This window comes from Canis lupus, chromosome 20, assembly GCF_011100685.1.
Source record: "Canis lupus familiaris isolate Mischka breed German Shepherd chromosome 20, alternate assembly UU_Cfam_GSD_1.0, whole genome shotgun sequence".
Taxonomy (NCBI): domain Eukaryota; kingdom Metazoa; phylum Chordata; class Mammalia; order Carnivora; family Canidae; genus Canis; species Canis lupus.
In genome coordinates, this window is record NC_049241.1 from 45514473 (window position 1) to 45793125 (window position 278653).

A 278653-nucleotide genomic window follows, 5' to 3' on the forward strand; every position below is an offset into this window, starting at 1 on the left:
GGGATGCCCAGCCCCATCCTGCAAACTCTTATTCATACTCCAGAGCCCCATTCATAATGCCCTCTCCTTAGGAAGAGTCTGACATCTCCCTCTGGGTTCCTCTAGTCCTCATCCCTTCCACCAGCTCAGATGACCATAGAGCTTGGGGTGTTCACGGCTGGCTTTTTCTCCCCTTGGTGCCATCTTGCACAGGCTCAGTGGGGGTAGGGGCGAGCTGGGGAACATTAGGGATATTCCGTCTTCCCCACCCATCCATCTTCCCTTCCTCTCTGGCGATGTGAAGGAAATTTCCTGGAGCAGGAAAAGGCTTATTTATTTTATTAGAAAATAAAGTTTATTCAAAGAACATTAAAAGTCCAAGGACCTGCATGGGAATTGGCTTGCACAGGAGTGGGTCTCCGGCTCAGCCAGGCTGGGTGTGGGGCTCCTCTGCACAGAGTCAGGGCCCCCCCACCCAGGGAGGCCGGGGTGGGATCCCAGGATCCGGCAGGAAGGCAGGGATGAGTCAGCGAGCACCAGGACGCAGTGCAGAGCTGGGGCCAGCCGTGCTGGTCGGCCTCTGCAGGCTCAGCAGCTTACCAGGTACATCCCTGTGGGCAGGGTGCCATGAGCGGAAGGAAGGGGGGGGCGTCCCTTGCCCCTACCCTGGGATCTCCCAATCCTCTTCGAAACACCCCTGTGCTCACTATCCCCACTGCCCCATGGGCCCCAGCAACCCCTAGTGGTGGCCGGAGGATGGGGGGGGCAGTGTGGCTTCTGGCTGCCTGCCTTGGGTCCTTGCCAGGATGCCCCACAAGGGCCCTTCGATCCCTCCCACTGAGGCCCTGACTAGCCCTCCCCACCAGCACCTACCATCCTGGGTCTCCAGAGCCCAGCCCCCACCAACCTTCCCAAACACCCCAGATGCCTCCCCCACATCCCCACACCCTGGCAGAAGTAGGGGGTGGGCCTCAGGGCCCGGAAGGGTCTGGACTCCAGAGTAAGCAGCAGCAGGGGCGGGAGTACCTGTAGCAAACCTCCTCTTTACAAGTGACATGCGGTAGCCACTGCCCACCAACTCCAGGTCCACGCCGGACAGAGTGGTCCCCTCGCTGGTGAACTGGGCGGCCACAGGGCTGGGTGTGCTGGGCCCCGAGCACGGCTCCCAGCTGGCAGATAGGTGGCCAGAGCCTGGGGAGGCCTGAGGTCAGCCGTGCCCCAGCCTCAGCCCCAGTCCTGCAGTGACCTGGGCTCTCCCAAGCCCTTTGCTCTGTGTCTGTTGCCTCTATCTGCCTCTTCTGACCTCCTCGTGTGCCCCTGCACCCTTCTCCTTTGGCCCCCTCAGGGCTATGTGTAAATTGCAAAGGAGTCCTGCCTCAGGGCCTTTGTACCTGCTGGGTCTGCCCCACTTCTTTTCCCACAGCTTTGTCAAAGCCCTTTTAAGCTCTTCTCCATGTCTACTTTCTCAGCCAGCATACCCTCAACCTGAACCCACCCCTCCCCTCCCCCACCCCATGATCTCATGCACAATCATAACTCACCCCCTGCTTCAGACACATCTGGCAGCTTCCAAAGGAGCCGCTTCTCCTCCAGATTCCTGGCATCAAGAAAAGCTTAGTCACGTCTCTCCTAGAGAGGACCTTGGGAGTCAAGGGTCCCAGCTCAGTCATCTCTCAGCTACATTAACCCAGCCAGGCAGGTCTTCTCCCTCACCTCAGTTTCCCCATCTGTAAGATGGGTGTGGGATATAGAGTAGCTGGCCCCCCAGGACCCCATGGCCTTACAGCTTTTTTTTAGATAATGCACTTAGTCCTTTAAGTCTGGCTTCTCGGGACACCTGGGTGGCTCATTTGGTTGAGCGGCTGCCTTTGGCTCAGGTTAGGGTCCTGAGGTCCTGGGATCAAGCCCTGCATGAAGCTCTGCTCAGCAGGGGGCTGGCTTCTCCCTCTCCCTCTCCCTCTCCCTCTTGCTCCCCCTGCTCCAGCTCTCTCTTTCTGTCAAATAAACAAATAAAATTAAAAAAAAAAGAAAGAAAGAAAAGGGACGCCTGTGTGACTCAGCCATTGAGCGCCTGCCTTTGGCTCAGGGTATGATCCTGGGGTCTGGGATCGAGTCCCACATCGGGCTCCCTATGGGGAGCCTGCTTCTCCCTCTGCCTGTGTCTCTGCCTCTCTCTCTCTGTGTGTCTCTCATGAAAGATAAGTAAAATCTTAAAAAAAAAATCTGGCTTCTTCAGGGCGCCTGGGTGGCTCAGTTGATTAAGCATCTGCCTTTGGTTTGGGTCATGATCTCTGGGTCCTAGGATTAAGCCCTGTGAGCTCAGCAGGGAGTCTGCTCCTCCCTCTGCCTCCCCCCCACCCCCATTCTCTCTCTCTTTCAAATGAATAGGTAAAGTCTTAAAAAAAAAAAAAAAGTCAGGCTTCCTTAGGGCAGAGAGTGGGCAGCTGAGTTCAAATCCTGGTGTGACCCCAGATTAAGTGACTAGCCTCCCTCTGCCTCAGTTCCCCTCCATAAAGGGGGATGATGGCAGTCCACACCTCAAGGTGGTCCACACCCAGAAACCCTGAGCCAGTCCTTGTATGTAGAGCACATAGAACATGCCTGACACGCAGGAAGCTGCCGGTGTCCAATATTATTATTTTTAATAATGTCACCCCTAGCTCTAAGCAAGGTGAGCTCACACTGCATGGTCGGACCTACGGTGGACCCTATAGGTCCTTTAGATGCTCTCCTAGCATCATGGAGAGGTCTGGGAGGCTTCTAGGGTCACTGTTGGGCCTCCTTTGGCCTCCCCCACGCCCTCACCAAGTGGCGGCCGGCTGTAGGCGGATGTTGGTCACAGGCTCGCCGACAGGCAGCAGGATCTGGACATTGGTGAGTGGTGTGGGCACGGCTGTGGCACCGGGCCGGTAGCTGTACTCCACTGAGACCTGAGTGAGGGTCGCCCCGCACTGCCAGTGGGCGCTCAGCTGTAGAGGCACGGACTGGGGACCCGGGCGAGAGAACTAGGAGGAGCGAGGACAGGAGAGAGGACACAGCTTAGGCCGTCCTGTCCTGCCACGCGGTGCGCGACGCAACCACCCTGACCCTGCCTGGCACGCAGCGTGTCAGAGCTGACTCGGGGCGGCATATACCACCCCTCGGACCTCTTCCTTTCTCCTCAGGCAGATTTTAGAGCCCAGTCTGTCTGATACCACGTTTCCAGCAGAGGGCAGGAGAATGCCTCGTTCTGAGACTTGTGGCCCAGTGGGCGCCTGGGCAGGGGGTCCAGGGATGGGGCCTCTTCTGATTTACACTCTGGCGCCCCCACCACCACCCCCCTGCACGAATGGGGCCCGGGCCTCCCCCCAGGCCCTCCCCAGCCACCAGCCACGGGCTCCCTCCCAGCCCACCCGGCTCCCCGCCCCATCCCATCCACGCGGCCCACCTGGTACCGCAGCAGCACGACGTTGTAGTAGGAGGCAGCGGGGTTCTGCTCTGCCTGGCGCTGCAGGGCCTCCGTCAGAGCCCCCATGTTGAGCCAGAAGTCTTTGGTCTCAGGGTCGCTCTGGGAGGGGTCGCTACAGAGACCAGGAACCATGACCCCAACCTCCGGGGGACACCTTCCCCAGGCCCTCAGCAGCTGACCTACCCCTAGGGCTTCCTGCAGGTGCACATTCCCAGGTCCACCTTGGGCCCAGTCAAGCATGTCTCCCGGGGCGGAGGGGGGGGTAGGTGGGAGGGGTAGGTGGGTGGGTGGGTGGGAAGCGAAGAAGGAAAGAAGAGTGAGGTCCGGGAAGGAGACTGATCGGCCCAGGGCCATGCGGCAGATCCCAGGAGGCAGGGCCGGGCGTCCCAGGCAGGGAGCTCCTGGCCCCCACCAGCCTCTGGGCCCCCCTGCCTCTGACCCCCGCTCCTCCTGGAGTACCTGAAGAGCAGGTCAGCGTTGGGCTGGTAGTGCTCGATGGCGGACGTGTGCACGAGGCGGAAGCTGAGGACAGGTGGGGGTGGGGTCGCGCTGAACACACGCACGATGCCAGCCGGGAAGGTCATGGTCAGTTCCCCAGATACTCGAGCCAGGCAGCTGGGGGGTGGCCGGGGGGCGGTGAGGAGACTGGGTGTGGGCTCAGGGCTCAGGGCTCCACTGGCACTTCATCCTCCCCTCTCTCCCGGCTCCACTGGAGCCCCTCAGAAGATGCCAGGCCCCAACCATGCCCAGCATCCTTACTCCCACCATTCCCTCCTCGTGTCCTTGCCTGGACAGCGATCCAGGCAGCAGGAAGAAACCACACTAGGCTGAAGGAGGCAGGGGCATCCCCTTCCCTAGCTCTCTTTTCCCCTAGGCCACCAGGAAGCTTGAAGCAAAACATTCAGCCATATAACTGTCCCCACCTTGGGTTTCAGGTCTAATACCTTCCCCTTTGTGATTTGATCTTAAGGTTTTTCCTCTGGCACTGCCCCCAGATTATTCCTGGCCCCTCAACTCACCCTTAACCCAGCCCTCCAAGGACATGGCCTCTGGCCTCATGGTCTTCATTCAGTGTGATGCCCAGAGCAGCCTCAGAGGAGGTGCTCTGAACTATGGTTACGAGGTCTAGCGCTCGTCAGACACCCTCCATGGCTCCCACTGCCCCCAGGACAGGGGCCTGGTTGCTTGGCTCAGAGTTTGAGGCCCTTCCATGGTAAATCAGGTCACGAAATACACCTGAGGGCTGCCTCTCCTGGAACCCAGACCCACAGGCCCCAGAGAGTCCTGTTTATCCCCTGTCATCATTTGCACTGTCCCCTCATCACTGCGTACCTGGGGCTGTGACCTCGAAAGTAGGCATGGACATATTCTGTGAAGGCAGTGGCTACAGGCAAGGCATCCTGGGAGCCCAGGACCACGGGGCTGGGTCCCCGGGAGACTCCTGGTGGGAATGGGGACAGACAGAGTGGGCCCAGGTCCCAGGCTCCAGAACCCACCTTCTGCCAGCAGGGCCTCCAAGGCATCACTTAGCCACCCACCCAGGGCCAGAGAGGGTGGGAGTGAGGCCCAGAGAGGGGCCCACCGTACCGTGTCCCGTCTGTGATGAGAAGCTGGGCCGGTCCGAGAGGGTGCTGGTGGTGGAGGAGCCCAGTGGGGAGGGGCTCAGAGACCGGGACTGGGGAAGGAGACAGGCCAGGCTGTGACTGCCCAGGAGCAGCACCCCGATGCTGCCCACCCCCTACCAAAGGCGCCCCCCACCCCACTCCTGCCGAGCTCCCTCACCCTACCAGGTCCCCGTTGCTGCGTGTGAGGGGGCAGGACACCTTCCTGGTGCGGGCTCTCCGGGGTGGGGCCGCCAGGCCTTCTCTGGCTGCAAGGTCAGCAGGTACAGGCATCAGGTCTGGGGAGTGAGTGTGATACAGCTCTACAGCTGAGATGCTCCAGGCCTCAGGCCTCCCCAGAAAAGGCACTCGGGCCAACACTGGGAGTCGGGCTTATTTTGGGGAGACCTCCTGGGTCTGCCGACAAAGTGCCAGACAGGACGGCAGAGGCCATCTGCAACCCTGAGCCTCCCAGACACCGGTCTGATGGCCCAATAACTGAGTGAGGGCTGGGAGGCCAGGACAACACGGGGTGGGGGGATCAGCAGAGGGTTTTTATCCACCATCAGTGATTCTGTGACCATCATCCTCTCTGCGAGTGTGCAGGAGTCTCCATATCTGACCTGGGTCTGGCCCACTAAGGTCACTAATCACTGCCTAACACTCAGGGCCTTGCTCTATTCCATCTACGGACGCTTACTCGCCACCCCCTCCCCTCCACCTACACCCCAGGTGTGCTCCTCTCTACCCCAGGGCTCCTCAATGGCACTGCTGTGACACCTGCTAGATGTCCCCAGTATCCATCTCCCTAGCGGTGACAATCTACTATCAGTGGTGACACTGCCAAGTGTCCCGTGGGGGCAGAACTGGCCTGGTTGAGAACCCCAGTTCTAGAGTGAAGCTCAGACAACTCCACTTGACTAGTCTCCAAGGGTGGTCTACACTCACTCCCCTGGGGCCTCCCTTGAACCAGCTCCAAACCGGCTCTTTCTCTAATCAAGGATGGTGCCAAACACCCCTGTCGCCACTGCTGGGGACCTCATGTGGTCCCAGCCCACAGCCCTCTCTGACCCAGCCCCCCCCACCTCTTCCTCCCAACCTGCAGCCCTGCCCCAGCTCACCCTGGGCCCTTCTGGGTGGCCTCCCCTCCTGCTTCACACAGCTGCCTGCGGGTTGCTCCAGTCTGGCCTCCCCTGAACTCAGGGTCCACTATGCACCTGACGTCTAAAGGCCCAGTCTCAACATGCCCCCTTCCAGCCACTTCTGCCCCACGTTTCCTGGCCCTTCTGCCCCTCCTTGGAAGAGTGGCCAGCTGCCTCCAAGCCCTCCACCCTGACTCCTGTGCTCTCTCACCCCTCCCTGTACCTGCGTGCCTGCTTCTCCTCACTGTTACCCCATCACCACTTCCCTGGACTCACTCACCTCCCTCGTCTCCAGTCCCCATCATCACCCCCAGGTGGACAGAGGGACCCCAGTCTGAGTCAGGTGTCATCCTTGTTCAGCTCACAGCCCTCCCCTCTGTGGTGCAGGCCTCACTAGGTGTAAAACTCACATCACTCCCAGAGACCACCAGGTGCTGCTTGGACCCATCTCCCTTCTCTCTCCCCTTTTCGCTGTCATCACTCTGTTCCAGCCTCACCAGCCTCACCCCCCAGCTGTTCCTCAGAGGGCCTAGTAGGCTACGACCCCAGGGCCTTTGCACAGGATGTGCCCTCTACTGGGAAGGCCATGCCTCCCATGTCCAAATGGCTCTTTCTTCACCTCTATCATGTTTTAGCTCAGAGGTCACCTCCTCAGGGAGGTTGCAACCTTCTGGGCCCTCATCAGGCACCTGCCACTTCCACCTCATTAAATATCCAGCTCACTGTTGTCTCTGCAAGGGGGAGGGTTCTGGGCTGTGTCCCCAGCACCCCATCCAGGCCCTGGCCACAGCAGGCGCTCGGTCTTCCCCACCCAGGGCTCTGATAACTCTGACTCCTGGACTCACCTCCTCCAGCCACAGCCTCCAGCCCCCAGGGACCCGGGGATGGGGCGAGGGGCTGTGGCGAGTCCGACGCTGGCAGGGGCCGTGTCCCCCTCGACTCGGAGGCCGGTGCCCTATAGCTAGGTGGGCTCTGCGGGGTGCCCGGGCGGGGGACCCAGGAATCCGGGGAGGGGCCGGGCGCCACGTGGGATGGCGAGTCCAGGCCGGAGTCCTCCACATTCTCGGGCGACGAGGAGGAGAAAGGTGAGGGGCTGGAGGTGAAGCCGAGGCTGCTGGAGCCTGGAGGGGGGGCGGGGGTGCCAGCTCCAGACCCCGCCCACACGGAGGCCCGGCCTTCCGCCTGCGGGCCACGCCCACTCGAAGCCGCGCCCACCCCGGCCACACCCGGCCACGCCCCTCTCGCTGCTGCTCCGCCCATCCAGCCGCAGTCCCGACACCACCGAGGCCTCAGCCTCTCGCCGGCCCCGCCCACTCAGGCTGTGGCCCCGCCTACCAGCCCATGGACCGGCCTACCTTCTCAGTGACCCACACAGGACCCTCACGGGCTCCCTCCAGCCTGGCCCACCCTCCCACCTACCCTTGCAACAGCCCCGCCCAGCCGCCTGCCAACCGAGGCTGTGCCCCAGAAGCCCCTACCCCCATCACCTGTAAAGTCTTCGTGGTCAAAGGCCGACTCCAGGGGCGGCCCAAAGAGGTTCTTGGAAAACTGCTCATCTGACTGCAGCTTCTCTGCACAGCTGTGGACGAAGTGGACAGGAAGGATAGTTTCTATCGCTTCTATGCTTCCCCCCCACCCCCAGGGCCTTTGCACAGGCTGCTCTTGGTCCTGACCTCCGACCCCCCACTTTTCCTGAGGCCACATCCTGCTCTCTTCAAGGCTCAGCTCCAAGTCCCCCTTCCCCACCCCCACTCCAGAGGACCCTCTGCCTCCTCAACTGAAGCTGCCCCCTGGTATCTTCCACCCACCACATTGCCTGCTTGAGTTTCTTTATAGCACCTGGAAGTACTGAACATTCTCTAACTTATTTGCTGTTCTTAAAATCCGTGCCACTAGAATGTGAATCTGAGAAGGAAGACCTGTCTTGGTCCTACGTCTCTGAACCCGGAATAGCACGAGTACACAAGAGGTGCTCAGTAAATGTTCATCAAATGAATAAGGAGTTCCTCAAAAACAGCATGCCCTCAACTCCCTGCCAGGCTGAGAGAAGGGGAGGAGGAGAGGAATTGGGGGTGGCCCCCACCTCCCCACTCATGTGGGCCATCTGTCCCACCCCTGTAGGACCCACCTGCTGGTTCTCGGGGCAGATCGAGGCCTCTGTGGTTTCCCAGTGGTGTCCCCTGTGAGAGATGCACCTCCCTGAGCCTTCCTCTCGCCCTGTCTGCTGTGCCCCCACCCCTACCCCCCGCCACAGAACAAGAGACTAAGGCGTGGGGCTGTCCAGCCAGCTGCCCAAGGTGACTAGCAAGTCAGGCAAACAGGGATTTGAGCCTGAGCCAACCCGCCTCCAGGTTTTGGCTTCTTTCCCAGCCCTGCTCCTTCCTTCAGCTCTCATTTCATTCTCGTAATGACCCCATTTTATAGAAGAGACTGAGGGTCAGAGTGGGTAAGCAGCCTGCCCCAAGTCACACAGCAGAGCTGGGATTCAAACCACACTCACACGCCATGCCCAGCCTCCCCGCCACGTGCTCCTCCCCAAACCGAAGACCCTTTAACAGGCTGCTCACGTGAAGAATGACGTTTTATGGTGCCCTGTGGACAAAGTGGGTGGCATCAGGTCAGGTGCATCCCGCCAGCGCCATCAGCCCCACCCAGAACACCCCTCCTATGCCTCACCCCTGGGCCAGGAGGAAGGATGAGGCTGCCGGCTGTGGCCCTGAGTTGGGCAGCAGCTGCCTCAGGGCTGCAGGCCGGTGCCCCGGCAGGGGCAGGCTTGATGTGCACATAGAACTTTCGAGGCTCCTCATCATCGAAGTCGGAGTCACTGGAGGAAAAGCGGGAGGGCTCCGCCGCGCATGCGCCACAGTCAAGGGGCCAAGCAGATCCCAGGGTGGGGGTCTCAAAACCGCCCTCAAAACAGCCCTCAAAACCGCCCCTTCCTGCTCAGATCTTTCAATGCCCTACACGATCCCATCTCTCACCACCTGCTGCCTGGCCTGGCCACCGTGTTTTTGCTCCAAGCCTTTGCACCACGGTGCCCAGCCCTAACTCGCAAACTCATTCAGACGCTAAACCCCAACACCGGTGCCCCCTCCTCCAGGAAGCCCTCTGGGCTCTCCCTCTCTCCCTCTTGCTCAGCCCTGACCCCATGGGGCAGGTGTCTTTATTCTGCTTTGTCCACACCACAGGTTCCGGGCAGTTGGAACACAGAGAGGGTTGCTATTAGTGGAGGGAATCACTGCGGGCAGAGCTTTGTCCTTGCTGTGCCAATAGTTGCCCCCAGGGGGCGCAAGGAGGATATTATTCTGAGTCACATCAGGCCGGACAGTGAAACCTTCTTCATCCACTTCTGGACATGTCTAGGAGGACAAGCAGTGAGTCAGACTCCCCGCTACCGCACCTCCCCACTCGCCCTGCCACACCCCCTCCCACCTCTGGGCCCTGACTCAGACCTAAAAACAGCCCCAACGGCAGTAAGAGTATTCCCTGGCGCAAGCAGATTCTTGAGTGAACAGAGCATGCCTGTGCTAAGGTGGTGAGACTGGCAAATTGAAGCTAAGTGAGGACATCGGTCCCTCCCATGTGGCCCACAGGAGTCTGCAACTGAGATGAGATTGAGCCCCACCAGCTCCATGCCTGGCTTCCAGGCTTGGGGTCAAGGTGGGATTGAACCCCTCCCACTTGCGCCCCCCCCCCACACCCCCGGTCCCTCCCATAGTACTCACCCCTGAATTGGGCTCCAGGGAATCTCTGGGGATGGAGAAAGAGATGCTCATGTCAGCCCTCCCACTTCATCTGCATGCCCCCAACACCCAACACTGGACATGGCACCCGGGGGGCAGCCCCTGGGCTGTGATATTGTCTTGAGCTAGTCCTCCAGGTGATGGGGCCGAGAGGTTTGCTTGGAGCTGGGGGTAGTGAGTCTGGAGTTAGCTGAGCACAGGGTGTTTTCAAACAGCTTGGCAGGGGAGGGACCCTAGAGCTCATTTGAAGGGCTGGCTTGAGAAGGCAGGGAAGGTAGGAGCTAGCCTCAGCAGGGAAATACTAGGGCTAGCCTTGGCAAAGGAAGAATTTTGGACTAGGTTGGACAGTGGCAATAGTGGCCCGGGATGGAGGTTCTCCTGGGCCAGCCTGGAACAGGAATTCTCCGGGGCTACCCTCAGCAGGGAACTTCTGGGAGAGGATAGCTTGGGAAGAGGGAAGAGAACCCGGGCTAGTCTGGGCCCGGGCGGGGCAGGGGGTGCTTCCTCACACAGCTGCAGGTGGCTCCCGCTCCCGCCGGCTCAATCCTGGGAGGCGAAAGGCCTTGGCTCCCCGCAAACGTTTCATTGCTGAGAACAGATGAGGGGGATGCAGCTGAGCCCTGGAGGTGCCCCCTTTCATTCAGACCCGCCTTGCTCATCCCCACCGTCCAGCCTGGGCATCCAGGCCCAGACGTACTTGCCTTCCTGCAGGGCAGCCGCACTGTATGTCTCAAAATCCAAAGGCCCTGAGATAGGAGAGAGTGAGAAACTCAGCCTGGCTGGGAGACCGGGCCTGGGAAGGGGAGCAGTACATCCTCGGACTCGCAATGGCCCCTGGATCTGAGCTCAAGGCTACTCAGGGTCCAGCGCACAAGCCGAGATGCTGGAAGAGCCCCAGAGATGCTTGTGAGTGGGATGCGCCCTGGGTTCTGTCCTGCCTTGGGATGGACCGGAGAGGGTGATGCCTGAGTTCCTTTTTCTACTTCCAGCATTTCTCACAGGCACTTGAGTGGGTCAAGGGATGGACTACGAGTCTGTGCAGTGGACCGAACCTCAAGTGCCAATATGAGGAGCTGGGACTCTCTCCCAAAGGTGATGGGAGCCATGGAGGGTACATGAGCAGGAGCATAACAGATCTGCAGCCAGTGAAGAGCAAGAGTGGGGTCCCACACCAGGAGATACAGCCTGAGCCAGGGCTGCATTATAGAGACAGGAGGGATTAAGGACAGTTGTTAGTGACTGACTTGAGGACGTAAACTGTATACCAGCATTCATTGAATGCCTATTGTATGCTCAGCACACACTTTGCCCTTTATTGGCATCAAATTACTGAATATTCATAACTTCATTAGGTGGGAGTGATTATCAACCCCACTTTACTGATGAAGAAGCTGAGGCTCAGGGATGTCAACACAGACATCCAAGGTCATACAGCAAGCAATGAAGAAAAGACCAGACCCAGATCTGACCCCAAAACTTTCGCTCTCAACTCTTTCTAGATCCCTTATCTGGACATTTTTTTCAAACTGGTCCTTTGCTCACCAATCTCCAATGGCTCCCCTGGGCCCTCAGGGTAAAGTATGAACAGCTGGGCCTGGCATTCAAGGCCTGGTATCTGGTTGTAAGATTTATCCGTAAGATGAAGCATCAAAGGGGGCCTGACTGGCTCAGTTGGACAAGCATGTGACTCTTGATCTCGGGATCATGAGTCCAAGCCCCACATTGGGTGTAGAGATGACTTAAATATACTTATAGAAAAAAAGATGGACATCAAATCCTTTTCCTGTGTGGGCTGCAGAGATAGATTTGTCATTAGCCCATTTATCTGATGAGGACACCAGGGTGCACGGAGGATCAGTCCCCTGTTCCTTCCCTGCAGAGGTGGCCCCAGAACCCGACCCCCAGGGATGTCCCAACTCACCAGGCTTCTCCCGGCCCGTGCCCTTGCTCTCTGCAAACTTCCTCAGGAGCATCTCCACACTGACATTCTCTATGTTCTGCTTAAACTCCTCATGCACCTGGGCCGGGTGAATGAAGTGTGTGACTGGGTGCGGCCAGGGCCCCTTGCCTGGCACCCTTGACTTTGCTTCCTACCGCTGGCTCCACTCACCTGCCCAATCTGCACATGGGTGTCCTCCACCGAGTGGGCATAGGAGCCGAGCAGTGCCTTCATGTGCCGCAGGTGGGTCTCCTCCATGGCTTGGAAGCGCTGAGCCAGGAAGGGAGCAGAAAATGGGGAGGTGGAGGCCACAGGGAGTGGCCAGGTGACCCAGCCTGACTGATCAGAACGTTCCAACCCCCTGGCCTCAGTGACTGGTTTGGGGAAGACCCAAATGTCTTCCCTGGGACTTTTGCTAAAACTATGGGAAAGGAGACACTTTTACACGTCAAGACAATGGTAAACATATGGGTACTGCTGGCAGCCACTTTGCTGTGCACGTGTGCACACACACACACACACACACACACCCCTCTATATACGCCTAGGAGGGCATCTCTACATGGGAGGGAAGCCCCCGGGGAGGAAAACAGTCTCGAAAAGCAGAAAGGCAGAACTTTCTGCCAACACCATTTGAGTTCCTGGATCCAGCCATGCCTGAAGCTCTCCTCACAATCACAAACTTTTAGTCCCCTGGGTCTATAAATCTTCCTTGTCAGTTTGAATGAAGGTTTCTATCATTTACAACTACCAAAGTCAGGAAAAAAAATCTGATTCCTAATCCTGGGATTCCAATCTGCTTTTTTATACATTTTGGGTAGACAGAGTCCCAGAGAGGAACAGTGTCTCATAAAAACATTACATAGCTGGTAAAGAATAGAGACTGGAGCAGAACCCAGCTCTTTCGCCACCATGAACTGTCAGTAGGCTCTTGGCTTCTAACCCTGTCTATCCTGTTCAAAACCTTATTAGTAATGATAGAAATAGGGGAGCCTGGGTGGCTCAGTCGGTTCAGCATCCGACTCTTGATTTTGGCTCAGCTCATAATCTCAGTCATGAGATCTAGCCTTGCATCGGGCTCCTCACTGAGCATGAGATTCTCTCCCTCTCAAGCAAATAAATAAGTCTTTAAATAATAATAGAAACAACAACAGTAATACCTTCTAGAGTGGTTTCTATGCACCTCGTACTAGTCTGAAAACTTCACATGTAGGGACTCATTTAATCTCCACAAAAACTCTCTGAGGCAAGTACAATCACGGTTCCTATTTTACAGGTGGGGAAACTGAGGCACAAAAAGGCTTTGGCTTTTGAAATGATAATGGCAACCACAATCACAATAGCTAAGTGGCTCTAGACTTCTATGGTTTGAAACCTGTGATTCTAAGCCTCCTGGTAGTCGACGGTTTCAGAGGTTCTGGATTTCCAACGCCCGTAGATGCCGGGCCGGGGGCTGTGTGGGTCTCCAAGGTCCCGATGCCAGGTTCTTACCAGAGCTGAGTCCAGCATCTTCTGCTCAAAGTCAGTGCGGGCTGAGTTGTACTTCTCCACCGAGCGCCTCAGGCTCTCTGCCGCCTTCTTTGTTTTCGTCTCTGCCTACAAGACATAGGGAAGGGATGGGGATGGGAGGGGACACGCAGGCCATTTCTTCCCCCAGGGGCCCACCACCCAGCAGGTAGACTCCTTGGGGCACCCAGGGTGTGATGATCACAGAAGGTTCAATGACCAACGCTCTGTGATATGTCTTCATGCTCCCATCAGGCAGCCCTGGGGCCCCTTGGCACATTCCTCGGACCTGCGAGGGCCCACGGTGGCTGGGGACCTGTGCCTGGGGACCCACCTTGTCCATCTCCTTCTGGCTGGTGCTCTCCCTCCGCAGCCGCTCCTGGTCCATGCAACGGTTCAGGTAGTTCTCTCGGGACTTGGGCAGGAGCTGGCTGACACCTGCGAGGACCTGCACAGCGTCCAGGGTGCCCACTGCTTCCTCTTTGCACTGTGGGGATGGAGAAGGGGAGTGTGGGTAGCACCTGAAGCCCCCACTGGGGTGCAGGACCTGAGCAGACCGCAGGTATGTTTGGGAAGTGAAATTCCCAGCTTCCCAAATATTCTGTGGGGTTCCTGGTCCCACAGAGTACCTTGTATGAGTATTCTATTAATATCCAAAATCTTAGACATTCAAAAAAAAAAAAAAAAAAAAAAGGCTCCATGCCTAGCATGGAGCCCAACGCAGGGCTCAAAGTCACCACCCTGAGATCAAGACCAGAGCTGAGATCAAGAGTCAGATGTTCAACTAACTGAGCCACGAAGGCACCTGATCTGTCCCCCAGTTTAAAAAACATGATAAAACAGAAAATCTACCATCTCAGCCTTTTTTTTTAAGTAGGCTCCATGCCCAGCATCTTTAAGTGTACAGTAGTAACTACTACTCATTCCCTTTTTATACCTAAAGGGACATATATATCTTTATACCTAAAGGAATAGTGGCTTGGAGCCAATTAAACTTTATTTTTTATTTTTATTTTTTTAAAGATTTTATTTATTTATCCATGAGAGACACACACAGAGAGAGAGAGAGAGAGAGGCAGAGACACAGGCAGAGGGAGAAGCAGGTTCCATGCAGGGAGCCCAATATGGGACTCGATCCCGGGACTCCAGGATCACGTCCTGGACTGAAGGTGGTATTAAACCCCTGAGCCACCGAGCTGCCCTAAACTTTATTTACTGGCACTGAAATCCAAGAGTCATATAATTTTCACCTGTTGTGAAATATTCTTTTGTTTCCGCCCCACCATTTAGAAATGTAAAAACCATTCTTGGCTCTCAGGTTATCCAGGGCCAGGCTAGGTTTGCTCTGTGGCCCATGGTCTGCAGACCTCTGGTCCAGAATTCTGAGCCTGAAATTTGACAATGCTCAGGTTTTGTGGGATTCTGGGTTTGATGCCGTGGAATTAACAGAATTCTCAGAGGTGCGCACAGGGGGCTGGCGGTTCAAAGGCCCCAGTAGTTCTGGGATCTTTGCAGCCCCCCGCCGCCCCCCTCCCCCAGCTGGGCAGTGCCCACCAGCACGCACCTTCTTCTGTATCTTGAGCTGCTCCTCGCCATAGCGGAGCACGTCCTTGATGAGGTCCTGCAGCTTCCGCGTCAGCTCCAGGTGGCAGAGCGCCAGCTTGTCTGAGGAGACGCGGAAGACCTCCCAGAGTGGGGCGAAGGTCCTGGAAACAGGTCACACCCAGGGTCCAGCAGGCCCAACCCCCCTGGGGGCTCCTCAGACAGCACAGCAGGTGCCTACTGTGCTCCAGGCCCTGTGAGGCAACTGCACCATGACTACAAGACAGGCCTGTGACAGATGGGGAACTGAGGCATAGGAGGCTCCACAGCTCACCCCAGGCCCCTCAGGAAATGAGCATCAGAGCTGTTATTTAAATCCAGGCCTTGAGGCCCCCCAGGGCCTCACTCCGGACTCCAGGCCCTAGCTAAAACACAAGGGCAGCCACAACTCAATTTGCTCAAAACCAAGTTCACAGGGCTTTCCCACATCAGCAGAAGCCCTCTTTGGCTCCCCTCATATCTCTTCTCCCTGCTGCCTCCCATCCATACCCTCCCCCTGAAAATTTTTGCCCCAGGGCATCTCCAGGAAATTTTACTAGTGCCACTGGGGACCACATCACCTGTGGCCCCCCCCCTCCCCCCATCCCACCTCCAGTCTCATCTCCTCCTCACTCGGCCCTGCAGCCATGCCAGCTTCTTTGCACCTTGAACATTCAGAATCCATTGTTGCCTCAGGGCCTTTGCACTGGCTGAGCTGCCTGCCGGGGTCTCTGACCCAGATACCCCTGTAGTTGGCTCGGTCTCATCATTGCCCACGCCAGAGGAAGCACCTGACTTTTCTCGAGCTTTTCACCCCAGGAAAGGACTTTTGTTCATGTTTGCAGTTAACATCTGTCCTGCCCCACACCCCACAGGTATGTGGCACGAACATGGCATGAAGGTGACTGAGGACTTATCGCTGCTGGGTGTCCAGTACCTAGAGTGGTGCCCGCACACAGCAGGTACTTGGTAAACATGTGTTCGATAAATGAATGAGGTAGTATGTGAATGAGTGAATTACATTCCTTTGTCCAATTAGCCCCTTAAGTGGGGGAGGGTTGACTCCCTAGTCTACATATCATTTGTGTGAAGAGACGTCCACCCAAGAGTAGGCTCTGGATACCCCAGAACCCCGCAGCCTCGGTGACCCCTGCCCCAGCACCAGCCCCAGCCCACTCACCCCACGGGGGTCCCATTGCTGGCCAGCTTGGAAAGTTTCGCCATAGCCTTTGAGTAGGTCTCCTCGATGGTGGCCCTGAGTAGAACAGAGAAAAGATGTGAAAGGTTCTGGGCACCCTTGGGAGACGCTCCATTCCCCTGGGCCTCTGCCCCATGGAGGCATTTTGTAATAGCAGCACCCACAGGGCGCCGCAGACAATCGTGGATGGATCCAGGAACTGAAGGCCCTCAAAGTAAAGCGTGGCCCCCGTCCTGTACAGCTTGGACGGGTCTGGCTATCCAGCCACAGAGAGAAAAACCTGGTTATCACCTTTTGAACTCTGCTCGGATTTTTTTTTTTTTTTTAATTTATGATAGTCACAGAGAGAGAGAGAGAGGCAGAGACACAGGCAGAGGGAGAAGCAGGCTCCATGCACTGGGAGCCCGACGTGGGACTTAATCCCGGGTGTCCAGGATCACGCCCTGGGCCAAAGGCAGGCGCCAAACCGCTGCGCCACCCAGGGATCCCCCCTCTGCTCGGATTTAACGGGCGTCCACCTAGTGAGCGGCCGGGGAGCAGAAGGCTGCCTTGCAATTTGAATTTATTCTGTTTTCTGGGATACGGACGTGGGAGCATTTACACGCCGAAATGTAGATTTATTCCATCATACATGTGTTTTATCATACTCAGGGCATGAGGTTGAGTTTTCAAAATTCCCCCTGTAAGTAGGTCATATCATCGTCTCTTTGGGAGGAGGCGTCAGAAGCCTTGGAATGGTTGACGGGCGGACGTGGGGCTGCGGTGCGGAGAACCGCTGGTTAGGAGGGTCCCCCAGGTGGGGCAGGTGAGGCGTGGCCGAGGCGGGATGGGCGGGGCCAGGGCGGGGCCACGAGTAGCGGAGGCGGCGGGGGGAGGGGCTGTGGGGCGTGGCCCGGGGTGGGCGGGGCGTGGGGACCTCACCTCTCCCGGATGAAGTCAGCCAGCTCCTTGGTGGAGATGGGCCCCTGCTTCACGCTGTGGTACAGGACCTCGAAGCCATGGTTCTTCTCACCCTGCAGGGGACGGACGGGGGTGGAGACTGAGTAAAGGGGTGGAGGAGACGTCATGGTCGCCTAGCAACGGGGGCGTGGCCAGAGCAGCCAACCACAGAAGCCAACCCCTTGGTGGCAGGGATTGCTTCCGGCCTGAGCCTGTTGCCTAATGACCCCTTGGTCACAAGGATTGGCTCATGGGCCTTAAGTTGGCCCAACCAGAGAGAAGCTGGAGGTTTTGTCCCATGGCTGACGGAGAGATGCTCTCTTAAGCGGGTTGCCTCTGTCTCTTTGTGTCTCCATCTTTTTAGGTGTCTCTCTGCCTCTGTTTCTGTCTCAGTCAATCTTCCCCTGTTTTTCTGTCTGTGCCTCTCTTTTTTTTTTTTTTAATTTTATTTATTTATGATAGGCACACAGTGAGAGAGAGAGAGGCAGAGACACAGGCAGAGGGAGAAGCAGGCTCCATGCACCGGGAGCCCGACGTGGGATTCGATCCCGGGTCTCCAGGATCGCGCCCTGGGCCAAAGGCAGGCGCTAAACCGCTGCGCCACCCAGGGATCCCTGTGCCTCTCTTTAAATGTGGAGTTATGTGGGCCTAGGAGATACTGGGATCCAGGTGGAAACCATGAAATTTGTAAAGAAGTCTGAGTAAAAACTATGTTGAGTCGAGTTACTGGATCAAGCCAAGCTTGAAAGCCATATTTCCTCACAGCGTTTCACTTTTGTGAGCCAATATAACCCCTGTTGGTTAAGTCACTGTTTTCTGTTTCCCTTCCACACCAAGACTCCCTTTCTGAGATGCCCAGAGCATAGTCTGGGTCTGACGCTTCTCTCAGGACCCAGCAATGTCCAGTACAGGGTGGAGCAAAAAAAGGGCATTTGCCTTTGTTGAATAAATGAACAGATGAGTTATTCTGCTGTCATCTGGGGCTGGTGGGAACAGTGCCTCTACCTGGGTGCCTTGCACAGCACCTCTTTCCTCCCAGTTCTGGGGTCACCATGGTGGGGGACGCAAGTGCTGTGCTGTGTGATCTGGGCAAGTCACTGTCCCTCTCTGAACTTTTAGTGGCTCCTTGTTAAGATGGGACAGGGGAGTCATCCACCTCTCCTATGAGGGCGAAGCAAATGCCAAGGTGATCCACACCAGGGTCCCCCAAATCCCCAAAGGCAACCCCAGTTTTTGCGAATTCATGGCATTAGTTAACATTTTGTGCTAAGTTTGCTCATTTCTTCTCCAAATACATTGACTTAAAGAGGGAACTTTTACCATTATTCCAGTTAGAAGCCCTGGCCCCCAGACCATAATGAAAGGAATAGGAAAAAATAAGGCAGCAACTGTTTTTCTGCCAGCCAGATCCTGTGACATGTGAAGGGCATCATGTCTGAACAGTGAGTTGTTCATCAAAAAAGGGAGATGAGCTGGGGTCTGAGGACCTGGAGACAATTTAGTGCCGAACAGGCCCTTGTAAGCAAGACCAAAAGAAGAAGCCTGTGGAGAAATCCGGTGATATTTAACTCCCAACACACATCCCTGGAGTGATCCCTTTGGCAGCAGGTCCTCCGTTAACAGTGGTTTCCTCTACCTTCTTCCAACCTGCGGAGTTTACCTTCCCGCTTACCTGAAACCAGAAGGCTGAAGCCAGAAGTCACAACCTGATAATCCCTCTTGCTGCATAAATGGAGAAACTGAGGCCAAACCTGGGGCAGACACAGCACAGCCTCAAGCTCAAATCTCCCCAACAGGCACTCCTCATTCTAGCATCATTGACAGCTCCCTATTTCCTACCAGCGGCTAAGGTACAAAGCCCTTAGCTCGGAATTGTCTTTCCAATCTCATCTCCCAGCATCCTCTTGGCCTCACCGGCAAAATGGCAAGCAGTGCAAAGACATGCTGTGCCTTCCTACCACTGCACCTTTGCCTGGGCTGTTCTGCAACCCAGCTCATCGGGCTGCATCTCTTTCCACCCATCCAAATCCTTCCACATCTCAAGGATCATTTGCAGGCCCACCTCCCTCAGGAATTTTCTCAGACCCTCACTTCCCAGAATGTTCAATATTGCTCCCTCCTACTTCCCAGGAATATGTCTCAGGGCCTCCTTTTATGCACTGGGTCACTCTGAGCTGGTGACTTTACCTCTCGGCCTCAGTCTCCTCATCTGACAAATGGGGACAATGACAGCAGCCACCTCCCAGGGTCTTGGTGAGATGAGGCTGGGACAGTGCTGAACACAGGGCTTCCTGCACCGTGGTGAGGGCTCAGCAAACAGGCCCAGTGGCCCCCGCCTGCCCCACCCAGGGGATCCTCGGGTAAGGCTGCACCAGGCACTGCCGCCCAGGCCAGCATCTGGGGCTGACTTGGAGCCAACCCCTGGCCTGTTTCCCAGACCTGGCAAGGCCCCCAGTGGTATCTGCCTCTCTCAGGCTGTGCTGGCAGCGAGGGTCCCCGGAGGGCTGTCTTGGGCCTGTATCTCTTATCAGAACCTCTGGACTCCAGTCTCGTCCCTATGTCAACCTCAGAGGGATCTTTCTAACACAGCTTGATCATATCTCTCCCCTGCTCACGCTTCCCCCATGACTCCCCAGTGCCCTCTATGCATCCAGGCTGCCTTGGCCCAGTGGGACTGAGGCATCCGTATCTGGCTTGATCTCCCCTAACTGGAGCCTCCTTCAGGCCAGCCAGGGCACCAGCGCCACCCAGCAAAAAGCCACCAATACAAGCAATTGATTAAAAGAAACAGTGATAGACATCCCTGAGACCTGAGGAGGCAGGAGTTTCATCCCCTTTCCCAGATGGGATGGGAAAACTGAGGCCAAGTGACAGAAAGTCACTTGCCCAAGGGCTCCTAGCAGAGCCCAAATCAAATCCTCATCCAGTCTCTACCAGGCTATCTTGGGTGGGGAGTGCATTGGGGGTGGCTTCTATTTTCCCTCTGCTGATCTGAATTTTCTGCAGTAAGCTTGCATGCCTCCTGCAATTAAAAAGCATTTGAAATAAATGTAGGTGCCTCATACCATTAAACAGAATTTAAAATAAATGTAGGTGCCGCTGTCAGGGTTCCAAAATGTGGGCAACAATTGATCATCAAACAGGCAATCCCCTTACAAAGAGGCCCCAAAGGGGGCTCGGAGAGGAGTGGGCCCCTTGCTGGGGTCACACGCGGGTGAGAAAGTGGAGGTCAGGTCCCATCTCCCTTCTGCTCTCTCCCCCCACCCCTCTCCGCAGGTGGCAAGGGGGGTGAGGCCCCTTTAAGAAAGCAAGTGGCAGTAAGAGGAGCCCCAGCTGGGGAGGGAGCAGGCCTGTTGCCAGGGGCAACCAGTTGCCTAGCAACAAGCTTCCTTTCCAGGAGCTCAGGGCCCTACTGGGGAAGGGGCTTTCAGCCCTGGTCCTCCCTAGACTCTTCTGTTCACACATCCTCTGTGGCTCCTCATTAGGCCGGCCCTGTAAGTGTGTCCCTGTGCCCTCAACTAGTCACCTGTGTCCCACTTCTGGGCTTCTGCTCAGGCTGTTCCCCCTGCCTGGAACATCTTTCTGACCTCTTGGAAAATCTCACCCCTCAAAGCCCACAGCAAACATGGCTCAGTGTCCTGGCCCCTCCTCTGGTTGCCCCCCAGGCTGGGCCCAGCCCTGACCCTGCGGGGCTGAAGGTTTCTGGCTGGCTCTCTGTCTCCCAGAGTGCAAGCTCCTCGGGGTCAGAGCCAGGACGAAGCCTTCAGAGGAGCCTTAGCACCTTCCACAGTCGGTTGGGTGTGGAGTGGTGGTGGTGGGGAGGGAGGGAGGGAATGAAGGGAGGAATGAAAACAAGTGTGTCTCGCTCAGCTCCCTGGAGTCATAGTATGAGGTCCCCAGCCCAGAAGGCAGAAGAGTGAGGGGGCCACTCCCTAGTGGCCCAAGTCAAGAAACCCCCCAAATCTCCAGAATGGGAAAGACGTGGAAATTCCCTGGCTGAAATGACCCTGGATCCTGGAATTTTGGCCTGGCCCTGGGTTCGAGCCCTGATGCTACATTTGCTCACCAGGCAGCTTGAAAAGAGAATCCTACTCTGGGCCTCAGTTTCTCCATTGTTCAAGCTATGACTTGCCCAAGTCATAGCTCCAGGGTCACAAGGCCCGTGAGGTCAGAGGATATAGACACAAACCCAGCCTGACTCCTTCCACTTTACCTTCTATACCTTGCTGACCCTCCACTTGTCCAAGGCTCTGCCTATAAGCTGTCAAGTCCCCCCATCTCCATAAAAGCCCTTCCAGGGGCCCCCATCAAAATAAAAGTGGGTCTTACCCAAAAATGCTCTCCAAAATACGACATCCTGATGCCCTCTGTGGAGACCCCTGCAGGCTCCTGTTTAGTGCCTGTCCAAAGAGAAAAGCAAATTTGAGCTGCAAAGCCATGGCCAGCTTGGACCTGAAGAGGGGAAATTCCAATTGTCCTCCCCGTGGAGGAGGAAGAGAGATGATAGAGGAGGAACCAAAAGCCCCAGGCTGGGAGCATGCCGGGGCCCCTGAGATGATTCATCCTTAGGCCTGGCCCCTAAGCAACCTCCATTCTAGGGGGACAAATATGGATCTAGATGCCCCAGGTCCTGTGGGATCAGAGCTGGGCTGGATAGAGGGATAGGGGCCCAGTCTAGAGGGAGCCTACTCTAGAGGAAGGGGCATGGGAGTTGGGGTTTTTTAATACAAATAGGAGTTCACTGGGAGGGGGGCAGCAGAGTACTGGATGAGCCCCAGCCTAAGCAGAAAATCTCAGGGCCATTTCACAGATGGGAAAACTGAGGCCTCCCTATAGAAGAGAAGCCACTTGCCAAGGTCACAGAGCCAGGAAATGACAGTAGGTTCACACCCTGGGCCAACTGATCAAGACCTGAGCACTCAGCACCACGCTGGGCAGCTCCTATGGGAAAGAGTCTGCTGAGAAATGGACACTGGGACTATGATCAGGCACAAGGGGGTCGGGGTCCCTCCAGTGTCCCCAAGGATCCCTTGGGGTCTCCTAAATCCCTCTACAATGGTCCCCATCTTATGCACACTCCTGGGCTAGACAATGCACCCCTCACCATGATGACCCAGCTGATAGTGGAGCCCCTATGGGTCCTAACCCTGACTCCCAGAAGCCAGTGTCTGAGTCACTATGCAGCTCTGTGCCTCAGTTTTCCCATCTGCAAAACAAGAGGGGATGCCTCGAAGGGGTCTTGCTGGGGAAATCCAGGCCTCCCTGAAGAGGGGGCTGGGCCAAGCCGCCTGGCGAGGGAGGGACACTTGGTGTCCTTGGCACGTTCTGGACTTTGGGCTTGTCACAGGAGCCCGCAGGCCTCATCCATAATTCATGACCCCTCGGGGAGCTCGGCAGCAGCTGGGAGCCCAGGAGGCACAGTGGCAGCAGGGACAGGGCTGGTGACCACAAATGGGCAAGCTCCTCGGGCTTCACAAGGAAAGGACCAAGCAAGGACCTCAGAGGAGGCTGCCTTCACCGAGACTCAGTTTATCTAATCTTGAAAGTGAGTTTAACTGGAACCATTACCCAGGTTCCTTGACTTCTATGAGTTACCCAGCAGCCACCATGTGCCCACATGGCAAAGACAATGCCAGGGTCCATGAGATAATCCAGTCCTGAGACTGGTCCCTGAGAAGTCCCCAGCTGAGGGGTAGAGAGCTGGGCGCAGACACACCGGTCCTGCAGGCTCAGGGCTGGGCCAAATGGAAGAAGGGGCTGTGGGAACCTGGACCGAAGGAGGGGGCCATGGGAGTTGGGGTGCTGAAGCATGAATAAGAGTTCACCAGACAAAAAATTATTCAATTTCACAAATATTCCCAATGACCCCCCCTGTGCTGGGTGATGCAGGGGCCCCTGAGAAAACCGTCACTGGCACTGTCCCTGAGGAAACCCAGTTTGGTAGGGGGGCATGCTGGGCTGACATCCGAAAAGGATTAAAGCTCTAAAATTCCCATCTCCTGTCTTCATTTCTGTCCAGGATTTAGGCCTCGAGCATCTCCAAATCCCTCAGAGCTTCGCTGACTGATACGGGAACCACTAACCTGGTGTGGTGACTTCATTAGAATGTATGTAAAATTAAATACCATTAACCTCCCCCAGCTCCTCAGTTGGGCCAGCCTTGCTTTCAGGGCTCAGCAGCCACACGGGCCTGGTGGCCGCCCTATCGGACAGCACAGGTAGAGAAAGTTGTGCTAGAAGATGCTTCTTAGAGGATCCAAGGAGCCACCGGGCCCAAGTTCCCCAGGAACCGAGGATCTCACTACTGTTTTCGCAACTCCCGTTAGATGGCCCCTCCCCCCACAATGCACCGAGGGCCAGTCCGTACCCAACTCCCCCAACAGGTACGGCTCCCTCAACCTTCACAGCCACACCGTGGGACCCAATCGCACCTTTACAGATGCAGAAACTGAGGCACAGAATAGTAACTCAAGTCCCGGGGGGTGCTGTGATTTTGTCCCTGGCCTGTCTGCCAAAAGAACGCCTGTTTGGAACCACCTAGTGTGGCTCTGGGTCTCTGTGTCCCCTCTGCTCCCCCACAACCAGTCCCACGGCTCAGAACCCCAATGGGGGGCAGGGGGGCAGAGCGAAGGGTGGCCCTCCCGCAGGCTCCTGCCCGGCCCAGGAAGTGACACCTGCTGTGTCTCTCGGAAACCCCAGGCCAGGCAGAGGGGCCCCTCCTTCTATTCCTGAGGGGGGCGAGGGAAGGCAATGGGGTGGGGGGGGGCTCCTCCTGACAGGGCTCAAACTCACCGGACAGGGCAGCGAGCAGGGCTGGGGCCCCTGACAGACAGGGTGGGCACCAGGAGATGGCCACGCGGCCCCTGCCACTTCCGTCAGCACCAAGCGGAGGCCTGTGTGCGTGGGGGGGACAGGAAGCTCACCCTGCCCCGCCTACCGCCCAACCGCCACCTCACCTCCCCCACCAGGCCCGCACCCCTGGGACTTCTCAGGCACTGGGCCAGCCACAGATGGGTAAACTGAGGCACCTGAGCCTAGGGGCCCCCAGCCTGGGGCTGTTATTACCCAACAAATAATAATCATGATGACAGTGGTGAAATTATAGCAGGCCACACACTGCGTCCATCCTGGGCTAAGCTTTTCCACGGCTCACCATCCCCATCCCCGGGTGGGTGACCGATTCACAGAGGGGGACCCAAGGCTCAGAGAGGGGAGTGTAACATGCTCGTGTCTGCACAGCTGACACTCAAAACCCAGGGCTGCGTGACAATGTTCATGGGCCCCTTCCTCTAAATAATTAAAAAAAAAAAAAAAAAGACTTCAAACTATATGTTACAAATTGCCTTGGCACAGAGATGAATATATTAATAGTATGTGTTAAAATGAATTCGTTAAGAATAAGTAAATAAATAAATAAATAAATAAATAAATAAATAAATAAATAAAATGTATTCTTTGACCCCCAAGCCCATGTTTTTTCCCTTCTGATTCTGAAAGAAGTTAAAACATCTTATCTTTCATGGGCCTCTGAAAGTGCCGTGTCCAAGACATGGAGGCCTCTCTACCTGATGGAGAAAATAGCTTTGCTCCAACCCAGGACTCTGGGCCTCCACAGCACCAGGGCAAAGCCCAAAGCTGGACAGGGACTTGCCCAAGGTCACACAGCAGGCAGTCAGCTGGACCAGGATGCCCCCCATCCTCTGGAAGCGGAGAGGAGTCCTGGGGGGCGGGGGCAGGTGTCTGACAGCCCCAGGTGCTGCCTGGAGATTCTGCTTTCCCAGCACCAATTCCCCAAAACCCACAGCTCTGCGCAGGGTCGAGCATGTGAGCAGGCCCAGGAACAGATAAAACAAGACAGGACTGGAGTCAGCAAAGGCAGAGCTCACTGGCTCTAAGCCACCTGTCCAGAGCCCTGACCTCCTGCTGTGACCTTGGGCCTACCCTGACCTCTGTGCCTCCAGGGTCCTATGAAACAGGCTCTGACATTTTGCTCCTCCTGGACACTAGTGTGTGCATAGTGGGGGGCCAGTCTGAGATTTTTCTCTCCCTTTCCAGTGACTAGCCAGCCTTGTGGCCGCGCTGTTTCAATGACCTGTCCTGTCAGGAGCCTCCTCCCTTCGCCACCGGCCACCAGTGACCTTTACACAATCTGGCTCGACTCTTACAATGGCGCTTCGAGGCAGTGTCTCATCTTGACCATCACCCCAATGGGGAAACTGAGGCACATGCCCCATGTCGCACAGTGACCAGGCTGTCAAGCTCAGTAATTTTTCCATCCTCCGCCACTAGTCTCCTCCCTTTATCATCTCTTTGGCAAACACCTATTGAGCGCCAACTGTGTACCTAACTGGCGGGCTCTAGAGACGCAGCTGGCAACACCCTGGCAGGCTCCCCTCTCTCCTCCCTTCTCCCTGTCAGCTGTGACCTCATTTATGATCGCTAATATTGTAATTAGTATTATAATGACCGTGTCTGTATTTACAGGGCTCCCGTCTTCCCACGTCTCCTCTGATCTTCCAAGGGGGATCCAGCCCATTTCACAGGAGAATATACCGAGGCCCAGGGGGGCAAAGCCACACACGGGAGGAATCAGTTTGAACCTGGTGGTGTTGGACTCCCAGCTCTGAGCTCACCCCTGTGCCCACCGCAGAGTCAGGGGACAGGCTGGCCTGGTGCCTTCCACCTCCTCCTACCCGCCACCCCACCCATGGAACCGGCTCACCCCTGGCGTGGGTGACAATATATGGGTCAGGGTGTGCCCCAGGCAGTCCCACCGGTAAGACGAGGGCGGTGGAGCCCCTATTCCAATGATTGCAGCCGGGTAACATGTTTTACTCTCTGGCAGAACAGCCCTTGCAGCAAGGCCAGAGTGACCACGAATCCATTTTGCAGCACCATAAACTGAGGTTCAGAGGCTAGCAAGGCATGTCAGGGGGTCTCCAAACCCATTGCCCTCTCACCCCCAAACCACATCTTAAGTGAAGTAGGGAGTTATAGTTTGGTATATGGTGGGGTGTGTGGGTTCAGAATCTGTAGAGAATACAGCCTCTCAAGCCCTCATCCCTATTTTCAAAGGAGAAAACCAAGGCTCACAGAGGTGCTGTCACCTGCCCAAGGTCACCAGTGAGGCAGGTCCATCAAAGCTGCCTCCTGGTCCCCACTGCGGCTGGGGCAGGCAACTCCCAGATTTGAGGCAGATGGAGGGGCCGCCCACCCCACAACCCTCCTCCGCACCCCACTCGCAGTCAGCCTCCGGCGAGATCCTAATTTACCTCGATTTATTTTAATCCCAGAGAACAGATGCTGCTGCCCACCCCCCACTGAGGCAGGGACCACCCCCAAGTCCTTGCTTCAGGCCCTCCCAGGCCTGGCCTGGCCCGTCCCAGAGAGGCAAGGCACCCCACACTGACCCCCTCCCCAGAATTCCAACTTTGGGGGTCCCTGCAGAGGATGACAGTGAAACGCCCCCCACCTCATCCTTGCGGTAGGGGACTGGGATAGAACAGTCTAGAGGAGAGGCCCGGGGACCCCCAGCTCCTCCTCCAGGCCCATCACGGTTCACAGTGGAGAAAAAGGGAAGGGGCTTCTTCCATCTTGGTCCTCAGGGGTCTGCAGACCAGAGGTGGAAAGAGGGAAATTGAGCGTGGTCTCCACTTCGGCTGTCTGGGTCCCAGGCTGGAGGGAGAGCGGCGCCCCCATCTTTGCAGCCCTGGAACCTACACCCAGATCCAGGCTTAGAATAAAGGGATTTGGGGAGGGGTCTCACGTCATAGCCACCATCCTGCACGCTCCGGTTCTAGGCCAGGAGACGGGGGACTTGGAGAGGGGTCCCTGTCTCCCTCCGCAGGCCCTGGATGATGGTCTCTGGGAGGCCAGGGGCCCACCGCGCAGCCCCCAACCCCCAGCTCGCCATCCCTCCTGCCCCGCCGCGCCTTTGCCCCCAGTGGCCTCCGGGGCTACCGGGCGCGGTGCGCATGAGGGGCTGCGCGGGCCAGGGGACTCGGGGGGTCCCGAGGACAGCACTCACCTCCCGAGCTCCGGCCGAGCCCCGCGCCCGCCGCCACCTGCGGCTCGGTCTCTGACACCCGAGCCCGCCCCGCCCCTACCTCCGCGGCTGCGGCGCGGCTGCCGCCTGGCTCCGCCCCCGGGGCGTGGCGTCGAGAGTCCCCACCCACCAGACGGCCCCCGGAGGCGGGGGCGGGGCTGGAGCCCGCGCGGCCCGCCATTGGGCCATTTAGGCGGCCGGCTCCGTCAGTCCGGAGAGCTGATTGGCTGATCCAGAGATGAGGCTGCTTTTTTTTTTTTCTCATTACCCCCCACTTCCACCACCCGCAGTGTATTTGCATAAGTTAAAGCAACAGGCTCCTCTCCCGCCACCGGAGACCCAGGGGGAGGGCGAAGGGGTGAGCAGTTTATCGGGGTCCCACCGTGTGCCGGGCACTGAGCGGGGCTCATGTGAGGTCCCCACAGGCTTGCGGGCGGGACGTCATTGATTCCCATTTTACAGATGGAGAAAAACACCGTGGAGGCAGGAACTTGCCAGGAGGCCACACGGCAAGCCCACATCCTTGGGGGCAGTCTCAGGGAGCTGGCCCCAGGACTGGGAAGAGCTATCCCCAAGAATGCTGTCTTGCCACAAATCAGAAAGGCTTTCGTCCCCCACACCTGGGCCCTCATAAAATGAGATGTCAAATGCCCCTTGCCGTTCAACCCTTCATTGAAACACTGGGGTGACCTCCCGCCTCAGGCTTGCTCCCCCATCAGCAACCCCAGCTCAGTAAGGGCAGCTCAGGAGCGTGGGCCAGAGGCCCTGGAGTCTCACAGTCTTCTCTTCCTGACCTCCACGCTGTTCCTACTGGCCCCGTGTCTCTGAAACACCCCACTTCGTCCATTTTTCTTGTTTTTTTAATTTTAAAAAATATTTTATTTATTTATTTATTTATTTATTTATTTATTTATTTATTTATTATTTATTTATTTATTTATTCATGAGAGATACACAGAGAGAGAGACACAGGCAGAGGGAGAAGCAGGCTCCATGCAGGGCCCCCGATGTAGGACTCAATTCCAGGTCTTCAGGATCAGGCCCTGGGCTGAAGGCGGTGCTAAACCGCTGAGCCACTGGGGCTGCCCCTCGTCCATTTTTCTGTATGCCCCGGTGGCAAGAGACCAGGCCTGTAGGCTGCCTCTGCTTCCTACTTGGGTCTCTTGTTGCCTCCACCCCTGCCCCTAACAGTCCCTGCTCCCCTGGCAACTATAGATGTGTTTTTTTGTTTGTTTGTTTATTTGTTTATAATAAATGAGTTATTTTATTATTTTTATTTTATTTTATTTAAAGATTTTATTTGTTCACTCATGAGAGACACACAGAGAGATAGGCAGAAACACAGGCAGAGGGAGAAGCACACTCCATGCCAGGACCCCGATGTGAGACTCTGTCTCAGGACCCCAGGATGGGATCATGACCTGAGCCGAAGGCCGACACTCAACTGCTGAGCCACTCAGGCGTCCCTAAACGATTTATTTTAGAGCTGTTTTCAATCTACGGGTTGTTGTTTTTTTTTTTTTAAGATTTTATTCATTCATTCATGACAGACACACAGAGAGAGAGGCAGAGACACAAGCAGAGAGAGAAGCAGGCTCCATGCAGGGAGCCTGACGTGGGACCGGATCCCGGGACTCCAGGATCACACCCTGGGCTGAAGGCAGGGGCCAAACCGTTGAGCCACCCAGGGATCCCCTCAATTTACGGAATTATTATGAAGATAGTACAGAGTTCTTATGTACCCCACACCCAATTTCCCCCCCTTTTTTAAGATTTTATTTATTTATTCATGAGAGACAGAGAGAGAGAGAGAGAGAGAGAGAGAGGCAGAGACATAGTCAGAGAGAGAAGCAGGCTCCACGCAGGGAGCCCAGTGTGGGACTCGATCCCAGGACCCCAGGGATCATGCCCTGAGCCGAAGACAGATGCTCAACCGTTGAGCCACCCAGGCGTCCCCAATTTTCCCTATTATTAGCACCTTTCATTAATATGGTACATTTGTCAGAATTAGTGAACCGATAATGGGACATTATTATTAACTAAAGTCCATATATTATTCAGATTTTCTCCACTTTCCCTAGTATCCTTTCTCTGTCCCAGGACTCCACATTACATATAGTCATCCAGTCCCCTTAAACACCTCTGGGGTGAGACAGTTTCTCAGACTTTCTTGGGTTGTTGTTGTTGTTGTTGTTGTTGTTTTTAAAGATTTCATGTGTTTATTCATGAAAGACACAAAGAAAGGGCAGAGACTTAGGCAGAGGGAGAAGCAGATTCCTCATAGGGATTCGATCTCCAGGCCTGGGATCACTACCTGAGCCAAAGGCAGACAGATGCTCAACTGCTAAGCCACCCAGGCTTCCCGGACTTTTTGGTTTTTGATGACCTCACCAGTTTTGAGAAGAACTAGTCAGGTGCCTTGTGGGAAATCCCCCATTTGTGGTTTGTTGGTGTCTTTTCAGGGCCCTGGGGTGACAGCTTTGAGGAGGACTACAGAGGTGAAGTGCTCTGCTTGTCACACCAAGTCCACAGGACATGCCATGGGTATGACTCTTCACTATGATGTTGACCTGGATCACCTGCCTGAAGTGGCCTCTGTCAAGTGTCTCCACTGTGGAGCGACTCTCTTCCTCCTGTTGATGCTGTGCCCTATGGAAGGAAGTCACCATGGGCCACCCACACACAATGGATGGGGAGTCACACTTCTCCCCACAAATTATTCTGAATTCCTCTCTTCTCCCTGTTTATCTCTTTGATCATTCACATCAGTATGGACTTATGAATATTTATTTTGTATGTTGAGTTAAAATCTAATATTACTTTATTGAGTTTTTTGCTCAAATGGTTTCAGCTTTGGTCATCAGAAGCTCAGGAGTCTTTGACATGCCCCCATCCCCCGCCGTGGTTTTCCCATCTTAACACGGCCTTACTTTGTCCCTACAAAATGCATCACGCTCATCTCATATATTTCCTGCCCCTCATCCTAGAATCAGCCTCTCCTAGGAGCAGCTCAGTGCGTTTTGCTGGAGAATATAGTAGTCTCCCCTTTTGCACAGTGTCAGTGGTCTGTGATCAACCGCAGTCCAGAAGCAGATGATAGTCCTGACATATGGTCAGAAGGTCAACAACAGCCTCATGCTACAGCACAAAGCCTGCGTCATTCACCTAGCTTCATGTCCTCACGTGGGCATTTTATCATCTCGCATCATCACAAGAAGGGCGAGTATAGGACAAGATGAGAATTTGAGAGAGAGAGATCACATTCACATAACTTCTATTACAATATATTGTCATAATGTGCCTAATTTATAAATTAAACTTTAGCACAGGTATATACGCACAGGAGAAATCATAGTATAGATCTAGGGTTCGGTACTACCCGTGGTTTCAGGCACCCACTGGGGATCCTGGCACGTATAACCCCCAGACAAGAGGGACACTGCTGTGCTAACACAAACAGAGATCTAGGCATTAGCTGTGCTGCTTGCTACTGGGGTGGGGGTGGGGGTCATTGCTTCTAGGCCCTCACAGCTGACAGAGCAAGGACACAAAATGTGTATATGATCTGTATATATACACAGACCTGTATCTCCATATATAACTGTGTATCTATATTAAGTTACACATGAATTCATGCAGATGTCTCCACGCCTAATCCATTAGCAAATGGATTCTTCTAGACTCCTTCCTTTGTCTGTCTCTAGCCTCTTACTGCAACAGTGAGAAATCTGGCTCCCACCCTCCACCCTCTGTTTGCTTAATTGCTCCAGTGTAGATATGTGGTGGTGGCTTCAGGATGTTGACCGGTGCCCACGGGTGAGGGTTTCAGACAGATGGAGGGATCACTTCCTTTCCAGCTCCAAACCATCCCCTAGGGCTTGGCATTCTCAGGAAAGACGCCGCACCCTCCCCGTAACCCTCTAGAGCTGTGTAGCAGAAGCCTGTGCACAGCCCTGTCCTGTCTCTGACCAAATCAGTCTCACTTCAGGGCCTTTGCCCCTGCTGTGCCCTGGGCTGGATTGTTCTCCCCCAGCTCTACATCTGACCAGGAGCTTAGTTCTTAGTTCCTACACAGAAGCCCTGATCAGTCTTCCTTCCAGCCCAATGATGACCCCCCAGGGTTAGGGCATTGTATTGGGCTCAGCCTCTCCCCCAACAGGCTGGAAGCTTCTTCCTGGGGGCCCTGGCACCACTCATAAGAGCCAACTGCATTTACACTCCCCATACAGGCCTCCCCCAAGCCCCAGCCAGGGTAAACGGGGTGGGGGCAGTGATTCATATTTTACAGGATAGAGGACTGAGGCTCCAGGACAAGAAGCTACTCTCTGGAGTCACACCCCAAAGACCTATCAGAGATAAGACTTGACTCAGGTGCACTGGTGCTGAAGCGCTCACCTGCCCTGACCTTGGATCCTAAAAGGATGCTGTGGGGATGAGGGGACGGGATGCAGAGCTGTCTGTTGGGGAAGGAAACCTGGGGTCCAGTCACTGCCAATACAGCCTGAGGCCACCTGGAGGTTCAGGGCAATTTTCTTATATCTGAGGTAGAGGAAGGAGGGGGCTGGGGGCCCACAGGGAAGTTAAGTAACATCTCCAAGGTCACCAGCAGCACAACCATTTCCTGAGCACCTACTGTGTGCTGGGTGGGGAAAGGCACATATGGTGTGTAGATGGGTGCCCGCCTTCTCCTGTCCTGGCAGCACCCCAGACTATGGACGAGAAGGAAATAGAGGAGGGTGACTTGCTGGCAGACACGGTGACATTTTAAAGGGAGTGGATCAAGAAGAGCCAGAGGAGGGCCTGGAGTAGGGTAGGACAGAACCAGAGGGAGAACAGGGAGGGCTTCCTGGAGGAGGGGCCCCTAGGAAGTGAGGCTTGGGAGATGAGAGCTATTGCACTGCTTTTCCTGGGAGAGGCAACCCCTCCCTCCTCCACCATTACCTCGTAAAAGCCCGCATCTTCCCAGGAAAGTGTCCGAGTCCCCAAGCCTACCGCTGTGCCCCCAGCCCCTGGAAGGGGAAGTCCCAGCTGCTCCATGGGGCATCCTGGCAGCTGTAGGGCCAGCCCCACCCCTGAGGTTCCCCTTGAGGAACTTCAGTATTACCAGTCTTCTCTCGGTTTCTTTAAAGACCAAGCCTGGGGCCCTGTGGGTCCCTCTGCCAGCTGTGTTCTCCCTCTTCCCCTAAGGTGGCTTCATCCTCAACCTCATGGGGCCTCCTCTCATCCCCAAGCAGCAGGTGGGTCCTCCTCTGGCACTGTGCTGCCCCCCACACCCGACACCATGGGTTGTTGTATCCTATGTGTCTGACACCCGCACTTGCTGGTTTGCCCCATGAGGGTGGCATCCAGTATTTGGGTGATGGATGAATGGCTGGGGGTGGCATCCAAGGTGAGGATACCGGGGGTGCAGAAGCCTGGAGGTGTGGTCTAGATGTTGAAAGAACATAGAAAAATCAGGGGACAGTCGTGGCTCAGGCTCGGGGTGCGTATCTGAGAGGGGCTGCCCAGGAGCCCGCTGTGCAGAGTGGGTGCCCGGGCCAAGGTCGCACATCCGGCTCCTGGCGCATGCTCCAGGGCCCCCAGGTGCTTGGCTGCCGCGGAGATATTTTTAGTGCACACTCGAGAGCAGAGGCTGGGCCAGACAGCTGTCAGGAGGGATTGGGGAGAGGGAGGAAGTAGACACAGAGAGACAGAAAAAAAAAAGAGAGAGAGGGAGAGAGAGAGAGGAGGAAGAGAGAGAAGACAGGAGGGAGACCCCAGGCCCCAAACCCTTCCACCTGTAGACACCCCAGAGCAGGAGCTGGCAAGCCACCGCTGAGTCCAAATTGAGCCCACAGCCCCTTTGTGCAGTTTTATTGGAATAGTCATTTCATTTTGTGTTCAGCTACAACGGGAGAGTTGAGTTGTCTGAACGGAGACTGCAGGGCCCGGAACACTGAAACAATTTACTGTCTGGCTCTACAGAAAACGTTTGCCAACTTCCCACCAAGACAAAACTATCTTCGCTGGGGGAACATCAGTGATCAGTTGATTTTTCACCACTATTTCTGATCCTCCTGCATCCAGGTACAAGGGAGGAGTGAACCTCTCAGCTCCTGAATCAGGTGGAGTCATGTGACCTGCTTTGGTCAAGGACATGAGAGAAGTGGGATGTCACTTCCTGGTAGTTAAGCCCTTAGGAACCTGTGCCTGATTCATCATGTCCTCTCCTTGCCTGGCCATCTGATGCTGTAGGTGGTAGGAGTCCTCTAATGCTGAGCTGACCGAGGGTGTTGAGAAACACAGCATCAGAAATCTGAAGGGCAGGGAAAGAACTGCCAAGTATTAAGGGCAAAAGCCCAGACTTCCTCACCTTCACCCAGTTTATTAAAATAAAAATTTGGGGGTGCCTGGGTGGCTCAATTGGTTGGGTATCTGCCTTCAGCTCAGGTCATGATCCCGGAGTCCCAGGATGGAGCTCTGCGTCGGGCTCCCTGCTCAGCCGAGAGCCTGCCTCTCTGTCTCCTTCTGCTACTCCCCCTGCTTGTTCCCTCTCTGTCAAATAAATAAATAAAATCTTTTTTAAAAAATAAAAATACAGGGATCCCTGGGTGGCGCAGCGGCTTGGCGCCTGCCTTTGGCCCGGGGCTGATCCTGGAGACCCGGGATCGAGTCCCACATCGGGCTCCCGGTGCATGGAGCCTGCTTCTCCCTCTGCCTGTGTCTCTGCCTCTCTGTCTCTCTCTGTGTGACTATCATGAATAAATAAATAAAATCTTAAAAAAAAAAAAAAAAAAAAAAAAAAAAAATAAAAAATAAAAATACAAAGTGGAGTTTTTTTCTAGGAATGTAAGGATAGATAAGTGTTAGAAAACCTAATAGGGTTAAAAGAAAGATAAACTTATCCTCTCCAGTGGTTCTTAACTTTATTTTGAGGCTCCATTATTAGATGCATACAAGTTTAGAACTGTGTGTAATTCTTGGTGAATTAAAAGCTCTAATTTGATAATCCTTATTTCTAAAAATATACAAAAATCTAACTTTATTAATATAAGCATATCAGCTTTGTTTCTTTAGCATTTCCCAGGTTTATTTTTTTCTCATCTTTTAAAATTTTCAGCATCTAAACATAAGTGTTTAGTTATTTCTTGTAGATAGCTTAAAATTTTGAATTAAAAAAAGATAACAGTCTGACCATCTTTTGTCCTTTAACTTGATCAGTTACATTTATTGTAATTGCTGGCAAATTGTATGTATTTTCATGATCTTATTTTGGGTTACCTGAACCTCCTTTGCTATGGAAGAATTATTTTGGATTAATTCTTTTTAATTCCAATTTTTTGCCCCCTACTAGTTTGGAAATTATAGACTGGCTCTATTTTCCTTGTATTTACTGTAACTATTAATATTTTCTACCCCACTCAACCAAGTAATGTGTCCTACTCCCCTCAAACAATACAGGCATACCTCAGAGATACTGTGGGTTCAGTTCCAGACCATAACCACAATAAAGCAAATATTCAAATAAAGCCAGTCAAATGAAATTTGAGGTCTTCCAGCCAGTGCCTATAAAAGTTATATTTGCACCACACGTAGTCTACTAATTGTGCAATAACATTGTGTCCAAAAAACGCACATACCTTTATTTTTTTAAAGATATTATTTATTTATTCATGAGAAATAGAGAGAGAGAGAGAGAGGCAGAGACACAGGCAGAGAGAGAAGCAGGCTCCACGCAGGAAGCACCATGTGGGACCCGATCCCGGGACTCCAGGATCACGCCCTGGGCCAAAGGCAGATGCTCAACCACTGAGCCAAGCCAAGTGTCCCGAAAAAAGCACATAGCTTAATTAAAAGATACTTTATGGCTGAAAAATGCTAAACATCATTTGGGCTTTCAGAGTTGTAACCACTGATCACAGACCACCATGACAAATATAGTAAGAGTTTGAAACATTGCTGAGAATTACCAAAATGTGACAGAGATGCAAAGTGAGCAGATGCTGTTGGGAAAAAAGTGCTGATTGACTTGTTGAACGCAGAGTTGCCTTCAATTTGTAAAAACCCAGTAAAATGAGGCATGCTTACACAAGGATTTTAAAACCTTACTCCACTCAACTGTTTTTTGCCATTGTTGCCTAATTTATTTACTTTATGTTTTTTTAAAAAATATTTATTTATTTATTGTTTTGAAAGAGAGAAAGCACACGAGCAGAGGGGAGGAGCAGAGGGAGAGGGAGAAGCAGAGGGAGAAGCAGATGCCCGCTGAGCAGGGAGCCCAATGCAGGATTCCGTCCCAGGACGTTGGGATCATGACCTGAGCCAAAGGCCAACAGTCAGCTGGCTGAGCCACCCAGGTACCCCCATTGTTGTCTAATTTAATTGAGACTTTAATCCTCCACGTTGGACATTACAAATTCTTGCTACTGAAAGTGAGGTTTCTTCAGTTGCATTTCCCACCTTTTTGCTTACTCTCTCCTCCTGCATGTCAGCCCTCCTGCCTGATCCTTTTCTTTCTGCCTAAAACAGTTCCCTTAGAATTTTGTTTAGCAAGAGGCTCGCTTCTCTATCCTTCTCAAGAGATATTTTTGCGGGGTGAGCATCTCTGGGCTGCTGCTTTCTCTCAGAGCCCTGAAAGTGGTGTCCCCAGGTCCGGACAGTGGGACTGAGAAGTTGCCTCTCCATCGTCATTCTTACTTTTCTTGGTGACTTTGGTTTTCAGGCCCAAGTCAGCTATTTTATATATATACATATGTACACATATACATATACATTCATATACACACACACACACGTATATACACCTTGCTTGGGATGTGGTTAGCTTTCTGAGTCCTGGTGAATTGGTGTCTTATCAGTTCTGGAAAATTCTCTGCCTTCACCCTCTTCAGAGTTTGCCTCTGCTCTCTCCATCTCTTAACTTTCCCTCTCTTCCCATGTTTGGGAAATTCACTGCACCCATCTTCTAGCTCACCAGTTTTCTCTTCAGCTAGCTCAAATCCAGTTAGTCGCATCCAGCGTTCAAAACCTTCATCATTTGATAATTTCTCTTAGTTCTATTTGGCTCTTCTACAAATGTCTTGCTCTTTGTTCACACCTCAGGGTTAAACACAGATTCTGGGTCTGATGATGCTGACAATGGAAGTCTCTGCTGCCTTAGTGTCCCCTGGCTCCCACCCACAGGGACAGGTTGTGAGTTTCGATGCAGGTTCCTAGTTTCTGGGATGTGATGGGGGTTGAAGGCCCATCCAGCAGACCTCCAGGGTCATCATCACCTTGGACAACTTTAAACCGTTTCGTCCACTGGAGGCCTCTGGCCACCCAGGTAACGCTGGAGCTGCAGACTCAAGCAAGCTCACCATTCACACTAGATTCTTTCCCCTCTTCCTCCCAACAGCCAGGCCAGAGACAACCAAGTTTCCTTTCCATTCCTGGGAAATCTTTTTTTTTTTTTTGAAAATCTTATTTTGATTTTGACTTCACTTTTTGTTGTTGTTAAGATATTCATTCATTCATTCATTCATTCATTCATTCAGGAGAGAGACACAGAGAGAGGCAGAGACACAGACAGAGGGAGAAGCAGGCTCCCCGTGGGGAACCTGATGCAGGACTCGATCCCAGGACCCCGGGATCATGACCTGAGCCAAAGGCAGATGCTTAACCACTGAACCATCCAGGTGTCCCTTGACTTCACTCTTTGAGGTCTTGACTTAACAGACCCACCATTTTGAAGTCCATGAAAACAGAAGACCAAACCCACCTCGTGTAACACAAAAGCTGCTTCCTTCCTGGGGCTCTTGCTTCTTATCCTCTGGTGGCTCACTGACACAGTAATCAGGATTTAACTCATTTTTACCCAGCAATTTTCATTGTTTTTCTTGGATGATCAGCATGAGAATCTAGTCTACGATATGGTCAAAAGCAGAAGTTTATAATATTTCTTAAAGATTTTACTTTTTTAAGTAATCTCCACATCCAACATGGGGCTCAGATTCACAACCCCGAGATCAAGGGATCACCTGCTGTACTGATAGAGCCAGCCAGGCGCCTCTGTAGCATTTCTTTTAGCGTGTGTTTGGGCCCCTTCTGTGTAGTTTCTAGAACTCTAAGAGGAATGAGCATGTGAAAACAGCTGGGAATTTATGAAGGGAAAAAATAAAATGAAGGAGAAAGAACCTGCTGAGGACCTATTAAGACACACAGGGCTACACCAATGAAATAGCCTGGAGAGGACCAGAAAAGCTGGTGATGGATTAGAGCAGATGCAGAAACAGACGCCGACACACTAGGGTCTTATTCAGGGAGGAGGGAGTGTTTCAAACCTGTACCCAGCCTGGGGACAATCAGATGGCCCTTTGGGCTGGAGCAACCCCTCCATCTCTCTTTATTCCTATATAAGTACTAGTAGGATAAAAATAAAAGTTAAAATTATAAATAGAGAAAAATATCATGGGAGAATTTGTGCCAGCTGCAAGATAGGCCTCTCATAGTGCAAAAGACATTTAAAAACCATGGTTTGAAAACCATAAAAATAAAATGTTTACAGAAAAAAATGATCATGAAATTGAGGTCAATCTGGAAAAAAAAAAAAAAGCTTACCACAAAAGCTTAATGGTTAAGATGGTAGGGATCCCTGGGTGGCGCAGCGGTTTGGCGCCTGCCTTTGGCCCAGGGCGTGATCCTGGAGACCCGGGATCGAATCCCACATCGGGCTCCCGGTGCATGGAGCCTGCTTCTCCCTCTGCCTGTGTCTCTGCCTCTCTCTCTCTCTCTCTCTGTGACTATCATAAATAAAAATTAAAATAAATAAAAAAATGGTTAAGATGGTAAATGTTTTTTTAAGCACAATTAAAAAAAATTTTAAGTGTATTTAAAAAACAGAATTATGATGTATAAATGAGGAAAAGACATACATATAAAACAGTGGAAGCAGCTTATTATGGATAAATTCATTTTAGAAAACCTCCTGGTAATACACCAGATGAACTGAGGATGGGAGGCAGTACCCGTCACTGGACAGTTTGGCCAAAGTGCAAACTCGGCAATGTGGCCTCCTGTTTACAGAGACCCACCCTGAGGCCCGGGGCTCAGAAGCCCACCCTTACCTGGCAACAGGAAAAAGCGGGCAGAGGGCTATAGCCTGCCTGTCCTGGAGTAGCAGCAGCCATGCCGGCTTTACTGGACACGAAACACCTGGCCGGGTGTGGCACGAGCACTCTCGCTTCCCTGTAAGTGTGGTAAGAGGCAGGTGCAGGGGCAAACAAGTGGGTGCAGGGTGGCAGACCCAGGCCCCATGTGCTGAGCAGCACCCCCAGACCGCTGCTCCCTTTCCCGCTGTGTGCTGTGTGCTGAGCTTAGCCGTGGCATCACCCACGGCACCCTGGGAAGTTCCGTCCCTGGGGGGTCTGGTGTGGGCACTCCTGAGGTCCGTCTGCGCTTCCCGCCTGGGAAGCCTGGCCCCATCCAGCCCCAACATGCCACATGATGACAGCCAGACACCTGGCCCTTACAGGAAGCAGTGAGGTCCCCCACACCAATCCTTTGTAGCCATCTCCCCACCTGCTACCGCCCTGACAACTCTGGACTGAACTGTGTGTCCTGTGGGGTGCGAGCCCAGTCCATTTTTTTTTTTCCTTCTTGTAACACAAGTGTCTGACTTAAGCTTTGAGTGCCCAGGCATCTGCTTCAAAGATGGCTACCTGGAATAAACCTGTTTGTCAGCCACACTACTAGATAAAAAGAGCCAGGTTGCCTCCCCACACTGAGGCTCCTTTATTTGAGGGGTCTTGAGTTTTTTATTTTTTGTTTTCTTAGGATTTGGCAGAGAGTGAGAACACACAAGCAAGGGGCAGAGGGAGAGGGAGAAGCAGACTCGGAGCCTGACACAGGGCTCGATCCCAGAGCTCTGGGATCATGACGTGAGCTGAAGGCAGACACTTAACTGACTTAGCCACCCAGGCGCTCCTTGGTTTTGATAACTGGCCCTTGGGGCCACTTCTTTTTTCCCCCCTTCTGGCATTTTACATTCCCACTCCTATGTTTAAGGTTTATCAATAAACAATGAGCCCTGGGAGACCCAGGCTCCCATTGTGAACCCCAGTAAAAGCAGAGGCCCAGCCAGTGAACAGGTGGCTCTCTCTCTGTTCTCCACCTCCTCACTGTGTGGCCCTGGGGTGCTGTACAATCTTCCAGGTCTTGTAAGGAATGAGCCTTTACTTTTTTGTTTCCTGATGGTTGTTGCTGAAGGGTGTCCTACAGTCAGCACCACAGAGGCCAGTCCAAGCACACACTGGATATTGACAGGTTGGGACGTAACCAGTACAACCTCCCACCTCTGCCAATTCCTATGTTTAAGCCCTACTTCCTATCGTGAGGGGGGTCTGTGGATGTGGGAACTTTGGGAGATCATCAGGTAGTGGAGGTGGGGGGCTCGCACTAGGATTGGTGCTCTAAGAAGAGGTATGAGAGAATGTGTCCCCACATCCCGTCCCTCTCCACGTGAGGACCTGGCCAGAAGACAGCCAGCTGCAAGCCAGGAGGTATCCTCAGCAGACCCCGACTGTGCTGGCACCCTGACTTCCAGCCTCCAGGGCTGTGAGAAGTGAGTGTCAGTGTTGAAGCTGCTGGGGCTTTGGTTCAAGCAGCCTGACCGTGCTGAGCCAGTGCCGGATGTGACTGCAGGGAGGAGTCGGCTGTAGGAGGCCATAGGCAGCCACAGGTGGGGATTTCAGGCCACCACATCCAGGGAAGAGAGTGGTGTGCCCGCCACTCTGGGGCCACTGTCACAAATGGCCACAAACATTTCACTCTTGAGCACTTCTGGAAGAACAACTCCGAAATCAGGGTGTCAGCAGGGTCAGTTCCTTCAGAAAATTCTAGAGGAGGATCACTCCTCACCACTCCAAGCTTCTGGAGGCTCCAGTGATCCTCAGCCTGTGGCCCCTGGGCCCAAAATCCACCTGGCCTTCCTCTCTCTGGCTGTGTCTCTCCTCTTTGTCTCTTATAAAGACACCTGTCATTGGATTCAGGGCCCATCCAGATAATCCTAAGGCCCTTCACTTAACTGCACCTCTCTACATGGTCACACCCCCAGATACCAGGAGACAGGACTCAGGCATATGCTTTCTGGGTCAGCACGCACGGCATCTTCTCTAATGTTATGGCCAGGTATCATCATACATGCAGAGAAGGGGGCCTTCAGGCATTGATGCAGTCTACCCTTTGGGCTTCAGATTCTTCTTTAAGGGCTCTCTGTAGTGTGTGACTCTCCTGCCATGAGCATCAATTATCTCTAGGAACAGAAAGTAACCTGTTTTCTAGCTTTGGAGCATGGGGCCCCTGGGGTTCAAATCTCACCTTGGTCACTGATGCATGTGTGTGTGAGGTGGGGGTCCAGCAGCTGCCCAGGGGAACAAGCTTCCCCACTGGTAAAATCAGCCTCTCACGGTCACCACCAGGTCAGGCTGGAGGCCACAGTCAGCAGCATTTCCAGAGAGGCCACCCTCCCCTGGGCCGGGGTTTTCCCATCTGCGAGGTGGAGGTCAGAGTGTGCCTGACCTGGGCATCCCCTGGCTCCTGGGGATCCCCCAACCTGGGGGCCTGGGCAGTGGTGATGACTGTCCCAGATGCTGCCAAGTCTCTTGTCAGCAGAAGGAACCAAGGCCACAGCTGAGTGGAGTACCTGGTTTATTTCTGATGCAGGGGAATCTCGGGACAGTGGCAGATTCTGGGCTGAGGGGGTGGGTGTCGGGAACGGAGCTAGAACTCCACCTTGCAGGCGGGGAAGGCCTCGTCCTGCATGGACACGGTGCTATTGCTGCCCAGCACGGTGATGCCCAGCGCCTGGTGCCGAGCATGAGTCTCCTCGTACCACTCGTGCATTGCCACTGAATCGAAGGTGGGGATCAGGGTCACCTGCGGGTGAGACAGATGGACTGACAGTGAGGGGGTGCACCCTCCCCTCCTGGCCCAGCCCCTGCTCCACTCCTGGCACCCAAGGCCCTTCTCTGAACCCATTTGCTCTGCTTCCTTTCTCTGTCGCCAGGACGATTGTAGCTGGTGGCCAGTCCATCCCCAAAGTCCCTTCTCTTCCCCACGGCACCCCAGGGACCCTCTCACAACACAGGAGACTAGGCTCCCTCTGGCTCCTCCCTTGCCCATAGCAGGCTTTTTCTACTGCCACCCCGTGCCTCAAACTCTCCCTCCCAGCTCTCTACAAGCTGCAGGAGGAGCAGGGGCCATGTGGGTTCCCCGTAAGGCTGGGAGTGGGCTCACTCACACCCTGCATGGGTGGCCAGGTGCTCGGAAGCTCCTGCTTCTTCCCAAACTTGCCTTATCCTCCAAAGATCTGCTTCAAGGCTTCCTCTGGAGACAAAGCCAGCCCACAGTCAATTTTCAACTTTGTCAACTGCACAGACATCACCTATTCCTTCTGGCTAATTCTCACAACTGGGATGATTGAGGGCCCGGAGGGTCAGGGGAGGGGATCACACCAGCCCTGCCCTGCACCCAGGCTGCTGCAGACAAAGTGGAAGCAACAGGAAGAGTCCTGGTGGGACTTTGACTCTCACCCTCATTTCTGTGGCCTTGGGGACACAGCTTTGTCTCCCTGGGCCCCACTCCCTCTGTGGGTGGGTGAAGGTCACACAGACCTCCTAAGACTAAGTTCGACAGGAAGATCAGGAGGCCTCGTGCTAAGACTGTCTGAGACCCTGGGGTGGTCACGTACCTGGAGGTCACGGTCCCACTGCTGCTTGCCCGCAAGTAGTGCATCCAGGACGGCCCGCATACCCTCTTCCTTGCGCTGGTCCTGGCCACTGATGACATAGCAGAGTGCACGCACCCGCCGGAAGAATTCCTCGTCCACTAGCCGGGCACTGCTCCCGCTGGGCAGATAGGCCAGGTCAAGGTAGACGGGGGACCCTGGAGGGGCTGCTGACCCACCTGGCCGGCTGCCAGCTGACCCTGTGGGCAAGAAGGACGGGGTCAGTCCTGAGCTCCTGGGACCAGGAAGAGGCTGAGAACCAGAGCCCAGGGAGAGGCTCCCAGCTCTCCCTACACCTCCCCCAAGTAGCTCCCCCTCCCCAGGAGAAGGCCTGATCTATCTTATAGTTGATTAGCTCTCCTTGGCATGGGAAGTTACTCAATGAACTCTGCAAATACCCATGGTCATACCCTCAGTGCCTGGACCCTCCCTGGCTAGTCTCTGGTCACAGACATACCCAGGGCCAGAGGTAAGGGAAGGTATGAAGGGACAATCAGGGAGGGCTTCCTGGAAGAGGAGGTTTTCAAGCTTAAGCTCCCAAAGCAGCCAGTACCTAGAACAATGTGCTGCTTCTGCAGCGCCCATCTGTTCAACTATTCAAGGAACATTTATCAAGCCCTCCTGGGCATCAGACATTGGGGACATGGCACTAACCGAGAGAGACAAAAATACCCGTCCTCAAGGGCAATGGGGAGATAGAGTGGGTGTGGGAGGGGCAGAATTGCAAGAGGGAGACCCAGGATGTGGCACGGCTCTCGCAAAGCCTCATCTATGGCTCTGAATCCAGAGCCTGTGCAAAGAGGATGAGGCCACCAGTCCCAGGTGTGTCTCAGAATCAACTGATTGAGGACATACCTGGATCTTGGGCATAGGAACCCGGCCAGATGCTTGGCATCTTAGAATCATAACATTGCCAAGCTCAGGGTATGCATCCAGAGGCTGTCAGGGCACTTGCAGAATGCATGAATCCCTCAGCTTGGGGCCAGTGACCTCCCTCACCCATAGCTAGGTGCAGCGGTGGTGAGGACCTTAAGACTCAGGAAGAGAAAGCCACCATAGCTATGGAAGGCACAGGGGAGACAGGAGGCAGAGAGGTAGAACAACGAAGAGAAGACTAGGGGAACATGGGTAGAAGCCTCAGCGCAGGAGGGCAGGGGTAGAGCAAGGACAGCCAAATGACAGCACTGCCTGCTTTTGGAAATGTAGTTTTACCAGGTTGCCCATTTGGTTATATACTAAGCTGCGGTTATGCCAAAGGGCAGAGCTGAGTCGTTGGGGCAGAGACCATCTGGCCCGTAAAGCTTCCGGCCTTCTGAAGACACAGTTTGCTGACATTAGCATGGAGGGTCATTCTATCGGATCCAGTAGGAGGAGGAGACCCCAAGTGGCCAAGTGCCCCGGCAGACAGGGCCTTGGAGGACTCAGCCTCCAGCTGCTAGCCTTGCCCACAGGCTGGGGTTGCCATCTGCTGCTGTGCTGGGGACCCCCGACCTGCTTAAGCTCACAGGGGCCCACTAGGTGCCTGTCTTGGAATGAGCCCAAGAAGGATAAGAGGTGGCAGCTCAGATGGACACTGACGCTAGGAACTGACAGGGCGAGAGAAGCCAGAGACATGGTCAGCTTCTGTAGGGCAGGGCCACCCACGCACCTGGAATAGGTGAGAAGCACTCAGGGACACAAGCTCATGTTACTATCACTGCCAACCTTCATCGCTGCCCACCCCCCACCCCCCGCCCTCCAGCAGGGGTCACCAAGCACTAGAATGGGGCAGGTACTAGCCAAGATGAGCTGGGCGTGCAAAGCACATGCCAGGCACCCAAGACTTAGTGTGGCAACAAGAAGAGGAACTAGATAGTAATTTTTCATATGGAGGACATGGACACGTTGGAATATTCTGATACAGTAGCACGCAGGGCAGACTGAACTCAGCAGGATTCAGGGATGCTGATGCGGCAGGAAGCAAGGAATCTGTCTCCTGACCCAGACAATAGTCATACGGGCAGCCCCTCCTCCTCTTATGTGAGACTGAGAGGACTGGGAACATTTTTCCTCCCTCCCACCTCCCTTCATTTTTTGTTTTCCCCCTTCGGGAGCCAAACACGTAAGGACTATGCCATTCAAAACCCACTGCATTAAATCACTGTATTGTACATCTGAAACTAATTTAACACCAAAACTAATACAATACTGGAATTAAAACATTTAAAAAGAGATTTAGGGTGGTCACCATGCACGTGGAGAAAGGTGCAGACTCAGAGAAGACTTGAGAAGACCCTTGGTTTCCACCTCAGACTGACCCTCAGCACAGAGGCAGCACACATCAATTAACCAGAGAAGCCACACAAACCTTCCTCTGGGAGAGGGGGAGATTTGGATCTCCAGAGTTAATACATTATTAAATTTGAATGTCCAGTTTTCAACAACAGCAAAAATCACAAGGCATACAAAGAAACAGGAAAGGCAAAACCTAGTCAAAGGAAAAAAAGGGGAAAAAACCCCAGAAACCACTCCTGAGAAAGGCCAAATGGCTGGCTCATTGGATAAAAACTTTAAAACGATTTTTTTTTTAAAGATTTTATTTTATTATTTATTTATGAGAGACATAGAGAGAGAAAGAGAGAGAGAGGCAGGGACACAGGCAGAGGGAGAAGCAGGCTCCATGCAGGGAGCCCGATGTGGGACTCGATCCCGGGACTCCAGGATCACGCCCTGGGCCTAAGGCAGGCACTAAACAGCTGAGCCACCCAGGGATCCCCTAAAACGATGGTCTTAAAGATGCTCACAGAAAGAAAGGAAGACTGCAAGAGAATGCTGCATGAACAAAACAGAAACATTAAGGATATAGAAAATGTAAAAAGTAAATCCAAAAGAAATTCTGCAACTGAGAAGTACAACTGAAATGAAATATTCACGAGAGGAATTTGATTCATGATTTAAACAGCGATTTTTAATGACAGGACAATGGCACTGATCAAGTCTGAGGAACACAGAGAGTAAGACCGAAGAAAGTGAACAGTGGTTAAGGGACTCGTTGGACACCATCAAAAGGGCCAATACACAGGTCGGAGTCCCAGGAGAGAAAAGGGCAGAATGATTATTTGAAGAAATAATGGCCCTAACTTGCTGTAATTGATGCAAGGCGTGCGTATGAATGTCCAAAAAGCTCAACAGGTTCCAAGTGGGATGACCTCAGAGAGACCCACTGTGACTTGACTGCTGAAAGACAATCTCTGAGAGAAAACAGAGACAAAGGGGAAGTTTATACCTATAAACGTTTATATTAAAAAACATCTCGGGACACCTGGGTGGCTCAGCGATTGAGCGTCTGCCTTCAGCTCAGGGCGTGATCCTGGAGTCCCAGGATCGAGTCCCACGTCAGGCTTCCTGCATGGAGCCTGCTTCTCCCTCTGCCTGTGTCTCTGCCTCTCTCTGTGTCTCTCATGAATAAATAAATAAAATCTTAAAAAAAAAATCTCAACATGACAACCTTGCAACCCAAGAATTAGAAAAAGAACAAAGAGAAATCCAAAGGTAGCAGAAAAAAATCAAATAGTAAAGATAAAAGCAGAAATTTTTAAAATTGAGACTAGAAAAACATAAAAGATAATCAACAAAACCGCAAGTTGGTTCTTCAAAGAGATTAACAAAATTGACAGCCCTTTACTAGACTAAGAAGAAAGAAGACTCAACTTCCGAAGATCAGAAGAGTGGGGACACTCCTACTGACTCTACAGACGTAAAGGCAGTAAGTAAGAGAGTAGCATGAATAGCTGCACAACCAACAAACTGGATGACCTGGAAGAAATATGCAAATTCCTAGAAACACAAAACCTACTAAGGCCGAATCACAAAGAAACAGAAAAGCTCAACAGATCTATTATTAGTAAGGAGATTGAATCAGTAATTAAAACTCTTCTAGGCTTGGGCACCTGGGTCACTCAGCAGCTGAGCATCCGCCTTTAGCTCAAGTTGTGATCCTGGAGTCCAGACTTCTCCCTTTGCCTACGTCTCTGCCTCTCAGTGTCTTTCATGAATAAATTAATAAAATCTTTTTTATTTTTTTTTATTTTTTTATTTTATTTTTTTTTTAATAAAATCTTTTTTAAACAAATTAATTCATTGGGACGCCTGGGTGGCTTAGCAGTTGAGCGTCTGCCTTCTGCTTAGGGCGTGATCCCAGTCCCGGGATGGGAGTCGCACATCCGGCTCCAGACCCACATCAGGCTCCCTGCGAGGAGTCTGCTTCTCCCTCTGCCTATGTCTCTGCCTCTCTCTCTGTGTCTCTCATGAATAAATAAAATCTTAAAAAAAAAAAAAAAAATTAGTTAATCAAGGAATAAAATGTAAGAGCCAAAACCATAAAGCTCTTAGAACAAAGCAAAAGCTTCATAACACCCATCACATGGCTACTATCAAAATTCAGAAAATAGTGTTGGCAAGGATGTGGAGAAACTAAAATCTTTCTGCGTTGTTCGTGGGAATGTAAAATGGTGCAGCCGCTGTGGAAAACAGTATGGTGGTTCCTCGAAAAATCAAAAATAGAATTTCCATGTGATCCAGCACTCCTACTTCTGGGAATATACCCAAAAGACTTGAAAGCATGGTCTCCAAGAGGTATTTGTCCAACCATGTTCAAAGCAGTATGATTCAACCAACAGCAACCAAAAGGTAGAAACAACTCAAGTGTCCATTAACGGGTGAATGGATAAACAAAATATGGTCAGCCACACAATGGAATGTTACTCAACCTTAAAAAGGAAGGAAATTTTTTTTTTAAGACTTTATTTAAGGAAGAGAGAAACAGAGCACACGTGTGCACAAGCAGAGGAGAGAGGCAGAGGGAGAGGGAGAAGCAGCAGGGGGAGTCTGGCATGGGGCTTGATCCCAGGACCATGACCCAAGCAGAAGGCAGACACTGAACTGAGCTACCCAGGCGCCCCAGATATTTAAAAAAAAAAAAAAAAAAAATATATATATATATGTATATTTTAAAGATATTATTCATTTATTCATGAAAGATACAGAGTGAGAGGCAGAAACACAGGCAGAGGGAGAAGCAGGCTCCCTATGGGGAACCCAATGTGGGACTTGATCCCCAAACCTGGGATCACGACCTGAGCCAAAGACAGATGCTCAACCTCTGAGCCACCCAAGCATCACTAAAAAATATTTTATTTATTTGAGAGAGAGAAGCATGAGCAGAGGGAGGGGCAGAGGGAGAGAGAGAATCTCAAGCTGACTCCTCACTGAGCACTGAGCCTGATGTGAGGCTTGATCTCACAACCCTGAGATCATGACCTGAGATCATAACCTGAGCTGAAATCAAGAGTCAGACGCTTAACCAACTAAGCCACCAGGCACCCAAGGAAGGAATGTCCTTAAAAAAAAAAAAAAAAAAGGCGGAGGAGGGGCGGGTTATGACGCAGGCTACAGGATGGATAAACCACAGAAACATTCTACTAGAGTGAAATAAGACCGAGTATGAAATAAGATAATAGAGTACGATTCTACTCACAGGAGATGCCTAGAGTACCTAAGTCATAGAAACAGCCAAGTAGAATGGTGGGTGCTGGGGAGGAGGAGAGAAGGAATGGGGAGTTAGTATTTAAGGGGGACAGAATTTCAGTTTTGCAAGACAGAAAGAGTCCTAGAGAGCAAGGGCACGGATGGCTGCACAACAATGTGAATGTACTTAATGCAACTGGCGCCATGTTGCATACATTTCATCACAACTAAGGAAAACCAGGAGAAAAGTTAGCCTGGCATACCTGAGACTGCTAGCCTTAGAAAGGTCTGCTTCCAGAGTGGCCCTTGGCTGCAGTCTCGGGAATTTAAATCTCAGAGAGGTCCCCACTGAGTGACAAGGGTGGCCTGTGTGCTCACCTGTCCTGCAGCACTGCGGCTCCTGCTGAACCCCTGCTCCCCCTTTTCTGAGGAGTCTGGAATTTGGGTGCGTGTCAGGCAGAGGGTGCCAATGTAATCAGCACCCCCCAGAAACCCTGGGCACTGTGTCTTTTACAAACCTCCCTGGTAGGCACCACTTCACATGGGTCATCTTGGCTCCCTGCTTCGGCATTGAAGCACATGGTGTGACTATGCTGGGAGATAGCTCTAGAAGCCTGTGCCTGGCTTCCCCCTCCCGCCCCCCCCCCCCAGGGGGCCCCACCTCCGCCTGTGCCCCTTGCCCTCAATGATTCTATTCTGTATCCTTTTGCTCTAATAATACAATTCAGCCATCAGGAGAACTGTCAACCAAGTCCTCCCAGCCAATCATCGAACCTGGTGGTGGTGGGATTGGGAACCTCCACACAAAATGGTTAAATATACTATTAAAATTAATTTCACCTATTTCTTCTTACTAGGGCTCAAGTTCATGACGACAGATATGCCCACTTTATGTTTCCACTGACAGCAATGCTTGAGTGCCTAGGAATTACAAGTGCCTAAACAGTGAGGCAGAATTTCCATTTTATGTGAGAAACAGAGGCCCAGAGAGGATGGCAGGTGTGGCTGAGACCACACAGCAAGTATGGAACAAAGACTTGAGCCAGTAACACTGTAGGATGCCAGCTCTTGGGTACTCACCAGGTGGGCCCCGAGTGGTCGTCTTGGGGACTGAGGACTTTCTGGACAGAGGTGTCCGACCTCCCTTGTCACTGGGCTCACTCCGGGTGCTGAGCGGCCGACTGGCCCTGTCTCCACCAGCCAGTCCCTTGGTTTTGGCAGTGCTCGCTGCAGTGGCTTTGGGAGCAGCAGTGCTGGGGTTGGGGCGAGCCAGGGACTTCCGGGTGCGGCTGAGGCCCTCTGTCAGCCGTGCCTGCTCAGGGGGCAGCATCTCAGGGTCCACCATGCATATGCTGGGTGGGGTGGGCAGCGGTGGGGGGAACTTGAGAGGCTCGGGCAGCGGGTCACGGCGAGGGACCCCAAAGCCCTCCATGTCCTCATCTGAGTCCGCGGTGCCAGAGGCGGCAGGCAGGGGGTCTGAGTCAGACAGGGTGGGCAGGGACTCACTGACAGATGTGGGTGGCGTCTCCTCGGCCCCTGGAGCGCCTGCCCGCTCCTGGGACCGAGCACTGCTATCTGAGCTGCCGGGGGATGCGGGTGCTGGCACCATGGGCACAGCCTTTCGGTGCTCAAACTCGCAAGGTGACACCAGGCACAGGTCCACATCATGTGGGGAGGCTGATCGCCGTACCCGGGGGCCACGGAGTGGGAGGCTCAGCCCAGCCTCGCTCGCAGTGGCAGGTGGTGGCGGAAGCACCTGCTCGAAGGACACGGACAGGGACTCGTCTACCTCTGTGGAGTGTGGGGAGCCTACCTCAGCTGGCAGCGAGGGTGTGGTCACTGTGGGTGAGGCATCTGGCCCAGCCTCCCCGCCGCGCAGCGGGCTCAGTGACAGTCGCCCACTGCCTTCAGTTGGGCCCTGCTGGGCTCCAGTAGGTGAGGGTGTGTGAGGCCGGGGTGTGCCAGCATCCAAAAGCAGCTCCAGGGTCTTCTCCTCCCCGGCTGGGCTCAGCCCCAGCTCCAGGCTGCTCTCCTGGCTGGGTGTGGCCACCAGCTGGGGAGCTGGGGAACTATAGACCTCTGCTGGGGGGCTGGCCTCCCCACACCGGAAGCTGGGGGGGCTGTGGGGCCCATTCTCCATTGGTGGGGCACCTGGGCGGGGGACATTGGGTGCTTTGCGGGGTCTGGGGGCCGCCTGGGCACCCGCCTTCTTCACATTAACAGAAGCGGAGACTGCCCGGCGTACCTCCCGGGGCTGGGTCCGAGGGGCGCTTAGCTTGGGGTCCTTCTTCACCTCCCGGGGGACCTTGGCTTCTTTCTCAGCCCTGCGGGGGCCCTCAACTCGAGGCGGGTCCTTCCGGGCCACTCCAGGGCGCTCCTGGGAAGACCTGGTGAGTGCTGTTATCCGGCCTTCTCTTCTTAAGCTGTCCCGGGAGCCCACGCTTTCCTTGCTCTCAGCTCTTCGAGGCCCCGCCAAGTCCTGGGGAGTCACCACGGGCTCCCGCAAGAATCCCAAGTGCTGCAGGCGGACCAGGCCATCCAGGAGGCGGGCAGGTGGTGTGCAGCCAGGGAACAGCACGCGCACCACCTTCTCAGTGGGGCCTGCGGGGTGCCACACTAGCAGGGCGCACACGGAGGCCAGTGTGTGCTCAGCTCCAGCAGCAGGTGGGTGCAGTACATACATGTCGAGCCGGCCCACGCCCATCTTCTGAAAGAGCACAGTGGGCTCAGCTGGGAGCGGCCCGCGGTTCAGAGTCAGGGGTGTAATGCCCAGCCGGGCCAGGAGGCTCAGGGCCAGCTCTGCCTCGTCCTCACCGCTCACCAGACGGGAGGTGGCCACGCGGGCATTGAGGAACACGACCCCCAGGTTGGGGGAGATAAGCCTGCGCAGCCGGTCATCCCCGGAGCCCCCACCAGCCGCTGCCTCCTCACGCTCTGCCAGCTTGCGCCGCAGCAGACTGTTGAGGCCTGGGAGGCTGTCGGCGCCTGCATGGGTCACCAGCACAGCATCCACCCGGTCCAGGTGCCGCACCAGCTTCCAAAAGCTCGACTTGGGGTTGGAGCCACCATTGACCAGCACTGTGAAGCCATTGACAGCGAAGAAGGCTGCATCGCCGAGGCCGCCAGGGAAGATGTAGCAGCAGGGCCGGGCGAGCCTGAGGAAGCCCACAGATGCCGGCGGCTCAAGCAGCTCAAAGGGAGATGGTGGCTCCAGGGACTCTGCCACATACTCCAGGAACTCGCGTAGGCCCTCAGACGCCGGCAGCTGCATGGGGGGGTTCCATTGCAGCTGGAGTGCACTCTGGAGGCCAGGCACTTCAGGTGCCAGCTGGGCCCAGTCACCAAAGGTCGGGCAGGTGATAGTCAGCTTGGGCAGGTCTGCAGGTGGGGGCGAGGATGCCAGGAGATCCCGGATCTGCAGGAGGTAATGATTATTAGCCCCTGGAACCAGGCAATACCCAGCCCCTTAGGAAAACTAGGCCAGGACACCCCCATCCTGCTGCCTCCTGGGGCGGAGAATCCCTTGCCCAACCCTTGTCACCCTTAGGACAAAACCCAGCCCTCCCCCAGGTCCACAGAGACACATGGGCCTGCCTCACCATCTACTTCCCTCCCCACCCTTTCTCTTACTCTCCCTACCTCAGGGCCTTGCACTTCCTGTTCTCCTCCTACAGCACAGCTCCCTCCAGGGAGACCTTCCATGTCCCCTACCTCTGTATGCTGTTCCTATCTCACCATCATTTTGTCATTCTCTATAATGGGAAAAGATGGTTTACCAATTATTTTTCCTCATCTGCTCCACCCAGACTAAAGACTCTAGAAAGGACCCTACCCAACTGAGCCTAGAGCCTGGGGTGCCACTGAAGGTCTCTGGGAGGTCTACTGATCTACAGGCGTAGCTTCAAACCATACACTGTGGTGGGTGAGGAAACTGAGCCCCCCAAACAGAAGGGACATGTATCACTGCTACCATTCCACAGAAGAAGAGATGTGATGCAGGGGAGATATATCCCTAGGGCCACACAGCCCAATGGGTAGGAGTCAGGATTCAGAGCCAGGGGAAGCAAGATGAGAAGGTGGCTTACCTCTTTGTCCCCTAGGACCTGGAGGAAGTGGCGGGGCGAGAAGCCCCCCGTCTGGAGCAGCAGCTCCCCTGTCTCTTCCAAGCAGGGCCCAGCCAGCACCAGCAGCTTGTGAGGGGCAGGGTCAAGCAGAAGATTCCGGAGCTGAGGACGGAGACTGTTAAAGCCCCTACTCTATGTGATGACAAAGCCTGTACACACACCCATGCTGGAATGGACCCCAGCCCCAAATTTACATATAACCACCCCAGCCCAGCACTCAACTAGAAGCCAGAAGCATACCCTCTGGGCCTCCTGCTGAGCCCTGCTCCCCTCACCCCCCAACCCTGCGGCTCATCCTACAAAGCCATGCTCCAGTGCCTCCTCTTCTTAGAAGCCCACCATACCCTTTCTGGACTCCCTCTAGCCCACTTCTCTCTCTGGCCCAGCCTCAATGCCACGGGGAAGAGAGTATCTGTGTCTAGCTCTATCTCCTTCAGAACTCCTCAAGGACCATTTCTGATCAAAGGGATCAACCCGAACCAGGTTCTCTAGAGGGGTGTCCTGGGGCTCTAGCTTGTCCATCTTTCCCACGGATAACTGGAAGAAAGGCATAGTGTCCACAAGCTACAAGTATTAAGAAGTCAATCCACATAATTCCTGGGGCCCAGCCACGAGGGAGGCACAAGATGCAAAAGTCAAATCCTGACTTCCAGCCTCCAGACATTCCCCACTCTGTTCCTTCCTCCCAAACTCTAATCTTTCCTGACTTCACCTGCTCCCACCATCACCCCTGAGGAGGGAATAAGCTGCAGCTGGGTCCACCTGGGGAGGCTTCCTGGAGGGGGGTGATGCAATGGGGTGTCAAGAGGATTTCCAACAGCACAAAGTCAGGGAGGCAGGAAGTCAGGACTTGGGATGGCTCTGGTCCTGGCAGCCTACTCCCTACAGGAGACAACTATTCCATACCTCATCACATAGGGACTTGTCTGATGGATTTAGGAGGACCAGGGTCTCCAGGGTGTCTCCACGGTGGTGTAAACTCCGCTGGCCTGCGAGGAAATTGGGCACAGTAAGTCTGGGGCTGGGCCATGTGTACCGGGCCAGGCTGTCCCGGTGTTGAACCCTGACTCCCTGTGTGACTCCAGGCAGCCATAAACCCCTCCAGAACTCTGCTTCTCAGGGTCATCTGAGGGTCAACAGCACACGGTAGAGCTATAGGTCAGGATGAGGCAAGAACAGGAAATCTGCCTTGGCAGGCCTCAAACTGGAAACAGCAATGACAACATAGACTCTACTGCTTGCAGGCCCCAATTCACAGCAGTCAGCCCTATGGGGGATGCCACTGTCACCCCCATTTTATAGGCAAGAAGCCTGAGCCCAGGGAGGGCCAATGAGGGATACCAGGAAGAGGGGAGAACATGGGCAAAGGCTCTGAAGCAGGCCTGGGCTCCAAGTGTCTGAGGATCACAAAGTGGCAGGTGAGGTTAGAATAGGGGAGCATGGGGGCAAGGGGGCCATGAAGAGGGGAGTAGGGATGATTCTGGAATCTGAACCTGGTCTGCCCCCAGAGCCCAATGTTTCAAAAATGGAGCACCAGGACTGAGGCTGGAGAGGTAAGGACCTTTTGGCACTGGTCTACTTTTTATCAATTTATCACATGCTTATTATCATGTACGGATATTGCCCCATTCCGGTGGGGAAACCAAGGCATAGAGAGAGGAAATGGCTGCCATGGTCACACAGAGCAGATAGGATTTCCAGCCCCCCCATCTCATGAGGGGTCAGGAAGCCACCAGGAATGGTTAGGACAATGAGGCGCGAAGGACACTTCCTTCCTCTCCTGCAGCAGCCTGGAGCTGACTCAACGGGCTGGCTGAGGCAAGAGGGACTGCAGGACACACCTGGAACCCGCCCAGCTGCTGCTCTGTGCAGTAGGTCACCCTGCACGGTGCAGAGGTGGTCCAGGCATCCCGACCCCTTTCTCGATCTTGCTCCTTTCCCAGCTCCCCATCTACTGAGCACCTACTGTGCACCCAGTCCTGTACAGGGGTCACAGACACAAGCCAGACCCAGTCCCTGCCACACGGGGCCCACACTCCACCCTCCAGGGCCCCTCAAGCAGCCCCTCACTTTCCAAATATCTTCTCACCTCACCTAGGCCCCTCCCTCCACTTGACACACCAACCCCAGATGCCTTTCATCCAAAGAACCCACTTTTGGAGATCCCCCGGCCCCTCCCACTCAGCTGCCTCATCTGCAAAATGGGGACAAAAACAGGAGTTCCTGTCTTGTGTATAACTGATGTCCAAGGGAGTTAGCACTGGGTCAGGGCCCACCCCTGCTCTGCACTCTGTAGAGCTGAGCTGTATTATTGCTGTTCTTTACAAGTGTACCTTACCCCTCCTCCCCCCAATGCCTGTCACAGAGCTCACACTTGGAGAACATATGCCTGGTGAAGCATATGGAAGGGGAGCAGCTGAGGCATGCGGGGTCCCCAGTCTCACCTTTCACGATGCTGGAGAAGGTGGCAGAGTGCCGGGACACAAAAACCTTGAGCTGCTCGTCAAGGCTGCAAATGCTAGGGTCAATGTCCCAGGACCGGATGCCTGTTATGGGGGGAAAGGGAGAGCAGGAGAAGTGAGAGAGGGAATCAGCTGGGCTCCCCAGCTCCCCGGAAATCTCAGTACCTAGCATCTGGCAGGTGGGAGCAATCCCAGCCCCTCCCCTCAACCTGCCTCCACTATGCAACAGCCTGGAGTTTCACAACTACCCAAAGTGCCCCTGCACCCGCATCAAGGAACCCAAAGCGTAACTCAGCATTTCAGAGAAGAGTCACATCAGTACCAAAGCTCCCACCTCCTATTAAACAGTCATCTCCTCCCCTCCATCATCTCCCCGACCCCCACCACTGGTCTCACAGCTCCTCCATCCTGCCAGACAGGCTCCTACCTCTTGGCTTTTGCACCAGCTGCTCCTGCTCTCAGGAGGCCCTTCCATCTGACTACCCTTCAGGTCCTCAGCCCCTTGCATCCTTCTGAGCACTGCTGACAGCTTGTGAGCTTAAAACCTGTTCCACCTCCTCACCCATTTTGGGTCTATCTCCCTACCAGACTGTTGGCCCTGTGAGAGCAGAGCTGAACCTGCCTGTGGTCTCCACACTATCCCTGCGCATGGGCCAGTGGGGAGGGAAGGAGGAGGACTCGGGCGCAGACTGACGACATTCCCGAGCACCAGAACAGAAGTGCGCGCTGCCTTCCCATTTTACAGGCGCCAGACCGCAGGCCCTGCCCATCTGATTCGGGGGGGATGAATGGCCTCCAAACACGGTGTGGGGTGCACCACGCCCGAGCCCGCCGGTTCCACCGTGCCAAGTGGCTGCAGGTGAACCTTGCAGGTGCACCCATGACTCACCTCCCCAGATGCCAAATCCCCCGGGCAGGCCGCGCCCGCCCACACCCCAATTAGCAAGCTCCCTGTGGAGCAACGGAATATGGGCCCCGCGGCTGCGGGCCCGGCCTCTCCACCCCTGCTCCCTCCACGACGTCTAGGCTGCTAAGACCAGGGGATTCGAGAAGACCCCCCCTCCCCTCGGCCGGCTCGCTGGGCGGGAAGCGGAGCTATGGTCCGCGCTGCCCAATCACGCGGGTCCTAGAGCCGGGCGCGAGTCCCATCCCTGGGCTGCACCCGAGTCGGGGCGGGGCAGCCCAACAGGCCCGGGCGCCGCCCCCTCCGTGGGCACCCAAGGCCTCAGCCCGCGCCCTGCGCCTAACACGGTGAGGAGGCTCGAGCCTCCCGGCCTCTGGATCCCGCCGCCCCCCTCCTCCCCGCCCCCAGCTCGGCCGCCCCACCCCCCAGCCCTCGGGCCCAGACGCACGGCCGCGCCCGCCTCCCGCGCCCCGCGCCCCCAGGCCGGCCCGACCTCGCTCGAGCTCCTCCAGCACGTAGGCAAGCAGCCCCGAGCACCCGCACTCGCCGCCCACCACGAGCAGCAGCGAGCTCGGCGCCAGGGCAGCCCCGGGACCCGCCGCCGCCGCCGCCGCCATCTTCGCGCCGCACTGACGCTCCGAGCGCCCACCCGCTGGCCCCGCCCCTTAAAGGGGCCGAACCGGAAGAACTGGAGACCCCGCCCGGAAGCCCCCTCGCCCCTCGCCTGCCCCCGGCCGCCCCCCTTCAGGTCTTGGCTGCTGGGGACGCGGGTACCTAAGTGGATCTCCACTTTGGCCACCCCGCCCCAACTGACCATTCCTTCGTCCATGCGTCCTTCATTCATTCAACAAGCTTTAACTGCCTGCCTGCCACGTGCCCTCCGGGGGCTCATGATCGCAGGGGCCCACTGGGAACCAGGCCCACATGCTCCTAGCTCCCTGGGTCAGGGCTTAACAGAGAAAAGAAAGGTATCTTATAGCTAGGGTTTTAAGGGATGTGTAGGAGTTTGACAGGTGTGAGTGGTGGGGCCAGAGCATCTGAAGCAGAAGTTAGAGCATGTGCAAAGTCTTAGAGGTAGGAAAGTACTTTTGTGTTTGGGGCACATTCCAGAGCACTCTGGGCCCTGGAGCAGGGTGACACGTTTGCACCTATGTGCCAGGCATTTTACTGCATTAGCTCATTGAATAAATTTATGAGGTAGGTGATGTTATTATGCTCATTTCAGAGGAAAAGAAACCGAGGCTTGGAGAAATTAAGTCACCAGCCCCTTAAGTGGTAGAGCAGAGTTGAAGCCAAGTGAGTCTGGTTCTAGAAGCAGCCTGTGGCAGGCACTGACTGCCTGTCTCACATGGGTACCCCTCCCTCCCCAGACAATCTCATTCAGCCCTTGAAGCTATGGTGGCCACTACTTAAAAATATTTTGTTGCATCAAACTTTTCGATGGTTGTCTGTGCCCAGGGAGGGCTGAGCTGTCTCTCTTGGAAGTGAGGTCTCCATCCCTGGAGGTATACAAGACAAATCAAGACAGAAATGGAAAGGCCTGGGAAACAGGATTGGCCTCCTGTCCGCCTTTCGTTATCTGGGGTTGTTTAGCCCAACTTCCTCTCTGGTCAGTGTGTAACAGTCACTGGCCACGTGCTGTCTAACGTTCCAGTACTCCACTTCCTCTCCCTTTTTGGCCCTGGCATTCTTCCTCTATCCCAGTCCCTCCTTCTTAGCTCCCTCCCCCGTGTCCTGGCTGCCTGTGATTTCTTACATTATTGCTTTGAGCAATAATAGGACTGGGAGTGTCTATATCAGGCTCTATTTCCCCTACCAGGCTGGGAGTTGGAGGCCAGGCCAGTTAGAGGCCTCTCTGAGCCCTGGCCTTTTGTAAGACAAGGCTGAGCATCCTGGAAATGCATGATAAAGGCTTGTGGAATGGAGATGAAAAGCCCATTAGTCTACCACTCATTTATTACTTATTCCTTCATGTATATTTACTGGTTAAGACTTGAACCCAGGACCTTCTGACTGAAGTCTATGGTCTTCCTCCTGCCTACGGCTGTGAGTTATGACTGTTGCTATCAATTCTAGTTTGTCTTAAAGGGCCCTGATGTGTGAGGATGTGTCTCCACCAGGGTGTCTGACTTGGGAGGAAAGGTCCTCCCTAAGGACTGTGGGGGCTGATGTTCTGAATGTTCTGGAGTCCTAAGGTTTTTCTGTCATCCAGGTTGATGATGCTTGTATGGGAAATGTGGGGAGCATTTCCCCAGGGATGAAGCATCTGGGTTATCACTTCTGAAATCCCAGGCAGCAGACTCAGGTTACTTCCTTCCTGCCTTTGTCTCCACCCAGCTCTATGCCTGTTTCAAGGTCATCTGTCCCTAGAGGGATCAGATGATACCATTTGTGGGGAAAAATGGAACTCAGCCTTCAGGACTGCTGGGCACTTTTGTTTTCTTACCCTGGCAATTCTTTTCTCTTTTTAACATTTTTCTTGAGGCTTAACATAAGGCATGGTCAAGTTCACAAGTGTCAAAAGTGGTGGTTGACGAGGGCGATGGCACTCTGGTCAGGATCTAGGACATTCCCAGCTCCTGGCAGTTCCCTGGACTCTACAATTGACACTCCCCTCTCTCAAGGCAACCACTGCCCCGACCTCTGTCATCATAGGTGAGTTTTACCTGGTTCTAAACTTCACATAAATGGGATCACAGAGGATGGCCACTCTTGATTCTGGTTTCTCTTATGGTAAGGGGCACGCATTGGTCCTTTTCATGGCTGCGTAGCATTCTTAGGGAATGCTTTTTTTTTTTTTTTTTTTTACGTTGTGGTAAAATACATACAACATATAACTTCTTTTAACCATCTCAAAGTATATAATTCAAAGAGTACAATGTCATGCAACCTTCACTAATACTAGCTCCAAACAACTTGCATCCTCTTAAAAGGAAACCCTATTTCCATTCCATTCCCTCAGCCCCTGGCAACCACTATTCTACTTTCTGCCCCTACAGATTTATCTGTTCTGGACATTTCATACACTGTGTGGCCATTTCTATCTGGCTTCCTTCCCTCAGCATATTGTTTCAAGGTACATCCATGTTGTATCCACGTCTGACTACTTTATTCCTTTGTATGGTTTTACTACATCTTGTTTATCCATTCATACATTGGTGGATGCTGGAGTTGTTTCTGCCTTTTTGCTATTGTGACAAGTGCTGCTGTGAACATTCATGGATACGTTTTTGTTGAATACCAGCTCTCCATTCCCTTGTGTATAAGCCTGGGAGTGGAACTGCTGGGTCACATGGTAATTCTATGTTTAGTTTTTTTGAAGAACTGCCAGAGCATTTTCCACGGCGGCTGCACCATTTCACATTCCCGTCAGCAATATATGAGAGTTCCAATGCCTCTGTGTCCTTGAAAACACCTGGATTTTATCATCACCATCATTACTATTATTGTTATTAAAACCTCTGGGTACCACTTTTTCACTGTTTGTCCATTTCCCCTGTCGGTGGACATTTGGGTTGTTTCCAATTTGGGGCTATCATGGATAAAACTGTTTTGAACCTTTTTTGTACATGTCTTTTAGTGACTATACCTCATTCTCTCCCAGTAAATGCCTAGGGGCAGGATGGCTGGGAGATGGGGTAAGAGATGGCCAGACTGTTTTCTCAAGGGGTTGGTGAGGAAGTCTGTGCTACATCCATCCTCACCAATATTTCAATTTCAGCCTCTTTAGTATTTGCCTTTCTTTCCTCCTTCTATCCCTCTCACCAGTGCTGTACATCTGTGGCATCCATTAAGCATGTGTGTTGAGAACCCTAGTTCTGGGTGCTGGGAAGGGGATCATAACTGTTGGTCCTAGGTGCACATCACTTCCAGTCTGGGCCTGAAGGGAGCCTGAAGTCCCTGGGACTGTATGCTTTATGTGTTCATTTCACCCTTGCAACAATTTGTGTTTATTCTCTGAGTAAACATATTTAATAAATGGACAAGTGAGATTTGGAGAGGTCAAGGAACAGATTCAGTGTTTAGCACCCTGGCCGGGATGTGAAACCCAGGACCTCTGATGCCAGGCCCTGCAATATTCATTCATCATTCATTTGTTCATTCATTCCTCTGCAAGCAATTTTTTAACAACTTCCTGTGCCCCTGAGAGGTCTCAGTCCTGGTTCCCAAGGAGATCTCAGTATGCCGGAGAAAGAGCTATCCATAGATGTTCCCCCAGCCCTGGGGCGACAGGGTTGGGCTGAAGGGTGGGTCCCAGAGCTGGAAGGGTTAGGAGTAGAGAAGTAAGGGCTTTGTCTGGGGAAACAGGGAAGGTATCCTTGAAAAAGAGACATTGGAGCGAGGCTTTTGAGGAGTGCACATAAGGCAGATGATATATTCATTAGTTCAACAAACACTTCCAGCCTGAATCCTCTGCGCCAACCTCACCCCAGCCTGGTCGCAAGGAGTCCCCAGGCTGGAGGAGTCAGAACCAGACACAGACTCCCCAAAAGGTCATGGATGAGCTGCAAGGAGAGGTGGAGTATAGAGATGCCCTGGAGGGGAGGGACATGGGTGATTTTCAGGGGCCAGCAGGTGTCTCCTGGATAGAAGCTGTGGCTCCAATTTGCTCTCCCAGAGCAGAAGCAGCAGGTACTGAATGTTTTTACTTTGGAATATATTGCTTGGGTTAAATGAGGCCAAGATGACATGGTTCTGCCCAGAGAGATGCTTGGGCCTGTTCCAAACCACTTCCTTGCAGTGGAGCTTGTTTCCCCAGGTGAAATATGTGGGAGGAAAAACAACTTTCCCCACCCCACCTCCATGGGCCTGGTGGAGTGGTGGTGATGGAGGACTGATTTGTTGCTTGTGGATAGAGGTCCATGCATGTGAGATATTTGAGACCTGTGAGTAGAACAAGGAGGTCCCAACCAAACCTGGAGACATCTAGGAGGACTTCCCAGGGGAAGCAACACTTGAGTCAGAACCTGATGGAGGAGGAATTGGGACAAGTATGGGACAGTGCAAGGAGCACCTGAGGAGGAAGAGCATTTCCTGTGGAGGAAAACAGCATGTGCAAAGGCCCTGAGGCCAGAACAGACTGGGTGTGCAGGAAGACTAAGAAGACCACAGAGTGGCTGGATGGGGTAACTAGGAAATGCAAGAGGGTGTGGCCCGGGAGGCTTGTGGGGGTTGGGCCACACAGGGCCTCCGGGTCACAAGAAGGTGTGTGGATTTTAGTCTGAGGGCTCTGGGGACCCATGGACAGTGTGGGGGCAAAGGGGACATAGAATGTGAACTGTAAAAACAATCATGAGCTGGTTCCAAGCATTTTATGAGATCAATGTGCATCACTACCCATTCCGTTGTACAGGTGGGTAAGTGACGTGCCCAGCATCACACAGCACGTGGCAGACCTAGGATTTGAATGCCCTCAGTTTTGGAGGCTGGCTGGGCTCTTGAACACTTAGCTGGGAGCAGCCGGGTCCAGACGGTGGCCCGCTTGCCATCAGTTCATCGTGCCAAATCGCCAGGGTGCGGCGGCGGGAGGGAGGCAACTGTGAGTGGGGGAGGCTGCATTTTGTTCGTTCCTAGCCCAGTCCTCCGCGAGGACCCTCAGCCCCACCCGCAACTCCCCCCAATCCACGCAAAGGCGCCGCCTGAAATGGCGATTTCCTGCGCTCGGCTCCCACCTGCCCCGGGCGCGCCCTAACTCCGCCCCCAGGGCGGATTGGACGAGGCCGCGCGGCGGGCGCCCAATGGTGGCTCAGGATGCAAGTTCCCGCCCCTTCCTCTCCCTCAGGCCACGCCCCCAGCCCCGCCTCCGGGCCGGCCCTGGGTCGTGAGCTGGTGGAGGGAGGTGGCTGGTTGGACCTGGTTAGGTCCCTGGGGGCTGCAGAGGACCTTGGAGTGGTGCTCCGAGCCAATATTGAGCACGTCATCTCCAGAAATGACGTGTGTCCCTTCCCTCCTCCCACACACGTGTGTGGAGCGCACACTGCGTGCCAGACCCTGTCCCAGGCCAGCAGCGGCCCTGCCTTGAGGAGCTCCCAGCTCAGTGTTCTCAAGAGGCCCGAGGGCTCCCTAATTGTTAATACTAGATTCGTTCATTCATGATTCCGCTTGACATGTTTCAGGAGCACCTAAGCACGTACTATACACCAGGCAAAGGGGAGACAGTATTTTCTGGGATCTCGTCCTGGCTTTTAAGGAGCTTGCTGACCTGATTGGGAGACAGACAAGAAAACTGGTATGATGTGGAGAACACAGGGAGTTCTCCACCCAGCCTTGGGGGTCAAGGAAGATTTTCAGGAAGAGGGGGCATTTCAGCTGAGAGCAGGAAAGAAGGCAGCTCATCCAGGAGAAGAGAGAGGAAGGGGGTTCCTGGCGGTGGGAACAGCAGCGTGCAAAGGCCAGCAGGAGAGTTGTGTCGGAGGAATTAAAGACATCCAGGAGGACAAGTCTGGAGGAGGATGCTAGAGAAGATAGGGAGGCCAAGGCAGAGGGGGCGAGGCTGGGCGGGAGAAGGGGGGGCACAGAGCGACTGGAGCCTGGTGGGTGGGGGGAGAGAGAGAGAGAGAGAGGCAGAGACACAGGCAGAGGGAGATGCAGGCTCCATGCAGGGAGCCTGACGTGGGACTCAATCCCAGGTCTCCAGGATCAGGCCCTAGGCTGAAGGTGGTGCTAAACTGCTGAGCCACCGGGGCTGCCCTTTTTTTTGGTTTCTTAAGATTTTATTTATTTATTCATGAGAGACCCAGAGATAGAGGCAGAGACATAGGTAGAGGGAGAAGCAGGCTCCCTTTGGGGAGCTTATGCCGGACTCGATGCCAGGACTCCAGGATCACCACGTGAGCCAAAAGCAGAGGCTCAACGACGGAGCCACCCAGTCGTCCCTGAATTTCATCTTTGAAGCCCCGATCTGATCCAGAGCAGGAGGTGACCTGCCTGGGTGGCTTGCAGTCTTGGGAGCTGGTTAGAGGGGACAGAGATGGGTCCACCAGGCTTCCCACCCCAGGCAGCACCATGTCCTTACATCCACACCCGAACCAAGTCAGACAGTCACCGTCGTACTCGCATCTCCCATCCCACTAATGACTGGACAGGAAACACAAGGCTGAGGACAACACGGAGGTCAAAGGTTCGCCCCCCAAGCCTGGTGGGTTTCAAATCCCAACTATGTCCCTCCCCAGCTTGTGACTGCTCCGTGCCTCAGTTTCCCCATCGTTTGAACCCCTATCATAACCGCCTTCACCTAGGAGGGTCTCTGTGGAGATTAAATGATTTAAAACGTGCAGGATCCAGCCCAGCATGTGCTAAACTCTCACCTGGTTAGCTATCCTGTAATTTATTGTTTTCCTTTGGAAATCGATTGGCCACAAGTAGCTCTCTTCAGTAGACAGCTGGCAGTGACCCAGCTGGGGTCTTCCCAGCAAGACCACATCCCACCCCAGACCTGTTTTCTGATGCATCAACTTTAATCCCAATAAAGCTGACGCCCTGTTCCTGAAAATTAAACATTGATTCATTTGAACTTTGCAGTTTACCTTTTGCATTCCGAATCAGTGTGTATGAGTCTCAACATTTTCAGAGGACCCTAGAGTCCTTGGGAATGCTGGGTGAGAGGGGTTGACACAGCCCTGCCTGACAGTGCCTTCATTAGTATTCCTAGAAGCATGAGAGCCCAAAGCCCTGAGTTCAAGTCCAGCTGTGCCTTATATTGCCTGTGTATCTTGGGCAAATACCTTGGTGTCTCTGATCTGCGGTTTTCCCATTTGTCAAAAGTGACAGCATCAAGGCCCCTAGTCGAATATTCTTAGCCCCTCATACCCCCCACTCCTCCACATCTGGGTACAAGTCCAGGTCATCTGTGGTGGGAAAGCAAGATCCGAAGGGGTGGCATAAATGAGGGTGCAGCCCTGGCCTGGGGCATGGCAAGGGATTTATTTGGGAGCAGTGGTGGCTGTGGGGGTTTGGAGGCTGGAGAGGGCAGAGGCTCCAAGTTCCTACTGATCCCTCCCCTGAGCTGGACCCAGGGCCAACAGTGGACGAGCCTCACATACTCTTGACATTCTCACATTGGGCATAGAACCACCTTGGCTCCCAGAGTCCTTTGTTTGTGCTTCAGTTTTCCTCATCTGTAAAATGGAAATGATTGTACATACCTGTGGGATGGCGTGTAAGGTACACAGGAAGAGCTCAATAATTGTTGAAGGGAGTCCTTGTTTTGTTTTAAACTATCATTCTAGGAGGATTTGGGAGTATAGGGATTAAGGATCCCAGTGACCTGCCTAGATTTGAATCCCAACTCTGCCTCTCACCTGCTGTGTGACCTCGGGCACATGGCTTACAGTTTTGCTCTGTTTCCCTCTCTGTAAAATCAGTTAAGGGGATTAAAGGAGTGAACACTGGTAGAGTTCTGCGCAGTCCCTGGCTCCCTTTGAGAGGGTCCCTGACTCTTGAGAGGGTCCTTGCCTGCAAGTGGCCGGCTTGCAGCCTTGCGATCGCCCTTCGGCCCAGTGCTGCCACCTGCTGGTACTCTGGAGGTGTGAGCTGAGCCCCGCTCCCACTCCCTCTGGACCTATCGTATCTCTTGATCCAATCATCCTTTTATATTGTCCGCCCTCCTCAAGCCAGTCCAATTCCTTGCTTCTTTGAATGAGTCCCTTGCTAGAGCCCTGCAGGTCACGGCTGGGACCTTGCAAAGGGCCAGCACCGCCCTCGTCCCATTAGTTCTCTAGAAAATAATTACTGTTTTTAATCCCTGTTTTATGTGATAAACTGAGGTTGCCCTCATTGATTTCTCTTTGTGACCACTGGCCTGAGGGTCCCAAGTAGATCCAGCAAGAGGTCCTCAGAGCCTCAGAGCATTTGCATTCACAGTGCCCTTTGCTGGGAATGCCCTTCCTCCAATTCCTATTGTCCCTAGCAGGATGTCCTCGCTCTACAGCTTCCACTCTTCCAGCAATAGTTTCCCAGCATCCCAAGCAGAGCCTCCTTCCCTCTAATCCCTCTCCCTTCCTTTGTCCATGCCCTGCCCTTAGATATTGGGTTCTGTTGCCCCACATCCCCTTCCAGACTTCAGATGGTCCCCCAGACCCTGGGCATTACATGCACATGGGTATGGATCCAGGTTGTGTTCATTGAATGAATGATTACACAAACAACTGTATTAAAGAAATGGCTTATTCTGAGAGTTGGTACAGCTTCATTTCACACCCTTCCAACCTCTCAGGAACTCGGTCTTCCTGTCTATAAAATGAATATACTATTGCACCCACTTTATGTTTCAAAGGATTGGGGGAAATAGCACTTATCAGGCATTCAGCACATTGCCAAGTACACAGTAGGTTTTCTGGAACCATATGAGTACTGCCTTTCTTTCCACTCAGGACACCTTTGAACGCAGCATCACCTACTTCTATCTACTTCATCTCCCTCAGTACTCCTCCACCCCCACTCACTCCACCCCAGTACCCTAGGCCATTGACCACAGAAATGTGGGGAGAAGAAGATAAGAGTATATGGTAATCACAAGGGCTCTGAATTCCATGTTCCCTGCTCTTACCATTGCCTGTTGCCCTGATATCAGGGACTATAGTTGGGGATGGACAAACATGTGGAAGTGGACCCCTCGGTTTGAAGTCTTGGTTTTGGTCCTGGAGGCCAGGTGGCCCTTCATGCTCTGTCTACATTCTGGCCCCAAGTGGCCACACTCCATCTCAGGTTGATTCTATCCCATTTGTATCACCAGCCCAACCTATCCTCTGCGTATCAGACTCAAATATCCAACTGTACTGGGTATTCTCATTGGGCGTCTTGAAGGCATTTCCAGCTCAGCAAGTCCAAAGTACAGACCTGTTTTTCACCCCAAGATCTGCCACTTCTCCATCAATATGATGGATGGCTTCACCATCTCCCAGCCTCCCAGACCCCAAATCTGGTCTCATTCTTGTCACTTCTCTTCCCTTATGCCTGCTTGTCCAGTTCATTGGCTGGTCCTTTAGGCTCAGACTCCAGAATGAACCTGAACCATTCCTCATTCTCATAGACCCTGTCATCTGCCATCTGGATGCTGCCCTGGCCTCCTGTCACCCACACTCCTGTCCCAACCATCCCTGCTCCCTTGGCAGTCTCAGACGGATTTTTTTAAATTCAATTAGCCAACATATAGTACATAATTAGTTTCAGATGTAGAGTTCAGTAATTCATCAGTTGCATATAATAGCCAGTGCTCATCACATCACATGCCCCTCTTAATGCCCATCACTGTCACCCCAATCCCCCCCAATCCCCCAACTCCCCAGGGATTCTTTTTTTTTAAAGATTTTATTTATTTTTTCATAAGAGACATCAAGAGAGAAAGAGAGGCAGAGACATAGGCAGAGGGAGAAGCAGGCTCCATGCAGGAAGCCCTATGCAGGACTCGATCCTGGGACTCCAGGATCATGCCCTGGGCCGAAGGCAGGCACAAAACCGCTGAGCCACCCAGGGATTCCCTGGAATCTTAAATCATAAATCAGGGCAGCCCTGGTGGTGCAGCGGTTTAGCGCTGCCTGCAGCCAGGGGTGTGATCCTGGAGACCCTGGATCGAGTCCCGCGTCAGGCTCTCTGTGTGGAGCCTGCTTCTCCCTCTGCCTGTGTCTCTGCCTCTCTCTCTCTCTGCATCTCTATGAATAAATAAAGTAGAATCTTTAAAAAAATCATAAATCAGATTGTGTTCCTTCTCTGCTCAAAGCTCTCTCATGGCTCCCATTGCCCTTTGAATAAAACCCACACTCTTCCCTGTGGCCAGGAGACCCCACATGATCTGTACCTCTGTATCCCTGCCCATCACCTCCTCCTTCCTTTCTCCCTCCCTCCCTCTGACATACTAGCTCATTCACATTTATGAAATACCTACTGTGTGCTTAACCATTCTTGGTACAGGGTGGTCGCCGCCCCCCCTCCCCCACCAGTGCAGGTGGGGCATTAGTAAGGAGTCTGGGGGTGGGGGAGACATGGGTAAGAATGAGGCCTCAGTGACAATAAGATGCCTATAGAGCCTCAGGTCCTGCTGGACTTATGTTCTTCCCCAAAAAGTAAAGGCCCAATCTCTCCTTCTCATTCACAGTCTCTCTCTCTTTATTTCTCTCTCTGTCTCTGCATCTTAGACCTTTACCCATATCCCAAGCCTCTCACTCATCTTCCTTTTCTCTCACTCTATTCCAGCCACACCAGCTTCTTTGATATTCTTCTAGTACACCAGGCATAGTCCTACCTTAGAGCCTTTGCACCTGCTCTGCTGTCTTGAATGACCCTCCCCCAACTCTCCCCAGGCCTGGTCCTTCTCCTCTGGGCCTCAGCTCATGTGCTATCTCCTCCCCAAGGCAATTATCCCATCCTCCACCATTCCTTTCTATCAGGGGACCCTCCTCATATTCTTCATAATTTTCCTTGATTTCTTCTGTGTATGTTTACTTGTTCGTTTCCAACTTTTGTACTAGAACCCATGTCACCCAGTGGAACCTGCTGATAAGAGTAATTCTCAGCATCCAGATGGTGCCAGCAAATGCTTGCTGAACAAATTGATTGACATCTGATTCATATCTTTCCCCCCTGTGGAGCTTTGTACAGTGCCAGAAACATCAGACATACCCAGTAAAGATTGGGAATTTATTCGATGACCAAGCATGGTTGCCCTGGGTTTGGGGCTCTAGAAGCAGCTCTGCTCATTCCCCATTAAAAAGTTGAGCTCGGGGATCCCTGGGTGGCTCAGCCGTTTGGCGCCTACCTTTGGCCCAGGGTGCGATCCTGGAGTCCTAGGATCGAGTCCCGCGTTGGGCTACCGGCATGGAGCCTGCTTCTCCCTCCTCCTGTGTCTCTGCCTCTCTCTCTCTCTATGTCTATCAAAAATAAATGAATAAATAAATAAATCTTTAAAAAAATAAAAATAAAAAATAAAAAGTTGAGCTCAATAGGTGCTGTGGGTGGGGCTATGCTAAAGCTCTTGGGATAGGAAATGGACAAGTTTGGGCTGTTGGGGATTGCCAGGAGCTCACTGGCTGGGAGGTGTGTGTGTGTGTGTGTGTGTTTGTGTGCACATGTGCACGTATGAGTTTCTTCCTTTTCTTCCTTGTGTGTGTGCATGGACTTGTATTTCTCACCAGTCTGTGTACTATCTGCCATTATATGTGTCTTTCAATGACTTTTCTCTGTGGATTCCATAAGATGGTAAAGAGAGTGAAACATCAGAAGCCAAGAGAAGAGAGATGGAAAGACAGAGAGTAGTATGAATTTGCAGAAGATCTGAGTGTAGATGCATAGTAAGAGGAGTCAGGGAAGGAAGGGGCTGCAGAGAAGAGAGTGCAAGAGAAAGATGGAGGCAGCATGGCATAATTAAATAGAGGGCTGAGATAGCTCAAATAAATAGCTTTGGAAGTAACAGAGCTGTTGGTGGAGCAAAATGGGCCAGTGGGGTTTAAAAATTAATTGGATCCGAATGATCAATTTATCAGAGGCTTTGGCAGATAGAGGGGGATAACTTATGAGCAAAAGAGAGAACAGGAGAGATTAATGCATATCAAACATTGAGAGAATATAATTCACATTAACAGATTAAAGAGGAAAAGTTATACGGGCAACCCAATTGATTCAGGAAATGTAATTGCTAAAATTTGCCACCCATGTTTGATAAAAGCAAAAAATCTTAGCAAAATGGAAATAGAAGTGGACCTCTTTAACTCGATTTTCTATTAAAACCCCCCAGCAGATATCACATTTAGCAGTGAATATTGAAATGTTCTCTTTAAGCTGGGCAGACAAGGCAAGGATGTCAGTTACCATGGTATCTGAGATTGTACTGAAGGCACTGGCCTGCATCCTAAGGCAGGAAAAAGAAACGAAAGTTCCAAGAACTGGTATGGAGGAAATAAAATTGTCTTTTATTTTCTTAACTGCAAAGGAAAAGATTAAGTTGAAGAATTTTATTTATTTATTTATTTATTTATGATTATTTATTTGACAGAGAAAGAGCATGAGCAGGGGGAGGGGCAGAGGGAGAAGCAGACTCCCTACAGAGCAGGGAGCCCAATATGGGGCTCAATGCCAGGACCCTGAGATCATGAGCTGAGCTAAAGGCAGATGCTTAACCGACTGTGCCACCCAGGTGCTCCTAAATTGAAGAATTTTAAATTAAATCCATAGACACAGAAAGCAGATTGGTGGTTGCCAGGGCCTGGGAACAGGATATGGGTAGAGACTGCCAATGGGGATATGGTTTCCTTTTGGGGTGATGGAAATGTTTTATTACTAGGTAGAAGTAGTGGTTGCACAACATTATAACTGTAAAAAATTGTACACTTCAAAATGGTTAAAATGGTAAATTTTGTTATGTGTATTTTACAGCAATAAAAAAATTTAAAATTAAGTGCTTCCTAGATACTCCTGCTCCAGGAAATGAAGCATAATTCCTCACCATGAGGGTGGGCTGGGCTTAGTGATTTGGTTATAAAGAGCAAAATAGGAAAAGATAAAAAGAATAACTTGACAGTGGATAAACTTGGCAGACAGCATGGGAGATGGCATTTGCCCAGCTTGGCAGATGATCAAAGTTAACATCCCCTGTGATGTCATGTAGGCATCAGGGACCTTTGGTGACAATGAAGGAACCTGATCTCTGTGATCTTCCCCCTAAAGTCCATAACCCCAGTCTAATAATGAGAAAACATTAGATAAGCCCAAATCAAGGGACTGTCTGCAAAATTCCTGACGAGTACTCTTTAAATACATTGAGGTCATAAATGATAAGGAAAGACTAAGAACTCACAGATAGGCGGAGACCAAGGAGATAGGATAATTAAATATAATGTAGGACCCTGGATTGGATGTTGGACTAGGAAGAGAACATTAGTGGAATGCTGTGAAACACAAAGTTTACAATTTAGTTAATAATAAGTGCAAATGTAAATGTTTTACTTTATTTTTAAAGATTTTATTTATTTATTTATTTATTTATTTATTTATTTATTTGAGAGAGAGAGCACAAGCTGAAGGAGAGGCAGAGAAAAAAGCAGGCTCCCTGCAGCCCCCACAGTGTGGGACTCCATCCCAGGACCCTGGGATCATGACCTGAACCGATGGCAGATGCTTAACCACTGAGCCACCCAGACACCCCTAAATTTTTCCTTTTGACATGTATCTCCTGTAACCACATGTTAGATGGCAACGTTAGGGCAAGCTAGGTGAAGAGTATACAAAAACACTCTATATATTTTTTAATTAAATATTTTATTTATTTATTCATGAGAGACACAGAGAGAGAGAGAGAGAGAGAGGCAAAGACACAGGCCTAGTGAGAAACAGGCTCCATACAGGAAGCCCGACGCGGGACCCGATCCCGGGTACCCAGGATCACACCCTGGGCAGAAGGTGGCGGTAAACCACTGAGCCACCCGGGCTGCCCCAAAAACACCCTATACATTTTTACAACTCAATACCTCTACAACTTTTCTGTATATCTAAAATTTTTCCAAAATATAAAATTTATTTTTGGGATCCCTGGGTGGCGCAGAGGTTTAGCGCCTGCCTTTGGCCCAGGGCGCGATCCTGGAGACCTGGGATCGAGTCCCACGTCGGGCTCCCGGTGCATGGAGCCTGCTTCTCCCTCTGCCTATGTCTCTGCCTCTCTCTCTCTCTCTCTGTGACTATCGTAAATAAATAAAAATTTTTAAAAAATATAAAGTTTATTTTAAAAAATTAAGAGCTTTTGTTTAGAAAATGATACCAGAAATAGAATGAAAACAGGACACAAAATTGGAATTTTTTTAAAGTACACATTAAACCAACAAAGGATTCATATCATTTTTTTAAGGATTCATATCTAATAAGGTTAATGAACTACACATCAGTAGGAAATTATTATTATTATTTTTTAAAATATTTATTTATGAGAGACACAGAGAGAGAGACACAGAGGCAGAGACACAGGCAGAGGGAGAAGCAGGCTCCATGCAGGGAGCCCGACCTGGGACTTGATCCCGGGTCTCCAGGATCACACCCTGGGCTGAAGGTGGCGCTAAACCGCTGAGCCACTGGGGCTGCCCCAGTAGGAAATTATAACCACATTTCATTTATTTTTTAAAGATTTATTTATTTATTTATTTGAGAGAGAGTGAGAGAGCATACAAAGCAGGGAGGGGCAGAGGGAGAGGGAGAGAGAATATTAAGCAGACTACCCTGCTGAGCTGGGAGCCCAGTGATGCCGGGCTCTATCTCACAACCTTGAGATCATGGCCTGAGCTGAAATCAAGAGTCAGACGTCCAACCTACTGAGTCACCCAGGTGCCCCAATAGTCACATTTTAAAAAATGGATAAAAAGGGGCGTCTGGGTGACTTAGTTGGTTAAGACTCCGACTCTTGACTTTGGCTCAGGTCATGATCTCAGGATTGTGAGATTGAGCCCTGTGTCAGGCTCCATGCTCAGCATAGAATCTGCTCGAGATTCTCTCTCTCTCTCTCCCTTTCCATCTACCCCTTCCCCACTCTGCTCACATGTACTCTCTCTTTCTCTAAAATAAATAAACAAACAAATAAATAAATAAAAAAATCTTTTTAAAAATGGATAAAAAACTTGAACAAGCATTTCACCCTAAGTAGAAATCAATAATTACGTGAAAAGGTCCCTCTCAAAAGCAATAAGAAAGCAAATCAAAACCAAAATGAAGCACCAGTTCTCCCCCTCCATTTTGGCATGATCCAAAAACTGAGAGTATTCCAAGTGTTGATAAGGGTGTGGAGCAACTGAATGCTTATATGGTACGGGTGTGATAAAAATAGTTGGAGGCATGTCAAAAAACAATTTGATGTTATCTCGTGAAGCTGAGCGTGTGGGTGTCCTATGATCTAACTGTCTAATCCATGTGCACCAGCCTACATTTCTGAGAATGATTATAAAAGTTTTTTTCTAAATAAACTCAAAGTGGAAGCAATCTTAAGGTTCCCCAACTAGAAGATAGATAAATAATCAAAAGTATAGTAAATCCAGAGGATACTGTAAAGCAGTGAAAAATTCATGTATTACAGCCCCATGCAGAAATGTGGATGAATATCAGCAAAATCATGTTGAACAAACAGAAAAGGTTAGTAAGATATGTAATAATTTTATTCTAGTTACATAAAGTCCAAAAACACACAAAACTAAACCACGTGTTGTTTGTTGATAAATATGTGGTAAAACTGTACAGAAAAATAGAACAAAAAACAAAATTTGGGATAGTTCTTTCTGAGAGGAGGGACAATGAGATAGAGGAGAGGCCATGGGGTCTTTGTGGTGATAATGTTCTTTATTCAAGCGTGTCATTGCTACCCCTTATTCCTTACCTAGAGATAATTGATACGTAATAGAAATTGAAAAAGCAGTGAGAGTTAACAATAAGTGACAATATACATTACTATTCCAAGTTCTTTCAGGTATTAGCTTACATAACATCTGTAATTCTGTGAGGCAAGTCCTTTTATTGTCCCCATTCTGTGGATAGGGAAAATGAGGCATAGAGTGGTCACATGACCACTTGCCCAAGATCATGTTAGGGATTAGAGACAGAGTTGGGTTTTAAGTATAGGCCTCATTTGCAACTGACAAGTCGTATTCATTCTGTATTCATGAAGCTCCTTCACGTGTGCTGGGGGCAAAGGACTCTGTGGGGTTCAGCTTCTAGTGCCATTCTACATAATGAAGATGACACAGTGAACAGGTTTGTAGGACACTGGCACACATGGATCTGCCCAGGTAGATAAGTGGGGACAGGGCTAGAGAGCAGAGATGTGTGGGGGTCAGGGCTGAGCCAGGGGAAGAGTTGGGGGGCTGGGGGAGTCCAGAAGACAGGGTCAGTGTGGGGGAGTCAGGGAAGGCTTCCAGGAAGAGGGGGTGTTCAAACTGGGTATTGATGGATGAATAGGAGTTTGTTAGTTACACAAGGGAGTGAAGGATGGAATCCAGTATGAGTGTGTGCAAAGATCCACAGGCTGAGTGGCTTAAAGAGTGAAAGATTCTCAGAAGGAGGCCTAGACAGGGAGTGGCAGAGACAGAGACTGGATAGAGAGAGGCTCAGAGGGAGACACATGACCAAAAGAGACGAGGAGACAAAAAGAGTAACAGAGAGACGCAGGGAGAGAAAGAGAGAGAGAAACAGGCAACAAGACAGACACAGAGTTAGAGGCAGAGGAAAAGAGGGAAAGCCAAGAGACAGCAAAAGACTCCAGAGAGAGCCAGAGAACCCACAGAGAGACTCCAGGAGAGATGGCAACACGCAGAGCCAGTAGGGAGGCTGAGGCTGAGTGGGGCCGTTCTCTGTCCTTTCGGTCCCGGAGCCCTGGGGGCGGGGAGACCCCACCCGGCGCCGGCCCTTTAAAGCTCCCCCAAGCCTGCAGCGCCCCCGCCCCATCAGGCGTCCCCGGCTCCGCCCGCCGGCCCCACAGCGGCACCACGTCAGGAGCTGTCCGCACCCCCGGTGCTGAACCAAGATGGCCGGCGGCGGAGGCCGGGCCCCGGCGTGAGCTGAGCGCGGGCTGCAGCCCCGGCCATGCCCCAGCCCAGGGACTGCTAAGCTCTGCCTGACGGAGCCGGCCCGCCGGCGACCCCGGAGACATGTCTCTACTTTGCGTAGGAGGTAGGAGGCGAGGCCGTGGGGCTGGGAACCCGAACTGGGCTCGGGGTCCGTGTGGATGCGGCTGGGCTCCAGAGAGGATGACCCGAGTCCACGCGGCTGGACTTTTGAGAGGGGCGCTAACCCTTGTAGACGCGTCAGGGCGCCGGAGGGGGTGATCCGTGCAGATGTAGCTGCATTTTCAGGGGGTCCTGGTGGGGGTCGCTGGGGGTCCTACGGACGTGGCTGAACGCGGAGGCCCATGTGGACGCCAGCAGGCACCTGAGCCTCTATCCGGATCCCTAGTCTAGACTGGGGAGTCTGTGTAGACCAGGTGTGGAAGAGCTGGGTTGGGTAGTTCGAATGGGTCCTGTAGGGTACTTGGAAGGAGTCCTGTGCAGTGAGCTGGGCTGTGGGTTCTCAGCGACGTGGACTGGGCTCCGAATTCGAATTCGAAGAGGAGTGCAGAGGGAGGGGTCTCCAAGCCCTGGGCACGTAAGATTTGGGTAAGGAGACTTGACCATCAGGACCTCGGGGAGCTCTAGGAATCTTCCAGCCTTGGGTGTGAGGAGTCCTGCGGAGGGGCTGGGGAAGACCCCTCCGTCCTGAGAGGGTTGTGATTGGGGTCTGGGGGCGCTTTTCCCATTAACTCTTCGGACTCCCGAGTGGGGGCTGGGGAAATCGCCTGAGGGCCTCCCCACTCCCCGCCCCCTCCAGCACTCTGGGAACGCGTAACGGGGGGGCCTTCTTCGTCGGGAGCCGACCCCTCCAGGGTGCAGTGCCCGTCTGCGCCCCTCCCGGCATGCTCACCTCACCCACTTTGCGCCGAAGGGAGGGAGGGAGAGGTGGGGTGGAGCTATTTTGGGGCCTGAACGCCATCTGCACCGAGGCCCACGCCCAGGCCCACACTCTGCGTTGGGGTTGGGGGGGAGGAGAACGACACAGGAGGGGGGCATGATCCCTGCCCCTCACTTCTGAGGCTGGAGTGGGAGTGAAGTCAGCCCACCGGTCAGGCGTTCCGGGCATTCCTGCTGAGAACTCAGGCTCTGGGAGACCTTAGGCGGCGACGGTGGTGGCAAACAGGGGCTCAAAGCTTATAGAGGTCTCAACCTTGGGTTTCGAGGACTGGGGTCCATCCCCCCTCATTCACACCTACTCGCCCCAAGAAGGCTGAGGTCGGGAAAGAAGTGTGATGGTCAGGCCTGAGATGTCAGGCTTCGGGAGATCTTAGGCAGCGGGGACTGTGTTGAGACAGAGAGAAAGAGAGAGAGAGGGAGAGCTGAACCCCGGTTTCCGCCTGGACCCCAGGGAACAGGCCCAGAGCTGGGAACCGCCCCCGCCGCCCCTCCTCCTTCCTCCCCTCCCCCTCTGTCGCTCCATTCACAAACCCGGCCCCGCCCGCCGGCTCCCTGCCGCGGCGACTTCCAGAGTGCTGTCGCGCGGGGCTGGGCAGGCGTGGACGCGGGTGTTCTTAAAGGGACAGGGACCTGCTTTCCCTGAGCTCATTCCTGACCGTGGCTGATGGCGACAGAAGGGCCTATAGATTGAAAGCAAACTACCCCCTGACCTATGGAGTTAAGGGAATGGGGAGGTGGAGAGGACCCCCTGGAACCGCCACGGGCTAGGCCTAAGAGAAGGCCGAGGTGAACGTCCAAACCGTGTATTGGCCTCTCTTCCCCTCCTCTAAGTCGTCTAGCAGTGAGGGCGGGGCGGGGCGAGGGGCTGGCCCGGGAGGAGGGGGCCCACGTGAGTGTTCCTGGCTGATTCTCTCCTCTGCTCCTCCCACCCCACCCCATCCTGCCTCACACCCTCCAAGTTGGGTTCCTCTGGAAGGTTTGCCTAGTTGTGTGTGTGTGAGGGAGGGTGAATCTCACCCTTCACTCTGACGCAAACTGGAGGCTGGACTGCGGGGGTGGTGCGAAGGGAGGGGGGAAATAAGAAGAGTGAGGCTTCCAGAAATGGAGGCCTGGGGGAAGAATTGTGTTGGATGATTCTGTGGAACTTACAGGAAGGGAATCACCAGCAGAGTGGAGGGGTGTTGCTGGGAGGGGCAAGGCCATGGGTGGGGTGGGAAGTAAAGCCCTGAGATATATGAGGGATGGAATAACGCTGGGAGAAGCAGAAGGGGAGATCAGAGAAATGGAGAGAGGGTGAAATACAGGGAGGGATGGTGCCCAGAGTGGAGAGGCCAGGGGGCTGAAGGGGTGAATGGGAAGGGAGAGGGGGTAGGGGAGCAGTGGAGCTGGGCTGAGAGGGCTTTCCATGGATCTGAGCTTATTCTTGGGGATGGGGAAATACCTACATCCCCAACCAGAGGCCCATTTACGTTTGCCCATATCTGTATACACATGCACTGAAACGTTCATACACACACTCATTCCATGTGGACAGAAATGCCCAGGATCCACTATGGCTCCAGGAAGACCACATGCCTGTGAATGCAAGCTCATGGACACATGTGCACATTCATATGTGAACACACACATGTATACAGAACACAGCCATTCTTCCACACAGAAGAAATATATGCATGTGTGTCCACCTGCATGTTTGAGGACATGGATGTATCCAAACATGTTTGATCTACTCATGCCCTGACATACAAGCATGTACTTATGGAAACCCATTAGGGCCCCCAATCCCAAAAAATACACATGTGTACACACAAGCACATGCCAAGGCCACGTGTATATGTGCATGATGACACTTGCCTGGACATTCAAAGCAGCCCCTTTGAGCAGGTGAATGATGATGTATACACACAAGTAAATAAATACACTTTCCATACAAGTGTATAACACGAACACATATACACACACCATGACATATGTTTCTAATTAACATATCACCTGCAAGCCCTCACATACCTAAACTCATGCATACTAGCATGTCCCACATACTGTCCCACATACTGCACCCCCAACACATGTACAGATCATCACCTGCATTCAGAGGGTATAGGTAAGCTTATGACCTTATACACACACACATACACGTACACATACACCTGCCTGCCCTGGTAACGCTAGCAAATACACACAAATGCAAACTCTTGCATACATACCTGACAGCAACACATAGGAGACCACCTTTTACAGGTCTTGCCTCTGTCCCCTCTCATTTCTTTGTCTACTTGGAGTCCCATTGCCTCCTCCGCCCACCATCCACTTGCTAGGGCTTGGCAGAGTCCTGAGGCTGCAAATACCAAGTGTCACCTGGTTCCTCCACGAATTCATTCATATATTTACTCAGCAAGAATTAGTTGAGCACCTACTCCATACTAGGCACTGTTTCTGGAGACCCAGGGCTATTCCTGGCCTCATGCTGGAAGGGTCAGAGTGGGAGGGACAGGGACAATCTGAGGGAACCAGGGAAGGTGGTGTCCAGGGTTCTGTTCCTTTGGGAAACCTCCTTTTACCCACCCCCACCCTCACCCAACACTTGCCTGTGTTTCAGAAGATGAGGGGGAGCTAAGCAGAAGGGACATGGTGCTCTAGGTGGAGGGAATAGCACACACGAAATCATAGTGGTGGGAATGCTGGTCTAGAGCTTCCTATATGCCTTACAGCATTTTGCCGGGCCACTCAACGTTTTTAAAGGCTCCATAAATATTTGATGAATGAATATTGCATATAATTAGCAGATGCATGTGAGGGTGAGTTTGCCTCAAAACTAATAATATCAACAACAAGCCCCATTTATCCAACAGTCTACAAGTATGGTGTTGACGACTTTAATCTCCATTGCCTTATTTAATCCTCACAGGCACCCATTTTATAGATGAGGAAAACTGAGGCTCAGGGAGGTTCAACAACTTGCTTAGTGCCACAGAGCCAGAGAGGTAGCTGTCTGACTCCACGGCTTACTGGGAGTTGGGGGTGAAGGTTGAGCTTCTTCTTGGAAGAGGGAAGCCAATTAAGTCCGTTTCATGGGTTAAGAATCTGTCCTGGAATCACCTTCCTTCACCCACTCAATAAAGAGACGTGTCATTTCTCCCCATTCACTGTGGCTTTTCCTCTCTCCTCTCCCAGGAAGGCTTCACAAATCCCTCTGCCCCTGGCTGCCCTGTTTCTGATACCATGTAGCCAGGGGAGTGGGTATCTGGGTCTTTGCTCTCACTATACTCATAGGATAGTCTCCAGGGTTGGCTCTGATTCATCTTCAGGGCTGCAATCTTAGCCCCTTCCCTAACCTGTACCTCGCTTTCCTCCCACATATAATGGGCTTTCTCTGTGAGGTGCCAACCAGTATATCCCTGATCCAGAAGGCCTGGGTTTGAATCCCTAAAACCACCACTTCCTGGCAAGTCCTGTACCCTCTTCTTGCTCAGTGTGCCCATCTGTAGATTGGACACACTAATAACACCCATTGCTTAGGTTTGCTAGAACTCTCCAGTGAGATGAGGCACACAGAGCCCTTGGCCCAATGCCTGGCCTGTGGAAAGGTTCCGTAAGTGTGAGCCAATGACAGGAAAAATCAATGATGGTATTTTTATTAATGGGGGCTAAAAGCTTTCTGGAAGGAGGTCCGTGGGTGTAGGACATTTCCTGAGAGCTCACTGCGTTCTCAGGCCTGAGGAGAGCTCAGTAGTATACAGGAGATAAAAAGGCGTGCCAAGTTCATTGGAGGTAAGCGGGCGGGGCCGGGGGTTCAGCACCGTGGACAGAGCAGGGACAGCGTGTGCCGCACCGTGGACAGCGCCCGCCCCGCCCGTGCAGAGGGGTCAGATCTCAGGACAGGGCCGTTGGAGGAGGAAATCACGTCATTATTTCACTGAACGCTATTTAATGAGCACCTACTATAGGTCAGGCTTAGTTCTAAGTGGCGGCATCTGGTAAACAACACAGAAAGAAATCCCTGTCAAGGGTCTTGGTGCATTTGTGTTTTACACTGAAGTCTTCTGTCGGGCTCTGGCTTATTTCTGTCAATGGAGGGTAAGCGTCCTTGCTCTCACATGAAAGCCAGTGGGGCCAGTGTCTTTATCACGAAGCTCATGTAGGCCATCGACATCACATATAAAACGGCTCAACATCTTAAAATCAATTTCTAAATTCTTAAAGATTTTATTTATTTTTTAAAGATTTATTTTTTTTTAAGATTTTATTTATTTATTCATGAGAAGCAGAGAGAGAAAGGCAGAGACACAGACAGAGGGAGAAGCAGGCTCCATGCAGGCAGCCCGACATGGGACTCTGGGACTTGATCCCTGGTCTCCAGGATCACGCCCTGGGCTGAAGGCGGTGCTAAACCCCTGAGCCACCCGGGCTGCCCAATTTCTAAATTCTTGATGTTTCCCTTCCCTCCTCCCCAGTCTTGTGTCTTCCGACACCCCATAAGCACATGACGAAGGGGGGCTTTCAGATGCTTCCCTCGGTTGGAATCTACTCTTCACCCGCCCCCATCCCAGACCTGGCAGGTCATCGAGGAGGTGCCCAAAGACCGGAATTCACCTCAATTAGAATCTAGTGTCATCCAGACCCGGGGCACAACCAAATAATACAAATAGTAATGATCCTGGTAATGGTAATGGTAATTGTAAATATAGTGGTCATGAGAGTATAATAATGCCGGTTCTAATAATGATAAAAAATAGAAAGGGGAGCAAGAAGAGGAGAGAATAAGAGGGGAGGAGGTAGGGATGAAGGCTCTGCTTTGCTCCATTTCCCAGATGCAGAAACTGAGGCCCAGAGCCTAGCAGAGCCTGTGGGAGTCCCCGAGCCTGATCCCCTGCTCCCACCTTTCACCAATTCTGCCCTGGCCAGCAACTGCCTGTGTAACCACGTTAATCAGTCCTAATCAGTCCGCGCGGATGCTAATGGGCCCCCCAGGGCCGTGCAGGCAGTGGGCACCTCCCCCACCCGCCACTCCCAGCTGTCGCGTCGCCCACGCCCTCTGTGCCCACTTTATAAATAGCCCTGTGCGTGTGACCAGGAGCTCGCGGGGGGGAGGGGTGGTGCTTCCGCCCCGGTGACCCCGATACTGCAGCTCCGTGCCAGCAGCGCCACGAGAGAGAGCAGGGGGAAAGTGGTAGGGCAGAGATGTGACGACTATGGTGGTGAAGGCGACAGTGACTCGTTTGCTGACAAGGAAGACAGAAGGAGAGGGACTTGGTTCCTTCTCGGAGCCCCACCAGCCCTTCCCTGAGCCCCCTCCTCCCTTTAAACCCCCTCCTCCTCTGAGCCCCTCCCCGATGACACCCGCTCCTCTGCCTTCCTCCACCAAGACCTTCCTCCAGCTCCGGAGCTTCCTTCCCTAGTCCTCTGCCCTCCACCCCTTGCTCCATACCCCACACCCCCTCTGCATCCTCCTCCCCATGCTGCCGAGCCCCTTCCTCAATTCCCCATTTCTCTCTGAGGTCCCCTCTCTCACCCTGAGTCTCCCCCTCCTCCCTCTGAGCTCCCAGTGATGAACATACACTGATGTCCTCATCCTGGACTCACTGAAGCAGCCTGGGAGCTAGAGCCTGGCCTCAGCTGTCAGAGCTAGAGCCCCCGGCAATCACTCCACTGCTGGTGGGCCCCCGTGGAGCTCATTACCTCTGGCCCACTGAGGCTTAAGGAGGAGGAAAGTGGGTAATCTGAGGGAGTGAGAACAAGACAGAGACTGAGACAGATGGGGGAGAAGGGGAGGAAGAGAAACAGAACCAGGAGGAGGGAGACAAAGAGACACTCCATCCCCCACCAGGAGGAGTTGGAGGACAGACCTTGAATGACTGACCTCCCCTCTGAGCTCTATCCCTGGTCTGTAAAAAGGGACACAGAGTAGGAGCTGCAGGCCAGGGCCCAGGCCAGGCTAGGCTAGACACCAACCAGCCCCTCATCTCTCCCTCCAACCCTTGTCTCCCAACTCTGCCTCTCCTTTTTGCTGGCCCTCCCTAGTGGACATCTCCGTGTCTCTTTCTTTCTTTCTGTTTCTCTATCTCTGGTTCTCATGACTTGTCTACCCCCTCATCCTCCTCCCTCTTTTTATTTCTTTCCGCATGTTGATCCCTCCATGTGTTTGTGTCTTCCTCCCTGCCCAACCCCTGCCTCTGCACCACCATCACTTCCACTTTCACAGTCACCAGGTGTTACAAGTGGGAGCTCCCCGAGAAGGGAGGTCTGTAGTTCCTGCTGGGTACAGTCCTAAAGATCCCTGAGCTTCACGCAGCCCCAGGGGTGAGAGGCTGGGTGCTTGAGCTCCCTATGGGCTGAGTGGGGCTGAGGGTGTGAGGGGAGGCCAGTGGGATAGGAGCTGAGCATGCCTTCAAGAGAGGGGCCTTTGCACTTGCAGCTATGTACCTTGAATGAGAAGGTGAGCAAGACAGCACATGGTGACTGATTTTCAGATGCGAGAGAAAGGGAGACAGAGACACAGAGATAAAATACAGTGGGAGATAGAGAGGTAGAGGGAAAGCTAGATCTAGAAAAACAGAGAGAGATGGAGTGAGAGAGAGATGGAGGCCCAGAGAGGGGGATTCACTTGCCTAGGTTCACACAGCACTATAAGCAGAACCTGGCTTCACCTGATTCCATGCTGAACTGGCGCTCATCTCTCCCAATGTCCAGCCAAGGGCTCCCTCTGCACGCTAACCTCCCAAACCCAAATCTGGATGTGAGAGTATGATGTACAACCCATTTGCATGTCTTCTTGGGAGGGGTGTTGGCATTGACATAGAAAGGTGATCGTTCTCTTTCCTCTGCAACTCTGGGGAGCTCACTTGGTGCTTCTGGAGGCCAATCCCCCCCACCCCACCAGACACACACACCATCTGTCCGCAACAGGAACAAACAGTATTTACTGAAAAGTATTTAGAACTACTCTACGTCCCCCACCCTTGATGGGAATTCTCTCTTCACCGGTTTCACTCGGGTGCTTTTGCAAGACAGAATTCAAGCAACGAGGACAGACAAATGAACTCAAGATGGGAAGCCATGGCATTTGCCCAGAAAAGTGCTGAACTTGACTCTCAAAAGAAAAGAAAGAATAGAAACACAATTTTGCTTCCAGGAATTTATCCTTCAACTTACTTGCACATACTCTTCAAGACACACCAAAAAACAGAACGTTTCCACAAAGCGTGTAGAATACTGTCATTTGTGTAGGAAATTACGCACACATGCATATGCGCTTGCTGAATCAGAAACTGTCTATCTCTAGCACTACGAGGAGCTGGTAGTGCTGATTGCACAGGGTGGGATTGTGAGGGTTGGGGTAGAAAGAGCCTTATTCTCATCGTATGCCGATCTCGTTTGCCTTGGCTTTTGTGAAATGGGCGTGTATCGCCTCCCCAAACAAAAACGTTCATTGAAAAGGAGAAAGGGAGATGAATTGTGGAAAGCAGGAGAAAGAGCTCGGTTTGGGAGCAGATACAGAGTGAGGGGTGGAAAAAGATGCTGGGGGCAGCTGCAGGGTGCAAGAAATTTTGAAAGTTTAATATCCTGTGAGAAAAGCCAGTAAAGAGTGGAATTGCTTTAAATCACTTGGGACTGTGGGATTATGTGAACAAGACTGGACCACGTGGAACCCTGACATATATTTGGATTTTGCCTTTCATAAGCAAGTTGGGCTGGGCAGGCTCTAACAACCTTCCAGCCAGGGGTGGGATGTCTCTGTGTGTGCTATGGAGCCACCTCTCTGGGCTGCTCTGTTCCACCTAGCCCAGTCCCCTATGAATATTAGACCTCAAACTCCTGGAGCATTTGGTAGGACAAACTGAGCTGGATAATTGGGGGAGAAGTCTCACTGGCCTGACAGGGGGAGGGGGTCACTGGAGATTGTCTTTCTCCTCTCTCTCCCCACCTCTTTCCCTCCCCAGCTGTTCTCTCTCTCTGCTGCAATCTTGGAGGACTTCCTGTGGGAGGCCTCTCCTGTCCCCTACCCAGCTCCTTCTTTTGAATCTTGTTCAATTGTGGGTAAAGGCACAGCTGGAGGTGGGGGAGCTTTGGAGGGGTTTGATGGGGAGGAAGGAGGGGGAGAAATTACTCTTAGGGTCCAAATTTCCTTCAACCCCTAGGTCTGCCTGTGCTCATCTATCTGATGGCTTCTTTTTCTCCCTCTCATCCCTGCCTGTCTCTTCTCCTTCCTGTTTCTCCTCCTCTTCTTGTCTCTTTGTCTCTGTCTCTGATCTGATCTCATCTCTCTATCTTGCTTTTGTTTTTGTTTTCTGTTTGGTCTCTTGATCTGTCCCTTTACTCTCTATCTTTGCTTTTCCTCTTTGTCTCTTTGTTTCTATGTCTCTCTCCTCCTGTCTCTCTTGTTATATTTCTATTTTGGTGTGTCTCTGTCTCTCTCTTCTCCCTACTCTCTCCCCATCTCCCTTCCCTATCTCTATCTCTCTCCACAGTAAAAAAAGCCAAGTTTGATGGTGCCCAAGGTAAGTGCCTCTATTCCTGCTCTGTCCTGTGTTGTCTGTCTGTCTGGGTCTTGGAGAGATAGGGGAGGAGGTCTGAGCCAGTGACAGGGGACTTGGGCTACATGTCTTCTGAGCATCACAGAGTGTCAGACTTGGCCTATGATCCCAAAGTCTCCCCAGCCATCTCCTGGAGAATCCAGCGGAGTGGTGCTCACCCTGAGTCAATGGCTCTTCCCAGGATCCTAAGGGACAGGGTGGGGGCTCTTAGATCAGGCTACAGGTGGGAAAAGTGAGGCTCAGAGAAGTGAGGGGAGTTTCTCACAGTCAATTTTCTTCCACTACCTGGGGCCTGTCTTCCCAGCTAAAAACCAAGGTCATTGTACATAGTCATTTCTTAAATTTTTTTTAAAATTTTTATTTATTTATGATAGTCACAGAGAGAGAGAGAGAGAGAGGCAGAGACATAGGCAGAGGGAGAAGCAGGCTCCATGCACCAGGAGCCCGATGTGGGATTCGATCCGGGTCTCCAGGATCGCACCCTTGGGCCAAAGGCAGGCGCCAAACCGCTGCGCCACCCAGGGATCCCTACATAGTCGTTTCTAAGCAGCAAGATTAGGCATCCCAAGAGTCCACATCTTCCTGAACCGAGGCCCTTCCCTTGTGCTCTGAGGGACTGGACGGGAGGGACTTGGGGAGCTGGCCTGGGGTATAGGCATAGAAACAGCTCAGTATATTGGATCTGGTTACTGGACTGTGGTCTCAAGCACTCAGAGATCCTGAGGGATCATAGCAGGGTCATCTAGAGCTTAGGAAGGGGCATGGGGGGTCCCTGAGCCACTGTACTGACTCCTGTTCTCACCACCACAGAGAAATTCAACACATACGTGACCCTGAAGGTGCAAAATGTCAAGAGCACGACCATCGCAGTGCGGGGCAGCCAGCCCAGCTGGGAGCAGGATTTCATGTTGTAAGTCTGCAGTGACCAGGCTAGCATGGCCTGGCACCTCGATGGTCCCACAGAGCAGAGCTGGACACCTGCATGTCGTCTGGGACTCCACTTCCTCCTCCCTCAGTCCCATGTCCAGCCATCAGCTTTGCCTCCAAAGCACTTCCTAAAGCCAGTTGCTTCCCTTTATCTCCCTGGCCACCAGCCAGGTCCCTGCTGCCCGCCAGCCTCCGCCCCTGGCCTCCTGCTGCTGCCTGCCTCCTGCCTCCTAGCAATCTGTTCTCCTCCAGGCAGTCAGGGGGATATTTTTAAAACTGCAAATCACATCCTGTCACTCTCTAAACTGGCTCATGGCTCATGGCTTGTGAACCTCAGAACAAAACCCACACTCCTCTCCAAGACACCCTCTTTCTAGGCCTGGCCCCTGTGACCTGCCAGTACCTCCCTCCATCTCTCCTGGCTCACTTGCTCCAGCCACCTCCACCTCTGGACCATTCCTCCTACATGTCCAGCTTGTGTCTGTCCCAGGGCCTTTGCACTTGCTCTTCTCACCTCACCCCCTCCCAGCAGGCTCCTTTTCATCCTTCAGGTCTCAGCTGTGTCCCCTCCTCAGGGAAGCCCTCCCTGACCACCATACCCAAAGTGCAATTAGAGAGTAATTTCAGCCCTAGTCACCAATTATTATTTTAGTCATCTGTGTAATTTCTTGACACATTTCTGGCCTGTAGCCCTGGACTGTGAGCTCTAGGAGCCTAGGGTCCAGTTGGTCTCTGTCTCCACTGTGAGTCCCGCTCCACATGCCAAGGACAAGGCCTGGCACACAGTAGGTGGTTCAATAAATATTTGCCTGATAACTAAATGAATTCATGACCTGGACCCTCCCCCCAACCTGGAGCCACTCACGGCCTTGTATTACATCCCATCTTCTCTGATGATGACCAGCAACCTGTGCCATGTCTTCTTCTAAGGCTTTAATTAAATCAAACTTTCCCACAGCTCTGGGATGGAGGATGCTATTCAAATCCTCATTTTACAGAAGAGGAAACAGAGGGCCAGAGAGGCAAAGCCAACTGCTCAGTGTCACACAGCCTATACTTGGCAGAGCTGAGATTTGGACCAGGCATCCCACAAATCCATCCCTGAGCAGAGTTTACCTGGGCACTAGTAGTGGTAGAGGCCATGAGACAACTCAGTTGGAATCTTAGAGCAAATTGGGGAAAGAGGGGAGGAGTTGGCCCTACAATTTTAGGGAAGATGTGAAGGGAGAGAGGCAATGTGGTCCCCAACTCCCTGAAAGCCAGTTACTGAATGATCAGGTCATAGATATATGCAAGGAGAACATTCCTTAAGGTAAATCTTTGGTAAATTGGTGAATTCAGTGAACTGGATGTTCACCAAGGATTTCTCCCAAATCTGCATATTTCCAGGGTGTGGAAAGTGCTTAGAGGTGGTATCATTCATGTTCTCAGGAATGTCCCATGTGATTGGATAGAGGTGAGCCTGGGAAGGTTGGAGGCATCCTGAATGCCCTTATCCTGGGGTGACAGGGAGCCACAGGGGGTGTTTGAGCCTCTTCCTCACTTAGCCAGTATGCTCAGGGTCTGAGGGCTCAAGGAAGGGCCAAGGGGAGTTGGGGGTGCAGGAGATGTGTGATATCTTCCCCCACTCCTTCCTCCCAGCTTGTAGTCCTATTCTGCTGTGATACCCTGAGCATGTAACTTAACCCTTTGGCCTCAGTTTCCCTCTATAAAACAAGAACCACTGTGTTACCTTCCTGATAGGACTCACCCAGGCCTGGGTTTGAATTCCAGTTGGCCATGTGTCCTAAGGCAGGTGAACTGACTTTTCTGAGACTTCACCCCTTCACTCCTACCTCTTCATGCTCCTCCCCGTCTCTCCACAGTGAGATTAACCGCCTGGATTTGGGGCTGACGGTGGAGGTGTGGAACAAGGGTCTCATCTGGGACACAATGGTGGGCACCGTGTGGATTCCCCTGCGGACCATCCGCCAGTCCAATGAAGTGAGTGGTGGACCAAGGGTTGGGGAGGAGTGACTTGGAGGAGCCCAGAGGCCAGTGGCCTACACAACACGAATGTGTATCTCTATCCTCCAACAACATTTGTGATGGTGGCTCTGAAGTAACCAGGGCCTGAACTCCTTCCATCTTGTTGCTCTGCCTTTCTCCCTGGGCAGCTCAGGATGGCTGCTGGAGGATCCCCATGACATCTGCATTGCTGTCAAGGGAAGAAAAGGTGGTGGGGGCGGGGCGGGGGGGCAGGCACCCTCTTGGTTAAGGACCTAACCTGGAAGCTGCTCACAGCACTTCACTCACATCCTATTGGCTAGAACTTAGTCATGTGGACACTTAGCGGCAAGGGAGTCTGGGAAATGTAGTCTTAAGCTACACAGCCCTGGGTCCAGCTAAAAATGTATTTCTATGGAAGGGAGGAGAAGGGGTATTGTGGGTAATTAACGCTTTGTGCAGGGGGAAGGCTACAACAGACTGAAGGTAGTAGACAATGACCTTGGCCTCCTCTCTGGCCTCCTGGCCTTTTGTTTCACCCCTTCCACTCAGACCCTTCATGCTGAGCTCAGCAGGATCTTACCACTCTAGGACCTTTCCTTGCTGTCCCTGTTCATCTCCTTTGGGAGGCCCTCTTGATGGCACTCGCCTGCATTGCCAGCCTCATCTCCACTCCCCACCCAACATTCACCCTTTGTAGGCCCCAAAAAGATGACCTCTGAACCTTCACATGTGCTGTTCCCTGGGCTTCAAGTATCCCTTCCCATCATCCCCTGAGCCCAGCTCCCATGCTTTCTCCTCCAAGAAATCTTCCCTCATTTCCCTCTGAATACCCCAACCCCCTTCCTCTCTCTGGCTCTGTCCTGACCTCTCCAGGCTGGAGGTATCTATATCATGCTCTGTCTCCTGTGACTGCAGGACTGGTTTGTTCACTTGGAGTGGGGGGTTCTCCCCTGGATGGAGATCAAGGATTTTATTTGAAGCCAGGGTCTCATATGTCCATGAGAGATGAGGAATGGCTGTGTAAGCTTGGGACTACCCCTTTATGGCCCCACAGGGCCTTCTCTCTGGGTCCTTGCCTCTGAGTTCCTTGGATTCACCATGTTGTCCTGGACTGGAACCTTCTCTCTGAGTCTCAGTTTCTTTGTCTGTAAAGTGTGAGCATGACCCTGCCTCTTGGGGTGTGGGTGAGATGAGGGGAAAGGCATCTTCTGTGAGAGTAGGGGCCCTGTCAGCATACAGCAGATCCCTGCTCCCCCCGCATCACTTTGGACCCTGTCACCCCACCCCAACCCCCAGGAAGGCCCTGGAGAATGGCTAACATTGGACTCTCAAGTCATCATGGCAGACAGTGAGATCTGCGGCACCAAGGACCCCACCTTCCACCGCATCCTCCTTGACACCCGCTTCGAGCTGCCTTTAGGTGAGTGTGGGGCGCACAGGACCCTCACTAGACCCAGGAGCATGGCCAGGCCTGAATGGGTTCAGATTGACCTGCATTCTGAGGACAAAGTTTCTTGTCCCCAGAGGAGAGAGTTTCCCAGCTGCAGTGAGTCAGCGGGTCATGAGCCTGCCATGTGCAGAGTACGCCCCTGCCACCCCTCTCCGTCACCAATGCTTCTTAACCCTTGGGGCTTAGGTCTGAGCTGCCCTAGGCTGATCTTTGGTGAGGTCTTAGGCTGTGGGGTCAGCTGGGGGTAGGACAAGAGGCAAACAGGGACAAAGAGACATGTAGAAATAAACAGCAGCAGAGACATAGTGAGGCCTGTGGAAGCAGCTCAGTTCTCTCCACAGCATCTTTCCAAGAACCCATGGCTTCCCCGCCCTTGTAATGCTAGGATCTGGCTCCTCTCTCATCCTCTCTCATCTCTCATCCTCCATGCATTCCCAAGGCAGCTCTGGTGGGACGGTGGGGGAGGGGGGGCAAGGGGGGGAGTGGGACACCATGCTGCCCTCCCTTCCTCTTCCTCCACCCCCTTGAGACCAGCCCAGAGGCCCACAGGATGCACTGGATGAAGGCTGAGGGGCAGGGAGGGGTTCCGGACTCACAGCCAGGGCTCTGCTTCCAGACATTCCTGAGGAGGAGGCGCGCTACTGGGCCAAGAAGCTAGAGCAGCTGAATGCCATGAGGGACCAGGATGAGGTGAGCACTGGAGGGGGGAACGCTTTTCTTCTTGTGCTTATCTCTCTGTCTCCCCATGTCCTCTACTCTCTGTATCTGCTTCGCTCTCCACTTGTTGCCCTCTGTCTGTGTCTCTAATTGGACTAAATCAGGGTCCCATCTCAAAGCAATGATGGCGTCAGAGAACATACAGTCCACCACGGACAAACTATTTCAATCGGCTCAAGTCCTGCCCTTCCCAGGTACCCTCATGGAGACACAGGGGCCCCACACCCCTCAACTCCTTGAATTTCACTTTCAGATTTTTTAAAGATTTTATTTATTCATGAGAGACACACACAGACAAGCAGACACATAGGCAGAGGAAGAAGCAGGCTCCCTGCAGGGAGTCTGATGCAGGATTCAATACCCGGACCCGGGATCATGCCCTGAGCCAAAGGCAGAAGCTCAACCCCTGAGAGACCCAGGCGTCCCCCACTTTCAGACTTTTTAAACTTCTCCTCCACCAGCCCTGGCCTCTGTACCTGTTCTTCCACGACATTTCCCTTCTTCTCCTTGGCTCTGGATCATCACAGGGCAAAGACCCAGTGGGGCCCAGAAGACAAAGGCCAGGAAGAAAGAAAGGCAAGACCAGAGCTCTCTTTAGTGGGAGTTGGAGTGTCAAAAGGCAACACTCACATGATAACAGAGCAATTTTTGTGTAACCTCATTTCTGACCTTCTTCTTTATGCTGCTCCCTGCCTCAGTTTACCCCGCTGCCCTCTCTTTCTCCTACTTCTATTTGTTTCTTTCCTTCGTCCGTGTTTCTCACTGTGGTGTGTGTGTGTGTGTGTCTTTCTCTGTGGACATCTGTATCCCTTCTCCTGCAGACAGAGCGGATTTGGGAGGCAGGGGGTAGTCAGGATGGAACAGAGCAGAGGACCATCTTGGTCCCCTGCACTCTGGCCCCTCCTGAGAGGAACCCTCCCTCCTTCCCTCCCTCTCAGTATTCATTCCAAGATGAACAAGACAAGCCTCTCCCTGTCCCCAGCAACCAGTGTTGTAAGTACCTCTTGATTCCTCCCTGGGCATCAACCGAAACCTCCTCCCTCCCCCACCCACGAGGGTTCTGTGTAACAGGCCACTCCCCTCCAGAGGAACAGGTCCTAGGAGTGCACAGCGTCTGCTCACAGTGCAGTGGAAAGAAAAGATCTGGGGCTTGAATGTGAGTCCTGCCTTACTCTGTGGTCACAGCCTTGCCAGTGTCCCGCTCTGATCCGTAGGGTCCCCACTCTGAGAGCTGTTGAAAGGAGTCCTTCTAGATGTTTGAAAAACACTTTGCAGACTCTTTAATTCCATTCATCAGATCCTGGATGAGGACCTGTAACTCATTCAACAAGCTTTCACGGGGGTCCGCACGGACTCCCCCAAGCAGCCCACAGTCAGATGGTGCAGACAGTCCTGCTAACACAGGTACAATAGGCACACCATCCTGGTGTGCAGTGGATGAAGGCTGTTTCATTTGCCTGTTTTCTTAGATAGAGAAACTGAGGCCCAAGAGGAGAAGCGACTTGCCCAAGGTCACACACCCAGTAGGAGGCAGAGCTAGGATTTGAACTCAGGTCTGAAGGACTCCAACTGTGCTTCTCTTTCCACTGCTCTGCATCTATTGATAATGATGATGATGATCATGTTCCTCTGACTGTCCCTCCATCGAGGCTAAGGCTAAAGTTTTCAGGAGTGTTTATCTTCCTTGGCCTTGTGGTTACTCCGACGCACCCAGACCAGTTCTACATGGGCCAAGGAGATGTCTGTCCGCTGAGAAGTGCCCTCCGAGTCCTCCGGAGTGGGAAGGAAGTGTCAAACCAAACAGCCTCAGGACAGAGCCCCCACCCCCAGACATTTTGACTCCACCCCACCTTTCAACCTCTTTCTCCTCTTCCATTTGCTTCCCCATCCCCCTTTCATCCCCCTTCACAGTCTCCCCTGTATCCATTGTCAACCCCCCTACATGCCCAGGATGGTAATGATGGAGCCTGGTGGGTGGAGGAGCTGGGGGACTGCAGTTGAGGGGCCCCGTTTCTACCTTAATATGGGGGTACTATTGAGAAAGTCCTCTGACTTCTCTACCGGGGAAGGAGTCCTCACTGCCCTGAGTAATTACTAATCCCCTCCCTGGTGAGTGGAGTCACTGAAGGATTGGGGTGGAGACAGTAAGAAAGTGGAGGCAGGAGCAGATGACAAAGAACAAACACCTGGAGAGGTGGACTGAAGTGAGCGGTGGACTCAATTTGAGAATGGAGACCTCCTCCCAGCATTTACCTCTGAGTTCTTTCAAGAATGTTTCATCACCTCCATTTCTATTTTTTTTAAAGATTTTTATTTATTCATGAGGCACACACACAGAGAGGCAGAGACATAGGCAGAGGGAGAAGCAGGCTCTTCACAAGGAGCCCGATGCGGGACTCGATCCCGGATCCCCGGATCAGGACCTGAGCCAAAGGCAAATGCTCAACCGCGGAGCCACCAAGGCGTCCCTCGTCACCTCCATTTCTTGGAGGGGGCAACCAAGCAGCAGAGGAGATACGATTCCGGTCCAAGGCATTTTTCCCCCCAAGATGCCAGGTTCTGAGGATGAACAGATGGGGGAAGATGTGGTCCTCTCCCTGGTCCTGATGCTTGAAGGCTGTGTGACTTTAGGCTGCTCACTCTACCTCTCTGGGCCCTGTTTCTTCACCTGCAAAAGGAGCAGAATGATTACAACCCACCCATCACGGGTGTTTCCAAGTTTAGATCGCCAGTTCAGCGTTTCTTTCCTTGTATTCCAGAAGGGGCAGGGAAAGAGTAGGGCCTGCTGACTCCAGAGTTCAGAGTTGGAAAACCCTGGACCCAAGTGCCCCCTTTATTATTTTCTGGCTGAGCTTGCAGCCTCTGTGCAAAATGAGGCTATTCTGACTCCCTTCCAAGGTGATGATTGAAGGTGTCACGAATGTCAGGGGTTGAGGTGATATTCTGAGAAGATACTCAGGGCAGGAGGGGATCGGGGTCCTGGGGTGTGAGGAGGAGATGGGGAAAATGAGGAAGATGGGGGAGTACCCCTCCCCCTACCCCCCCTCCGCCTCCTGCTCCCTTTTATTATCTCTGCCCCTTCTCTTTGTAGGCAACTGGAATTATTTTGGCTGGGGTGAGCAGCAGAGTAAGTACTCAGTTTGATGTTCTGGGAGGCCGTGGGGAAGTGGGTGCCTTGGCAACCCTGAGGCCCCCATCCCGCCACCGGGGAAGCAGGGAATCTATGGTGTGCACACCAGGGCCTGACGACTGGCAAGGCCCCTCCCGTGCCCGCCTGTCCCCTGACCATTAACGTCTGTCCTGGGGGTCCTGCTTTGTTTTGTGGGGAGTGGGCACTATTACTGGGGTGGGAGGGATTCAGCTGGGAGGAGTGGGCATTTAGACCAGAGACCTGCCTGTCTCCAGCTGGGCGCTGTGACCCCTTCCCCCACTCCCACCCGCGTTCCCCATGTATAATGTCATCTCCTCTCCTGTGACTCCTTCCTCTTTTTGTCTCCCTGTCTTCCTCTTCCACCTGGAAATAAGCCCCAGTGTCACTCAGAGGATGGTAGATAGGGAGTGAGAGGGTATCAGAAGGAGCAGCAGGCACATAGCATTCCAGAGACCTCAGCTCCCAAACCACCCCCACCCCATCTTCCTCCAATTTAACCCCAGAGGAAGGAGTCAAGACACCTCCTACCCCACAACTGGAGGCTCATTTACCTCCCTGAGGAATCGCTCCCTTTTCTCCATGTCCTGCTCTTCCCAGAGAAATCCAGTCTTCTAGCCTGAGCATGAATCTTCCTCCTTCCCTCTACCCCACCAGCTGGGAGCTCCTCCACCCGGTGCCCCCCCCCCATATCCTGATGGACAACCTCCACTATGCCCTCCCTCCAGGACCAGGGAAACTGTTCACAAATACTTTGATCCAAAACAATTTGTCAAAAACCAATTTAGCCAAAATAGGCATTTGGCAAACAAGAGGGCTTGGTAACAAACAATTTGCCACCAACAAATAGTACAGTTAAAAACGAAGACAATTTTGGCTGAAACCAGTTTGGCGAAAGCTGATAAATTGGATCAGAAAGAACAAAGACAATTGGGTCAAAACAAGAGTGGTTGAAAATACCTATTGGGAAGCAGGCAATTTGGCAAAAAGCTATTTGGTAAAAAAGCAGAGTCTGGGTAGAAGCAGAAAGAATCCAATAGGAAGCAATTTGCTCCCAAAACAAGACAGCTTGTCAGAAAAAAATTAATAATACACCCACAGCCTCATGCAATTTGGTTGGAAATGTCTTGGCCCGGTCAACAACAGTTTGGTAGGAAGAATGCCCATTTGCCTAAAGACTATACACCCAGGTAATTGGATAGAAAACCAGTTGGTCAAGGGAGCAATTTGGTGACACTGACAAATTGTCCAGACTTCCAGGGGGTACTGTCTGGGTTTCAGATCCCCCACTTCAGGCTCTTATGGCCTCACAGTTCCACCCCAATGCCTGCGGATCTGAACCATGGAGATTCACATCTGCTTCTGCCTAAAATGCCAGCATTGATGATGGCACAGAGCGCATCAATCAGATGCTGGCCACGTATGACAGGGACAGGATAAAAAGCTTGTAGGTCACAGTGGTCCAAGTCAGATGAGAAACCAGGAAGCCAGAATCACCTTGGTAAGGCCAGCTTTGCTAGCTGAAAATGAATGTAAGGTTTCTCAGAATGCTAAATAAATAAATAAATAAATAAATAAATAAATAAATAAATAAATTTGATGTGGTAAACATTAAAAAAAAAAAGGACCTGCTTGTCAAATATATAGAAACAGACACGACTAGCTGGAAAAAACTTAGAAGGTTAAAATAATAAGGCAATAAAAGCACACAAACATCTGGGAAATGAGCCAAAAAAACTTAACAGGCGTAAAAAGGGGCAAGCAACCTTCTTGGTATTTAATATCACCAGTAAATTGATGCCATTGCTGAGAGTACCATAGACCACCTAGTCAGAGGTTTAATTTAATTTTTTTTGCAGCCCATTTATTTTCAAGTATTGCTTTCTATTTTTTTTAAAGAGAGAGCATGCACACGCACACGTGCCCAGGGTGGTGGTGGGGGGTTGGTGCAAGGAGGAGCAGAGGGAAAGAATTTCAAGCAGACTCCCCACTGAGCCAGACACAGGGTTTGACCTCACAACCCTAAGATCATGACCTGATCCAAAATCAAGAGTGGGGTATTTCATGACTGAGCCACCCATGTGCCCCTCAAATGTCACTTTCTAAATAAATGGAGTCTCTCCCGTCCCACTACAATCTAACATCCTTCCACACTGTTCTTTTCTTATCAAGGAAAATAAACCAAACTAAAATGTCCCTTAATTCTCATAAAACACTTGAAGTTCAGCAATTCCACCCTTTTCCATTTTAGTGATAGATTCTGAGTGTGTGGCGGTCTTGCTAACTAAGAATGCAATCCTTTTTGAGGACTATAGTATCTGTCAGAGCCCCTTCTTTCTTCCCACACGTGAGTTCAGACCTAAGATCCACACCCTTGGATATCAGGAAATCTCTGAGAGTTAAAGGAAATTTATACTCCACCTTGTCCTCCTGACTTCCCTCTAAACTTTTCCCTGAGTGTGTGACTCCTGTTATGGGAAGCTCACCGTCTGATGGAAAAACTCCTCTTGTTTTCAGAGAGCTTGGACTTTAGCAAAGTCCGTGCTCACATTTGAGCTGAAGGACACCCTCCAATTTGTCCTTATCCTTCTCACATTGTAGGACCTACTTTGGACCCAAAACTCTGAGTCCAGTCTGACTGGCAAAGCAGAGTTTTCCCCTCCCTTATCCTAAAGCTTCTACTTCTATTAACAGGACCCAAGGTCTTTTATTCATTCTGGCCAAGATTCCCCTGCTTGGGTTAGCAGCCACTGAAGATTTCCCTAGTCTGAGGAGTCTGAGAGATTGGGATTGGCTTTCATTGTGTGTTCTCTCTCCCTCCCCTCCTCACTCTCTCCCCTCCCCTCCTCTCTCTTCTAGATGATGACCCTGACAGTGCAGTGGACGATCGTGACAGTGACTATCGCAGTGAGACAAGCAACAGCATCCCGCCACCCTATTACACTACATCCCAGCCCAATGCCTCAGTCCACCAGTACTCTGTCCGCCCGCCACCCCTGGGTTCCCGGGAATCCTACAGTGACTCCATGCACAGTTATGAGGAGTTCTCCGAGCCACGGGCCCTCAGGTAAACACCGCGGAGAAGGGGATCGATGCGTGTGCATGTGCGTGTATCTGGCTCTGGGCCCCAGAGTGGAGAGAGGGGTAGAGGACCCAGGGAAGCTGGAGGTGGAGGTAAGTGGGTTTAGGAAAGCAGCATTCATACTTTCTGGTGGGTAATAGAGCCCTTTCTTTCTTTCTTTTTTAAAGATGTTATTTATTTATTTATGAGAGACACAGAGAGAGAGGCAGAGACACAGGCAGAGGGAAAAACAGGCTCTCTGAGGGGAGCCTGATACGGGACTCGATCCCCGGACCACAGGATCACGACCTGAGCCAAAGGCAGACGCTCAACCATTGAGCCACCCCGGTGCCCTAATAGAGCCCTTTCTTTACTCTTGATCTTGTAAGAAAATCTCATACGCTTGGTAAAAGATGATCCGTTTTGGCTGAAGAAAGAGGGCTAAGTCAGAAGGCCCCTGAGAGCTGCCCCTGAAAATGGGGGTGCCTTGGCGCTCCCTTTAAGGGCACTGTGTGCTCTCTGACTGGGCAGGGGAGGGGTGGGTGGAGGAAGAGACGAACATTCGTGGAGGGTGGTGAAGCATAGTGATGTTGGAAGGACGCCCAGCAAGCAGCCAGCTGGTGGTCCTGGCATGGTCCTGCCCAGCCCTCCCTAATGGCCTGACTCTGGGTTTCTGAATGGGAGCCATGGGCACGGTGACTTGGAGCTGCCCCTGTTCAGTCTAGACATCATCACTAGTCCCTTGAAAGTAGGCTGTCCCTAGATCTGTTCAGTAGGTGAGTCCCCTGGTGCTCATGGACCATGGCACCTCTCAGTGCAGGTGCTGGTCCTCAAGCCTGAGAGGCTGACTCTTGTGCGGGCCCTCCTCGCTGACCTGATCACCCCAGCCCTGGTTTCCAAACAGAATGATGACGAACATGATATTAAGCAGTTTGAATATTTGTAAATATTCCACTTAGGGTGGTGTCTGAAAGTGCTACACAGTGACCGTTAGGTACACAGCACAAATAATGGCGTTTGGAGCTAACCATGTGCCCAGTGCTGGACCAACGCACCTTCCCTTTGTCATCTCACTTAATTCTCTGAGTGGGAATACTATTAGTCCTATTTGGCAGATGGAGAATCAAGGCACAGAGAGGTTAAGTCCTTTGTTTGAGGTCACAACAGCTGATAAGTCATAAGGACCAGTGTTTATTTTTTTTAATATTTTATTTATTTATTCATGAGACGCACAGAGAGAGGCAGAGACATAGGCAGAAGGAGAAGCCTCTTCTGTGGGGAGCCCGATGTGGGACTGGATTCCAGACCCCAGGATCACACCCTGAGCTGAAAGCAGATGTTCAACCACTGAGCCACCCAGGTGTCCCAGGACTAGTGTTTAGGGTGAACCAACTGGGTACCAAGTAGTGGCCTGGTGTGGTTTTTGGCTGTGGATCTTTTTCCAAAATATTTGTTCCCCAAAGAATACATTTCCTTCACTAAAGCATCACTCGCATTCATTCGCATACTCGAGCTGGCTTTGACATAAGCGATTATGGGAACAAAGTTTCAACATGTTGGAAATAGCTAAGAGTAAGATATCAAATATTAATAAACTATTAACTTTTTAGAAGAAGGAAAAGTCTTGTTTTGGAGAAAAAGCGCTGGAGAATGACCCTAGCAGCAGACCCAGAGAAAGTGCCAGGAAGTGATTGGTTGGAGGAGTCTGTCTACTGTGGGCATTCCTAGGAGGGAATGGGGGGGCAAGGTTGGGGAAAGAGGAGTCCCCTCCTCTCATGCTGTGGTCAAGCCACACAGGGATGAGGGGAGACATTTCAGAAGGAGAAGATGCAGAGGCAGAAATAGCCTGCGTTCCCCTGAGAGTGACTCAAGCTGCACTTCCCGGGCATCCTGGCTGTGCTGCCTGGTGCTGGGTGTTCTGAGAGGCTGGGGACACAGGGCCAGACACAAATATCCCAACCCACAGGTCAGGCTTGGCTGGAAGGAGGGACAGGAATGGACACTATAACAGTGGGCAAGGGTAGGGAGGGCTTCCTGGAGGAAGGCGCCTGGGAGATGGTCCTTGAAGGATAAATGAGAAGTCCGATGAAGGGAATTTCAGGCAGAGGAAACCGCTCAGTCACAGACTGGAGAGATTCGAGGTGCCAGATCATGCAGAAGGCCCTTGGGTGGCTAACTCAGGGGCATGGGAGCCAGGGGAAGCATCCGAGTGGGGTGAGAGCTGTGTTGGGACTCAGTATGTCAGAGCCAGACTGCGAGGATGAACCCAAAGCCACACCTGAGGCAATTTCTGTGGTGCCTAGGGTTGCAGGTGGACCTCAGGGGTATTCATCAGCAGAGAGAGCTTGGAGTCCTTTCCAGCAAGGAAATACCTGCTGATCCCCCACCTGTCTCCTGCCATCTACAAGGATGGGCACTAAAAAGCAATCAACTAAACTCATAAATTACTAAACAATGGCTAGAGGGAGAAACCCCCTTTTGATTCCACAGCATCCCTGGAACTGGGAAAGAGGTCCCAGTCACTGAGAGTGGAGTAAGTATTTAAGACAAGGAATGATGCCTGTTGAGTGACTGAATGAATGATTAGATTAGAGGGATGCATGGTGGCCCATGTGTCACGCTGCCCACACTCAGGCAGAGATAGATGTTTCTTCTAGTCATGTCCAGCACGATCCAGGGGGCATATTAGGATCTGACTTGGCCAGAGGGTGGGGGAAACTCTCTCAAAGAAGTGACATTTTGATGGGCACCAAAGGATTTTGCCAGATAAAACAGGTGAGGAGAGGGGTTCCTGGCAGAGAGCACAGCCAGGGCAAAGGCCCAGAGGGGGGCACGAGTGTAGGGTTTTGGAGGAACAGTGAGAAAGCCGATGTGGCTGGAGCAGAGGGGAGGGCAGGCAGCACGGAGAGAGATGAGGTTGGGAGGCTGGAGGGTTTGGGCCACACTGGGTGTGGGGCACGGCACAGATTTTATTCCCAGGGCTCTAAGGAGCTACAGTGGGGTTTGGGGCAGGGAGGTATGCGATTGTGCTTGTGATTCCAAGAAGCTCCTCTGTGGTTCCATGGGAAGCAGGTCCTGTTGGGGGCAGGAGTGGACGTTGGGGCTGCATCTGGTGGAAGTGGCAGAGCCTGGACTAGGGTGGGGCCCAAGGCGCCAGGCAGTAGCTGCATTTTGCAAATGTTTTTGAGGTGGAGCCGAGGAGCTAGACTGCAGGGTGGGCTGTGAGTGGAGGTGGAGGCAAGGAGTGGAGGCAGGGAGGCATGGGTCCCTGGTGAATGGAGGAGGCTTGGTGGTAGGAGGACCGGGTTGAGGTTTGGGGACATCAGGAGCCAGGCGAGGCATGTTGAATTTTCAGGAGCACGAAGCCTCCAAAGACTGGAGGTGAGGGTGCTGAGTGGGGTCCCCAGCATGTGAGAGGAGCATTTGCAGCCTCCACAGTGCGTGGACAGGATGAGGCACCGTGGGTCATCAGTGATCACTGATGTCACCCTTCCAGTTTACTGCCTGTACCTCCAGACGGGAAATGCCAGGAGTTTTTGTTTCTTTTGTTCATGGCTGTGTGTCCGTGTCCCCCCAGCCCCACCCCCCGGTGCCTAAGGCACAACCTGGTGCACAGCAGGTGCTTAACCGATGCTGAGTGGATGTCTGGGTGACGGAACCTGTGTGCCTGGGGCTGGGTCAGGCGGTGGCTCCGTGCCTCCGCTGCTGAGCCCTGGCTCGTCCCCACAGCCCCACTGGCAGTAGCCGCTATGCCTCCTCGGGAGAACTGAGCCAGGGCAGCTCGCAGCTGAGCGAGGACTTCGACCCCGACGAGCAGAGTCTGCAGGGCTCCGAGCTGGAGGACGAGCGGGACCGGGACTCGTACCACTCCTGCCACAGCTCAGTCAGCTACCACAAGGACTCGCCGCGCTGGGACCAGGACGAGGAGGAGCTGGACGAAGAACTGGACGAAGAGCTGGACGAGGATCTGGAGGACTTCCTGGAGGAGGAGGAGGAGCTGCCCGAGGATGAGGAGGAGCTGGAGGAGGAGGAAGAGGTGCCTGATGACATAGGTAGCTACACCCAGCGTGAAGAGGTGGCCGTGGCTGAGCCCAAGGACTTCAAGCGTGTCAGCCTCCCGCAGGCGGCATCTGAGGAGGAGGAGAAGGCTCCGGCTGTACCTGCTGAGGCCCACGACGTGGCCAAGGCGGCCCCTGAACCAGCGGCACCGGAGGAGGTGCCCACAGCTGAGCGGGCACCTGAGCCGGAACCCCCCAAGTCCGAGGAGAGGTAGTGAGAGGGGACCGAGGGGCTGTCGCGGGGTCAGCGGTGCTGCGATGGGGTCAGCATGGACCTGGGGAGTGGAGGGGAGTTTGCCACGGGGTCATGGGTTGGGGAGCGGAAGGGGTACTGAGGCCCATCACAGGGGAAGGGCCAGAGAGGCCACGGAGGGCCTGATGTCACTCGGAGGGCGGAAGGTCAAGGGAGGGCCGTTCCCAGAGCCTCACGACGCCCCTTGCCCCAGTTTCAGGCGACGAGAGGATGAGGAAGGCCAGGAGGGTCAGGACTCCATGTCCAGGGCCAAGGCCAACTGGCTTCGAGCCTTCAACAAAGTGCGGCTGCAGCTGCAGGAGGTGAGTGAAAGCAGCCGCCCCCGGGGTCAGGCCCATGCCCGCCCACACCCGTGCGGGGTCGGGGTGGGGGGGTGGGGGGGTGAGGTGGGGGGTAGGGGATCAGTGCTCCCACTTCTCCAACACGCCCATCATCCACCCGCTCTGGTCCTTTCCCAGGCCCCGCCCACACGACCCATGACACGCCCACGGAGGGCTTGGCCACGCCCACTCCCATGCCCCACTCTGGGCTTTCCATGGCTCCGCCCACGCCCACCTGGCCCCACCCACACCGTCCTAGTCGTCCCCCCATTCCTGGCCCAGCCTCTGTCCGATCGGACCCCTCCCTGGCCCTAGCTACACCTTGGCTTCGTCTGTTCTCACCCAAGCCTGCCTGTCCTCTTCCCCAACTAGTTGCCCCCACCAAGGCCCAGCCCAGCCTCCCCCATGCCATGCTGGAATTCTGAGTGGGAAAGAAGAGGTGAGCTGGAACCTGGAGCCAGGTCATAGTTACAGCCATTCAGAGGTCAAGTTCATGGATAGGGGTAGCAGTTAGGGATAGGAATAGAGGTCAGAGTTAGGGCAGCAGTCCTAGATCAGAGGTCAGGGTTAAAATTGGTGTTAGGGGGAGGAATCCATGCCTGGGTCACATTGGGTGCCAGTGTCAGGGTTGGGGAAAGGTCTGCGGTCTGGTCAGAGAAGAAATTAAGTGAAAGATTAGCGTTAGGGTCAGGGTGACTGCTCAGATGGGCAGGAAGATTGAGGCCATTCATATATCTCTTCAGTTGCTCAAGCCACCCTGGGTTGGCGCCAGAACAGTGCCCTTATGCAAGGGGACCTTCCAAACTAGGGTGGGGGTGGCAATAGGAGGTTCTAAATAAACTCCCAAAGTCCTAGACCATCAAACATCAAAGCCACAGAAATTTCAAGTCAAATTTCTTACTTTTTTAAAGATTTTATTTATTAATTTGAGGGAGAGACAGAGATGGTGACAGAGATAGCGACAGAGTTAGCGACAGAGATAGTGACAGCATGAGCAGGGAAGAGAGGGAGAAGCAGGCTCTCTGCTAAGCAGGGATCCATCCCAGGATCCATCTCAGGATCCAGGGATCATGATCTGAGCCAAAGGCAGACGCTTAACCCACTGAGCCATCCAGATGCCCCAAATTTCTTATGTTTTTTCTTAATTTATGTTTTAAAACTGAATTTTAGGGGTACCTGGGTGGCTCAGTCAATTAAGTATCTGTCTTCGGCTCAGGTTATGACCCCAGGGTACTGGGATCGAGTCCTGCATCAGGCTCCCTGCTCAGTGGGGAGCCTGCTTCTCTTTCTCCCTCTGCCATTCCTCCTGCCTGTGCTCTCTGGCTCTCTCTATCTCTCTGTCAAATAAATAAAAATATCTTTTTTAAAAAACCCAGAATTATATTTTTTAACTAAATAATAGGTTCACATGATTCTAAATGCAAAGGGGAGAAAAGAAAACACAGCATAAAGTCTGTTGAATAACTTTAAGTCAGCAAATTAAGTGAAAAAAACAGCAGCTACCCTTGTAATGAAATCAGTAATATGACAATAAATAAATAAATAAACATGGGCAGCCCTCTGGGTTTCACAGAAGGGGTGTAAAGCTATTCCAAGACAGGAAAACTTCCTGGAGGAGGTGATACCCAAAATACTTCAATGATACTTCAGAAGAGAGAGCTGGACCCCTCCCACTCTTCCATCACCCTGCCACCCTTTAGTTATATAGGAGGTGGGGGAGTCAGCCCTGGGTCTACACTGAGATCCGAATGATAAATGGAAGCTGGTCAGGTGCAGTAGGTGGGAGGGCATATAAAGAGCTAGCACAGGGACACCTGGGTGGTGCAGCGGTTGAGCATCTGCCTTTGGCTCAGGGCATGATCCTGGGGTCCTGGGATCAAGTCCTGCATCGGCTCCCCGCAGGGAGCCTACTTCTTCCTCTGCCTATGTCTCTGCCTCTCTCTTGAATAAATAAATAAATCTTAAAAAAAAAAAAAAAAGCTAGCACAGTTCAGGCAAAGGCCCTGGGGTCTGAGATCAGATGAGCAGGTGAGGCTGGAAGAATGACACTATTATGAGTGTTTGAGTCAGCCCCGGAGAATCCCAGGAATAGAGAGCAGGAGCTCTTGTTGGAGTTGATACCAACACCTCCCCGTTCTGATAGACAAGGAGACCGAATTCTACTGAGATTGGTGATAAAGAGGTGCTCTTCTCTCCCTATTTTACAGATGGACAAACTGAGGCCCAGAGAAAGCTTAAGAACACACAATGAGGACTAGGACCCAGCCCAAAGGGGAGACAAAAGTGGGTGGGGAGCCTAGTCTGGCCTGAGGAGAGGCTGTCACACTGATCATATCTGTCTGTCCCACAGGCCCGAGGAGAAGGAGAAATGTCTAAATCGCTGTGGTTCAAAGGCGGGTGAGTAATGGAATTGTGGGGGTAGAAGAAACTTTTGAACCTAGAGCTTGAGACTGCTTTACCTCATAGCCTCTGCCCCATGAGGGCAGCAAGGGGTTCCATTTAGACAGGGGACAGACTGAGTGACAGGTCAGGTGAAATAATGTGCCTCTATCCTAAGACATTCACTATAGACAGAAGCCAAAGACAGTGACACATTGAATCCTCATAACACACCCACGGGAGGCCGGCTACTCCTATTTTACGGGTGGGGAAACTGAGTCCAAAGAGGTACATGCCTCACCCCAGCCGCTTGTATTACTCAAGACCATTCTCCCCTAGAAATAAATATAAGATAAAGGAGGAGCCTATTTCCGGCGGCAATACCTCTGTAATCCTGGAGTGCATTTTTTGCTTTGATTCCGGTTTTTAAATATCCCAGATCATCGCTGTGGTTGCTGGGTCTTTAATGAGAACCATTTGGGCTTCCATGGAGCATTTTGTCATATCTGACTTCTTAAGTTTCTAATTTTCGGGGCTTTCTTTTCCTTCAGCATCTGAGTGGTGAGGTTAGAAGATGTGAAAGATATTTTTAAATTCCACTAATGTTTTAAAATTAGCAGCAGGAGGGTGACCGCCTTCCCTTGTACGTCCTCTGCACACAGAGGCGCGGAGACACAAGCTGTGTGTGACTCCCAGATGAGCAGGTGTGCTGGGTGGGGAGCCCCGGAAGCAGGGACCGACACGGGGATACACACATGATTTATGGAAGAAGCGCCCTCAGGAGAAATGTGTGAGGGAGGCAGGGGGAGGCAGGGGGAGCAGCCAAGCACAGATGTCGTTCAGGAGTCACTGTGCCTCTGCCTGATTCTGCAGGGAGCTCTGGCACGTAAGTAGCACCCCAGGGCTTGTCCAGAGTCATTGGCTGCCAGGCACTTCTCTCACCGGCCCATGGGAAGCTTCTGGAGAGGAGCCACCCCTGAAACTTCTTTGGGATGAGAGCACCTCTCAGTAAAGTGAATTTGTACAGGCCACAGTGGCCTCCGCCGCAGGGCTCATTCAGATCCACCAGCTACGCCAACACTGCCAAGAGGCAACAGCGCACATTTCCAGCTCCCTTGTTCCCATGAGCTTTGAAGTCACTCCTTCCAGAATAGATTTTAAAATTTCATTTATTTATCTGAGAGAGAGAAGGAGAGAGCGAGCATGAGGGGTCGGGGAGAGAGACAAGCAGACTCTCCGCTGAGCAGGGAGCCCGACGTCTGGGGATCATGACCTGAGCCGAAGGCAGATGCTTAATCGACTGAGCCACCCAGGCGTCCCGTTCCAGAATAGATTTTATTTATTATTTATTTATATATATTTTAAAGATTTTGTTTATTTACTCATGAGAGACACACAGAGAGAGGCGGAGACACAGGCAGAGGGGGAAGCAGGCTCCATCCAGGGAGCCTGATGTGGGACTTGATCCTGGGGACTTCAGGATCATGCCCTGGGCCGAAGGCAGATGCTCAACCACTGAGCTACCCAGGCGTCCCTATTTATATATATTTTTAAAGCTTTATTTATTCATGAGAGACAAAGAGAGAGAGAGAGAGAGGCAGAGAGAGAAGCAGGCTCCCCGCAGGGAGCTGGATGCGGGACTTGATCCCGGATCCTGTTATCATGCCCTGAGCCAAAGTCAGATGCTCAACCGCTGAGCCACCCAGGTGTCCCCCAGGAGATTGTAAATCTACATACCTATTTCCAATTTTGAGCAGAGGAAAAGACTTCATGAATATTTTAGTATATTATTTAGATTTGCTTTAATTCAAATTTTCATTCAACTTGGGCAACTGGGGCACCTGGGTAGCTCAGTGGTTGAGCGTGTCTGCCTTTGGCTCAGGTCGTGATCCGGGGTCCTGGGATCGAGTCACGCATTGGGCTTCTGGCAGGGAGCTACTTCTCCCTCTGTCTATGTTTCTGCTTCTCTCTCTGTGTCTCTGTGAACAAATTTTTTAACAAATTAAAAAAACAAAACGTGGGCAACTGCGTCATCTCCCGTTTCCCAGATGAGGAAGCTGGTGTCCAGTGTCTTCATCTCCTAGGGCCACTAGGACAAACTATCACAAATGAATAGCTTAAAACAACAGAAATAGGGACTCCTGGGTGGCTCAGCGGTTGAGTGTCTGCCTTTGGCTCAGGGTGTGATTCCGGAGTCCCAGATCGAGTCCCACATCGGGCTCCATGCGTGGAGCCTGCATCTTCCTCTGCCTGTGTCTCTGCCTCTCTCAATCTGTGTCTCTCATGAATAAATAAATAAAATAGAAAAACAGAAATAGATTCTCTTATAGTTCTGGAGATCAGAATTCCAAAGTCGAGTTGTTGGCTGGCCCACACTCCCTCTGACACCTGTAGGGGAGAACCCGTCTTTGCCTTGCTAGCTGCTGGTAACTGCTGGCAATCCTCAGGGTTCCTTGGTTTGTAAATGTGTCACTCTAATCTCTGTCTCTTGTCACATTGCCATCTCCCTTTTTATAAAGACACCAGTTGTACTGGATAAGGGGCCCACCTACTCTAGGATGACCTCATCTTAACTAATTATATCTGCGATGACCCCACTTCCAAATAAGTCCACATTGTGAGGTTAGTGGGGGGGGACTTAAATGGATCTTTTCCGGAAATACGATTAATCCTGGGGGAGATCAAGTGATGTCCGGGCCTCAAGTGATGTCTATTGGAGGAAGAGGGAAGCCTGGGTTCTTGACATCCTGTGTGTGTTGCAGCCCTGGAGGTGGCCTCATCATCATTGACAGCATGCCAGACATCCGCAAGAGGAAGCCCATTCCACTCGTGAGCGACCTGGTGAGCCCCTGGCCCTCTCCTCCCCCAGCAGAGGAGGACTGCCATAGCAGTGCTCAACCTATACAACTGCCCATGGCAGGCCTGGGACTGGGAGCTGGCAAAGTGTTCTCTGGAACTAATGTAATCTGATTTCTACCCTATCTGCTGCACGGACACCTTAGGCCATGGTGAGTGATGGTAACCTGGGCCTCCAATCTCCATCTCTTCCCCAGACCACCCACCCTGCCACTAGGATCTTTCAACTGGCCCCAACCCATGGGTTTTGGGGAGAAGGACCCTCCATATCCTAAAGTTTATGGGTGGGGGAGAGAGCAGGTGATCCCTGACCTTGGTTCATGGGGTGGCTGGTAGTTTTGTTCTGTGGCTGGCAATCATGCCAAGTGCAGCTCTTGAGTCTGGTGGGGGATGGGTGAGTCAGGGGTGTGAGGCTGCACACTTCTAACCCAGAACCTGTAAAACTTTCCAATTCTTTCCTGGTTCTGCTCCTGCTGCTCTGACCTGTTTTTCCTATTCGCGGCTGTGGCCCCAAACTGTGGCTGTGGATTCTGCTTGTGGTGACAACCCCTTGGGTGTGAATCGACCCCTGTGACTCCCTGGATGATCTCCCTGCCCCAGTCCCTGGTCCAGTCCAGAAAAGCAGGCATCACCTCAGCCTTGGCCTCCAGCACTTTGAACAACGAAGAGCTGGTGCGTGAGGGGCCTCCCATTCCACTGGTTGAGGGCTGGGCTGGGCTGGGGGCTCCTGGAGGAGGAGGAGGAGGAGGAGGAGGAGGAGGAGGAGGAGGAGGAGGAGGAGGAGAGTGTGGTAGAGACGCGCATTCCTCGCTCTCCAGAGTCTGGTTTCCAGAATTGGGTTGTACAACATCTTGCCAACTCGATCTGTGCAGGGAGCCGTGGTCCCACAGCCTGGGGGCAGGGGGAGGGACTGAGACTTGACTATACTCAGCAAGGGGATGAGCGCGAGGCAGGACAGAGCCCCACGCCGCCCCCCTCCCTCCCCTCAGAAAAACCACGTTTACAAGAAGACCCTGCAAGCCTTAATCTATCCCATCTCCTGCACGACGCCGCACAACTTCGAGGTGTGGACGGCCACCACGCCCACCTACTGCTACGAGTGCGAGGGGCTGCTGTGGGGCATCGCGCGGCAGGGCATGCGCTGCACCGAGTGCGGGGTCAAGTGCCACGAGAAGTGCCAGGACCTGCTCAACGCAGATTGCCTGCAGCGTGAGCGCTGGGCTGGAGGGGCGGGGCCCCGCGGAGGTGGGGGCGGGGCTTCCTGGCTGCAGGATTGTGGGGAAGAGGGGGTAAGGGATGTGACAGGGTCCGAGAGGGGCGGGGCGGGACCCAGGAGCTAGCTAACCTGCAAGGGATGGCCTTACTGAGAGTCAGCGGTTCCCCTGGAGAAAATTGGGTTAGGGTTAGGGTTGGCTCCCGAGGAAGGGGGTTCAGAGTGGGGGGAGGAGTCGCCGAAGGGGCGAGGTCTAGGCAGGGGGGACTGAAGGGTGGAGGGGTAGAGGATTCAGAGAGCAAGTAGAAAGCTCTAGCAGCTCCAGCTTTGGGGTGAGGGTGAGTCACCTGAGCCCCCATGGATTAAAGCACCCTTCGCTTTAATCCATGCCGCCGAGGAAGCTCTGGAATGGGAGTTGGGGTTCTGGCTCCTGAGAGGGAGCGCGCTCTGGACGGTGAGTGCTGTGTGCGTCCGCAGGGGCTGCAGAAAAGAGCTCCAAGCACGGGGCGGAGGACCGCACGCAGAACATCATCATGGTGCTCAAGGACCGCATGAAGATCCGGGAGCGCAACAAACCTGAGATCTTCGAGCTCATCCAGGAGATCTTCGCCGTGACCAAGACCGCGCATACACAGCAGATGAAGGCGGTCAAGCAGAGCGTGCTGGACGGCACATCCAAGTGGTCGGCCAAGATCAGCATCACTGGTGAGGCCGCGGGGGCTGGGGTGGCCACAGGCTCCCTTCTTCTCAGTCCCCTGTGCGTCCTCCTATGGCTCCTTTGCTGAGTGTACTCGAATGTGTCCATGTCTTTTCCCATGTCCATAAGTGAGTGTGCTCACAGCGTGGGTGGGCATGAATGCCTCCAAATGTGAGTGCATGACACTCTGTCTGGATGAGTCTTGGTTGGTGCCTTCCCAGAATCAGACCCCAAAAAGAGGAATTGAGGGCACATTGTTTATTTGGGGGTGATGCCATGGGAGTTGAGAAGTGAGCCTGGGAGGGAAGGAGACCCATACAGGGTGCCAATGATCAGGCAATGCTGTGGAGGATTGGGGCTCAGTTCCCCCCGGGGACCACTGGGGGACAGTGTGGAGCTCACACAGTGGAGTGGTCCTGCCCAGGGGTGGGAGTCTTAGGCTGTTTATCCATGCCCAACCTCATTCAAATTTCCCTGAAAGCAGACCTCGAGATGAGGATTTCAGGGCAGATGGATATCCAGGAGGTGGCCCCAGGAAGCCGCAGTGCTAGTGGAGACATGAGTCTGGGAGCAGGAAGGGAAGGAGCCCTGCAGGGGACACCAGTAAACAGGTGACTCCTGAGCAACTGTAAGCTCAGTCCTGCTGGAGATTTCAGGACAATGTATAGAATGTCCTACCTCGGAGTGACCCTGGGGCACCTTCGCATTCTGCATCAGCTGAGGGCTCCTTGAGTGTTAACTCTCTACCATGCCCTTCACGTCTTGTGGGTGTCCCCATGGACTCCTTTGATCAGAACAAAGCCCTCAAGCCATGTCACAGGTGTCCCCAGTAAGCAGCCTGAAGCCCATGGCAGTGACTGTTCTCAGCATGTGTCACTCCTTGAGCTCATATTTGTATTTGTCGTTTGTGTCTTACAGTGGTCTGTGCCCAGGGTTTGCAGGCAAAGGACAAGACAGGATCCAGCGACCCCTATGTCACTGTCCAGGTTGGGAAGACCAAGAAACGGACAAAAACTATCTATGGGAACCTGAACCCTGTGTGGGAGGAGAACTTCCACTTGTAAGTGCCTGGTTAAACCCCTGGCCCCCTCGGCGGAGCTCTCTGCTGGGGCAGCTGCAGGGGGCTCCAAGAGCAGTGTATGCCGGCCACCTGACTCCAGCCTCTGCCTCCCCCCACCCTGCAGTGAATGTCACAACTCCTCAGACCGAATCAAGGTGCGGGTCTGGGATGAGGATGATGACATCAAATCCCGTGTGAAGCAGCGGTTTAAGAGGGAATCTGATGACTTCCTGGGACAGACGATCATCGAGGTGCGGACACTCAGCGGCGAGATGGACGTGTGGTACAACCTGGGTGAGCATGGGTGGTGTTCTGCAAGGGACAGGGAGGGTGTTCCAGAGAGCCAAAAAGGGAAACCAGGGTCAGGAGGAATTAGTCTAGGAGCCCAGTCTGAAGAGGGAGGCAGCGTCTATGAATCCCAATCTGATGTGGGAGACAAGGACTGTGAGGCCCAGTCTGATGGAAGAGGCAGGGTCTGTGAACCCAATCTGATGGGGCAGAAAGCAAGACCTGAGGATCCTAGTCTGAGGAGAGAGGCTCCAGCCCAGGAACCCTGTCTAAGATGAGTGGACTCTGCAGATCTTGATCTAATGGGAGAGGCAGGGCCTGAGAGCCCAGTCTGGGGGGGGAGAAGCAGGGTCTAGGGCTCCTGGTTAAAGAGGAAGATGAGGACTCAGGAATTTGACCTGAGCAAGGAAGAAAGATCTGGAGTCCTAGTTGAAGGAAGAGACAGGGCCTAGCGAATTCTAGGCTAATGGGAGAGGCACAAGCCTAGAAAGCCAATCTGAGAAGTTACCCAGGTCTTAATCTCAGGGAGTCCAGGAGGGCTACAGTCATGCATACATTAAAATATCCCAGGCCCAGATTGGAAAGTTCTGATGCAGCCACTCCTTTCTGTTCTGCAGACAAGCGGACTGACAAATCCGCTGTATCGGGTGCCATCCGGCTACACATCAGTGTGGAGATCAAAGGGGAGGAAAAGGTGGCCCCCTACCATGTCCAGTACACTTGTCTGCACGAGGTGAGGCCCACCACTCCTCCCTGCCTTCAAAGCTCACAAGATCTCCCACATTGCCCCCACTTGCCATTTCTGCCTGCCCTAGCCCCACTTTCCTCTTTCCAGCCACACCATCTACACTCCCTGGGCCTCCAAGACTGTCCCCCATGCCATTCCTTCTGCCTGGAAAACTACCCCCCCATCCGTCTAGTTTCAGGGCTGCCTCCTCTGGGAAGCCTTCCCTGACCTCTAGCCAGACTCTCACTACCCAGCTCCAGGCCTTCCATCTGTCCCAGACCCGAACAGGGGGCCTCTGGAGAGAACTCAGTTTGTTGAATGAATAAATGATTAAATGGACAAATAGATGATGAGTGGTTAAAAGGATAAGTGGATGGATAGATGTGTGGTTGAACTATTGGAAGTATAGATGGATGGATGAGTAAATTTGGGGGTGGTTGGATTGGTAGTTGGGTGGAAAAATAGATGTCAGATGAATGGATGGATGGATGGATGGATGGATGGATAAATTGATGGGTAGATAAATAGGAGATGGATAGTTGGATGGGTTAATTGCTGAATGGACAGATTAAGTTGTGGGTAGATATATGGAATGGATGGATGGTGGTTGGATTATTAGAAGGGAGGATTAGTGCATGGATGAAGTTTTGGGTAGATGAATGGTGGGTGGGTGGATGAGTGGATGAATGGGCAGGCAGACAGATGGAAGTTTAAATAGATGGGTGGGTGGATGGATGGATAAAAGGATGGTTGGATGAAAGGATAGAGGAGTGGACAGGTGGATTTGGGGGTAGCTGGATCAATGGGTGAATGAGTAGATGGATAGATAGATGGATAGGTGGGTAGGTGGGTGGACAGATGGATGGTTGTATGGTTAAAGTGTTACAAGGATGAGTGAGTGGATGGGTGAAATTTTTGGTAGTTGAATGAATTGGTGGGTGGTGGATGGATGAAAGAGTAGATGAATAAATTAATGAATAAGTGTATGGGTGATGTAAGCTGCCCTGGACCTGGGATCTTTCTAACCCCTTGTGCCTCAATGCACTCTCCATGATGCCTTCTCCCTCTTGGTGGCAGAACCTGTTCCACTTCGTGACAGACGTGCAGAACAATGGGGTTGTGAAGATCCCAGATGCCAAGGGTGACGACGCCTGGAAGGTTTACTATGATGAGACAGCGCAGGAGATTGTGGATGAATTTGCCATGCGCTATGGCGTCGAGTCCATCTACCAAGCCATGACGTGAGGCTGCAGGCTGGGGTGGACATGAGGGCAAGGTGCAGGAAACTGGGGTGAGGGGGTCACCAAGTAAACACTGGCAGACCTAGTGGTGGAAGGGTTCTTGGGAGAAGGATCCAAAGAGGGTGTGGGTGTGGTGGGCATTCTGTAATCCCTTGGAGGTTAGGAAAGTACCACTTCTGGGAGTTGAAATAACAGTGTGAGAATCAGAGTTAGAGGCAGAGCTAGGACAACCCATAGAGGAGACAGAGAAACTTGGAAAACAATCTGCCAGAAAGAATGGTTTGGAGGTTAGAGGGGGCCACTCACAGATGCTGTCTTGGAGGTATTCTGGGGGGAGGGGGGATCACTGCCTGTCCTGGCTGGATGCCAGGCCTAATTTCTCCCATTCCCTCCCACCAGCCACTTTGCCTGCCTCTCCTCCAAGTACATGTGTCCTGGGGTGCCCGCCGTCATGAGCACCCTGCTTGCCAACATCAATGCCTACTATGCGCACACCACCGCCTCCACCAACGTGTCCGCCTCTGACCGCTTTGCTGCCTCCAACTTCGGGGTCAGTCCCAGAGACCGGGGCTGCAGGAGGAGGGAGAGCCCAACGCTGTGCTGGTCATACCCTGTGTGACTCCCTGGTCTCCAATCTGGACCTGACTTTTTGTGTGACTTTGCACCAGCCACTTGTCCTTCCTTCCCTCCTTCCTTCCTTCCTTCCTTCCTTCCTTCCTTCCTTCCTTCCTTCCTTCCTTCTCTCTCTCTCTCTCTCTCTCTCTTTCTTTCTTTCTTTCTTTCTTTCTTTCTTTCTTTCTTTCTTTCTTTCTTTCTTTCTTTTCTTTCTTTTAATGTATTCATGAGAGACACAGACAGAGAGAGAGGCAGAGACACAGGCAGAGGGAGAAGCAGGCTCCATGCGGGAGCCCGATGTGGGACTCGATCCCGTGACTTCAGGATCATGCCCTTGGCCAAACGCAGGCGCTAAACCACTGAGCCACCCAGGGGTCCCTCACTTGTCCTATCTAAGCCTCAATTTACCCCTCTGTAGAATGGAAATGAATATTACAGGGGTTCAGTTCTATGGTGGTTGGGGGGCACTTAGTATATAGTAAGTACTCACCCAATATGGCAGCCACTTTTAGCTGCTACACTTGACCCCCATGTCCCTGCTTCCATCCGTCTTTCTCCTCTCCTTCCTCAGAAAGAGCGCTTTGTCAAGCTCCTGGACCAGCTGCACAACTCCCTGCGGATTGACCTCTCCATGTATCGGGTAAGAAGTGCATGCATGATGACTTGCTTGCTTTTACACATATGTGTGTGCCCACTGGGGAGAGCTCCCATCAGGCGTGTACATGGGAGGACCCATATTAATATGTGGAATGTGTTCCTTTGACATTTGTACACATATGTGGGCAGCATCTGCCCAACATGCTAGATACATCCAACCAGACTCCCCCAGTTGCTTCAAGATATTCTCATGGACCTTCACATATTTCCTGAAACTTGGGGGGGCTCTTGTATTTCCCCTAAAACACTGCTACCCCACCAGACTCCCCCAGTTGCTTCAAGATGTTCTCATGGACCTTCACATATTTCCTGAAACTTGGCGGGGGGGGGCTCTTGTGTTTCCCCTAAAACAGTGCTACCCCACCAGACTCCCCCAGTTGCTTCAAGATGTTCTCATGGACCTTCACATATTTCCTGAAACTTGGCGGGAGGGGGGGGCTCTTGTGTTTCCCCTAAAACACTACTACCCCACCCAGCCTTCTTCCATAATCTTACCCCTCTTCTCCCTTCCAACAGAATAACTTCCCAGCCAGCAGCCCAGAGAGACTCCAGGACCTCAAATCCACTGTGGACCTTCTCACCAGCATCACCTTCTTTCGGATGAAGGTAAGAAGGAGACCCAGTCCCATTAGCCCCCTGAGGGGCATTTTCTAGCACTCTTAGCTCCTAATCAAGCAACATTTCACCTGGAGAGTAGTGCCCTTTTTCAATGACCCTCTGCTTTCATGCTGCTACATTTCCTTAAACTCATAACCACTTGTAGCCACTTCCTGGGTCCTCCTGTCCCAGACGGGCCAACTTGTGCCTGTTTCCCTCCCTCTAGGTGCAAGAACTCCAGAGCCCACCCCGAGCCAGCCAGGTGGTGAAAGACTGTGTGAAAGCCTGCCTCAACTCTACTTATGAATACATCTTCAACAACTGTCATGAACTCTACAGTCGGGAGTACCAGACAGACCCGGTAAGGACTCCAGATAAAGCAGAAAGGAATAGGGGTTACCAACCAGACCCCAGCCCAAATCCCAGGTCTGCCCCTTCTAAAGTGATTTAACTGAGCCGCAGTATCTCCCTCTGTAAAATGGGGTCATGAATCCATATCTCTGGATTGAGGAGAAAATTCAAAGATGCTATCTTTAGATAAAATGTAGGTAAGTGCTTAGCACCTGATAGACAACAGATGAGCAATAAATTCAGTTTTAGTTAAACTCAGTTGAGTTTGGCATACAGTGTGCTCCCATAGAATCACTAATGGAATCGCTATTCAATAAATGTTGAATTTAATTTCTTGAGTAGAGGTCAGTTTTGGTCATTTCAACTCAATTTATTTGAGATTTTTTTAAGATTATTTATTTATTCATGAGAGACAGAGAGAGAAGAGGAGACATAGGCAGAGGGAGAAGCAGGTGCCTCACAGGGACCCCAATGTGGGGCTCGATCCCGGGACTGGGATCACACCCTGAGCCTAAGGCAGTTGCTCAACCACTGAGCCACTCAGGAGTCCCTATATGAGATCTTTCAACATGTGTTTATCTACACATATAATTCCAGGATTGTCAATAAGGTTTCAAGGAGCTTATTCCCTTTTAAAAGGGAAAGATAAATAGATTGAAACTCAACCTAGGGTGATTAGCCCTGGGATGGAGGAATTGCAGGAGACTGTGGGAGCTAAGGTGGCCCCTTCCTCACCTTGGGTTTCTGATAGGAGATAACACATTAGCTCAATTTAGTGAGATTTTTATTTCATTCTGTTAAGTTACACTCAGGTTGACTTCAAGTTGAAGTCAACCTGAGTTTAAATCAAGTCACTTTTATTTATTTATTTTTATTTTTTTATTTATGATAGTCACAGAGAGAGAAAGAGAGGCAGAGACATAGGCAGAGGGAGAAGCAGGCTCCATGCACCGGGAGCCTGATGTGGGATTCGATCCCGGGTCTCCAGGATCGCGCCCTGGGCCAAAGGCAGGCGCCAAACTGCTGCGCCACCCAGGGATCCCAAATCAAGTCACTTTTAACTGAATTGGGTTGAGGTGCAGTGGATTAAATTGGGTTGGGTTTAGTTCAACTATAAAGAGTTGAGTCCCATTTATTTCTATTCAGGTGACTCAACATTGCTCTTGGCTAATTACTGAGCAGAACTGAGTTGGATTAGCAGGGTTTAATTGAATAAAAATCCATTTATTTCTATTCAGTTGACTTGAAGTTATTCTTGACTGGGTTGAGTGGGCTTGAGTTAGGATGAGATGGGTTGTTAGGTTAGGCATAGTTGAGTTCAAATTAATTAGTTTGAGTTGGACTCATTTCAGTTGAATTAGCTACATTCATTTTCACTGATTGGCTAAAGTTGGATTGAACTGGCCTGAGTATGTTAGATTGGTTTGAGTAGATAGCATTGGATTGGATTGATTCAGTTGACTTGAATTAGATTGTTAGGTTGGGTTGAGTTCAAGTCGATTTATTTCCATTATTCTGACTTAGGATGATGTTGATCTTGGATGAGTTGATTAGGTTCAATCCAATTGAATTCATTTGAGTTTAATTCAATCCAGTTAAGTTTAATTCCACTCCATTCAGTATAATTGGCCCAAGTTCCGTTTCATTGAATTAATTCTGAGAACCTCCATCTGTTAAGCTAAATGGGCCTGATTGGCATTCATTTCAGCCCCATTTGGTTTAGTGGGCTTCAGTTTTTTCCAACTAAATTCAGTTCTATTCACTTTTATGAGTTGAGTCTAATAAAGCTTTGTTGAGCTGCATGGACATGACCTCTGTTTGGGCCAGTTTACATGAACTCAGTTCCTTTTCATACAGCTCTCCTACCTGAACCACACATGTGTTAATGGGACCCCTTCCTCACTAACCTCCTGTCTCACAATAATGAACTAACCAAGGCACCTATCCCTGAGCCCCTTTGGCCAATGTCTCCACTGCCCCTTCTAGGCCAAGAAGGGAGAAGTTCCCCCAGAGGAACAGGGACCCAGCATCAAGAACCTTGACTTTTGGTCCAAGCTGATCACTCTCATAGTGTCCATCATTGAGGAAGACAAAAATTCCTACACTCCCTGCCTCAACCAGTGAGTTGTGTTATCTGTGCAGTTAATTTTCCGGAGGTCATTATGTGCGTACGTATGTGTGCACAATTTTGTGTCTTATGTGTAAAGATGATCATGTCTAATTACACATAATATGATGTCTATCTAGAGGCAACTGTAGGTATGGTTGTGCCTGAATGAAATATGGCATAGTTTACAAACATATACATGAAACTGTGTGTATGTATACAATTGCTGGTGTAATCAGGCATATATTTTGTATGTATTGATTTGTGTGAATAACACTGTGTACATATGTATATAATTTTGAATGTGTGTGCAGGTTCATAAGTAACAATAGACATGTTGCTCAAGTATTTACTATATGCTAGATACTCTACTAAATGTTTTACATTTAAATTGCATTATATCTTGTGTGTAGATCTAATTCATTGTATATTGTAGCCTATGGGTTTAATTGTATATATGCATACAATTGTGGAATGCACTTCAATATACAATATTGTATATTGTGTAATTGTGTGTATGTACATAGTTTAGGTTTGTAGATTTATACATTTGTAGAGTTTTCATCTCTGTTAGCTAAATGAACTGCTGTGTCTTATTTCTCTCTGAGTGCTAGAGGGGCTCCTAACTCTGGTGTGCCAATATCTCTTGGTTAGTTAGATATTCAGTTAAGATCAGGGATTTGGAATGGATGGGCTAAGGGTGGATGCATAAGGGTGGGCAGATGGATGGAGATATGATTGAATGGAGAAATGAACAGATGGGTGGGTAGATGGTTGGATGAATAGGTGGATGGATGGATGGATTGGTTGATGGAAGGATGAATGAGTACATAAAGGAATGGATGGATAGCTGATTGGATGGAGAAATGGATGGATAGATGGATGGATGGATGGATGGATGGATGGATGGATGAATAGGTGGATGAATGGATAGATTGGTGGAAGGATGAAAGGGTAGATAAAAGAATGGATGGCTGATTAGATGGAGAAATGGACTGATGGATGGATGGATGGATGAGTGGATAGACAGATGAGTGAGAGAATGGATAGGTAGAAAGGTGGATGACTGGGTGAATGAATGGATGAAGGGATGGAGAGATAGATGGGTGGAGGCTCATGGAGAAGCAGGGCTTCAGTTCAGAGTCACTCAGCAAGTCAGTGGCTTTGAGGGAGCTTGAACCCAGATCCCCCTGTCTATCCTGCACTACCCTCTGGGATGGGAAGGCCAAAGCAGCCTGTGCCATCTTGCTTCCATCTGGCGAGGTTTCATTGTTCTACGACCTTCACCAGGTTTCCCCAGGAGCTGAACGTGGGTAAAATCAGTGCCGAAGTGATGTGGAACCTGTTTGCCCAGGACATGAAGTATGCCATGGAGGGTGAGTACTCTCATCCCCATGTCTGCCAATCTAGCTATAAAGGTAGTTGTGCTTCAGTAGTATCCCCTCCGAGGCTGTGAGTGCCCTCAGGCTTGAGGTTGGACACCTGTGATGGCCAGGGTAGGTGCTGCCAAGACAGAGGGTGGAGACCCTCCTGACTGAGCCACTTCCATTCTCACCCTACCAGAGCATGACAAGCATCGCCTATGCAAGAGCGCTGACTACATGAACCTACACTTCAAGGTTAAGTGGCTGTACAATGAGTATGTGGCAGAGCTTCCTGCCTTCAAGGACCGCGTGCCTGAGTACCCTGCGTAAGTCCCTTGCCCCAAGCCAGAACTATAGCACTGACAGATAGACTGAGGCCCAGGGATGAGAGCTGACCTACTCAGGGCTCCCTGGGCATCAAGGGCATAGTGGGGTTCAAACCTAGTAGTCTCTATTTTCAGCCATTGGACTATGGATTCCTATAGCCCTGACAATTAATATTTATAAGTATCAGAAACTGCACTGAACGGTCCTATGTGCCTTTTCTCATTTAATCCTTTTGACAATTCTATAAGATGGGAGCATTATAATTCCCATTTTGGGGATGAGAAAATGGAGAGTTTAATGCTGAAGGACTTGCCCAAGGTGACATCCAATAAGTGACGGAGCCAGGATTTGAACTCTGGATGTCTGACTCATGGGCTGTGTTGGAGAGCAGGATGGTGGTCACCATTTACCGAGGACCTACTATGTGTTGTGTCATTCACTGCTCACAGCAGCACTGTGGGATAGATACTCCTCTGTTGTACAGGTAATGGGATCCCACAGAGGGAATCCACTTGCCCATGGGTAGTTTATCTGAACCATGAGCCCTGCGAGTATGAGCCTTGCCCTAACAGTGGCCACGAGGTCCATTTCGTGGCTGAAGTAACCGAGGCCTGATGGGTTAGGGAAGCAGGGGGGTACCCACCCAAGGCCACAGGATGAATTCAAGGGAGAGAAGGACCTGCCCAAGTACCGTTAAGAACCAGGCAAAGGAGAGGGTCAGGGGATGAGAGGTGGCAAGACCCCACCCCTGCTCTCCATTCCAGGTGGTTTGAGCCCTTTGTCATCCAATGGCTGGACGAGAATGAGGAGGTGTCCCGGGATTTCCTACATGGGGCCCTGGAGCGAGACAAGAAGGATGGGGTGAGGACACTGGCCCATGATCAAGGCCCTAGAGTGCCCACAGTGGTCTCCCTCTGAGGCCCATTGGGATCCAATATGAGGTCAAAAATTGCCCTTGGGATGAAGCCAGTCTGAAAGATGGCCACCATTTTCGTCTTGTTCATAGTGTTGAAAGTGTTCATTCAACAAATGAATGAAAATTCATCAAGCTGGAAGCCCCACACTCCCCATAGCCTCTGTGTCCACATCTAAGTCACCCCTGCACACTATTCATTTCACTCCAGGGCAGTTGGTCTCTGGCTTTCCCCATGGAGAGCAGGGGGGTTGGATGCTGGGACTGTCTGGCTCTGACCCCTCTCTTCCTTTCTGGCCTCCCTCCCACTACAGTTCCAGCAGACGTCAGAGCATGCCCTATTCTCCTGCTCCGTGGTGGATGTCTTCTCCCAGCTCAACCAGAGCTTTGAGATTATCAAGAAACTCGAGTGTCCTGACCCCCAGATTGTGGGGCACTATATGAGGCGCTTTGCCAAGGTATGGGAGTGCAAGTGGGATTAGGGATGGAGTCCAGATGAGGAATTGGGATAGGGTCAAGGTTGAGGTTGCAGTTGAAATTGCTATTGGGATCAAGGTCAAGACTGGGGTTAAGGTTGGGATTGAGGTCAAAGCTGGGGTTGGTGATATCAGTGAGATAGGGGTTGAGGTTGAGATCAATGTTGGAGTTATGATTGGGAACAGCATTTAGGTTGAGTTTGGAGTTGATGTCAGGGCCGTGGTTAAAGTTGGAATTGAATTTGGAGATGGGGTCAAGGTTGAGGATGGGATTGAGTTTGGGTTTGGGTTTAGGGTTACTATTAGTATAGAAATTCAATTTGGCATTGAGGTTGGAGTGAGTGTTGGGATTAATGTAGAATTATGGCGGGCCTTGGGGTGAGGTTGGAGGTCGGGACCATCTAACTGGCATTGAAGGTTCCAGCTAATTGGCTTTAGGCTGAGTTGAACTTGAGGACTGTAAGTAGGAATTGAGATTCTGTCTGGGATCCAGTCATGCTTGTTCTTGGAGCTGGGTTAATATGATGGTTGATTGCTCTGTGAAAGATCTGACTTTACATAAAATAGTCATCCTTACCTGGTGGTGTCTCCTCTTGGTTGTGAGGGTCATCTTGGGTAGAGAATTCACCCATTCAAGTGGTCCATCTTAAGTTCTCTTAGGGGTTTGGGCTCATCCCTGATCTCACTAGTGACTCTTGATGGGCTTGCCCAGCCCCAGCCCCCATTGTCACTCCATCTGTGTCCTCCCCAGACCATCAGTAATGTGCTTCTCCAGTACGCAGACATCATCTCCAAGGACTTCGCCTCCTACTGCTCCAAGGAGAAGGAGAAAGTGGTGACCTGTGGGGGACCCTATCCTGTCCCCTCTCAGCCCCATTCTGTACCCCCAAGGCTCCATCCTTCCCTGGGCTCTGTGTCTATGTGTCCAGCTGTGTGTCCGTGTACCTGACTGTGTGTGTCTGGGGGGATCTGGAGGTGAGGGCACATGCCTTCAGTGTGTCATTGTTGCGAATGAAGCCTTCAGGGTGTATGGATGTAAGTGTGCAAAGCTTTGAGCCCATGTGGGAGAATATGGGTGTGTGACAGGAACTCTCCCCCTTCCTGCTACTCCCAGAAGCCTAGCCCACCCTAGGGAAGTTACTTAGCCCTGTTTCCCTCTGCCAGTCTCGAGACACTCCCTTCCCCAACATTCCCAGAAATCTGGTCCCAAATGCTGTCTTTCATTCTTCCTCCGGACTCAGACCCTGAAACCATCCTGGGGTCCCTGGCAGTGGATGGGGGAGGCTCTGGGGAAGGGTACTGAGCCCTGACTCCCTGCTCTTTTTGCATCCCTAGCCCTGCATCCTCATGAACAACACTCAGCAGCTCCGAGTGCAGCTAGAGAAGATGTTCGAAGCCATGGGAGGGAAGGAGGTGAGGCGAAGCCCAGGCAGGGTCATCACGTACCCTGCATCCCTGTAGGCCCTTGATGAATTCCCGCTCAGCTACTCCCTCTAACCCAAGCAAGCAGCTTCACCATCTGTGCCTGTTTCCTCCCCAGCCCCTTGGGATCTCTTTCCCTGTGTTGGATGGGTAAATACCCCATTTATGTGGATGCTCTATAAACCTGACCTGCTATCCTTTTTCCCTCCTCAGCTGGATGCCGAGGCCAGTGACATCTTGAAGGAGCTCCAGGTGAAGCTCAACAATGTCTTGGATGAACTCAGCCGGGTGTTTGCTACCAGGTGGGGACATCTCCAGGGCTGGGAGCAGACAGGAGGGGGTAGCCCCACACCTCTAAACCTGGGGCATCCAGAGACTCAGCAGATGTAGTGGTGAGGACTTCAGGCTCGGAGTTAGAGCTGAGTTCAATCCTGGCTTCACCACTTACTAGCTATGTAGCCTTGGGTGAGTCATTTAATTTCTCTGAACCTTAGTTTACTCATCTATAAAATGAGGATGATGATAGTAATAGTACCTGAGTAGGACTGTGCAGTGAGATAAATAGCACAAGTGAATGTCTCAGCCCAGTGTCCAATTCTGCTATTACACACCACATCATCCCCTGCTCAGTTATATGCCATGGCTCCTTGATGCTCAGGATAAAAACATAAAGGTCCATGGGTCAGCTTTTGAGACCTCATCTGGTCCTCTCTCTGGGAGGCCTGAAGAGTGTGGTCTGAGCTCCTCCCTTCTATGCCCCCAGCTTCCAGCCACACATTGAGGAGTGCGTAAAGCAGATGGGTGACATCCTCAGCCAGGTGAAGGGCACAGGCAATGTGCCAGCCAGTGCCTGCAGCAGTGTGGCCCAGGATGCTGACAATGTGCTGCAACCCATCATGGACCTGCTGGACAGCAAGTAAGCCAGGCTGGGTAGATTAAGATGGCCAGGAAGAGTTTAAGGATGGGGCCTCAGAGACCTAGGGCTGGCCTGGAGAGGACATTCAGGGCATGTTTGCTGGGCAGTGGTTGTATGGTTTGGAAGGGTGGGTGGGTGGAGGTATGAAGGGATAGAAATATGGGTGAGTAAATGGTTGGAAGGACTGTGAGTAAATATTTGTATGGGTGAATGGACAGTGGTTGGATGGATAGATGACATGAGAAATGAGTGTGCTGATTGATGGGTAGATTAAAAGATAAATGCTTGGAAGGCTAGATGGAGGGTAGATGGATAAAAGGAGGGATGGATGGGTAAATGAATAGTTAGGTAAGTATTTGGATGGATGGATGGATGGATGAATAACCAGATGGATGGATGGACGAATGGATCAATAGATTGAAATAAGGAAAAATGGATGGAAGTGTAGATGAGAGGATGGATGAATGGGTGGAAGGGAGGGAGGGAAGGAAAGAGGGGATGGAGGATGGATAGAAAGTTGGATGGAAAGGAGGGAGCAAGGGAGGAGGGGAGAAGAAAAAAGATGGAGGGGTCATTAAATTTGGGGGGAGGATAGTTTGGAGGATGGGTGGGTCAGTTGTTGGATGGATCATGGTGGATTGATTACTCGGTCTCCTTGAACCCTCATATATCCAGTCTCGAATTCTTGTTTTCCCTCTCAAGTTTGCCCTCTTCCTATACCATCCCTTCCCCTCTGCCTGAACATGGTCCCAGCCCACTCGCAGTCCCTAGTCTCCAGCCTTCCTCTTCCAGCTTACCCTCCACGCTTCTTTCGAACAGAAAAGTCTGACTATGTATCTCATGAACACTCCATGGTTCCTCACTGCCCTCATGCTGAGGCCCAGGCTTTCCTCCCAGCCAGTGTTGAGTCCTCTTCCAGCCTGGCCCCTGCTGACCTGTCCAGTCACCATTTACTCCTCATGTGTGTCATGCTTCATAGCCCCATCAGATCATTCTGGTCAATGGGATCCATCCGGCCCCATTCAGGGGTCCCTGTACAGGCTCTGTGCCCTCTGGAGCATTTTCCCACCTTGCCCATTTGTTGAGGAAAGGGGGCTCTGCAGGTTAGAGCCAGCTGGGCCATCTCTCAGACCTGCCCTTCATCTCCAGCCTGACTCTCTTTGCCAAAATCTGTGAGAAGACAGTGCTGAAGCGGGTGCTAAAGGAGTTGTGGAAGTTGGTCATGAACACCATGGAGAAGACCATCGTTCTGCCGCCCCTCACTGACCAGACGGTGAGGCCCACAGGGGGCCAGAGGGGATTCCTGGGCAGCCTCCCCTGTGGGAGCCCAGAGAACTTGATGCCAAAGGCAGTGGGGCTCAGAGGTCAGTGGGGCCATTCAAAGATTAGAGAGGTCACCTATGGATTAAAAGTCACCAAAGAGTCAAATAGGTCATTCATGGGTCAGATATATAAATGTCAAAGAGGTCACGTAGAGTTAAGAGATGTCTAAGGGACACAGAAGTCATATGTGGATCAATAGGGCATACAAAGGTCGGAGATCACCCAGAAAATAAAGAGGTCAACTTGGGGATCATGGAATCCATGGATCACAGAGGTCATATGGGTCAGTGGGTTCATCAGAGGGCTCTTTGGGGTCAATCACGAGACAAGGAGGGGAGATACCATGGACTTGGAAGATCAGAGACCAATAGAACACAGGGCTCCCAGAGGTCAGCCAGAGGTTACAGAGAGCATCCAAGGTCAGAGAGGTCAAGCAGAGGTCAGCATTCATCTACAGGCCAGGACCATGCCTCTAGAACCCTTTGGGAAAAGCCCAGAGACCGTGATCCCCAGGGATCAGGCTTCCAGGTGGGATTGGGTGAACCACAACATCTGCGGAGGGGTGTGGCTGGGTGTGGGTTCCTCCAGGGAGGTGTGCGGGCCTGAGGACGGCAATGGCACATGGGTTGATGGCACAGTACAGAGTGAGAGGACGTTCCTGGGTGGTTGGGGGAGGCTCGGAGAGGGTGGGCAGGGCCGCCAAGAGGCACCGATGGTGGGGGATGGTGGGGGAGGCTTTAGACCTCCCGTCACCTGTCACCTGCCTGTCTCCTCTGGGCTGGGCAGGGGCACGGGGTCCGCCCCTCGGTGCCGTCTCCGCCCCCTCCCTGGCCTTCCTGGGAGACTCATGGTGACTTATTCCCCCCTCCCCCACCGCCCCGCCCCCATCTCGGCTGACAGATGATCGTAAGTAGAGGCCCTTCTGTCCGTCTGTCTGTCCGTCCGCTCTGTGTCTGGACTCGGCCCACCGCGTGGCTGCACCCACCCCACCCAGTGCCCCCTCCTCACCCACCGGCCTCCCACCCACTGTCCCACTTCCCGCCTAGATGTGCCTGTGTCTGTCTGGGGCGGGGCATGGGGAGGGGGCGGGGCCTGGAGGGAGGGAGGCCACGCCCGCCCACCCCGCCCCATTGTTAAGTACCCAGGAGGTGCCTTCGGGCTCCCAAACCCCGAAGCCTAAGACCAGCATCTTCACATCTGACTTCATCCCTTACTTGGGATTCACCCTCACCCCCATGCTCAGACTCCAGCAGGATACTGGTCCCTCTCTGAAGCTAGAAGGAGGCTAAAAGTCAACGGAGTTCTCGAACGTCTTCGCTGGCTCTCAACTGTTAACAGCCACACAAAATACAGGCCCCCACCCCCCCGAGTCCCTACTCAGCTGTTAGGCACAGACCCCAACCCCCACCACCACCACCCCTGCCTTCCCACTCCCACCGCAGGATCACATGAATCCCAGACACACACCCAGGCACCCAGGTGGGAGACAGCATTTGTGACTTTGGTGGCAGGCAGACCTGGCGTCAAATCCCAGCCCAGCCACTCTGTGACCTTGGGAAGTCACTTCACCTCCCAACCTCCGGTTCCTTGTCTGGAAAAAAAGGTTACCTGTAGTAACTCTTGGAGGGTTGTTGTGAGAACCAAACGGGATGATGCATTAAAGTCTCATCTCTGTGACTACCTGAGGCAGTGCTCACTAAATTAGAGCTGATATTGTTGGTGATGGTAGTAATATGTAGACACACAGGAGGGCAGAGATCAATAAAACCACTTCAGAGTCCCCCCCCCCCCTTTGTGGACAAGACAATTATAAGATTTCACCTGTCAAAAGTTCACGAGCGTTCATCTCACTTCTTGGTGGCTGCAGTCTGGGTCTTTGGCTGTAACCATCTGGTGGCAGGATACCCAACAACAGTGTGTTTATGGGCAAGGAGCTAAAGGGATTCACATTTATTGATGATTCTTTGTGGGTTTTTTGTGTTTTTTTTTTTCTTTAAGATCTTATTTTTGTTTATTCACGAGAGACAGAGAGGCAGAGACATAGGCAGAGGGAGAGAGGCACAGGGAGCCTGATGTGGGACTCGATCCCGGGACCCTGGGATCACTCCCTGAGCCAAAGGCAGACGCTCAACCACTGAGCCACCCAGGCGTCCCTATTGATGATTCTTTGTATGCTCGACCTCGTAGTTGCTGTACAGCCTACATTCATGACAACCCTTTGAGTGAGGTGGATATTATTATTCCCGTTTCGCAGAAGAGGAAAGCTGAGGCTCAGAGAGGAGGAGTCACTTGCTCAAGGCCACATAGTAAACATGCCAGAGTCAGGTTCCAAATTCAGACCTACCTGAATTTGGAGCCTATTTGATCACCTGTTGACCCAAGAAACAAGATCCTCATATATACAGTAAACATAAACGGATCATACTTTGGCAGTGACTTCTTTCTCTCTGGCTCTGTATTTCTATTTCTCCTCTTTCTCTTTCCTATCTCTCTGACTCTTATAGCTTTTAAGAGTTGGTCATTAAGGTACACACACATCCCTCCATGCAACCCAGCCATCAGCGCCCTGTGCGGTATAGATGCCCCTTACCTCCTGTCCCCGTGAGTACATGTGTGATCACCCTGGGTTCCCACCACACATGGCTTGCCAGGTTGATCACCCTGTGACGTTGTCTCTGCAGGGCACCCTCTTGAGAAAACATGGCAAGGGATTAGAAAAGGTAATGAGGGCCTCATCTGTGCTGAGGTCCTGAGCTCTGGTGTCTGGGTGTGTGTGTGCATGTGTGTGTCCGTGTACATGGGTAGGAAGGTCAGCTGGGATCACAGGTAAAGGCAGGTGTCTTAGCCAAGTCCCAGAAAACCAGAAGTTAGAGATGAGTTCATTCTCCAGGGTCATGGCTTGGAGTAGGTGTCCATGTGTGAGCAAACATTGGCACAAACGGCTCCCACCCTCTTATAACAAAACCCAAAGGGCTTATCTCAGCCCTGGGCTCAGCTGAAATTCTGTGGCTTTGAGAAGGGCCCGGACCCTGGACTACTGCCCTGGACTGAGACACGTGTTGTTTTTCATGTAGATTGTTGTTGTTGTTGTTCTAATGGGTATTTGTTGTAAGGAGATGGCAGCTGTGGCAACACATGAACAGTGGCCCTTGCTGTGCATTCATGTAGGAACTATCATACCTGTGAGCACACAAGCTTCCCTACTCACTCATTTAGCCCTTTGAGGAGGGGCGCATATTCAATGTGCCAGGCACCATATACATGTAAGTGCATCCATGTAGGGGTGAGTGTGTGAGCTTATGTGTGTGACTGTGCACACATGTGGAAGTGTTTAGGGGTCCATGTGTGTATTTTAATGTGTGAGTTCTTCTGTGTGTATGTGTGTTTGTGTGCTGATCCAAGTGTGTATGCGCGTGTGTGTGTAAACTTTCTGCACCTGTGTGGATGTGCTCGGGTGTGTGTCTCCACATTGAGGGAACTTGTGATACCTATAAGTACATTTCTTTTAGAAGCAGCCCTGTGGGAAAAAGTCTTGGGAGTTGGGGGAGGAGAGAAACCCAAGCCCTTTCTCTTCTCTCCCCCTCTCCAAGGCACCCCATCCCTAGGCAGGCTGTCCCCAGGTGATGGGCTGGTTGTAGCCTCCTGGCAGTCGGGGAGTCCAGCCAGAGCCCCCAGTGGGAGACAAGGGAAGGTGCCTAGCTGGGGAGGGGGCCCAGTGTTAGACTCAGGACCTGGGGGGGCAGCTTGTGGGCTGGGGAGTGGGACTGTGCTTTGAGTGGGCAGGGAAGCCCCAGTGAGCATCCTCCCAACAGCCACCCAAACTCTGACCTCCGCCTGATTCTCTCCACAGGGCAGGGTGAAATTGCCAAGCCACTCAGATGTAAGACCAGCCTCTCACTGTCTGTCTGGCTCCCACCCCCATCCCCCTCCCCACCCCGTGCCTCCTTCCACCTCTGTGGTCCTTGCCGTCTGGGGGCGCACTGTGAACCCATCTGTGGTCTCTTCTTCCTTTGTCTGTCTGGTTTGCTCGTGAGGGTGGGTGGGGGGGGAGGCAGGAGGGGAGGAGGGTGTGGCAAGGGAAACTGAGGACCAGATAGCTGGGCTCCTAAGTCGCTGTGCTTCAGGACAGCCTCAGGGAATCACAGACAAGGATCAAAAAAGTGGCCACAGCCAGGACGATAGTAAGGATGTTAGTAGGGGCAGCTCCCACTGGCCAGCTGGTAGACCGTCAATGTGATTCCAATCATCTCAGCTGTAAATGGGCCTCCTTCCTGCCTAGCCCTGCTCAGGACCCCAGACCACCCCAGAGTCCAGTAAATGCAGGACCTCATCGATACTTAGGCCTACCCCAGCCCCCGAGCTAGTGTAGGTGCCCCTGTGAACCAGCGAAGGAAACTGAGACCCAGAAAAGTCCAAGGACATGCCTCAGGTCACCTAGCACAGTGATTGGAGGAGGCAGGACTTGTGGCTTCCAGGCCGATCATTGCCCCCCAGCACTGCTCATGACCTTGAGGCCAAATGATAATAACGACAGTGAACATTGAACAAAGACACATTTAGCCCCAGCTAAACCATGAAGTAGATATGATTTCCCCCAACTAGATGAGAAAGCTGAGGTTCAGAGAGGTTAAGTGACTTGCCCAGGGCCACATAGCAGAGCTGGGATTTGAACGCAGCCCACCCAGGCTCATTGGAGCCATAACCAGGATGCCATCTTGCTGGTGTCTGTTTTGGGTGGGTGGAGGATGGGTACTGAGGTGTGTGTTGCTTGGGGAGGATTCTTCCTTTTACAAGGTCATACTAACAGCCACCCAGATTACTGGGGGGAAATTCTCCTACAGGGGCATGGGGCCCGGGGAGTGGTGGTGCTGGGGTCACCAGAACCCATCCCACAGTTTTCTTGAAACCCCCTGACTTTGGGCTGCCCAGCCTGTCCCATACTGACAAACACCATCTGGGGCTCCCTGCACCCATGGCTCCTCACTGCCTGCTCTCTTTCTTCTCTGTCCCACAAACCCGGGGTCCTGGTAGAGGTGAGAGGGTGGGTAGTGCGCCCACACTGGGATTTGCAGGGACAAAGTCATCACCTCCTCCCACTCAGCACTTCCTGAGGGGAAGCTCCAGATCTGTCTCTGGGACATAACCATTGCCCTGCCCAGAGCTTCTGGACAAGAACCAAGGTGGTGTCCAGGGCTAGGGTGTCAGTAGGGCTGTGGGGATTGGTCTGGAGGACCGCCCCCCTCACCTCGGCTGTGACTGTTGTTACCTGCAGGGAACCCAGATGATCTTCAATGCAGCCAAAGAGCTGGGTCAGCTGTCTAAACTCAAGGTGAGGCCAAGTGTGGGGGCAGGAGGTTGGGGTGGGGACATTTCCTGGGGGAGAGGTCCCAGAATGGTGACATGCTTAGGGGACAGAAGCCCCACTCGGACTGACTTAAGCACAATTTATTGGATCCAGTGTGTTGGAAAGATGTGCAAAGTTCAGCTTCAGATACAGCTTGATCAAGGGTACAAATCGTTTATTTGACAAATATTGAGCACCTGCTGTGTGCCAGTCACAGGCAAGGCACCAGGCACACAGCAGACCCACTACCCTACTTGTCAGAGTTTTCCATGAGGCCCACCCCAGACAGGCATATCCCTAAGGTGGGGTCTGCTCTGCCCACCTGGGCCCTCTCTCCATCCATCCAGGACCACATGGTACGAGAAGAAGCCAAGAGCTTGACCCCAAAGCAGTGTGCAGTCGTCGAACTGGCCCTGGACACCATCAAGGTGAGAGGTCCCACCCCTGTCCCTTCCCAGGTGGAACAGGCAGAGGGTGTGACTGGTGAGGACATGGACCTAGACTCCCAACCCACCTTACTTTATTCAATTTATAAACACTCCCTGATGACTCCTCTGTCAGTTCCAGGCTGGCTGATGCAGGGTCCCGCGGAGCCCTAGGTTCAGGGGGCCAGCCAGATACAGACACCCCCAGCTCTGGGGTGTCAAGCTCTGGGTCTTGAGGAATGCATAGGAGTTCCAAGCCAGAGCAAACAAAGCATTGTAGGTAGAGGGCCAGCCCATGCAAGAACCCGGGGGCGGGGGAGGGGGCATGAAAGGGGCCGTGGTCTCCATGAAATGAAAAGCATGAAAACTACCCTGAGGGCAATTTTTTTTTCTTAAATAATTATAGTGAAATAGGGTTGGCAAAGTATTAAGGAGGGTGGTCAAGGAAAGCTCCTTGCGATCTTAACCAACGGAGGGAGGACAGGGAACCAGCCACGGCAAAATTAGGTGTTTGACTTTGGGAGGGAGGCCGTCCCATCAAGGAGCGCAGGAAGTGCAAAGACCCTGAGGCAGGTACCACAAGGGGCTGGAGGAGAGGGAGAGGCATGGGTGTTATTTTGAGACTGCCGCTGGCTTTGGGGGCAGGGCTGGAGGTGGGGGAGTAGCAGAGCCGACCAGTGTTCTGAGGCCCCGGGTCATCCAGCACGTCACCACTGGAGGGCAGCGGGGGTGGGGAGGGGGGTATCGGGGCTGCCTAACTAGACTCACCTCTCCCCGCCCTGTCCTCCACAGCAATACTTCCACGCAGGTGGCGTGGGCCTCAAGAAGACCTTTCTGGAAAAGAGCCCGGACCTGCAGTCCCTGCGCTACGCCCTGTCCCTCTACACGCAGGCCACTGACCTGCTCATCAAGACCTTCGTGCAGACGCAGGCGGCCCAGGGTAAGCGGCGGCCTGCTAGCTGCGGCCACCCAGCCCCTAAGCCAGTGAGGCCGCCACCGACTCACCTCCTCTGTGACGTCACGGGCCGGGGCAATTGACAGCCCCCGGGAGCCCGCGAGCTCCGCGCTGGCTCGGGGCCAACGAGTGATCGCCTACTCGTGGGGGCGGGACCTCGACGTCACTGGGCCAGGAGGTGATTGAAAGCTGTGGGGCGGGACCTCTTTGAAGGCCAGGCCCCGGGAGTGATTGAAAGCTCCTGGGGGCGGGACTTGGAAGGATGGGATCCAGGGAGTGGTTGACAGCTCGGGGGAGGCGGGGCATATGACGTCATGCGGCAAAGGAATGATTGACAGCCCCGGGGGATGGGATGGGAGGGACCCCCGACCCGGAGGAGCGGACCGAGAGGGAGTTTCCGTTTCTCAAATTCTGTCTTTCTCTCTCTCTTCTCTTGCCTCTGTCTCGTGTCCCTCTCTGAGTTCACGCACAGCAGCTGGGGCTGGGGAGAGCAGGACTCTAGGGTCCTAGTTCCCCTCCCTGGGGACACCCCCCGCCCCCCCATTCAAAACTGGCCCTAGGACGCGGGAGAGAAGTTTGGCCGCTGACCCAGGCGTAGTTCCGGCAGCGGGGTGGGAGGGAGAGCGGCCATCCGGCCAGAAGCTGGGGGGAGGGGAGCGCCCCCCACCCCCATCCCCCCCACCCCGAGTCAGCCCAGGGCCTAGGGCCCTCCCTGGGCGCCGGGCTCCCGTGCTCAGCCTCGTGCCCAGTCCAAGCTGCTGCTTTTAGTGTCCCTGGTGTCCCCCCCGGAGCGGGAGGCTGTCCGTCCGTCCGTCTGCAGCTGACGTTTCTCTCTCTCTTGTTTCTCCTCCCTCTCACTCGCCGCCCCCTCTCCGCGCCTCCCCTGCTCCCCGCCACGCACACTCGCCCTCCATCCTCGCCTCTCGCTCGCTCGTCTCTCCCCCACCCCTCCCTCCCCTCCTTTCTCCACCTTCCCCCGCGATTAGTCCATGGTGGAAAAGGGACTAGGTTTACCCTTAGTGAAGACATTTATCCTGAGAAGGGTACGTGCCTCCGCCGCCCGCCCGCCCGCCCGCCCGCGCCCGGTGCCCGGTGCCTGCGCCCCTCCCGGCCCGGCTAGTAAAAGGCCCGTCCTTCCGCCTCCCGGCCGCGCCCGGGCCGACCGGCTCTGGGGGCCTAGGTGGACGAGGGGGAAGGACGGCTTGCTGGTTCCACGGGGGGAAGGAGAAGCGATTCGAGTCGGAATCCGCTTCGCCCTAGGTGCACCTCCTAAGCAGGATCCCGGGAGCCCCGGACAGCGCCTGCACGGCTGGGAGTGGGCTCGGATGCCAGTGGGCCCCTCCCCCAGCTCTGCCTCTGGCGGCTGGGCGCCTGCGGGAGTAGCTCAGCTTTCCCATCTGTAAAAGGGGAACGGTCAAGGGCCCTCATACAAAGATTATTTTTAGGATTAGCTGAATTAAATTTAGAGCAGTTCCCGACCTGTAATACATGTGGTAGCTCCCAGGAAGTGTATTGTTGCTGTTACTGTATTATTATCACTAATGACTATTATTACCGACGTCATGCTTCCAAGCATAGAAAACGAATTGTTTTCAAGCTCTAACTCTGAGCCAGCGCTTGTGTCAAGAAACATTTCTCAGGGATTTTTTATTTTTTTTTTTTTTTTTTTTTTTTTTAAATTTTTATTTATTTATGATAGTCACACAGAGAGAGAGAGAGAGGCAGAGACATAGGCAGAAGGAGAAGCAGGCTCCATGCACCGGGAGCCCGACGTGGGATTCGATCCCGGGTCTCCAGGATCGCGCCCTGGGCCAAAGGCAGGCGCCAAACCGCTGCGCCACCCAGGGATCCCTCTCAGGGATTTTTTAGAAAAGATTTCTCCCAATTGCCCCACAGGGCAGTCCATCATTCCACAGATGAGGAAGCTGAGTCTCAAAGGAGATTAAGCCATTTGCCCAAGGAACCTTCCTTTATGAAGGGGCGAGGGGCAGGGACTCAGGGAGGGGCGGGATTGGGGTAAACAGAGAGGCCCGAGAAAGACCCTTCCCCTTGGAGCCAGCAAACCACGGGATGGGGGCGCCCAGCAATGCCCTCCTCCCCCTTCTTACTAGCTTTGGCCATGGTCTGACCCCTCACCCCACCCACCACTGTCCAACTCCCCACCTGGCACCCTCAGTCTGGCCCGGATTGAGCTTGCTGTGAAGCATCAGCCTTGGGGTTGGGGGGAGGTGAGGCTGAGCATGTGACTGGTTGGGGGGAGGGGGGAGCCGGAGCCTGAGATGACAAGGAAGGTGGCCTGGGGTGGGCAGTGAGGATTTGGCAGGGGGGGGGGGGTGCACGCCCCAGTAGTGGGGTGATGGGGGGGTCTCCAGGCCTCTCTGTCCCCTGAGCCTCAGTCACTTTCCACCCAGTGCCAGGTAACCCTGATTAACCTTGGATACCCACCCCTGACTCCCCCCTTCTTCCCCCTATGCATGGGGTGCTCAAGGTGTGGGGAGCTTTCTGAGGGGCAAGGGAGGGGCCTGGTGGGGGTGCTGGCGGTCACAGGTCCCCAGGCCCCACAGGATGCCCTTTCCAGAACCACAGAAAGAGGGACAGGGACAAAGCTTTTAGGTTGCCCCTTCAATGACCCACCAGAACCAATCAATCAGGGCATCGTGGTGGCCACAGAGACACACCTTACCCAGGCTCAAGCAGACTAGGGAATTTGTGGGCCTGGAACGGAAAGATTAAGGGCTGTGTCGACATCCATAATAGCTGGATCTGCGGTCTTGGGCAATGTCATTGGTCACTGATCTCTGCTGAGACATCTGTGACGAAGGCTTTCCCCTCGTTGGGCAGAGACAGACTTGCCAGCTTAGCACCAAAGACTCTGTTCTCAGAGTTATGGCCAAAGTCCCAGGGCTAACTCTGATTGGCCCAGCACGGGTCACATGACCACTCCTGAGCCAATCATTGCAACAGTGGGCAGGGCATGACCTGACTGGGCAGCTGTGGTTATTTCGCCATGTGTGCAAGATGGAGCCCCTAGGCTTAAGATTCTTGACGCTTGAGATTCTCTATGGAAAGAGGAACAGCCTTGAGGCAGGGAAAATAAAGATATCCCTACAAGCTGTCGCTTCAGAAGAAGTGAGGACTCTGGGTCAGGTTCTCACAGTGTTTTGGAGAAGCAGTGAAGGAGCCTGTGTGGCTGCAGCAGAGTGAGCAAGGGTGAGCGTGGACAGAGGTGACGCGGGAGAGGTAATAGTGAGGACGCACTGGGAGGGACACTGCAGGTCACCAAAAAGACTTTGATTATTTCAGAGGGATTTGGAAGCCACGGAAGTGTTTTGACCAGAGGAGGGAAGTGTGCTAACCTAATAGGATTTTCTGTGGGTGGTGTATGGAGAGAAGCTGAGAGGAGGATTTGGGGGACAGGGTATGGGTTACTGCAATAGTCCAGGCGTGAGATGATGGGCGATGGAACCAAGGAGGTGGGTCAGATTCTGGATGTATTTTGAAGATAGAGCCAGCAGACTTTTCTAGTATGTACTTAGAGAGGGAGTGAAGACCGAGAAGGGAGTCCCAACAGTTTGAGGATTGAAAGAGAAGGTGACAAAAGAGTGTGAGAAGGAGCGGCTAGTGTGTAGGAGGAGAACCTGAAGAGTGTGGCATTGGTGCAAGCAAGAGGAGAAATGAGGCCCCGGAAGCCAGGATATGTAAGATGAGGACTGAGTTTTGACAACGTGGCTGTCAGCAGAATGAGAAAAATGGGGGGGGGGGGGGCAGGTGCATTAAGCTCAGAGAAGTTAAGAGAGCTGAGATCACGCAGCAAGGTAGTGAAAGGCCAGACCCCAGCATTCTTGGCCTCCTAAGACCATTTGCCATCCCTGCCCCACCCTCAGTGCCACCCTGTCAGGGCTGATGACCTGGTGCCGCCAGCACATGGTGGGTGGGAGGCGGTCCAGGTCCCTTAGAGTGGGTGGGAAGAATGGAGCTCATGCCAAGCATCCTCCCCTTCCCCGCCCAGGCTCGGGTGTGGAAGACCCCGTGGGTGAAGTTTCAGTCCACGTTGAGCTCTTCACTCATCCAGGAACCGGGGAACACAAGGTCACTGTGAAAGGTGAGTAGTCTGAGTTGGAAGGGGGCATGGCTTCACCAGGATTCACTAGGTCCTGTGACAGAAACCAAACTCAAACTAGCTTAAGCAAGAAAAACATTTTTCATTAAAAAAAAAAAAAAAAAAAAAGTTTTCATAAAACTGAAAATTCCAGAAATAAATTACCTTCAGGCATGGCTGGATCCAGAGGCATGGACAGTGTTATGGGACTTAATTCCACCTTCCCCATCTTTCAGGTCTGCCTTCCTTTTGTTGGCTTTTATTTTTTTTTATTAGAACACAGATTGAGCTGTTTCATAAGCCCTAAAATAGCAATGGCTTAAACAAAACAAAATAGAATGAAGTTTCCTCTGAGGTAACTCCAAGAACAGTCATCCCAGAGCTGACAGGGAGGCTTCACAAATTTGGGGGCTCCTGTCATCTTATGTTGCACTTTCACCCCCAATATGCTTTCCTCCTCTATAGGGCACCAAAGAACTCAGTACCCACCAGCATCCCAGCCAGCAGCTGGGAAGGAGAAAGTTAAGCCCATTCTCCCTGCCTTTTAAGCTACGATCTGAAAGTTGTACAGATCACTTCCTTTCACTGAAATTTCATTGGCTGGAACTTAGTCATATAGCCACACTTAGCTATAGGAACATTCTAGGAAATGTATTATTTCAGACAGACTTCGAAAACCACAGCTTCGTACCTTACCTTACCCTCTACTTCCCCTTCACAGTCGTGGCTGCCAATGACCTCAAGTGGCAGACTTCTGGCATTTTCCGGCCATTTATCGAGGTCAACATCATTGGGCCCCAGCTCAGTGACAAGAAACGCAAGTTTGCAACCAAATCCAAGAATAACAGCTGGGCCCCCAAGTACAACGAGAGCTTCCAGTTGTGAGTCTAAGGATGGTTTGGGGAGCATGGGGAGGGGACATCCTCCTGGGTGACCTCAGGATCCACCAGAAGAGGGATGTCTGGTGGCCAGTGATACTTGGGTGCAGGAATGAGAGGGGTCACATCCTAGGTGAGGGCACTGGGAAGGAAGGCACCTTAGTGCAGGAGTGACCTTGGTGAGGGGATGGGATGAGTAATCACTTTGGAAGACAAGCAGTGAATGAAATGTAACATGTTGATGAAGCTTGTGAAGAGGAGAGGAAGTCTGGGCAGAGGGGGCCTGTTGGGCACAGCCATTTCTGGGGCTGGAGACTCAGGTCTGGTTAAGGGCCATGAGTGGTCATGATGCGGCAAGGAAGGTGTGGGTGAGGTCTCGGGGGCATCAGGGCAGGTCTGGAGGAGTCACCGGCAGGGGACAGGAGTGGTGTGGTCCAGGGCTAGGGATGCCTGTCCAGTGGGTGAGAGTGAGGTCACATCCATGTGGGACTTCCTGGTGAGCATAGTCGGAAGCATCAGGGCCCCAGAGGAGCAGATGACAAAGCACAAATGCGTCTGATCAAGGTGTTACTTGGGGTGGGCAGATATTTGGATCAGGCGCAAACCTCACTGGGGCAGGTTATGTTGGGAGGTGTTCTTGGGGGACAGAAGAGCAGAGGGGTAGGGGGGCATGAGAGCTGGGAGAGGACAAGAAGAGGGCTCTTGGTGAGAGGATTTTGGAGGGGTAGGACAGCTGATGCAATGCTTGGGAGCAGGGGCTTCCTCTAGTAGCGGCGCAGGTATCTCCTGGGGTGGGCGGAGTACAGCGGACGCGGTGTGGGCGTGGCCCTCCAGGGCAGGTCCCCTGGGGACAGAGGCCAGCATTGGGGACAGAACTTGGGGGCTGGGGAAGGCACACTGGAGTGTGTGTGGGGGGGAGTTCACTCGTGATGAGGCATGAGGCAAGTCGTGTGGAGAGAGCACCTGAAGGGTAAGAGGTGTGCTAGGGAGTATGGGGGAGGGGCCACGTCAAGGAGAGAGCTTGGGTTCAAGGGGGAGCCCGGTAAAGGGGCTTCTGGGCGCGGTATCTGGGTTAGGATGGTGGGAGCAGCAGCTCATCCGGCCAAAGGTGCGGGCGCCCATATCACGGGGCGGAAGCCTGGTCTAGCCAGGGGGTCTCGGAGGTGTCACCTGGGTGGGGGCGTGGCTTGGCCTGGGGCTGGCAGTAGGACGGTGGGGGTGCTGTCGGCTAGAGATGGGGTGGGGGGCAGAGGGGAGGAAGGAGAGACAAGAGATATTCCCGAGGGGGGCGGCAGAGGTGCGCATCCGGAAAGATGGGCGTGGCCCCGCTCTGGGCGCCCCGGGGGCGGGGCCACCGGGGCGGGGGGCGGGGCTGTCCTCACGCCCCGCCTCCCGCAGCACGCTGAGCGCCGACGCGGGCCCGGAGTGCTACGAGCTGCAGGTGTGCGTCAAGGACTACTGCTTCGCGCGCGAGGACCGCACGGTGGGGCTGGCCGTGCTGCAGCTGCGGGAGCTGGCCCAGCGCGGGAGCGCCGCCTGCTGGCTGCCACTGGGCCGCCGCATCCATATGGACGACACGGGCCTCACAGTGCTGCGCATCCTGTCGCAGCGCAGCAACGACGAGGTGGCCAAGGAGTTCGTCAAGCTCAAGTCGGACACGCGCTCCGCCGAGGAGGGCGGCGCCGCGCCTGCGCCCTAGCGTGGGGCGCGCGGGCGGGCAGCGTTGCGCCTGCGCACGGGGCGGGGCGACGTCTGCGCTGGGGCCTCCCAGAGGGCTCTGCGGAGGGCTGGCTGTGCCTGCGCCCTTGACCTCGCTGCCCCCTCTGGGGAATTGTGAACGGACGACGCCCCGCCCCCTCGAGAGGCCACGCCCTCGGGCGCGATGAAGGAAGAAGCCACATCCCCTACTAGAAGCCAAGTCCCCAGCGCCTAGGGGACCTTTGGAGCTGGGATGGGAGGAAGTCCCGCCCCCTGTGGAGGAGGCCAGGTCCTGGGGCTCTGGTACGGGGAGGCCCTGCCTCCTGTCCCCTGGAAAAGCCATAAGATGGGTCCCCAACCCCTGGGGCCCAAGACCAATTGCCAAGTATGGAACTCTCAGCTCCCTCGAGGGGCGGGCCCTGGGCGAGGGGCGGGGCTTCCTGGAGCGCCCCCTGGGGTGGTCTAGGGGTTGGAGGCACTAGGATGCAAGTTGGAGGGCCCAGGTTGGACCAGAGTGTCTTTTCATGTTTGTGCAAAAAATAAACGGGGAGGGAGGGTAGGATGGGATTTCAAAAGCACATGCGCCCTCGGGCGCCCAAACCCTGGGGGCCAAGTGGATGGCTGTGAAGCACCCGCGCTGCCCCCACTTCCCTATGGGGGTTTGCCTCTCCTGTTCCCCCAATATACCCCATCCTCATATCATAGAGTTCAATCCACCCATTTAACAGATGGCAAAACTGAGGCCCAGAGAGCTGCTTGAGGCTTTGCCGAAGGTCCCAGTGCCATACCCTCTCCCCACTCCCTTTGGCCTGTGTGCCCCATTTAAAGGTGGGCTGAGATCGGATGACCGACACAGCTCCCCATTGCTGCTAACCCCTCCTCAGGGGACCTCCCCCAATCCTTACAAGGGATGGGGGTTCTGGGCCAATCCTCCACTGCCCCCCCTCCCACGTCTGGCTGCCAAGTGAAACCCCTGCCCTCAGCCCTTTCCCCCTGGGACCCTGTGGGGCGGTTCCCTGAGAACTCTTGACCTCCCACCAAAAAAAAAAAAAAAAAAGAGGGAGGATTTGGGATTCCCTGGACCCAGGCAGTCCCCGAACCTCTTCTCCGGGCAGGCAAGAAAGAGACCAGAAACTCTAGGTGTGTGTATATGTGTGTGTGTGTAAATACACAAACATGCTCGGAGCTTAGTCTCCAAAATCTCATTCATTCATTCAAACACCATGCCACAGGATACCCCCGGTGGGGCCTCTACCTGCCTAAAGCTCTTCCTCCAGCAGGCAGTAGTGGGGCGATCTGGCCAGAGTCAAGTTTCCCCATTTTAGTTCATGCAGGCAGAACCTTTTGGGAAAGTTTGTCATGGCTTGACTTTGCTCAGAATCTGCTTCTCCATGTTGGACAGGAGCTCGTGTGCCATTTTTTTTTTCCCTGCCAGATTAGCAAGTACAGGATTCTCTTGTGCTGGGAAGAAACTAAAACAGGGGTGAGGTGAGGAGTAGCTGGTCTCCTGGAGTGGTAAGGGCTGTGTCAGACGGGAAAGCAAGGGAGGGCTTTCTGAGGAGGTGAGAAATGAGAAGGAACCACCCATTCGAGAGAAGAAAGCTCCAAGCAGAGGGAACAGTAGGGGCAAAGGCTGAGGTGGGCAGGCTTGAAGCACAGTGAGGTCCATGTGGCTGAAGAGGGGGACAACAGGGAGGAGGTGTTGATGTCGGGCAGACCTGCAGAGATATCAGACCAGGCAGGGCCCTCGGGAGTTTTTACGCTAAGAGACTTGGAGAGCTTCAGGAGATTTTAAAGCCGAGGAGGGTCTGGATTTCAGGTTTTAAAACCTCCATCTGGCCACCTTATGGAGAATGGACCAGTGCAGTTTGGGGGAGAGACAATGTGCTTTTGGGACACTGAAATTAATTCCTGGAGGGATTTTAGAAGATCTATTTTAAAAGAAAAAAATAAACCCACCCCTTAGATGAGCCCTGGGCCACTGGGTACAGTTGTCCCGTTGTGCACTGCCCAAGGGTTTGACACTTCTAAGGAGGCCATGTGCAAATCCTAGGGATTGAGAGTTGTATTTTTATATTGATGGTTTCCTGGCACTATTTTGTAAGTTACCCAGAGGTGCTCTACGTCCTCTGGATTTAGGCAGGTTCAGGTACCTGAAGGTTCTGAACCAGAGATTAAGATGCAAGTTCTCCTACAGGTAGGTGGGGGAGGGGCAGGGCCAGGGGCAGGTTGGGAGGTGGCAAGGAGGGAGCTTAGCATCTCTCTCACATGAACTGAGAGGCAGATTTTAAGTTCGGACCATCCATGAGGTAGGTAGGAGTGAGGTGGATAGAGGATTCGGGTTGAGAACACCAGCAACACCCAAAGGGGAGGTAATGTGACCTGGGGTGAGCCCTGAAAGATTTATGGATGACCAGTAGGAAAAGAGAAGAGGGAGCTGAGCTTTTCTCTGAAAGAGCAAACTTATTTCCCAAAAGAGTCCTTGGGAATCCCTGGTCAAGGCCTGCCAGTGTGTGTGTGTGTGTGTGTGTGTGTGTGTGTGTGTGTGTGTTTGTAGTTCCCCAGCGCCAGCCCAGGCACATGGAGGGAGCTTCAGGGAGTATTTGTTGAAAGACTTTTTCTGACTCCCAGGCTAGAACTGTTTTGGAAATTTCCTCCCTCTTCTTTCCCCCAGAGAACTCCTATTTATCCCTCAAAACCCATCACAAATATCCTCTCCCATAGAAAACCCTCCCTGCTCTTCCTCAGGACTTCCCCAGCCTCTGTCCCCGATGCCTGGGGGCTAGGGGTATCTGCCATAGTCCCCGTTTCCCCCAGACTGGGGATGTGAGGCCTCTAGAGGGCCCTAAGTTCACCTAGCACAGACTGGGTACAGGAGGATGATAGGGAAGGTATGCCTAGTTGAAATACGTCTTGGGGTCGGGGGTCCACATGCGTGTCTATCCATGTCTGTTCCTAGCAACCTTCCCCTCCCACATAGACCTGGGCACACAGAAGGTGTTCCAGCCAGACTGTGGCTGAGTCACAGGACACGGCGTGGAGAGAGGACGAGAGCAGACGAGGAGACAGGGAAGGAGTCTAAGGGGCTGGAAGCCTTTGAAACTAGGACGTTCCTGTATTGGAACAAGGCTCAGAGAGGAGCAGGGTCTTCCGCAAGGCCACTCTCCGCCTCACCTGGGGTACCCCAAGCTCTGAGCCTTGGTGGGGTCTCAGGGTTGCATTTAGACCTCATTTCATGCCAGGAGCTGGCCCTAGATTTCCATGGTCAGAGAACGGAGGAGGTACGTTTGGCCCATGGTGGGGCAGGGAGAGTGCGACATTTGAGGGGCATCTTGGACAGAGTCGATCCCGTCTCCCTGTGCGCCCACCCCACAAGAGGGACAGTGTCCCAGAGTAAGGACACGAAGAGAGAAGAAGAGGGAAGGTTGGAGAGAGAGAGAAGGGGAAAAATCAGGAGGGTGAGATCATCCCCAGGGAGACCTTGAGGCGGAGAGAGAGACTCAGAGATGGGGAGATGCAGGAACAGAGGGGAAAATGAAGCTGGGGATCTAGAAGGAAGAGGAACCCACCGTTCTCTCTGGCTCTCCCCGTCCATCCTGGAAGGATTTCTGTAAAAGGAGCAGGTGCCTGGCCGCGACCGCAATCCCTCTCAGGCTCCAGTCTGAAACCTCACCGTGCCCCCATCAGAGATGCAAAAAACTTAACACCCAACTAGAAATCTTTGGGACCTCAGAGACCTTTCTGTCCCCCACACCCTGCGCTGTTCATTTTGCAGATGGGGACACCGAGGGGCGGGGCAGAGCAGGGACAGCCCAGAGTCGCCCCAAACTGCTGCCCCGGTGGAGCGGGAGGGGAGCTCACTGGGGGTTTGGTTCGGATCACGACACCGTCTGCCCCCCCTGAACATCCTTTCCTAAGAATTGTCAAGGACCAAAGTCGTCTTCGCTGACACGTGTTGCTTTTCTCTTTGCCTTTTTTTTTTTTTTTTTTTTTAAAGAGAGAAATCAAGTTGACGCTGTCGAGTAAGACCTCTCCCGATTGCCCGGCCCCCGCCTAACCATAGTGGCTCTCTTGAGGCACAGGTCACAGGCGGAGGTCCCCCCCTCACCCTTCGCTCCCATGCATCCCAGGCCATGCAGCCAGGGGGACTCACACTTCACCCCTGGCCCCGGCCCCCTGGGAACCCCCCCCCCCAAACCCGGCCACGCAGTCCAGGGAGGTTCTTCCTCCACACACCTTCTCTTAGCATGTGATTGCAAATGTGAAATCAAATGCTGTTTGTTTGTTTGTTTTAACTCCATCCCGTTGGTCTGGCATCTGCGCAGATGCCCCCATTTCTCTGTAAATATGTGACTTGGAACAAATGTTTAAAACCAACGAGAAGTGGTCATGAATGCATGGTGTTGAGATGTTTTGCACTACTCCAACTTTTTGGTCTCTGTAAAAATATTTTATTAACAGCAGACATTAAAAAAAGAAAAAGCACACAGCCTCAGATGCGTGGTGGCTTCCTTGCATCCCCATATTGGCGAAAAAACTCACATTGCCCTTAATACCCGCAGACGCTGTTGGACACACTTCCTACCCATGAACGCAACTCATCCATAGGTAGCTTCGTAGAAGAAAAAGGGAGACCCAGAGAGGTGAGGTATTGGGGGGGGGCAGAGGGAGCCAGGATCTGAACCTAGGACTTTCGGCAGCTGTTGCTCAGCTCAAGCAAGTTGGGACATGCTCGTAGTCAACCTACAGCCCCATGTGTGTCCGTTTTGTTTTGTTTTTGCTTTTCTCGGCTTAAGTATAAATTTATTGAGAATTCCTGGGCTGGTGGTTGTCGCCTCCCAATGTGGAGGGAGGACTCCACACTAGGAAATTACTCAGAAATCACACTGTCCCAACACTTCTGGCCAACATGGGAAGGAGCAAAATCGTTCCCCACCCCCCAAATTGGTCAGGCTTTTGTTCATCCAAGAAGGGGTGGGATGACAGATGCAGAAGGGACCATCACATGGATGGGGGTGTGCAGGACCCCAAGCTGGCTCCTCAAAACCCAGGGGAGGAATGCCTGGGTGGCTCAGTGGTGGAGCATCTGCCTTTGGTTCAGGGCATGATCCCAGGGTCCTGGGATCGAGTCCCGCATCAGGCTCCCTGCATGGAGCCTGCTTCTCCCTCTGCCTGTGTCTCTGCCTCTCTCTCTGTATCTCTCATGAATAAAATAAAATCTTTAAAATAAATAAAATAAAATAAATAAAATCTTTAAAAAAGTCTTTTCTTAAAAAGAAATTACATTCAGCTGCAGAAAAATTAAGTTTTAATCTTTGCATCTTTATTTTTTTTAAGATTTATTTTTATTTATTTATTTATGATAGACATAGAGAGAGAGAGAGAGAGAGAAGCAGAGACGCAGGCAGAGGGAGCCATGCCGGGAGCCCGACGCGGGACTCGATCCCGGGACTCCAGGATCGCTCCCTGGGCCAAAGGCAGGCGTGAAACCGCTGAGCCACCCAGGGATCCCCCTCTTTGCATCTTTAAAATTAAGAAATGAGATTCTCACCTGCTACATTAAAACAAACAAAAAACCAGGTGGGGACCAGGGTGGCACTAGGCTGGAGCTCTCTGAGCACAGTTTTGGACTAACAACCAGAGAAGAGCTAGAGTAGTAAGGATGGGGCCAGGGGTTGAGACCTTTCACCCCAACCTGCTCACCTTGGAGGAGCCCTGAAGAATGCTGGCTATACCCAGGTGCACAAGATCCACACAGGGAGCCTGATGTGGGACTCGATCCTGGGACTCCAGGGTCACGCCCTGGGCTGAAGGCGGCGCTAAACCGCTGAGCCATCCAGGGCACCCCAGATTTATTTATTTTAGAGAGAGAGAGGGAGAGCATACAAGCAGGAGGGGCAGAGGGAGAAAAAGAGAGAATCTCAAGCAGACTCTGCACAGAGCCGGACACGGGGCTCAACCCCACAACCCTGAGATCACGACATGAGCCAAACCAAGAGCCAGCTGCTTAACTGAATGAGCCCCCCAGGCACCCCTCGAGCTGAATTTAGTTTCTGTTTTGAGCCCCCATCCCTCCAGGGAGCAGAAACGGCATCTCACTCAGCTCAGCGTTCCCTCTTCCCTCGGGGGAGATTCAAGGATCCCCCGGCCCAAGATCTGGGACCAGGGGTTTTCCATTTGAGTGGCCAGGGCAGGGGCCATGAGATCCACCACCTGTGGGAGTGGCTTCACTGCCTCTTAGCTACAAATAACGGCAGAAAAAAAATGACAAACAGGACTACAAGTGATCAAACCTCGGGGGTGACCTATACCCAGAAATTCTCCTATGAGTACACCCTCCAGAGAGTCTTGCGTGTGGCTAAGGAGGCTGGAAGCAGCCTCCAGCTGTGGGGACAGATGAGCCAGGGCTGTGAGCAAGGTGGCAGAGACACAGCCCACCAGGGGCCCTCGCGTCCTTGCTGACTGTGCCAGGGAGCAAAGTGGCGTGACTTCTCCTTCTCCTCCTCCACCTCCTCCTCCTCTTCCTCTTCTTTTTAAGGATTTTATTTATTTATTCATGAGAGACACACAGAGAGAGGCAGAGGGAGAAGGAAGCTCCATGCTGGGAGCCCGATGTGGGACTCGATCCCCCGACCCCGGGATCACAACCTGAGCCAAAGGCAGCCGCTTAACCACTGAGCCCCCCAGGCGTCGCTGCAGTGCGACTTTTGCATAACTGCTCGCTCCCTGACCCAGGGGACCCGGTTTGTTCCCCACTTGCTAGGAAAGGTGCTCTGCCCACTGGCCCACTGTGGGCTCCATCGTGTCCCTCTGGAGCCACTGAGTCTCCTGGTCAACACCACACCTGGGGGCGAGGGACAGGCTGACCTTTGCCCTTCTGTCTGGAGGGAGGGAGGCTTTTCTCTGACAAAGGATGAGAATGAATGTTAGACGTTTGATGTTGACTGAAAAAAAGAAAGTCTTCTACATCTTCACAGAGCATGAGCCGTGTCGATCCAGCCCAACAACTAGCTGTATATATTTCCACACAGATATATTTCAGGATACATAGGTGTGAATAATAATAATAATAATAATAATAATAATAATAGGCGCCTGGGTGGCTCAGTGATTAAGTGTCTGCCTTCAGCTCAGGGCATGATCTCAGGGTCCTGGGATCTAGCCCCATGTTGGGCTCACTGCTCAGTGGGGGAGCCTGCTTTTCCCTCTCCCTCTGCTGCTCCCCCTGCTTGTGCTCTCATTCTCTGTGTCAAATAAATAAAATCTTAAAAAAAAGATAAGCACAAAATTAAGGATTAAAAAATTGAGAATTCTATCTCATACCATCAAGATGACTCCTATCAAAAAACCCAGAAGGCAGCACGTGTTGAGGATGTGAGGACATTGGAACCCTCGTGTTCCGCTGGTGAGAATGTAAGATGGTGCGGCCTCAGTGGAAAATGGGAGGGAGAGTCCTAAAAAGATTAAAAATAGAATTACCAAGTGACCCAGCAATTCCACTTCTGGGAATATCCTCTAAAGAATTGAAAGCAGGAAAAAAAAAAAGGAATTTAAAGCAGGGTCTCGAAGAGGTACTTGTTCACTCCTGTTCAGAGCTTCATTGTTTACAATAGCTGAAACATGGAAGCAAGCCAGTGTCCATCAACAGATGGACGGACAAGCACAATGCATCTTGCCCACACACGAGAATATTCTTCAGCCTGAAACAGGAAGGAGATTCTTTTTTTTTTTTTTTAATTATTTTATTTATTTATTCATGAGGGACAGAGAGAGAGGCAGAGACACAGGCAGAGGAAGAAGCAGGCTCCACACAAGGAGCCCAATGCAGGACTGGATCCCAGGATCCCAGGATCACAACCTGGGCCAAAGGCAGACTCTCAACCACTGAGCCACCCAGGTGCCCCCAAGAAGGAGATTCTGACCCAGACCACAGCATGGATGAACCTTCAGGACTCTATGCTGAGTGAAAGAAGCCCATCACCAAAGGACAAATACTATATGATCCCACTTGAAGGAGGTCCCTGGAGTAGCCACATCCACAGAGGTCCGTAGGGGCCAAAAGTAGAACCGTGGGCACCGGGGGCTGGAGGAGGGAGAGGGAGTTTGTGTTTAACGGGGACGGAGTTCCAATTTGGGAAGATGGAAAAGTTCTTGAAGTGGATGGTGGTGACGGCCGCACCACACTGAATATACTCAATGCCATGCGATTGTCCACATGCATACGGCTATGTTTACGTTATCTGAATTTCATCTCAATTTTATTTTATTTTATTTTTATTTATTTATTCATGAGAGACAGAGAGAGAGAGGCAGAGACACAGGCAGAGGGAGAAGCAGGCTCCACGCAGGGAGCCCGATGTGGGACTCGATCCCTGGTCCCCAGGATCACACCCTAGGCCAAAGGCGGCACTAAACCGCTGAGCCACCTGAGCTGCCCTCAATTTTATTTTTTAATTTCTTAAAAAGATTTATTTATTTATTTATGATAGAGAGAGAGAGAGGCAGAGACACAGGCAGAGGGAGAAGAAGGCTCCATGCCAGGAGCCCAACGCGGGACTCGATCCCGGGACTCCAGGATCACGCCCTGGGCCAAAGGCAGGCGCCAAACCGCTGAGCCACCCAGGGATCCCCTCATCTCAATTTTAAACATTAAAAAGAAAAGCAGGGGATCCCTGGGTGGCGCAGCGGTTTAGCGCCTGCCTTTGGCCCGGGGCGCGATCCTGGAGACCCGGGATCGAATCCCACGTCAGGCTTCCGGTGCATGGAGCCTGCTTCTCCCTCTGCCTGTGTCTCTGCCTCTCTCTCTCTCACTGTGTGCCTATCATAAATAAAAAAAAAAAGAAAGAAAAAAAAAAAAAGAAAAAGAAAAGCAGATGACGAGAGGGTCTCAGGCCTCCGGACCAGAGTTTGCCCACCTCTGACCTAACCCATTATTCAACTTGCCCTCCGGCTTCTCCTCACCTCTCCTAACTGGAGGCTAAACTCCAGCACCGTCCTCATGCTCACCCCACCCTCCACTATCCCTGAACCCCTGGTCTCAACCTTACCCTCCCTCCTGCTCTCGCCTTCTACCCAAATCCCTCCCCTGCTTACGCACACCCCCTGCTACCATGGCAGGATCGCCCAGGGAACATAAACAAGATAAACAGTTTCCTGGAGGGTATAACACAATTATGTGATTCATGATCTACGTAGGATTACATTTCATTACATAATTTATTATATCGCATGATAATTACTGTGTTCCTAATCCTGCAATTACATATAATAGGTTCCACGATTATGCATCCTACAATTACACAATCCCTCTTACCATCACCATAAAGTACAGTCATAAATGAGGAGGAAGTGGTGGGTTGACATCAGAACCCGCCCTGATCCAACCCCTTTCCAGGCAGAGGCTGCAAAGCTGCAGCCGCGCTCACAGACTTTCTTGCAGCTGGGCACGGGCTCAGGCCCACCCGTGGACATGCCTGGGGAGTCTGGGAGGCACAAGAGACCACAGCTGTCTAGATTTTTGCTTCCCCTTCTCTCAGGCCAGCAGCCAGGCATGGGAACACCTGCTGTTCTGGAATCTGCATTCCTTTGTCCAGTGAAAAGCTTGGTGGGCATTACAAAGCAGTTGTGGCGGACACAAAGGTGGCATTCTGTTTCTGAATCACAGCTACAGGGTGTATGCCCAAAGTCAGAGGTTTCAAAGACCTCCTGATTCCCTGCCTTGATTTTGGGGGAGCTCCGCGCCCCCCGCCCCCGTTCTGCAGACTCACTCCTGTAGGATCAGTCCTGGTCTGGCTCCTCTGCAGTAGGAGTGGCAAACTGACCCCTGGACTCACCCAGCCCACTGCCTGTTTTTGTAAATAAAGGTTTTATTGGCACAAGGCCATGCTCATTCATTCATTTATTCATTCAGCTCAATCTGTGGTTGCTTTAATGCTACAGCAGCAGAGTTCAATCATTGTGAATTTCCTGTGTTACACCCTTTGTGTTAAAAGACCTCAAGTGGTTTTTTGGGGTGCCTGGCTGGCTTGGTCAGGAGAACGTGGCACTCTTGATCTCAGTGATGAGTTCAAGCCCTGCACTGGGCACACAGTTTACTTAAATAATAAAAAATTTAAAAGAAAAAAGAAGACTCCAAGTGGCTTGTTTCCCACTCCTGACTGCTATGCCACGTTATGATATGTAATAAACTATGATTCATCCATAGATCCAGCCTCAATAACAGCCTGCTAAAAGGATGAGTATGTTAGACTGTATAACGCTTCCACCAAAGATGCCCACATTCCATTGCCCAGAAACTATGAATGTTACTTTTTTTTTTTTAAGTAGGCTCCATGTCCAGCACCCACTGTGGAGCATGGAGCCCAACACGGGGCTTGACATCACAACCCAGAGATCAAGACCTGAGCTGAGATCAAGAGTTGGATGCTTAACTGACTGAGCCACCCGGGTGCCTCTGTGAATGTTGCTTTAAATGGCAAAACGGGTGCTCGCTTTGGCAGCACATATACTAAAATTGGAACGATACAGGGAAGCTTAGCATGGTCCCTGTGCAAGGATGCACATAAATGGCAAAAGGAACACTGTAGATATAATTAAGGATCTTGAGCTGATGGGAACTTTATCCTGGATTATTCAAGTGGGCCCTAACTGTAATCCCAGGGATAAGAGGGATGGCAGAAGGTAGGATGGAGAAGTGAGAGATGTTATGACAGAAGCAAGGGGTGTGTGTGTGGGGGGGTTACAGGAAGTGGCTGTGAGTCAAGGAATGCTAGCAATCTCCAAAGCTAGAAAACACAAGGATGTGAAAAAAATTCTCCCCTAGATTCTCTAGAAGGAACCAATCATGCTGACATCTTGATTATGTCCAAGTGAAACTGATTTCAGACTTCTGAATATAATATATAATATATATATATATATATATACACACACACACATAGTCGTGGAAACATGGAACTATATATAACAAATGACGTGTGTGTGTGTGTGTGTGTGTGTGTGTGTATTCCAGAAGGAAGATATGACTCTTCTGGAGATTTTATTCAGAATAACATTGGGACTCCCAGGCACCACCCCTAAACTTCTAACCCCTTCAGTCTGGGGCAGAGCCTGAGAATCTGTTTTAATCAGAGGAATTTCATAGCACAGGAAGCTTTACTTCATGCCACTGAGAAGATGCTTCTAGAGACCCATGTCCTCAAAAGGCCCAATGAGATTGGTGCAAGATTCTCAACCACAGCCCTGTGGACTTTTGGGACCAAATCAGTCTTTGTCACAGTGCACTAAAGGACATGCAGTGACATCCCTGGCCTCTGCCCACCAGATGCCAATAGCACCACCCCCAGTCACAACAACCAGAAATGTCTCCAGACATCACCAAATGTTCCCGAGGAACAAAAATACCCCAGCTGAGATCCACTGGGTTAAAATAAGATTTAGAAACATCACACGTAACTGGAACACATGAGAAATGACTGCGATGTTCTATGAGAGGTTAATAAGCTTGCGTCACCCACCTCCGTAAACACGGTGAGCAGTTGGAACTGAACAAGAAGAGTAAATACAGTAGCCGCATGAAATGAGACAGGCGCACACACGTTAATCCAGCAATTGCACCTGCGCTGACTCACCCAACTGCAAAAAGAGCTCAGTAGGAAGGATGTGTCACGTAACACGGCTGGCAGTCACGCTGTGCCACTCTTGGGTCAGCAGGGCCCCGTGAATGGTGGTCCATCACCATCACCAAACATTGAACTTGACAACCCCAAAAGAACTGGTACACATCTGCACTGATTAGAACATCTACCATCTGTTGTTAAATTTAAAAAGAAAATTGCTGAGGTGCCTGGGTGGCTCTGTTGGTTAAGCGTCTGCCTTCGGCTCAGGTCATGATCTCAGGGTCCTGGGATGGACCCGGCATCGGGCTCCCTGCTCTGTTTCTCCCTCTCCCTCTGCAGTTCCCCCTGCTTGTGCTTTTGTGGGACCCAGGAAATCTAACAAAAATCCCCTACCCCTGGACAAGCAGAGCAGGACTAACTCCATTCTGTGCTACACCCGCCATCTCATGTAAACCCCCCCAAACGACCTGCCTATTGTTTAAGGCACTCCCTCACCCTAGTTTAGCTATTAAGCACACCCTTATCAGAAACTAGCACACATAGGAATGCGGGACCTCTGACCTTTAACGGCCAAGGAACGAAAACCCCTCTTTTGCCTGCCAAACCTGCGCACCAATTCTAACCAGAATAATAGGCTAGTTCAAATGGTCACTATAGGGTGAATCGTAATTCAATTGGCCACCTGCGTGTGGACCGACATGGCTGTGCAACTTTCTACGTATGTTACAATCTCATTGGCCACGGACCCCTATAACACTGCTGTGCTTCTTAGTCTCGGGGTCCAAGTCCCTGCTCTGCTGCATGGAGCACGAGCTTGTAAATAAACCCTCATGTACTTGCATCGGGTCGGCTCCATGGTTTCTCGGATTCGCAATCTTGGGCACACCACTTTCTCTCTCTCTCTGTCAAATAAATAAAATCTTTTAAAAATAGTAAAATAAAGAAAATTGCTGAAAAACCGGGTGCCATGTGATTCCACGTTTATGGAATAAAAATGTGTTGCATTGGTAGGGGGTGGGGGTGGGAGGTTGCAACAGTTTATGGAACATGATCCTCTTTTAGAAAACGTGTATGTATTTGCACCATGCACATGGGCGAAACTGAAAGGTTTTTCACCAAAATGTTAATTGTTGTCTCTGAGGATAGAGGATTTAATTCTGCTTTAGCGGCATATTCTAATTCTCCCACAAGGATCACACACCATCTGTGCTCTCTTGTAAAAGGCTTGGGTTTGTACCCAAGCCTTCCAAGGCCTTAGAAATCTTGAGAACCTTTAAGTATTGGACGAAGAACCAGGTGTGGATGAACACTTCATCCCCATCACCTGAGGTGGGACCATTCCGCGGCGCATGCTCAGTGCTGTCCCCTGAGGCCCCCAGCGGCCCAGCGTCAATTGCTCATTCGCACCTCCGGCAGGGGCTCCTTCCCTGGCTCATGTCCCCACCCTCATGGGCGGGCTTCCTGGGGTCATCTCTTGGGACAATTCAAATCCTCATTTTAGAGTCAGTTTTCTGGAGATTCCAAAACGTGACAGCTTCTCATTCTGTCATCTGAGACCACCCTGCAGCTGACCCCCGCAGGAGACAGTGCGGTTGGCCAGCTGTCCCTGGGCTATTTCAGGGAAGATTTATGGGGTGGGCCGGGTGGGACACGAGTGACTCTCACTACACACCCTCACCCCCACTCCCTCCAGGGTGGGCTCTCCTCCAGCACCTCATTTCCTCCCACATCTTGGTGGGCAGTGGGGGGTGGGAAGTGTGAGTGTGTAACCGTGGTAAGCAGAGCAGTGGAGCAAGAAGAGAATACAGGTTTATGTGAAAATCAACCAGGAACCTTTAATAAAAAAATAAGCAGGTTATCCAGGACCTGACCCAGTGAGCAGTTATCCCTAAGTGAGCAAAGCACCACTGACTGGCTCTGACATTCATTCCAGGCGGGAGGCAGAGCAAGTCCTCCAGCCCCTGCAGGGGAACGTCCTGCCCAGGCCATGGGCTGTGCCCTGGTGCAGCTGAGCCCATGCAAGCCCCTCCCCAAGAGTCCCACCAAAGGCTTGGCGGTAGGAACCCCACGGAGCAAGCAGAGCTCACACCTGAGACGCAGGCCAGGGAGGTCAAGCACACAGGGAGACAGGTCAACACGGGAGCAGGGGTGAGCACAGGAGACCCAGCCCCTGTCTTCATCCCTGGCCCCCACCAGGGGGGCAGGGTCCAGGGGAGCTTGCCTGTGGCCACGTGGTCACTGGGCCCAGCTGCCCCTGGTGGGGGAAGAGCCACCCTCCCTCCTGGGTGGTGGGGGGATTTTGTCTGCACACAGCTTGGGTGACCAGGGGGCGGGGGAGTGGGGGCAGGCAGGGATCAAACTCAGCCAACCATTCTCATCCCACTGGGAGTCCATGAGGTCTGGTACACAGTAGGCGCTCAATTAACGCCTGCTGCATGGAGAAGTAAAAGACTCATCTTGGTGGCCAGCACTTAACACGTGTCCCAGCACACACGTAGGTGATCCAATGCTGGCCGAGCAACTGCCATACTGCTTGGTATCACTAATGCCCGGCACACAGTAGGTGCTCTTTAGGTGTTTGGGGAAGAAACCAATTGAAGAGTGGAAAGCACCTTGCTTATCTTCACCCCCAGCACCAAGCTCAGTTCCTAGCATATAGCAGGCACTCAACAAATGCTCTAAGTCAGTGAGAACTTATCTTTGTGTCACAAGTACCAGGCACATAGTGGGTGCTTCATAGGTGTTCGAAGGAATGAACGGGAAGTGTCTTGTTTATCTCAATATTCCCAGAGCCTAGAATGGTTGGTGCCCGACATACAGTAGGCATTCAATAAATACCAATGAATTAAAACAACGACTGTTTCACTAGTGCTGATTCTTGCAGGGTGGGAATCAACAAAAGCTTGATGGCTGAATCAATCCCTGACGGAAGGAGTAATTATGCATCACTCAGTGCCAAACATAGGAGCCTGGTACAGGGTAAGGACTTCAAGTGTTCGGAAGCCACTGACGGTGTCTGGGTCCCGCTGATCCCCCTGGTGCCAAGCCCTGTTCCCGGCATACAGTAGGCACTCCATGAAAGCTGCCTGCGTGCACGTGATTGCGGAGCAAGAGCTGGCTGGACACCGCCTTGTGCGGACAGCCCGGGGCAGCCTGCCGGGGGTCTGCAGGATGGGGCACAGGGGGCGTGGCAGGCCCCGGGGACACGGCCACTGGCCCTCAGAGCTCGTCGCGGGCAGCACTGTCCAGCGGGGACTGCAGCACATCAGAGTTCTTGGCCTCGCGGCTCAGCGCCTGCTGCTCCCGCATCTTTTGGGATTTGGCACGGTCCCAGTCGGTCTTGACGTGCTCATTGTTCCACACGACGGAGGTCTCCGTGTCGCTCACATACCCGTCGTCCCCAGTGTAGTGCGTGGGGTAGATGAGCAGGGGCTCCACCGAGAAGGCGCGCAGGTTGCGTGGCGAGAAGTGGGCCTTGTACTCGGACCTGGGGGGAGGGAGGAGGGGCGGCGTGGGTGGGGAGGAAGGGGCAGATGGAGGGAGAAGTGGGCAGGGCAGGGGCGGGTGGAGGGGATGCATGGAGGAGGGAGGAGACAGGTAGACACGTCCGTCCCCGGGGCCTGCCAGCCCCATGCCCACCCACCCAGGACAGACACACAGCGAGACCCCGGCCCGGGTGCCCACTGGAAGCCCCTCTCACACTGGGTGCTTGTCAAACATGACCGGCAGGAACTCGTCAACAGGCAGCATTTTGGAGAGAGGCTGGGCGGCCAGCAGCTTGCGGGCGCCCTGCAGGGAGATCACGTAGGCCAGCGTCCAGTAGGAGTAATCCGCCTCCACCAGGTTCCTCACACGGGGCACAGCCTTCTCTGGGTGCTCCACCTGCATCCGCTTCCGGCCCACGTAGCTGTGGGGGCAGAGTTTGGGCCCTGTCACCCTCGTCCCACCCGCTGGAGAATGCTGACTGAGCAAGTCGGAGATCAGAGATCAAGTGAGCCTCCATCAGGCCCTGGGGTGGGAGCGGGCTTGGCGGGTTTGGGGAGCAATGAGGAGGCTGGTATGGCTGCTGGACCAGGGAGGACCACAGGGGTCTGGGATGTGCAGGGAGGAGACCGAGTTTTTTCCAAGGGCACTAGGGAGCCATGGAAGAATTTGGAGCTGGGAAGGACAGGACGTCCTGGACACTCTCTGAGGCCAGGAACGCGCTAGGAAGGAAGCTGCTCTGAATTCAGAAGACTGTGGGGCAGCTGGGCAAGGTGCAGGAATGGTGAGTAGGTAGGGATGAAGGGATATGGCTACTGTTCCTATTACTAGCATGGTCCAGAGTCTTCAGCCTAGAACCTACATCAGGGCTCTGCACATAGGAGGAGAGAGAGAGAGATGGTGGGAGGACAAACCAACTCACCTACAGGAGATCCCAAAAGGCTGTTCCAGAAATACGCTAGCCACATCCTACTTAGTGCTGGTCTAAGACCCAGGCTCCCTGGCAATGCCCCACACTCAGCCATGCCCCGGATCCTGGGCACACTCCCAAGCCCTGACCACACCTACCCCAGGCCACACCCCAAGATCTCCAGCCATGCACACAGGCTTCCAGGTCAAATCTCTGCCACACCCCATCTCCTACAGGTCTTAGCAAGTCTCCAAGCCCTGACAAAGCCCCGTCCCCACAGGCCAGGTCCCTAGATTTCCCGGTCATCCTCACAGGCCTGTGGCCCTACCCCCCAGGCCTTAAGCCAAGCCCTAACTGCTCTCAGATCCAGGGACCACAGGGCCCCTCACACAGGCCACACCCGAGTCCCCTTCTGCCACAACCCCAAGAGCTGGCTGGCCTATTAATTTGCAAAGGTCCTCATGCCTACAGGCTCTGGGCCACACTTCTGAGCTCCAGGCTCCAGCTTCACCCTGCTCCAAACTTCACCCCTGAGCCCCGGCCCCACCCCAGCGCCACCCAGGTGCAGATCACACTACCAGCCCTGCCCCACACTCACATGAGGTCCCAGTCCAGACCCTCCCGCTCCACGTCCCGCATGAGGTTCAGCAGGCGTCTCTTGAAAAAGATCTCAAAGCGCAGGTCATCCTCGAAGACCAGTGACTTCTGCAGCCCGCGGTCCACGACCTGAGGGGGGTGCCCTGCCCACATCACATGGAGGCCAAGGCCAGACCTGACCCTGACATCAGCTCTGCTTAGGCCTGGGGCAGCAGGAGAGAAGCAGACACAAGCCCTCCTCGCCACCTACTGGATCGACCTCTTGGCCATTGGCTCCCCTCACACATGGCAACAGGTGCCCTGGCCTTGGCCTTGCCTGAGCTGCTCCTTCCCACCCCAGGGCCTATGCCTGTGCTGACACAAAGCACCCCTTGTCATGGCAGCAGGCAAGCCCCCAGCCTTCAGGCCTCGGCTCAGATGTCACCCTCCCCAACCACCAACCACTGGCCAAAGCTGTCAGCTGAGGACAATTCATGGCCCTGCTGTGGGTGCATCACACTTGGTTTATTGTGGTTTGCCATCAGTCTCCCCATTTCCCTGGGCTGTGAGCCCCCTGCAGGGGTATGCATCTGTCTTAGGGGCTGTCAAGTTTCCAGCACCAGCACTAGGCCAAATGCACAGTAGGTGCTTGGGTGCTCCCTGAATGCACTTGACAGTCCTCAAGACTGAGGAGGGTGACTGTCATCTGCAACAACAGGGACCCTCCTTACAGAGCTTACCCCTCTACGAGGTAGGGCTGGACTTGACACCAAGTCCTGGCCCCCTGAACATGGTAACCTCTGCCCCACACCCTCTATGACAAATCTCACTCAGGGAAAGAGCACCCGTCACCTCAAATGCCTAAATGCCCTATCTGGCCTCATGCTCCGTGGTTCCAGGTTTGAATCTCAGTCCCCACCTATCACAGCCCTCCCTTCTGAGGGTGGCTGGCAAGCCCCTGGCATGGGGTTAGCATTGCTTACTGTCCCCATGGCCGTTACTCCTAATGGTTGAGCACAGAGTCCAGGTTCCAAAGACATGTGACAGCAGTTGGGTGGGAAGAGGCCTTGCTTGGGAGTCCTGGGCCTGAGACCCCCCTTTTTCAGGAGCCAGGCTCAACCCATCCTCCTTCCCTAGTCTGCTTCCCCATCCGCATAATGAAAGGACAGCAGCTGCCCCAGCCAGGGTGCAGGTGACATGCAGGTGAAGCGTTCTCTAAAGACAGGCCCTGCGTCCTGCTGAAGTCTCAGGGTCCTGCAGGGGGTGCCCATGAGTCCCTCCCTGAGCGGCCAGTGGGGGGACCGCCCTGCCCTCCCCTGCCAGACCTACCTCCTTCCAGATGTTATAGTGGCTGAGGAAGCAGCCCAGCTCGCCCTTGGTGAGAGGCCGCCCGTGGTAGGGGTCACGGTAGCCGGGGAGCATCTGGATGCCCAGCGCCTCCACCTGGCTGGTGTTCATGGCTCTGGAGGTGGGGGAGGCGGGTCAGAGGAAGACCCACTGGGCCTGCTGTGCCACCATTAGCGCGCCCCTCTCTCTTCCACCGTTAGCACCTCTCCTGGACCCACGAGGCCGGGGCTGCCAGTGCATGGTCTACACCCCTGGACGGACCTGCTCCCCGCTGGCCCCCCATGCCCCGACCCGGGGAGAGGGGGAAACGTACTTGCCATCTACGGCCTCTACCAGCCGGCACTCGATCTCCTGCTCCTGCAGCGCCCGCAGCATGCGCTCCCGCCGATCCTGCCGCCGCTTCAGGTTGATCATGAAGACCTGCAGCCAGAAGCTCTGGTAGGACCCTCCGGGCGGCCCCCGCCCCACCCCCACCCACGAGGGAAGGCCCAGCTCACCTCGTCAAAGCCCATCTTGTCAGGTGTCTTGGTGGGCACTGAGATGAACTTGGAGGGCTCCGCTGGTGGGTGCTTCACTGTGGGGCAGACAGTGCCAAGGGGTCAGTGGGGACACTGGGGGGGTGGGGAGGAACAACGTCCCCTCCCCAACCTCTCCAGGAACCATTACCCTAAGCTCCTTGGCCTGGCATCGGAGACTGTGCCTGACACCGTTCCGCTCACAATGTTGGTGCTGGCCTCTTTACCCCCCACCTACTCACCCTGGCTGTTGACACTGCCCCAAATGCACCCCTTCCTACCTCAGGACCTTTGCACATGCTTGGCCTTGGCCCAAAACACCTTCCTTTCTCCTCTCCTTTCCCTGACCTCCCAACTAAGATAGTAATCATCGAAACTATTAGTCTATTTATAGACTTGAGTTGGACCAGGATACCTTATCCTAGCTCCCACAGCACCTGGCCTTTGATCATCAAATCCCAATCCTTCAGCCCTACCTCCCTGGCTTCCTGTCTCCCATGAACCCCGTAGGACAGACACCAGGTCTGCCCACTCATACTGAGTCCCCAGTGCCCAATGCTTGGTACACATCAGGCACTCAATAATTATTTATAGAATGAACAAAGGAATGGTGCCAAGCTGTGTGACCTTGACCTGTCGGGGCCTTGGCTTTCCTCGTCTATAAAATGGGACTCCTATTTTATTTTATTTTGTTTTGTTTTTCTATTTCATTTCATTACAGATTTATTTTATTTAATTTTTTTAAGATTTTATTTTATTTATTCATAGATACAGAGAGAGAGAGAGAGGCAGAGACACAGGCAGAGGGAGAAGCAGGCGCCACACAGAGAGCCTGACGTGGGACTCGATCCCAGGTCTCCAGGATCATGCCCTGGGCTGCAGGAGGCTCTAAACAGCTGCGCCACCGGGGCTGCCCTACAGATTTATTTTAGAGAAAGAGTCCACAAGCAGGAGGAGGGGCAGAGGGAGAGAGAATCTCAAGCAGACTCTGCACTGAGCCTGACATGGGGCTCAATCTCAGGACCCTGAGATCAAGACCTGAACCAAAACCGAGAGTCAGATGTTCAACCGACTGAGGCACCCAGGCACCCCAGGGCTCCTAATTTTAAAAACCTCCTCCTCACAGAGGCTTCAGGAAAAGATGTTGTAAAATGACACACATTATGGGTTGAACTGTGTCCTCCCCAGCATGTTAGCATCTCAACCCTCAGTACCTCAAGATGTGGCCTTATTTGGAAATAAGGTCTTTATAGAGATAATCAGATTAAAATACTGACTGGGATTCTCATAAAAATGAGAAATTTGGATACAGCCATGCACACAGAGGGATGACCACAGAGACACACAAGGGAAAGGTGACCACGTGACTGGAGTGGCATGTCTACCAGCCAAGGAATGGCAAGAATCTCAGAGTGGTCATGACCACTGCCCTTCCAGCTGCTGTGAACAATGCTCAGACCAGACCATGTCCCCAGAGCCCCATCTTGGCACATCCCTGGTGGTCTCCCTCAGAATGACCAGATCCTTGGATGGATATGAGGCCGGGGTGGCTTCTGCACGCCCACCGCCTGACCCACAGGGGCCCAGCCTGACAGTGAGTATGGCATCTACCCCATCAAGAATAAAGGCCCTATATGAGCCTGAGGGACAGACAAAGCCCCCCTCTGTCTGGGACAGGCCTAGGTGAGGCCCAAAGCCAACCTGGGCTCCCTAGGGACACTGCATCCCGGGCTTTCCTCCTGCCCAGGGCTCTTCACAGCTCTGGCTACTCCCCATCCTCTTTGGGGAGCCTGGAGACCAAGGGCCAGATGTTGGGATCTGAGGACCCGGGTCCAAACTCCAGGTGTCGTTTCCCTTTTCCCGAGGGTCTGCCCCTCCACTGGGGAGTGTGGAGGCAACAAGGCCTGCCTGTGGGACGGAGGGTCTCCTCACTCTTTGGCATCAGTTCTGTAAAAACGGAGCACACCAGACATCCAGAAGGAACAAAGCAATTTAGTCTTTCCAGAAAGTCACATCACAGTGGTTATAAAAACCTAACACCTCCAGGCCCATCATGGGGTGAATAACCAAACTTGCCCAAAGAAAAATCTGGCTTTGTCCCCCAGCTTCTGAGAGGTGGAAGCCCTCTGAACATCCTGCCTAATAAGACTGGGGCCTGGGGTGGTCTATGCCAACAGTGTGATTTAGGGCAGGAGGCTTGGGTCACGTGGAATCAGCTCGCCCTCTGCAGGGGCTAGAGACGGAGGTCACCCATGTGGTAATCAGCCAGCTCCATGTGGGTGAGCCCCAGTAAAAACCATGGACACCAAGGCTCAGGGAGCATCTCCGGATGGCAGTACACCCTGCATATTGTCACACAGCAGTGCTACAAGTGAAAGCTGTCCACACGACTCCACAGAGAGGGAACAACCGGAAGTTCCATGCTTGGAACTCTGCTGGGTGCCACCCCAGATACCTCTTCCCTTTGCCAATTATCATCGGTGTCCTTTTGCTTGTAGTAAACAGTAACTGGGAGTGTAATGGCTTCCAGGGAGTCCTGTGTCCTTCTAGTGAATTATCAAACCCCTAGTCTGGTCTTGGGGGCCCCATGACCTTGCAGCTGTTGTAAGAAGTGAGAGCAATCCTGTGGATATTTCCTTACTTGGCACCCACGGATGCATGTCTGGAACTCCCTCACACGCATGCTTGGGAAACTCATAGCAACCCTGGGGACAGTGGGAAACACCCTGTATCCCTCATGAGAAGACTTGTAAGTGACGTGTGATGCAGCCAAGACTGGATAAATCTGTGGTTAAACATCTACGTGTAACACTATGTGGCAAGGCGAGGAACAAGCCACAGCTGCACATGGCAGCCACGCTGGCACTGGTGGGACACTGAGCAGAAGACATGGCACTTGAGAGAGGCATGTTGGGCGATTCCACTCATAGAAGAACAAGACAGCTACAACCCATCGGCCGATGAAACTGGGGTGGCGGGAGGGCCAGGGCCTGGCCTGGTAACAGGATATAAAAAAATCATCATACCACATGCACACCACCCATTCCCACGGTGTGTGCTAACACTCAACAAACAGGATTTACACCAAGCAAGGTATATGGGGCCGATAGGGAAAGATGCCCCACTGTGCATGAGCAGAGGGAAGGAAGCAGGCTGTAGGATTCTCCATTCACAGAGAACCTTACTGAGACTTCCTGCAGGCCTGAAATTTCATCGTAAGACAGACTTTTGAATTCATGAAAAAAAATCACAGGCACAGACCAGGTCCAGGTATCCACATAATGGATGGAGAGAAAATGTCTCCACTCAAACCAGAAGGAAAGATTTACACAAATATCTGAATCTTCCAGACCCTCCTTCTGTTTGTTCTATATACTTTGCTTGGGCCCTAGAGACACAGGAAAATATTCACCCCTCTGGTGACTTCAGTTTCTGACAATAGTGTGAATGGTTTCCTGACCAGAAATGCATTAGAAACTTTAAACTAGGAAAACTAGGGATGCCTGGGTGGCTCAGTCAGTTGAGTGTCTGATTCTTGATTTTGGTTCAGGTCATGTTCTCATGAGAGCTCCACGCTGGGCTCTGCTGGGTGTGGAGCCTGCTTAGGATTCTCTCTCTCCCTCTCCCTCTGCATTACCTCTGTTCATATGCATGCTTTCTCTCTCTTGAAATATAAAAAATAGTAAAAATTAAAATAATAAATAATATAATAAACTAGGAAAACTATCGCAGCCTCAGAGACATTTCTCAGGGGCCAGTTCCCACTGGAGTTGGTAACAAGTAGAGACCTGCCTCTGTGACTGCAGCCTGGTGAGGCTGCTGGACCAGGTCTGGGCATCTGTGTGTGACAAACACTAGAATATTGCAGGGGTCCATACTCTGGTGACCCTGCAGCCTCCAGGTATTACCTCAAAATACCCAAAAATCTCTCAAAACAAAGAGGGCAGGTGCTATTCCATCTTCAGCCACCAGGGGGTGCCATAAGCAGAACTTTCCAGGGCTAGGTTTAAGAGTGGAAAAGGAACTCCAGCGCAGGGCAGGGCTCCTCCCAGTCTGTGCAGTGGGAGGAATGGCCATGCTGCCTCAGGGGCGTTCTGGGGGATATGTGTGGCCGGCACAGGGTGCGGCCCTCATGGAAGTAGGTATCATATCACTGGGTGGTTGCTCTGGAGCTCCCCAGCTGGGGCAGGAGTCCCCTCCTCAACCTTGATGGCAGCTCAGCCCTGTGTGCTTGTCTGATCTCAGGCGCCCACTAGAGGGACAGCTAGTTTAACAGTTTATGGATTTATTTGTCTATATATTAAAAAGATATGAGCTTGCAACTACAGTAAAAATATCTAGTTCCCTTTTTTAAATAAATGTATTCAAGCGGGGGAGCCTGGGTGGCTCAGTAGGTTGAGCATCTGCCTTCGGCTTAGGTCATGGTCTCAGGGTCCTAGGATTGAGTCCTGCACTGGGCTCCCTGCTCGGCATGAGGAATCTGCTTCTCCCTCTCCCTCTGCTCTCCCACTCCTTGCTCACTCTCTCTCTCAAATAAATAAATAAAATCTTTTTTTTTTAAAATGTGTTCAAGAGGGAAAAAAAAGTGTGCTTGAGATAAATATTAAATAATGGTGGGTCTGGGGTTTGGTAGAGGCATGGATGAGGAAAAGCCCAAAATAGAGAGGTGTCCCAGACATGCCATGCACATAAAGGTCCATCGGTGGAAACCTGCTAACCCTCTGCTCCTGCACCCTCTATGGCTCCCAACTGCCCTTGGGAAAAAGGCCTGTCTCTCAGCTTGGGTGTCCAAGGCCCCTGTGCTGGCCCTGCCTGCCAGCTCTGCCCCCTTTACCTCCTTTATTTTCTGCCCCTTTATTTCCCTGTTCTCTGAACTATTCTCTGAGCTCACGTCCCCTCCAGCCTTTGCATGTGCTGCTCCCCGCAGCTGTGATCCTCTTCCTGGCTAACTCCTCCCCCCTACTGCATCTTAATGTCACCTCTTCCCAGAAGGCCATCCTGACAGCTCTCAGGATGCTGTGCACAGCTGCTTGCAAGCTAGTAAGAGCCGGAACAACCATCCACCTTCTTCATGCCAGACTCCCAGTAAAGGAACTGGCATGCAGCAGACATCCAATCAGTGCTCAGGGGATGGATGAGAGGTAATAGAAACAGGGAGGTGACTTGGCCCTCCCAGATTGGTGCAGGTGGACTTACCCATGACCTCCAGCTGCACATGCATGAAGCTCTCAGCCTCATCCTGGAGGGTGCTGTGCGCCCGCAGTGGCACCGGCAGGAAGCCATACACCTCCTTGTTGCAGACGTACATCTGGACCTCTGGGGCCAAGGAAACAACAATCCAAAGTGAAAACATTCTGAGGCAGCAGTGGCCCCCGTGACCAGCTGCACCGCCCAGCAGGGGGTTGGAACCTAAGCAGGTCCCCCTGTTCCCAGCAGGCAGCAGAGACTCCTCAGCTCTCCGCTGGGACCGGGACCCAGAAGAGGGGTTCACACTGCCAGGCAAGCCCCAGGGGGAAAGCTCCAGAGCTGTTCACGAGTGTCTTGCACGGCTACTGTCTCCATCCCCATGAGGTTCTGTGACACAGCAAACCGCAAAACAGCGGGTGGGCCGCACAGATGCACAGTTAGGCCCAAACAGGAGAGGCAGCTGAACAAGACAGTAGTGTTGGTACCTCCATCTGCATTTGCTCTTTTCAGAGTGGTTTACATTTTTCTTTTTTTTTTTTTTTAAGTATAAAACCCAATGAAAATGATTTTCACTTGAACTGGTTAACTTTTTCTGCAGAGGACCAGATGGTCAATATTTATACTTGTGGGCCAGACGGTTCTGTCTCAATGACTCAGATTCTGCTGGAACACAGAAGCAGCCAGAAATGAGGCTTAAGTGAATGGGCGTGGCTGTGTGCCGATGAAACTTTATTTATAGGCACTGAAATTTGAATTTTATACAATCTTCATATCATAAAATATTATTCTTCATTTCTTTTCCCCATTCAGATGACCAAATATAGACTTCTTGAGTATATTTGGTCTTTGTCCACAGTTCCAGGCTCACAGTTTCTAAAACCCTTGGAATTTCCCAGATGTTGAGAGCTTAAAGGTATCTCTTAGGTTAACACGTGACTTTTGGAAAGCACTTACAGGGGACCTCCCCCCTACCAGCCACACACACACACCGGTTGCCAGGAAGATCAACCATGAATAGAGGGGCAGGGTGAGGAGCTAGAGGATGAATCACCAAAAACCAATGATTCAATCCATCATGTCTACATAATGAACCCTCCGTAAAAACCCAAAAGGATGGAGTTTAGAGAGCTTCCAGGTTGCAGAACAGGTGAAGATGTGGGGAGAGCAGCACACCTGGAGCGGGTGGGAAAGCTCTGTGCCCCTTCCCACATACCTCGCCCTCAGCATCTCTTCACCTGGCTGCTCCGAAGCTATATACTTTTATAACAGACCAGTCATCTAGTAAGTAAGTGCGTTTCCTGAATTCTGTGAGCTGCTCTAGCAAGTTAATGGAACCCAAGAGAGTGTTCTTGGGAGCCTCTGATTTGTAGCCAGTTGGCCAGAAGCACGGTGAGAACACGGGTTTGTGGCCGGCATCTGAAGTTAGGGTGAGGGGCAGTCTGGTAGGATTGAGAACCTCAACCTGTGGGATATGATACGATCTCTGCAAAGACAGGGTCAGAATTGAGTTGAATGGTAGGACACCCTGCTTGTCCTACAGACAATTGCTTGTTGGTGTGGTGGTACAGGGAAGTCCTCCCCCTCACCTAAACACATGATAGAATTAGGTCCAGGAACCCAAAAGACATTTTTAGCTTGTGGCTAAAGGAAAACAGATGGTTGACTGGATTTGGTCCATGGGGCATAGTTTGCTGAACCATGGTTTAAAAAAAAAAATGAGGGGATCCCTGGGTGGCGCAGCGGTTTGGCGCCTGCCTTTGGCCCAGGGCGCGATCCTGGAGACCCGGGATCGAATCCCACATCGGGCTCCCGGTGCATGGAGCCTGCTTCTCCCTCTGCCTGTGTCTCTGCCTCTCTCTCTCTCTCTGTGACTCTCATAAATAAATAAAAAAAAAAAAAAAAAAAGAATTAAAAAAAAAATGATAGGTCGGTTTTCGCTGGCTGTGTTCTCTTTCTCTTTAAAATATTTTTTCCCTAATTAAACAATTAGGGAATAATTATGCTCAACTAGAAAACACAGGAGAATATTGAGATGGAAATAATCTTCAATAAAGAGGTCTTAAAGATATGGGGAGTGAAGTGACCCAGTGAAGCCAGGGCTGGAGAGAAAGCGAGCCCTTGGGAACATCACCTGAGCACCTGGATAGAGCCACACCTGAAGCCATCCTGCACCCTGCAGTTCTTGTTCTGTGACCCTTCTGTGGGCTCCGACACTGGTCCCAGAGAATGAGACAGATGCCCCTGTGCTGGCAAAGTCCCTGTGGGCTCACCTGCTTGCTTGCAGGAGAAGGCAAAAACGATGATGTCATCAAAGGACCAGGTGTAGTCAGGGTGAGGAGGGTAGAATGCCAAGTTCCTGGATGCTGCCTTCCGCAGGTCAATCAGGAAGGTCGAGTGCACCATGGGGACTGCAAAGCAGCCCCGGCGGTCCCGCTTCCGAATGGGGATGTAGGCAGGTGTGCGCTTGTAGTAGCCCTGTGGGGAGGAGGGCAAAGTTCTATATGGGGGTCCCCAGAGATTAAGGCTGGAGGCCTGGGACAAGGGGAGGCATGGAATACTTGGAGATCAAGACTCGGATGCCAGCCTCTGGCTGTGCCGAGCATTCCCTGAGTGCGGAGCTCTGGGTGCCGTCAGGCATCTCCCTCCCCAGAGCCTTAGGTGGTGGGGCGGTGGGGCAGTGGTGGATGAGGGAGGGGAAGCAGTTGCGCACCTGCAGATCTAGCTCAACACCTCAGATCAGAAAGGCAGCACTTGAAGGAGGAAATCAGAAAGTTGAGAAAGGGACTGGATATGTGTGATCCCTTGATTTATACGAGATTAAACATCAGAGGTATGACTTCAAGGAACTTGGGAGGAATCTTTTAGAAAATAAGTTGTAACCATCTGAAGTTGGGCTCTCTCTTCATCATATCTTTACAAACTGGAATTATTAGAGAATAACATTTAGAATTCTATGACATATTTTTAAAAATAGAAACCACTGAGCTGTTCACTTTAAAATGGTGAGTTTTATGTTATGTGAATTGCACATCAATTAGAAAGACAGGATGAGACAGGGCGGGGTCCTAGTTCTGGCATGGCCCCCACTCCAGACCTACCCTTTCACTCTCCCTGGTGCTGCCAGCAACCCCAGCCTGAACCCTGGGGTGGGACTTGTGGCCCAGGCTTGGCCAATCAGAACCTGACTTATTTTCTTGGCTTCAAGAATTGGCTCAGCTTTAAGAGGAGACTGGACAAGGCCCAAAGTAGACTTTGGCCAAATCGTGCTGGGATCATGCCCCAGGAGTCTGAAAATGAAGCCACCCAATGGATGGAGGAAGATACAACTGTTATTTTAACACCTGGATCAAGCTGTGCCTGAAGTTCTACCTGGCACCATGCTTCCTAGCTGTGTGAGCTTAGGCATGTCGATTCCTTTCTCCCTGTGTTCCTGTTTCTGCCTCAGTGACTGGGAAGGGGGTGCAGAGAAGAAGGCCCAGTCACGGACTCTCCATCAAGGAACTATTCAAGGATTACCATGATGGTCTTGTAAAGTGCTCACCATGAGGTGGTATGATAAGTTAGATTCCAGCCATACTCCCCACTTGCTGGCCCCTACCATCCCCAGGTCCCACCCTACCCCAGCAGTCCCCTGACCTGGGAAGTCATCCCACACCAGAAGTTGGAGTATGCAGCCCTCGAATCCAGCATGGGGGCCACCACCGTCTTGTTCTCAGCGATGAGGAGGCTTAGTGTGTTAGGGTTGAGGATCAGGTTGTCTGCATCCACGAACTGCAAAACACCCAATACAGCATCAGCATAGGCCATAAGACTGACCTGAACAGCTGGGGTGGAGGCCAGAGCTCTGGAGGGGAGGGGAGGGAGGTCTGGGGGTCTGGAGTAGCAGCTGTGGCCCTGGAAGCCACCCGGTTCCTCAACCATCCAGTTCTGCCCCTAGTGACAAACCAAGTGACGCTCCTAAAAGGAAACACACTCCATAGCAAGAGAAAGGACGGATCACACAGCACAAAGAGACACAAATGCAGACCAGACGTGGCACTGGCGGGATGTGGAGCATGACAGCGAGTATATCATGTGGCTCCACTTATGGAAACTTTTAAAACAGTCAGTGCGGGGCACCTAGGTGGCTCAGTGGCTGAGCGTCTGGCTTTGGCTCAGGTCGTGATCCCAGGATCCTGGAATCGAGCACCATATTGGGTCGCCTGCGAGGAGCCTGCTTCTCCCTCTGCCTGTGTCTCTGCCTCTCTCTCTGTCTCTCTCATGAATAAAATCTTTTAATAATAAAACAGGCAGCGCTGGTTGATGAGGACAGTTGGAGCAGAGGCCAACTCCGTGGGGAGCGGCTGGGAGGAATTCATGTTAGTTTGTCTGACATCAATTACATGCTGATAAAGAGTGTGTAAAAATCAGATCTTTATGTAAGCCTTTTGTTTTCCTTTAATGCCTTAAATGTAGAGATAATAAGATTGTGACTTGCTTGTTGCAGCATGGAATGGAATCCACCAACCCAGGAATAGGGTCGCCATTGGGGTGGTGGAGGGGAACCTGCTGGTCCCCCCCACCCCTCAAAACTATGTGTCACCAACATTCTCCATAGAGGCCTCACCAGGATGCTCACTGTGGTGCTGTTTATCACACAGACTGGGGAACAACCCAGGAGTCCAGCAGTGGCAAACTGGCTAGAGAAATTCCGGCTACATCCCACTGCAGAGTGAGCCCAGACAGCTAGGAATCATGTCACAGAAAATGATCGGGTAAGGGTGTTCCTGTGCACTGGGGTGTGAAGATATGCAGGTCACGATGCATTACAGAACTCTTAGGAGGATCTCCCAGGATGTTTTTTTTTAAAGATTTTATTTATTTATTCACAAGAGACACACACAGAGAGAGAGAGAGGCAGAGACACAGGCAGAGGGAGAAGCAGGCTCCCTGCAGGGAGCCTGACATGGGACTTGATCCCAGTTCTCCAGGATCACGCCCTGAGCTGAAGGCGGCGCTAAACAGCTGGGCCACTGGGGCTGCCCTCCCAGGATATATTTATTTATTTTTAAATGCATCTGATCCACAGATATGCTTTGTCACCCACACAGGCTTTTTAAAACCTTTAAATCACCTGCCACAAACAACAGCAAAAACTAGAATTCCAGCCTTCTCCGGCAGCTCCAGAATGGAATTCCCACATGGCAACCCCCGCTACAGACTGAGGGTGGCTTGCCCCTTGGGTTAAGCCGCAGGGGTTGTTCCCGGCCCAGCCCCTGGATGGGTGGATTTTTGAATTTGCGACCTTTAAATTTATACACAATAAAAACAGCCAGAACGGTCTGGTAGTTCCTCAAAGAGTTAGACATAGAGCTACATATGACTCAGCGATTCCACTCCTAGGTACGCACCAAGATAGCTGGAAACAGGGATGCAGACCTTTGCACACCCATGTCCACACTGGCATTGGCCACAATAGCCAAATGGTGGAAGTAAAACCAAGTGTGCATCAATGGAAGAATGGATAGACAAAACGTGGTCCATCCAAACAATGGAACATCACCCAGCCATAAAAAGGAACGAAGCCCTGACACACGCCACAACATGGATGAACCTCGAGGATATCATGCTGAGAGAAGCCAGACACAAAGGCCACATAGCGTATGATTCATTTATATGAGATGTCCAGAAGAGGCGCCATCTGTGTAGACACAGGAAGAAGCCTGGTGGTTGCCAGGGGCAGGGGGAGGGGGAGAGGGAGTAGATTGTTCATGGGGATGAGGTATCCTTTTGGGGTGATGGAAACGTTCTGGAACTAGATGGAGGTTGTGGTTGCACAACATAATGAATGTACTAAATGCCACTGAGTGGTTCACTTTGAAACAGTTAATTTTATGTTATGTGAATTGCACCTCAATTAGAAAACACAGAAAACCAGCCAGAAAGTGAGTCTCTCTGGGAGGTAAGATTATAAGGTTTGCTTGTTTTTTTCTTCCCTAAGCTTCTTACTTTTTCTTGTATATTTTCTTACAAGTAACACCCACAGTGTTAGTAAAAAGAGGTTTTGTTTTTTTTTTTTTTTTAAAGAGGTCTTTTTAATAACAATTTTAAAACACTGGACAAATGACTTCACATCTCAATATGGATTTCCTGAGTCCCCAGTTACAAAAAGATACCGGTATGTCAAAAGCTGCTTTGAGTTTTGAACCAACACATGGAATTCCACCCAAGTTTGCTGAGGGAAAAGAGTGAAAACCAGCCAGCCTCAAACCAAGAAAGCAACATCCAGGGTAGCAGACAAGGAGGCCTTGTGCTAGATGGTTCCAGAAGGTCCCACCTCTACGCCTCCCTGGTTCTGAGACTCCACCAACAAGCATGCTGTCACCTCCCTCTGTAAGCCTCCACTTTCCCATCTGTAAAATGGTCTGATTAAGGCATCAGCCTACCGGGCTCAGAGGAAGAGCTTGCTCCATTCTTTCTCCTCTCTGCAGGGCTCAGGCCAGGGTCATGGGGTCTCCTGGCACCCTCACATTCAGTCCCTGAGCAGGGCCTATCCCTTCAGCCTAAGAAGGTATCTTCATTCTATTTGTCTTTCTCCACAGCCCTGCTCCATACTGGCCTCTACCCTGGCCTCCTGTTGTCCCCACTCCTGCCCCAACAGGTCTTGCTCCCCATGGCAGCCACAGGGCTTCTGAAAATCCTAAATCAGAACACAGTCCTCTCCTGCTCATATACCCTCCATGGCTCCCCATTACTCTCAAAACCAAATCTCTCCCTTGGTTTGCATAGTTTGGCCGCCACCTACCACTTCAGGACTACCTCCATAATCCCTCCAGCCACACTGGCTTCCTCACCGGTGCCTGACTGCCCCAAGCTTGCACCCTACTCTATTTCCTCTGACTCAGACACTGGCCCTCAGCTTCCCCCGAGGATGGCTTCCTTGTTCCTTCAGGACACTGCTAGGGTCCCCTCCTAAGACAGCCCCCAACCTTGCTCATTCGTCACTACACTCTGATTGTGCTATCTGCTGTAGATTGAATGGTGGCCCCAAAAAAGATATGTTGAAGTCTAGATCCCTGGTACCCTGTGATGGTGATCTTAATTGGAAATAGGATCTTTGCAAATGTAACTAGGACATAGGTTAAGATGAGGTCAGACTGGAGTAAGACGAGCCCTAAAGACCTAAAGAGGAGAAGAAATAGAGACAAGTCCATGTGACCACTGAGGCAGACAAGGCCACAGGCCAAGGAACACATAGGGCCCTAGAAGCTAAAAAAAGTGAGGAAGGATCCTCCCTCAAGCCTGTGGAGGGAGCAGGGCCCAGCTGACATCTTGACTTCAGACCTCTGTCCTCCAGAACTGGGAGACAATAAACTTCCATTGTTTGCAACCCCCCTACCCTCACCTCCAAGTGTGTGGTCCTTTGTCACAACAGCCCCAGGACACAGATCCACCACCAGCTGCCCTTCCACAATCACAGCACTGGCTGCCTCTGGGTAGTTCCTCACCCAGTTTCCTTTTCTGGTCATGGCCACCCTTCCTGGGACACTAGGAAGGCAGGGCTCAGGCTGCACTGACCCTTCCTGCATCCTCAGGCTCTGGCATGTGGGGGGCAAGGGAGGGGCTCGTGGAAGTCTGCTGACCAAATAAGAAGGTACAGACCACTGTTCGGGGCTCAGTGCCTAGATGGAAACCAACCACAGGCTCTGACAGGCTGGTATCATTGAATTCAACCTCCCTGGGGAGCCAGACCCAGCGGGAGGAGATGACGTCCAGCTCCAGGGGACGGGCTGAAGGAGCTCACACAGGCCCATGGGCAGGTACCTTAACATGACTACACTCACGTGACTACACTCCAGCCTGAGCCATCCCTTCCTCCAGGGGCAATGGCCAGTCCAGGAGAAGGAAGTGAAAGTCAGGCCTCAGCAGCCCAGCATTTCAGCACACCCCCAACCCCCACTGATCCCATCCTCTGGCTTCTCAGGAGTCACCCAGAGGATGTCATCATGGGGGTGGGACACAGAGGTGACAATAAAGTGACAACCCAAGTGTCCAACCATACGGGATGGCTGGGGACACAACCTGATGATTAAGAACCTCCGCAGCCCTGGATTGAACTCCAGCTCCTCTGCTAACCAGCCATGTTGCCTCTGACAACTCACTCCACTTTTCAGAGCCTATTCTCCTCTGTAAACGGGTTTAGGGATGGTCTCCACATCCCATTGATCCTCCTTCCCTCCGTGGCCACCCAGTCCTCCCCCACGAACTCCTCAGGGTAGCTGGCCTAGAAACTCACCAGGATGTAATCAGCCCACATGTCCCGGGCAGATTTCAAGGCTGCCTGGCGTAACTTCATGACGTGCTCATAGCGCGAGTCGGACCAGTGCTTGGGGCCCTCTTCATCCGGGTAGGACCTGGGGAGAGGCAGCTGTGATGTGGAAAGGATGGGACACTATGGCAACCCAAAGGGTTGCGGTCAGAGAGGGCTTCCTGGAGATATGTAGGTTTGATCTTAAGGGGGGGGGGGGGTAGAAGCAAGAGGAGAAAACTGGAGGAGGGAGTTTGTGTCCTCAGTAGAGGGCATAGCACGTACAAAGGCCCAGAGCAGAGAAAGCCCAAGGCAGGGGGCAGCCCGGGTGGCTCAGGGGTTTAGCGCTGCCTTCAGCCCAGGGCCTTATTCTGGAGACCCGGGATAGAGTCTCATGTCAGGCTCCCTACATGGAGCCTGCTTCTCCCTTTGCCTGTGTCTTTGTCTCTCTCTGTGTCTCTCATGAATAAATAAATAAAATCTTAAAAAAAAAAAAAAAGCCCAGGGCACCTGCAGAATGGGAAGAAAACTCTAGAGATGGGGCTAGGAGCCTCTTTGCTTTGCAGGGTCATTCCTGAGAATAAGGGGAGCTGCTGGGACAGAACACACAGAAGAAAGAAGAAAACTTGGGGCCTGTCCTCCCAAACTCAGAATCTGGTCCAGACAGCAGATAGGTAAAGAAATAAACCCTGAGAGGCATCTGGGTGGCTCAGCCAGTTAAGTGTCTGCCTTCAGCTCAGGTAATATCTGACGGTTCTAGAATCAACGCCCCTATCAGGCTCCCTGCTCAACGGGGAGCTTGCTCCTCTCTCACCCTTGTGCTCTGTCTCTCAAATAAATCAATAAAACCTTTTTTAAAAAAGTCATTTACTAGAAAGAAAGACAGACAGGCAGGCAGCTAGGAGCCAGGGGCCTGCATTGCCCAGAGGCTCCCGGGAAGCGAAGCAACAGAGCACTGGGGCACAGAATGAGACTGGGAACAAAGCAGAAGGCGGCCACCAGGAGGACAAGAGAGTGAGGGAACTCTAGGTGGAGGGAACTGCTGGGGCAAAGGTCCAACTGGAGGATTATGGTCCATTAAAGTTGAGGGCGGGTCTGAGAAGCCAAGGCCAGCCCTTAAGGCTGCAGAGTTGGGCTGGAGAGTCAGAGGCTGAGGGGCTGAGGTTCTGTCTCAAGACAATGGGGAGTCACAGGAAGTGTGTGAATAGGGGCGCAGCCCAGTCTTACTGGGAAGGCGGGCGGTCAGGGCAGATCCAGGAGCTCACCTGGGCTCCTCTGCCGGCCGCCACTCCACAGAATGGTACAAACTCTTTACAGCCACCAGCCATTCCCGCAGCACAGCCGATGTATTGTCCGAGTTGTGGTCTGTCGCCACCCTGCAAGCCGAGCAGGACAGTCAGTGTGAGGCTGGGGAGACTGAGGCAGGATGGGGCAGCAGCGAAGCAACATGCGCTCCACACTCTAAACTGGCCTTCCACCAGCTGATGGCCCTGGAAGATGCCTCCCCCCCTCCAAGCCTGTTTCCTCATCTGTGTTTCAGATGAAGACAGGACCCACAAGCTAATTTTGGAAAAATTAACACACTAGACACTGTTAGTACCACTGAGCATCTAGGATCTTATAACCATGTTAGGTACTAAATATTGTGGTTTAATTTAAAAATGCATATATTGGGAATCCCTGGGTGGCTCGGCGGTTTAGCGCCTGCCTTTGGCCCTGGGCGTGATCCTGGAGTCCTGGGATCGAGTCTCGTGTGGGGCTCCCTGTATGGAGCCTGCCTCTCTTTCTCTCTCTCATGAATAAATAAATAAAATCTTTAAAATAAATAAATAAATAAATAAATAAATATCCATATATCGTATACCCCCACCCCACCTTCCTCAAGTCTGTTCTGTGAGCAACACCACCTTAATAGGGGCCTGTGGTTACTCGTTAATTCAACGAACATTTCTGAAGCACCCACTGTGTGCCTGCATCATCCAGGCTGGCGAACCTGGGATGGAGGGCGAGGGAAACTACCGAGTCCACAGGCAGATGAGAGCTATCCCCTCAAATGAGCTGTTACTAAGTCAACAACAACAGTATCATTGATGACTGGTAATGACAACATCTAGCAGCCGCAGCTCTGGGCACCGAGCACCAAGCCAGAGACGCCAGGCACAAGGGCTTCACGTGCATTACATTAAACGGTTAAGCTTCAGAGACCAATGCAACCGGAGTTCTACTAATGCTGCCATTTTCCAGATGAGGAAACTGAGGCAGGAGGCGGGACGTCACCAGCCAGGTGTCACGGCTCTGCCGCGTTGCCCTACCCTTGGCCACCTGGCCCCCTCACCCACCCACGCACCCACCCGCGCTGGTCAGAGCGCAGGGAATCCGGCTCAGGCTGGGTTCAGGATCCACTGCAGCAGAAGCTGGGAGGCCCCCCCGTTAGTGGAAGCGCAATGCGGGCCGCGGGGCTCCGGGCTCCCCTGCTTGGGAGCTGTGGGTGCCCCAAGGCGCTGTGAGGGTCAGTCCCAGGCGGCGGGGCAGAGCCGGGGAGGGAGGCACCGCAAGCAGAGGGCCCGCGCGTCCCGCCCGCCCGCAGACGGAAGCGAGCCGGGGACACGCGTGGGGCCGCCCAGCCCGCCCCGCCCGGGGCCGGGGCAGCAGGCGGCGCGCGGCGTGGAGCCGCCCGGGCCGGACGCCGCGCTCACCACAGCGCCGTGCGCTCCCGCGGGTGCCGCAGCCGCTCGAGCGCGCCCAGCGTGGCGGGCAGCGCGTGGGCCGCGTTGCGCGCCACCAGCGCGATGAGGACTCGCGGCGCCTGCAGCGGCGACTCGGGGCTCCAGCGCTCCTCGGGGAAGTAGGCGGCGGCGCCCGGCGGGCCCCCCGGGGGCGGCAGCGCCAGCAGAAGCAGCAGCAGCAGCACCGGGCGTGGCCGCCAGCGCCGCCGGCACGCGCGTGGGGCCGCCGCCATCGCGCCACGCGTCGCCTTTAAGCCGCTTTTCTGACGGCGGACGCGGACCGCGCCTTGAGCGAGACACGGGGCCCCGCCCTGCCGCGCGCCTTAAAGGGGAGGAGAGCGTCTGGCGCGAATCCTCCGTTTGGGCCCCGCTCTCCAGGCCCCGCCCCCGGAGGGCCTTAAAGGCTCCCAGCGCGGCTCACCCTCCGCCCGCCGCGTCGGCAGGCAGGCCCGCCCCGAGGCCCCGCCCCCGCCCCCGCCTTAAAGGCACAGAGCGCTCCTAGTGTTCCCGGCGGACGTGACTCACGGCCGTAGAGGTGTCGGAGCTTAGAAATGCCCTTCTTCCCGACACCTCCCGCCGCCTGGACCTTCGCCTCCTACACCGCGCGGCTCCCATCTGTATAAGGCCCAGTCTGTGCCCCCAGGCGGACCTGGTTTCACAGGGATGTCCACAAGGGCTGTTGGGTATTAAGCGCGTGTGGGTCCCTGGCGTCCTGGGTTCAAATTCAGCCCCCACCGTGGGCTCGCAGTGTGAGCCTCAGTTTCTCCGTCTGTAAAACAGCGTCTTACCGACCCCGCAGGGCTGATGTTAGATGGAGCCGGATGATACTCGCAAGTGCTGAGCACGCGCTCCGGAGGCAGCGTGGGGGTTTTCTTAGAAATGCTACCCGGGGATTGCTTCCCAAGACTCTGGCGTACTTTCCAATTGCTTGGGTTTGTGTCATTCTTAAAAATTACGTTTTAAGAAGGATGCTCGGATGTACATTTATTAATATGGTGGTCGGGAGGAGAAGAGTCAATGTTCAGTAAAATTCAGGGCACAGGTAGTGTGTCCTTGAGCTCAAAGGACAGTAGGGTCTGAACCTAAGGAAAAGGTGGGCTTCACCCCAAAAGCTCCAAATCTCCCAGCTTGGCTAACAGAATTGGTCATACTTGCCCTTCCTCCTCCCCATGCCCTTCTCCTTGTTTGTTCCCTTCTTCCAATTTCATTTCTCTCCTTTGCTTCTGTTCTCCATTTTTTTCTACAACAACCATTTTTACACAAGTTCAGTTTTTTTGCTGAGTATTTTGGAAACACACCTCAAATGTACTGGTTATATGACTGACTAAGGAGGTGAGGGAAGGATGTAGAGGAAAGGAATCAGGGCACCCTTGGTCGCTGCGGAATCTAAGTGGGGGCACACAGGGGGCTCTGCTTTTGGGGTATGTTTGAAACTTTCTGGAATAAAATGGCAAAAACAATTTTGCACTCTATGGACCTGACAAGGAAAGATCATTCATATTAAGTTAGAAAAACAGAGTGACAAGACACATCCCGTACCCTGATAAATTGACAAATGACTGGAAGATTTTAGAACCAAAAGCTAATAGTGATTTTCTCAAAGGTGGCAGGATGACAAGTTGTTGTTGCTTCAATTTTGCAGTTAACGTCATATCTTGGGTTAAAAATTTTAAAAACAAACAAACAAACAACAAAAAAAAAACAGCTGTATGAGGGCCATGAAGCACAAATGTATCTCAGAGGTTTGAGTTGGAGGGTGAAGTCAGGAAAAGTGAAGAGAATCTTTCTATTGGGGAGGCTGAAAACTCCAGGGTGGAATGGAAGGAAACCAACTCCACAGAGTGTGCACATTCCCCTCTGAAAGCTGAACCGAGAAAGACCCTGGGGAAATCCCTCCCGGAACCTACTCCGGAAGCAGCTGGAAGGCTTGTGATACAGAGAAGCTGCCAAACCCCGGGTAGACAGATGACTTTTCTGGCAAGCAGAGGGAAGTCAGCAAATCCTTCGCTCCCAGCTGGGAAACTTGAAACTGAGTTAAGATTTGGAGCAAATAAACAAACCCAAAAGGTCCACAGCATGCTAAGAATAAAAATACCAGTAACCTGTATAACAAAGCATTAATATCTTTAATATACAAAGAGTTATTAGAGATCAATAAGAAAAAGATAAAATCTCCTGAAGAGAAAGGTAGGTAAAAGCCATGAACAGGCAATTCACTTAAAAAAATAAAAGCACAAACATAAAAATGGCCAATAAACACATGTTTAGATTCAGTGTAATCATTAAGGAAATTCAAAATAAAACAATGAAATGTGTGTGTCTTTCAAATTGACTTTTGCTCTGTTAGGAAAATTTCTAGTGTTTGGAAAGGATATGGAGAATATGCACAAATCCTGCTGATGGGAGTGTAAAAAAAGACCAGCTTTTTCAGAGAGGAATGAGGTGGAGGTGGTATGAGGGTTATAAAAGGCTTGAAATGGTGCATATGCTTTGACTCTTAAATTCCACTAGCACACACTTATCCACTGTGAACGAATGAGGACAGAAGTGGCTGAAGACTTAGCTGCAGAATGTTCTCGGAGGAGGCAGCGGGCAGAAAGGCTGGACCTCAGCACCAGAGCCTGGCTGCCCGGGGCAAGTTCCTTTCTGAGCCTCAGCTTCCTCATCTGCAAAATACAAAGCGTCATAAGGATGCCAAAACACATCAAATGCCTGGCACATAATAAATGCTCAGTAAATGCAAGCCCAGCAAAAGAAGCTGAACAGAAAATTACAAGTGCCCAGAAGATAAGTGGGCCAAGGAGAGGAATAAAGTTTCAGAGAAAAGAAGCTAAAAACAGTTCCTGAACACACGAAAAGATGCTAATCTCATCTCCCAAAAAAGATGCTCACAATAATGATGCCAAGACACCGTTTTTCACTCAGAAGATCTGAGAAATCCTGAGTCAGCTGGTAGCCTGTGCAGCCTGGAGGGAAATGGGCCACTGGCACACAGGTGAGGGGTACCAGGTGGGACCACCCTGGTGGAGAGTGCTCTGGAGACTGCTGTTGAAATGCCAAACACAAATGCTCGAGACCCTGAGATTTCATACTGGGGGATTTACCCTTAGGGACCTGCACTTGCCAGGACAGTAGGTACCAGGTCATTCTCTACAGCAGTAACAGTTAGTTCAAAAGACTAGAAGCAAAATGGCCATCACTGGTTAGATTCTAGTCAAATAGATTAAGGGGCCCCATTTGTAATCCCTCATCCTCAATTGTGATTCCCCAGATATTCTGACATCCGGAAGTCTTCCTAAGGCAGTTTAATCTTCATTTATCCCAGTACATGTGAATATTCTTCAGTTTATATACAGTGATCGACTACAGGATTTATCCCAGATCAGCAGCATGTTAGTTAGCTACTGCTGCGTAACAAATAACTCTAAAAGTTAGCACACATTATCTCAGAATTTCTGTGGGTCATATAGAAGCCACTTAGTTGGGTGGCTTCACAAGGCTCTCAGAATAGCAAGTCTCAAGGGGATTGAGGTGTGAGCTGTTCCAGAATCCTTGCACCTGCCCTGGGTTCTGAATATCCAGATCATAGCCGTCCTGCCCACTGGTCTGCTTCTAGTTGGACCAGTTGTTTTCTGCCCCATTTCAGAGAAGTCCCCATGATGCATTTCCATCTTACAGCTGGAGCTGAGGATCCCTGCACCAGCAGCAATGCCAGCCCCAGCCCAACATGCATTTACTGCTCCAACAAAGAGCTCACTGTAGGATCCTGTAGTAGGAGGGCAGGCTGCCCTGGCCCTGAGCATGGCTCCCTGTACCCATCTCCCAGAGCAGCCCTCACTTGTGGTAGACCCAAGGCCCCCATCACCAGAATCTCCCCTTGCAGTGTTGGGAACTGGTAGCTGCTGGGAGAGACTCCACAGAGTCCTGGCAAGACGAAATGGGACACCAATTGATGTCCATGTCAGAGGGTACCTCTGTGGCTCAGACAAACACTTGCTCCCCATTGCCCTTGTTCACCATAGCTTGGCCAACCCTCTGGGTCAGGATGTAAGGTATACGCTGTTCCACCCAGGAATCCACACTTAGAACCATCCCTTACACCCCATAGGAGGTCCCCTGCCCCCCAACAATTTAGCAGAATGGCCCAAGAGCTTATGAGGTGCTCACCTACTCCTGTCTGGTCCCATGGGGCCGCTGAGCAACCATCCAAAGTGCAGGACACGTCACTGACACGGAGGGCCTTTTTCAATTCTAAAGCAAAAGATAAACCCTTGGACCCACCTGGGGATTCCATGCATTCTCTCAGAGAGGCCACAGGAGGGCAAAGGATGGGAGGAAATGTCTCAACCAGGAACCCAAAATGAGTGATTCAAGTAAGCCTCTTTCCATACTGTGCCCATGGCAGACATCGCTAGCTGATCCCCACACCTTCACTGCGCTGCCTACCAGCCCCACTTGCCAACACAGCACTCTGAGCAGACATTGCAAGTCAATTAATGTTGGAGTGACACTAAGGACATGTAAAATCTCTAAGAACAGAAGCTCTCTAAGGTTTTTTTTTTTTTCTCCAATTAGAGAATAGTTTTTTTTTTTTTTTTCTACTTAAAATGCCCCTTTTTAAGGGAACTTAGTTCTTTTTGTTTGGATGCCCAAAGACCAAGGACATCTGCATCCTTACTTCCTGGCTCCCCAAATCCTACCGTCTTTGGCTTTCTCCCATCATCTCCAACTCCTCCTTCTGTGTCCCTTCTTCCTCTGTGTCCTTCAAATAGAGGCTTTTCAGGACCCCACTTATTCCTGTATACACTGTCCCCAGTGTTGCGGCCCCACTTGTAGACTCAGCAATGCCCAGCCCAACCACCTCAGACTCCCACCTCAGCCTCATACCTGGGCTCTATACACTTGTTTGCTGCCCCTGAGTCCATCCTTTGCCTCCAGAACTGTGCCCTCAGCTTCCTGCCTGGCTTCCAATCTGGTCACTGCTGCCCTCTGCTCACACACCCTTCATGGCTCCCCAGTGCCCGCTCAATAAAGCTTAACCTCCTCTGCCTGTTATTCCAGGCCCTGCACACCTGCCCTGGCAGCCTCCAGCCTCCTCTCTTTCCATTCTCCTCCATGTTCTCTGCATCAGCCACATGGAGGCCCTGACAGTCCCTCAATCTCACATGGCTCATCCCAGCACACATCTCTGCAGTCTCAGGCATTGGGTCATGAGCAACTAATGAAGTAAGAAGGAGAAGAGATGGTTCTAGAGCTACTCTCCAGCCCGGAAGATTCAAGAATCCTTGGGGCTTTAATGCCAGCCCAGAAAAAAAAAAAAAAAAAAAAAAAAAGAGTGGTTGCTGAATGAATAAATATGCATGTCCACCCCCAGTTTCTGAATTTTGCCTCCTTCCTTTCATCCTAAGAACTCCTATACACCCCTCACAACCTTGTTCCAATACTCCCTCCTTTAGGAACTTCCATCACTGCCCCTCAAAGACTCACTCACCCCAGTCCCCATCTGTCCCAGTCCTACCCTCAGCCAAAGGGCTAATGTTGACCAGAAGTAAGAGGCGATGGGGAGCCTGGCAGAACATGGTATACACAGCCAGGGGTCACCAGGCTTCCTTGAGCCATAGAGGAATGGGGCTCACCTCCATTGATCCTCTGAAGCAGGACCCCCTGGACAATGTCTTCATAGATGCCTTCGAGGGTCAGGGCCGGGCTACCCACAGCAAGGACGTCTCCTTCTAACTCAAGCAGATCCTGGAAGAGAGGCAGCTGAGGGGCTGGGCTGGACAGGAGGGCTGCAATGTTGACCCTGATTAGCTGGCAGGGGGCGGGGGGCGCCTTGGGTCTAAATGTCCTCATCTATAACATGGCCTCTGTGATCCATCCTCCCTCAGGGTGTTGTGGGGACTGATGAAACCCAGCCCATCATATCTCAAAGGGAATAGTGCAGTATCTCTGCTAGCCCTCCCATCCAACTTCTTCTCCGAGAGGATCTCATCAGCACCTGCCCGATGCCCCTGTGTGACCAGGCCCCTGTGACCTTCTCTCTCACCCTCTCCCCATGCCCTCACTCACTGAGTTCCAGCCATACGTGCCTCCTCACTATTCCTCCCACACACAAGCATGGTCCTACCTCAGGGCCTTTGCACATGCTGTGCCTTCTGCCTGGACCACCCTTCCCCGGGACATGGCTCATGCCCTCGGTTCACTGCTTCTTAGGGAGAGCCTCCTGGACCACCCGGAAAACCTCCCAACATACATACTTTCCCTCTTTGCCTCCTCCCTTCTCTGAAGCCTGTGTCACCCACTGATATGCGTTGCTTGGGCCCCCACCCTGGCTCTCAAATAACAGATGCCGAGCACTCTCTTGGGAGAAGCAGAGGGCATTGAGGAAGCCCAGAAGAGTCATCCAACCCGGCCATAGGGCTCAGGGCACAATAATCTCTTATCATCACAGTGGCTCTGAAGGAGCGAGCACTCTGTCCACTGTATAGAAAGACACAGACAGGGACGCCTGGGTGGCTCAGCGGTTGAGCATCTGCCTTTGACTCAGGACGTGATCCTGGGGTCCGGGATCGAGTCCCACATTGGGGTCCCTGCATGCAGCCTGCTTCTCCCTCTACCTGTGTCTCTGCCTCTCTCTCTCTGTCTCTCATGAATGAATAAATAAAATATTTTTAAAGAAGAAAGGAAAGAAAGAAAGAAAGAAAGAAAGAAAGAAAGAAAGAAAGAAAGAAAGAAAGAAAGAAAGGAAGGAAGGAAGGAAGGAAGGAAGGAAGGAAGGAAGGAAGGAAGGAAGGAAGGACACAGACACTTAGTTGTCCTCTAGGATGTGCCCCTGCGTGCCCCATTACTCACCACTTTGCAGCTCCACTCCCGCTGGCTCAACACAAAGGGCAAGAAGATGCAGAGCAGCCACCCGCGGATGAACTCCCTCTGTGCCGAGCTGCTGTCGGATTGGAACTTCTGCAGGACACACACGTGGCTGGTCCAGTGGCCAGCTGAGCACCCAGGCCCACTGCCGTGCCCCCCTCCCCCAGCGGACCTCACCTTCAGCACACGGCCCCTGACTTTCTCCAGCTGCTGGGCAGCCTGGGTGCAGTTGAGGGCTGTGGTCAGACACTCGTCCGCCAGCTGGAGGAAGGTGGCCACAGAGTCAGCCATAAGCTGCAGGAAGAGTAACTGATAAAACCCCTGGGAATCCATGCTCTGGCCTTATGGGCCCCGCACCTGCCTGGCTAACCCTTCTCAGCATCCAGACTGACCCAACCAGCCACTTTGCCCCAACCTCCTTTTTGTCTCAAGAAACGGCATCCCCCTCCACTCAGGACCTGGGAGTCATGCAATCAGTTGGAAGCTATATATAACCTAGCAGAAAGTGCCCTCCCCCCTGGAGGATGGTGCCAGGGTGCTCAGTCTGGGGAGCAGAGAGCTGGTCAGAGTTCAGCCTCCTTGGCTGAGTGCTCTTGTGCAGTGTACAAATTGAACAACTATACCGGGCAGCACTCAGTATTTGCAATCCCTGTCTCCTTCACTCACCATGTCAATTAGCAGGTCCTATTCTCTTGGCCTTCAAACACACCCCACTTCTGTCTACTGACAGCACCCATTCTGGTTCAGGTCTCCTTCCTGCCTACTCTACTCCTGTACCCAAGAACTCCCCTTCCCCACAGCATGCAGGGCTTCCTAAATCTTGAATCTGGTCACGCCCCTCCCCTGCTCACACATCTGCTATGGCTTCCCATTGCCCTCAGGGCAGTGCTTGGCCCCTTAGCCCCACATTCAAGTCCCTGACCCATCTGTCCATATCTTGCTGGCATATCTCCCACCTTTCTGCCCTTGCTTGAAACCTACAACCCAATGTTTATCAATGGCTTCACTTCCCCCAAATGCAGACAAATTCCCTCACTTCCCAGAGCTGATCCACACTGCTCCCTCTACCCAGGACATACCCCACCCCTTTTATCCCCCTGTTGCCTCAGTTTGAAAGTCCTCTCCTCCTGGAGGTTCTCCTAACTCTGTGTGTTCCCACCACAGCCCTGTCTCCCACATGTGATCCCAGTGAAGGAGGCCAGGTCTATTGCCCTCATGGTCTCCCCAGCACATCCTTGGCACCTTTTCAGTGGGGGCTGCTCCCCTTGCCTGCCTCCTTGCAGCCTCCCGCTCCCCCCTCACCTGCTGTGCAAGATCCTGAGCCCCAAACATGAGGCTTCGTGTTCCAGAGAAGCCAAATGGCACCACCAGCTGACCCAGGCGGCCCTGGCTTCTCTCAGCCTCACGGTAGCAGGTCTGCATCAGCTCTGGGTCCCAGGGCATCTCCCCAAATGAGTAAACCTGGACTCCAGTGGCAGGCAGGTGAGAAAAACACCATCAGTTGATGGAAAAGCAGGGCCAAGGATCTCACAGCCAATTCATAGTAGGAGATATGCAAATGGAAACACATCCCACCTCAGTCATTACCCCCCAAAATGCATAATAAAAGTAACAGGTATGGTGTGATGGACATAAAACGGTGAAACCTGAAAAAAAAAAAAAGGCTAACATGCAGTTCTGGCATGACTGAGAGGAAACAAGCAATAGCCTTTGTCACATCTACACCCACCACCTGATGCCCCATCTATGCTGGGGGGCTCTGCGGCTGCAGAAATGGAGTAATTCAATATGGTCTTTGTCCTCAAGGAGCTCACAGAAAAGTTGGACATAAACTATAAACCACTACAGAGGTATGTAAACACCTCTATGAGGAAGGAAGCAGGTAGTTGTGGATGCAGAGAGGGAGCAGAGAGATTCCTGGAGGAGGTGATTATGAAGTGAAAGTTTAATGAATTGAGGTTTTCCTGGCACTCGGTAAGTGATCATTTAATATCAAAAGAACTGAGGTGGCCTGCAGGGAGCAGAGTTCACTGGCTTAGGGGATGGGGTGGACTCTAACAACAAAGGAATGGGAACAGGAGGAATTTGAGGGTAGGTGACTCAAGACCCATGTTGCTAAAATGCTACTCTTGTCACTTTACTCCTCCCCCCAACCATGTTTTAAACTGTGCCCCCAATGACCATAGCATGGTGGTCTACAATAAGTAAAAAGCAACCTAGAACAAAGTTCAGAAAAGGTTTTCGAGAGAGGTTTTTCAACTGGAAAGATGAAACAATTTACATGACGCTTCTGTAAAGCTAGCACACTGCCTGTTCATCCCCCACCCCCAAACTGGAGCTCACCTCCTTGCGCAGCCACGTGCCAGAGGAGCTCCCACGCAGGTGGCGGGACAGGCGGTCCATGCCCTGAGCTAGGAGGGTCTGCACTGCTGAGAGAACGGCTTCCATGGTGCTCAGCAGCTTTTGAGTGACCAGGGACAGCTGTGTGTCCACCTTCCTGCACAGGCACGACTCTAGAGGGCCCTGGACCTGGACTGGGAGTGGAAGATACTGGCCTGGATCTCCTCCACAAGGTGCTCGCGGGTAGAGGCAGCCATGGGCCAACAGGAGGAGGGCAGGAGCTCAGACTCTGGGCACCCTCGTCTACCTTGTTACACAGGAGAAAACTGAGGCTTTGAGTCTGGCAGCATCCAGCTCAAAGTCGCACACGCCAGAGGCCGAGTCTGGATTACGAGCAGAGTGGGAGCCTCTGCCATCTGCCGGGGGTATCCCGGGTCAGGTCGGCCACTGCCTGTTTCCCGACTGGGTGTCCCTGGCTCCATCCGTAGCCTAACGCCCTACCTCGCCCGGACTTCCCTCTGGACGCTGCCCCTGTCTCGCAGGCCACGCCCTGACTCCCACTGACCCCGGGTCTCTCGTGCCCTTCCTTTCTCCCCCCACCCCCACCCCACCCCGCCTGCCCTGTGTGTCTCAGGGCGGGGATTCTCCGCCCGACCCCTTATACCCACCCGGTTCCCCTTCTACCAGTCAGGCTCCCGGCCCCGCCCCTCCCTGCCCAGGCCCCGCCCCCGTCTGCCCAGGCCCCGCCCCCATGTGCCAGGCCCCGCCCCCAGGCCTCACCCCGCAGCCTCCCCGCCAGGCGCTCCCGCTGCCGCAGTATCTGGTCCACGTCGGGGCGGATGGTTTTCTCCAGGACCGTGAGCAGCTCGTCTTTTTCCGGCTGGAAGGCGCGGAGTCCGGCGGAGGCCCCGGCCAGGACGGCGGCGTGCACCGCGTCTAGGAGCTGTCCCGCCCGGCCGAGGGGACCCCACGGGCCAGTGGCGTGGAAGGGAGCGGACATGGGGCGCGGGTGCGGGGACAGAGAGATGGAGACGCGGAGAGACGGGGAGAGAGTTTAGGGGCCAGTCGCGAGGAGGGGCAAGGTGGGCCCCCGGGTCCGTCCCGCATCGGCCCGACCTCCGCGACCCCGCGCGTACCTCGATCCAGGCCCAGGCACGGTGGCGGCCCGCGCCCCGCAGGCCGGGCAGCGTCTGGGCTCGCAGCGCAGGCAGCAGCTCCCGCATCAGCACCCCGGTCAGCACCTGCGGGAGAGGGAACCGTGGGCGCCCCAGCAGGCCTAGAGGGGTCCCGGGGGCGGCCTTGCGCGGCACTGACCTCGGCGTCCGAGCCCAGGGTCACGTCGTCGCCGCCAAAGTGGCCTTGGTGCTGCCGATAGAGTCTTACGGCGTCCAGGAAGGCGCGGGCGGCGGGGGCCTTACTGCGCTGCAGGACTGCGGGGGCAGCTCCTCAGTGTCAGCCCACTCCTCCCCTGCTCGCACCTCCGCCTGGCTCCCCACGACCCGGGGAGGAAGCCCTCCGCCTCCTCACCCAGTCCCGGAGCACCCGAGGCTCACCCATCTCCAGACCCTTGCACAAGCAGTGCCTTCTGCAGGGAACACGGTGCCCGAGGACATCACCAGCCCATAAGGCACCTTTATAATATGATTTAGGAAAAAGCATCCTCTGGTAGACAGTCACAGCCGCTCCACATAAGTACATTTGTGCACTCAACAACCTGCTCAACATGTGTCGGTCCTGTTCCCCTTCTTCACCTGGCTGGCCCCTTATCCTTGTCAGACCCCCGGCTGGACATCCCGCCTCCGAGTAGCCCTCTCTGACCTCCCAGGCTAAGCTCCCACAGGGCTGCGTCCCCATCGCAGCCCTGGTCACTAATAACTGCCTATGGTTGCTTCTGTCTCCCACCACCCCAATCCATTTCATAAATAAGAAAACTAGAAATTGGAGACAACTCCATAGCCAGCAGGGGCAGGACTCCAAGACCCACGGCTGTCTGAGCTTTCCCAGGGCCCACCTGTGCCACGAAGCCGGATGCCGCCCTGCAGGGCTAGCCTCCAGGCGCGCTGTGCTTCCCTCGAGGCTGCAGAGAAACAGAGGTGCCGGCGGAAGGGGTGCTGCAGGAACAGGGGGAAGGTCACCGGCATTTCCAGGAGGGGGTCAGGCTCTTCCTGTGTATGATCTCCTGCAAGCAGACAGTGGAGATTGTGTCTTCATTCACTCACTCACTCCACAATCATTCGTTCACTAAAAGAAAACACCCATGAAATGCTTAGAGGAGCCCCCGGCATGGGCAGTTGCTCGATAAGCATGAGCCGTGCTATCATAACTGTGCTATCCTTGTTCAAGCTCAGACCCAGAGGGAGGTGAGCCCAGGGCAGACACCGACCATCCATCCCAGCAGTTTCCCAGCTTCAGTATCCTCCTTAACACAGAGGCCTGGGCAGCCACTGCCATTCTAGCTGAGTTGGCAAGTGATCTGAGCCCTGCTTACCAATTCATAGTGGGGGGGGGGGGGGGGTTGGGGGAGGGGGGTCAGCCAGGTCCAGATCAAAACCCTGCCAAATCATTTGCTAGCTCTATACATAGGTGCAGTTTTTTTTTTTAAATCTGAACCTTGGGTGTCCTGCCTGTGAAATGGGCTTCAAAGTGATACCAATGACCTCCTGATGGGACAAAATGAGTGAATTTCTTTTCAATTAATTTACTTGGGGTTGTCCTAAATCCTCAGTGTTTGGTTCTGATTTCCAGAGCCATACCTGGGATATGCAGTGAAATGCAGTCATCCAGAAAGTAGAAATCCCTGATCACCCTGGTCCTTCAGCCGCAGTGCCCAGAGGTAATAATAGCCTTTAACACTTTGGGGGACGTTACTCTAGATCTTAAAATCCACACAAAGTGTGTGAGGCGGGCTTTTGTGACAAGATGGAGTTTTTTGCTCTTGTATATGTCTGGGGCACCTTCGGCTGCTTACACCGCTATCCTTTCTAAGGGTTGGACCATCGTTTATTTAATCAACCCCTGAAGGATGGGTATCTGGATGGATTTTGATATTTTCAACAGTATCATCATTTCTGCGAACTGTCTTTATTGCTACATCTTTGCATCACTTGGGGGCAGGATAGCTTCACCGTGAAGCAGAAGTGCGATTCTGGTCCTGACAGTCCTCAGCCTCGGTGTCCTCGGCTGTGAAATGGGGTAGTTAGTGATGGGGCCGGCTGTTGGTCAGACTCAGTGAGATAACACAAGCCCCGTGCTGAGCACTCATCATACATATGCCACCAGTCCAATAATGCAGTTCCTTTCCCTATTCCTGCACAGTGTTGTGATAATGAAAGAGGGGGGCTGGAGGGAGAGAAAGGAGGAGGGGAGGGAGGGAAAACCCTCCTGGAAATGCTGGGTTGAACAACACATCCTGCAGCAAATCTGTGTGATTTTCCCACCCACCAGTGCCCATATCCCCACATGCTCGCTGACACCAGGTTTTATTGTTTTTAGCCTTGCTACTTTGATTCTGGTCCAATGTTCTTTTTCTTTTTTTTAAGATTTATTTATTTATTTATGATAGACATAGAGAGAGAGGCAGAGACAAAGGAGGAGGGAAAAGCAGGCTCCATGCTGGGAGCCTGACGTGGGACTCGATCCCAGGACTCCAGGATCGCGCCCTGGGCCAAAGGCAGGTGCCAAACCGCTGAGCCACCCGGGGATCCCCTGGTCCAATGTTCTAATTCTCCTTCTCTCTCTGGTGAGAGTGGATATTTCTCTTGCTAGAGCTGGGGTGCACACCAAAGGCAATGCTACCCCCCGGGGACACTTGGCAATGTCTGGAGATATTTTTGATTGTCACCCTTCGCATAGGGGGTTGCTCCTGGCATCACATGGGTGGAGGCCAGGGATGCTGTTCAACATCCTGTAATGCACAGGGTGCCCTCCTTTCCTGCAAAGAATGATTTGGCCCCAACTGTCAACAATTCTAAGGTTAAAAAAAAAAAAAAAACCTGCTCTTGAGGTCCTAGGGACCTTACCTGAGGAGACTGGACAGAGAGTGTCCAACAGGTGGAGATATTCACGCTGGGAAGTCAGGACAGTATACCCTGTCAAGGTCATGGAGCCCAGGGGATGGCCCCCATTTTCATATTCCTATGAAAGGCATCCAGAGAATCAGCTTGCGACAGTTCTAAACTGTGGCTTCTATGTCCTAACTGGATCAGGGGAAGGTTTAGGGTTGGCTAGGGAAGTCCCCCTGTCCCTCTCGTGTAGTCAAGCACCCAGCACTCACTATGTGCTAGGCTAGTCCTAAATATTGTATGAGGATTATCTCATTGAATCCTCACAACCCCTTGTGGTCTGGGCCACCATCATCCCATTTCACAGAGGTGGAAACTGAGTCCCAAGGGCACAAATGACCTGCCCGAATTCCCCAGCCAGATGGGATGCACAAACGTCCTCCCAGTTTCAACCTCAGCTCTGCTGATGACCATGAGAAAATTCCCACTCTTGGACCTCAGTTTACCTACCCAGCCCAGCAGGACCCAGTCACCCACCCCAAGCCAATCTCATAAGGATCCTCGATTCATATTAGGTAAATGAAGAAAAGAGAGAGGATCACATTGGGAGCTGGACCCCAAACCCATGCTGATAGGAGTGGGATGGTGAGGCCAGAAGGAAGGGACGAGGGCCACTTGCTTACCTCCCTGAGGCTGAACCACTCCAGGCGGCCATCCCCACGCAGGACACAGAAAATGGGCTGCCATCGGGGTGGGTGGCCCCCAAGCTGGGTCAGATGCCCTCGGTGTTCACGGACTCGGGGAAGCTTCTGCAGGAGGAGGGACCAGTGGATGTCAGGGGCAAAGACTGTTGTCCCCATGTCCAGACCACCTGGAAAGCACCCCCCACCCCATCTCAGGTTCCACCAAGTACAGGGAGCTCGGGGGCTGCTGACATGGCACTGCTATCCTTTCTCACATGCTAACAGCATGCACTTGTTTGGGACACTTCCAAATACAAACTGACATAATGCCCCTTACAGTCCTGGGAGGCTGACAATTTGTCACTTGGAAGCAGGGCGTTCCCCACTTGAGCCTCCAATGAGACCCCAGCCCTGGTCAGCATCTTGATTGCAGCCTGTGAGAGACCCCAAAAGAAAGAACTCAGGAGGTTGTGTCTCGACTCCTGACCCACAGCAACTGTAAGAGAACACAAGTGTGTTGTTTCCAGCCACTGGTGGTGCCATGTGTCATTACGCAACGTTAGCTAATACAAGTGGGATTGCTCGTTCAGGGAGCAGGTGCAGTTCACTTTCATGCGAAGCAGCTGGTCCTCTGTCCACAGACCCCCTCCCTGGGGCAGGGTGGAACATCACGTTGTTTTATTATCTTTGTTGCTCCTCTCACTACCTGGCCATCTGAATTGTGCACGTTTTGTTTCATCACTGGGTCCCAGAGCGAGGCCCAGTGCACAGATGGCACTCGATAAATATTCAATGAATAATTAACCGTATTTGTGATCTTTTCATTCTTTGATGGGGTGGTAGAAACTCAGGGGTTTGTTGAATGATTCTCCAGATTTTTCCTGAGGCCTGAGATTTTTCAGAATAATATTGTTAAAGCATTATTATAGAAATTATACATAAAATAAGAATTTTCTAAAATGTTCAAACTGAAGCAAGGGGGAAATCCCACCCCCTCCACCATGGCTCAAACCCCAAAGTCAACTGTGCCCAAGGCGCAGGTGGCAAGAACCTACAGGTGACAGAAGGTGCAGGTGGGGACCACACCTGGGGTCCCATGATGCCCCAAGTGGGACAGGGAGAGCCCAGGTGAGCTGTGTCCACAGTGCAGGGAGCCTCCAGCCCAGGACCAGGCACAGCTGGGAAAAGAGGCACCTGAGGGAAGTTGAAGAAGCTCAGAGTCGACTGGGGCAGGGACCCAGTGTCAGTAACCAGCACGGACTCTAGGTTCAGATCATGCTTTGCCTCTTGCTGGCAGAGTGACCTCAGGCAGGTCACCCTATCTCTCTGTGCCTCGGTTTCCTCACTGGTTGAAGACTCATTTCCCAGGCTGATGAAGGCTGGGTGAGTTGTTTAGAGCACATGGAGCCATTAGTTGGCTCAGGAGACATCTGGAGCCAGGCCAGGCAGCTCCACCCTCTTTTTTTTTATTTTTTGAGATTTTATTTATTTATTCATGAGAGACATTCACAGAGAGGGAGGCAGAGACATAGGCAGACAGAGAAGCAGAGAGAGAAGCAGGCTCCATGCAGGGAGCCCAATGCGGGACCCAATCCTGGGACTCCAAGATCATGCCCTGGGTCAAAGGCAGGCGCTCAACCGCCGAGCCACCCAGGCGTCCCAGCTCCACCCTCTTATGTTCCATCAACAAACTCTCCTGGAGCTTCTACTATGTGTAGGCAACACATAAGCACAAGGGGTCTGGGGGAGTGAGTGGACAAGGCTGGCCCTTGCCCTCACAGGACAGACAAGTGAGGGAGGCAGACGTGTGACCCAAGGCTTCCCTGGAAAAGCAGCGGGACAGGGATCCCAGAGGAAGCACCCAACCCAGGAAGGGGCTGTGGTGATCAAGGAAGGCTTCTTGGAAGAAGAATGTCTGGAGCATGAGGAAGAACAGTAAGGGCACCAGGCAGAGCGCACCACATGTCCAAAGGCGTGAGGGTCCAATGGGCATGCCTCTTGCCCAATAGACAAGGCGAGGCTTCTCCAACTCCAGAGCTTTTGCACTGGCTGTGCCCTCTGCCTAGAATTCCCTTCCCACTCTGGGTTCCAGATCTGGTCCCTTCTCATCCTTTACATCTCAGCTCAGAGTGCCTTCCCTGAACCCCAACTCCCCGACCTCCCAACATGGCCTTTCATCTTGTCTCCATAGCAACCTATGGGAAGTTATCGTGCATCATGATATGTTAATGTGTTTGGTCATTTCTCCCCATATCAGACCATGACCCTGGGTGAGGGGAGAGGGGGGCAGTGCGGTGTCCCCAGTGTCTAGCCTGGAACATGGTTTGCAGTAGGTACCCGGTGAATGTTCAAAGAATGAATCTTAATGGTCTCCCCAGGTCTTGGCGCCAGCTAGGGTCAAGGTGTAAGGAGGGCCCCCGACTGAACCAAAGCCCCCCACCCCAGCCTCCCTCACTCAGCACCCTCTTCCTTTGCGGCACCCACTTTACTGCGCATCAGCTGGCATCCGGCGGGCTCCCGGGGCTCCAGCTCACGGGAGATCTGTCGCAGGACAGAGGCTGCCAGTTGCCCGCGGTAGCAGGGCAGGAAGTTCCTCAGCAGGGCGTCCACCTGGCCTGCAGGGGCAAGGAGACGGTAAGGTAAGGCGTCCACCAGGCCCTGCAGGGGTCAGAACAGGCAAGGGAGGCCACGTGTGAGCTCCCACCATCGCCCCAAAGCTGCCTAACAAGACATGCTCCAAATTCCACTCACCCTCCACAGGCTGTTTCTATCCACATGGGGGCCAGGTGGGGGGTTAGGGACTCAGGCTTAATTTATAACTGATGCAGAATGAACTTTACAATCTGACGCGCTTTGACACCTTTACGCACCCAAGAAACCATCACCACGATCAAGATAATGAACCCCCAAGTTTCCTCTTGCCCCTTCCCTGGGGAGAGTTTTGAAATCTTTTAAAAGCCTCACCCTAGCACAAGGGAACTTTCTGCATTCTGATCTAGGAAGTGATCACACAAGTTTCAAAGTCCTTCAAACTGTTCCCCAAAGATGTGTGCACTTGGCTAAATGTAAAACGTAAATCCAAACTGCTGCGTGGAATGTGGACCCAATGGCTGGAGCTTTAGCAGTTATTGTGCACCATGAGGTGGGTTTGGGCACAGAAGCCACATGTGGCAGGAGGAATTCAGGTGTCTAACTTTTATCAGCCTGCCCACCACTGTACCTCTCTATAGGCAAGAGAAATAAATCTTTATCTTGTTTAAGCCACTATAGAAAAAAAAAATACATGGCATAAAGTAACTTACTGAATCCTTACAATGGTTCCATAACTAGACATCGTTGCTATCCCTGTTTTACAGGTGAGAGAATGAGACCTAGACAGCTGACGTCATTTGCCCAAGGCCACCCAGCGAGTGAGGGCAGGGCCATGGTGTGAACTTGAATGGTAGGTCTCAAGTGTTTGCAAGACACACCACATGCCTGTACACATGCTGTTCCCTCTACCTGGGATGCTCTTCCCACATCTCCTACCCACCAACTCCATCACAATCCTCCCGCCCTGGCTTGGCCATCATCTCCATGGTGGGCAGTTACCTGCCTCTTCTTCCCTCGACTTGAGGAACCTATGGGGTTCCACTGCGTTCATCCGTCACCTGCCATTCCTGTAATGTAACTTGATCTTCTTTCTTGGTCCAGGTTATGAGCCCAGGAGAGTGGAACATTCTCAACCCCACTGTGTCCCCAGTACCCAGCATACAGTAGGTGCTCAACTATGTGAGGGCACCAGCCCCTCTCAGTCTCGAATCAGAAACTGAGCCTGTTTCCCCAGGGTCCCCATGCAGAGGCCCTGCTGGAACCTTCTCATCGAGGAAAATCAGCCCAGGAGATCTGGCTGGGCCTGGGACACCTCCCACCTGGTCCCTCGCCCTCCTCCTGAACCCATGCCCCAAATAGGGTTACCAGATTTACCAAATAAAAATACATGACACCAATTAAATTTGAATTTCAGAGAAATTAGGAACCATTTTTTAGCCTAAGTATGTTTCCATGCAAAATTTGGGACATACTTATACAAGAGTATTCACTACTTATCTGGAATTCCCATTAGTAGGCATCCTACTACTCTCAGACACTGTGTCTGACAACCTTAGCCCCAAACTCCACTTGCCCCACTCCCACCTCACCCCATGCTGGCTCACCCCTCAGGTGCTGCTGCTGCCGCTTGTCCAGGGGGCTCGAGGGCCGCCCACCCATCCTGCTGCCGTCTCTAGGGGCTCCCTTGAGAGCAAAGCAGACGCCACCTCCCCTCCCACAGCCCCGAGGTTTCTGGGCTCAGGGGCACCCCAGGAGCAGGGCAGCCGATGAGGGGCTTGGATGCTGCTGAGACCAGCTGCCTGGGCTCTGAAGCCAGAGCATGGCCCCTGTGTGAATGCATGTGTCGGGGTGGGAGGGGGAAGGAGCAAGGGAATGCCCACCCCACCCCTGCCCTGCCCCACCCCACCCTGCACCTGCGTCCTCCTAGTTCCCCTGGGGACAAGGCCTTCAGAGCTGCTGGTTTCTGCAGGGGCCACTGGGGCAGCCCCAGGGGTGGTTGGGAGTATGGAAGACTAGAATCCTAGCTTTGGAGGAGGGAGGCAGGGCCAACACCTGGCAGGACCAGCAGCAGTTGTTGGTGTGTGGGACAGGGGAGGGGGATGGGCAGGGACAGGGTGTCTAAACACCCGCTCCCTGCTTCCACTGTGCCTACCGCCTGCTGGGTGCTGCTGGGTGCTGAGTGGATCCAGCACTGACCCAGCCGCCAGCAACCCCCAGACCGGAGAAGCAGAGCTGGACAGACACCCCCAGTTCCTGGGGCCAGTGCTGGGGCAGGGGGATAGGGTGGGGGGGTGTTGGTGTGCCACAGATTGGTGGGACGTGCCCCCCTTGTGTTTGTTTTGTCAGCCTGTCCTCCATCAGTGCACATAGCACTGGACTTCGTCAGGTTAGCTGGATCTTCCTACGCCTTCACCTGTTTTTCCAGTGCCTGGCAGAGAGCAGCCCTCAGTTTGATGAAGGAAGAGAGGAAGGGTAGGAGCAGAGTCTGCTCCAGGCTGAAATATCATCAAATGTGACTCTCACAGGGTGTCAGACGAGGGGAGTGTTGAGTTCCAGGGGCCGGAATGTGGATGTGATGACTGGAGCATGTGCAGCCCACCTTGGACCATAAGGTAAAACCCACATAATGACAATGACCCAACTACGATGTGGGAACCAGGGGTCCCAGAAGAGTTCATGACATTGCTCCATCAACCCTGGGTGGCATCCTTTCAGAAAAAAAGCTAACTCTCCATTTTGTTTAAGCCACCAGGAACATCTGACTGTAATCCTCACCAATGCCCCAGGTTCATGTCTTCTCTTGACAACCATCACTCGTTGCCAGACTGACTGTCATCCTTGAATGATGTGCCAGGGATGCAGAAGTGGGCAAAATGGACCATGGTCAGCCCCCATGGACCATCAGTTGGCACAGCAACAAAACGGTCAGATAATGTTAAAGGTAAGGAGGAAAAATGGAATGGGAAGAGGGAGAAAGTACCAGGGGTGGAGCATGATCAGGGAGGTGATGTTGTGCCTCAACCTAAAGCAAGTGAGGGCCCAAGTCATGCAAAAAGCTGGAGAAAAAAGAATATTGGGTAGTGCACATGCAAAGGCCCTGAGGTGGGGATTGTTTGACAGGTTCTGGCACAGCACAAGGTGGGTAGGCTGAAGGGAGGTGAGTGAGGGGCAGACACAAGCAGGTCTGAGCAGGGGGGGGCTACTCCTACAGGGAGAGGGGCAGAAAGGGGACCTGTCCCAGAGGCCCCCCACATGGGGTCCCCATGCCTGTCTCATCACTTCCCTCTGCTTCTTGGCACCCCCATCCTGGCTTCTGCCTGAAGCACCAGGTTCACGGCCACCTGCTGTTGCCCAAGCCCATGGCTGGGTTGCTTTCTCTGCTTCTCTTCACGTTTCCGCCCTGGCCCTGACCCACTTCCTCACTCTCACATCTGAGTGATTGACCCAGACAAGATGTTAAAGGAAACTTCACTTTCTGTGGTTTTTGGCTTCAGAGTTTCAATCCCCACAGCCAGACCAGGTGCCTGTGGGACGTGCCCAGCCCCCAAACTTGGCATAGCTCAAGCATGGCTGGGGCCCCCCCGTGCCCACCAGCCTCCCCCGCTGCAAGCCCTGGTGCCATGAAGCTGACAGGTGGGTCATGCAGTCACACTGTGGGAAAATGCTACAGCCTGGAACATCACAGACTGAGGCGTCCTGGCACATTCAAGGCTCTGAGAAGGCCCGCAGCATAGTGGGACAGAGGCTGCCACTGGCCCTATGTGTGCAAGGAGAGCTCAGTCAAGTGTATCATGGGCTGAATGGTATACCCCAAAAGGATACGTCTACCCACAGGCTACTATAAAAAAAGAACAAAACACGTGTTGGTAAGGATGTGAAGACATTGGAACACTTAGGCACTGCTGGCAGGAATATAAAATGGTGCAGCCACTGTAGGAACCAGTATGGAGGTTCCTCAAAATTTAACCATAGCATCACCAAATGAATCAGCAAGTCCACTGCTAGAAATATCTCCAAAGAACTGAAAGCCGGGTCTTGAGCTATTTATATAACTGTGTTCACAGCAGCACTATCACAATAAACAAAGTGTGGAAGCAACCCAAGTGTCTACTGACAGATGAATGGAAAAATGTGTGGCACATACATACAATGGAACATTCTTCGGCCATAAAGAGGAAGGAGATCCTGACCCCGGCTACATGAATGAACCTTGAGGACATGAGACTGAATTAGGGTAATGGACAGTGATGACAGCTGCACAATGGTGTGAACATACTTAATGCCCCTGAACTGGACTCTTAAAAATGGCTACGATGGTTAAATTTTGTTACGTGTTTTTTAACACAGACACACACACACACAGAGGATATGTCCCCTGGAGCCTCAGATTGTGACCTTATTTGCAACTATAATTCTTAAGGATCTTGAGAAGAGTTCACCCCGGATCTAGGGTTGTCCTATAGCCAATGATAGATGTTCTCACTAGAACGGTAGAGAACACAGAGAGACACAGAGGGAGAAGGACACAGGACACGAGAGGCAGAGACTGGAATGATGTGTCCACAAGTCAAGGCCCGTGAAGAGTGCCAGCAGTCACCAAAACCCAGAAGAGAGGCACAGGACAGATTCTCCCTCAGAGCCTCCAGAAGGGAGGACCTGTGGACACCTTGATTTCAGACCTCTGACCTCCTGAAGTGGGTAACCATAAATTTTGTGGTACTTTGCTCCGGCAGCCCCGGGAAACTCCCCCAGGGAAACTCCCTGACCTCCATGCGCTGGGACACGGGCTTCAGATCACACAGTCAGCCTGGGCATCCCTGGTCCCGCTGCCCTCCAAGGACCACGAGACAGTGGAGACTTCAAGCAAATGCTCCATTTAATATCTGGTCACCCCGAGCCACGGCTGGTGGGCTGAGCACCCCAGGGCAGGGCTGACGGCTGGATCCTGTGACCTTCCAGCAGCACCACGTAGCTTCCTGAAAATGAAGCCTGGAGTGGTGATGGCAGTGGGATCCCGCCCAGGAAGGTCCCTGCCCACAAGGGCTTTTTGTGGTCCCCGCTGCGGTGTCCCTTGGGGCCAGCTACAACGTGGAATGCTTCTCAAAGGGCACAGTCAGGAGTCGGGCAGCTGCCTCGTCCAGGAACCAGCAAAGTTTCCCTGTGTGGGGCTGGACCAGGGCGGCGGGGAGGGGGTTCTCCTCCTTGTCCTCCAAAATCCGCTGCATAGAAAGGGCAATAGCATGAAAGCATGAGGCCCACCAGCACCCCCAGCACCCCTCAGAGCTCCCATGACCCCCCACCCCCACAGACAAGACTCTCCTACTCTCAACATGTGATGTTGCCTTGCCAGCTGTCCTAGCTTTAACCAACCAGCAGGTCCTTTCCTTTTCTACCTATCACCTGTGACTGCTCGATATGAGGGTCAGCTCTCCTTCCCTGCACAGGCTAGAGTCACACTTTTGCTCTGCAGATCACACTCTGTCTCAGTCACAACTACTCTGCTCTGCTGTTACATAGTAAAAGGTGTTAGTAGATGACACATCGACAAACGGGCACAGCCTATTCCTGTAAAGCTTTATTTATGGACATTGCGATCCGAATTCCATAGAATTTTCACGCGTCAGAGAATACTGATTTTGCTTTTTTTTCCCGTTTGCTTTAGAATCCTTCTTAGCTGGTGGGATTTGGTCCTGCGGGCCATGGTGTGCTGATCCCCTGATGTGACCTCACGATGAGTAGGAATTATAAATACCACTTCCTAATACCCAGGCCTATCCCATGCACTCATTTACTCTGCCCACAGCCCTGTGAGGTCACCTCTGTTCCCACCCCCATTTTATAGTTGGGGAAGCTGCGGCTTGGGTGGCCTCATGTGAGTTAAAATCGCCTGGATTGACCATCAGGAGGTCCATGGGGAGGGGCCCTCCCAACCCACCTTGCAGATGGGAAAGTAGAGGCTTGGGTGGGGGGGGTAAAGTGGCTGCCCAAGGCCTGGCTGGGCATCGCCAGTAGGGATGCTGGTCTGCTGGATTCTTTACAGTCTGCACCCTTAACCCCAACACCAAGCACCCTGTGAGGACATCTGGGCTCAACAGTTTGGGAGGACGAATTATTATTTGTTAATTTTTAAAAACATTTCCCCTTTCTTCCACAGTTGGCCTTTTCAGTGACAGTGATTAAAATATATTTTTATTATCTTATTAATAGCTTATCTATTCTATATTTTCCTAAAATGCTATGCATAAGTATATCATTTTTTCTTATTCCTCCATTTTTTACCTATTCCTACTACATAATTCTCCCCCCTGATTAGTTTTGTCTGAGGTCTATCTTTGGGAATCTATCACCATTAAGCTTTTAAGAATATTAACCAATTCATCAATTTCTTTTTTTTTAATATTGTATTTATTTATTTCAGACAGAGAGCAAATGAACAGGGGAAGAAGCAGATGGAGAGGGAGAAAGATTCCAAAGCAGACTCCGTGATGAGCACAGAGCCAGACATGGGGCTCAAGCTCACGACCATGAGATCACTACCCAGCCAAAACCAAGAGTCAGACACTTAACCCACTGAGTCACCCAGGCACCCCTTAACTAATTCATTAATTTCTGATTTTATTTTATTTTTTAAAAAGATTTATTTATTTATTCATGAGAGAGAGAGGCAGACAGAGACATAAGCTCTACTTAGGGAGCCCGATGTGGGATCTGATCCCTGGACCTGGGATCACGCCCTGAGCCAAAGGCAGATGCTCAACCGCTGAGCCACCCAGGCATCCCTAATTTCTGACTTTAATGTCAGTTATTCCTTCCACTAATTTTCTCTAATTTATGTTATCATTCTTTTTCCTAAATCTAAAGCGCTCAATTTAACTTTTTTTTTAATTTAATAATTTTTTTTTAAGATTCTGTTTTTAAGTAATTTCTACACCCAATATGGGCCTTGAACTTACACCCTAGAGATCAAGAGTCACATGCTCTACCGACTGAGTCAGCCAGGTGCCCCTATTTAACAATTTTTAAAACTGCCTTTTTTACAATATGAATTTACCTCTGAGTACAGCTCTAGCTTCATCCCATCAATTTGATTTCATAACAGTTTGTTCCTAACTAACCTTTAATTAGTTTCCATCTCCTCTTCAACCCAAGAATTACTAAAGTACCCTGAGACCTGGTACTTCCAGTACAATAATGTCTGGGGCTCTATTCTATCCCCGGGCCCACATGCCTGACTTTCTTAGGAATGAGGCCCTCAGCCATTACCTTCAGGACAGCAGCCTTGCCTTCTCCAGTTGCCACAAAGATGACAGTTCGGGCCGCATTCAGCACAGGAAGTGTGAGGGTCACGCGCTGTGGTGGTGGCTTTGGGGAATCACTGATGGGGGCAACAATCTTCTCCCGTTCCTAGGGGAGGGAGGCCCAGAGTGGAGGTAGAAGGACAATGACACTTCAACTTCTTGTGAGCTCATACACACTTAGCATGGTCCATCCATCATTCCATCCCCTCCTACTAATCCTGTGGTGCTTGATCTAAACCTTCACTTTAAGATGGGTGAACTGAGGCTCAAAAGAGTTTAAGCCCAGCCAACTGGCAAAGGCTGACTCAAATCCCGCTGTGGGTACCCAGCCGCCCAAAAGTGGCCCTCCCTCTGGAAGCCCTGGTCAGCAGAGGCCCATGTGGGGGTGCTTACCTGCAGGAGGGGGTGGTCTGGGAAGAGTGAGCAGGTGTGGCCATCAGGACCCACCCCGAGAATTAGCAGGTCAAAAACTGGAATAGAGTCCCCTTGGAAGGCCTGGGTGGGAAAAAAGACAGTCCTGACAGGTTGTGGGGGATACTCCAAGGGCACAAACAAACAGTAGTCAGAAAAAGAATCCCAAGTGGTTATAACACAGGGTGCAAGACTCAGCCTCACCTGCATGAAAGGGACTCTATGAGGTTCCATATTTCACCTATCTGACTGGCCAAGAGTCTGGGGACACAACTGTCCCCAAGATGTGAGAACCCAGGCCTGCTCCCAGAGTGTCAGAAGCTGGGCTGCCCTCAGGGACCCAAAGGTGGGGCTGTGGCCTCTCAGAAGGGAGATCCTCAAAGGCATCTGTCCAGGGTGGAACAGCATTTGCCAACTGTCCTTGTAGAGGGGGGCAGATTTTGCTGGTGACAATCACGCAGTGCCGCCTGCAGGGCTGCTCCATCACCACTGTATGGATGAGGCCTCCCTGGGGCCACACTCTGGGACTCACCTGTCTCAGCTTCTTGGCATAGTCCTCGGCTGCCTCCTCCACAGGTAGCTGGGGGTTAATGGTGATCACCTGGCTGTCAGGAATGGGCAGCCTGGAGAGCAAGTGGGTCTGCAGGAGATGGAGGGACAAAGTCACCAACAGCAACGCATGGTTCCCAGAGGCATGAGGATGCCTCCAGGACAGGACTGCCATTATACCCACCTCCTGTGGGAGTCAGGAACCCAGTGGCATTCCACCAGGAGTCTTTCTCAAGTCCAGCAGGATTGGGGGCCTCCTGGCCCCAGCCTGCACCCGAGTAGCCACACCACAGCCCTGTTTCCAACCCCCCAGGGTTCCCTGCACCTCAGGATCAAACCCAGCCCCTCTGTGCCCTCCATGAGGTCCTGCTGACCTTGCCACCCCAACCCACACGTAAGCCACTGCTCCTGTCTGGGAAACTCCTCTACATCCTTCAAACCACCTTTTCCGAGCATTCACCCGTTTGTCCCCTCATTGTGGCCTGGAGGCGCCACAAATTTGATAAGCACTGACTTCTCTTCCAGGCTGCCACTACAGGGTGCCCATGCCCAGCATATAGCACACACCATAGCCTCTGAAAGATGGATTTAATTTCTGTGGAAGCACCTGGAGTCAGGCCTCCTACAAGGTGGAGGGCTCTAGCCCTTTCCCTCATCTCCCCAGATGAGCCTTTGATCTGCTCTGGGACAGACACTGCTGACCCCTACCTTGGTACCTCCCTTTACACAGGATCTTGGCAGCCTTTGCCACAGAGATAATGCCAAGCTGAGCCACACAGAAAAAGAAGGAAGCAGAAAAAAATATTGCATTTAGAGGGGGCAAGTGACAGGGACACGGAGTAAACATGCCATACCACATAGGGCTGACTGCCCTGAACAGTGGCCTGAGGAGTAAGAGCTCTGTATTGAGAATAACGGGGAGCCAGGGAGGGTATGTGAGCCAAGGAGGGACGGGGTCAGATCTGTTGTTGGAAAGACCTCTCTGCTTTGTCCAAGGTCCCCATCTATACACATTCTCTGGGATTACGCTGAGCAAAGCCAAGCCAACGGGGAATATCAGTGCCCTATTTCAGTCCCGTGATCCTCTCCTTAGCTGCACTCTGCCTACAGGCTTAGAGCCATTCCCTCCTCCTCTAGCTGGGCTCCTACCAGGGAATCAGCGGCTGGCGTGTCAGTCAGGTAGGTTCCTGGAAGTGGAACTGCTGGTTGATCGGACTGTTTCTCTCTTAACATTCTGAAGGCATTGAGGAACCATTCCCAGGAAGGAGGCAGCCCCAGCTAATCTTCCCAGCCCAGATGAAGCCCGGACCTCAGCAGTAGAAACCCATAGAGCATACAAGGTGAACAGGAGACCATCCACACCGAGAGAGCCCGAAGGGACACGGGATCCGTCCTTGAGGATAGAAGCAATCCTGCCTTCCTATACTGGGTTGACTCACGGCCCCCCAAATTCATGTTCACCCAGAACCTCAGAATGTGAGCTTCTTTGGAAGAGGGTCTTTACAGATGTCATTAGCTGACTTCATAGTAGATTAGTGTGGGCCCTAAATCTAATGACTGGTATCCTTCTAAGGACAGGACACAGAGAGAATCAGAGAAGGCCATGAACAGACAGACGCAGAGATTGAAGGCCAAGAAACACCTGGAGCCCTCAGAGGCTGGAAGAGGCCAGGGATCCTCCCCTTGAGCTTCCAGAGGAAGTAAGGCCTTGCCAACACCTGGATTCCAGCTTCTGGCCTCCAGAACTGAGAAAATAAATTCTTGTTGTTTTAAGCCATCTAGTTTGTGGTCCTTTGTTATGGCAGCCCCAGGGAATCACATGACTCCTCTCACCAGGGAACTGGCAAAAGCAGCAAATCCTTGCCCCACATCTGTTCTCACGGCATAGTGTTTGCCTTCGCCATACCCTCTGCCCCAGCTCTGCGCACAGCCAGGTCCTCACACCTCCAGGCCTCAGCTCAAACATCATCCCTCAAAGCACCCCTGCCCCACCGTCCCCGCTGAAGGATCTCCCCGGGGCACTTCCTATCTTACACTATTACTTTTGTCTACACTGCATTATGTGAATGCTCTGAGTGTATTTCCCTTGTTTATTGCCCTGTGTGTAGGTGGCCAATGCCCCACTATGAGTCCCATGAGAGAACTGCCCAGCACCCTGCTGTGTCCTCAGTGCTGGATACAGGGACACAAAAAAAGCAAAAGTTCTTCAAACTCATTCAAAGTAGAAAGAAACATGAGGGGACACCTGGGAAGCTCAGCGGTTGAGCGTGTCTGCCTTTGGCTCAGGTCATGATCCTGGGTTCCCGGGATCGAGTCCCACTTCGGGCTCCATGCAGGGAGCCTGCTTCTCCCTCTGCCTGTATCTCTGCCCCTCTCTGTGTGTTTGGAAGGAAGGAAGGAAGGAAAGATCAAGCCCACTTTTTAATGAAGCTCTTGAGGAAGACAAGGCCCTACCCCTGAGATAGGTCCCAGGTGGTGTCTGGGGGGTCCAGTTCAAACCCTGGCTCCCCGACTGGTCATTAAGTGATCCTGGCACACAAGCTTTCCTCTTCTGGCCCGTTTCTCCATCTATGAAACGGAGGAACTAACAGCCTCCACCTCACAGGTTATTGCGAAATTTCGTGAGATGGTGTGGATAAAGTGCTTCGCAATCAGTAGACCTTCCTTCTTATGACAAAACAAACAAAGAACCCCAGAAAATCAGCTCAAGCTTCTATGCAAAGAGACAGCAACACACCCAGGACCCAGTGACCTGAAGCCTCTGGCCACGCCCGCCCCTGCCACACCTCCCATTTTTCCACGTCTAGGGGGGAGGGGTTGCCTCAGATGCAGGCGGAGAACCGCAAGGCGGACCACGCCTCCTCCAGGCCTCAGTTTCCCTGATTCTATAGGACCTGAGCCCACGAGCCAAAGATCACCAGCCTGGGAGGCGACCAGCGCCGAAACGCTGCGTGCAGATCACCACAAAGGCGTCCAGGTTGGAGATGAGCGAGCCGACACCTCCTGCCTGGCCGCTCCCTAAGTCAGCCCTTGCAAGCTACCAGACCCGGCGCCTGGGCCTCTCTAGGTCACTGTTTCACCTCCACGCCCTCGCCCCGGCGCTTCCCTCTACCTGGCCACCGGGTAAAGCATAACGGGGCTTCAAGGCCCCCGCCGGCCCCCAAGGGTGGCAGTGGAGGTGGGAGTTCAGGGCTCCCAGCCGACCATTCCCAGATGGCGGCAGAGGGCGTCGTGTGACCCTAAGCGACCCCCGCGACGGGGTTCAGGAGGTGGGCGCGGCCTTCTTGAAATGACCCCCAGCGGCCCCCGTAGTCGGGCGCGGACAGTGGGCGCGGCCCTCTCGGCGTGACCCCCGGCGGCCCCCGTAGCTCTCACCCGGTAGAGACCGTACGTGCTCTCGGCGTGCTCGAAGGGCACGAGGCGCTCGTCGCAGAAGCCCACGGTCCAGCGTGCGAGGCCGGCGGGGCCGGCGGGGGCGGCGGCGGCGGGCAGCTCACGAGCCAGCATGGAGACGAGGCTGCCGCCCGACAGGCCGAGCGCGAAGCGGGCGCGAGCCCCCGCCAGGCAGCACGCCGCCCGCTGCGCCACCAGTTGCGCTAGCGACGCGCCCAGCTCCTGCGGGCTCGAGAAGACCGAGATGAGGCCCGGGGCCGGCGCGGCCATGGCGACGGCGGCGGCGGGGAGGCGGAAGCGCTCCGGGCAGCCACCAGTGCGCCTGCGCGGAAGCCGGCCCCGCCGCCCGGCTGTCAGGACCTTCGGGCGGCCGTCTGTGGCGCATGCGCAGTCCCACGAGTGAGGGCGCGGAGGGGACCCGCCGTAGATCCGAAGGGGCTTATTGATTCTCTGCACGCAGTGCCGGGGCTCCTTCCTGGGCTGGGGCAGGCGGAACCGGTGCGGTTGCCCTCGGCCTCGTGGTGTCAGGGCGGGGCCGGAGAGGACCCTTGAGCTGGGGTCCCCAAGAGGGGATTGTGGGGTGGGATGGAGGGAGGAGATGGGAGACTTCCTGGAGAAAGGCACATTTTGATGGACTTTGTCATAACATTTATCTTGTTGCTTTTTGTTGTCTCCCTCTTTTAATTAAACTACAAGCGACATGAGGGCAGGGTTTGTTTTGTTCACTGATGCCTCGAAGCCTCCTGAACCGTCATGCCTGGTGCAGTGGTGGGCCTGAAAACATAATTGTTGAGTTGCTTCTGCAAATGCTACCTGGGGATCTCTGTGTCTCCATGAGGACCCAGAGAGGTCTCCACACTGGCTTGTTTCCCCTAGAATGGGGCAGATGGGTCTTGGCTGATGAGAAAGGGTATTCCAGGGAACAGCGGGGGCAGAGATGGCTGAAAAGGGGAGAAGGCCTGGTGGGCCTGGGTAACTGAGCCACTTATTGGGGTTGGAGGGGATAATTCAGTACCCTATAATAAGTGCAAGGAGACATGTATATAGGTAGTGCATCTTTAAAATCCGTAACAAGTGAAGAAAACAGTCCACTTACAATAACATCAAAAAGAATGAGATACTTAATAATGAATTGCAAAACTTGTGCACTGAAAACTATAAAGCTCTGCTGAAAAAAGATAAAGGTGATCTAATGGGAAGACACCTTATATTTATGAATTGGAAGATTTAATATTAAGATAGCAGTACTCCCCAAATTTGTCTACAGATTTAATGCAATTGCTATCAAAGTTCGGACTTCCTTTCTCGTAGAAATTGACAAGCAGATCCCAAAATTCAATATGGAATTGCAAGAGGCTCCAAGTAGCCGAAACAATTTTGAAAAAGAACAAAGTTGGAAGACTCACGCTTCCTGATTTCAAACTTACTACAAAGCTGCAGTAATCCAGACAGTGTGGTATTGGCATAAGGAGAGACATAAATGATTAGAATTGAGAATGCAGAAGTATGTATCTATGGTCAGTGACTTTTTTTTTTTTTAAGATTTATTCATTTGAGAGAGTGTGTTGCACACGAGTAGAGGGAGGGGCAGAAGGGGAGGAAGAGGGAAAGAATCTCAAGCAGACTCTACACTGAGCACAAAACCAAACGTGGGACTCAATCTCAACCCCAAGATCATGACCTGAGCACCCAGGCACCTGAGTATGGTTGATGAATCTTTAACAAGGGTGCCAGGATCATTCCATGAGAAAAAAAAAAAAAAAAAGATCATTTCAACAAATAGAACAGGATAGTCACATGTTAAAGAATGAAATTAGACCCTGTAGTTGTAGAATTGTAGACCCTCCCCCAATCGCCAAATGTATGTACACAAAATCCTCAGAATATGTAGATCTGTTGGGATACTTGGCAATGAGAAATAAAAGTTGCAGATGGAATTAGACTGCTAATCAGCTGTCCTTAAAATAGGTTACCTAGATGGGCCCCATGTAATCAGAGTCCCTATAAATGGAATAAAGAAGCAGAGGAGAAAGAACCAGAGGAATGACAGCATGAGAAAGACTCACCCACTGTTGTCTTAGAAAATGGAAGAAGGGGCAATGAGCCAAGGAATGTGGGTGGCATCTAAAAGCCAAAAAAGGCAAAGGAAATGGGTTCTCTTAACCTCTAGAAGGAATGCAGCCATGCCAATGCCTTGATTTTAATCAAGTGAGATCCGTTTCTGACTTCTGAACTTCCAAACTATAAGATAATAAATTGGTGTTATTTTAAGCCAGTAAGTCTGTGGTATTTGTTACATCAGCAATGGAAAAATAATACAGAGCCCCATCTCACACCATAATACAAAAACTAAAATGGATTGGGGCACCTGGCTGGCTCAGTCAGAACATGCGACTCTTGATCTCAGGGTTGTGAGTTCGAGCCCCGTGTTGGGTGTGGAGATTACTTAAAATCTTAAAAATTAAAATGGATTGAAGACCTAAATGTAAAAGTTAAATTAAAATCTCTTAGAAGAAAATAAAGGCATAAATCTTTCTAACCTTGGGTTAGACAATGACACCAAAGCACAGGCAACAAAACCAAATAGATGAACTGGACTTCATCAAAATGAAAAACATATTTCAACTGACACCAGCAAGAAAGTGAAAAGGGGATCCCTGGGTGGCGCAGCGGTTTGGCGCCTGCCTTTGGCCCAGGGTGTGATCCTGGGGACCCGGGATCGAATCCCACGTCGGGCTCCCGGTGCATGGAGCCTGCTTCTCCCTCTGCCTGTGTCTCTGCCTCTCTCTCTCCCTGTGTGACTATCATAAATAAATTTAAAAATTAAAAAAAAAAGAAAGTGAAAAGAACCCACAGATTGGGAATAATTTGCAAATCATATATGATAAGGATCTAGGGTACTGAATAAGAACTCTTACAATTCAAATTTTTTTAAAAAGACTTTATCCATTTACTCATGAGAGACACAGAGAGAGAGAGGCAGAGACACAGGCAGAGGGAGAAGCAGGCTCCATGCAGGTAGCCCGACGTGGGACTCAATCCTGGGTCTCCAGGATCCTGCCCTGGACTGAAGGCGGCGCTAGACCACTGAGCCACCTGGGCTGCCCACAACTCAATTTTTTAAAACCCAATTTAGAAAAGGGTAAAGGGGGCACCTGGGTGGCTCAATCCATTAAGCAATTGTTTTCAGCTCAAGTCATGATCTCAGGGTCCTGGGATCAAGCCCCATATTGGGATCCCTGCTCAGTGGGGAGTCTGCTTCTCCCTCTGCCCTTCCCCCCACTCATGCTCACGCTCTCTCTCATATAAATAAAAATCTTAAAAAAATAAAAATAAAAATGGGCAAAGGTCACAAATAGACATTTCTCCAAAGAAGATACAGAAATCACCAATAACCACATGCAGAGATGTCCTCTTCATTAGCTGCCAGGGAAATGCAAATCAAACTATGAGATACCACTTCACAGACCCAGAATGGTGACTATGATACAAAAGAACAGATGGGATGCCTGGGTGGCTCAGTTAAGTGTTCAACTTTTGGTTCTGGCTCAGGTCATGATCTCATGGGTCATGAGATTGAGCCCCAAGTGAGCCCTGAGTGGGCTCTGTGCTTAGCAGGCAGTCTGATCGAGATTCTCTCCCCCTGCGCCTCCCCCTATTCACCCTCTCTCTCTCTCTCTTTCAAATAAAGAAATCTTTAAAAAGACAGATAAATATACTCACAAGCACACACACATGCATGCACATATACACACATCCTCTTTTATTTCAAAGGTATCTAATTGCTTGTGTAAAATGGCCCCACCCCTTTAATCCTGAAAAATTACAAAAAGCAGCTCAGGTTCAAGACAAACTTGGAGAAAAGAACTGCTTTTATTTGCTAGAAACCTAAGCAATACAGAGCATAGGTCAAATCTCAGTATTACTCATTAGACTGACTGCTATGACTCCATTCGCTGGAAATAATCTTAACTGTCTGCATGCAGGAGCTGGAGAGTGAAAAGAAGGGGCTGCATCCAGCCTGGGGAGGGGAGACATAATCGCATTCCTGTCCAAGATGTTGAAAACATTTTGTCTTTCAAGCTGCTAGTTGATTTTGGTTCTCTGCGCTTAAGGGGTAGTCTTGGAGCAGAGGGTAGAAGGTTGGGATATCAGATTGGAAAAGGAAGGCAAGAAAGAAAAGCATAAATGCCACCATCACAAGTAGGCATACTTATTGTAGAAAGTGTGGTTATGTGGACGCTGTGTCGGCAGGATCCTGGTGGGGAGCACGGGGCGCTCTTAAATGCCACAGATGGGGAAAGTGAATGAAGGTGCTGTAGACAAAGATGTGGTCAGGTTTGAGGATGGTGAGCAGCCTGGAGCTAGAGCATCAGCTAGAGGATGTTTCCACCAGTCAGTAAATGGGACAGGAAGAGGAAATGGTTTATGGGGACCTCGAGGAGGGTGGCTGCTGGAGGAGAGGGTGGCAGACAAGAGCCATGGCCCTCAGTAGAAGAACGTAACCCCGATCACACGGAGGTCTACCAGGGAGTAAGTACTGTGACCTCTTTCCTCCTCTGATCTGTTGGTGTCACCCAAAGACTGAATCCATTGTGCCCAGAGGGCAAGGGAGCCAACTGAGGCAGCCCACAGTGACAGCTTCCGAGGAAGGGTGGAAGGTGGCTTGTTATCCACAAAGTGTTGTTCAGATGAGTTTTAATATTGAGCACACTTTGCTTCAGCAGAAGTCAGGACCAGAGGCTTTGCTCTGATGCCCTGGTTATCACAATGCTGAGACTCTACACCTATAAGGAGCTGTCCTGCTCACCAGGGCTCCACACGTCCTCACTCACCATCACAATACACCTGAGCCTTCACTCAGATGCTCCCATTTCACACCTGGGGAAACTGAGACTCAGGGGACCTAATGGTTTCTTCATGTACTCATTTAGAAAACCACTTATCAAGCTCCTCCTGTGCCCAATACTGTTCTTCATCTGATGGAGCCCCTGGGTGCAGTCCCTACCCTCTCCTAGCTTACACCATCCTGGAGAAGTCAGACAATTAAAGATGAGCCACAAACACAAGAAAAAAGCAGTGCAGTAATGGAGATACCATAGGTGACAGGAGAGGTGACTCGGGGCTGTAGAGATTGGGAGGTGAACGAGATGCCATTTACATGGAAGCCTGGTTGTGTATTTAGAGGAAGAGTGAGGCTCCAGCAGGAGCATAAAGATGCAAAAGCCCTAAGGCAGGAACACGAAGGCAGGCAGTGTGACTAGAGACTGACCACCCAGGCCAGACCAGAAAGGCTGGTCTTGGGGGAACCTCTGGAAGGCTTTGAATAGGGGAGAGCCTAGGGAATGTTTTTAAAAAATCACTTTGGCTCCTAGGTGAAGGGATTGTGAGGGGTGGGGTGGAAGCAGGGAGGTCAGCTAGGAGCCATTTTAGGGGGTTAGAGAAGTCTAGTGTTGGCTGGGTTCGGTGGGTTCAGGATCTGCTTTGAGGCAGGGCTCCTGGTCCTTTCTAATGGATGGGCCGTGGAGCATGAGAAAAAGAGGAATCAGGACTGAGTTCCTGAATGTCTAGCTTACTTAATTGGATGCATGTGGAGCTTAAACTCACTGAGACAGAGAAGAAGGCTGGAGAGAAACCCCAGGTCCGTGTGTTGGCTATGTCTTGCCTGAGATAGATATATTTCCCCAAAAGAGTGCTGGCAAGAATGTGGGAAACTGAAACTCTGAGACATTGTTGTTGGCGGGACCATAAAATGGTGCAGTCGCCTTGAAAAAAATCTGGCAGTTCCTCAAAATATTAAACAGTTACCATATGGCCTAGTATTTCCATGCCTTGGTTTAGACCTGAAATAATTAAAAACATACATTCACACAAAGACTTGTGGATGTTCACCGCAGCATTACTCACAATAGCCAAACACTGTAAATACCTTAATGTCCATCAACTAACGAATGGTCAACCCAACATGGTCCGACCATACGATGGAATATTATTTGGCCACAAAAAGGAATGAACCCAGATGAACCTTAAAAACACAATGCTGAGTGAAAGAAGCCAGACACCAAAGACCACATGTTGTATGATTTCATTTACATGAAACGTCTAGAACGGTCAAATCCAGAGACAGCAAGCCAGTTAGTGGCTGCCAGGGGCTGGGGGAGAGACTCCTAATGGTATGAAATTTTCTTTTGGGTGACTGAAAATGTTCTGGAACCAGATAGAGGTGACCGGTTGCCCAACTTTGAACACTAAATGCCACTAGATTGTACAACTTCCAAGGGCTGATATTATGGTATGTGAGTGACACCTCAATTAAAAACAAATCAGTAGGGACGCCTGGTTGGCTCAGTGGTGTGATCCTGGGATCAAGTCCCGCATTGGGCTCGCCATGGGAACCTGCTCTCCCTCTGCTTATGTTTCTGCCTCTCTGTATCTCTCATGAAGAAATAAATAAAATCTTAAAAAAAAAAAAAAAAGAACCACACAGATCAGTAGGAGTTGGCCAGGCATGCAGTGTGGGAACAATGGTTCATGCATAAGAGATAGCAGGAGGAAAGGCATGGAAGCCAGACACAGGCTGGAAATGACCAATTGTGGTGGAAGGAGAAGAGCCCCAGGGTGGTGGTGCCAGCCAGGGAGCCTGGGCTCTTCCCCAGGGTGAGGGAGGCCCTTGAAAGGTTTGAGGCAAGGTCGCAGCCTGCAGCCACCTCTCCTTAGAGAGGCTCTCCCTCTTCCACATGCCCTCTAGGCTTCTCCCTCCTCGTCCCTCACACACCACTCACCCAACCCCTGCTGCTCCTGGCCCACGTGCTGATGCCAGGCTGGGGTTTTCTCTTCCCACATCACAGGGACAGACATCCCCTCTGTACACATCTGTCCAGGAGCCCTCTGTAAAGGAGAGGCTTGGGGCGGAGTGCCTTCTGATCCTGGCTCTCCTCCAGACTTAACAAGTCTTGCTCCCTGGGGGCAAGTCACAGAACTTCTCATTACACACACACACACACACACACACACACACACACACACACACAACCAAAAAACAAAGCTCTTGGGGCGCCTGGGTGGTGCAGCTGGTACAATCATCTGACCCTTGGTCATGATCTCAGGGTCCTGGGACGAAGCCCCACATCAAGCTCCACACTCAGCATGGAGTCTGCTTGAAATTCTCTCGCTCTCTCTCCCTCTCCCTCTGCCCCTCCCGCTCCTGCTGTCTCTAAAATAAATAAAATCTTTAAAAAGTAGATGATATTTCAAGCCATCTAAAGGCATGGGTTTTTTTTTTAAGATTTTATTTATTTATGCATGAGAGACATAGAGAGAGAGAGGCAGAGACACAGGCAGAGGGAGAAGCAAGCTCCATGCAGGGAGCCCGACATGGGACTCGATCCTGGTCTCCAGGATCCCACCCCAGGCTGAAGGCGGCGCTAAACTGCTGAGCCACCAGGGCTGCCCTAAAGGCATGGATCTTAAAGGCATCTTGCTAAGTGAAAGAAGCTGGTTTGAAAAGGCTGTACATTGTGGGATTTTAGGCGTGTGACCTGGAAAAAGCAAGACTATGGGGACCGTAAAAGATCCATGGTTGCCAGGGGTTGGGATAGGAGGGATGAAAAGATGAAGCATAGGGGATTTTTAGGGCAGAGAAACTGTGATACCATCACAGGGGACACATGTCAACACGCACAGAATGTACAACGCAGAGTGAATGTGAATGGAAACTGTGAACTGTAAATAATGATAAAGCATGAACACAGACTCATCAATCACAACAAATGCAGTGTAGTAAGGCAAGATGTAAACAGTAAGAGAAACAGCAGTGCAGGGTGAGAGAGTATATGGGAAGTCTGCACTTTCCACTCGTTTTTTTTTATAGACCTGTAATTGCTGTAGTAAATAAAGTTTGTTGTTATTTAATTAAAAAGACAAACACAGAGCCTGTTGCTGGGAGTCACCAGGATTATTTTCCTGCCAGCTCAGAGGGAGTTTCTGACCCTGCTGAGAGTCCCCGGCTTTGGAACAAGAAAGGTCCCTCTGGCCTGCTTTCTTGCCAGGAGCCGCTGGCGTTAACTTCACGCCTCCTCTCATGCCTCCGTTCTCTTATCTGTACAATGGGGACCATGGTGGTTGTGAGGTCTGGTGGGATGTTACTTTATCAGCATACCAAGGGCGCTCCATCCCGGCGGCAGCAGGTCCTTCTCCTGCCTCCCTCACCTTGGGGACCACGGGCATCCAAGGACCAGCCCCACCCATGGATGAACCAGGGCCATCCCAATGAACCAGGTTTATCCATGGATGAACCATCCCAACCAGGGCCTCGTCCATCCCCTGCCCCCACCCCATCCATCCCCAGGGCTGCCCCCTCAGTGTCTCCTCCCAGAAAATGCCCAATCATCACAAACCTTTGCTCCTCTGTCCCCTGAAGTGGAGACAAGATGAGACAGATGTTGTAATACTGGAGGAGGAACAGCAGAAGTGAGGATTAAGTATATAAACTCTGGAGTTGCATGTCCCGGCTGGAAGGTCTTTTTCAGCCCTCACCGAGAGCTATGGCCACCCTGGGGCACCCTTCAGAACCCACAGCAGATCAGTCCCTCCCCTGGGACTGAGCCCCCAGAGGCTGCAGGGAGGCAGCAAGGACCCTAACTGCTAATGGGCAGGCAACCTGTGCTCCAGCCCCAGAGGCCTTGCAGCTCCAGGCCACAGAGGGCAGTGAGAAAAGGTCACGTCTTGCTCTTGTCACATGATCACGAGTTCTCTGGCAAAAAGTCCTGCCTTCTGAAACTCAGAAAGGGTTTTGTGCCATGTGGAGACAGACAGTAAATAACCAGGATTCAGGCATGGGACACACTACAGCTTTATTTCTTGAATTCAACTAGGAAACAAAACCTTGGTGCGTGTAAAGGCCCCCGTGCGACAGCCCTGGCCTCAGTGTTTGAGGGGCTGGATGCTGCTGCAGCAGGAGGGAGGGACGGACAGTCTGGGCGGCCAGTCCTAACAACAGGAGTCCAGGATGTGCCACCAGCAAGGCCGATGGGGAGGTCTGAGCCATCCTGGCTGGTTGTCCAGGAGGTCACCACCAACACAGTGTCTGAACTGTCACCAACAGGCCAGTGTGGCTATTCAACGGGCTGGGACCCCCCAGGGCCCAGAAGTCCATCTCGGACACCACCCCCTAAGCAGAAGACCTCCCCCTACACCACTGCCACTCCTATGGGTCCCACCAGCAGCCATGCCAGATGGGGACACCCAAGAGGCCTCTGCCAGGGTGAGCGTCTAAAAGGTGAGCCAAACAGCCACCGAATCCAGTCTTCAAGGCTCCTATAGCCAGGGCTCCATGAGGCGCCTAAAAGGAGACATCTGGGCAGGGGCAATGTCCAAGTGGTAACAGTCGATTCTGGAAGCTTCTGGGCTTCAGGAAGGGCAGACAGGGTGTGGGAGACCCACCAAAGATGGTTAAGTGCAAAAGGCAACTGGCTCAGCCTGGGAGATTTTGGCTGGCGGGGAGGTCTCTTGATGATGCCCTCTTACACCCAGGTGGGCGGGGCAGACCACCCGAGGCTCCTCCTTCAGGAGGGAGGATGGAGGGTCACCGGAGCTCCTACGGGGCTATGATGCCTGGAGCCCAGCAGCCTGGGGAGGTCTGGACTGAGGCTCCTTAAGGCACAACAGAGAGAGAGGCCAGGAGGCTCCACTCTGGGTCCATGACCCAGCAAGGATGACCCACCGAGGCCCCATGGGCAACTGGCCCTGCACACCTGCAGATCCCAGGAGAGAGCAGCAGAGGAGAAAGACAGAAGAGGTGAGGGCAGATGGGGCCCAGGGGAGGCTGAGAAGCAGGGAGGAGAGACACACACACAAACTCAGGAGCCGGAATTCAGGCAGGAGAGAGCCCAAAGGAAGAAAGAGGAGCACGAAAGGTACAGAGCCATAGGCTCCTGCTGGGGTCCAGTTGTCTGGCACCAGGAAGCCCCACCTGGTGCATCTGGGCCAGCCCCTCCCCGGGCAGGGCTGTCTGGCTCAAGCCTGGCTTACTGGCAGGGCCTGGCTGGGAGTCTCTAGCAGGTAGAAGAGTGGTGTCAGAGGGCAAAGGCACCCGAGCAGATGCGGGTGTAGACACTCTGGTCCAGGGGCAGGTAGTGGCCCTGCTTCAGGTCCAGGAAGAAGAGCCGGTCCGAGGTCTGGCGTGGGTCAAAACCCTCATGCTGTAGTCGAGTCTTCTGGATCTTGAAGGTGCCTGTTGGGGCAGGGATGTGGTACTCAGCAGGGGGAGTTTCTAGGAACCCCAAACTCACCATCCTGTCCTCCACCTCCAGGCTTTGGCAGAGGCCATGCCCTTGGCTGGAAACATTCTTCCCCATTGTGCCTGCCTGATTCTCCCTTGTCCTTCAGATCCTGACGTCATGCCTCCTCCTCCAGGGAGCCCTCCCTGACCATTACCCCATCACAGACCCATACACTATGTACTCCCTGCCTGGGCACGTGTCCACTGCCCACAAGACCATGGCAGGGCTGAGTCTGTCACATCGTAGGTCAAGGATCAGCAGCTTGTAGCTAAGGGCCAAATTTGGCCCATCATCTGTTTTATAAACAAGTTTTATTGGCACGAAGCTACACTCACTTGTTTACACACCATCTATGGCAGCTTTTGCACAACAGAGGCAGAGGTAAGTTGTTGGGACAGAGACAGCATGGCCCAAAAAACTGAAAATATTTACTATCTGGTCCTTTAAGAAACAGTTTGCAGGATGCCTGGGTGGCTCAGTGGTTGAGCATCTGCCTTTGGTTCAGGGCATGATCCCGGGGTTCTGGGATCAAGTCCTGCATCGGGTGCCCCGCAGGGAGCCTGCTTCTCCCTCTGCCTGTGTCTCTGCCTCTCTCTGTGTGTCTCTCATGAATAAATAACTAAAATCTTAAAAAAAAAAAAAAAGAAAGAAACACTTTGCATTCCTTGCAGTGGACAATTAAAGAAACCCTTCATGTAAGATAAGGCTAAAGGGAAGGGGGAGTAGGAAAAAACCAAGGCAGGACACCTGTGTGCTTTAGAATTAGGAAGGTTTCTCATTTTAAAGAAAACTTCAAAAGCACAAACCATAAGATTTTTTTCTTTAAAGGGTAACTTTGTATCAAAATTAAGGACTTGGGGATCCTTGGGTGGCTCAGCGGTTTAGCGCCTGCCATTGGCTCACCGCGTGATCCAGGGGTCCCGGGATCAAGTCCCGCATTGGGCTCCCTGCATGGAGCCTGCTTCTCCCTCTGCTTGTGTCTCTGCCTCTCTCTCTCTCTCTCTCTCTCTCTCTCTGTGTGTGTGTGTGTGTGTCTCTCATGAATAAATAAATAAATAAATAAATAAATAAAATCTTTAAAAAAAATTAGGACTTCTTTTCAAAAAAGAAGATTAACAGACTCCCAAAGACCCATAAACAAGATTAACAGACTCCCAAAGAGAAGATTCCTGATGTCTGAAATCGCTAAGGAATTAACATCAGAAATATTGGGAGAAACTCTCATAAATCAAAAAGGAAAAGAGAACAAGGCTATATAAAGATGGGCAAAAGACACAGACAGGTGATTTACAGGAGCGGGAACCTCACAGGTAGCAGATGATTGGCTCAAATTTCCTAGTCATCAGAAAAAGGCAGGAAATGGAAGAAATGCACCAAACACTGCAGAACACCTAGTGGGGCTGGGATGGAGGAATGGGAATACATAATGATGCAAATAAAAAAGGGCCCTGGACGAGCTGGCCACGAGCCACTGTAATCAGACTTGGCACCGGGGCCTGAACTGGGATAAATAAGCAGATAGTTGCTGAACCGACAGACAGATGGACGGACAGAGAGGCGGGAGGCCACACCTGTGGTGTCCACTTGGGGCAGGAGGCGGAGGAAGATGGGCCGGGCATAGGGTGCGAGCACCTTCTGCAGCTCTTGGTACAGCGCATTGGGGCTCAGCTGGCCGTGGGGGTCCGCGATGGCCGCCATGCCTGCTTTGCCCTCCACTCCTAGGGACAGAGGTTTGGCTGAGAACACCCCACCTGTTGTCCCACCACAGGACTGGATACACCCTCAAACAGAGGCTCCTGGCCTCTGATCTCCAGTCCCTTCCATCTGAAATAACATTTGCTAAAGCAGTAACCATTTTATTGAGTGCCTGCTGCACTCTCCGCAACCCTGAGACAGTTGCTTTCATGATCCCATTTTCTGGATAAAGAAACTGAGGTTGATTATCATGCATGAGGGGTGATTCCAGATCCAGTGCTCCCATTCAGGCTGCCATGTGCAGTTACCCAGGTTGAGCACTGTGCAAGGGCACCTGTACCTCCAAGCTTGTGCAGGTTGAGCTCCTCTGGGGCTGCCATACCCTAGGACCACCCATCCCCACAACCCCAGCTTGCCTGGCACAGCCACCCCATACACAGCCACGTCTGTCTGTCCCAGCAGGCGGCTCAGCACGCCCTCCACCTCTGTAGTGGAGACATTTTCCCCACGCCAGCGGAAGGTGTCCCCGCTGCGGTCCCTGAAGTACATGTAGCCCAGCTCATCCATCACCAGCACGTCACCTGGCAGAGGGGAGAAGGTAGGATGAGATGGTGGCCCACCATCCCCACAGCCAGCCCTCCCAGGGTCTTCGCACCTGAGATGTAGGCACTGTCGCCCTTGCGGAAGACACTGTGAGCAATCTTCTTGCTGGTGGCACTCTCGCTGATGTAGCCATCGAAACGACGCAGCGGGTCCTGCTGGTTGATCTGGCCCACAAGGAGGCCGGGCTCCCCTGAGGAGGAGGCCACCCTCAGGCTGCGCTGGGTGGGCAGGGGGTGGGGGCCCCAGTTCCCCAGGGGACTGGGCAGGGCCTGGCTCACCAGCCTGGCACGGGATACAGAGGCCCTGGGCATCCCGGAGTAGTTCCATGGTGTCCTCATTGACCTTCACTAGCCGGATGGGGTACACGTGGGGCAAGATACGGCTGTTAAAGCCACAGGAGCCAACCTGGGATGGAGTAAGCTGAGTCGTTGAGGAGCCCCAGGGTGGCACAGTGTTCTCCCCACTGACACCTTGCCTCTCCTGCCCCAGGGCCTGAAATGAGCACCTGCATGTTTCCTGAACTCTGTGACCTCGGGTGATCCGAAAAAGAGGGTATTAAGGGCCGTGCCTCCTTCCCAGGACCCACGCCCCCTCCTTCCACCTTCCCAGCCCCCTTCGAAATCATACAAGGAAATCTGCTGACTGGTCACCACTTCCTCGTCCATAAATCCCTCTATGCTGGCAGGAAGTAAACGCCTAGAGTGACCCTGGAGCCTGCTACCTGCTGCATGTCACCTTGTCTGGCTCAGTCCTATACGTAGAAAGGTCTGTCTCATGGAGTTTGTGCTGCTGTATGCTGTTGGGTATGTTTGTTACAGCAATTTCTGTGGCCGGCCAGAGTATCTTCTGGGGCTGTCTGTTCAACAGATTTGCACGGGGCAGTGCCTTGTTCTCAGGTACTGGGGCCCCAAAACTGAGACAGAGACAAAAGGCACTTGCTTTATTACTATTTATTTATTTATTACTATTTTCCTGATCTGTGCCTGATTTGGTAAGACTTGATAAGAGAGTAGCATCCTAGGGCACCTGGGTGACTCAGTGGTTGAGGGTCTGCCTGTGGCTAGCGGTGTGGTCCCAGGGTCCTGGGATCGAGTCCCACATTGGGCTCCCCTGCGGGGAGCCTGCTTTTCCCTCTGCCTGTCTCTGCCTCTCTGTGTGTGTCTCTCATGAATAAATAAGTAAAATCTTTAAAAAGAGAGAAAGGGAGAGAGAAGGGTCCTACTCAGGCGAACGGAGACAGTGATTACTAATCATAAAAGCATCTGCAGGCAGCCTGCTACCTGGGGGTGCTGTGCTGTGCTCATGATCTGTTGGGTGATTCAAACAAACCCAATGAGCTGTCATCCTCGTTTACAGAGGACAAAACCGAAGCCCAAGGAGTCCGAGTGACTCACCCAGCAGGAGGGGGTGAGCACCCCAACCCTGGCCCTGGATGCCCCAGAGCCCTGCTCTCCCCTGCCACCTCCGCGGGTGGGAACTGAGGCTGAGAAAGGCCGAGGCCCTCGCCCACGGTACACAGCAGCGCCGGGGACTCGGCCTCCGCCCCCCCCCCCCCCGCCCCGTGGAAGGCAGGGCCGGGGAGGCGGAGGTCCAGCGCTCGGGGCCCCCTGCGCCCGCGCCGCGCCCACCTTGCCGTCCATGTTGGCGATGCTGCAGTTGCACTCGGTGGCCCCGTAGAACTCGCCGATCTGGCGCACGCCGAAGCGCTCGGTGAACTCCTCCCAGATGGCGGGCCGCAGCCCGTTGCCCACCGCCAGGCGCACGCGGTGCCGCCCCTCGGCCTCGCGCACCGGCTGCTTCAGCAGGTAGCGGCAGATCTCCCCGATGTACTGGACCACCTGGCGGAGAGGCGGGGAAGCGAGCGGTGGGCGGCCCGAGGGGCCCGAGGGGCGTCGCCCCCCAGCCCCGGCGCTCCAGGAACAGATCGGCCTTAGGGGGGCCGCTAGGAGAGCCTCGGTTAGGCCTCCCCCTTGCTGCATCCTCGCTAGGGGCCGGGCGAGGGGATGCCCTCAGCGTCCCCCGCGCCCCCTCTGCGGCCCTCTCGGTCCCCTCAACCCCTCGCCGCTTCAGGGACCCCCGCGTGCGCCGCAGGCAGTGCAGGCAGGCGGCCCGCACCGCTGACACCCCACAGGGCAGCCCTCAATCCAGAGCCGGTGGACGCTGCCCCCCAGAGCCGCGGCTCGCTCGGGGAGCGTCTCCACGCTGCCTCCCGGAGCCCCAGGTGCCCGCAGGGTCACCTGCTCCTCGGGGCCCCTCTGCTGAGCTCCTTCCCTGACTCCAGGTGCCTTCCAGTCCTCATCTCTGGGTTGACTTCGGAATGATTACACAACCCCCCAACCTCATTTTACTGAGAGTCACGAACTGTTAAGTAAGTGACTGGACCAAACCTGATAAGTGGCGGAGGTTGATTTGACTCTGGGCAGCCTGGCTCCCATGAATGAAACAGTTACATGCTCGGGATTAACTGCTAAATTGAGCATCACGGCTTCAAAGTGCTAGCAGCTTCCCTTCACACACAGGATAAAGTCCAAATTTCTGCCAGTGGCTAATTCCCTCTGGCTCCACCGCCCTCACTGCCTCCTCAGGGCCTTTGCACATGCTGTGCCCTCTGCCTGGAGGGTTCTTCTCCCAGATGGAGATGGGCCTTCCACTTTTGGGTCAAAGATCCACTGCCACAGAGAGGCATTCCCTGGACAGTGCTTGCTAAATCTCTGATGAATAAACAATTGTGCTAAGTATTCTGTTCGCCAAGCACAGAGCTCACCCATTTAATTCTCCCTACACTCCGCGTTGGACATGAAGGCACTGAGATTCACAGAGGGAAAGAGCCTGCCAAGATCATCAGCTGCTGACCAGGAGGCAAGCCCAGGGTGGGACAAGATGGTGCTCACTCTGTCAGTTGGCCCCTAAGTTCAGGTCTGTGCTTTGCCTGTGGCCCAGCCCACCCCATCTCCAGGGGAAGGTAGGACATGCCCAGCCAATCACCCCAGTCCATCACCAGCTACTAATTGGTTCAAGGAAGACCACCTGATCAGAGTTAGGCCAATGAGAATCAGCCCCGGGACTTCTGATAAATTGGGAGGAGGAGAGAGGCTCTTTTCCTCCTGAAGCTGCTTGGAACCTTCCCGGAGAAGCAGGGCTGGGAAGGAAGCTGCGCACTGAGGAAGGAGAAACACAATAAATGGAGAGAGAGGGGACCCCTGGATGGCTCAGAGGTTTAGCACCTGCCTTCGGTCCAGGGCATGATCCTGGAGTCCCAGGATTGAGTCCCGCATGGGGCTCCCTTCATGGAGCCTGCTTCTCCCTCTGCCTGTATCTCTGCCTCTCTCTCTCTCTCTCTCTCTGCATCTCTCATGAATAAATAAAATCTTTAAAAAAAAAAAAGAAAGAAAAAAGAAATGGAGAGAGACAGAGGCCCTCCTGGATCAGGCTGTGCCTGAAGCCATCCCCATATGGCCTCCTCAGGTCCATGAGCTAATAAATCCCCTTCTTCAGGAAGCCAGGGTTTAGGTTAGGGTTTTGGCTCCTGTCAAATGACACGAAGTCCTGCCCAAGTGCCCTTGAAACCATCACAAGGTAGTCCCAGCCATGCCCTGAGCAGCTCTCAGCTGTCTTGTCCAGGCCAGGGGAGGAACAAGCCAGCCACGATTGAGGGGACAATGAGCTGAGGGGACAATGACCCCCTCCTCATGGCTCTGAGGCTGTGTCCATGCACTTAGAGCAAACAATTGATCTTCACCTCTGGCCTAGACCCTCAGACAGAACCGAGGGGCTGAAGGGAAGGCAACTCGGGTCAGTTCAGAGAGGCAGACACCAGATGCCCTATGCCAAGACCTCCAGACCACAGGGTGGCAACAGGATAGAAAATGGAAGTGGGGGGCACCTGGCTGGCTCAGTCCGTTAAGCATCTGCCTTTGGCTCAGGTCATGATCCCAGGGTCCTGGGATTGAGCCCCACATCAGGCTCCCTGCTCAGTGGGGAGTCTGCTTCTCCCTCTGGCTCTCCCCATTGCTTGTGCACCCATGTGCTCGCTCACTCTCTCTTGCAAATAAATAAAATCTTTCCTTTAAAAAAAAAAAGGGAGGTGGGAGTGGGGTAAATGGATGATGGACATTAAGGAGGGCACGTGATATAATGAGCACTGGGTGTGACTGATAAATCACTGAACTCTACCTCTGAAACGAATCAAACACTATATGTTAATTAACTGAATTTAAAATTTTTAAAAAGATTGGATGAATAAAAAAAAAAACTGGGAGCAGGTCATCATCCAGGGACCCTACTACAACTCCCATGTCAGGTGACCTTGTACACCAAGTACCACACCCTGGTGGGTATGGAAAGATAAAGACGCCACTTACTCAGTCCCCCAGGGATGGGGAGGGGTCCAGTCACCTGTTTCCTGCCTGTCTGTTGCTATGTAGCTAAGAAAGCGGGTTCTAAACAGCCGCTGTTGCCTCCCTTGTGGTTTGGGTCTGTGGCCATCACTCCCGATATAGCAGCAGCCATGCAGTTCCCCCATCCAACAGTCAGGGGATGCGATTTCTGAACCCAAATGCATGCGCTTGTTTTATCGACATCCTTGTTTAACTTTGACCTTTGAGGATTCTGTCCTCTATTCCTTAAAGAGCCCCTCAGTGTCTACTGGGTACCTTCGCTTGACACAGAAACTCCCCTTCCTAGAAACAGAACAGGGGGCACCTGGGTGGCTCAGTTGGTTAAGTGTCTGCCTTCCGTGCAGGTTGTGATCTTGGAGTCCTGGGATGGAGCCCCACATCAGGCTCCCTGTTCAGAGGGGAGCTTGCTTCTCCCTCTCCCCTGCTCATGCTCTATCTCTCTCTCTCAAATAAATAAAATCTGAAAGAAAGAGAAAGGAAGAAAAAGAGAGAAGAAAGAAGGAAGGAAGGAAGGAAGGAAGGAAGGAAGGAAGGAAAGAAAGAAAGAAAGAAAGAAAGAAAGAAAGAAAGAAAGAAAGAAAGAAAGAAAGAAAGAAAGAAAGAAAGAAAGAAAGAAAGAGAGAAAGAGAGAAAGAAAGAAGAAAAGACAACACTATCAAGGGTCTGGAGACAGGAACAATGTCCAATAGAGCAGTACGTCAAGGACAAGGAGAGGGACCATCAGACACCATGAACCTCCCAGAAAAAAAAAAAAAAAGCTGAACTTGAAGGCCATCAAATATCTAGACCAGGGGTTCTTAACTCTGTCCCCCCGCCCCCTGCAACACCTGGCAATACCTGGAAACATCTCTAATGATCACAACGGGAGAGGTAGGGGAGGTGATACTGGCATCTAATGATTCGGGTCAGGAGTGCTGCTGAATATCCTACAGTGCACAGAATGCCCACCCGCACCCCAGAGAATGATCCAGCCCCAAATATCCTTAGCATTATGGTTGGAAAATGCTGTGCTGGACCCAACAACTCTCAATGGACAGGAAATACCAGGGACAGAGGAACATGTTAAGGGACACCCCAGCAACATCCAGACAGGGAAAATACTACAGGACACACAACCCTTCAGTAAGTGCCTTACAAAATGGAAGAAAGGAGAGACAAGGGGCTCCTACAGATGAAGGGATTCTCATGAGACACATCGACTGGTCAAAATGTGTGGGTCTTATCTAAAAAGGATTTTTTTTTTCAAATTATAGAAATGGGGAAAACCAAATTTTGACACAATGAGACACGGGGGTTGAGCCGCTGCCCGGATTTCTGATGATGCTGAGAGCTCACTGTCACTTTTTAGCTGTGATGATGGTGCTGAGCTTATAGGGTTTTAGGGTTTTTCCCCCCCCTTTTTTTGTTGTTGTGTTCACATGTATGGAACATAAAATTTACCATCTTAAGCACTGTTAAGTGTACCGTTCAGTACTATACTTTTTTAAGATTTTATTTATTTATTCATGAGAGACAAGAGAGAGAGAGAGAGGCAGAGACATAGGCAGAGGGCAGCCCCGGTGGCGCAGCGGTTTAGCGCCGCCTGCGGCCTGGGGTATGATCCTGGAGACCCTGGATCGAGTCCCACGTCGGGCTCCCTGCATGGAGCCTGCTTCTCCCTCTCTCTCTGCCTGTGCCTCTGCCCCTCTCTCTCTCTCTGTGTGTGTGTCTCTATGAATAAATAAATAAAATCTTAAAAAAAAGAGAGAGAGAGAGACATAGGCAGAGGGAGAAGCAGGCTCCCTGTTGGGAACCCAATGCAGGACTCAATCCCAGGACCCCAGGATCATGACTTGAGCCAAAGGCAGACGTTCAACCACTGAGCCACCCAGGTACCCCCCCCTTTTTAAAGATTTTTCGCTTCAGTAGTTTAAGGACACTCACACTGTTCTGCAGCCACCACCATCCATCAGAACGCCTTTCATCTTGTAGAACTGAGATTCTGTCCCCACTAACCGCTGACTCCCCGCCCCCCCCAGCCCCAGGTGTTTGCCATCCTCCTTCTTTATGACTGACTGTGTCGACTCTAAGCCCCTCATCAAAGTGGAATCATACAGCACTTGTCTTTGGTGACCAGCTTCTTTCACTCAGCACGATGTCCTCAAAGTCTATCCATGTTGCAGAATGTGCAAGAATTCCTTCCTCTTTAAGGCTAAATAATATTCCATCATATGAATACACCACATGGTGCTTGTCTATCCACCTGCTGATGGACACTGGCTTGCTGCCACTTTTTCGCCATTGTGAATAATGCTGCTTGTTGTGAATGTGGCTATATGAAAGACTCTGCTTTCCATTCTTTTGTTTTAAAAACCGTCCTTACCAGACACAAAAGGCTACACAGTGTGATTCCCATTTACAAGAAACATCTGAAACAGGCAAACCCAAACCCATAGAGAGAAAAGGTAGATGAGGGGTTGGTTGCCCAGGGGCTGGGGGATGAGGGGACAGGGATGAGGGGTGAGTGCTAATGCAGATGGGCTTTCCCTTTGGGGGGATGCAAATGTTCTGGAATTAGAGTGATGGTTACGCAGCACTGTGCATATATATACTAAACACTACTGAGCTGTCCACTTTAAAAATGGTTTATTTTATACGAATTTTGCCTCAAAAACAAAATAGTTCTCATCTTTCAGAGATTTTCCTCAAACATCTATGACGGAAACACACTGCTCTCTGGGGCTTGCTTCGCAATGATGCAGAAGGAGGAAAGTGGGTGGGGCTGGCCAGGGGCAGGATGGGGTGTTCGAAGGCCCCTGGGGCCAGTGACAGATGCCTGGCCTATACTTTCTGTCCATGTTCGTGAGTACAGGCTTTGCCCACTACCCCCAAAGCAGAGTGTTCCTAGGAAAGCTTTCACAAGTTGAAATGGCATAAAGCAAAGCATATCCCTTGCTTTCCAAAAGTCTGAAATACACCACTTCACTTTTATGAAAGATCCATTAAATGGGTGTTTTCGAAAAAAAGAAAAATCTTCTTCGGATTTCTTTTGGTTTAGTGAACTCAGGTATCGATGTAGGTCTTTCCCCAAAGTGAAGCGATGCAACTGGAGCTTTCAGAAAGTAGGGGATACGTACATTCACAACTCTCAATTATCAAGTTCGTACAAAAACAGACTGCCTTGTCTTTCAAGACTTGATTTAACAATGTACCTCAAGAACTCCCCACAAGCAAAATGGAAAATCCTCAAAAGTGAGCAGATCACAGTTGTTGCCCCAAAGGGTCCCCAGGATGCCAGCCCAGAGCCTCCACCCTGCCCAGCTGTGTGACCTGGGAAGCCGGTCTGATCTCTCTGGGCCCCATCTGTCCAAGGTGAGGTGGTCACCTGCCAATTTGCCAGTCCCTGGCCACACCCCATTCTCTCCTCTCCTCACCCCTTCTCCCTGGAAGAAGGTGCTAGCACCTGTATTCCTACCCCCAACAGGGCCCTGAAATCCTCAGCCTGGTTTCCTTTCACTGTGGAGGGGAGAAGAGAGGAAAGGATGGGTCCCAGCCCCCTTCTCTCCCTGATCCAGGACTGTGGATGTCCTCCACCTCTACTCATGCTTACGCCTCTGGAAGCCCCACACCTTGTGGCCCTAGCCAGCCCAGGGTGGTGGCTGTACCCACTGGTTTTATTTCCTGATTTCCTGCAGCCACCAGCAGGGAAGACTCCTGGGGCACAGGGTGTATTCCTTAGAGAACTCAGGCAGCCTGGGACCAATCCCAGTTGCAGGACAGGCCTCAGTTTCCCCACCTGCAAAATGGTCTTCGTGATGCCTTATGCCCACTCCCACGTAGTCGTAAGGATCCACTGTGTTTACAGGTGGAAGGTTTAGTCTGGGGCTGGGCACAGAGCTCGTGCTCAGGAAACCCCAGCTACCCTCCTGTTCCCCTCCAAAGCAGCCATTCTGGGGTGAGGGGGGTGGTCTGGAGGGGGGCTGGGAGAGTGGCTGCGCCACAGTGGTGGCCCAGCAGGTGGAAGGCGGGACGGCGCAGGAGGGGCGGGGCCTGACCGTGCAGTTGTACTTGACGCAGTCATCCCAGAAGCGGCTGGCTGAGAACTTCTTGCGGAGGACCACCGTCAGCCCGTAGATAAGACACTGCCCCACGCCCATGATGTTCCCTGCAGAGGGCGGGCTCGGTGAGGGGTCCCCAGTCCCTGGCCCCCACCCCGCCCCCACCTGCCCGCGGTACCTGCCGTGTGGTACAGGGGTAGGCAGTCATAGAGCACGTCTGCCACCTGCATGCTGTAGGCGTGGTGGCCGAAGGCTGCGATGCGGTAGTACCTGCGGGAGGCGCGGAGTGCAGGGGCTGGGACTTACATCCTCCAGGGTGTGGGAGTGGGGGAGGCGGTGCAGGGAGGGGGACACAGCAGGGACCCAGGCAGAGCCAGGCCAGCTCACCGGGGTGCAGGAGAGGAACTTGCAGCTAACAATTGTTGATGGTGCTAGGGGCCATGAGGAATACCAGAGAGCAGAGAAACAGAGAGGGGCTGAAGGTGACACAGCCCAAGGGATTAGGGGATTCTGTGGGGCAATGGCAGAGGGAGAGGGGGGTGACATATGAGTTGAGACCTAGTGAGAAGGAGCCATGGAGGTGAGCTGGGGAAGAGCATCTAGGTGGAGGGCACAGCATGTGCAAAGGCCCTGAGGCCAGAAGGACCTTGGCCCATCTAAGGAAGTATAAGGGACTGAAAGGACATGAGCGAGGCGGGAAGAGGAAGAAGAGGACAGCAGAGAATTGTCAGCGGTTGCACAACACGAGTCTGGATTTTTCTCCAAGGGCCAAGGCAGGTACAAGCAAGTCTGGCACAGGGGAGGTCTGATTTAAGATTTTAAACCCTCTGTGGCCCCTGAGGGAGGCAGGGCCATTACGGGCAGGGGCAAGAGCAGTGCTGTCCCGGGATGGGCCATGGGTTTTATCCGATTAAGATAGAAATGTCCCTAAGATTCCCAGCAAGAGCAGAGGGAAGGGGTCTTCCCCACCCCGGAAGACGACCTGGAGTCACTCCCCAAAGCTGGGGAGTAATGCCGGGGTCCCTTACCTGCTGTGCACTACAATGGCAGCCTTGGGCAGCCCCGTGGTCCCTGAGGTATAGATGTAGAAGAGTCGATCTGCAGGAGATGCACGTGTTGGAGACCGAGGACTCGGTGGGTGGGCGGGGGACAGGGTGGGCGTCGGCAGAAGGGCGTCCCACCCTAGCCTCACCATCCATGCCCTTGTCCGGGGGCTGTGCCAGGGGCGCTGTGGAGGCCTCCTTCAGCAACGGGTCCAGGAGCTGGGTGTCTGGCAAGATGCCCTCGGGCCCCAACTCTCCAGAACAGAACTTGAGCAGGCTCTTCCCCAGCTGTCCGCTCACCTCGGCCACCGCTGCAGCCCAAAGCGCATGTCACGGTCAAGGATAGCCAGGGCCCCTCCCAAGGCCTGGGGTGCACCGCACCATCTCCCCGGCCCGGAAAGCCCCGGGCCCCCGCTCAGGGCGATCCCTGCACCCAGCCTCACCTGCCGTCAGCTCCCCTCCGAAGATGAGGGCCTTGGCACCGGAGGTGCCCAGGCAGAAGGCCAGGGGCTCCCGCCGCAGGTTAACATTGAGCAGCGCGGCTTCCACGCCCACCTTGGCCAGGCCCAGCCACAGCCCCACGAACTCCGGCCGGCCCTCCAGGAAGATGGCCACCACGTCACCTGGTGTGAAGCCCAGCTGGCAGAAGAGGTTGGCCACAGCGTTGGAGTAGGCATCCAGCTGTGCGAAGGTCCAACACACGTCGCTGCCCGCGTCCACCAGCGCCAGGCGGTCGGGCTGCTGCTGTGCCACCACCTGGAAGATCCGCGGGATGGTGTGGCGGGCGCGCTGGTGGTGCCGCAGCTCCAGACGGACGCGGATCAGCACCAAGAGGGCACTGGGAGGGGCGATGGAGGGGATGGTGTCACTGGGTGCCCTACCTGGCCTCCAGAAGACTGCTCTGAGCCTCAGCATCTCCATCTGGAGAAAGCGGAGGAAGAGGTCTCTGTGCCCCCAAGGATGCCAAACATTCAACAAGGACCTTTTGGTTGCTGGGTCTCTTGGGGTACCAAGGGCATAGAGAGGGCTATTTACCAACCAACCCAGAAGTACCTAGATTGTCAAAGCTGGCCATGCCATGCCATGTAAATCAGAGTCACTCAGTCCTTCTCCACCAGCTAGCTCAGTGACCCCGAGGGAGCCAGGGTGCAGTCCTGTCCTTGTTTCTCTCTCCTAGGACGTCCAGAGCCTCCCATGGATCTCACCACCACCTTCAGCCTGGATTCCTCATGCTGCACCCATCCTAACCTGGTATCCTCATCACCTCCTCCAGGAAGACTTCCAGGGCTTGGCCCCTGTCCTGTGCCCACTGCTTTTCCATCAAGGCATACAGTCCCCACCGTGGGGCCAGACTGAGGCAGGAAATGCTTTCTTGTCCACCTTGGGAGCTCTCCTTATCCCCTATATTCCATCAAAGCCCCTGTGCAGAGCCACTTGGTAAGGGGTTTGTTCCCCACCATCCCTGGATTGTGAGCACCCAGGAGAAGTCACACCTGCACTGGCCGAGAACCCAGGCACATACTAGGTGCTGGATAAACAGACCGGACTGTGCTCATATCCCCAAATCTGGACCTCAGTGTGCCCTCCATCCCTAGAGGTAGCAGCCAGCACAGTGGCAAACTTTTTCCACTTCCTGCCAAATGATGAGCACCTACTGCGTGCCAGGCCCATGATAGGCAAGACCCAGTGGTGACCTGGACATAACCTTTCTCCCCCTCCAACTTTCTCCCACTCCACCTCACTTTCCATCCTGCTCCCCTGCCACCTCCCCCTTGTTCACTAACTCCCACCACAGGGTCTTCTTGCTGTTCCTTGAACACACACGGCAAGCTCCTACCTCAGGGCCTTTGCACAGGCTGTGCCCTCTGCCTGGACCACTCTTCTGCCAACATCTACATGGCTCCTCCCCCACTTCCATCAGGTCTGGGCTCAAATGCCACCCTCTCAGGTGGCCGTTTCAGGATGCCCATCTATTAATGTACCACCACCCCCTCCCTTCTCTGGTCCCTGGTTGGTTGGTTTGTTTGTTTGTTTGTTTGTTTGTTTTTTTCAACACAGCACTTACACTGTCAAATTTCATATGCAACTTTCTGATTTACCATCTTGCCCCTGGGCTATCTCTCCCTGCTGTGAATGACAGGGACTCATGTCTACCTTGTTCTAGGCCCTGGAGAGGCAGCAGTGGAGATAGATGGGCGCCCCATTCTCCTGAAGCACAGGGAGCCTGCCACAGATAATCCCATAGGACAGTGTTGGAGGGAGGGAGAGAGGCCTCTGGAGCTCCCAGGCCAGGCCTGAACTAGCAGCCACATCTTTGCGGCTGGCCAGATCTCTGGTGAGAGGAGGGGCAGCCACACATGAGCAAGGTCTCAGGGCAGGCATGGGGACAGCTTTGAGGAGCATAAACAAAGAGTCTTGGGCAAGTTGCTGGCCACCGACTCCCTCTGGATGCCTGCCCTGTTACTCTCAGGGTGGTTGACAACCTCCCAGAAACAAACCCTGCTGGGGCGCCTGGATGGCTCAGTGGTTGAGTGTCTGCCTTCGGCTCAGGTTATGATCCCGGGCTCCCCATAGGGAGCCTGCTTCTCCCTCCGCCTATGTCTCTGCCTCTCTGTATGTCACGAATAAATAACTAAAATCTTTTATTTTTTTATTTTTAAAAATTTTAAAAAGATTTTAGCTATTTATTCATGAGAGACACAGAGAGAGAGAGAGAGAGAGGCAGAGACACAGGCAGAGGGAGAAGCAGGCTCCACGCAGGGAGCCCGACATGGGACTCAATCCCGGGTCTCCAGGATCAGGCCCTGGGCTGAAGGCAGGTGCTAAACTGCTGAGCCACCTGGGCTGCCCAAATAAAATATTTAAAAAAAAAGAAAAAGAAATGAACCCCGTTAACCAGAGAGCTCTGCTCCTAGAAGCCCCTGTTTGCAGTGACCAGGGGATGTGACACCTGCGCCTGACAGGAGCCTGGCACATAGTAGGTGCTCAGTAAGCAGAGGCTGAACAACTATATTCAAGCCCCTAAACCTGGAGCCCCATGTCCTACCCCTCCCTGGTGACCAGTCCTTCACTAACGCCCCAGACAGCGAGCACCCACTTTGCACAGGCGAAGCTGATCAGCTGGGAGAAGCAGATCAGTGGGGGCAGGGGGCTGGGGCCGGGTCAGAGGCAGGGTGGGTGGCAGGGATACGATGGCAAAGGGGCAGGAGTCTTGTGGGGCAATAGGAATGTTCTGTATCTTGATGGTGGTGATTACTTGGTTGTGGACCTTGGTCAAAACCCACAATGTTTTGGTAATCAAATAACCAATCTAGGTAATAAAATAACCTAGAATGGGTTATTTTATTATATGTAAATGATACCTCAAAAACAACCCATGAGAACAGAGCACATTGGTGGTTGCTAGGGACTGAGGGGAAGGGGGAATGACTGCTCATGGGAATGGGGTTTCCTTTTAGGGTGATGGAAATGTTCTGGAACCAGACAGAAGTGGTGGTTATGTAACAGAATGTGCTCCATGTCACTAACATAAATTTTTAAAAAAGAGTTTATGTATTTATTCATGAGAAACATAGAGAAGGAGGCAGAGATACAAGCAGAGGGAGAAGCAGGCTCCCTGTGGGGAGCCCAATGCAGGACTCGATCCCAGGACCCTGGGATCACAACCTGAGCCAAAGGCAGATGCTCAACCACTGAGCCACCAGGCGTCCCACTAATGGAAATTTTATAAGTGCTTTATTTACTATAAGAAAACCAAACAAGATAATTCACAAAGACTATCTTGCAGCAAGGTTAAAAAGGGAGAGTCCTTGCCTTCCAGAGACAGATTCTAGAAAACTAACAGGTGAAAGGATGCACCAGTGGGACTCAGACAGTGGAGGAAGAGCATGTGAAGGTTATGGATGCTGGAGGATGGGCCTATGGGCTCATTACACTATTCCCTCCACTTCGGTAGGCACAAAATCTACCATAATAAAATCTTTTATTAATTTTTATTTTGGGGAAAGAGAGGAAGAGGAGAGGGATAGAAATAATCTTAAGCAGGCTCCACGCTCAGCACGGAGCCTGCAGTGAGGCTGGATCTCATGACCCCAAGATATGACCTGAGCTGAAAAGAGGAGTCAGATGCTTAACCAACTGAGCCACCCGACACCCTCCCCACCGAAATGTTTTAACCTTCCACAAAGGGCCTGTGAGGCCCCGCCTGCCCCAACTCCATCTGTCTACCCACTTCATCACTCTATTCCTCTAGCTTGGTCTCACCTCCTTCTCTGATTTTCAGCACAGCAAAAGTTCCTGCCCCAGGGCCTTTGCCCATGTGGTTCCCACTCCTGGAATATTCTGCCCCAGACCTCTCATCAAGGTTCCTTCACATCCTCTGCTTGTGTCTCTGCCTCTCTCTCTGCATCTCTCTGTGTCTCTCATGGATAAATAAAATAATAAAATAAAATATAAAAAAATAAAATAAATAAAATTTGGGCAGCCCGGGTGACTCAGCCGTTTAGTACTGCCTTCAGCCCAGGGCATGATCCTGGAGACCCGGGATCAAGTCCCACATCGGGCTCCCTGCATGGAGCCTGCTTCTCCCTCTGCCTGTATCTCTGCCTCTCTCTGTGTGTCTCTCATGAATAAATAAATAAATAAAATATTTTTTAAAAAATTAAATTAAAAAAAAGGCAGGTCCCATTTCCCCACCCCTCGGGAAGGGGCAGACTTATGGACTCACGCCTAAGGAAGAGAACACGGCAGTAGTGATGCTGTGTGACTTCTGAGACTGGGGCACAAAGATGACACCCCTTCCTCCAGGCCTGCAGATGTTCTCACACTCTCTGGGGACAGTAGCCCTGGGAACCCAGCACTGGATTGCAAGGAAGCCCAGGCCACATGGAGAGGCCACTTGTAGGTGTTCTAGTGACACGTGAGAGTGAACAAAACTTCAGGGGATTCTGGCCTCAGATTTTGAGTCTTCCGGCTGAGGCCCCAGACGTGGTAGAGCAGGTAAGATGGTGACATCTGAATTCCTGACCCACAGAAGCCACAGGAAATCACACTGAGCATTGTTTTAAGCCCCTGGGCTCTGGGGTAATTTGTTACACAGCCACGGAACTGATGGGTAACGGATACACTCCCAGCCTGTTTTATTCCTTCAGAGTGATCGTCACAATCTAAAACTACCATATCCCTTTATTGGTTTCCTGGATTTTTTGTCAATTTCTATGAGAGCAAGCATGCAGTCTGTCTGTCTGTTGTGTCCAGGGATACAGTACCGGCACTAACCACAGGGTCTGGAATGTAAGGACCATGCTGATGTCCACACTCAAATGCAGCCCTGCCTCCTCTGCCTGCACACAACTGTAGTTGTTGAAGAGCATCCCTGAAAATTCATGTCCATCCAAAACCTCAGACTGTGACCTCAATTGGAAGGAGGGTCTTTGGGGCACCCAGGTGGGTGTCCTTTGGCTCAGGACATGATCCCAGGGTCCTGGGATTGAGCCCCACATCAGGCTCTCTGCTCAGCAGGAAGTCTGCTTCTTCTCTGACTCTCCCCATCTCATGCTCTCTCTCTCACTCTCAAATAAATAAACAAAATCTTTTTTTAAAAAAAGGAAATAGTATCTTTATAGATATAACTAGAGTAAGTTTGAGATGAGGTCATCCTGATTCCCCCAGCAGGATCTAAATCTAACGACAGGTGTCTTCTTAAGAAGAGAGAACACAGGGCTGGGGGAATGGGGTAGCTGGGTGATGGGCATTAAGGAAGACATGTGATGTGATGAGCACTGGGTGTGATACGCAACTGATGAACTGTTGAACACTACATCTGAAACTAATGATGTACCATATGTTGGCTAATTGAATTTAAATTGGAAAAAAAAAGAAGAAGAGAGAAGACAGAAACACAGGGGAGGAGACTGGAGCCACAAGCCTTGCAACACTTGGAGGCCTCAGAAGCTGGAAGAGGCAAGAGAGGATTTCCCCCTACAGCCACTCAAGGGAGCATGCCCTGCCAACACCTCGATTGCAGGCTTCTGGTCACTAGAACTTTTGAGAAGACAAATTCCTGTGGTTTTAAGCCACCAAGTTGTTTTTTTTTTTTTTTTTACATTTTATTTATTTATTCATGGGAGACACAGAGAGAGGCAGAGACATAGGCAGGGGGAGAAACAGGCTCTCTGCCGGAAGCCTGATGCGAGACTCAATCCCAAGACCCCGGGATCATGACCTAAGCCAAAGGCAGATGCTCAACCACTGAGCCACCCCGGTGTCTCTAAGCCACCAAGTTTGTGGTCATTTGTTACGGCAGCCCCAGGACACTCATACAGTGGCCATGGGCAGGTGCGTCCCTCTCTGGGCCTCATGGTAAATGGGGACGATAAGATCCTACACCTCCTAGGTCGTGGTAGGGATAAAAGAGGTAGATGCAGATCTCTGAAGACGGGACCTAGCCTGTCCTATAGTCTCAGTAAACTCTGTTGCTATCCTTTCCCCACGGAAAGAAGCACCTGTCAGTAAGGAATCAGAAGTAAATTAGCACTTTATCTACCCAGAAACTTCATTCATATCCACACTGCAAGGAAGAGAGAGGAACAAGCAAGTTATAAGAGCAGGGGCCAGCCCAGGAAGCCCTCAGGGGTAAGGGTCAAGGAGGAGGCAGGACTGCTTCAAGTATCGGCCCAGGAGCTCTGAGCCCCAGCACAGCCCAGATGGGAAAGGTGGCCTGGAGTTCACGGCCTTTGTTCCAATCCTGCTCCACTGCCCACCAGTCTGGGGCCCGGGCAGACCCGGCTCTCTCTATATAGGCCTGTTTCCTTACTTGGAATGCCAGAAGCCTGAGCCTAATGACCTCCACGGTGTCCTCCAGCTCAGCACAGCGTAGGTCCTGCCATTGCCCTATTTACAAACAGAAGTAGGGCCCAGAGCAGCGACCCAAACAACGCAATTCTCAGCCTAATACCTGTCAAGTGTGTTAAGTGCCTGGCCAACAAGAGGGGTTGAAGAAGAGGGGTCCGTTGTTACTCTGTCCAGCAGGATCCTGCCTCCGGGCTTTGCACCTGCTCTTCCCTCAGTCTGCAACTCTCTCTCTCCCCACGTCTTTGCAAGGCTGGCTCCTCTCACCTGTCTAATTGTGCGGAGGGCTCTGCACTCACCCCCCTGGCTGAAGTAGCCACTAGCTCACCCCAACATGTTCGATCCTTCTCGTCATTTTTCCTGATATTTTCTTATTTCCTCATTGCCTTCTCGGTTATTCTTCTCCCTCACTAGGCCATGGGCTCCACAGGACAGGAAAAGTACCTGCCACCTTCACAGCCTGTCACATTGACCAGGGTATCCCCCAAGCCCAGACAGGGGTCTTCGGGGGGTGGGTAGAACAAATGACTTTCTCCGATGCAGACTAGCCCAAATCTGACCATCTCAGCAGCCCAGCCTGGCCCCCACTATCACACCACGGAACCAGTGCTGCAGTCAGCTCACTCTGGTCTCCTGGGTCTGCCCTGGGCCAGACCCCACTCCCTGCACAATGGGATGAATGGTGGTCTCCAAAATATACGTCTAACTCCTGGCCCCTAGAATTTGTAAAAGTAGCCATAATGCGGGGAAAGGGTTTTTGTAGATACAATTGAAGATCTTGAAGAGGTCATCTTGGAATAGGGTGGGCCCTCAATCCAATGACAAATGTCCTTAAAAGAAACAGAAAAGGAGGGGGCTCCCTGGGTGGCTCAGCGATTTAGCACCTGCCTTTGGCCGGGGCGTGATTCTGGAGTCCCGGGATCGAATCCCACATTGGGCTCCCTGCATGGAGCCTGCTTCTCCCTCTGCCTGTGTCTCTGCCTCACTCTCTCTGTGTCTTTCATGGGTAGCTAAATAAAACCTTTAAAAAAAAAAAGAAAGAAAGAAACAGAAAAGGAACCACAGACACAGAAAAAAAAGCCATGTGAAAACGGAGGCAGAAAAAAAAAAAAAAAGAAAAGAAAACGGAGGCAGAGATTTGGAGTGGACATAACCTCAAATCGAGGAGCAGTGCACCAGCAGCCACCAGAAGCCAGGAGAGAGGCACGGGAGATTCTCCCTCAGAGCCTCCAGAAAGATCCAACCCTGCCTACACCTTGATTTCAGACTTTTGGCCTCTCTGGCTATAGTGGAATAAATTTCTGTTGTCTTAAGTCACCCAGTTCATGCCACTTTGCTCCAATAGCCAGGGGAAACAAATACAGGCACACCTCAGAAATAGTATGGGTTTGGTTCCAGACCACTACAATATGGCAAATATCACCACAAAGCAAATCAAATGAAGCTGTTTCCTCGGGTATAGAGAAGTTACGTTGATGCTATAATTCATTAAGTAAGTGATAGCATTACATCTAGAAAAACAATGTATCTTACTCCAAAAAATACTTTATTTAGCTCCTTTCTTTAGCTAAAAAAATGCTGACCATCATCTGAGGCTGCGGTGAGTTATAATCACTGATCACAGATCACCATAACCAATATGATGATAATGAAAAAGTTTGAAATATTACAAGAATTACCAAAATGTGACATCGAGACATAACGTGAACAAGTGCTATGAGAAAAATGACGCCAAGAGATGAGCACAACACTGAGTTGCATCCTGCATCTCCCCTGAGAGGATCAGCCTGGCAAACCCACAGCAGGTGCTCAGCCATTCCCATGTGGGGTTTGTTACTAAGATTTGCTCCGATGGGAATCCCCAGTAACACCTATTTCATGCCAGGAGGACCCCCAACAGCTTCTTCAAGGAAGCCCCTCGGCAACACCCTAAAGATCTTCCTCCAAGAATACCTGCATCCCCTCCTGAGAAATCACAGTCTCTAGAGATCCCCAAGCAATCGGAGTACATAGCACCCACACACACAAATCCTGAACCCCCCAAATCTTACACAGATCCCAAACTCTCAAAGAGCGTGCTGGCCACAGAGAAACCAGTAAATGGCCCTGAGGAGACAAACACCCTTCAGAAACCCTAAAAGTCCCTTACAGATCCCCCAAGAAGCCCCCTCATCCCTCGCCCTCCGAGAAAGCTCTAAAAAATCCAAAGTATCTTGACAGCCCCCAAAGACCACTGAGTCACCACTATGGACCCGTTAGGGACCTACCAGAATCCTTGAAGAGCCCCTAGGGGCCTCTCACCGGCACCAAGTCCCCATAGAGACCCCCCAAATACCCACAGCCTCCCGATCGCCCCAGCTCTCTGGGACCCCCTAAAACTGACAATAATAATTTAAAAAGAAGTATTGGGGGGCAGCCCGGGTGGCTCAGCGGTTTAGCGCCACCTTCAGCCCAGGGTATGATCCTGGAGACCCAGGATTGAATCCCAAGTCAGGCTCCCTGCATGGGGCCTGCTTCTGCCTGTGTCTGTGCCTCTGTGTGTGTGTGTATGTGTCATGAATAAATAAATAAAATATTTAAAATAATAATAATAATATAAATAAAAAACAAATAAACAAACAAATAAATAAATAAATAATGTCTTGGGCACCTGGGTGACTCAGTTGGTTGAGCATCCAACTCTTGACTTTGGCTCAGGTTATGATCTCAGGTCATGGGATCAGGCCTCACATCAGGCTCCACATTCAGCGGGGAGTCTCCTTGAGAGTCTCCCTGCCCCTACCGCCTGTTGCATATATTCACACACTCTCTCTCTCAAATAAATCTTTTTTAAAAAATGAAGTCTATAAAAAATTAAAAATAAAATCTATTAATTTAAACAAGTAACAATCACATTAAGGAATTTCAGGGACACCTGGGTGGCTCAGTGGTTGAGCATCAGCCTTTGGCTCAGGGCATGGTTCCAGGATCCAGGATTGAGTCCCGCATGGGTCTTCCTGTGAGGAGCCTGCTTCTCCCTCTGCCTATGTCTCTGCTTCTCTCTCTGTGTGTCTCTCATGAATAAATAAATAAATATTTTTAAAAAGAAATTTCAGGGGATCCCTGGGTGGCGCAGCAGTTTGGCGCCTGCCTTTGGCCCAGGGCGCGATCCTGGAGACCCGGGATCGAATCCCACATCAGGCTCCCGGTGCATGGAGCCTGCTTCTCCCTCTGCCTATGTCTCTGCCTCTCTCTCTCTCTCTCTGTGACTATCATAAATAAATAAAAAAATTAAAAAAAAAAAAGAAATTTCAAATGTGAGGGCATAAGTCAAGCATGAATAGAAAAGTTAGAAGGTATATTTGAAGAAATATCATAGAAAGTAGGATAAAAATGTTGAGATGGAAAAGAAAAAAGAAAATTAGAGAACCAGTCCAGAAAATCCAACACTACATTTATTCAACAAATAGTTATTAAGCCAAGCACTGTTCTAGGTATTGAATAACGGGAGTTCTAAGAAGAACAAAGGACATAAAGGTAAGTAAATCATCAATACATTCAAGAAAATTTCATTGACCTGAAACCAACCAACAAACCATACAATGGATGGAAGTAGCCCACCATCTTGAAAAGATCCAACAAGCTTCCAGAAAGAAAAATACAGATCAGGAATTAGGAGAGTTTCAGACTTCTCAACAATAATCATGTGAGAAGAAATGTCTTCAGTTTTGAAGGAAAATAATTTCCAACCTAGACGTCTATACCCACACCATCAGTCAAGTGTGAGGGTGGAAATAAAAACGTTTTCATACATGAATGGTCTCAAAAAACTAATTTCTCATCACAATTTCTCCAAAAGCCAATAAGGGTGTGCTGCAACAAATCAAAAGAGTAAACCAAAGAAGAAAACCACCAGGGATCCATGAAACAGGGTGTCTAACCCAAGACAGAAGTAATGCCAATCCTCAGGAAGGTGGCTATGATCAGGCCTGGAGTTATGGTTATGCACCAGGTGCAGAGGGCAACTAGCCTACCCTGGACAATTTGAAGGCTAAAAGAGAGACTTCTCCAAAAAGGTGAAACTGAAATCCAATCTAATGCTATAGAATTCATGAGAGAAGAAAGAGACAACTGTTGTTTGAGCTTAAAGTAAAGATAAAGACCAAGAAAACTAATAAATATAAAGGCAATCAATAATCCCAAAGAAAATACATAAAGGTTGTTAATGAAATTAAAAAATGGTCATAGTATACTAGATGGCTGAACTGAGAACACTGTTAGCATCAAAACTATTTAAATACTGACATGTGACCTGACCAAATTATGATAATTGATAAGTCAATCCTTATTATTCACAGATTTCTTCATTACCAATTTGCCTGCTCACTAAAATTTATTTGTAACCCCCAAATCAACATTCACCTTACTTTCACAACCATTGGAGGACACACATAGAGTGGCAAAAAACATTGCATTATCAATGTGCGCATTCCCAGGTTAGGTCAAATTAAGGCAACACTCTGTCCTCTTATTTCAGCTCATATTGTAAACAAGCATCCTCTTGATAATCTATTTAGTGCCACACTTTTTGCATTATTGTCCTTTCTGCTGGTGATTTTGCTGTTTAAAATGGCCCCTGGGTATAAAGCTATCGAGTGTTCCCAAATACAAGAATGCTGAAATGTGCCTTACTTAGGAAGTTTTGTTCAGGCATGAGTTATAATGCTGTTGGCCATGAGTTCACTGGTAATGAGTCAAGAATCCATGTATTTTTTCAAAAGAATATAGGCGTGCTTGGCTGGTTCAGTCAGTAGAGAATGTAACTCTAAATCTCAGGATCATGAGGTCAAGCCCCACACCAAGCACAGAACTTATCTTAAAAAAAAAAAGCAGAATATATATAAAATAAAGTATCTTGGGATCCCTGGGTGGCTCAGCGGTTTGGGGCCTGCCTTTGGCCTGGGGCGTGATCCTGGAGTCCTGGGATCGAGTCCCGCGTTGGGCTCCCTGCATGGAACCTGCTTCTCCCTCTGCTTGTGTCTCTGCCTCTCTCTCTCTCTCTCTCTCTCCTCTCTCTCTCTCTCTGTGTGTGTCTCTCATGAATAGATGAATGAAATCTTTAAGAACAAAAGTGTACTGCAAATATTGAATTAACAAATACTGAGCCATCGTTCCCAGAGAAAATACAGGGTTAGGTTGTTGCAAACCTCTGGTTACAACATTTTTATCAAGCAAGCAATACATAATCTTGTTTTATGTTTGTTCTACTTAAAGACACTTTATTTTATTTTATTTTTTTAAAGTAAACCATATTTATTTATTTATTTTTATTTTTATTTATGATAGTCACACACACAGAGAGAGAGAGAACTTTTGTTCTTTTATAGAACAAAATTATTGCAAATAATGACAATCAACTATAATAATACTGGGACAATGAAGGTATGGGAATACGTGTCTGTTGGAAGGAGGGCGTACAGGCAATGTAGAGGGATAGGAAGAGAGTTAGGGCAAGGAGGGTAGAAGGATGCCACATCCTCTTCTTCCATGGAAGGAGATGACAAATCAAGTCCCCAACTGAAAAAATTCAGGTATTGTCCCATAAACCGTTTAGAGATAGGGAGTTAAAGTCCAAAAGATTCAGACAAGAGGTAACAGTCATTCCAGGTAGACAAGGAAAAATGTGGGTGTGGGTGAAAGAAGCATGTAGCTGCCACTAGAGGTAGGAGACTTGAGTCTTTCATCTCAAAGCTTGTATGACTTTAGTAAAAGTAATATATAAAAATGGACAGAAAGTACCAGGTGAGAAATATGATGGAGAATGTGCAGCCATCTGTAGGCATGGAGAATAGGAAAGTCTGTGCATATTCCTGTAACTATATCTTGGGAAAGACATCGAAGAGGCCTCTGAGGAAGGAAACTGCAGGGCTGGGAGCAGCAAAGAAGATGACATTCACTGTAAACCTCTCTGTAACATTTGAATTTTGTACCATGTGGTATATGCTGATTATTCCACAAAAGAAGTAAAAACAAAATATTAAAAGATAGCTGTCTACACATCCACCTCCATGGACAGATTCTGATATCGGATCCATTCAGTAGTAAATAGAGTAGCTACGATGACCAGCTATGGCATTTCCTGAGCTACTATGTGCCAGGTACTGAGCTAACATGGCCACCCTCCAAAGTAGGGCCCTAAGATTCCCATGTGACAGGTGACAGAAAGAGGTTGGTGCTCAGAGGGGTGAATTAATATGCCCAAGGTCACACAGCAAGTCAGGGCAGAACAGCCCAGAACCAGGCCCCCAGCAGGGTCCCTCTGCTCCTCCTCAGGCTTGCCACAAAGCATTAATAGTCACCATGTACCATGTGGTGAGCCAAGTGCCCATGTTGTACACAGGAGATATTCAATTCATGCTTCTTGAAAAGGAAGGACTACATAAGGACTATTTTCACAGATGAAGGAACTGGGACTCAGAGGGTAATGCTCCTTGGGCCAGCAAGTGGCAGAGCTGGGGTCCACAGCTAGACACACTGGCTCCGGCCCTCCAGCTCCCAACCGTCCAGCCACCAGCTGATGGCAATCAGCACCAACTCATCCAAGTACCTACTGTGGACATAGCTCTCTTCTAAGAGCTTCCCATGAGTAAACTTGACAGAGCACCCCAAGAACCCCGTGAGCTGGTGTTATTTTTATAGCAGTGGGGAAAGGACCATCAGCAAGGCTGGGAACAACAGGAAGCAGCCCCCTTACAAAGAGGCCCCCCCCATCCAAAGAAGACACAGCAAAAACAGGAACTGAGATTGTAGCTTATCATGATCAGGTTACAAGAGCATTCATGACGCGGCCCAGCTCACACGGCCTGTCCCATCCTGCCCTCGCCCCCATTTTCTCTGGAGTACACCCACGTGGGCAGGCAGTGGACTCCAGTGCTCAGCTCCAGCCACATGCCTGGGCTGCCCCACCTGGCAGCAGCCCAAGACACCCCCACCCTGGGACAAAGAAGCCACTGTCTGCCTCTGGGCCCTTCCTGAGACCTTTTCTCATCCTTCTATTCCTTCTGCCCCCTCATGTTTTCACGCTGAGCTTCAGAGCACCATGGCAGAAAGAAACCAACAAGGATAAATAAATGTGATCAAATTTCATGCCACAAATACAGGAGACGGAATGAGGTGGGGAACTGTAGGCGAGTGCTTAAATATTTTCTGAACCATGGGCTTAAATGCAGCCCCCACCACCACCCCCAGCACAGCACAGCGGCTCAGAACATAGAATGCAGTGCCCTCATCCGTCCTTGGCTGTGCAATCCTTGGTAAATGACCTCATCTCTGTGCTTTGGTTCATCAGCCTGTAAAATAACACTGGTAGGCATTCCTTCTTCACAGGACTGTAGAACGCTACAAAGCCTGGTCCACGGAGAGGGCTCTATAAGCTGCATTAGTTAGCTATTGCTGTGTAACAAATTCCCTCCAAAATTACCAGCTAGATACATTTATTATCTCACAGTTTCTGAGGGTTAGGAAAGCAGGAGTGGCTTAGCTATGTGGTTCTGGCTGGGGGTGTCTTGTGCAGCTGCAATCAATGTGTTGACCGGGGCTGTGGTCATTTCAAGGTTTCACTGGGAGAGAATCCACTCCCAAGTTCACGGGTCTTTTTTTATTACTAATCTTAGATACAATCTCCCATTCCTTTTGCTGTATTCTATTCATTGGAAGTGAGTCACTACATCCAGCGCACATTCAAAGCAGAGGGGATCATATGAGTGTGAAGACCAGGAAGTTGGGCCATCTTCGAGGCTGCCTCTTATAGAAAAGTGTGTTAAGCCCTCTGTCAGGAAGTTGGAGTAGTCCTAGCTCCCGCCCCATCCACAGGGGAGACAGCCAGGAACAGGCACTCCAGCTCAATAAGGCAGAGCTGGGGCCTGGGCAAACCCAAGGAAGCTAGGGAAGGCCTGCCAGCCAACAAACATATCCCGTGTTCCTGCCATGTGCCACCCTTCGTGGAGGCCAGGGCTATGAAGACCAACACAGCCTCCACTGTGCCCCCAAAGGGCCCACAGCCTAATAGAGGGAAAGAGACTTAAATAATTACAAATGACAAATGCTGCTAGTGGTTACAAGTCAAGCTTTGGAGCCACACCCCCTGGGTTCAAATCTTGTCCCTACTACTTACCTGCTTTGTGACCCTGGGCAAGTGACCAAACTATGCTACACCTTAGTTTGCTCATCTGTAAGATGGGGACAAGAGAGTACCCACATCACAGGGTTGTTGGGAGGGCTTAAAGAAGTCATGTTTAGCCTGCTGCCTGGCATAGAGGGAGCACTCTGTAAATGTTGGCCATTCTGCCAAAAAGCAACAAGGTGAGAGGACATACAGGGACGCGGTGTCAGGAGAGGGCTCTCTGGGGTGACATTCAAGCCATGGCATGATGAAAATGAAGAGCAAAGAAAGAGTAATCCAAGCAGAGGGAGCAGCATACTTGCTGCCCAAAGTCCCTAGGGCTGGGCATGCTCCCTAGGGCTGAGCATGTTTAGGAACAGCAAAAAGGCCAGTGTAGGTGGAAGAGTGGCAAAAGAAAGGAGAAGAGATTGGGGACGTGGTCGGGAACCTCATGTGGTCTAAATTCTAAGGGCAACAAGGAAGCATGGGAGGGTGCTGAGTAGGAAAATTCAGCAAAGGGTCCCCTGAGAGAGGCAACATCATAAGGCATCAGCAGACAAAAGGAGGTCCAGTATGTTCCAGACAGAAGGAACATCCTGAGTCTGACAAGGCAAGTTGATATGAGGGTCAGGTGAACCTACGGAGGTGGGGAGTGGCAAGTGGGCAGATCCCAGCATAGGTCACAGCCCCTAGTGTCCAGCTGGAGGTTGAGTCTTCCTCCTGCAGAGGACGGGGGTTGTGAAGGGTGTGTGAACAGACTGCATGGTCAAATCTGCATATCAGAAAGACCAAGGGCAGAGGCAGGGGTCAAGGCATGGAGAGAAAAGGATGAGCTCTAGAAGGTTCAGAACCAGTCAACTGGCAGTGGAACTTTCCCCAGCTCCACACCATCCCTGCTGCTCACAGAGCCTGTTTCTTTACCTTTACAATAGGTGAGTTCCTGCATCCTGCATCTCCCCTGAGAGGATCAGCCTGGCAAACCCACAGCAGGTGCTCAGCCATTCCCATGTGGGGTTTGTTACTAAGATTTGCTCCGATGGGAATCCCCAGTAACACCTATTTCATGCCAGGAGGACCCCCAACAGCTTCTTCAAGGAAGCCCCTCGGCAACACCCTAAAGATCTTCCTCCAAGAATACCTGCATCCCCTCCTGAGAAATCACAGTCTCTAGAGATCCCCAAGCAATCGGAGTACATAGCACCCACACACACAAATCCTGAACCCCCCAAATCTTGCACAGATCCCAAACTCTCAAAGAGTGCGCTGGCCACAGAGAAACCAGTAAATGGTCCTGAGGAGATAAACACCCTTCAGAAACCCTAAAAGTCCCTTACAGATCCCCCAAGAAGCCCCCTCATCCCTCGCCCTCCGAGAAAGCTCTAAAAAATCCAAAGTATCTTGACAGCCCCCAAAGACCACTGAGTCACCACTATGGACCCGTTAGGGACCTACCAGAATCCTTGAAGAGCCCCTAGGGGCCTCTCACCGGCACCAAGTCCCCATAGAGACCCCCAAATACCCACGGCTTCCCGATCGCCGCAGTTCTCTGTTGGGAACCCCCCTACCAGCTGCCCAAAGATCCCCAAGTTACCTTCCAGCTCCCTAAGGTCTCCCAAACAGCCTCTAGAATCTCGAAACCTATTCATCTCCCTCCAGAGACCCTCAAGCTGTCCCCTGCGGTTCCCCTCAGAGACCCCCAACCTGTCACTCTTTCGGGCCCCGGCCCCGCTCCCAGCCCCAATCTCACCTAAGCCTCGCCCCCGGTCTCCAAAACCGGTCTCCCCAAGCCCTCAGGACCCCCCATTTCCTGACCACCCCCAAGTCGCGGACCCAGCCGGGGGCCCAGGCGCCGACTGCACTCACAAGAGGTCCCGCCTTGCTGTCTTGCAGACGATGCGCAGGAAACGCCAGCCGCCACCGCCCACGTACACGCCGAGTGCCGCCGCCGCGCTCCAGCTCCACGGAAGCCCCAGCAGCCACAGCAGGACGAGCGAGACCACCGAGGCCGAGCCTGCACCGGGAGCCCGCATCCTGGGGAGGCGGAGAGCGCTGAGGCCGCGGGCCGCTGGGGCCCCGCCCCCACGGTCAGCTGGCTCCGCCCCCAGAGCGAGCTCCGCCTCCAGGCTCAGGCCCCGCCCCCGCGCCTGGAATTGGCCGGGTCCAGGACAGACCCCGCCCCCGGATCAGGGCTCCGCCCCGTCCTATGTTGGGCACAGGCCTTGTTCTTAGCCCGGCTCAGGCTTCTTTACCAAGTATTAGTCCAGGCCATGCCCTCAGACGCAGCTCTTCGACCCCGTCAGTCCCGGTCAAGCCCTACCCCGTGTCTTGACCTAGCGGCAGGACTCTGAACCCAAGTTGGCCCTACTCATGGGCTCCACACAGACACAGGTCCTTCCCAGCCACTTGACCAGCCCTTGCCTTGACCTAGCCTCCGTCCTCGGTTACAGGATCCACCCCCGTCCCCAAGCCTCTCCGCAGGTCCCGCTTTCCTCCAAGTCCCGCTTCTACCCTCACTCTGCCACTCACTGGGCCCCGCCCCCAGGTTGCCTTTGGTCCCGCCCACAGCCGCAAGCCCCGCCCACTCCAACGAGGCCCCTCCCCCTAGCCCCGGGCCTGGCCCGCCCCCAATCCCAGGCCCAGGTTCCACCCCTGGCCACTGGCACCGCCCTCAGGCTTGGGCCCAATCGTCACCCTCCGGGCCTCACTCGGGCGCACCTCGAGCCCCAGGCCCCTCCCCATCGGCCAGCCCAGACCCGCCCCAAGGCCCTCCTCCGACCTGTCTAGCTCAAAGCGCCTCAGCCGCTCAGCCGAGGTCCCCCTTTCCGGAGGCCACGACCATAGAGAGGGGCCCCGGGCCAGAGAGACGACGGCCAACGAGACCCAGGGGCTAGAACGGCCCGGGGAGCGCGGCCGCGGTCTTCCGGACGCCCAAGCCGCTCCCCCCGCCCGCCCCCGCGCGCCGTTCCGAAAGCACGTGCGCCCGCGGCCGGGGGCGTGGCTCCAGCCTGAGCCCCAGATAGCTGAAGGATTCCTAGCCCGCGGGACCAGAAAGTCCCGGTTCACACCCAGGGCCTGTCTGTCCTGGATTCCTGCCCCGTTTGTTCTAAATCCAGGCACCAGTGCCTCTTGGGTCTTAAATAGGCACGCAGGAACCCGGGGAGCCCTGAACTCACAGCTAGGGGCCCCAGAAGGTGCTAAATCCAACCCCCATCTGTTTTATTAATGATAACATTTCAAGGACCCAACCAATCCCAAATCCATACCGCAAAATCTTGTCGGTTAATCTTGTCCTGGGGTAACCTCCCAGGAGCCCAGGGAGGGCAAAATCCACACATACCAGGTCCCCACCCTCCCACACCCTCGGTCCCAAATGCCCGCCCGAGACCCAGAAGCCCTTCTAATCAGGCACGGGCCAGCCCGGCCTGGCTGCCCACCACCTGGTCCCTGACTGACCTGGAGCGAGCGGCTCACAGACCCTCAGTCTTGGGCTGCTTGCTCCCGGGTTCCCAGAAGCTCAGGCAGGGACGGTGAGGCCAAGACGCAGGATTCCAAACCTAGCCTGAGACGTGGGCCCTCCAGAACCGCTCTTCCTGCAGACGCCTGCGCCCTGCTCTGCCGTGCTGTGCCCATGCAGGCCACTGCCTTGGATCCCTCCCTCCAAGCTCCCCCTCCTTTGCCCCCCTGCCCACCCCACCCCAACTTGTTTTCTGCCTTGCTTTGGCCGACCTTCTCTGCGCTCTCCTTGGGAGGTGGCCAGGGCCTGCTTCCAGCACCATTTAGAGGACAGGGCTGGGCAGGCTCCCACCCCTCCCACATGCTACCATTGGTCCTTGCAGTTAACCAAGAGTGGGTGGACTGGGGGGCAAGGAGGCAGATCAGGAGGACAGGCCCAGAGCCAGCCACTGGTCGGCTACTTTCTTGGCAGTGGCTCAGCAGAGTCAGCAAGGACCAGTAACTCCAGCTGCACTCTTATCCTGCCAGGTAGCACTGTTGTGCTCACCCCATTTTACAGGTAAAGGAACTGAGGACTGGAGCTGTCACACTAGCTGGAGTTGAGATTCACTCATTCACAAATGTGGGCTGGAGGCTTGCTGTCCCACCTTCCAGTCCACCCCCCCTTTTCTTCTTCCCTAAGCTTCTTCTCCCCCTCCTCCCTCTGCCCTGACTCCTCCCTTCTTCCCCACTTCCTGCCCTCCCCGTCTGTCTCCTCCACTCTCCCATGTCTTTGCTCCTTCTCAGCCTACTTCCTTCTCCTCTTCTGCTCTCACTTCCTCCCCACCCCTCCTCCTGCCCTCTCCCCTGCCCTCTTGCTTTCCCTCCTTCTCTCCTTCATCCCCTTGCTCTTTCTTCTTCTGCTTCCTTCCTTCTCCTCCTCCCCTCCCCCTTTCTTTCCTCTCTTCTCCATCTTAACAAGTTTACTGGCACCTCACTTCTGGTGCCTCCCGATCCCCCTTGGGCTGGTGGGATCACTCCAGGGGAACACTCACTAAATAGTGCCCGTGGCAGGGACACCTTGGATGGCTCAGTGGTTGAGCATCTGCCTTCGGCTCAGGTCGCGATCCTGGGATCCTGGGATCGAGTCCCGTATCAGGCTCCTGGCGTGGATCCTGCTTGTCCCTTTGCCTGTGTCTCTGCCTCTCTCTGTGTCTCTCATGAATAAATAAATGAAATCTTTAAAAAAAAATAGTAGTGCCTGTGACAATAAATCTTTTCCAGCTCTATCCACAGCTCCTGGAGGTCCTCAATCTGAATTCCCAAATTCAAAGGCTCTGGAAATCCAACTTTTTTTCTTCAGGTGGTACCAGAACGCCAGGTATAGGTGTAGACAGGGTGAGGGATTCCTGAAAAAAGAAAGACAAGATATTGCTTTCTTAATGTAAGAGAAGTCATCTTAGGTTCCCAACTACTTTGTGATCTATACTTGATGGGCATTAAATACCCAAGAATATTTCTTGCAGAACTTCCTAAGATTTGTTAAAATTGCAGAAAAAGTAGACTTCAGTAGTTAATGGTTTTAAAGAAACAAAAGAGGGCATGTGAGTGGCTCAGTGGGATAAGTGTTTGCCTTCAGCTCGGGTCCTGATCTCAGGGTCCTGGGATCAAGTCCTGCGTCGGGCTCCCTGCTCAGCAGCAAGTCGGCTTCGCCCTCTGCCCCACTGGTGCACATGCATGCTCTTGCTCTCTCTCTCTCTCTCAAATAAATAAATAAAAATCTTTAAAAAATAAAATAAAGAAGCAAAAGAATGTGAAAACTAACAGCCACTACCAGGCCAGGGGAGAGCCTAACCATATCAGAGACAAGGAATTGGTGGTAAAGCTCCCAGTGCTGTTTCAGAAGTAAAGGTCGACAGCACACACAGTCTTGAGTCTTTGCAGGATTTAAACCCCTTTGAGCACTCAAACACTAATGACTTTTGCTCCAGTTCTTTACTGATCTCTCCTTTGCCAAGTCCCTTCGGGGGAAGTTTTGTGCATGTACCCCTAGTGTAAAACTTCTCCAATTTTGTTGTATGGGGGAGGGAGGGGACACTATTTTGGAAAATATCCTCAGTGGTCTCTCTACTTGTTGCAAGTAAAACCCTTCCTTTCCCCCCCTCTTTGGCTTGATGGTCTTCTGGCTGGATACTCACCAATAGGAGAACCCAGGTTTGGGTGACAGAGGAACCACCTTCCCCTGCGCTGACCCAGTCTGCTTTCAGGGGTTAATTATCTCTTTGTATCCTTGTTTATCCCTTATTTATGCCTTTGCTTAAGGGCTGTCCCTAGACTCCCAGGGGCATCACACGGTGTATAGCATCTTTCACCCTCAGTTACTTTCTTAAGAAACAAAAAACTCCCAATTCTGAAATACAACTTTCCCCTGGTTTTCCAGATGAAGTACTGTCTTATGCCCATTTCACAGAAATGAAAACGGAGGCCTAGACATGAGGGAGAGAGAGCAGACTGAGGTTCTACCTTCCAGCTGGTGGCTTCAGGCTGGCTGCCTCCCACATCTGTGCTTTGGTTGCCCTCTGGGTGATACTGCCCGCCTCCTGGAGCACTGTGCATCAAATATTTCTTGATCACCACTGCACCACAGTTGACAAGGAGCTTTGCATCTGCAGAATGAATGGGCCAGGCACATACTAGGTGTAGAGGCACAGCCAGACGTGCATCTCCCCTGACCCAGGGTGACCACAGGGGCCTGCAGGCCACAGCAAAGCGAGTTCTTAGGACTTCCCAAAAGGAGAAAAATGAAGCATACTTTAAAAGTAAAATACTAAAAAATAAAAAAATTAAATAAATAAATAAATAAATAAATAAATAAATAAATAAAAGTAAAATACTGGGAATGCTTCAGTGGCTCAATGGTTGAGTGTCTGCCTTTGGCTCAGGGCATGATGCCAGGGTCCTGGGCTCGAGTCCTGAGTCAGGCTTCCGGCATGGAGCCTGCTTCTCCCTCTTCCTATGTCTCTGCCTCTCTTTCTATGTCTCTCATTAACAAATAAATAAATAAAATCTTAAAAAAAAATACTGAAAGATCACAGCTTGGGGGTTTCAGTATATATAGAACATGAGCACCAAGTGGGAGTGAACAATTTCTCTCTGCCAAGTTCATGTGCCCACCACAAGTAGGAGATGAGTTTCTTGTGGCTGCTATAACAGTACCATAAACCAGGTGGCTTAAAACAACAGAAATTTATTCTCTCACAGTTCTGGAGGCCAGAAGTCCAAAATCAAAGTGTCAGCAGCTACATTCCCTCTGGAAATTCTAGGGGAAGATCCACATGCTCCTTGGCTGTGGCCACATCACCCCAACCTATACCTCCATGTCCATCCACATGGTCTTCTCCCTGTATGTGTCTCTTCTGTCTCTTATAAGGTCACTTGTCATTGTATGTAAGGCTTACCTAGGTAATCTAGGATGATCTCATCTTGAGATTCTTAATTACATCTGCAAAGACCCTTTTTCCAAATAAGGTCAGAGTCACATATTCTGGGTTTAGGGCTTGGACATATCTCTCTGGGGGCTACCACTCAACCCACTACAACAGAATAAGGGATTAAAGCAGTAGTGTTTTTTTTTTTTTAAGATTTATTCATGTATTCATGAGAGACACAGAGAGAGAGAACGAGGCAGAGACAGGCAGAGGGAGAAGTAGGGTCCTTGCAGGAGCCTGACACAGGACCCAATCCCGGGATCACAACCTGAACAGAAGGAAGCTTCCCAACCGCTGAACCACCCAGGCGTCCCTAAAGCAGTTTTCAACTGTCCCCTGGGGATACCGGGCAATGGGCAACGTCTGGAGGCATTTTTATTTGTCACAACTGGAAGAGGGGTGCTACTGGCATCTAGTGGATCAAGGCCCCGGATTGCTGCTAAACATCCTACACCACAGGATAGCCCCCACCACAAGCAATGAGCTAGCCTTATATGTCAAAGGTGCTGCAATTTGGAAATGCTGAGATAAACAAAAGCCCCAGTCAAGTTGGACTTGGCTCCAAAGCCCCACACATGTCATTCGCTGGGCTGTGAAAATCAGTTTTCTTGAGGATCTATGCTTCACCTGTAAAATGGAATAAAAATGCATAAACCTAATAAGGCTGTTCTGAGAACAGGAGCCTGGCACCTCATAAAGATTAGAGAAGAGTTCTCAATTATTGAGATCATTTTGTTCTTCGTGCATCTTGCTATTCACAAGACGACAGGACTTCCTGGGGTTCTGGTAGAGTGAGGAAAATCTGACCGGGAAATTGTTCCTAAACAGAATGTAATGAGGACACATTAGGAATGAGCACATTCACAAAGCCTTGACAACATGAATCAAATCTTGAGAATAGGGCAGCCCCGATGGCTCAGCAGTTTAGCACTGCCTTCAGCCCGGGGTATGATCCTGGAGACCTGGGATCGAGTTCCACATCGGGCTCCCTGCATGGTGCCTGTTTCTCCCTCTGCCTGTGTCTCTGCCTCTCTGTGTGTGTGTGTGTGTGTCTTGAATAAATAAATAAAATCTTTTAAAAAAAATCTTGAGAATAAGGATTTTGCAATTTTCCTCTATTTGCTTTTTATTTATTTATTTATTTATTTATTTATTTATTTATTTATTGAGAGAGAGAGAGAGCATGCATGCACGACCAGGAGGGGCAGAAAGAGAGAGAGAACCCCAAGAGGAAGAGAGAGGGAGAATCCTCAACGTGGGACTCAATCTCACAAGACTGAGATCATAACCTGAACCGAAATCAAGAGCTGGAGGCCTAACTGACTGAGCCACCTGGGCACTCTGTCCCTTTTTATTGTTTAAAGCCATGCTAACCCATACTAAGCCATACCAAGTTTCTTTCACATTCTCTCATGTTTCCTAGGCCTTGAAAAATCCTCTAGACCTGGTGTACTAGCTAGCTATTGCTGTGTAATAAATCATCCCAAACTGGAGTGGCTTCATACCATAGGGATCGACTATTTCTTGAGACCCCCTCAGTTGCCTGGGCAGTCCCTCTGCTGGACTCAGTTGGCTCAGCCAATCTGCTACAATCCGCCAGCGGCTAGACTAAAAGATCACATATGTACCAATTGGTGCTGGCTATCCACAGAGCGTCTAGTTCGTCTCTGAAAATTAATAAAGGGAAACCTCACTGAAATGCAGTTGGAGGCCAGAAGGGGGAGCTCTCATGACAGTCCCATCTCCCTTCAATTACAGGAAAAAAATGTCACAGACCCTAAACAGAAGAACCAACAGGAAGGCCCCAAGAGGAAACCCTGGACATTACATCTCCTATAAGAAACTGACTACCCGGGAAGCCTGGGTGGCTCAGTGGTTGAGCATCTGCCTTCTGCCCAGGGCATGATCCTGGAGTCCCGGGATCAGGTCCCACATGGGGCTCCCTGCATGGAGCCTGCTTCTCCCTCTGCCTGTCTCTGCCTCTCTCAAATAAATAAATAGAAAGAAAGAAAGAAAGAAAGAAAGAAAGAAAGAAAGAAAGAAAGAAAGAAAGAAACTGACTGCCCAAGCAACTCGGCCAATGAGAAACCATCATCAGCCTGAACTCCTGCTTCTCTCCAATGGACTTCCCTTCAAAACAACCCTTCCCAACTTCCTCTTTCTCCATAAAATCCCGTCCTTTGTTTATTGGATATTCCTATGGTTTTTGCCATAGTTTGCTTGTCCCAAATTGCAATTCTCTGCTATTCCTGAACAAGCCCATTTTTGTTGGTAAAATAATTGACTGTTTTAAGGTGAACACCTCTGCGTGGCCTCTTATCCAATAGGCTAAAACAGGAGACTGCAAGCCACAACTCACAGGCCGAATCTGGCTATCCACAAGCTGAGAATAGTTTTTATATATTTTATTTTTATTTTATTTATTTATTTATTTATTTATTTACTTACTTTTATATATTTTATATAGTTTTTATATTCCAATAGTTTTGGAATAGTCAAGGAAAATTGAAAGACTAATATTTCTTTTTTTTTTTGTTTTTTTGAAAGACTAATATTTCATGACAAGTAACAACTCTATGAAATTCAAACTTCAGCATCTGTAAATAGAGTTTTATTGGAACCCAGACACATAAATTCATTTGCATATTGTCTAGAGGCGCTTTTGCAAAACAGTAGCAGAATTCGAAATTGCAAGAGACTCTATGGCCCACAAAGCCAAAAGTATTAACTACCTAGTCCTTTTTTTTTTTTTTTATGATAGTCACACAGAGAGAGAAAGGCAGAGACACAGGCAGAGGGAGAAGCAAGCTCCATGCACCGGGAGCCCAACGTGGGACTCGATCCCGGGACTCCAGGATCGCGCCCTGGGCCTAAGGCAGGCGCCAAACTGCTGCACCACCCAGGGATCCCACTACCTAGCCCTTTATAGAAAAGCTTTGTCAACCCCTGAGTTGATCAGCTTCCTTACATGGGGCATCTGGAGGCAGCCTTCCAAGAGAATGAAAATAGGAAGCAAGGATAAGACTCATCTTCCAAACCTCTCACCACATTTTGTTGGTCAAAACAAGTCATGAAGCCAACCCAGATCCAAGGAGAGGGGAACTAGTTTCCATCTCTTGATGGGAGGGGGCCATGATTTTCAACCTTACACACCAAGAGATTTTTTTTTCTTTAGATTTTATTTATTTATCTGAGAGAGAGAAAATGAGCAGGAGAAGGGCAGAAGGTGAGGGAGAAGCAGGCTCTACATGGAGCAGGGAGCCTGATGCGGGACTTGATCCCAGGACCCTGGGGTCCTGACCTGAGCTGGAGGCAGACACTTAACTGACTGAGCCACCCAGGCACCCCCACCAAGGGATCTTAAGGTGAGCTGTCCCAACTTAATTCAAGAGGGTGAGGGAGAAAAAACCCACGTATTTCTTTTCATTAACTTCTATTGACCTTAAAAATAAAGTAAGTTTACTAGCAAAAATGGGATCATTTGGAAATAATAGAGAATTGTGATTCGGGAGAAGCAAAGTATATAAAAAGTCAGAGGCTATTTCAACAAATAAGATAAACATTATTTTATGGAAAAGAAGGGAGGAAGCTGGGAGGGGTTGTTTTGAAGGAAAGTCCATTGGAGAAAAGCAGGAGTTCAGGGTGATGACAGTTAATTGGCTGAGTTGCAGGGGTTGTTGACTTATTGTAGGAGATTCAATCTTCATCTTTTCCTGTTGGGAACTGTAATTGATCATTCTTTCCTGTAGATTCTTCTATTTTTCAAAGATCTGAAATTGACCTGCCTTCCTGTCATTGACATGGAGAGCTTTGGTGAGAGCTCCCCCTCCTGGCCTCCTCCCTCCATATGAACAGGTTTCCCATCATTAATTTTTAGGCTTCTAACTGGAATGTGGCATATCTTTTCATGTCCTGTCATAGCAGGTATCAGCCAGCCCTGTCTCCTGTGGAAATCAAAGATAATTCCATATCACATCCTGGCCATTGCAGGTAGACACCTCAAAACATCATTTATCACAATAGAAATCACGATAATTTGCAGAGCCCTGGTGAATCGGATTACTTAATGTGCTCAATTCGTGGAGAAGCACATATATTTGGTGTTTCAACTTAAAATATTTTCACACCCATATATCAGGATGACTGTTTTCCTTTACAGTCCTATGCATTTTCTTTTTTTTTTCTTTTCTTTTTCAAGATTTTATTTATTTATTAATGAGAGAGGCAGAGAGAGAGGCAGAGACACAGGCAGAGGGAGAAGCAGGCTCCCTGTAGGGAGCCTGATGGGGGACTCGATCCCAGGATCCCGGGATCATGACCAAATGCTCAACCACTGAGCCACCCAGGTGTCCCCCTGTGCATTTTCTTAATGGATTTCTAGCTGTCTCCAGAGAAGGACCCACAGGTGGCCTGCCCCTGCCCTCGGAGGCAACAGAGAATCAGGTCGAGGTTTAGGCAGATTAGTGAGGTGCTAAGTTGGCCTCCTAAAGATACCTAATCCTGGACCAGCAGCCAGCCAGCAGGCTCAGGACCACGCAAAATCCGTCTGCCGTGTCCCCAGCTCCTAGCCAGGGCTTCCATGGCCTCCTTGTTCTCTGGCCGCGTCCTGATTCGCAACAACAGTGACCAGGACGAGCTGGACACGGAGGCCGAGCTCAGCCGCAGGCTGGAGAACCGGCTGGTGCTGCTGTTCTTTGGCGCCGGGTCGTGCCCGCAGTGCCAAGCCTTCGCGCCTATCCTCAGGGATTTCTTTGTGAGGCTCACAGATGAGTTCTATGTGCTGCGGGCAGCCCAACTGGCTCTGGTGTACGTGTCCCAGGACCCCACAGAGGAACAGCAGGATCTGTTTCTCAGGGACATGCCGAAGAAGTGGCTCTTCCTGCCCTTTGAGGATGACCTGAGGAGGTGAGGTGGGAGAAGAGGTCAGGGAGGGCTTCCTGGAGGAGGAGCTATTTCTGCAGAAAGTGAAGTATGTGTTTATTGTTGCCTCTGTTCCACCTGGAATTGATGAGCACATTCTGTGTGCCAGTATGCACGGAGTCGGAGTGGGAAGGGGGCCACGGGGGGGGGGGGGGCGGCTGTGCCCATTTCTATTTAGCTCCCAAGGAGAGCTGAGGAGACAGACATGACACAAAGACTCAAATAAATACATAATAACAAACTGTAGTTATGTTCCAAAAGACAAAGGGAGGATGCCATATGGGAATATAATGGGGAGACCTTGCTGAGGTTTGGGGTCAGGGGATGCTTCCCTGAGAAAGTGGCTTTAAAGAGAGACCCCAAGTCCAGGGAGGATAGGAAAGAGTAAGGAGAGGGAGGGGTTTCCAGGCAGAGGGCACAGCCCAGATAAAGGCTGGGAGGCCATCAGAGAAACAACAGCCAGTTCAGGGAACTGTAAGTAATAACAGATGTGAGAGGTCTGCAGCCATCATGTGGAGCAGTGCCACAAACTCCATGCTAACTGGGGTGGATGTGATCCTCAGAGTCGCTGGGAGCCAGGGAGGGCCTTGGAGCTGAGAGCGGTGGGTGGATTCATGCTTTGCACTCAGCTGCCCAATAAACAATGCTACAGTTCGTGGCTATCTTAGAACCTTCCCCTTTCTGCAATAAGGCTTCCCTTCTTTTTATTTATTTTTTAAAGTAATCTCTACACCCAACGTGGGACTCAAACCCACAACCCTGAGATACACACGCTCCTCCGACTGAGCCAGCCAGGCAAACCCAGCTTTCCTTCTTTATAAACTCCAACTTTTCACTATGAAAAATTTCAAAGACACCAAAATTTGGAAGAAGCATATAATGAAACCCACAGCAATCGTTAACATTTTGCCATATTTGCTTTATCTCCACACACGTGGAGTCTGCACTGAGCCATAGACTTTCTGACACTTCGCTGATTTCATTAATTTTGCTCCACAAGTTGGAAGTTTCTAGAGACTTTCATTCTCCACCCAACATTATCATCGTTTGGGCATTATTGGCTCACTCCTACTGCCTTCTCTGAGGCTGAGGGGGAATCTTTCCTGTAAACTGGCAACATTTCCCTTCCCAGGGCAGAAATGGCAGCTGTGAGGGCATCATAGCCAAACTCAGACCTGCTGACCTCATTTGTGGCAGGGTCCTCTCAACAAAGCATTCACTGGGGCTAGGTGTCTGGACAGTGAGCGAATCCCCACCCCCTCCACTGCCCTCCCCCACCATACAGGATGCCCAGTTAACGTTTTTTAAGATTTATTTTATTCCTGAGAGAGAGAGAGAGAGAAACAGGCAGAGGGAAAAGCAGGCTCCCTGCAAGAAGAATGGGGGACTCAATCCCGGATCCCAGGATCACGCCCTGAGCCAAAGGCAGACGCTCAACCACGGAGCCACCCAGGTGTCCCAGGATGCCCAGTTCAAAACAAATTTCCAATGAACAATGAATAATTTTTCAGTATACGTTTTTAGTATAAGTATGTCCCATATAGTGCATGTTGTGAGAAGAATAGAATAGAATAGAATAGAATAGAATAGAATAGAATAGAATAGAATAGAAGTGAGGTAGCCGCATGTCTAAGATATTGGAGACAGTGCAGAGGCCACCGCGTCCTGGCCTGGCCTGGTCCCTGGGCGCCCCCAGCGTACACGGGGCACGCAGAAGGCGCTCAGTAAGTACTGGGAGGAGGGATGTGCGGCTCCCCAGCTCGGGATCAGGGACGGGCTTCCCCGGACTGACCCGCCCGCCCCGCAGGGACCTCGGGCGCCGGTTCTCGGTGGAGCGCCTGCCGGCCGTCGTGGTGCTCAAGCCCGGCGGGGACGTGCTCAGCCGCGACGCCACCGACGAGATCCGGCGCCTGGGCCCCGCCTGCTTCGCCAACTGGCAGGAGGCGGCCGAGGTGCTGGACCGCAACTTCCTGCAGCCCGAGGACCTGGACGACCCCGCGCCGCGGAGCCTCACCGAGCCGCTGCGCCGCTGCAAGTACCGCGTGGACCGGGAGGCCCGGGGCAAACGCGGCCCGGGGGGCGGGAGCCAGCCCGAGGGGGGGCGCGGGGCGGAGGGCGGCGCCGGGGACCTGTTCTGACCCCCGCGGCGAGGACGCGCGTGGGGATGCCGTGCCGAAGCCTCTGTGCTGAAGAGCGCCGCCCAGACGCTAAGGGGACACAGCAGTGGACACTTGAGGCAGACATCCCGGCGTCCCTGAACACCCCCCACCCCACCCCACCCCGGGCGGGGTGGGGGGACCTCGGACTGCAGAGAAACCAACGCGCAGGGCTTCAGGAGATGCAAAGTGCTGGCGGGCGGGGAGGAGCAGGGAGGGACAGGTACACAGAAGACAGGCAACCAACTCAAAAATAAGCAAAGGACCTGAACAAGCATTTCTCCAAAGAAGATACACAAATGACCAACAAGCACATGAAAAGATGCTCAGCATCATTAGCCATTCGGGAAATGCAAATCAAAAGCACGGGGAGATACCACTTCCCACCCAGTAAGTTGGCTGTAACCAAAAACCAGCACACAGCAAGTGTTGGCCGGGAAATGAAAAAATTGGAACCCTGGGGCACTGCTGGTGGGAAGGTAGAAGGGTCCAGTTGCTGTGAAAAGCAGTCTGGGGTTCCTCGGGAAGTTAAGTGTATAGTTACCAGCAATTCCACTCCTAGGTGTAAACGCAAAAGAAATGAAAACAGGGACTCAAAGAAATAATTGTGCGTGCATGTTCACACCAGCACTATTCACAACAGCTAAAAGGTGGGGGGAAAACCCACATGCCCCTCAACAAACGAATGGATAAACTAAATGTGGTCCATCCACACAGTGGGGTGCTATTCAACCATTATGTGCAATGAAGAACTGCTACACGGTACCACATGGATGAACCTCAAAAAATTATTTTGCTCAGTGAAAGAAGCTGGACACAAAGAATCACATACTGCCTGGCTCCATGTATGTAAAATGTCCAGAACAGGCAAATCTAGAGACAGAGCAGATCAGGGCGGCCAAGGCTGGGGGAGGAGGAGTGGGGAGTGATTGCTAATGGGTGGGGGATGAGGGGCTCCTTTTGGGGTGATGAAAATATTCCAGAACTAGACGGACATGTTGTTTGCACAACATCATGCATGTACTAAATGCCACTGGATTGTTCACTTCAGAGTGGTTTCTTTTATGTCATGTAAATTTCACCTCAATTTTAAAAATGAAAAATAAATCATAATAACCAAAAACGTGTCACGGGAAGAACAAAGCCCAGCAGCAAAAGACAGGGGAGCCTGGTCAAGCGGGGGCCCCAAAGAGCCTTACCCAGAAGGCGACATTTCTGCAAAGCCTTGAAAGAAGGTTGAGGGAGGGGAAATCACAGCCAATTGCAAGGTCCGCAGATAAGAGACTGAATATCAAAGGGAATTATTTAAAAATTCGTTCAAATTTCCTTTTTTAAAGAACAATGAAACAGGTGCTTAAGGCAGTGGGTGGTGTGGGACTTGCTTTAATGAGTTTGCGGGCTTGTGGGGCTCCCTGGATCCGGCCACCCAGCCCTGGCGGCTCCCGGGGCCACCTCCGTCCCATCTTCGCCCCGCCCCGCGCCGGCCCCGCCCGCCCAGGACGTGGACGCCGGGAGGGGGCGCCCGCAGGGTCCCCAGAGGGAGGAGAAAAGACTTGGTCCCAAGTTTTCGGGGCACTTTCTCATCCCCACCGCGGTCGGCACGCCAGTCCCCCGACGGCCCCCCAACTTTCAGATACCCCGTGCAGGCCCTTGGACGCCCGCCCGACTCACCTGCCCGGTTAAAGTCTCTTTTATTCCTTGACCGCCCCCACCCCCACCCCGACCCCGACCCCGACCGGCAGACCCCGCCATGGCCCGGTCGTACGGCGGCCGGGTCCTGGCCGCGATGACCCTGCTGGGCATCCCGGCGGCCGTGCTGGCGGCGCTGGGAGCGCAGCTGCTGTTCCAGCTGCAGGCGGGCCGCGCGGAGCTTCGGGGGCTGCGCGCCGACGGGCTGGGCCCCGAGCTGGGCGGCGGCCCCGGGCTGCCCGAGGACGCGGCCGGGGCGCTGCTGCCGCTGGCCGCCGCGCTCGCCGCGCTCGCCCTGGTGCTGGGCCTCACCTGCCTTCTGCTCGCCGCGCTCTGCGGCCATCTGGGCGCCGAGCTGGCGCGGGGGCCTCGCCCCGGCAGGTAGGACAGTCCCCTCCTCCCCGAGGCCCGGCTGGGGGCCCGGAGAGCCCGGGGGAGCCTGCCCTTCTCGGGGCCTCAGGTTGGGGGAGAGCCTTCCCTCTCCCCTCTCCCTCCCCCTTTCTTCCATCCCGACCTCCCTTTCTCCCCTCTCTCCATCCCCCACTCCCTCTACCATCTCTCCCTCCCTTCATCCTATAGTAGTTGAAAATTTACAGCAGGTGCACCGACTACAGTGACCCCCATTTTACAGAGGTGGAAACTGCAGTCAGAGAAGACCCAGGGTAGGCTGGCCCCAGTGTTGACGTTCACTTAGGGAACCCTAAGCTCGCCGTGCTTCTCGTGTTCTGTGGACTAACCCAGCGAAGGCCCCCCAGTCCCTGGGCTGCTGGTGTTGCTACCTCCCTTTGTAACTGAGCCTCACACAGGGGAGACTGATCTCTAGGCTGCCCTTTTTTGGAAGCAGGTGGACTAGATGTGAACATGCTCCTGGTAGAGCCAGATCCTGTGCTCTGGCCCCCGGTTGGGGTTCCTTACTCAGGCACCTGGAACATGGGCAGGGGGCGGGGGGAGGCAGGTGTCAGGGGGCAGGGAATGGAGAGTGAGGAACTTACCCTGAGTCAAGGACTCGCTGCTGCCCCACCTCCCAGTGTTTTCCTCCAGGATGCTGGGGCAGGGGAGCCAGAATCAGGGGCCAGGATTCCATGGATTTCAGCAGATGGGAACTTCCCCCGCTGGAGCTGATCCCACCTAAAGTGTGCAGTATCCATTATCCATTCCACGGCTCAAGGGGTGCTGAAATGCACTCATCTGTTAGTCGACAAATATGTATTGGGTGCCTGCAGGGGGCTGAGCCCAACATAGCTTGTAGAGGATACACCGCAGGAACCAGATGGATCCAGATCTGCCCTCTTGGGGTAGACAATAGAGACTAGACAATAATGTCAATCCCAGGATAAATGCTGGGAAAGGAAGAAAATGGGTGATGCAGAAGAGGATAGGGTGTTGTTGAGATGGGACCATCAGTGGAGGCTTGGGCAGAGACTTAATTGAAGGAGGAAAGGGGGCAGAAGATCTGGAGGTCTGTGATCCAGGCAGGGGGAACAGCACGTGCAAAGGCCCTGGGGCAGGAATGACCTTGGGGTGTTAGAGGGTAGTGATTGGTGTGGCTGGAGGGAGACACGAAGGAGATAAGAACAGGGAAATCCGGAACTGGAGCATGTAGGGGCTTCCTGTGCTATGGTGAAGACTTTGGGGTTTACTCTGCCCGAGAGTTGTGAGCAAGGAGGGGCATGATCTGACTTTGGTTTGAAATAACACCCTCCAGCTGCCACACAAGAAAACAGGGGCCGGGAGGGGAGGTTGTGGGGAAGGAGGTGAGTGATAATGGAAGCTGTCAGAGCCTCCATTTCCTAAACCTCCAGGAGTAGAGAAGGGAGAGTGCACACAACAGAAGTGCTTAGCACAGTACCAGGCTCAAAACTAAGTCCTTAATCAGTCTCAGCTCTTGGGAATCTCTGTTTCTATCATGTCTGATGACAAGTTACCCTGGTTTCTTCATTTCCCAAATAAGCTTATGGTCCATAAAATAATGAGAAGTCAGGTCCCTAGCAAGTGTCTGTGCATAATAGCTGCCTCATGAATGTTGGATATTTGAATGGACTGATGTATATGGATGAGTCATAGGAGAGAGGGGATGGATGGTGGATGGATGAGTGGTGAATGAGGGGTGGATGAATGGACAGATGGATAGTTGATTGGATCAATGGATGGTGAGTGGGAGATGGATGATGGATGGATGGGTGAAGGATGGATGGATGGATCGATGGATCGATGGATGGGGTAGATGGGTGGTGAATCACAAATGGAAGGACGGATGGATGGTTGCTATTTAAATAAGTGGATGGATGGATTAATAGGGCCTGGCTAAGTGGATGATGGCTGTGTGGTTGAATATCAATGGGGATGAGTGGATGGTAAGTAGTAGTGGACATTTACCTGGAAGAACAAATGAATAGGTAGGTGGAGAGAGATGGATGGATGGATGGTTGAGTCCTCCCACAGATCTCAAGTCCCCCAAAGCTGGGCCACTCTCCCTGCCTCTCCTCCCTGGCCTTCCCCCACCAGTTCCACCCCCTGAGCTCGTTCTCTTCCTGCGTCCCTCCTTCTCAGGTCTGACTGGTTTCTCTATGACTGCCGTCTCCTCAGACACGTGGCCCTTGGTGTTTTCTGCTGTGGCGTCTCCGTCTACTTAGCAGGTGCGTGCTGGGGGATAGAAGGTGGGGTGTAGAGCCCCAGGCTGGGGTGGCCAGGGGTAGTGGTCCCATAACTGAAGTCAGCTCCAGAGCCAATCTGCCTATGTTAGACTCTCAGCTCTGACACTTTCTTGCTCTGGGACTTTGGGCAGATTTCCTTTGTGTCCCAGTTCCCTCATCGGTACAGCAGGGATGCATACTTCCCTGCCTTCTAGAATTGCTGAGGGGATTCTGGGTTAATTCCAATGAAAGCCCATGAACAGCATCTGACCCCAGTTATTGGAACCCAGTGCGGGTTCCATAAGTGGTAGCTGTCTCCAGAATATTTTTGATTCTTCAGTTTCTCAGATTTGGTTTGAACAAAAGCTTTTTAAGTCCTTGGTGGTTTTCTGGGGATAGTGTTTCACAGGTTGGTCTTAGTAAAAACTGTTTGGTTACAAATGTTGAAACTTCCAGCCCAAGAATAGCTTAGGAAAACAAAAACAAAACAAACAAAAACCAAACACTGCCCCCTCAAAAAATATATATATATACATGTACATGTGTATATATGTTTTATAAACCAGAAATGTAGTTATAAATCCCAAAACATGAAGCAGAAGAAAAACTAATAATGTGGGTGACAGAAGGACACACTGCACTGTCTTTCCTTTCCTAAATTGTAATAACTTTTCTTAAATCCACCATCTCTCACCCACACTTACCAAAAAGGAACCAAATCATCAAGATTCCTTAAAGAGACCCCTGACATCTTATATTTTGTTCTAATCCTGAAAAATGTATTGATGGTACTGCAGACTCAGTGCTGAATCATACGTAGACCACTGGCACTCCTATAAACAACCTGTTTTACTGGAAGAAAAAAATATTCAGCTGAATGAAAAACAAGATATTTGCTGTTACTGTCTTTTTCTTATTCCTGCAACAGAGAAATAGAAGTTTAGGAACATATTTAAATTATTTATTTGTGAGACATGAGCCTATATTCCATTATGGGAACATAAGGGAATATGTGGGTGTATAATGTACAGGAAACTCTGAATAACTTTTGATGTTCGACTTAATAAAATGCTCCAGTTGTGAGTTTTTTAAAAGGAGAGTGGATGGGATGATTCATGTATCTGTAAAGATTAGGGGTGGTTGTCCTCAGGTGCAGCTGGATCTAGGTGCTCAAACAATGTAATCAGAAATTCCTCTCACTTCCCCTCTTCCCCTGGTATCCCCAGAGAAAGATGCTGTATCTGTAAGTGCTTTCAACACAATGCCTACAATCTTGAGCCTTTTCACAGCCTGGCAAAAAAAAAAAAAAAAAGTGTTGGAGACTTGTAGAATAAGACATCCTCATTCTAATCTACGAGAAAAACTCAGAAAGAGGGGAAAAGAGATAAGTGTGTCAGCCTTGTTAAGTGTTAAATTAAGAATTTGTTCAGCTCCCATTTAGATTCTTTTTGAGGTTAGGTGACCTCACTCAGCAAGAATTCCCAAGCACATCAAGCCAATCATCCAATCATCCATTTGTTGCTAGCCAGAGCCAAAAGAATAATTAAAAAAACCTTTTCAAAAATGTTTAGAGAAAAAAAAAGGTCCTTGGCCTCACTTTAATATGTCAAATATGCTGCAGTGTGGCATCTTAAAAGCAAGAATATAGCCACCCAGGTGGGTGGCTCAGAGGTTGAGCATCTGCCTTTGGCTCAGGGCATGATCCTGGGGTCTGGGGATCTAGTCCTGCATGGGACTCCCTGCAGGGATCCTGCTTCTCCCTCTGCCTCTCTCTCTCCGAGTGTCTCATGAATAAATAAATAAAATATTTTTTTTTAAAAAAAGGCAAGAATACAGAGCCAGAGAAAGCATAAAACAACCAGCCAAGGGCCAAGAAGTCTTCCATCCACTCTGGGTTTCTCTTCTGCCAATTCCTTGGCTGCTGCAGTAAGAAACTTCCTCCCTACCCACAGCCCAGTTGAAAGTCCCAAGGATGGCTCTGATTGGCTGGGCTTGGGTCATGTGATAGCCATGCACCAATCGCTACAACCAAGGGAAGCAATGCTCTGATTGGCCAAGCCTAGTACCATGCACATTACTGATGCCAGAGCCGTGGGTCCGTGCTCCTGCCATAGTGCTCAGGGTGACGGTAGGGACTGGACAATGGTTCTCAAGGGGAACTGATTCTGCTGACTTGGGGGACATTTGGCAATATCTAGAGACTTTTTAAAAAATATTTTATTTATTTATTCATGAGAGAAACAGAGAGAGGCAGAGACATAGGTGGGAGGAGAAGTAGGCTCCCCCAGGACCCTGGGATCATGATCTGAGCCAAAGGCAGACACTCAACCACTGAGCCACCCGGGTGCCCCTCTGGCGACGTTTTTGCTTGTCATGACAGGGAAGGGAGAGAATGCTACTGTATCTAGTGGGTAGAAGCTGCTAAATGTCCTACAAGGTGCAGGCCAGTCCTCATCAAAACGAATGGTGTCAACTGGGCGCTGGATACGTCAGCGGAAAACTAGTACAGATCAGACCTCAAGGTCAGGTCACCAACCGTCTTGTTCAGAGCAGCAAACTAAGGCCGGAGAGGGGCTGTGGTTCCCTGAAAGTTAATCACGGGCTTCAGGAAGCCTGAGATTCGGGTTGCTTTAGTTGTGGTCAAGTACTCATAACATAAAATTTACCATTTTGTGGTAAAATGGATGTGACGACAATATGAGAGGATTAGGTAGTTAAGCTATGCGCCTGTCATGCTGTATGCCCGGTGTTTGGGGGAGCTCTCTCGCGGCTTGGGGAGCAAACGTTTGGTGACTAAGTAAATGAGAGCCCTTTCTTCCCCCAGCACTGTCCATCTATGCCTTGCTGCTCTTTGAGATCGAGACAGGTGCGGCCGCCGCCTCCATCCTCGGAGTGGGTGCTCTGGTGCTGGTGGCGGCGCTCACCCACACTCTGCTCCGGGCTGCCCGGGCCACCCGCCGTAGCCTCCATGAACTGTCTCCACCGCACTTTGAAGACGACCCTGTCCGCCCTGCTGAAGTCTCCAAGGCCAGCCCCAGGGCTCAGCCCCAGCAGGGTACCCACCACCGGACCCCCTACTCATCCTTCCCAGAATCTGGGGACCCCTTCAGACCCACGGGCACTGCTACAGCACCTGCAGCCCTGGGGGGAGGCCGGGAGAGCAGCCTGCCTTTACCCCGCATGCACCGGACTCTGTCTGCTGGCAGGCGGCACTGGGAAGTGGTCACCCACGAGATGCGCAGCATGCTGGGCCACCGGCCAGGGGCCTCGGGGAAGGACTCCACACTAGTGTGAACCCAAGGATCAGAGATAGTGACCTGGTGTCAGGCCTGCTGCCTGACAGAGAGGTCCAGACTCAACCACAGTAATATGACTTGATTTCTCAGTTCACAGCATCCCTGGCTTGTGTCCTCAAGGCTGCTTCATGGCACAAAGCGGCTGCCAGTGCTCTAGCCTTCACCTCCTCCCTCAGAGGGAAAGGCAGAGGCCAAGGGGTGGGGGGCTCAGCATCTTCTAGAAATCTTTCTAGGAGGCCTTGGGACCCTCCTGCTTATATCTCACTGGCAAAAACAGAGTCACATGGCCACATCTCCAGGCAGGAAAGGCTGGGAAATGTAGCTGTCAGATGTTAGAGGCAGGAGGGGAGGGTTGGGTTTAAACAGTGATTCTCTAAATGTCTCCATCCGTTTTACAGATGAGGAAACCGAGGTCCAGAGAGGGGCAGTGACTCACCAGGAGTCCCATGGCCAGTACTGAGCGTCAGAGTCAGGATTCGAACCCGGGTTCTCTAACCCCCATGCTGCTGACAGTGCAAGTCTCAGACTCTGCGACTTCTTCCGGGCTGTGAGCATTTGAAATCTGTGTGTGCTGAGCTCAGAGCAGCCCAGGGCCACAGGGGCCCCTGGAGGGCTGGACCCCCTTCTGGCTGTGGGCCCCTGGCCGAGGGCTTTGCTGCGCTGTGTCTCAGTTTCCTTGTCTATAAAATGGGGACAGAAGCAGTTCCTCCACCTAGGGCTCCTGTGAGACTCAATGTAAACCATTCCAGGTGCCTGTGCACAGTAGGTCCTCAATACATGCCAACCTCTGCTGTCATCATTCAGGGCCCCTGGTGGCAGGAAAAGGGGGGTTGATGGCCACTTTCTGGGGCTCATGAAACTGGCAAGGCTTAGACTGGATAACTCAGAGCCCCAGAGGGGACGCCTGGGTGGCTCAGAGGTTGAGCATCTGTCTTCAGCTCAGGGCATGATCCCAGGGCCCGGGATCGAGTCCCACATCAGGCTCCCTGCAGGGAGCCCGCTTCTCCCTCTGCCTATGTCTCTGCCTCTCTCTCTGTGTCTCTCATGAATAAACAAATAAAATCTTAAAAAAACACACAAACAAACTTGGAGCCCTAGGGATCTCCAGAGGCCCTGGTCCCACTCCCATCCCACATGACCTTCACGACCCTCAAATAAACTCCAACCTTCACTATCACCTTTGTCACTTGAGCCACATCCAAACATGCTGTGTGGTCAAGCCCAGGCCCAGCATGATGGGTGGAGTCACAGGAGTGGGATGTGGAGGCTGAAGTGGGGTACAAGGGTGTACTCTTTATAGACCCCAGTCGGGGCCCATGTCCTACAAATCTCCATGCATATAAATTTCACTAGGGGTGGGAATGCCTGGCCTCCACCCTCACCCCAAATGGACAGATGTCCCCAGAATTCTCCCAGTGGGTCCCTTCCTGGGCCATACAGGCACTCTGAGGCCCAGGGAGAGGAGCAGCTCAGCCACAAAGTGGCTTAAAACCCCCCTGGGGCCTTTTCTAATGGAGAGAGAGGTAACAGTGCCCAGTGGGGAGGGGGGGCTCCTCTCCTAAATCTGACCCTGGCAGGGACCCTGCTGATCCAATACACCCAGACCCTAGTGGCCCACTGACCCCAATTCCAGCTGCCTCCTCCCAGAGCCACTGGGAAGCTGCAGAGACCTCTTTGCTGGTGGAATGAAGTGGAGAGATAATACACATGAACATCCCATGTGGCGCCTGACATGTGGGGCACCCAATAAGCATGGGTTCTCGGGGAGCATAATAAATATCAATGAAAAAGATAAAATAAGAATAAATTTTGGGGCAGCCCTTGTGGTCCAGCAGTTTAGTGACCGCCTTTGGCCCAGGGCATGATCCTGGAGACCCAGGATCGAGTCCCGCATCAGGCTCCCTGCATGGAGCCTGCTTCTCCCTCTGCCTGTGTCTCTGCCTTCCTCTCTCTCTGTGTCTCTCATGAATAAATAAATAAATAAAATCCTTTTAAAAAATAAGAATAAATTTCGGGGCACCTGGCTGGCTCAGTCGGTACAGCATGCAAGTCTTGATCTTGGAGTCATGAGTTCAAGCTCCACGTTGGGTGCAGAACTTACTTTAAAAGAATAAGAAATGTCACGTCTTTATCACATGCCTGGTTCTGCAGGCACATACCATTCACTTTCCTGGCCTCAGTTAATCTTCAGGATAACCCTATTTACAGATGGGGAAACTGAGGCCCAGGAACTGAGACCATATGGTGGTGATGGCTGGAATCTGGTTACCCCTTCACAAAGAGCTCCAGGACAGAGCAGGTGCCCAAGAAACATTGGAAATTACAGTTTCTGAGAATCCACTGGAATGGGGCAGGTGATCAAGCCATGTGATGGAATATTACTCAGGCATGAAAAGGGACAAAAACACTGATATGGTACACATGGATGGAGCTTGAAAACTCCAAGTGTAAAAAGTCAGACACAAAAGGCCACATAGTGTTGATTCCACATATATGAAATGTCCAGAACAGACAAATCCACAGAGACAGCAGGTGAATGGCTGCCAGCAGCCGGGGGACAAGGATAAGAAGTGACTGCTCACGAGGATGCGGTTTCCCTCCTGAGTGATATAAATGTTCTGGAACTAGACAGTGGTGATGTTTACACAACATTCTCAGTGCACTAAATGCTACTGAACTGTATACTTTAAAATGGAGAATTCATGTGAATTTTACTTTAATTAAAAAATTTAAGGAGGCACTGCAGGTGGAGATGGGCTCCTGAACTAAAAGCTCCTTAAATGTTGCACCCTGTGAGCTCACTAGCCTCATCCCCATCTGACCCCTGCTCATCCTCCTGGGACCCAGAATAGGAGCCCTAGAAACGAAGCCGGGAGCGGGCTGCCCATTGCCCGGCTGAAACCAACCCCACCCCCCCGGGCTCTGCTTTGGAAGGGGTGCCAAGCATCCTCATATCTCAGCCAGAATCAAGTGAGAGGGGACGAGGCTGGGCCTCAGCTGGAAGCCAAATGCTGAGGTCGTCGCTGTGTGTCCTGGCTACCTGATAAGGGTTTGGTGCTCCAGGAGCTGGGACAGACCTGGCTCAGGGAACAGTCATGCGACCTGCCACTTTAGTGTCCTTTATAAAATAAAGTAACCTCCTCCACTCCACCAAACACAGCTGCGAGGACCAGATCAGAAAGGGGATTGATGTCTCCATTAATTCCACAGGCCACGCAAAAACAAGCAGCTGTTGGCACCCTGGTGTGATTAGAGAGTGAATAACATCTCCGAAAGACATTGCCTTGGGTTGGGATCATCAGAACCAGACCATGAGATGATGACGGGGGTGTGGTTTGTTTACAAGGGAGGAAGCCCCAGAGACACCAAACCTTCAGGGACACCAATAAGCAGACAGTACCATGACTGCCTGGGCTCCATCCTGCTGGGGATCTCTGGGAGACAGCAAAGAGCACACACAGCAGAGTGACCCCAACACAGAGGCTCAAGGCCTGGGGTGTTTATCCTCTGACCCTAGATAAACGTCACAGAAATAATATTGAACAGAATTAGCCAGACTCAGAAGAGAACTCATTAGGGAATTACACTTACATCAAGTTCAGTAGTAGGCAGAATGAACGGTGAGGTCGGAGGCAGTAGCATTAAGGGGGCTTCAAAGGGGGTGGCAGACAGATGTTTGAATCTGGCATAGGTGGGTGCTCTGATCTGGGGGTGGAGAGAGCAGCAGGGGCCACAGCTGGGCTCAGAAGCATTGGAATACAAGTATGGAGTTTGCGCTAGCAGAGGCCACCGGGGCTGCACCCCGCATGCACCTGCTTAGACTACGCTGTAAGAACTGTTGAGCTGGGAAGTGTTTCTGCAAGTCGGTAGAGCAGTATGCGTGCATTCTCCCTCGGAGCGGCACTGAGGTAAGCACCATGGAGAGTCCCATTGTAAAGATGGAGAAACTGAGGTATAGAGAGGTTAAGTCACTGCTCAAGGGTCACCGGCTAGTGAGCAGGGGAGCTGGGACCTCATCTCACCTGAGGTGACACCTGTCTCAGCACCTGGGAGAAGCCAAAGGCAGGAAGGATAAAGCTTTGGCTCTCTCCTTGTAGCCCAAGATGGTGTAGGCTCAGCCATGGCAGTCGGGATGGACGTGGCCCGAGTTGGGAGTGGGTGGGTGGGTGGGCTCCTTGGTGGTGACTCGCCCACACCTTCCTGAGGGTGTCCTTAGGCCCCACGGGGCTCAGAGGGATCTTGCAGGGTCATTGGCCACCAAGTCCAGTCAGAGCCGAGACCAGGACGGCTCACCTGGGGGCCCCTGGTCACTCGCAGGTGTCCTGGAAAGTGATCCAGAGCTGGTGTCAGGGTGGCCGAGAAGGGAGAACAAACGGCCTTTGCTTCCTGGCGGGATCAGATTCCGTGGCCGGCGCCAGGGCAGCCTGGGCGGGACCTGGCAGGGCCCAGGGAGGGGAGATGTGGGGAGATGTCTCAGCACCCAAGGCCTAGTTTTCCCAAGGCAGCTGAAGCACCTGGGGGACGGGCACATTTTGCACAGTCTCTTCCCTCGACAGCACGCAGTCTCCGCCCTCAGACTCCCAGCACAGGGCCATCCTGTTTCCCTCAGACCCCAGAGCAGGACAGATCTCTGCCCTCAGCCCCCCGGGACAATGCTGTTAGATACAAGTACCTGGGTGGGGGGTGCACCCCTTCCGGGGACCCAGTGGGGTGCCTTCTGGCCAGTGATCTCCGAGCAGAACTTTGATGAGGCCCTTCCAGGCCAGGGCATTTCACTGACAGGGTAAGAGCTTTCTGAGCCTGCCCCCACTGTCATGGTGAGATGGTGGCAGCCCCTTCAGGCAGGTCTCAGAGACTGTGACCAGCAGAGTCCGTTGCTGCTCTGCCACGGGCATGTGGTATGAATGAGGAAGAAGCCTAGTGGGGCACCTGGTGGCTCAGTTCACTGAACACCTGCCTTCAGGTCAGATCATGATCCCAGGGTCCTGCTTCTCCCTCTGCCTGCCGCTCCCCCCGTTTGTGCTCTATGTCAAATAAACAAAATCTTTAAAAAATTAAAAAAAAAAATAGAAGAAGACTTCATCTTTCTAAGCCACAAAGATTGGAGGATGTTCCTGACTGCTGCGGACTAGGTTACCTTGATGCTACAGACCCCCACACGTGTGAGTTCCACCCACTAAGCTTTATTTGCAACCCCCAAACCAATACTTGCAGCACTTTGTAGCCATTCAGGGACATGCTCAGAGCAGAGGTGGGGGGAGGGAGTTTGTATCACTGAGGCACAGGGTCCCCATTGAGGTGGAATGTGGTGACACCCTGCCATCGTCCTTTGGCTCTGATGGTAAACAGGTGGCCTTTTTATGGTCTATCTAGTAGCACATTTTGTATATATTTGTGTTTTTGTTGGCAATTTTTCTACTTAAAAAGGCCTCTAAGTATAGTACTTGGTGCTGCCTTACTGTCTCTGAATGCAAAAAGGCTGGATGTGTCCCCTGGAGAAAATGTGTGTTAGTTAGATGAGCTTTGTTTCAGGCATGAGTTATAGTGCTGTTGGCTGAAAGTCAGTGTGAGCCAAGCAGTAAGGTGTATTTTAAAAGGTGTCTTTGGGGAGCCCTGGGTGGCTCAGTGGTTTAGTGCCTGCCTTCGGCCCAGGTGTGACCCTGGAGTCCGGGGATCGAATTCCACATCGGGCTCCCTGCATGGAGCCTGCTTCTCCTTCTGCCTGTGTCTCTGCCTCTCTCTCTCTCTCTCTCTCTGTGTCTCTCATGGATAAATAAATAAAATCTTTTAAAAAAATAAAATAAAAGGTGTCTTAAAACACACAGAGAACAAGGTCATGTATCGATTGCCTGACAAAAATGTGACCAAAGGCTTGCAGGAAGGTACCTGGGTATTTGCTGTGGAATCCAGTACTCTCTCAGTTTTCACTACAACATTATAGAATGCTTTGGACAGAATGTATCCATCACACAGTAGAGAAAAAAAAAGACACATAGAACAGCTTTAAGATTAAGAGAGCAGGCTCTGGGTTCAAATCTCAGCTGTGGGGGACGCCTGGGTGGCTCAGTTGGTTAAGCATCCGATTTCGGCTCAGGTCATGATCTCAGGGTCCTGGAATCCAGCGCTGCATCGGCTCTGTGCTCAGCGAGGAGTCTGCTTCTCCCTCTGCCCCTTCCCCTGCTCGTGCTTGCTCACTCCCTCTCTCTCAAATAAATAAAATCTTTAAAAAAAAAATCAGCTGTGACCTTAGCTTCCCCTACCTCAGTTTCCCTATATGTAAGACACACAAAACCGGGGCTTCCCACCGGGGTGTGGGGAGATTAAATGAGATACTGTGGAGGTGCTGGGGATGTGATCCCCACCATATAAACCCAACAGAAACTATCATTCCTGCTATGTGCAGTGATGGAGGGGCCGACCGGGTCTTCTGTGTTCTACAGTCTCGCTCACTCACTGAGCCTGTTTACCCCTCTGCAGAATATTCTGGGAGTGGCAGCAGCGTTGCCTCCCGTCCACAATTTTGTTAACTGGGTGGATATCTGCTCCCTGGCTTGTGCTCGATGTGCGTGGCACAGACCACGAGCCACAGAGGACCCTCGGCGGGGATCAGGACTCCAGACGGTGGGCACAGGGCAATGTTTATTGCCGGGAGGATGCCTGAGTGGCCTCCGGGCACCGGAACGTTTTGACACAAATGACTTGAAGGCACTGGTTTCCATCCAGCCCCCACCTCTGCCTTGTAGGGCCCGGGGGCGAGGCAGGCCAGAGACCCCATCACCAAGCAGACAGGTCTTGCTCCTTCTCCAGGGCTGTGGTTCCACTGGGTGGCTTAGTCTAGAAAGCCCTGCACCACCAAGGTTCCCAAGATGCTGCAGGGTGGGGTAGCTGCCAGTCCTGGGGTGTGTCAGGGGTGCTGGGCAGCGGGCTTTCCCTGGGGCTGACGAAGAGCTACGAGACACTGGGGGGCAGGCGTGCAGCTGCAGTCTTCTCCACCACGAAGCCGTAGTTATACTGGGGGGAGCAGGGGTGGGTAAGGAGAACACAGTGAGTGAGGGGCCATAGTAGTGTCTGAGGAATGGTGAGGAGGGGAGACAATTAGGGGACTTAGCAAGAGATGGGGTGTGGCTTGGGGAGACTGGGGTGGCAAGAAAGTGGGGGCTCCCCCAGCACCCCATCCTGGTCCTGCACCCACCTCCTCCTCAATATCCGCCAGTGACTTGATGGTCAGATCGGCAAAAGCAGAGAAGGCCTGGTAGGCAGAGGCAGGTCAGTCTTGGGCAGGGACACCACCCTGGAACCCCATTCCCCCATCCTCAGGGAGGGCCCCCCCCAATATTTGCCTGATCATCCCCTCACCCTTCCCACCATGGTCTCTTGCTACCAGCATCCAGTTGTCCCTCCTGATTTGCCATTCTGGGACTAAGCCCCACCCCACCAGCTTCCAGCCTCCTCTAACCCAGGAACACGGGCCTCTGCGCTGGGGGACTGGATCCACAGATGAACCTCTCTGCATCCTGACCCTTAGGAAGACAGACCTAGGCTCCCCACAGCAGAGACTCACCAGGGGGCCACAGCTCTTGCCCTCGAACCGGGGGTGCAGTGTGAAGGGAACACCATCCATGGCTGAGGAAAGCAGGTAAGGGTAGGGGCTGAGATACAGGGATCTTGAGGCCTGCCTGTGGTCCACCCTAGCCAAAGAGGGTGGTAGCCCCAAACCCCTGGCTCTTCCCAGTCTTTGGAAAACTGGGGATCCCAGGACTGGTTCCAACCCCAGCCCCACACCTTCCTAGCTATAAAACCATGAGCCAGTCTTGCCCCACCCGGTGCCTCAGTTTCTTGCTTGGCACTCACCTGAGATGCCATAGAGGTTGGAGGCCTCATAGATGGAGTCACTCCTCCTCAGAGTAGATGCCCGAGAGCCTAACCTGGACAGGGTCCGCTCTGGAAAGCCATCCTTGCTGGTAGAGGCAGGACAGTGTGGGTCAGGCCTAATTCCCCCCATGGCCACCCTACTCCCAAGCCTGGGACTCACCTGGGTTGAGCAGGTGGGTCCAGGGAGAGGCCCCGCATGTCCCGACTGAGAGCCCGGGGCTTGGGCACCGGCCTTGGGGCCTTGGCCTTCTTGCACCAAATGGCAAAGCCCCCCATGTCTCTAGAAGGAGAGAGAAGTAGAAAGGGGTCCTGGCCCAAAAGGATGACCCCAGTCCTTTGGGTGGTTTGCATTTTTTCTTAGCCCACACCCTGAGCAACATCTGAATTAATATTGCTGGGTCTGGTCACTGTACTGTGCACTTCAGACATATCAACTCACTCCTCCCAAGAACCTTACAGGACTGATACAATTACTCCTGGTTTGGGGCACCTGGTGGCTCAGTGGTTGAGCGTCTGCCTTCGGCTCAGTCGTGATCCCAGGGTCTGGCAATCAAGTCCCACATCAGGCTCCCCATGGGAGCCTGCTTCTCCCTCCACCTATGTCTCTGCCTCTCTCTGTGTGTCTCATAAATAAATAAATAAAATCTTTTAAAAAAAAATTGTCCCGGTTTAACCTGTGGAAGTCGAAGCACAGTGAAGTGACTGAAGGCACTGGAGGCCTCAGGAGAGTCCCTGAGGGTCAGCAGGGCAAACATGGGAGCTGGGAGGCAAAGGAGGCCAGAAGCTGGGGGTGGCCCTACCCTACTCGCAGGTATCCAGGCACCGTCTTGGTCTTCCCACTCAGCCGCACATCGAACACAGCCATGTCTGCAGCCCCCAGTGGCACCAGCTTCACACACATGCGTTTCTTCTTGGACACAGAGGCCTCTGGGAGTGGGGGGAGTGCAAGGGAGTAAGAAGACGGAAAAAGCAGCGAAGGGACCCAAAGATGGCTTCAGGATGATACTCGCCATGGCACTGTTTAAGGCAGCTACCCAGGGCAGCCTGGGTGTTTCAGCGGTTTAGCACTGCCTTCAGTCCAGAACGTGATCCTGGAAGTCCTGGGATCCAGTCCCACATCGGGCTCCCTGCATGGAGCCTGCTTCTCCCTCTGCCTGTGTCTCTGCCTCTCTCTCTCTCTCTCTCTGTCTCTCATGAATAAATAAATAAAATCTTTCAAAAAAAAAAAAAAGGCAGCTACCTGGATAGCTTTAGGTCAGTAGTTAAATCATGAATGGTACAGCCATAGGAGGGGACTCCATGTAGCCCTTAGGAGCCATTGAGGCAGGCCTGGGGGGTTTGGGGGGCTCAGTCGGTTAAGCATCTGCCTTTGGCTCAGGTCATGATCTCATGGGTCCTGGGATCAAGCCCCACATCAGGCTCCCTGCTCAGCAGGGAGTCTGCTTCTTCCTCTGCTCCTGCTTGTACTTTCTCTCTCTCTCTCTCAGATAAATAAATAAAATCTTAAAAAAAAAAAAAAAAAAAAGAAAAGAAAGAAAGACCCATTGGGGCAAGCTTATCTTTGGTGACATGGAGAAGCCTCATGGGGTGAGCATGGGCACCTACGGCAAGGGTGGGCAGGTGTGGAATCAGACATAACTGACTGCCCATCCTGGCCGGCCCTGCAAACATCACATGTCCTTAGTCTTCTAATCCAGGGGGCAGCAGACTCTGGCCCACAAGCCAAAAGACGTCCAAGATCCGCTTTGCAGGGCTCATGAGCTAAGAATGGTTTTCACATTTTAAAATGATGATGGGGGGGCGGGGCACAGACACTATCTGGCCTGCAAAACCTAAAATATTAACTATCTGGACCTGTACAGAAAAAGTTTGCCAACCTCAATTATCAATAGATATCACCCTGAGAGTTAAATTCACAGGACAAGACGCAGTGAGAGGCAAGGAGGGCCAGGCGGTTGGAAAGCAGAGGGTCAGGGCTGGGACGGAGCCAGAGGACAGGGTGGGGAGGGCTAAGCAGAGACCCGCGGGAGAACCAAGTATAGCTAGCCGGCAGTCTCTGAGGGGCGCTCCAGACAGAGGAAACCGTGTATGCAAAAGCCTGGAAATGAAAAGGCTCGGAAATGGCTCGTGGTTCGGTGGAAGATGTAGCAGGAAGAGTAATAAAACAGGTCACAACTCTTGCTCGAGGTCAATGGCTCATTTTTGCTCAGGGCAGGGCATCTGGTCCCGCCCCAGATCAGGGCTCGACTCCTCAGCCAACCCTGTCATCGCCCAGCGCGTCGAGTGGGCAGTCGAGGCTCGAAAAACAAGCACCTGTCGTCCCTCCACCCTCCCTGGTCCTGCCCACAGGGACCCGAACGCGGCCCCCCGCCCCTCGCCCCCACCCCCAGCCTCGGACGCGGGCCTCACTGGAGTCCAGGGGGTCGCAGACCGGGGAAAAGCCCGGTGGGAGGGGGCTCTTGTCCACCAGGACCTGGATATCGGCCACCACATTCTCCTGCGGATTCTGAGGGGGAGGAAGGGGAGGACACAGCGACAGTCACGCTGCGGCGGGGACAGCGCGCCTGGCGGAGGGTCCCGCAAACGGACCGGGGAGTGGGCGGACCCCAGGAACGCCGAAGGGGGGCGCTCCTTACCTCCAGGCTGCCCAAAGAACTGAGGCACAGAAAGTAGCCAGACTTCTGCGCGAAGCTCTTGCCGAAGCTGGCGGGCGCCCCTTCCACGGTGCAGGAGATCTACGGCGCGGACCCGGGTCAGAGCCAGGCTGCTACCCCGACGCGGCCGCCTCTCCCCCACTCAGCCCCGGACCCCGGCGTCGCTCACCGCACTGAATCCCCGCGGCGGAGGCGCCGACGCCGACGACCAGACCAGGCCAGTCAGCGGCGCCGTGTCGGTCCCCGGTCCTGGATCCATCCTCCCAGCGGAGAGCCGAAGGCAGGGACGGCCTCGGAACTCCGAGCCGCCGACCAGAGGTCGAGTTCGGATACGAGTCTGAACTACAACTCCCAGAGGACCGTGCGAAGGCCGGAGGGAGGGGCCAAAAGGGCCATCTGCGCGTGCCCGGTAGACAGCTGGCCAATCGCGAGGGAAAGTGAAGCCGCGCCTTCGCGTATCGCGCAGGCGCGCCCGTGAGCGACGTTTGCGGAAAGATGCGCGGCTCCTTTCTCACGCCCAGCAATTTCCGCCAGTGATACCCCAGCTCTTGCTAGCTCCAAGCCAGAACTACGCTCCCCACAATCCCTTGCGGTATCAGCCTCTCCGGAGACGCGCAGGGACGTTTAGGGGAGAAGTTTGAAACCGCAGTTCCAGTTCTAGGAAGTCATCCCAAAAGGAACTTTCACGGGTTATGCAGCGGTTAGTTCAAGTAACCAAAAACAGGGACCACCGTGAGCCACGAAATCTTGTGTGACGTGAGGACTTGTTCGCGCTACCGGCGGGAGACTGACAGTGCGTTGTGTGGATGGAGGTCTCGGCTCTCGGATTCCCCCACAAATCTTCCCCCACAAAGATTTACCTGGGGATCCGCGCTGGAGTAAGGACAGCCGGAAGGAAGGTAGCAAGCACAAGGCAGTCGATTAAGGACGGCACACTCTGGAGGTGGGAGAGCGGGCAGGCCCAGAGGGGATGACAACTGACCTGAGGCTAGAGGTGTCTTTTTTTTTTTTTTTTTTTTAATGTTTTTTGCGCTTAGCTAGGATGTTCTGCTACTGAGGTTTCTAGTCATCTAAGGGACTCCTCCTACCGGTTGGGAGGGGGAGGTTTTGGCCCTACAAGGTTCTTACGGGGAGTGTCAGGACTATCTTCCCCCACAGGGGGGTAGGGGACGGGTCAAAACCACAATGCAAATATATTATAAGGAACCCAGGCAGTCACCCGACAGCAGAGGAGACCGTAGGTTCTGCACCTGTGCTTTTGATCTGCCAGCCTGCTGCCGCAAAGCCACAAACAAGGCCCCCAGGCTTCTAGTGTGTGACCTACTTATCCCGGCTTAGGTGTAACTAACTGCCTGCTCCATCATTCTTAGACAGTTTTTTTCGGATGAGATCTGAAGTATTTAATGTGGTAACATGCTTTTACACCCCTCAGGGAAAAGTATGAAAACTTAGGGAACAGAGTATCATCTACTTTTCTACATTTTTCAGTTTTCTGCAATATCATGGCTTGGCCCACTGTCTGGCTTTTATGGGACCTGTGAGCTAAAAATGGTATTTATATGTGTAAATGATTGAAGGAGGAAATAAAATGAAAAGGGTATTTAGTGACATGTGAAAAGCATATGACATTCAAATGTCAGTGCCCATAAGAAACAAACGTCCTGGGCACCTGGGTGGCTCAGTTGGTTAAGCACCTGCCTTCTGCTGGGGTTATGATCCTAGGGTCCTGGGATTGAGTCAGTTGGAGCCTCCCTGCTGCAGGGGGAGCCTGCTTCTCCCTCTTGCCTTGCTCCTCCCCCCTGCTCATGCTCTCTCTGTGTCAAAAAAAAAGGAAAAAAGAAAAAAAAGAACCCACAAATGTCCTGGAAAAGATGACCCAATAATGCGTTACAGGAGTGAACTAACCTTGGGTTCCCCTTGAAGTACCCCCTTATTCCCAGTGCTTAGGAGGAACGTGCATTCATAACCTCCATCTTACACTTCCCGTTCTTCCGCAGAATGCCCTGGGTGGTTAGCATGAAGATGGCTTGCTTGGTGGCTGTCTGTATTGGAGGCAGTTACCACAGCAGCAATCTAAGCAGATGCAAGACAAAGCACAGACTGAGAAAATGACTCCCAAAATAAGCAACTTGTTTTTTTCCACCAGGACTCCCATGATCCAAACTACTCATTTATTAAGTCCCTTACGCTGGGGGTGGGATCACTCGGGGCATTCATTCACTTGTGTCCTCGTGTGCATTAATAAAGATGATACGTTAGCAGACTCATCACGTATGAACACACAACATTCTGCTTGGATAATGGCATAGGTGCCTCCTTGCAAGGCACCTCACAAACAGTAATGTCCAAGGCCATCGTAATCTGGAGGACAGCTTTTCTCATGAGAGACATTTCGGTGTTCAGTAGGACAGGCTTTGTTGGCTATCATTTTTTTTTTTTTTTAGGATTTTATTTATTTATTCATGAGAGACACAGGCAGAGGGAGAAGCAGGCTCCTTTCTGGGAGCCTGATTCGGGACTTGATCCAGAACCCTGGGATCACCCCCTGAGCCAAAGGCATACACTCAATCACTGAGCCACCTAGGCGCCCCTGTTGGCTATCATTTAAGGCTTTACTAGGAACTTAGTAAGGGCATGTGTACTTACTATAACTTCCTCCAGGCCAATGGAGGGAACAAACATGGTGGCCAAGTGATCATACCAGTGGAAAACATCGTGCCCACCTGGCCTTGAAGGGAGGGAGATTGGCAGCTTGTGTTACCATGGGGCAGATTTCTGGGAGAACTCAGGATTTAGCAACCCAGTCACCTAGGTGGAAGCCAAGCCAAAGATTTGTGCCGCACAACCATTGGGTCTCATTTGGATTTACCCAGTAAATACCTGGAGGATGTGACAGTGCCAAACCTGTCATGATCCTTTAAAATGACCAAATGAGGGACGCCTGGGTGGCTCAGTGGTTAAAGTGCCTGCCTTCAGCTCAGGGTGTGATCCTGGAGTCCTGGGATCGAGTTCCGCATTGGGCTCCCTGCCTGGAGCCTGCTTCTCTCTCTGCCTGTGTCTCTGCCTCTCTCTGTGTGTCTCACATGAATAAATAAATAAAATCTTTAAAATGACAGAATGACTACATGGTTATGGTGACATCCATCCCATATCCCTGGTGTACTTGGGATGGTTCTATTTTAGAGTGCTTTTTTTTTTTTTTTTCTGCTCCCTACATTGGAGTACATGAGTGCTCAACCTGGGATAAACCACATGAACCCATCCCAAATCTGAGTGAAGCCACCTATGGCTCTGATAGTGGTATTTTTAGGACCTTTCGGATGGGCTGCCTGTTTTACTCAATCAACAGGAAAAGAATAGCCAATGCCCAATGTTACTGAGCATGTGTGTGCCACAGACTAGGTTTCTGAATCAATATTGGTAATATCAGCTGAATTAAGAGCCCCTCTCCTAGCTTGTGCTTCCTTAACATACTGCTTAAGTGCCTTCTGATCCCCTCCCTGGAGGAGTGATAGCCACCAAGGCAATCCTGACACGCTAAAGAGGGGCGGCTGCCTGCATACCCAACAGTGTGGATTGATTCCTTTGCCAGGCACACAAGTGGGCCCTCTGTAGAAAGATATTTCTCTCAGGTGTCCATCCCATGACTGGACACCCAAGGGGCAGCAGAAGTCTAAGGCCAAAGAAGACAGATATTTAGTAGAAACTTGTATTGGGAAGTCTTTTTATTAATGCAGCTGCAGCTTTAGGAACCTGGCCAGGTTTTGCATAACGTACCTGTTGGCCGGGGGACACACAGGGGAGGCAGCACTGTCAGGCGTGAGGAAATGGGACTAGGGGCAGGATGTGTTCAGAATCCCTGTCTTCTCCCCTCTTTCTGTGGTGCGTGTTCCATTCCAGGTATAGCGGGTTTCAACAGATCTGGCTTACAGCAGGACAACAGGATCCCAGTGGAGTTTGAGTCGTTCCCCCTCACCCAAGGAGTGAAGTGACTCACCCCTCTGCGAGGGATGTCCCATTGTAAATTCCAGTAGATAATGCCTCTCCCATACCTGATGGGACTTGGTATCCTCCGCAGGGCAGCGTGTTGATCCACAGTGAGCATCAGGGCAATAGCTGTCTCTGGAGACTCCACACCTTTACAAAATTGGGTGCTTTGGCAGGGGTTCCCGGTCTGGCATATAGGGTCGTGGGTTCAAATGCATTCAAATGCATTCCTCCACACAGCCAAGGTGGCTTTACCTGTTAATGATTTAACCTGCTGCTTTAATATCCCATTCTTAAAAAAATAATAATAAATAATAGTAATAGTAATAATAATAATATCCCATTCTTCCTTTCTCCCAACCTGGCTGCCTGTGGCATAGAGGGGAGATGGAGCCTCCATTCACTATTCTTCTGCCCAATCTTGCACACCATGGCCCCTAAAATGTGACCCCAATCAGGTGCATGGGTGGCTCAATGGTTAAGCATCCGCCTTTGGCTCAGGTCATGATCTCGGGCTCCTGGGATCAAGTCCCGCATCAGGCTCCCCACAAGGAGCCTGCTTCTCCCCCTGCCTATGTCTCTGCCTCTCTCTCTGTGTCTCTCATAAATAAATAAATAAAGTCTTTAAAAAAAAAAGTTACCCCAATCACTGTCTATTTGATGAGGGTTTCCATACATCATACCCAGTTTTTCTAATCCCCTAATGGTGGCAGTCTGCTTTGCATGGTGACAGGGGAAAGCTTGGGTTAGGCCAGACACAATGACCTCACAAACAAAGCCAAAGTTAGAACCCTCACTCAGGGGCACCTGGCTGGTTCAGTCCCCAGAGCATATAACTCTTGATCTCAGGGTCATGAGTTTGAGCCCCATGCTGGGTGTGGAGATTACTTAATAACACAAAAAAGAACCCTCCCTCAGAGGGAAAGGACCAATGTAATCAATTTGCCAATGCCTTACCAGTTGGGAACTCCAGTGGTTGGCCCCAGACATTTCCTTTGGCAGGTGCCACAGTAGCCACTCTTCCTATGCACCCAATCTGCTGTATCTACTGAAAGGTTGGTGGCCAAGGCTCCTACCTGGGCTGGAGCATCAGCTTTCTGAATGCCGGGGTGGGGTTCAGCGCCTTGTGAGCCTGGATGTGGAAGACAGTGAGGATGCCTCAGTCTCCTGCAGATGAACCTAGATGTCTTTCCACATACCCTGACCCCACAAAGCCTAATTCATGATCATCCATCTCTCAGCTTTTCATTGTCCAAGTCATAGGGTTGGTCCTTTTAAAACAGCCCAACTATCGGTGCAAAGGGTTAACAGGGCTTCTGAGTGATCCATCACCAGCCAGATCACCAGCCAAACTGGCTGCTGTGGTTGGTTCTGTTTCCATCAAGATGGTGTCAGCATGGAGCTGACTAGTGATGATAGCTCTCATGGATAGGCTGCCCAGACTAGAACCTTCTGTACACTAGACATCAGCAGAAATACCCCCCCTTGCACCTTACAGACCACAGGAGTAGGGACGGGGGCATTTGAAGGATCTAGATCCCCTACAGGGCTTGGTAGCACCCTCTCGCAAGAGGTGGTGGGCTGGTAGATGGTGTCCTCCTATGCTGCAAACAGACATGCCTTAGTCAAAGTGGGAGTTTGAACCACGGCAGAGGTAAGTCAATGGGACATGTTCTCAACCCACTCTTTGAGAGGCAGAAAAGTTCTTCCCGTGATATCCTGTCCTTTCATGAGAGGCTCAACCTGAATGGCAGTGCCATTGAGTTTCCTGCAGGTTCACCACACATCCTCCCACTCACATGTTCCAGCAAAGTCTGCAGAGCGTCCCGCAGAAGAGGCAGGTCTTTACATGTCAGCATTAGATCATCAGTGTAATGGGCCCATTTTACGGATGTGGGGAAGGAGAACAGTGACAAGTCTTGGGCTACCATCCTGTGACATACGGTGGGGCTGGCAGGTAGCTTTGGGAAGCAGTTGAAAGGTCCATTGCCATCCCTCCCACATGAAGGCAAATTGAGCTTGTGTCTAGTGGCCAGGGATATATTGAAAAAGGCGTTTGCCAAGTCCCATCCAACATGAGACGTTCCTAGGACTGTGACCAAGGTATCTACAACGGTGGCAACATTGGGCACAGCTACATGGATTGGGGGACAACATCTTGTTTAATTCTCAATCATCCACCATGAGCCATCTGTTTTTCCTACTGGCCACACTGTGCTGTTAAAAGCTAAGGGCAGGCTGTATGATACCAACCTGATGCAGTTCTTGGATAGTCTCTCCTACTTCTCTATTGCCCCTCAGATACCTATAGCACTTGGCAATACCACTCTTTCATGGGGATGGCTGGCTTACTCGTTCCCGGTGGGCATTTCCCCTCAGCACTGGTTTGATCACCCTGACTCAGAGGCAGAGTTCACTGTTAGAAGTTTGGAGACTTTGACCTTGTAGGATGTCAGTGCCCAACATGTTCTCTGGTACTAGAGAAATAAAAACCTCCTATTCTCAGGGCACCTGGGGGGCTTAGGTGGTTAAGCATTTGACTTTGGCTCAGGTCATGATCTCAGGGTCCTGGGATCAAGGACCCCCATATCGGGATACCCGCTCAAAGAAGAGTCTGTTTCTCTCTCTCCCTCTACCTCACCCCCCCTCCCCCCGTCCTGCTCTCATACTCTAGCTTACACAGCTCACTTGCATGTGATTTCTCTCTCTCTCTTTCTCTTAAATAAATAAAATCTTTAAAAAACAAAAAACCAATCTCGTATTCTCATGGGGAAGAACTCTCAATTTGCAGTGTCAAAGAGACCTTCCTGGCCATAACCGTTTACCTTCCATAATCATTGATGGCACTGAGGGATTCAGAAGACATCCAAGGGGTACCATGTCAGAATACATTCAGCTCCAGCATCCACCAAAGATGTTACCTTTTGTTTATTTCTGGGGGACCAGTAAATAATGAGCTCCACATGGGGCCTCCAGCTGCCCCCGTCAATCCTCACCCAGAGGCAATCTTAGCCCACATCCTATCACCAGGGTGTGGGAGGCACCCACCCTGAATAGGACAGTATCCCTGAAGCCTCTCCTGGCACAAAGGAGCATCGGGGATGGTGGGGGCAGGTGGGGCAGTCCTAACCTTTTGTTCAGGTTTGAAGGCTCTCCGCGGGTCAACCAGCACAGTGTTGGAGACCAGTCTATCTTCAGCAATGAGGTCAAGCCATATTTGCTTCTAAGTGACCTTTATTATACCCTTTACACTCTCTCTCTCTCTTTTTTTTTTAAGATTTTATTTATTCATGAGAGACACAGAGAGAGAGGCAGAGACACAGGCAGAGGGAGAAGCAGGCTCCATGCAGGGAGCCAGACGTGGGACTCGATCCCAGGTCTCCAGGATCACGCCCTGGGCTGAAGGCAGCACTAAACCGCTGAGCCACCCGGGCTGCTCTCTCTCTCTCTCTCTCTCTCTCTCTCTCTCTCTCTCTCTCTCTCATGCCCTTTACCTTCTCAATCAAGATAGTCTTTTGGCTTCCAGATCTCCTTCTCTCTCTCGGGTCTTTCCCACAGCCCGTACCCATTGTCATGATTTGTCAGTTTCCCCAGATGAGCAATGGATTCACCAATGTCATAAATCTCTCATCCCACAACTGGGCTCAGCATGGACATCAGTGTGTCCCATAGCAGGTTCTGGGAGTGGGCTGGAGAATCTTAGTTTTCAGTGACTGCAGTGACTGTGGCCTGATCAGGGCCTTCAAAGAAAGAAGTATAAATGGCCTGTTTCATTCCTGACTCCCTAAGAATTTGCCGTACCTCTTCTATAGATTTCCAGGGCCCCATGCCCAGGGAGGTCCCCCTCATTGGGTGAAGCCTCCCTGCAGGCTAAAATAATCTAATCTCTAAGGGAGTGAGTACCTTGAGCTCTCCCTGAGCACCACACAGGAGGCAGGGTGAGTGGTGGTGCTGCTCATTTTCTCAGCCTCCTGTGCTGTAAGAGAAACTCCATCACCCCCTGGATCCCATAGGTGCACTACCCATGCCTGGATACTTTTCTGGGCCTTTTGCTGGGACTTGGCAGCCATGTCCATAAGTTCAGTGGGAGTATATTCTCTTATCTTGTACATTTCCCAATTGGGGAGCTGCCCCACTGATTGCCCCACCTTCCTAGCTTTGCAGAACAGCATGCAGGGACACCTGGGTTGCTCAGTGGTTGGGCGCCTGCCTTCGGCTCAGGTCGTAATCCTGGGATCCGGGATGGATTCCGTATTGGGCTCTCTGCAGGGAGCCTGCGTCTCCCTCTGCCTATGTCTCTGCCTCTCTCTCTCAGTCTGTGTCTCTCTTGAATAAATAAATAAATCTTAAAAAAAAAAAAAAAAAGCATGCAACGGCGTCCAGCTTACAATCCTGCTCTCTACCTCATCTTCCAGCCCTGAAGCCAGCAGAGTAGAGGACACCACATATCCTCCTCTAATCTCAGCTCTCCTTCCAACTTTAAAATCCAGCTTTAGGGGTAGCCTGGGTGGCTCAGCGGTTTAGCGCTGCCTTCAGCCCAGGGTGAGATCTGGGATGGAGTCCCACGTCAGGCTTTCTGCATGGAGCCTGCTTCTCCCTCTGCCTGTGTCTCTGCCTCTTTCTCTCTCTCTCTCTCTCTCATAAATAAATAAAATATTTTTTAATAAAATAAAATCTGGCTTCAGCCTCTCCTTGGGCATCAATGGCCAGCCGCCCTTCCCTTCTCTGCCCCTGTACGTTGTGTGCATTAGACCACCCAGAGTGTTCGGGATGTCTCCAGACTCACATGGCCATCCACAGGCCTCTGACATAGGAGCCACCCTTCCCCACATCCAGGTTGATGGTCAACTCGGCATTATCTCTGCAGGTGCCTCTTTCCCAAGGCCCGTTTTCTGGCCTCCCAGCGGTCTGACACCATTGTTGGCTCCCAACCTCCAGACGTCCCCGAGTCAGATCTGAAATTGGCTGCATTCATAGAGGGCGAGGAGAGACGATAGAAAAAGGCAGACTGCTCCAGATCAGGTAGGTGGCAGGCTTAATAAGGAGGGGAGCTTACTTATGAGATTTGTCTTGAGTGGGAAGATGGGGAGATCTCTTCACCCACCCACTAGAATCTTAAGAGTTTCTGCAGAGACCTCAGCGGGGTTCACCCACATATACAGCCCAGATAGTCTCAACAACACCTTGCTTTCTCACAAGGTTATGTCTTGAAGTGGCTCCTCGTGTAGGAAAAATAAGCAGAAGGTACCCTCCAAGGACAGGGGATGGGGAGGGGGTGAGGAGCCTCAGAACAACTGGGTCCAGCTCATTGGTCAACCAACCCACACATCTTCTCGATGACCTTCTCCAACAAGAAACATGCTTTGATCGCCAACATTCAGCCCTGAGGCCGGGTGAGAAGCTGGCACTGATTGAACTATGGACCCAGGGAAATGGCCTCAGTGGGTGGAGGTCACCCTGAAGCCAGCCAGTCCTACCCGGTGCTGCTGGAACAGGAACAGGAAGGAGCTAGAAGGAAACAGAATGTCTGATATGAGGAGAGAGGATCATCCACTCCCTGCAGGGGCAGGAACAGACTAAATTCTAGATTGTTCTTTAGGGAAAGTGAGAGTCCGAGGACCCGGTAACTCCACTCCTGGGAATTCAGTCTAAGGAAAGATCACATCGATCCACAACTTATCAAAGGATGACACAAGTGGACGACCTGGCAGGCAGTGGGGAGGAGCTGAACACTGAGCTAAGCGCCTGTCGGGTCCTCGGAGCAGCTGGGGCAGCCGCTGTCACAGCCAACCTACAAGCAAGCAGGCTCGGCAGGTGGAGGAGCCCAGGGCTGAGCGGACTGAGCCCAGCTGACCCCAAATCTGACTCCCGGCATCATTCTCCACCTCAGGGCTGTCCTGGGTGCTGTGGGGTGCTGAGCAGCATCCCTCACCTCCCCCCACCAGATGCCAGTAGTGCCCTTCCCCTCAACCCCAATATGAAGTTCCTGACCATCGAAACTATCTCTAGGGGCACCTGGGTGGTGCGGTAGGTTAAGCGTCTGTCTCTTGGTTTCCACTCAGGTTGTGATCTCAGTCAGGTTCCTGGGACCCAGCCCCATGTCAGGCTCCATGCTTAGTGTGAGTCTACTTGAGATTCTCTCTTCTTCCCCCTCCCCCTCCCATTCATTCATTCTCTCTCTCTTTCTCTCTCTCAAATAAATAGATCAAGAAAGAAAGGCAGAAAGAAAGAAAAGAAAGAAGAAAAAAAGAAGAAAGAAAGAAGAAAAAGAAAGAAAAGAAAGAAAGAAAAAGAAAGAAAGAAGAAAAAGAAAAAGAAAGAAAGAAAGGAAAGAAAGAAAGAAAGAAAGAAAAAAGAAAAAAGAAAGAAAGAAAGAAAGAAAGAAAGAAAGAAAGAAAGAAAGAAAGAAAGAAAGAAAGAAAGAAAAAGAAAACTATCTCCCGATGTCCCCTGGAGACAGAATCACCCCTGAGTGAGAATCCTTGGGCCGGTGTCTTCCTACAAGCCTGGAGATGACCTCTGTCACCCACTCAGGGCCATGCACAACTGAAACATCTCAAGAGCAAGGCATTATACAACAAGGTAAGGCATTTGGTCAACACAATGAAATATATGTGTAATTTAACAAACAAAAAGAGACAAAAGAGCTGAGTGAGGGGAGCAGGATTGTGGATGACCTTTTTGTCCTTTAAGAAGTTTGTTTCGCTGGTGTCCCTACATTATTTTCTCAAGATTAACCACAAAAGAAAAAGCCCTGCGTGTGCACCCTTCCTTCCTGCCCCAGATGTGGGTTTAGATGAGAGATGCCCACACTAACTTCCTCCCACAGAGCATAGCACCAACCGGGTAAAGGAAGTAACTTAGCAGTGGAGGCACCTGACAGAGGCCACCTCAACCAGGCCATCTAGGTCAACATCTCAGTGAAAAGTCAAGCTGATGGCATGTCCCCTGGATGTAGTGTGAAGGGAACTTCACCTCTGCCGTCCTCCCCACAACCTGTCACCCCAGGCCAAGCTTGAAAAAACAGCAGACAAATCACAACTGGGGAGCATCCTACAAAACACCTCACCGGTTCTGCTCAAAACTGTCAAGGTCATCAAAAACAAGAAAGTCTGAAACTGCCTTTTTTTTTTTTAAGATTTTATTTATTCATGAGAGACACAGAGAGAGAGGCAGAGACATAGGCAGAGAGAGAAGCAGGCTCCCTGCAGGGAGCCCAGTGAGGGACTCGATCCCAGAACCCTGGGATCACACCCTGAGCCCAAGGCAGACGCTCAACCGCTGAGCCATCCAGGTGTCCCAGTCTGAGACTGTCTCAGCCCAGAAGGGCCTAAGGAGATGTGACAACTAAATGTAACATGGAGCCCTGGATCATAGAAAAGGCATTTAAAAAAACTCTGTTTTGGCTCAGGTCACTATTTCAGGGTAATGGGATCAAGCGCCGAGTCAGGCTCCACACTCAGTATGGCGTCTGCTTGAGATTCTCTTTCCCTCTCCCTCTGCCCCTCCACAGTGTGCGCTCTCTCTCTCTCTCTCTCTCTCTCTAAAAGAAAGAAGCCAGGACCAGAACCTGGGATCAAGCCCCACCTTGGGCTCCCTACTCTGTGGAGAGCCTGCTTCTCCCTCTCCCTCTGCAGCTGTTCCTGCTTGTGCTCGTGCTCTCTCTCTCACTCTCTCTCTCTCTCTCTGTCAAATAAATACAATCTTTAAAAATAAAAATAAAACAGATGCACCATACCACTGTAAAATATTAGAAGTCTGAGGAACTGGAAGTGGGGGCATATGGAACATTTTTGTATGTCTTCACCATTTTTCTGCAAATTCAAAACTATTTTAAGACAAAATAATACTTAAAAAAAAAAGTAACGAAGCTAAAGTCAGAAAAACAGCAGCCTGTTCCCCTTGGAATTTTAGAGGGAAAACTTCATGTCAGCAGAGCTGGGGCTAGAGCGAGACGAGTAAGGCACTTGCCTCAGTTGCAAAATATAAGGGCCCACTGAAAGGCTTCATTTGTATCATCCCCATTTTACAGCTACAGAAACCGAGGCTGAGAGGAAGTTGCTTGTTCAGGTCCTACAAGAGGAAGGGCTGTTCACACACAGCCTTGGCCTCTGACCTGGAATTTTAGTCTCAAGGTGACCCCAAAGGTTTGAAGACCAGGACAGCCCGAAGCCAGCTTTGCCAACAGTCTTATGTTTGCATCTGGGGGTCCTGGCTAGGGAGGGAGGGCCCTTTTCAAGCTCCCCCTGGGCCTCTTCAGCAAGACCATTGCTCATCCTCTGCTATTTGGCTGCTGAGTGGCTTTCATGGGGACTTCTTGGCAGAGCATGTCTAATGGGGGCCTAGAGATACGTCTCCAGGCCTTCTAGGAGGCCTGGGACCCTGGCTGTGGCCCTGCTCGCCTTCTGGCCCAGCTCATCACACACACCGGAAATGGCTGACCCAACCTGGGTTGGGATCCGGGTCATGGTCTGGCTGTAGCTGAAGAAGCCACAGGAAAAGCACCCAACTACCTTCCAGCTGCCACGGCCAGCAGGTGGGAGCCTCTCAGCAGGCTGATTTCCAGCAAGAAGCTCTGGCTCTCCCAGCCATGCGGAGTGGAGGGCAGTGTAGCTTCCCTCCAGGGTCCAGCCCCCTTCTGAGGCCTCTCCTTGGACACTCCCCGAGAGCACTTTGGGTCCAGCATGTCCCCAGATGGACTGAATTGTCTTTCCTCAAAATGTGCTTCTCCGTCCATGGGCATATTTCTGTGTCACTCACCTTTCCTCCTGCCCTGTCCCACACATCCATTGAGTGCCTCCTGGTTGTCAAGGCACTTTACTAGAAACTCCTCACTGGCCACTCCTGATGAGGCTGCTCCTGTTATCGCCCCCTCCCCCATTTTACAGATGGGAAAACTGAGGTCCAGAGGGTTTTCTTGGTGTCCTGGGATGGCAGAGGCAGATTCTAGAGGTAGGAGCCTATTCCCTGCAGGAGCCAAGATGTAATCTGGGCGACCCTATTTGTTGGCTGGGGCATCCCTGGGGGCCAAATGAGGGAACTACATGCATCCAGGGGGTCCCCATCCAGAGCAGCCTTAGGTCCCTCCTCAGACACCCTCCCTCCACAGATCCCTGTGGTCCCCTCAGTGGGCTGGGCACAGGGATGCAAGAACCCCTGCTGGGTCACCACCACAGAGACCCCCTCTTGAGTCAGAGCCAAGCCCTGCCCCCAGTCTACCACACACTTCTTGGCCTCAGTTTCCTCAGCTTGGAGCTGAACCAACGGCAGCTTCTGTTTCTTCAGGTCCTGGGACACATGAACACAAGGCTGACATGCATGAGATGCTCAGTAACTACAGTTGTCACCCCCAGCTGCATGCGGGTATCCAGGCAGATCCCTCCCTCAGGATCTCACGGCGACCCCCCCCCACCCACCCTCACCAAACAAGAAAAAAATCAAGGTTTCCTTTTTTTTTTTTTTTCAAGATTTCATTTATTTGGGACACCTGAGTAGCTCAGCAGTTGGGCGTCTGCCTTCGGCCCGGGGCATGGTCCTGGAGTATAAAATTATTTAATTTTATAATAAAACTTTTATTTATTTATTCATGAGAGACACACACAGAGAGAGGCAGAGAGACACAGGCAGAGGGAGAAGCAGGCTTCTCGCGGGGAGCCCCATGCTGGACTCAATCCTGGGACCCCGGATCATGACCTGAGCCAAAGGCAGACCATCAATCACTGACTGAGCCACCCAGACGTCCCAAATCTCAAGGTTTCAATTCAGCACAAGCAACCCACATTTTCCTCTGGGAAATCGAAACTGAAAGCCTAAACTGTTTTCTGCCGGCAGATGCCCCCCTCGAGAGGACTCTCTGGGTCCTTATTATTGGTCAGGATGGCTCCTATGCTAATCAGGGGGTAGCCCCAGCCAAAGGTTTCCAGCGTCCTCCCCTAACTCCCGCCCAAACTCACTACATTAGTGAGCAGATCTACATGGCACCTACGCTTTACCA

The 278653-nt window shown here is 52.2% G+C and overlaps 11 protein-coding genes, 2 long non-coding RNA genes and 1 other non-coding gene across 35 annotated transcripts in view; 6 read left to right on the forward strand and 8 right to left on the reverse strand.

Moving 5' to 3' along the window:
- Positions 1-302: 302 nt before the first annotated feature.
- On the reverse strand, positions 303-27194 carry FCHO1 (FCH and mu domain containing endocytic adaptor 1). 8 transcript variants are annotated; one of them, XM_038566886.1, is made up of 28 exons: positions 27104-27167; positions 21406-21476; positions 18749-18827; positions 17059-17150; positions 16120-16194; positions 14923-15023; positions 13693-13845; positions 13344-13448; positions 12024-12122; positions 11835-11931; positions 10615-10659; positions 10423-10501; positions 9896-9920; positions 9472-9529; positions 8847-9025; positions 8738-8762; positions 8299-8350; positions 7658-7749; positions 7016-7291; positions 5215-5327; positions 5015-5102; positions 4760-4868; positions 3887-4042; positions 3407-3539; positions 2785-2984; positions 1521-1576; positions 1006-1170; positions 303-590 (listed from the first exon to the last, which is right to left on the reverse strand). In XM_038566886.1, the coding sequence occupies exons 5-28, from the start codon at positions 16133-16135 to the stop codon at positions 568-570; spliced, it is 2445 nt and encodes an 814-aa protein (XP_038422814.1). In that variant the 5' UTR covers positions 16136-16194; positions 17059-17150; positions 18749-18827; positions 21406-21476; positions 27104-27167; the 3' UTR covers positions 303-567. The 8 variants fall into 8 exon arrangements, with proteins under 8 accessions (XP_038422814.1, XP_038422812.1, XP_038422813.1 ...); XM_038566884.1 differs by having other exon boundaries at positions 14923-15064; XM_038566885.1 differs by lacking the exon at positions 27104-27167 and adding an exon at positions 23869-23884 and having other exon boundaries at positions 14923-15064.
- LOC111091358 lies at positions 20458-29945 on the forward strand. Its single transcript, XR_005375018.1, has 4 exons — positions 20458-20570; positions 23096-23183; positions 25561-25852; positions 29584-29945. It is a non-coding gene; the product is annotated as an uncharacterized LOC111091358 (long non-coding RNA).
- A 10824-nt stretch (positions 29946-40769) lies between these two features.
- On the reverse strand, positions 40770-55493 carry MAP1S (microtubule associated protein 1S). 2 transcript variants are annotated; one of them, XR_005375019.1, is made up of 8 exons: positions 55353-55493; positions 53938-54039; positions 52400-52482; positions 51455-51595; positions 48450-50784; positions 41829-42064; positions 41379-41464; positions 40874-41014 (listed from the first exon to the last, which is right to left on the reverse strand). XR_005375019.1 is itself a non-coding variant. In XM_038566889.1 (7 exons), exons 1-7 carry the CDS (start codon positions 55474-55476, stop codon positions 40859-40861), a joined length of 3177 nt encoding a protein of 1058 aa, XP_038422817.1. In that variant the 5' UTR covers positions 55477-55493; the 3' UTR covers positions 40770-40858. The 2 variants fall into 2 exon arrangements, 1 of the variants encoding a protein (XP_038422817.1); XM_038566889.1 differs by lacking the exon at positions 41379-41464 and having other exon boundaries at positions 40770-41014.
- Positions 55494-72304: 16811 nt separating this feature from the next.
- Positions 72305-133721, forward strand: UNC13A (unc-13 homolog A). 8 transcript variants are annotated; one of them, XM_038566890.1, is made up of 45 exons: positions 72305-72487; positions 81789-81818; positions 82665-82764; positions 84647-84764; positions 86067-86190; positions 86837-86910; positions 87876-87930; positions 90029-90064; positions 92945-93152; positions 96876-97415; positions 97651-97759; positions 100128-100174; positions 102919-102997; positions 103159-103164; positions 103613-103684; positions 104002-104221; positions 104703-104930; positions 105841-105982; positions 106107-106276; positions 106888-107003; positions 108075-108238; positions 108638-108788; positions 109425-109493; positions 110027-110116; positions 110334-110468; positions 112445-112578; positions 113856-113941; positions 114129-114255; positions 115021-115117; positions 115484-115627; positions 116397-116480; positions 116981-117058; positions 117281-117369; positions 117831-117983; positions 119133-119256; positions 120207-120212; positions 121988-122026; positions 123157-123186; positions 124579-124635; positions 124998-125078; positions 125868-126015; positions 127017-127073; positions 130040-130132; positions 130851-131010; positions 132406-133721. In XM_038566890.1, the coding sequence occupies exons 1-45, from the start codon at positions 72466-72468 to the stop codon at positions 132704-132706; spliced, it is 5193 nt and encodes a 1730-aa protein (XP_038422818.1). In that variant the 5' UTR covers positions 72305-72465; the 3' UTR covers positions 132707-133721. The 8 variants fall into 8 exon arrangements, with proteins under 8 accessions (XP_038422818.1, XP_038422819.1, XP_038422826.1 ...); XM_038566891.1 differs by having other exon boundaries at positions 116397-116477; XM_038566898.1 differs by lacking the exon at positions 127017-127073 and having other exon boundaries at positions 116397-116477.
- A 9467-nt stretch (positions 133722-143188) lies between these two features.
- LOC119864828 lies at positions 143189-143295 on the forward strand. The gene has a single exon (XR_005375311.1). It is a non-coding gene; the product is annotated as a U6 spliceosomal RNA (small nuclear RNA).
- Positions 143296-146132: 2837 nt separating this feature from the next.
- Positions 146133-167602, reverse strand: COLGALT1 (collagen beta(1-O)galactosyltransferase 1). The gene is made up of 12 exons (XM_038566899.1): positions 167325-167602; positions 165894-166004; positions 164617-164734; positions 159978-160112; positions 158612-158816; positions 156351-156470; positions 151137-151213; positions 150953-151059; positions 150622-150754; positions 149315-149442; positions 148024-148230; positions 146133-147810 (listed from the first exon to the last, which is right to left on the reverse strand). The coding sequence occupies exons 1-12, from the start codon at positions 167585-167587 to the stop codon at positions 147543-147545; spliced, it is 1872 nt and encodes a 623-aa protein (XP_038422827.1). The 5' UTR covers positions 167588-167602; the 3' UTR covers positions 146133-147542.
- A 1859-nt stretch (positions 167603-169461) lies between these two features.
- NIBAN3 (niban apoptosis regulator 3) lies at positions 169462-185684 on the reverse strand. Of its 2 annotated transcripts, none has more exons than XM_038566901.1 (15): positions 185442-185684; positions 183730-183860; positions 181246-181371; positions 180581-180695; positions 178573-178740; positions 177876-177991; positions 177698-177802; positions 177342-177504; positions 176565-176755; positions 175524-175682; positions 174399-174515; positions 174207-174314; positions 172991-173102; positions 171522-171605; positions 169462-170020 (listed from the first exon to the last, which is right to left on the reverse strand). In XM_038566901.1, the coding sequence occupies exons 1-15, from the start codon at positions 185494-185496 to the stop codon at positions 169914-169916; spliced, it is 1857 nt and encodes a 618-aa protein (XP_038422829.1). In that variant the 5' UTR covers positions 185497-185684; the 3' UTR covers positions 169462-169913. The 2 variants fall into 2 exon arrangements, with proteins under 2 accessions (XP_038422829.1, XP_038422828.1); XM_038566900.1 differs by having other exon boundaries at positions 172991-173117.
- A 3006-nt stretch (positions 185685-188690) lies between these two features.
- PGLS (6-phosphogluconolactonase) lies at positions 188691-195773 on the reverse strand. Its single transcript, XM_038566902.1, has 5 exons — positions 195471-195773; positions 192079-192186; positions 191529-191630; positions 191101-191241; positions 188691-189056 (listed from the first exon to the last, which is right to left on the reverse strand). Exons 1-5 carry the CDS (start codon positions 195756-195758, stop codon positions 188919-188921), a joined length of 777 nt encoding a protein of 258 aa, XP_038422830.1. The 5' UTR covers positions 195759-195773; the 3' UTR covers positions 188691-188918.
- An 8542-nt stretch (positions 195774-204315) lies between these two features.
- Positions 204316-236278, reverse strand: SLC27A1 (solute carrier family 27 member 1). 5 transcript variants are annotated; one of them, XM_038566903.1, is made up of 13 exons: positions 236259-236276; positions 234396-234563; positions 217987-218381; positions 217693-217854; positions 217529-217598; positions 216679-216770; positions 216498-216607; positions 209695-209904; positions 208345-208471; positions 208119-208256; positions 207880-208044; positions 207340-207486; positions 204316-205719 (listed from the first exon to the last, which is right to left on the reverse strand). In XM_038566903.1, exons 2-13 carry the CDS (start codon positions 234560-234562, stop codon positions 205562-205564), a joined length of 1941 nt encoding a protein of 646 aa, XP_038422831.1. In that variant the 5' UTR covers position 234563; positions 236259-236276; the 3' UTR covers positions 204316-205561. The 5 variants fall into 5 exon arrangements, with proteins under 5 accessions (XP_038422831.1, XP_038422833.1, XP_038422834.1 ...); XM_038566905.1 differs by lacking the exon at positions 236259-236276 and adding an exon at positions 235986-236213; XM_038566906.1 differs by lacking the exon at positions 236259-236276 and adding an exon at positions 235309-235455.
- A 7753-nt stretch (positions 236279-244031) lies between these two features.
- NXNL1 (nucleoredoxin like 1) lies at positions 244032-246510 on the forward strand. Its single transcript, XM_038565360.1, has 2 exons — positions 244032-244357; positions 246180-246510. Exons 1-2 carry the CDS (start codon positions 244032-244034, stop codon positions 246508-246510), a joined length of 657 nt encoding a protein of 218 aa, XP_038421288.1.
- A 1768-nt stretch (positions 246511-248278) lies between these two features.
- TMEM221 (transmembrane protein 221) lies at positions 248279-256102 on the forward strand. The gene is made up of 3 exons (XM_038565299.1): positions 248279-248598; positions 250768-250853; positions 253675-256102. Exons 1-3 carry the CDS (start codon positions 248279-248281, stop codon positions 254142-254144), a joined length of 876 nt encoding a protein of 291 aa, XP_038421227.1. The 3' UTR covers positions 254145-256102.
- A 4657-nt stretch (positions 256103-260759) lies between these two features.
- On the reverse strand, positions 260760-265028 carry MVB12A (multivesicular body subunit 12A). Its single transcript, XM_038566908.1, has 9 exons — positions 264842-265028; positions 264655-264753; positions 264428-264524; positions 262819-262945; positions 262179-262298; positions 261998-262104; positions 261708-261769; positions 261339-261395; positions 260760-261157 (listed from the first exon to the last, which is right to left on the reverse strand). The coding sequence occupies exons 1-9, from the start codon at positions 264929-264931 to the stop codon at positions 261095-261097; spliced, it is 822 nt and encodes a 273-aa protein (XP_038422836.1). The 5' UTR covers positions 264932-265028; the 3' UTR covers positions 260760-261094.
- A 50-nt stretch (positions 265029-265078) lies between these two features.
- Positions 265079-269786, reverse strand: LOC111091359. Of its 2 annotated transcripts, XR_005375022.1 has the most exons (5): positions 269617-269786; positions 268725-268914; positions 268450-268597; positions 266578-266745; positions 265079-265609 (listed from the first exon to the last, which is right to left on the reverse strand). It is a non-coding gene; the product is annotated as an uncharacterized LOC111091359 (long non-coding RNA). The 2 variants fall into 2 exon arrangements; XR_005375021.1 differs by lacking the exon at positions 268450-268597.
- An 8748-nt stretch (positions 269787-278534) lies between these two features.
- The window catches only part of BST2 (bone marrow stromal cell antigen 2), a 4230-nt gene continuing 4111 nt past the window's right edge, over positions 278535-278653 (forward strand). Inside the window, exon 1 of the mRNA XM_038566909.1 lies at positions 278535-278653. This exon is cut by the window's right edge and continues 286 nt beyond it. Coding sequence (XP_038422837.1) covers positions 278634-278653 — 20 coding nt within the window. The 5' untranslated portion in view covers positions 278535-278633.

Coding starts and splice junctions, on each gene's coding strand:
- SLC27A1 (XM_038566904.1), bottom strand. CDS start 234,801: ATGGCCTGGACTAATACTTG. Junction 217,599..217,692: donor CCCGGACAAGGGCATGGATG/GTGAGGCTAGGG, acceptor CATCTCCTGCAG/ATCGACTCTTCTACATCTAT. Junction 216,608..216,678: donor ACCCCTGTACCACACGGCAG/GTACCGCGGGCA, acceptor CGCCCTCTGCAG/GGAACATCATGGGCGTGGGG.
- TMEM221 (XM_038565299.1), top strand. CDS start 248,279: ATGGCCCGGTCGTACGGCGGCCGGGTCCTGGCCGCGATGACCCTGCTG. Junction 248,599..250,767: donor CGGGGGCCTCGCCCCGGCAG/GTAGGACAGTCC, acceptor CCTCCTTCTCAG/GTCTGACTGGTTTCTCTATG. Junction 250,854..253,674: donor CGTCTCCGTCTACTTAGCAG/GTGCGTGCTGGG, acceptor TTCTTCCCCCAG/CACTGTCCATCTATGCCTTG.
- COLGALT1 (XM_038566899.1), bottom strand. CDS start 167,587: ATGGCGGCGGCCCCACGCGCGTGCCGGCGGCGCTGGCGGCCACGCCCG. Junction 158,817..159,977: donor GGTGTGGGATGACTTCCCAG/GTCAGGGGACTG, acceptor TCCTCCCCACAG/GGCTACTACAAGCGCACACC. Junction 156,471..158,611: donor CTTCTCCTGCAAGCAAGCAG/GTGAGCCCACAG, acceptor CCTTGGCCCCAG/AGGTCCAGATGTACGTCTGC.
- NXNL1 (XM_038565360.1), top strand. CDS start 244,032: ATGGCCTCCTTGTTCTCTGGCCGCGTCCTGATTCGCAACAACAGTGAC. Junction 244,358..246,179: donor TTTGAGGATGACCTGAGGAG/GTGAGGTGGGAG, acceptor CCCGCCCCGCAG/GGACCTCGGGCGCCGGTTCT.
- MAP1S (XM_038566889.1), bottom strand. CDS start 55,476: ATGGCGGCGGCGGCGGCGGCGGGTCCCGGGGCTGCCCTGGCGCCGAGC. Junction 42,065..48,449: donor GACCACTCGGGGCCCACCTG/GTGAGTACCCAA, acceptor TCTTGCCCACAG/GGTCAGCTGGCAGCCGGCCA. Junction 41,015..41,828: donor AGTGGGACCGTGACCTCCAG/GTACGTGACCAC, acceptor TCTCACCCGCAG/GTGACCCTGATCCCCACCTT.
- FCHO1 (XM_038566881.1), bottom strand. CDS start 21,432: ATGTCGTATTTTGGAGAGCATTTTTGG. Junction 12,123..13,343: donor AGATGCTGGACTCAGCTCTG/GTAAGAACCTGG, acceptor TTCCTGGCTCAG/CGCTTCCAAGCCATGGAGGA. Junction 9,530..9,895: donor CCCTGGAGCCCAATTCAGGG/GTGAGTACTATG, acceptor TTGTCCTCCTAG/ACATGTCCAGAAGTGGATGA.
- UNC13A (XM_038566890.1), top strand. CDS start 72,466: ATGTCTCTACTTTGCGTAGGAG. Junction 108,239..108,637: donor TCCATCTACCAAGCCATGAC/GTGAGGCTGCAG, acceptor CCCTCCCACCAG/CCACTTTGCCTGCCTCTCCT. Junction 123,187..124,578: donor AATTGCCAAGCCACTCAGAT/GTAAGACCAGCC, acceptor TGTTACCTGCAG/GGAACCCAGATGATCTTCAA.
- PGLS (XM_038566902.1), bottom strand. CDS start 195,758: ATGGCCGCGCCGGCCCCGGGCCTCATCTCGGTCTTCTCGAGCCCGCAG. Junction 191,631..192,078: donor ATGCCAAGAAGCTGAGACAG/GTGAGTCCCAGA, acceptor TTTCCCACCCAG/GCCTTCCAAGGGGACTCTAT. Junction 191,242..191,528: donor CAGACCACCCCCTCCTGCAG/GTAAGCACCCCC, acceptor TCCCTCCCCTAG/GAACGGGAGAAGATTGTTGC.
- NIBAN3 (XM_038566900.1), bottom strand. CDS start 185,496: ATGGGTGGGCGGCCCTCGAGCCCCCTGGACAAGCGGCAGCAGCAGCAC. Junction 181,372..183,729: donor GCCAGCTGATGCGCAGTAAA/GTGGGTGCCGCA, acceptor CTCCTCCTGCAG/AAGCTTCCCCGAGTCCGTGA. Junction 177,992..178,572: donor CATCCGGCTTCGTGGCACAG/GTGGGCCCTGGG, acceptor CTGCCCCCGCAG/TCCTGCAGCGCAGTAAGGCC.
- MVB12A (XM_038566908.1), bottom strand. CDS start 264,931: ATGGATCCAGGACCGGGGACCGACACGGCGCCGCTGACTGGCCTGGTC. Junction 264,754..264,841: donor CGCCGCGGGGATTCAGTGCG/GTGAGCGACGCC, acceptor TCCGCGCCGTAG/ATCTCCTGCACCGTGGAAGG. Junction 261,158..261,338: donor TGGCGGATATTGAGGAGGAG/GTGGGTGCAGGA, acceptor TGCTCCCCCCAG/TATAACTACGGCTTCGTGGT.